This window comes from Hemitrygon akajei, chromosome 11, assembly GCF_048418815.1.
Source record: "Hemitrygon akajei chromosome 11, sHemAka1.3, whole genome shotgun sequence".
Lineage (NCBI taxonomy): Eukaryota > Metazoa > Chordata > Chondrichthyes > Myliobatiformes > Dasyatidae > Hemitrygon > Hemitrygon akajei.
The window spans coordinates 30,640,441-30,928,798 of record NC_133134.1 but is presented as its reverse complement, the minus strand read 5'-3'; the positions used below and the strand labels follow the sequence as shown (position 1 = coordinate 30,928,798).

At 39.9% G+C, this 288,358-nt stretch overlaps 4 protein-coding genes across 6 annotated transcripts; 2 read left to right on the top strand and 2 right to left on the bottom strand.

The window, feature by feature from the left end:
- Positions 1–21,281: 21,281 nt before the first annotated feature.
- On the top strand, positions 21,282–33,396 carry gprc5ba (G protein-coupled receptor, class C, group 5, member Ba). Of its 2 annotated transcripts, none has more exons than XM_073060557.1 (4): positions 21,282–21,723; positions 27,259–28,278; positions 31,288–31,397; positions 33,025–33,396. In XM_073060557.1, exons 2-4 carry the CDS (start codon positions 27,267–27,269, stop codon positions 33,067–33,069), a joined length of 1,167 nt encoding a protein of 388 aa, XP_072916658.1. In that variant the 5' UTR covers positions 21,282–21,723; positions 27,259–27,266; the 3' UTR covers positions 33,070–33,396. The 2 variants fall into 2 exon arrangements, with proteins under 2 accessions (XP_072916658.1, XP_072916657.1); XM_073060556.1 differs by lacking the exon at positions 21,282–21,723 and adding an exon at positions 22,210–22,460.
- A 1,731-nt stretch (positions 33,397–35,127) lies between these two features.
- iqck (IQ motif containing K) lies at positions 35,128–126,388 on the bottom strand. 2 transcript variants are annotated; one of them, XM_073060558.1, is made up of 10 exons: positions 126,289–126,388; positions 102,868–102,995; positions 94,220–94,364; positions 82,751–82,848; positions 71,980–72,032; positions 68,727–68,804; positions 55,458–55,502; positions 55,290–55,374; positions 45,308–45,422; positions 35,128–35,558 (listed from the first exon to the last, which is right to left on the bottom strand). In XM_073060558.1, the coding sequence occupies exons 1-10, from the start codon at positions 126,344–126,346 to the stop codon at positions 35,467–35,469; spliced, it is 897 nt and encodes a 298-aa protein (XP_072916659.1). In that variant the 5' UTR covers positions 126,347–126,388; the 3' UTR covers positions 35,128–35,466. The 2 variants fall into 2 exon arrangements, with proteins under 2 accessions (XP_072916659.1, XP_072916660.1); XM_073060559.1 differs by lacking the exon at positions 55,458–55,502 and having other exon boundaries at positions 126,289–126,387.
- Positions 126,351–147,909, top strand: LOC140735458 (uncharacterized). The gene is made up of 5 exons (XM_073060555.1): positions 126,351–126,507; positions 136,744–137,917; positions 138,145–138,228; positions 140,342–140,434; positions 144,425–147,909. Exons 2-5 carry the CDS (start codon positions 136,745–136,747, stop codon positions 144,743–144,745), a joined length of 1,671 nt encoding a protein of 556 aa, XP_072916656.1. The 5' UTR covers positions 126,351–126,507; position 136,744; the 3' UTR covers positions 144,746–147,909.
- Positions 147,910–159,670: 11,761 nt separating this feature from the next.
- Positions 159,671–272,736, bottom strand: vps35l (VPS35 endosomal protein sorting factor like). Its single transcript, XM_073060560.1, has 31 exons — positions 272,698–272,736; positions 261,579–261,678; positions 260,917–261,099; positions 258,538–258,660; positions 257,748–257,772; positions 257,573–257,649; positions 248,002–248,130; positions 246,388–246,472; positions 243,004–243,078; positions 242,618–242,714; positions 240,675–240,722; positions 240,387–240,480; positions 240,203–240,280; positions 230,304–230,426; positions 229,084–229,130; positions 228,864–228,975; positions 227,570–227,686; positions 226,428–226,481; positions 226,256–226,336; positions 224,179–224,241; positions 213,812–213,897; positions 207,048–207,128; positions 206,261–206,324; positions 205,657–205,755; positions 204,518–204,595; positions 202,324–202,438; positions 173,316–173,455; positions 172,139–172,304; positions 167,285–167,403; positions 165,236–165,382; positions 159,671–161,310 (listed from the first exon to the last, which is right to left on the bottom strand). Exons 1-31 carry the CDS (start codon positions 272,712–272,714, stop codon positions 161,212–161,214), a joined length of 2,922 nt encoding a protein of 973 aa, XP_072916661.1. The 5' UTR covers positions 272,715–272,736; the 3' UTR covers positions 159,671–161,211.
- Between the last annotated feature and the right edge of the window lie 15,622 nt (positions 272,737–288,358).

Here is a 288,358-nt window from a genome sequence, read left to right as displayed (position 1 = left end):
ACTATATTTCCTAATTCAGTTATATTGGAAGCTAAAGACCAACAAAATACAAGCGATTTTGCCCGGGTTTCTTTCACAAGGATTTTGATCAGGGCAGTAAAAGACTGGTTTGATTTAGTAGTGATTAGCTTGGGCTGGAACTCAACAATACTGAGCATTTAATTACAGCAGGTTAGGCCACTCTATGTTTAGTCACAATGCATGAAAAGTGAAAAACATTTGAATACTAAAATAATGCCCCAGCCAGGGTTTTGTTTAAGGCTGGCTGACCATTTCAGCAGTCATTCAAAAAATAGAAAAATAGGACAGCCAGCCCTGAGAAGTTGATATATATATATATATAGACATCATCTGCCAAGCCACATCAGTGATTGCATTAGTAAACCTCTACTTTACTGAAACTGGAAAAAAAATTAAAGTACAGATTTTTGTGTAATTTCAGCTGTCTGCAAGCAGTACTGACAAAGGCCACAAATTGTTGACAAAAAACTGTTAATGATTCTCTCCATGGTGATCAAGAGTCTATTCGCAGTAAGTGCAAAATATCCACTTTCGTGTGGCTTTTCAATGAGAAATTAATTGGCCCTGGGACTTGGGAGAGCTCTGTGTCTTAAAATGCATCTACATTATAGCACTGAGACGTCTCACGCTGTTGGACATAACCCATTTTATAAATATATCTTGATATTAAGGGAACAAGTGACATCATGGATCCTCCAAAATATAGTTCTATGAGTGAATACTGGCTGAAAGAAGTCAAATTCAATAAACATTGTGAATTGGTATGGTGCGAAATCTTCTCTCCGTCCTATATTGAACATCAAGAGCAACTGCATTCAATGAATAATTAAAAGTCAGTCAGACATAGTGAAATTACAATCCCCAAGTTTAAACAGCTGGAAAAACAACATAAAATCAACTAAGCACAATGTTTAATCACAAACAAGAGAAAACCTGGAGGTGCTAGAAATCCATCTGAGTTCCTCCGGCATTTTGTGTGTGTTATTATGCACAATGTTTTACAGGCAGAAAACTCCTTCAGCCCGGATATATTTTCCACCTTTCAATCCTGAAGAAACAACAATGTGGATGACACTAATGGGTCCAGCTGGTCATGCACAGGTCTTCTGTACTCAGTCAGGTGCCCTGTCTCTGGGTTCACACTCCTAAAGGATGCCCTCACATCGGCCTCAGAGGGCCACTGGGGGCTGTGGGAGTTCGTGAAGGTGCCTCCATGTTTTGACAGTCAAAGCAAACACAAAAAGAATTGAGCTCGTCTGGGAGCAAAGGCATGTTGTCTCCTATGTCACTTGGTTTCACTTTGTAGAAGGTGATGGTATTCAAGTCCTGCCACAGCCATCACGCCTCCTTCAGTGATTCAGATTTATTCCAGAACTGCCACTTCACACATGAGATGGCTATCCAGAGGTTGTATTCACCTCCTCAATTTTACATGGTCACCAGACCTGAATAAGACCATAGGACATGGGAGCAGAATTAGGCTATTTGGCCCATCGAATCTGCACTGCCATTTCATCATGGCTGATCTATTTCTCTCCATTCCTCTACCTTCTCCCTGTAACCTTCCATGCCCTGACCAATCAAGAACCTATCAACCTCTGCCTTAAACACACCCAGTGACCTGGCCTCCACAGCCACCTGTGGCAATGAATTCTACAGATTCACCACCCTCTGGTTAAGGAAAATGGACGTCCCTCTATTCTGAGGTTGTGCCTTCTGGTCTTTGACTCTCCCACTATAGGAAACATCCTTTCCACATCCACACCATCAAGGCCTTTCAATATTGTTAGGTTTCAATGAGATCCCCCCTCATTCTTCTAAATTCCGAGTACAGGCCAAGTGCAATCAAATACTCCTCACCTGATAACTGTCTTATTCCCATAATCATTGTCATGAATCTCTTCTGAACTCTCCCCAATGAAAGCACATCCTTTTTTAGAAAAAGGGGCCCAAAACTCCTCACAGTACTCCAAGTGAGGCCTCACCATTCCCTTACTAAGCCTCAGCATTACATCCTTGCTTTTATGTACTAATCCCTTCAAAATGAATGCTAACATTGCATTCGCCTTCCTCACCACCGAATCAACCTGAAAGTTAACCTTTAGAGAAACCTTCACGAGGACTCCCAAATCCTTTTGCACCTCAGATTTCTGAATTTTCTCCCCATTTAGAAAATAGTCTGCACTTTTACTCTTTCAACCAAAGTGCATGATCATAGACTTCCCAACACAGTATTCCTTCTGCCATTCCCGTTCCCATTCTCCTAATCTGTCTAATTCCTTCTGCAGCCTGCCTGCTTCCTCAACACTATCTGCCCTTGCACCTATCTTCATATCGCTAATGCCACTAATTTATCCCTCAGCAGGTTGCCGATCTCATGACTCATCCAGAGATTCTGGTTGGGGAAAACTTTGAATGATTTTGTGGGAACACGCTGGTCTACAACTGTTTTAATGAAGTCCATGATAACTGTGGTGCATACATTCAGATCCTCAGATAAGGCCTTGAACACGGCCCAGTCCACTGACTTGAAACCATCCCATAGATGCTCCTCCGCCTCCCGTAACCACCTCTTTGTTGTTCTTAGCCTCTGTCTGTATGCAGGTAAGAGGAGGACAGCCAAGTGGTCGAGTGTGATGGGACCCCTGGTGCTGCAGGTAATACATTGTTGATAATTGTGCAGAGATGTCATCAAACAAGCCTGATTGAAGTTCCCTGTCCTGAAAGGTTTTACAGTAGGCTGTTTCTTGCTTGTTGATCACAGCATTCAATACTTCAAGTGCCTCTTTAACATCTGCCTTTGGTGGTATGTAAACAGCAGTCAGGACAGTGGTGCAGCATTCACAATGGACCTGTAGGAAGCTTTTGCGATCACTGCACCAGCTATTAGTGGGATATGTTCACAAAACAAGTGATGTTCTTCCAATCAGAGGTGAGTTCTGGTACTCTAGGATGGAAGTGTTCGGCTTGGGGGAACAGAAGGATCTTGGCAACACTGGTGAAAAATCGTGCCCTCGGCTAGTGTGTTCGTTAGAGCTATTCCAACATTGCTACCTCTCCAGTGTCATTTTCCAGTGGTCTGATATCCCCCCCCCCCACCTCTCTTTTACTCTTTATATATCTGAAAAAACTTTTGGTATCCTCTTTGATATTATTGGCTAGCTTACATTCACATTTCATCTCTTCTCTCCTTACGCTTTTTTTCAGTTGCCTTCTGTTGGTTTTCAGAAGTGTTCCAATCCTCTAAGTCATATATGTCAAACTCAAGGCCCGCGGGCCAAATCCGGCCCGCGGTGGAATTATCTTTGGCCCGCGAGATAATATCTAATTACTATTAAAGCTGGCCCCAGTAATCGAAGCGCCTATGGCGTATGATATGGCTAATGCTGAGTTTATTCAGGTACCAGGTTTTCAGGGTTTTTAGTGTTTATTCGGCAGTCTTCTTCATAAGAAACGGAATTTGTAAAGTGAAACACTTTGTAGTTATAGCAGAGACTGAGACACATGACAGCAGGCTGAAAAAACGGAGGCAACGAAAGCTGCGTTCGCACGCGTCCGACTGATCCGGCCCGCATGAAGCTGCATTTTGCTCAATCCGGCCCGTGACCTAAAATGAGTTTGACACCCCTGCGAGTCTAAGTTCCCACTAATTTTTGCTATGTTATATGCCCTCTTTTTGCTTTTATGCTGTCTTTGACTTCCCTTGTCAGCCATGGGTGCTTCATCCTCCCTTTAGAATACACCTTCCAAGCTGCCACCAGAACTCCAGCCATTGCTATTCTGCCATGATCCCTTCCATTCCACTTTGGGCAACTTCTCTCTCATGCCTCTGTAATTCCCTTTACTCCACTGCAATATTGATGCATCTGACTTTATCTTCACCCTCTCAACTGCAGGGTTGCCTTTCCCCTAATAGGCTCAACCACAAGCTGCTCAAAAAAGCCATTCTACAAATTCCCTCTCTTAAAAATCCAGCACCAACCTGATTTTCCCAATTGACCTGCATATTGAAATCCTCCATGACTGGTGTAGCATTGTCCTTTATACAAGCCTTCCATATTCCTGATGAAATTTATAAAACACACTAGGGTACTGTTTGGGGTCCTGTATATAATTCCCTTCAGGGCCCTTGCAGTTTCTTAACTATACCCACAAGGATTCTACATCTTCTAAAGGTTCTATTTTATTTTTTTACCCACAGAACCTCCCCCTCCTCGCCTGCTTGCCTGTTCTTTTGATATCAGGTGTATCCTTGGATGTTACGCTCTGAACTATGTCCTTTCAACAATGACTCAATGATGCCCACAACGTCATACCTACCAATTTCTAGCTGCATGAACTTTTTGAGTGGCAGACAGGGTTGAATTGCTGCTCCTGTTTCTATTATGTTCAGATGGTCTCACCATTAGCAACTCCAGTTTCATTTCTGCTTTATGCCCCAGTTTTTATATGCTGAGAGGCATTACCACTGCTGTTACTTTTCTTCCATTTTCATCGCTCCATATTCAACCATTTTCATCCATCATAGCATGATTACCTTAAAGTCTTTTTGCACTCAGCCTAAGCACTTATATACTCTTTCATCAATCAAAGTCTATACAGACTTTCCTCAGTCTCTGGGAAATCATTTTTCTACAGCTGCTGTGTTACAGAATCCAGTCTTCACTTATTTACTCACTATATAAATGCATGACTAATATTGTTCAACTCATTCTGCTACTGATGGAGGTTTTATGCTAATTCAGGTTTGCAATCTTAAATGATCTGTTCTTCACAAGTGAATAGGGACAAAATATAGCCAATAACATCCTGGGTGAAAACAAAATAGAGATATTACAGCAACACACACAAAATGCTGGAGATATTCGAATCAGGGATGCTTGCTGATAACTTTACAGTATAAAATTAGATCCATAAAGATCATCTTAAAAAGATCCTTCTACAATTCATCTGATAGTAAATCAAATGAGCCCCAAAGTACAGCTTGATTGGCCTGACAAGTGACTGAATAACATGTGGCACTTAAGTGTCCTATAATGACCAAGCAGTATTTTATCCGTCACTTTTTGTCTTTCAGTCCCATCAACGTTCCTGGTCCTCCACCACCAATATATAACCATTGATAAAAGTCTACAGATTTATCTTCTGTCAGAAGTACTGATTAAATGATCTGATTTGTCCACCCTCTCAAGGTCCCTGCTTGAGTTGGCCGGCTGTTCTCCAACCAACTCAATTCCTTTCTTGAGTTGGCCAGCTGTCTCCAGCTAACTCAATTCCCTTCTTGAGTTGGTCAGCCATTCTCCAACCAACTCAATTCCTTTCTTGAGTTGGCCGACCTTTCTCCAGCCAACTCAACTCCCTCCATGAAATGGCTGTGAGCATCAGATACAGCAAAGTTTGCAAAATCTCCCAGCCATAGTACGAAAGAGCTCTACTCCAAATAGAGCTGCACCTCTAGCCAAAGCTGTTCCATAACTGCATCAACCTGACAATTCAGGGAATATAATCACTCGGTTATGTCCTGTTCATAAAAAGTAAAGATAAATCCAATCTAACTAATTGCACACAAAATCGCTTCACTCTCAATCCTCATAAGGTGGTAGAAGCTGCCATTATCGAATAGCAATTACCGTACTCCCCTGTAACCTTCTCACCAATGATCAATTTCATTACAGGCTTCAGTTTCTCATAGACTAGTAGGCCAGAAAACGTTTCCTCTGCCCCTCCTCATCATTCAATCCTCCTTCAGTCACCTTCCTGATCCTTCTCCTTGCCTGTATCTGGTGACTAGGGTTGTAGCCTCATTTTTGGCAAAACATGGGGTGGGAATAGCCAGCTTTTCCTTTTCAATGTCTATGATTTGTTTTATTATATGTCTTCATATAAGTGGAGTGCATATCTGTGTATTCAGAGCCAATAGCCACATTTATCATCACTGGATATTATGGCATTGTAGTCAGCTTCTGATTTATTTTAGGCCCAAGTGCAACTGGAACCATGGACATTGGCAGAATGGATTCATTCAGCATACAGGGAATTGTTCTGCATAATTCAATGTCTAAAATTGCAGATTAGTTCCACTTCAGGAATTAATTTTTGTCTTCTTCTCTGTAGACCAAAGTTACCAGAGAGCAATGTGTGTACATGTTAATGGAATGGAGAAATTCAGAATCCTACCAAAGCCACATCCTCACTCTACAGTCTGTTGTCCCCAGATGAGGTAAAATGACATTGACTCCCTCTGCACAGAGTCCATGCATCATCCCTCTGCAGAGGAGGGAGGAAACCATAAGGAATTATAAATAGGCTCAGCTCCAAGCTAGCAGAAGCCAGACATACTGTATAAATGTTCCACTGTAATTCCCAGCCAATGGTAGGAGACGGACATATTAACATGTCGCCTTGATTCCCCGTAGTAATGTCCAAAAACAAAAGAAATAGTGAGAACAGACCAGCGGGACCTAGCCCACCATTCAATAGGATTATAGTGTGATGGAATTGATGGAAAGGTACATAATTCACAACCGCTAACATTGAGTTGGGGTATCTCTTTAAGAGGCTGGTCTGACGTGATGACATAATTATGTAAAGGAATTTACCGCGCTTTGTTTTCAGTTTTTTGGACTTCAGTAAATGAGTTATAATAATTTTTCTTAAACATAAAATGTCTCACACTTCTTTATTTGTGAAAATCTACATTGGTGACCCCGATATTATAGGACGGTTCCAGAGTTATTGAACATGTTGGCTAATGCAGTCACTTTAAAACTGCTGGAGTTTTGAGAGCAAGATACCATTGCTTGGTTTGTACAAGCCAAGGCCCAATTCACACTGTGAGAGATCTTCACCGACAACACCAAATATTTCTATGTGGTAGCGTCGCTCAGCAACTCCACGGCTGTGAGAGTGGTGAATCTACTAGAACACCCACCTGAACACAATAAATACCGATCACTGAATACTCACCTTTTACAGACTTCTGGACTATCGGTCTGAGCGTGCCAACCAGTTGGTCTCCTTGCCCGGCCTCGGCAATGCTAAGCTGTCGGAGCTAATGAATCACATGCTGTCTCTCCTGGGAAATCACCATCCCTGTTTTATTTTTAAAGAACTCTTCAGGCAGCAAATGCCTGATCAAGTTTGCATAGCCCTCACTAACACACCCATGAAGGACTACAGGGAGCTTACTAAAATAACTGATAGTCTACACTCGGCCAGGCAGCGGTGCGTAATTCCTCCTCTTTTCCTTGCCTCAGTAAGATCAGTCAGCAAGGCCCCTAACATAAGCACATGAAACAGACTACTAACTAATGCCGTGAAACAGATGGAGCTGGGCCTGCGTTTTTACCACACACGCTTTGGTATGAATGCTAGGAAATGCTGACCACCTTGCATCTTCGACAGTACCAGCGCATCGGGGCGTTAGAGGTCTGTGAAGACTGTGGGTTCCAGCTGCCAGGGACGTCTCCTGTTCATTACAGACACCCTTTCAGGGCACACTTCCCGTGTGACACGGGCGCTCAAGCAGTGTGCCACCAGCTTTGCCTATTTATGAGAAGTCAACGAGTGACAAAACGTCGCTGGGGGCCACCAGTCTTACAGGACATGACGAGTGCTCTCTGCTTCAGTGGAGACATTACACATGGAATTCATCCTGGCTGAAATGGCTTGACCACCACTCAGTGCAGATTTCCTGTCTGCCCAAGGACTATTAGTCCAGCTTAAAACTGCTGGCTTGTGGATGTCAAGGACTTTGGATTATTACCCTGCTCCCCCAATAAGTTCCCACAACGACTCTGTCGAGTGCACGCACCTCCACATGTAAGTTTACTCAACCGCTGGGTGAATTCCCAGACCTCAGCAAGCCCACATTCTCCACAACAGTCACAAAACATGGGGTTGAGCACCACATTCTCACAAATGGTCCACCAGTCCATGCCCGCACGTGTAGACTGGACCCAGAAAAGCTGGCAACTGCGAAGGCAGAGTTTGCCAACATGTAAAGATTTGGCACTTTATGCCGGTCAGATAGCCTCTGGGTTTCACCCTCCATATGGTCCCTAAATCCAATGGCGGTTGCCTCCCATGTGGCAAATACCGACACCTTGATAAAACCACCACCCGATTGTTACCTTGTCCCACACATCCTAGACTGCCAAACTTTTCCAAAATTGATCTAGTTAGAGGCTACCATATGGTGCCTGTGTGCTTGTAGGACATTCCCAGAATAGCTGTGACAACCCCATTTGGCCTCTTTGAGTTTCTGCGCATGCCATTTGGACTGAGAAAGGCAGCACAGACTTTCCAACGGCTGATGGACTCTGTATTTAATAGACTGAGATTTTGTTTACCTGGATGACATATTGTCACCAGTGTGGCCAAATCCGAACATTTATCTCATCTCTGCTTAAACCATACCAGTCGAATATTAACCCTGCTAAATCCCATTGACTTTCTCAGCCATTGCATCTCCACGAAGGCGAAAAACCACTCCCATCAAAAATAACCACTACTGTGGATCTCCCTCTGCACCACACTACTGAAAAACTGCAGGAGTACAGGAGTTTTTAGGTCAGGGGAATTTCTATCATTGTTTCATTCCATGAGCTGCTGAACTAACAGCATGCGATAACGTAGAGTGTTGGTGTGCACGCTGTTTAGTGTACTTCAAGGCAATATGCCTAATCAAGTGCTTGACTGGTCAGTGGACATGGCCTGGGCATTTGATGATACCAAATGAGCTCTCTCCAATGTGACCCGGATGGCGCACCAGCTCCCCAACACGCTCATAGCCATTACTACTGACACTTCAAACTATGGGCACTGTGTACAAAAGTTGATCAGAGGCGTGTGGCAACAGTTTGGCTTCTTCAGCCAACAGCTCCGGCCCCCCGAAAGGAAATATGGCACATTTTACCATGAGCTTCTCGGTCTCTATCTGGCTGTTCACCATTTTCATTTTCTTCTTGAGGGTCACCATTTCAAGTATTTATTGACCACAAATCCCTCGTGCACACGATGGCCAAAATATCAGACCCTTGGTCTGCACCGGCAGCAATGCCAACTGGCCTACGTATCGGAATTCACATCTGATATTCGAAGTATCAAGGGGAAAAATAATGCTGTGGCTGATTACCTCTCATGGCCAGCTGCTGAGACCATACACATAGGGGTTGATTATGCCGGCATAGCAGCCATCTAACCTACCGACCCAGAGATCCTGGCTTACGAACAGCTGTCACGGGCTTGCGGTTGACTGACATTAAGTTTGGGGAAGTAGGGGTTTCTCTCCTGTGTGATGTCTCAAGCAGCTGCCCTCGCCCTATCAAGCTCGCAAACTGGAGGCAGACTGTTTTTGACTCCATACCCGGCCTCTCGCATCCCAGCCGGAAGGCTTCGCAGAAACTGAATGCACTAAAGTTTGTGTGGCATGGCCTCAGAAGGGATTTCTGTGATTGGAATACAGCCAGTGGGCAAAAATTAACCGTCATATCTAGGCACCACTGGCTGCTTTTGCGGTCTCTGAGCATCAGTTTGACTATGTCAATGTGGACCTTTTTGGTCCTCTTCACCTCTCCTGCGGTTCCACACACACCATGGTGGACCATACCCTGGTGGCCAGAGGTCGTCTCTCTATCAGCAGCAATGGCCATAGACATAGCTTGGGCATTCATCAGTACCCGAGTTGCTTGGTTTGGCACTCCATCTGATATTTCCTCTGACCGTGGTCCCCAATTCAAATCAGATGGCCTAGAACCTTGGCATCAGGTTTCATCACTCCACAGCGTAAAACCCGCAGTCCAATGGCCCATGTGAGTGGTTTCACTGCTCCCTAAAAGCTTCTCTGAAAACGTCCCTGATCCATGAGTGTTGCAATGATCATCTTCCGTGGGTCCTACTGGGGTGCAGAACAGCTCCCAAAGAGGTCCTGCAGTCAGCCATGGCTGAGTTGGTATACAGACAGCCGTTACAAGAGTCAGATAATTTTATTCCTGTCTCCACAACTGCCTTGTCAGCCTCTCAACCCTCCTCAGTAAATTCAGTTCCTTTGCACCTATCCCTACCTCCCATCATAGTGTACATTACTCTTGTGTGTGTGTACACCTGCATTCTGCTTTGTTTGTTTTCGTCCACGATGATTCCCTTTGGCTCCATTAGAATGGCAAGTTCCGTATTTTGGAATGAAAAGACTTTTATCATAGTTAAGAGGGGACACTTGAATGTGTTTCAGTGGATCGCCTTAAACCAGCCCACTGAGATTGGAAGGATTCCACCACCAAGCTTCTGGTGTCACAGCATCACACCTCAATAATCCAGAGACACCTGCTGTTCTTCCGTCCATGGAACATAGGACCTGAGCTGAGCAGTTCGTACAAGCTCCAGACAGGCTCTCAATGTTCATTTAAGTGAATTCTGGGGGTGCGGGGGGGGGTGCCTGTGTAGGGTATTGTAACTGGTAGAAATGTACATAATTCATAAACACCAACATTGAGTTGGGTTTCACTTTAGCAGGCTGGTCTGATGTGATGACATAATTATGTAAAGGACTTTTACCGCATTTCATGTTCAGTTTTTTTTTGGATTTCAATAAATAAGTTCTTATGGTTTTTCTTAAACATAAAGCACTTCATACCATTTTATTTATGAAAACCTACAGGATCATGACGGATCTATACCATCTCAACTTCCTGTCTCACTCCAAGACTGTACAACTGGCAAATTTCAGTACAAATATACATAATGTTACGAATGAGGAGCAACTCTGATGGGCAGAAGGGTGCAAAGTCTCCCTTTTGGAGAATCGCAAATCGCTACTATTCCGATACTGTTATCAAGGGAGATGAAAGAGACGCAGGATAACAGAAAAGGCAGTTGTTATTGACAACACAGGGATACACAAAAGTGGAATGTCTCCTAACAAAAGCAGAACAGAACCACTGATTACTGCTATTGTCTCTTGGAGAAGGAATTGTGTATTGAGTACTGTTCTATTCATTGAAACCCCTCAGGGGGCAACCAGAGTGGTCTGGTTGAGGGATTGCATCATCCCAACCTGATTGACACCTGAGACCCTGTGAGTGGGGATAAAAGTAGGGTCTGGGGAAACACCCCTCAGACGCACCAGGAGAAACGCTACGAGACCGGTGGGGGCTTGTGTGTGTGTCTACCCTTGCCTGGATGACGAGTCCTCCACGGAACGGTCTAGCTAAAGGACGGAGACGGATCAAGATCGTAAAAGGAAAGTCCGCAAGTTAATAGCTGTTATTCTCTCTCTCTTTCTCTCTCTCCAACAATTGCAACACCGTGAACAACAACTACTGCAGCCTGCGTGAACGGAACTGAACTTTATATTTCCATCGGACAATTCATTATCCCCTAGACAATGATAGAGCTTATTTCTTATTGATTATTATTATACCCGCACTTTTAGGTTTAGTATTGATGACGTATATTATCTGTATATTTGCATTGATATTATTTTTGTGTATTTTTATTAATAAATACTGTTAAAAATAGTATCATCAGACTTCAACGGATATTCCTATCTTTGCTGGTAAGACACCCAGTTACAGGGTTCGTAACAATAAATACATCTCTAACACATTTTTCCTTATCCAGGTTCAGATGGTTGAGGTCCTAGGAAGCCTCCTGATGAACATTGGCCTTTCCCTCTTTCACAGCTTTACCTGTTCTGTTCTTTCTACTAACATTAGAGATTTTGCAAATGCTGGAAATCTGGAGTAGCATATACAAAATGCTGGAGGAACTCAACAGACCAGGCAGCATCTAATAAACAGTTAACGTTTCAAGTTCTGATGAAGCGTCTCAGCCCGAAGTGTCAACTGTTTATTTGTTTCCACTGATGCTGCCTGACCTGCTGAGTTCATCCACCATTTTGTATGAATTGCTGTTCTTTCTACCTATCATGTTGTTTAGTGAGGGAAGAGTTCACTGATTCATCCATATCTAGGAACAATTGATGATGTAGAAATCTTAAGGTCAGGACTAAATCCTTCATCATCTAGCACACCATACACTGCAGAATTCAAAAAAAACTCTAGAGAGCATCCATCACTTAGAAAATCACTGCCATAGCTACTAGAATTTAACTGGTAACTAATCTGAAAATAGTTGACAAATACTTTTCATAACATAGCACCTCTGGTGTACTATGTTCAATATGCTTTGATAGAACTTTTTTTAATAATATTATTTTTGGTAGAGATAATTTTTGAAAGAGAGAACACCACTGGGTTGTAATTCCATTAATGGATAAGTCATAATCCTTTTCACATGGACCGCCATCTTAAACATGCCTCATGTTGGAGGACTCCCGGGTATTCAGAAATGTAGATTCATGAGGAGACATCAGCGAGAGCTTTGAAATCCTAAGTGTTGCACACTGATTGTCCTCCTAATCTTATGATGATGAGAAGAAATATGTGACACAATCCTTTATAAAAGCTGAGTGTTACAATTATAATAATCGAGTTGAAACTAATAAAAGCACAGATGAGCTGCGGTAGCTGAATTAAGCAGCTAGAAAATAGAACATGGAACATTGGAACAGTCCAGCACATTAATAGAACATCAAATATAGTACAGTACAGCACAGTTAAAGCCAAGATTAGGCAATGGTTATGGAGGAGAAAGAAAGCAGCATTGGCCGTGGAGATTAAATTAAATTAAAACTTCAGTTCAAGATTGACCAGGACATGATCACGGAGGAAATCAAACAATATACTTGCTTCTTTCAGCTTCTTTTGTCGATTATTTTCAAAAGATTTATCAATAGGTAATATAATGAAAAACTACAATACGTTTCCACTGATTCCTCAGGATGTATATGGAGCAACACAGCTGGTAAGGCCAATGCTTCATGACGCCAGAGACCTGGGTCCCATCCTCACTTCGGGTACTGTCTGTGCACATTCACCCTGTGACCACGTGGTTTCCAATTTATCATTTCACATCTCCCTAACTCACTGCTCCCATTCCCCCCCATATCGCAAAGGTGTGTGGGCTCACAAGAAATGCTGGAAATCTGGAGGTGCACACAAAATGTTGCAGGAACTCAGCAGGCCAGGCAGCATCTATGAAGGGAAACGTACACTTGATGTTTTACTAGACTTATCGGCCAGTATCCCTAGTGTACGGGTGAGTGGAGAAATCTGAGTTGGAGTTGATGAAAATGAGAGATTAATGTAGGATCGGTGAAAATAGGTGGTTGATGGTCAATGTGAAGGGCCTTTGTGTTGTAATTCTCTATAATTCAAAAGAATTATCAAAATTCTGCACTATAGTTTCATCATTTCAAATCTCCACTTTTCACCTTCCATATAGCTTGAATTAATCAAAAATTCCAGAGCAAATATCTTCTGCACATCGATTATATTTGACTATGCTTAACCACATAGTACTGGGTCTTAGTGAATTACCTCATCCATTGATAATATTTCCATAGGCTTATTCCCTACCCTCAAATGAACAATACTCTCTAGCTACTTCCGTCCTCCCAAATTCTCCACTCCATTTTGTGCCAACCGTTCTGCCACTGAGTCACCTCCACCATTTGCCAATCCACTTTATTTCACGGCAATCTTCTCAAATCTATTTCGTAGGCATCATTTGATGACTTCCTGTTTGCTGTCCAATTTCTTATGAGGTGTTTTGAGAAATTATTTTACACGATCAGAATTTATTAAGCGTCAAACTACCACTGAATTTTAACAAGGCACTTAATAACAATTAAAGAACTAATTTTTTTTTAAACTGCAGATATTAACTCTTTCCTCAGTTCTTCACAGTTGTTCTCTTGAAATTCTCAAACACAAGGAGAGAAATCAATCTTTCATATGCTATAAAACAGAGTCTGGTACAATGGCCACCTCTATCTATGTCCTTGGTAGGTCGTATTAATGTTGTTAAAATGTATGTTCTCCCCAAATTTTTATACTTATTTCAATCTATCCCAATTTTTATTCCTAAATCTTTTTTTGATTCCTTAGACTCTATTATTTTGTCATATCTGTGGCAGAATAAGTGCTCTAGAATTAATAAAATCCACCTCCAAAAATCTAAAAAAGAGGGTGGCATGGCTTTACCTAACTTTCGCTTATATTACTGGGCAGCTAATATACGTTGTGCTGCCTTCTGGTCTTTCTTCCACGGTCAACCCGAGTGCCCTAACTGGGTGGCAATGGAGTTGAGCTCCACTAAAGAATTATCTATATCTGCACTTCTTGGCTCTGCACTCCCTAGCAGTCTGCCCAGATCAATAGCTAATCCTCTGGTCAGACACACTTTGCGTATATGGGCTCAGTTCAGGAAATGCTATGGTTTCCAGGAGTTTTCCGTTTCTAGCCCTGTCGCACATAATCACCTTTTTTTACCTACTACATACGATTCAGCATTCCATGTTTGGTACAGGAAGGGCATTAGACATTTTGAAGATCTCTTCATTGATAATCGCTTCGCTTCTTTTCAGCAGCTCTCCGTTAAGTTCAACCTGCCTAACGCTCACTTTTTCAGATATCTCCAAATCCGACACTTTACTGCTCCTTTAATTCCTAACTTTCCTGAAATGCCTGCAAAAAATGCTATGGACCTATTTCTTTCCATTAATCCACTAGGTAAAGGTTTAATTTCAATTATCCGAGATAAACTAGCAGCCTTACAACGGGCCCCTGTGGATAAAATTAAAATGGCCTGGGAGCAGGATTTAAATATCTCCTTATCCGAGGAGAGCTGGGACTCAGTTCTCAAATCGGTTAACTCAACCTCTCTTTGTGCTCGCCATTGCCTTTTACAGTTTAAGATTGTTCATAGAGCCCATATGTCTAAATCTAAACTATCTCGATTCTACCCTGGCATTAGTCCGCTCTGTGATAAATGCAAGAGGGGCGTGGCCTCTCTCATCCATATGTACTGTCTCTGTCCTAGCTTGGAGAAATTCTGGAAAGATGTCTTCACTACATTATCGAGTATTCTGAATCAGCACCTAGAACCTAACCCCTTAATTGCTCTGTTCGGTTTTTGGGGCGAGACAGATTTATGTCTGGGTCCGACCAAATGCCGAATACTATCCTTTGCCTCTCTCCTGGCGAGACGCTTGATCCTCCTCAGATGGAGAGATGTTGCCCCGCCCACTCATGCGCAATGGCTTAACGACATTATGGCCTGCTTGGACCTCGAAAAAATTCTTTATTCAGTTCTTAATTCGGATCTAAAGTTCCATAAGGTCTGGGGACCTTTTATCGAGTACTTTCATAACCTTCCTCTTGACTAGGGTTTTTTTTTCTTTTTTTCTCTTCTTTTCGGTTCCTTGCTTTCAGCTCCCTTTTTTTTCTGGTAGTAGGCATTATTATCCTCTGTTACTAAGTGTATTCACAGTCTAGGAGTTTGACTGTCCGGACTTATACTCTTTATACTGTGTGGTGGTTGGTCTGGAGTTGTTGTTGTTTTTTTCTTGTGTTGTGGGGATTGGGGAGGACACTAAGCTCACTTGTCTTTAATTTAGGTGCTTTTTTGTTAAATTCTCTTCGTTTGTAGCATATTGTTATTGTATGCTTAATCTTGCACTGTATTAATGCTCCCCACTGGGATTTGGGGTTTTTAATTTTGTAAAATGTTTTGAAAAACTAATTAAAAAAATTTAAAAAAAAACAAGGAGAGAAATCCCAACTTGCTGGCATTTATGTGGAGGAATTTATTTCTTTATTTCACTTTATTTCAAAAGCAACAGCAACTTCTCCAAATAAAAACAGGATAACTTCTGCATATGAATGCACACTGAAGGATATTATACATAAATGATGTGCATTAAAGCTGGCCAGTGGCCGGTGGTGTAATGACATCCATACGGGAACTCAAGGCAAGTGGACCCGGTTCAAATCCGACTGATTCCTTGCACACTTCCCATCCATGCTGGGTTCATGTCGAGTTAGCAACTCAGCCTCATAAAAAATATGTGAAAATGCTAAAGAAATGGCAAGATTGCCACCCAATATGCCACAAGGCATGGAAAGGAACAACAAATTGCATTAAAATCAACTTAAGTCATGCACACAATTATAGTCATCAAATATGACTGTGCTGTGAAATTACTCATTAACATTACATGTTGGGAACATTATTGGAACCATATACAGTCCTTTACAGTCCTTTACATATCTTCCCAAGATATAAAAGTAGCTTGCATGATATTAAATCTGCAGGCAATCTAAATAGCTTAAGCAGTAGATTGTTATTGTACTTGTTTTTCATGTCATTTCATACTGAACAGGTTTTAATAAATAATTTTAATGCCAGTTTTTATAGAAATAATTAGGGCCTAAAGGACACTGCTGGGTTGTAGTTGCATCTGAGTATAAAATTCTAATCTTCACCAACTGTCTCATTTCCACTTAAATGAGCCACTTTTGTCAAAGGTTCACCTTTGACTGGTTTTACCAACATGTATATTTATCAATGTTCCAATTAATACGCACATTAAATATATAACATGTTAAATATAATTGGTTATGTATAATAATTCCTAATGTTGATGTGCACCATGATTAAATTTTGATTTTTTTTCTCCTTTACCACCTGCTTTCCTTAATGAAATTTCTTAAGGAAAAAAAATTGTCATTGTCTTCATAATTCTGTGAGGATTTCCATTCACTCTCCTTGCTGCCGTGGAGATCTATGGAGGGCTCGGCATAAGACCATGGAAGGCAATGTTCCCGATGCGGTTCAACAGGGTTAAGCAGAGTAACAGTTTAGGATTAATGGAATGGACCAAAGGGCCACTTTCAGTGCTGTAGGGCTCAATGACTCCAATGACACACTGGCTCCCTGGTGTTCTTCTGTACTATGGCTGTACATTAATGGCATGCACATCAATTCCTTGGAACTGATCATACAAAGTGGTTTCAATCAAGTAATGAATGGATAATAGGTGAACTGAATTGATTTATGGAATCTCAGACTTGTGACTTCATGCCTGTGTGTAGTTTATTTAAAAAACGCCCTTATGAAATGCTTGCAAAATAGCGGGCATAAAATTGGAGACACAGGGGACTGCAGATCCTCGAATCTGAAACAATGAATAATCTACTACAGTAGCTCAGCAGGTCAAACAACATCTGTGGGGTGGGATGGGGGAAGGAATTGCTGATGTTTTGGGTTAAAACACCACATCAGAAATACAAAATTGGACTGGCAAATCTATAATATAATAAAAAATAAATTCAGTTATATCTGTTCTGGACAGTGTATAGATGAAACCATTACTCCTTCAAATCACTGCTAATTAAGATCATAAGACGTATGAACAGAATTTGGCCATTTTAACAATGGAATCTGCTCCAAACTTCTATCACAGCTGATTTATTTTTCCTCTCAACTCCATTCTCCTGTCTTCTCTCTGTAACCTTTGACACCCTTCCTAATAAAGAACCTATCAATCTCCACTTTAAATATACTCAATGACTTGTCCTTCACAACCATCCATGGTAACAAATTTCACAAATTTACCATCCTCCAGCTAAAGAAATTCCTCCTCATCTCTGTCAAAGGGGCATCCTTCCATTTTGAGACTGTGCACTCTGGTCCTTGACTCTCAGATTAGTGGAAATGTCCACTCCACGTACACTCTAAATAGGTCTTTTAATATTCGGTAGGTTACATACCCCTCATTTTTCTAAACACCAGCAGGAACAGGCCCAGAGCAATCAAATGCTCCTGATACGATAACCTTCTCATACTTGGATTGTTCTTGAGAAACTTCTTTGGACCCTCTCCAATGCCAGCACATCCTTTCCTAGATATGGGGCTAAAACTGCTCACTCCAAATGCTGTCTGGTTAATGCTTTGTAAAGCCTCAGCAATGCACCCATGTTTTTATATTCTAGTCTACTAATTACAATGACTTTCTTATTATTGACTCAACCTGCAAGTTAACCTTTAGGGAATCCTGCACAAGAACTCCCAAAACCCCTTTGCACCTCTGATTTCTGAATTTGCTGCCCATTTCAAAAATAGCCTATACATTTATTCCTCTACACTATATTCCATCTGGTACCTGTTGGGTCTCCTGTACATTGGTGAGACCCGACGTAGATTGGGAGATGCTACCACAAGCACCTATGCTCCATCCTCCAGAAAAAAACAGGATATCCTGATGGCCATCTATTTCAATTCTACTTCCTATTCCCACTCTGAAGTGTTAGTCCATGGCCTCCTCCACTGCTGAAATGAGGCCATGCTCAAGTTGGAGGAGCAACACCTTATATTCTGCATAGATAGACTCCAACCTGAAGGCACAGACGTTGATTTCGCAAACTTCTGATAATTACCCCTCCCTCACCATCCCCCCATTCCTATTCAGCTCTCTCATCTTATCTCCTTACCCGCCCACCACCTCCCTCTGTGCTCCTCCCCCTTCCCTTTTTTCCATGGTGTTCTACCTTTCTATCAGATTCCCTCTTCTCCAGTCCTTTATCTCTTTCACCAATCAATTTCCCAACTCTTTACTTCACCCCTCCTCCTCTCCCTGTTTCACCTATCATCTACCACCTTGTACTTCATCTTCCCTTCCCACCACCTTCTTGCTCTAACTTTTCATCTGTATTTTTTTCCAGTTAAAAATGTGACAGTTTACTCTTTTCCATAGATGCTCTATTCAGCTCTCTTTTCCACTCTCACCTCATTTTTACTATTTATATACAGTATCTGTAAAAAGCTTTCAGTGTCCCCTTCGATATTATTGAATAGCCTACCTGCATACTTAACATTTTCTCAATTTATTTCTTTTTAATTACATTCTGTTGTTTTTTTTTAAGTTTCCCAATCCTCTAACTTCCCACTGATTTTTGCCATATTATACCCCTCACCTTTACCTTTATGCTGTCTTTGACTTCCCTTGTCACTCAATCTTGCCTTGTCCTTCTTTTAGAATGCTTCTTCATCCTTCTGATGAGCCCAATCTGGGCATTGAAAATTACTCCCAGAAACTCCAGCTGTTGGTGCTGTACTGTCATTCTTGCTAGTGTCTCCTTCCAGCTTCTCTCTCCTCCCTCTGGAAGTTACCTTTCTTGTATTTAGTTTGTATTGAGAGATACAGGCCCTTCTGGCCTAATGAACTGCAGTGAACCCACCTTGCCTAATCACAGGACATTTTACACTGGCCAATTAAAGTACTAATCAGTATGTCCTTGGTCTGTGGGAGGGAACTGGAACATCCGGAGAATACCCACGCGGTTATGGGGAGAACGTACAAACTCCTTACAGACAGCGCTGGAATTGGAATTGAACTCGGAACTCCGACGCCCCACGCCGTAATAGTGTCGTGCCGACAGCTACGCTGCCGTAGTGCCCATTTATATAATGCCACTCTCTAAACTGTCAACTATTGAAATAGTTCGGTCCTTCGGGTCACTTGCACAACGTAAAATGATACGGACAACAAATGAGTTAAGTAATCGTGTGTTTTGGTATTTTTAGCTGGGGGGTCGTGTCCGCAGTAACATCTATCTCTTCTGTTTCTGAACAGCGTTGCACGTATTTTGTTGTTTTTTTTCCGAATCTATTAACCTGAAAAGAAACTTCAGATTTTATCTGCAGAAGAGAATCTTGTCAGCGTCTCCTCCGTGATTTTGTGAACGTTGCTATCCATCTCGTGCAAGATCTCACCAATATGATGAAACTACAACGTTTATCACATTATGTTTTTTTTGGGGGGGGGGTTACATATATATCACAGCGGGGTAGCGTTACCGTTGATATTGTGGAGGGGACAAAATAACGCTCAAAGATTAACCTTTGCGGCGCTGATCATAGATCAGAATAGTATTCCGTAATCTACTGCACTAGATGCGTTTCCAGTTGAACATGTGGTAACCTTTTGTTGTGTCAAAGCCAACAGCCTAAGAACTAAAGGCTGTGCTTGCTAACGCACGACCCCGCTGCACCACGAAGTGGCAAACGGAGAGATTCACACCTGCAGTTGATGTAAGGCAGTTCGTAGTTCAAACCTACTTTACTTGGACTTACCAAACTGCTGGGTAAGAATTCCGAGACGCCGTCAGTCTCTCAGCACACAAAGACTTGGGAAACATTCCTTCATTGAAAGGATATTATGATCAATTTTGGAATGTAAATATTCTTGCAGAATCTTTCTTTCTTAAAGGCTGCATGGATCATGATACTAATCAAGACTTCTAGTATAAAACTTGAAACTTTGCACTTAAATAATAACTATTATTACGCAAATAACCATTTTTCTGCGTTTTTCCTTTTCATCTATTGCATTTTTACGTAGCTATTTATTATTCTGGTAAGATAAACCAATTAGTAAGAAATTAGTAGTTAATTGTATGAAGATGAAATTCAATTCAGCTTTTGGCGAACGTCTCCCAAAAAGTACACATTATAAAACTACACAAATGGCACGCTTGGATATTATAATATTAGCATCTTAAACAAAAGAACGTTATTTTAATGAAAAATAATGCTGAAGAAACGCCAGAGGGCAGCATTGTTTGACTAGGCTTGCTGCAGTGCAGATTTTTTTTATAAAATAATCAAAATCTCCGCGACCTCTCAGTTTCATTTAAATATTCATTGCAACAAACTATGTAGAAAAAAAAGTTCTAATTTTTTATCTATTTGTTCAAGATTACCACAGTAATTGGAAATATGGACCGTTTATAAATGGTTTGGTATATCAGAATGCTGTGGTCGTGTTATCCAGACAAAAGGCATTACTTTCCTGATGATGAAAGTGGGGTCTTGTGTGTAATTAAAGTGGCAGAGAGACATCTAAGATTTAGCGTAAACGTATTGATCCATCTCCGTTACTGTTAAGTGAAGACTGTAAATAAAAGGACTCTTTTTTGCAGATGTGTGTACATTCATACGATGTCCAGTGTATAAACCTATCACTTAAGTCTTAGAATTATTGCTTGTGAGAAATAGGAAATGTGACCACAGAATTGAAAACGACGCCTGTAATGTTATAATGTTATAATGTTCTACTGCTAAAAGGGGGGGAAAGCTAACAATGGGATTGTATGAACGGTATAGCATGGAACCAGAGTGTAAAGATGCGGTAGCTGCCCACGGCTTGGAGTAGTTTGATGATAAACACAAATGGGTGACGTTGGTAGCAACTCTTGGAAACGAATGGTGGAAAAGTTTTGGTTATGAGACCAATTGCCAGCGAGAATGGACCAGACTTTCAAAGTCCGTTACAATTGTAATACATTCCATTGTGTTGCAACTTCTCGCTGCGCGGAGAACCTTCGAAATGATGGCTCGAATTAGAAAATGATTTTCTGTAAAGTTGATCGGTCGCCATTTCTCCTCCAAATGAAGTTGGTCTCTTGCCCCAGTTGGACAGTCCCAATGCAGGACGTGCGATTTGTCAGTTTCACATGGCTTTGGCGTTGACGTCAGGAGGGAAATTGCAAGTGGGAGCAGAGAGCTTGGGCGAGCGTTGGGCTGCGTTCGTGGATTGAAGTGAGAGGTAGGGGGGGGAAATAGCTCGGCTCCATCGGCCTGGCCCAGCCCAGCTCGGTCCCGACCGGCGGGGCACATAGTCCCCACGAGAGAATCAGCTCCCACGCACCATCGAGGAGTAGGGCAAGCAACCTACTTCTACAGAATCTCTGCGCCGCATTTTAGACCGGATTCCGAGTGGAAGCTATATCGTTTGAGGTGTGTTCTTGTTTGGCTTGTTCTTTTGTTATTTGATATTTTAAAACAATTTCGAAAGTGACTGTCCGATATTGAGGTTTTGTTTCCTGTACGAGATTGTGTATGAACACTACGCGCTCGCTGCAGAAATTGTGAATTGAAATATGTTTTTTGTGTGTGAAGAATTGTGAATCAATATTACTCAAAGAAATATCCGTTGAAATGTTAACCGGATCACAACCTTCTTTGTCGATTGTTCATACATACTGTGTTTAAAGATACATATTCACGTGCAGAAGTGGGGGTAAGCGTTTGTCGTGACTATTTTCGAGATGTTTTAACTGAATTTTCTCTTGCTTTTCATTCTCAAAACGCAAAAAAAAATTATTACGCCGATTTAACATTAACGCCGTCGTCCCTTGGTCCCTGGTAACGTGGTGCAACATAAGATGTGAGGGGGGAAATATTGGTCAACCAATGCAGAAAACGACCCGATGTTAGGCATAGGAGCCATTTGGTGTAAATCAAGAATGGAAGCAAAGCGCGCGCGTGTGTATCTGGACGGAGTTCAATGTTCAGCGCTGCATAAAGCAGAGACGTGGGACTTTAATTAGGGTCACTCAACTCACTTCAGTGTGCGTGTAGATTCCGGTTCCCAGTCGGGGCAGACGGGCATTGATGGCTTTATCAGGTTGGGACCGGACAGCACTTGGATGAGATTCTCCTTCGAAAAACGTTGTCTGGTTGTCTGCTCAACAGTAGGTGTTATTTAGCATTTTCTTTATGGCAAGGGAATGAGATGGCTCATTGTTATGGTGTTTTATGGAAGGTTTCAGCTGTCGCTGCTAATTATCTGGAGAGGGGGGTTATATCTGCGCGTCTAGCTAGCGATGTTTTCTGAAACCAGTTTTAGATTAAAATATTTTTTTTAAAAAGGAGGAACAACGAATATATTTACTCGCATTATGTATTTATGGCTTTCCCTGTCCTGGTGCCTGCAAACGTCCGTGTTCGTATTATTACCGCCCTTTAGTAAATTTTAATTGTTTGAATCGCTGATGATCGTTTAAGTAACTGACGGGCAAATGGAATATATTGTAATTGATGCCCGCTTGTGAAACATTGGACAATGGAATTACAGGACAAGAGACCTTTCGGCTCATTCTGGTTGTACTGTCTCTGAAAGCTCGATCTAAATAATCCTTTCTCCCTTCTTTCCAAGTCTCCCTTTTGAACCCCTAATCCGTATCTGTGTTGCCTGCAGTTTTGAATTTCTGGGTAATCATTCAAAACGCCGTCGATATCTCCTCTCAAGTCCTTGTCACCTGTCAACCATTATTGCTCCATTTTAACCATTCCCAACCTACACATCTCTCTATTGTGTCCTTCATACATCGAGCCTCCAAAATTACCCCAGAATCTCCGATAAAATTACCACAGTACCTCTCTCTTTTGCACGTTCACAATTACTGTCCTAAACTCCTTACTTTCTTCCTACAACCAATTATGCACTCATTCCACCACCACTATCATCTATTAAAACTTCTTTTTCAAAATGTTTACCAGTGATCAAACGTTAAAAGGTAATGCCCTAATGTCACTGACATGATGAATGTTTGTTACCCATGTGGAAGTGACTACCAGATGCCTTCTTGAACCACTGCATTGCTCATGGGGTAGGTGACATATGGAAAAGCAGTGCTTTTAAGAGTTTCTCTCTCTCTCTCTCTCTCTCTCTCTCTCTCTCTCTCTCTCTCACACACACACACACACACACACACACACACACACACACACACACACACACACACACACACACACACACACACACACACACACACACACACACACACACACACACACCCTGAAGGAACTCAGCAGGTCAGGCAGCACCTATTAAAATTAAAACATTAAAACATCAATATTTCAGACAGAGCCAGTCCTGATGATTCCTTTCCATAGATATTGCCTGATCTGCTGATTTCCTCCAGTACATTGTGTGTGTTGCTCTGGATTTCCAGCATCTGCAGAATTGCTTGTGTCATCAAGAGTGTGAACCAACAACTTGTAAAATGGATGGCAGTTTCATGACAGTGTGAAGGCTGCTATCTGCTCTGTACTGGAAAAGGGGGTTGGGCAGAGAAATGGGACATAATTACCATAATATATAGCTCATCTGCCCTTGCATTGAAAATAAAACTCTCAATTTTAGCATCTAATTTAATATATAAATCTCATATCTATTTCCCCCCTGGACTACTTATCCATAATTTCTCAATATCTGCAAATTGTTTGAATGTTTATCTTCTCTGAGTATTGGTGAGTAGTTGATGAGTGTGTTGAAAAGCAGGATTCAATAGCTCCCTTAATTGCACCCTTAATGTAAATGGTAAAGGTATGGATCATCCTTTTTAGGACATCTCACAATGTCCATTCTATCAAGTCCTCTTTATCATTTTAATCTCTAAAGTTGGATTACTGGTCTTTTACAGAAGAAAGAAACCCTCCCAAAGTCTTCACATAACTGTAGATTCAGCTTAAGTGCAAGGTCAACTTTCCACTAGATATTTTGTGAATATTTTTTGAAACTGTTCAACAACTATTGCTTTTGTACCTAAAACAAGGATTCTACCATCTTGAAAAGGGTTAGTCCTGCTCTGTCATTCATAGCATTTTAGCTTAATCCTCCTAATATCATGATGACCGTGGGTTTTATTTTTAAATCTCCCAATTCTTTGGACTTCCACAGTGTCTGGTAGATAATCAGTAAAATCCAAAACCTTGCTTTATATTTCTTGCTTGTTTTTTGTTTGATGAGAGTGCTGAACTAAATGCACTTCCTTGAAAACAGGACATGTAAATAAACCAGGGCTTGGACAATACTGAAATATTGCTCTGTTGCTGGGGAAAATGAAACCATGCTCCTAGTTGGGCAATTAGCTTATAGTTTGGATGAGATTAACTTTCAATGTCATAGACAGCTGAATGGGGCATTGATGAGACCGAACTTGTGTGCAGTTCTGGCCACGGTACAATTAGGAAGAATGTAAATAAACCAGAAAATATTCACAACAGTGTTGGTGATACTGGTGGGCTTGAGTTATAAGGAAAGACTTGATAGGTTGGGACTATTTTCCCTGGAGTGGAGGAAACTAAGGAGGATCTCACAGCTTATAAAATCATGAGGGGCAGAGATAAAGTGGGAGGCCACAGTCTTTGTCCCAGAATAGGGGAGTTTACAAAGGGCCAATATTAAAATGGGATCTGAGAGATAAAATTTTCCACGCAAAGGGTGATGGTTATATGGAATATGTTGACAGATGAACTGGTAGATATTGTCAAGATTTTAGTATGTTATGAGGAGGATAAATGAGGGTGGCTAGCAAGAATCACTTACCCATGGTGGTAGTATCTAAAACAAAAGGGCATTTGTAGAAGGCAAGAATGAAAAGGTAATTTTATTCAGCATTGGTTGAAACATGCTGCCTGAGGAGATGCTAGAGGCAGTTATCTGACAACATTAAAGATGCTCCCTGGAACAATACTTGAACCACCAGGGCATGGAAGAGCACAGAATTAACACAGGTAAATGGGACTCCTTAGAAATGATGTCATTGAGTATTGAACAGCGCTATAGCTGCCTTTGCTATGATGGGCTGAAGGGCCTGTTTTTGAGCTCCAACAGACTCGGGTTGGAACCATTCAATGGTTTTAGCCTCCAGATAAAAATAACCCTAAAAATTCACCCTTTTAAACAAATAGGCAGTTTTTATAAAACCCTGTTGGGTACATTTTGGAAAACCTTACAGATACTATGAAATGTTTGTTTAGGATACTAACCTTGGCAACCTATATGCTTGCGAATTATAGGCTTGAGCTTCATTGCCACCTATTTTTAAAGAGTCTTTTGTACAGCTTGTCACATTCTCAAAGACAAATTGCATGTCATTTAAACCTTGGTTCTAAAACTCCCATTGAAGTTAATCTTCAAAAATTAAACCATTTGAAATGCTCCTCTATGTAACTTTATTTCATTTAGCCAGTCACGCTTCAGACCAGATGTACAAGGCTTAAATATACCCACATATATTTATAATTACTGTTGTGGAATACAGTCCTTCAGTCTGATCATGTAGACATTCCAGTGAAAGCACGGGTCACATGCCCATGTACAAATTTAGTACATGTTGGTCACCCGTCTAGTTGTTTGGCTGGCATTCATTTGTGGATCTCTGCCTGGGCTATCAAAGCTCAGTTGCTGTTTTCATTCAAAGCCAAATAATGGATTACTAGATACTAAGGAAATTGAAGGGTAGTGGAAAATAGTGCTGAAGTTAAATATCAGCAGTGTTTGTCATGAATGCAGAGCAGGCTTAAAGACAGAGATGGCCTTCTTCTGTTCTTCATCCTAATATCAAAATGCTGGTAAAACTCAGGTTAAACAGCATCTATGGAAAGAGAAATGGAGCTAGCAGTCCAGGTGAATGTCCTTTTCAATGGACTGCTCTAAATTCAAAACTGTCTTAATGAAATGGTCTTTGATCTTGTTAACAGCACACAAAATGTTGGAGGAACTCAGCAGGCCAGGCAGCGTCTATAGAAAAGTCCTGATGAAGGATCTCAGCCCGAACCATCAACTGTTTACTCTTTTCCATAGATGCTGCCTGGCCGGCTGAGTTCCTCCAACATTTTGTGTGTGCTGCTTGGATTTCCAGCATCTGCAGATTTTCTCTTATTTGTCATTGATCTTGTTAACTGTTTTAATTTCAAATCACAGATGCTTCTGAGTATTTTCAGATTTCTCAATATTGTTTCTTATTAATCTTTTGTAATGTGTGAAATGATAGCAATTACAGTATCCTGGATCAGCAGGAGATTGATTTGGTTTTCCTTCTCTTGTGTCAGAAAGTTTAATTTGAGAGGAAAATTAAGTGGCATGATGGAAATTGGTTAAGCTTCTGTCTAGTGACCAGCAAATCACGTGAGCTCTAAAGTGAACTCCATGCAACTTTCCAACCTAGCTGATTAACAAACAGTGAGAGAAACAAAACTTCCTCTTACATTATTTTGTTTGTTTGGAAGCGTTAATTTCATTGCTGTGAAACCTGCTTTCTTGGTACATAAGACTTGACCTGGTAAATTTATCATTTCCCCTTCCTGTTCCATGCTACTTTTTACTTTAGCATACCACTACTGAAAATTTACTGTTTTACAACATGTCACTATAAAACTGAAAGTAATAACCTCACTGATGCATTTTGTGCAGTTGCTAGTATGACTAATTATATTCCAGTAAAAGAAACTGGGAATTGTTCATGAGGAAGCTTTGATTTTTTAATTAATTCTGTTCTAACAACTAAGGAATAATAGTACTCTCATTCAAATGTTTGTTCTCCACAATTACTGCATGATTTTCCAATAGACAAAATTGTACATGTTGCACTTTTCTCCAGATGATAAAAGAAATACTTTGCAATGCATCATCTAAAATTTACTGTATGCTTCTCCATTCACTTCCCTCCCCGTCCCAACCCAACTTTCCAATTTCTTTTTCAGTGGGCAGTATGAAAACACTTTCGGCTGCTTCATTCATCCTTCTCTCATCAATTAACTATGGATATTCGCAGAACTCAAGCAACCCTATTTTGGACAGAGGTTGTGGATTAAACCTCCTTCCACACTATCTGAACCTCTGCAGCCTGGATGTAATATGGGGCATAGTTGTGGAGGCGGTGGCAGGCGCCGGAGTGCTCACTGCATTCTTGTTGATGCTGATCCTTCTGGTGAAGTTACCATTCATTAAGGACAAAGAAAAGAAGAGTCCTCTGGGAATCCAATTCCTGTTTTTGTTTGGCACACTTGGGCTGTTTGGACTGTCATTTGCATTTATCATACCAGAAGATGAAAGAACATGTCCTACAAGAAGATTTTTATGGGGAGTTCTGTTCGCACTCTGCTTTTCGTGCTTATTAGCCCAGGCGTGGAGACTCCGTCAACTGGTACAGCATGGCAAAGGCCCTTCAGGGTTGCTATTGGCTGGCATTGCAATCTGCCTCATGCTGGTTCAAGTTATTATTGCAGTTGAGTGGTTGATCTTAACCATAGTCAGGGAACAAAAACCTGCTTGCAGATATGAGCAGATGGACTTTGTCATGGCATCCATCTACGTTATGTTCCTAATGGCTGTTACTTTTTCCCTTTCTTTCTTCACCTTGTGTGGAAAGTTCAAGAAATGGAAGAAGAATGGAACCTGTGTTATTCTAACTATGTTCTTTTCCATCTTGATTTGGGTTGCATGGATTGTCATGTACCTCTACGGCAACAGGGAACTGAAAAAACAACCTCTGTGGGATGATCCTGCCCTGTCCATTGCACTTGTTTCTAATGGATGGATATTTCTAATTTTTCATGCTATCCCAGAAGTCCATTGCTCAATTGTTCCATCAAAACAAAACACACCAGATTACTTTGATGCAGTTCAGCCAAGAATACGAGAGACTAACTTTGAAGAAGAATTGCAACTTCCACGTACTTACATGGAAAACAAGGCTTTCTCCTTAGATGAATCTGGAGCAGGTGAGCAGAAACTTTGACGTTTTGTAACAATGTTTGATCAATTAAATAGCATTGTTTTCCTATAGAATCATATATAGTGCAGCATAGAAAGAGGTCCTAATCATGCCGACTAGGATGCCTATCTAAAGCAACACACACAAAATGCTGGAGGAACTCAGCAGGTCAGGGAGCATCTACAGAAATAAATAAACAGTCGACCTTTCAGACCAAGCTCTTCTTCAGATCTGGAAAGGAAAGCAGAAGATGAGGGGGAGGGGAAGGAGGACAGCTAGAAGGTGATAAATGAAGCTAGGTGGGTAGGAAAGGTCAAGGAGTAGAGAGGAAGGAATCTGATAGGAGAGGAGAGAGGACCATAGGGGAAAAGAAAGAAGAAGGGACCTGGGGGGAGATGATAGGCAGGTGATAAGAGGTAGGAGGCCAGAGTAGAGAATAGAAGAAGAGAGGAGGGGAAGGGATTTTGTTTACCAGAAGGAAAAATCAATATTTTTGCCATCAGTTTGGTGATGGAATTTAAGTTGTTGCTCCTCCACCTCATTGTGGCACAAGAGGAGGCCATGGTCCGACCTGTCAGAATGGGAATGGGAAGTGAAATTTAAATGTTTGGCCACCAGGAAGTTCCATTTTTGGCGGATGGAACACAAGTGCTCAAAGAAGCGGTCCCCCAATTTACGATGAGGCTCATCAATGTAGAAGAGGCTGCATTGAGAGCACCGGACACAATAGATGACCCCAGCAGATTCATAGCTGAAGTGTTGCCTCATCTGAAAGGACTGTTTGGGGCCCTGAATGGAGGTGAGGGAGGAGATGAATAAGCAGGTGTAGCACTTTGGCTACTTGCAGGGATAAGTGCTGGGAAGGAGATTAGTGGGGAGGGACAAATTGATAAGGGAATCAGGAATCATAGAGGGAGCTATCCTTGTGGAAAACAGAGAGATTGATGTGGGGGGTGCAGGTAAGGATGTGTTTAGTGGTAGAATCCTTTTGGAGATGGCGGAAGGTGGAAAATTGTGTGTTGGATGCATAGGCTCATGGGGTGGTAGGTAAATACAAGAGGAACTTTATCACTAATAAAGGAAAGTAGGGAGAGTGCAGATGTTCAGGAAATGGAGAAGATGTGGATGCAGACAGCATCAATGGCAGAGGAAGGGAAACCCCCTTCTTTGAAGGAGGAGGACACCTCTGATGTCCTGGAAAGAAAAGCCACATCCTGGGAACAAATGTGGTGGAGACAAAGGAACTGAGAAAAGGGAATAGCATTTTTACAGGAGACAGGGTGGAAAGAGTTATATAAAGATAGCTGTGGGAATCGGTAGGTTTAGAAAAGATGTCGGTCAACAGTTTGTCTCCAGAGATGGAGACAGAGGGATCAAGAAAGGGAACAGAAGTGTCAGAAGTAGACCTAGTGAATTTAATGGCAGGGTAGAAGTAAGAGGCAAAGTTGATGAAATTGATGTGCTCAGCAAGGGTGAATGAAACAGCACCAATGCCATCATCGGTGTAATGGAGGAAGAGTTGAGGAGCATTAACAGGGAACACTTGGAAGATGGATTGTTCTGTGTAGCCAACGAAAAGGCAGGCATAGCTGGGGCCAGTTCTGCCTGAGGGTGGTGGTGGTGGTGGGGAACTGGTTGGTTCTTTTATTGAGAAAGAAGCAGAGAGCTTTAAGGCCTTCTTGATGGGGGATCGAAATGTATAGGGACTAGATGTCCATGGTTAAAATGAGGCGGTCAGGGCCAGGGAATTGAAAGTTAGAAGATCGAGAGCAAGAGAAATGCCACAGATGTAGGTGGAAACGAACTTAACCCAAAGGGGGATAGAATACAGTCGAGGTATGAAGACGAGGTCAGTGAGGCAGGAGTACGCAGAGACAATGGGCCTACCTGGACATTCAGGTTTGTGGATCTTAAGTAGGAGATAGAAGTGAGCAGCGCAGGGTAAGGGAACTGTGAGTCAGGTGGCAGTGGATGGGAGTTCTCCAGAGCAGATGAGATCAGTGATGGTGTCAAATGCCTTTCCAAGCTAGCCCCTTTCACCTGCGTTTAGCTTATATTCTAAACCTTTCTTATCCATTTTACCTGTCCAAAAGTTTAAAAGTTGTTATTGTATCTGACTCAACCACTTACTCTGGTAGGTCATTCCATATGCCAACCATCTTTTATATAAACAAAAAATGCTCCTATTAAATAGTTACCTTCTTACCTTAAACCTATGCCTTCTAATTTTTGATTCCCCAAACCTAGAAAAAAGACTGAGTGCATTCAGCCTATCTATGACCCTCATGAGTTTATACAACTCTTAGACACCAAGAATACCCTAGCCTGTCCAACTGCTCCCTATAAACTCTCAAATTCTTGAGAATATTCCTATATCCTTAATACTGCATGGTTAATCCCAGCTGCCTGTATTTGATCCATGCCTCATTCTTATTCCTAGCCAAGACCTCAATATCACTTGTCATCCCTACTCTTGGCAACTTTACACTGCACTCTAACTTGAACATGTAGACCTTGATCGCATGCTATTTTCCTTTTGAAAGCATCCCATTTGCCAGAACTCCCTTTGCCTGCAATCAACCTACTCCAATCAACTTTTGCAACCTTTTGTCTATTACTGTCAAAGGTTATTTGCCTAAACTTTCTTATCTTGCACACAAGGATAAGTCTATTATTATAGAAAAAAGATTCATGTTGAATATTGCTGAAGGTCTTATAGAAGTAATAGTCAGTAAACATAGACTGGGCACAATGGCCTCCTGTGCCATACATTGTTTGTGACTTCTATATAGATATTCTATATAAATTGGAAAGAAATTTACAAATGTTAAAACATTATTAGAAATGCACATATTTGGCTCATGTTGATTCAGTCAGATTTGAGTAAGAAAGATTTATTTACATTATACTTAAATGTGTAACAGATATTTTTTGAAATTTGGTTGCATTATTGTTACATTGGTTTTATTCTGCAATGCAAACTACTCTTTCTCCTCCTCCCTCTCCTATTATATAGCATTTAAATCTGGATTTCGCAATGGGAGTCTGGGACATAGACCCAACATTCAGCTTCGGAGTAATGTTTACCAACCCACTGAAATGGCAGTTGTACTTAATGGTGGAAATGTAAGTTGTTGACTCTTTTGAAGTTCGCAATCTTTTGGCATTTTGAATTCTAATGGAAAGTATGTATTTTAAGTGAACAATAAACGAGTTGGCCGGAACGTCCCTTGAGCCTGCTTTGAAATTCAGTAAGATCATGACTGCTCTTCTAACTTGTTCATGTCACTGCCAAAAGATAACTTAAAACATTCCAAATATTGTAGAGGTATGAGCAAGTTTGGCTGATGTATAAGCTGGAATAAAAGAACAACAATAAGATTCATTTTTGAAGTACACTGCCACAAAATATACTTGTAATTCCAAAAGCTGAAGAATTCAAAACTTTTGAAGGAATGGTTTAGATTATATCAGTATGTCATACAGTTTAATCATGTAGCTATTTAACGAATGTTACACTATATTTTACAGATGCTTTTAGCTTTTGGAAATCTTGATGTCCTTCAAAATGAAGATCATTTGAGCTGCCTTCAGAGAGTTCAAAATAAGCAACTATTTTAGAAGTAGTCAGTTTCTATAAAAAGTCTCTAGACCTTAATGCATTTTCTTCCCTCAGTTACAAAACTGAACTAAGTCAATGCATGTACTCTTTTCTTGCCTGCAATTAATCTATGCTGCAAAATAGTGTTTTCAGGACAATTAGTTCAGGTAAAGCATATGGCAAAGTGCCATTTTCACAGAAAAATAGAGTCAGGGAACTTTTGCATCAACTTTAGGAAAGCCACATTTATCTATACATCTATTGCTTACCATATTATCATATTTATAAAAAAGATTATTGTTAACCTCATTACTTTGAAGCACAGAAATATTCAAGTACTTAAATACTTATTTGCAAATATTACTTTTGAATTTTTATTTATGCATTTGCACATATTCACACAATAGATAAAATAATTTTGATATGTTTGAACTTCATGTTATTAGTAATATAAAATGTGGTGTAGCCAAGGTTGCATGATGGTGCAAGAGTTAGTACTGTTGTCTGTCAGCTCCAAAAACCTGGTTCCATTATGACCATGGGAGCTGTCTATAGAGAGTTTACATGCCCACAGCTTCCTCCCACATTCTAAAGATGTGCTAGTAGATTAATTGGTGACTGCAAATTCTTTTTTAATTTCTTTATTTATTTCTTGAAATCCAGCACTAAATAGGCCACCTAGCAACCCCCGATTTAACCCTAGCCTAATCACGAGACAACTTAAAAAGACCAATTAATCTGCTAACTGGTATATCTTTGGACTTTGGGAGGAAACCAAAGCACCTAGAGGAAACCCATGCAGTGACAGGAAGAATGGACAAACTCCTTATAGACAGTGGCTAGAACTTTTGATTCTTTTACCCATTAATACAGATTAACGGCTAAAAAAATTTAAAAGAGTGGGTCAAAGTGAACATGGAAGGAATTAAACTGCAAGGATACAAGGAAATAAGAAGCAAAGTATTGATGTGAATGGAATTGCCCCTCCTCCACACACCCCATGAGCCATCATGTGCCTAAAAAGCTGAATGCCTCCTTGTCTGTTGTTGTCAACCTTCCAATCAGCTGTTGTATATTAATAATTTTGAATACTGTCAGTTATGAAAAATGTATTGATTGCCAAAAATAACTAATGTTTCATTTATTTTTCAGATCCCATCTGCTCCTCCAAGCTATGCAGGAAGACATCTTTGGTGAACGCAAAACTGTTAGAGCTGTAAGCAAATTCCAGCTGTTCATGGACAAAAATCAGTACAAGTGGAAGCTTGTGGTAGTGAAACCAGTATAAGCTTTTTGATGCCCAGTTAAATGGGAAGATATTCAAAACAATTTTTTTAAATAAGGATGTACAGTGAAGCTTGGTGTACATATGAAGTACTCTTTCTTTTAAAGCTGCAAGCCTTTAAAATGAAAGCAGCACCAGAATGATTCTGAAGAAAACATTTGTGACTCTGGAGCATTTTTGTGTTATGTAAATATAGAGTGCATTACATTTAATAAATTATGGTAGTGTGTAACTTTCAATATTGCTTCATTTCTGCTAAACCAATATCTAATAGATACTTAAGGAAAACTCCCTGGAGGAGATGGGGATAACTTGTTTATCTTGGATAAGTTTTAATGCAGCATCAGTAATGTATGTTGTTAGTGGAGAAGAGTTAACTAGTAAAGAGCATAACTTTGGTATTTTTATTTGTTTGGGCATTCCGTATTATCCAACATAAAAGCCATAATGTAAATTGATATAGCAATTTACAGTTTCAAGTGCAGTTTATTCTATATATGACAAAATAGTAATATTTTCCTTTTGCAATGAAGATTCAGTCTGTGGTGCATGCGTACTGTATACTGAAAGCAAGTGAAATAGGAATGTTTTAATAATTAAAACATTAGTATGCTTTGTATGCAAGGAGTTTTGTTAATTCCACACCTGTAATTGAAAGGTAGGACAAAAGACTGCACAAATGTCGATTTTTAAAGCTTGTCCATACAGGCTGAGCACCTCTTATCCGAAAATCCAAAAGTCTCCAAAATTGAATTCTTTTTGAGCATGACACCATAAATGGAAAATTCCACAAGGCATGTGGAAGGTTTCCAGGTGACCCACAGGTCTCTGTGCACCACACACAGTTCTGAGAAGAGATTTCACGTACCATGAGTGGGGCCCTGTTGGCACCAGTTAGTTTTCAGCAGTCATCGTAGTCAGACCTTCATACATTACTCACAGTGATTACCGTGTGTTTTGTACTTATTCTCTGCTCTGTGTTATGAAGATATTGTTGAAAATGTCAAAAAGGCCTGTAGTTACCCCTATGGGTAATAGAAAAATGAAAAAGAGGAAGCATTTATAACACAGAAGGGCAAGTTGTTGGAAAAATTTGACAGCAGAGCAAGTGTGAAGCATCTGATGGAGGACTATGGTGTTAGAACAACCACCATCTACGACTTGAAGAAACAGAAGGACAAGCTGCTAACAAATGAGAAAATCCTGTCAAAGGTCTCGGTTTGAAACATCAACTGTACCCTTTTTTGCATAGATGCTGCCTGACCTGCTGAGTTCCTCCAGCATTTTATGTGTATTGACAAACTGTTAAAGTTCTTTGCTGAAAATAATGAACAGAAGTTAATAAAAGATAGAAAAACACTGCATAGAGTGAAAAATGAAGATCTCAACCATGTATTGAAAGAGTAGATTCGTCAGAGTCGGAGTACACATATGTCACTTAATGGTATGCCGATTAGGAAAGAAGCAAAGATCTAGCTCGATAAACAGAAAATTGAAGGTAATTCAGGGTACATATATAAGCTGTATATGTAATGTAAATGAATTTCCTGTTTATGCTAGGCCCCATCCCCAAACTATCTCATTATATAGAATCAAATATCCCAAAATCCGAAAAAATCCAAAATCCAAAACATCTTCAGCCCTAAGCATTTCAGATAAGGGTTGCTCAACCTGTATTTCTTTCTCAGTTGCTGCATCAACCAACCTACTTTCAGCATCAACATGCCAAAAACTTTGTAGCTGTAAGTAAAAAGTCCCTTTTGATTGATCAGAATACAAATAATTGTATAATGTAAATCTGAGTTTGTATAGTGTTCTTGCCTGTAACTTTAATTTCCTTGGTGAAAAAAAACTGAATATATTTTCACTGTTGCAGCGTGAGAAATAATACTCACAGATCAATTTATTTTGTTGTCGTTTGCTCTTTCGCAATAATGCTACAAAGCCTGATGCTTAACTCCATGCCAGCGGATGGTACAACTGCAGATTTTATTAAACATTTAAATAACTGGTCAATTGTTGACATGTCTTATTAAAATGATGTCTTTTATAGCATCAATATCATGAAATCTTTGTGCATACACACTAAATTTTAAGGCACATTTAATGAGACAATCAACCTGTGCAAGTACTTGATTTTGTGTGTGTAAAGTAAAATATAGACAAGTCACATGTTGACCAAATTTAAGGTATGTGCAAATGTTTATTTTCTAAATACTATTAAAGTACCATTATAGTAGTATTGGATCTGAACTGTTTGATTTGAAATGGAAGAAAAACTCCTGTTAAGAAAAGAAGTCATATGACATTTAATTACAAGATGGCGTAGGAACTTTAACAGGTACTTCAGCAGGGGTGGTCATTGACTCTTCAACTTCCTCTTCCTCCATTTTCTGTCCAACTGTATATTTTAACAAAAATAAGTTATAATCAAAATATTAATTTCTGAAATATTGACCATATAATAATTTCTCCTTTACCTGACCCAATAAATAAAATAATAGAATATTTGTTTATAGTTACAACTTTTTTAAAAACCTGCATTTATTTATTGGTTTTTGTATCTCATTCAGGACATCTGAGAACACTTTACAACCAACAAATCTTCAAACTGAGTCTTAACTGATTAATTTAGGAACATTTTATTGGAGGAAAAGTTCAATGTCAGGTGATTGGGGGAAGGTAGGGGAGGGGAAGTCTATTATCTTGATGTATACCTCATTTGCAGTTTGTAGCTCTATTTCGACTCAATCTATTATATATAGTGCTCAGTTGTGAGAATGAATGTGTGGTATTTCCTATCCTGATGTCCTTGTTTTATGGGTTGATTTCATTGTTTGAGCTAAAATAAACATACAAATGCTTGATACTGAGAATTCAATGATTCTTTGTATGAGCAGAAAATTTATGGACATGGCTGCTTTAAGCTTGTGGGGACAATAAAGAGAGTATTCAACAAATATTTTGTTTTAGGTAATTAGGAACAAAATGAAGGGACAATGCTTGGGGTCAAGAGTAGAGGTTGACCATGCTTAGCTAGGAGACAAGCAATCCAAGTACATAAAATATTGAAATAGCTGGCAAAGTACTGCAAGATTACAAAATGTAACCACAATATTTAACTTGTACAATACTAGTTTCATCCAATGTCGTTTCCATCAACAGGTTAGTGGAGGCTGCTTTATGTTGGAAAAATCACTGAAATACATTTTTTAGCACATGCGCTTCCCCTTCTCATCTATATCTTCAATTACCGCACTCTCATATGGTTAAAGATTTAAGTTATGAAAATCTTCAGACTTTAGGTTATACATCCAGACAACAATCTATGCAAATCTTGTTTTTTATGAAATCCAGAATTACTACCTTAAAAATGTTACCTGTATACTTTTTGGGTCTATTATAGAGTAAAAAGGTTGTGTGCCGCAAGTGTCTTTAGAAAATTGTAATTATATTTCACTCTTAAGAATCTGCATTACAGTATAAACCACTATTTTACTTTTCCACCAACATTAAAGTTTGCTAAATTGAACTGCAGCTGCTTTATAGCACTTCACCCAGCACTAGTTTAAACATTTGCATATCACTGCTTCACATAGCAATGACAACACACAATGAAGATCATGATACATTTGATGTGGGTGGTCTTTGTATTATTCTTTGAAATGGTGAAGGGCCTTGAGAAATAATGTTAGAAAGTGCTTATTCACATTCAGGGTAGTGGGAATTGATACATTTCTAAAGCTGTGGAAAATAGGGAAGAAATCAGTCTACTCTTTATACCATTTATGTATACACCAGTGTGCTGGAGAACAAGCAATTATTTTCAATCAGCAACTGGTAAAAAATTATTTACATGGGTATTGAAATTCTACTGCATAAGTTCATGCCAACGAATGTAAATTTCTCAGCAAACCACATTAAACAAAACTATTTTTAAGAGTTTTGGAGTTATCAGTATTGACTTTACAACAATAATGTGCCATAAAATAAATTATAAAAATATCAGCCAAGTCAAACTGTCTTTTGGCTATTATGTGGTGTTTTATTAACCACTCTGAAAAATTCAAACTATTTATTCATTGAATATTTGGATGCCAATCAGCAGTTAGGTGTTAAAACCATGCTTGAGCTTACTTCAGTATTCTTGGAAATCTACCTCTCCCACCTACCAAATAAGTTGGATGATTTATGTGTATAATATATGTATTTACTGGGCAAAAGTCTTGGCCACATATATGTAGCTAGGGTGCCTAAGAATTTTGCACAGTACTGTACCACTGCACTGTACTGATGCCACACAAAAAAATATTGTGGACTGAGAGTGAGAAGGGGGCAGTGAGAGGGGAATCATGGTTGGGAAGAGAGAGGGGTGGAGTGGGAAGCATCAGAGAGACGTTCTGTAATGATCAATAAACCAATTGTTTGGAATCAAATGAGTTTGCCTGGTGTCTCGGAGCTAGTGTGTCTGCACCTGCACCACGCCCCACCTCTGCACTCCTCCTCTGCCACCTGTCTCACACTCCTCTTGCAGAACTCCACCCTCACTATTCCCAACAACCCAATTTCACATTCACAAAACTATCATCACAAGTGAGAAAGTAAAAGAAAAATTAGAAATCAGGAAATTTTTAAAAACTACTAAACTTTATATTTTAAATGAACAGCAACATCTCCACCCTGCTCTTCCCATCAAAACATTATTAATAATCATCCATGACAATTCATGTTCAAAATTATATTTTTTACCAAAACAGTAGCAATATTTTGAGAGCTGCTCAAGGTTTACAGTTGAAGATATATGTCTTACGAAAAGCTTTCAATTTGTGCATTGTTGTAGAATCATGAGTTCAAGGCTTTTTGATTTCATGCATCTGCTTGTTATAAAGTGTCAAGTTGGAATATGTGTCTCTACAGCTTGCAGAAATTTTCATTACTACTCCAAAGAAAATGTTAGAAGCTGGCATGTATAAAACTAATTTCTATTCAGCCTGAAAAACTGAGAATAGAACTCTCCAGTGAAATTATTTTTAGGATCCTGAAAGTCACCAAAATTTGTGGGAAAATCATACACAATCTTACATTCGTTTAAAAATGCAATAGAATTTAATGTTGGTGCAAGGTGCAATAAATATAAACTGACAAATTACAGAGTAGAATTATCATCTTATGGCCACCAAAATGCAATACTAGTCAATGGCTTTTCTTTATACTGAGAAATGAAAGGCTGTGTCTTTCTTGTTTAATTGACAGCAAGTCCCAGGCTTCATACGTTTATATGAAGTCCCAAACAGAAAGTGCTGTGTATCTCTTAGTAGGTCATAATATTTTGCTACTGGAGCTGATTCGCTGTGTTCACCAGCAATTATAATGGGGCATTGGCTTTTAAATCAAGTTTCAAAGTGAACAAAAGTGCTTAAACATGTATTTCTTTATCCTGTTCTAAAGCTTCTCCTAGCTGGAACTTGAGAGCCAATATGTTGAGAGATGGAAGTTACGCCTCTGTTACAAAAGATCTACCTCTACCTGTTTCTGTAGTCTGTGCACAACATGATGTCACCTCTTACACACCAGTGACATAGTGCTTAATAGACTATACCAATAGATTATACCAAATAGGCTTACCAACAGACTCATTAAGGTCCTTTTCAACATTGCCATGACTGATTTTCAAATTTCCTGGTATCTCACAAAGAAAAAACCTAGAAATTATACTAATTGTGTCCCTAAAATGCACTCTTAATGTAGCCTTAGCTGTACCTTAGCAATAGAATTGTGTATTGTAAGGAAAAGGGTATTGGGTTGTATGAAACTAGCTCATTTAGCTTTCTTTGAGCAATACCATAATATAGTATTTAGAACAAATTGTCCTTGGGAATATTTTGGTGAACTACCATTTTGAACTACTGTGTGAAAGAATTCCCATAATATTGTTTGGATGGAAGTTCCAAGATTTAGGTGCAGCAACATTGAAGGCATTTTGATGTATTTCCAAGTCAAGATGGTGTGTAATTTTAAGGTGACAGCATTCCCATGGGTCTTCTGTCTTTGTCCTTCCTGGCTGTGAGTTTTAAAGGTGCTATTTAGAGTAGCTCAAGCAGTTAACCATTGTGAATTTTGTAGATAGCACTCAATACATCTACAGTTTCTCAGTGGAATAAATATTTAGTATGGTGAATAGTGTGTCAGTTAAATGGGCTTCAGATTTGTGCCTTGCAGTTACTGGGTTGATTCGACTTAAGGAGCTCATGGCAGGTTATGTAATCACTGAACTGCTCTGATAGCTCTGCTATTTATATGCTGGTTAATTTGCATTTCTGGTCAGTGTGGACTCCAAGATGTTGTAAGTTGGAATCTTGGGAATGCTAAAGTCATTGAATGTCCAGGGGTAGTGTGCTATATTTTCGTGTTAGAGATGATCATTGCTGGCATTTTTTTTCACTTGATACTTAACCCTTATCAGTATACACCTGTCAATTGCCTCTGATTGCCTGCAGGCACAGACTGCTTAAATTTTTAAGGAGCTACAAATAGAATCAAATATGGTGCACTCATCAGTGTATATTATCATCTCTGCTCAGATGATTGAAATAGCTAATGAACTGTGTTGATATCCTGGAGATAAAAATGATTAACCTCAAGCAACTGCATCCTTTGCAAATTTTTCCCCTCTGATGCCCACTGATTTCAGTTTTACCAAAGCTCCTTAAATGCCATTTACACTCATGCCCTGTCTTGAGATCAAGGGCAATCATACTAACAAAGTCGAAGATAATGCACTACTTCCACAAAATGCATAATAAGGGCTTAAAATTCAAAAATCTTAAGGAGCTTGATTAATTACAACCAAAAATGTTTTCTTTGGAGTTGACTGCTTGTAGCATTATGATACAACCCATCCAATTTAGTGTACAATATAATTTGTAATTTTATGTTTAATTATAAATTTATTTAAGGTGATACATTTGGAACAAAACATCTGTTTTGCACCAGAAATCTCTGTGAGTAACATCGCAGAATAGATTTGGACATCATGAAGTATCTGCCAGCAGACACCATGCCTTCTTGATTAAAAAGAGCCATTTCCCACCAACCCAGATCCCCTACTTGCCCTGTGAAAACCTTGATTTTTTTTTGCTTGGCATTAATGTTACGAGTTTCAATGCATGAGTTTCAAATCATGAGTTCAAGCTCCTAGAGTGAGTGTTACACAAGAATACTTTTCTACCCTGCTACAATATTGTAGAATCCAGATAATATTTTAATCTTATATCCATTTCTGACAGTTAATCAGTGATCAAACTGGTTAATTCATTTACACATTGAAAATCTGATTATACTTAGTGTTCTGTGAAAGATTTTAAAATAACTTAAGCACATAAAGTGCAATAGAAATGCAAATTCTTGCTTGCTGTTCTACTGTCTCACCCAAGGGACTAATGTTTAATAAGTGTTTTGGAGTCATCTCTCCTCGTATAGATGGTCTTTGTCATCTCCCTTAGGCAGCAATCTGTAATAAATTGGACCATGTAACTGAGACACAGCAGATTCTGCAGATACTGGAAATCTTCAGCAAAAAAACAAAATGTTGGAGGAACTCAGTAGGTCAGGCAGCATCTATGGAGGGAAATGATTGGTCCTCAATCAGATCGATGTTTTAGTCAAGCACCTTGAACATTCTTGGAGGTCAAACCCACTCTTCAGTCACTTTCTGAGATATTTGTTTGCTTGCCACCATTGCGCATTCAATATTTTTATGCAATGTATTTTTAGTTACACATTTCTTCCTCTGCTTGTTTTCCACTCCTAGGTGTGCCATTGGATACTAACATCCTGAACAATCCATTTTTTTCTATCTGTGTCAGTACCAAATTCTTTCTTGTGAATCAGAGTTGGCTTGATACTTGACCGGACCACCACTGTGTTGAGTATTTTTGCCATAAAGGCTACAACAGAGCGAGACAGCTGCTGTACCCTACCTTCAAGAACAGCTACGGGTGACCAATAAGTAGTCACTTTACTATTGGATTCCAAGACAGAATTAATTTTAAAAACCTTTAAGGGACTCACAGCTTTAAAAGTTAAATGAACACAACCATCTTCTGCCCTTGAAGAATGTGGATTCAAAACAGGGTCTGACTCAGTGAAACCTGAACTCTGGCTTTCACGAGATATTTAATACAACAGCTGAAAATAGCAGCTGACACTGGTCCTCACTGAGACTGCAGTAGCTTTATGCGGAGAGACAACATACATAAACAGCATATAAAAGGCATAAGGTCAAATTGCATTGGCATTATTTAGCCAAGCATAGCATATTATAACAAACGAAAAATCATAGAAGTCAAGTTTGCTACTTCCATGTTAGGACAAATACAGCATCATCTGTTCTTTATTAAGGTTCCAATACAGTATGCTATAATGAACAGATTATCATGCATGGAAAAGGGGACTTTATGAAGACATACACAAAATGCTGGAGGAATTCAGTAGGTCAGGCAGCATCTATGGAGAGGAATAAACAGTCAATGTTTCAGGCTGACACCTTTCATCAGGCCTCAGTCTCAGCCATAGATGCTGCCTGACCTGCTGAGTTCCTCCAGATCTTTGTGAGTTTTACTCTGGATTTCATGCATCTGTACAATTACTTGTCTTTATAGAGAAATGTGACTCTAAAAGCACCTAGGATGAGATAAAATCCATTAAATCACACAAAGAGAGACAATTTTGAGGATATTTTCAAATGTTTATGCATATTTCTCCAAGACATTTGCCCCATCAGGAAACGAACAGGCAGCTCCAGGTGCAATTCATCCATTGCATCTGTTATTTAACCAGCATATTGAGTGCTCCAGATGACATCATCAATATATCCAATGCTTTTCTTCTCCACTATGAATAACATGATCTTTTGTGTGCAACTTAGCTCTTTCATGGTTCAGTACCATCAGGAGTACATTGCATTAGTTCATTAGTGGTCTATCTACTTGAAAGGACACTCATTGGACAGTTGCTTTTATATAAGAAAAGTATTTGCAAGGTTTTCAGTAATCTTTCTTGGTACACGAAGATTACAAGTGCTTTTTGCACAATGCAGTTGTTCACCTATTGATTCCAACAACAATGAATATTGAAGACATTGCTATGATATTTACTGGTCCTGCCAGGGGCAAACAATTTCTAGATGCAGTCTTATGCCCGGATTCTTTCTCCATGGAGGACAAGATGACTCCCACTCAGCTTCCTCATCACGTGACTTTTTCAAGCCTCGACAGCAGACCTCTGACATGTTTCATAACTAGCTACACACTTTAAAGTTTCAAAAGCGACACAGGCGTGCAATTCAAAGAGGACTGAATTCATCTGTTTTAACTTAGGATTTGTCAGCATTAATGACCTCCCACAAGTAAAGGCAGCAACTCATGAGTTTATGGTTTATAAACCTGACTTTCTCATTAACTATTTCAGATGGATCACTCAAAGCTTTTCCACATGGTGAATACCATGTTTTCTGCCAGTATCCATGATATATCCACCTTGGAGAGAGTGAGAGCTGAGGGCAGAGATTTTGCAGAACAAAGATTACCCCAACCTAACCTGGCTCCTCTTACTCATCAGGAATCCAACTAAAGCTGTCGCACACTTGAGAGACACACAAGAACTAGGGGAAGGAGCTGTGAGGTTTGGATTCTGGTGCCTGATTCAACAGTAATTGCCAAGATGACGACAATAAACAGAGCTTGATTGTGGCCATTTTAATAAGAGAGGGTGGTAGAGTTAGGAATAGTATGTGTTTTTATGAGTTATTTTGTCCAGTCATTTGCAGTTTGGTGATAGTGTAGCAGAGAACTCCGTGAAGGGAAACTACTGAAATGATTAAGAAACTCACTTTGATAAATCTTATGAGATCTTGAAATATTTTCCATCATTTCTCCATTCTCATTGCTGAATATACTATGAATGACCTGGGCAACTTTATTGAAAAGCTGCCCTGGTGGGTTTCATGATAACCCTGGCACAAAGGACCTCTCTTGCAGTCCCTAGACTTCAAATGGAGCTCTCTGCCTTCTCCGTAAAAGTCACTCTGCCCTCTGTGTCAGCTATGGTGTATGTTGTTTTCTCTGCATAAAGGAGTGCATGTTCTTAAGTGCTGAGGCCCCCGAGGGATTGCGATGTTAAAAAAAAGTATCTGCAAGCATACTAAATTCGGTAAGCTGTTTGCACAAAACAAATTATACATTTGATTCTGTGCATGAACTATGCTGATTTTTTTTAAATATCAAACTTGACATATGTTCATGGTTCTCTTGATTTGCCATTTACAGCAAAATGTAGCACACAGAAAAACATCATTTTGCCCATTTCTATTTTATTGAAGGCTGCTATCAAACTTTAATTTCTGAGTAAATGAAACCTGGTGGTAGGAAATTTCATTCTACTTAACTATAAAAACTATTTTTGGTGATATTACAGATGTATTTTTTTATAAAGATATTTACATTGCATTGAGGATAGAAGAAATCTCTCTAGCTAGGGCCAGCCGTTTGGAGATGAAAGATTAACACATATGCTATTAGTTACATATTCACAGATTTGTCAAATTATTACCATTAGTGAGCACTTGCTAAAATAATTGTTCTTAACGGCAACTTGTCCCTATGTCATTATAGCACATAAATGGAGCCCATATGTGCCTGTAGCAGGTAAATGATAAGTCTCATTGGCTGAGGAGGCATCCTTAGCCTGATGGCCTGACTGGGAACATCTGAATGCATGAATGGTTGGATGGAGAAAGGCTCAGGTATCCCGCACCAGCAAGATGATTTGACATTGGGGTAAGGCACATGAATGCACAGAATAAGCATTGAAGTGTATGGACCACACAACTCACCCACCAAAGAAAGTTATTTGCTTCATTGGAAGAATTCCTGACACTACCTCAGATAAGAAAAGGACCCTTAACAAGTGCTTGAACACACTGATGTACTTCTGGTAATCCTTTTCTAACTGGGAACAAACAGTTTCTTCAGTTTGCCTTGTAACAACACTATCAAACATGGATTGGTTTGCTACCATTTAATAACACTTCTTAAGACGTAGATATGAAAAACACATTCAATTTCATGTGGCACATTACGTAATCAATCACATTTCAAAACTGACATACTGACAGAAAACTGACAGGAAAAAAACCCCACAAAAACATGTTACACAACTGAACTTCAAAATCCTTATTTTTATTGGGGTGGGATGAATGTGGCCATTTTCTTGGCTACATTTCTATGCTCTTTGGGTCCTTGGTGCTTACAGAAACTCCCACAGAAAATGTAGTAAAAATATTGTTATTTGCATGATTGTTGAGTAGATGTACCTTGATTCATAGGGCATCTATACAATAGTAAACATCCTTTCTTTGGATTGGGTAATTTCCACTCCCAAAGTTCTTTAAGACCAACCACTCTGCCAGTTTATACCAAAGAACAACGAAGAGCAACTTATAATTTTTAAAAACACAAGAAAATCTGCAAGTGCTGGAAATCCAAGCAACACACACAAAATCCTGGAGGAACACAGAAGGGCAGGCAGCATCTATGGAAAAGAGTAAACAGTCAACATTTCAGGCCAAGACCCTTCATCACCAGCACACCAGCACTGATGAAGGGTTTAGCCTGAAATATCTTCTTTTCCATAGATGCTGTCTGGCCTGCTAAGTTCCTCCAGCATTTCGTGTGTGTTGCTGATAATTTTAAATCCCATTTGTTAAAAATAACTAATTCCAACATCTTTTCTCCCTTATAATCTTGCATTGAAAATCTGTGAATAATTCCATTTAGAACCACAATGACATTGCAATAATGACTAACTGGCAGAGCTTCATCAGGATTGTTTAATGTTAGTGAATGCTAACTTAGATTTGTATTATAGGGTTGACTTGGGTTTTTATGTTCCATAATAAGGTTATCGTGAAGCATGAAACATATTACATTAACTTTCCAATCCAAATATGCTGCAGGAAGCGATTCATTTCTTTACTTGGCACCTCAGGAAGCCACCAAGTTGAATGACATTTAAATGTGATGTTTTTTGTGATATTCAGAAGAGAGGGATACAATGCACTTTTGTATAATCATTAATACAAACTCATCTTACCTTTAGATTCCTGATCAGCCCAAAATTTAATGATCTTTTTAGTATAACCTCTGTTTTCTTCTCTCAATTCTCTTTGCCACTGGCGAAGCTCTTGTATCTCTGGGTCACAGCGAACCTTTAATAATAAAAATCAGAAAAATAGCTAAATGTGGCATTACTCATCTTATTTCAGTTTAAAGAGAGTGCTGGTCCTTTTGATTACTTATGCAGAAAAATGGAAATTTTTTTAAAAATTCAGTTGGAAATAAAAACAGGAAATGATGGAATCATTTAGGAGAGCAGGCAGCATCTGTGGAAAGAGAAACATTTAAATTTGAGATCTTAGATTCTATTTGTCAGAACAGGAAAAGAAAGCAAACAAGCTAGTTTCACAGCAGTAAAGATGGGGCAGGGATGGGTAGAGCAAAGGAATACATCTGATAGAGTGAGACCAGATGACATAATGTGGCAGTTAGGAAGTTCTTCGTGCTTCTGTTGGGCCTTTTTCTAACAGTGCAGACGCCATATTCAGTGAAGTCAGAATAAGAATGAAATGGGGATTTCAAGTATCAAAGTAAGTTTTTTGGACAAACTAACTTGTTTTCTCTGCTTTCCACTTATGAAGAAGGATCTTCATCCTGAAATATTAACTCTGTCCCACTTTCCACACATGCTACCTTAGTGTTTCCAGCAATTCCATCTTTATTTTATTGACATTTCTTGCAATTCCATGAGCATAAAGACTTGAGTTGTGGTCTATTGGAGGTGCTTAATATGAATAAAATGGTCATTAGGTGCCAAGAATGCTGGAATGTTGGTGAATTGCTGGAACAAACTTGGTACATGTACAATAGCAGGAAATAGTCAGACTTCAATGAAACCAACTGTTCAAATTATATTCTTAAGTACATCAAAGTCAACATTGTTACCTTAAACAGACTACTTGGTACTCTTTTATCTCAAATGTACTTTATCTGCCGTCAGGGAATAAGAGACTGAAGGAAGTGCTTTATGATGGTGGAGAAGACCCAATAGAAATAGACTAAGGAATCAAGAGAGATAAGTCACCGACACCAGACGAGATACACCCCAGGCTACTGGGGATGCGAGGGAGGAGATTGCTGAGCCTCTGGTGATGATCTTTGCATCATCAATAGGGACAGAAGGATTGGAAGGCTGCAAATGTTGTCCCTTTGTTCAAGAAAGGGAATAGAGATATCTCAGGAAGTTATAGACCAATGAGTCTTTCTTCAGTGGTGGGTAAGTTGTTGGAGCATTTGGAGAGACAATCTGATTAGTGATAGTCATCAACGCTTTGTGAAGGACAGGTTCTGCCTTACAAGCCTGATCGAATTCTTTAAGGATATAACAAGACACATTGATGAAGGTAGAGCAGTGGATGTAGTGTATATGGATTTCAGTAAGGCATTTGATATAGTTCCCCATGCACGGCTCATACAGAAAGTAAGGAGGCATGGGATCCAAAGGGACCTTGCTTTGTGGATTGCCCAAATGAATTGCCCACAGAAGGCAAAGGGTGGTTGAAGATGGTTCATATTCTGCATGTATGATGGCGACCAGTGGTTTTTCACAGGGATCTGTTCTAGGACCCTTCCTCTTTGTGATTTTTACAAATGAGCTGGATGAGGAAGTAGAAGAGTGGGTTAATAAGTTTGCTGATGACACAAAAGTTGGGGCTGTTATTGGATAGTCTGGAGGGTTGTCAGAGGTTACAGCCAGACATCGATAGGATGCACAACTGGGCTAACAAGTTGCAGATGGAGTTCAACCCAGATAAGTGTGAAGTGGTTCATTTCAGTAGGTCAAATTTAAAGACAGAGTATAACATTAATGGTAAGACTCTTGGTAGTATGGAGGATCAGCGAGACCTTGGAGTCCGTGTCCACAGAACACTCAAAGCTGAAGCGCAGGTTGGCAGTGTCGGTAAGAAGGCGTATGGTGTTCATCAACAGTGGGATTGAGTTCAAGAGCCATGAGGTAATGTTACAGCTATATAAGACCCTAGTTAGACCTTATTTGCAGTACTGTGTTCAGTTCTGGTCACCCTACTACAGGAAGGATATGAATACTATTGAGAGAGTGCAGAGGAGATTTACAAGGGTGTTGCCTGAATTGGAGAGCGTGCTTTATGAGAATAGGTTGAGTGAACTTGGCCTTTTCTCCTTGGAGTGACGGAGGGTGAGAGGTGACCTGATAGAGGTGTATTAGATGATGAGAGGCGTATAAGATGATGAGACGTATTGATCCTGTAGATAGCCAGATGCTTTTTCCCAGGGCTGAAATGATTAACACAAGGGGGCGTAGTTTTAGGGTGCTTGGAAGTAGGTACAAAGGGAATGTCAGAGATAAATTTTTCACACAGAGAGTGGTGGGTGCAAGGAATGCACTGCCAGCGACAGTGGTAGAAGAGGATACAATAGGGTCTTTTAACAGACTCTTAGATAGGTGTATGGAGCCTAGAAAAATAGAGCTTTTCCCCCCCCCCAACAATGCAGTTGGGGAAATTATAGGCAGTTTCTAGAGTAGGTTACATGGTTGGCACAACATTGTAGGCTGAAGGGCCTGTAATGTGCTGTAGATTTCTACGTTTCTATGTTAAGAAACCACTGAGCAGAGGCTAACCAATTCCTTACAGGTGGAAGAAACATCAGAGCCTGATCACCTTGGGCCACTTTCACACATCACTATGTCCCATATTACTCTAGCAAACTTTTTATTTAAAGGCAGTATCTTCAATGACAGATTATTTCCTAGCAAAACAAAAGCTTAAGTCACATTCATGCCCTTTTCTGAGGGACAATATTATTTGCCACAGAATTAAGTTTCTTAGACTGCCAAGATACCCAAATTTCCAGCAGAGAATTTCAATAAAGTTGCCACACAAGAAATTACACACAGTATTGGGCTAAAATAAGAACTTGTTGACAGAATTGTAATAAATGGATCAATTTTAGGTTATGAAGCTGTCACTAGTGTTGGAATGCAAGAATCAGTATTACACGAAAATGCAGACAGCTTATAATGAATTAAGAAGGTCGCAGCAGATACAATAAAATTTGGAAAATCACATGTCATTCACTGTTGGAGAAAAATAGTAATATCATATTTCTTCAGCTGTAAATGGTGAAAAGACATGTATTGGTGTTTTGGGTATCCTTGTATACCAATCACTGAATGTTAACATGAGGTGGAACTAGCAATTAGGAAGTCAAACAATATGATACTTTTAATGCAAAGGGATTTGAAAACAAAAGTAAATGCATCATGCTTTAATTGTGCAAAGTTCTGGTGAAGCTACATCTGGGATACTATGTGTATTTTTGGAATCCCTAACAAAGGAAGGATGCACCTGTGAATGAGGGAGGGCAGTGAAGCTTCACTAGGTAGACTCCTGGGATGGTGTGTTTGTTATATGAGGAGATATTAAGCCTACCGGACTTATATTGTTAAAGTTAAAAGTTAATATTCCCCTGCCTGAGCAAGGAACAGGTGCATGGTCTCAGAATAAGGATTACCCATTCAGGAGAGGCATAAAAAGCTTCTTCACCCAGAAGGTAGTGAATCTTTGAAATTCTCCAACACAAGAGAGCTTTGGAGGACCAGTGAGTCAGTGTTTTCAAGGTTGATAGATAGAATTTATATATAACAGAAAGCAAAAAGCTTGAGATTAGTGGAGGAAATTGGCAGAAAAGTAAAATATAATCCTTGATCTTAGTGGAGACCACACACGAGTTGGCCAAATGGTCTACTTCTCCTTCTATTTCTTAGGTTCTTCGATAGGTACATCCAGGCCTTTAGGACCATGATAATTCTGTGTTACTTCCTGTTTTTTTAATTTTAGAAACAAAATGTCAATATTATGCAGCAACTATTAACTACAGATAATTAATGAATTGTCAACTGCATGTTTCATTGAAAGTAAGATACACAGCTTTATGAAAAGCTGTTAAAAATATGGTTTTAAAATTCAGTGACAGACATCCAACAGTGATAACTGATGCAAGGTAGAGTATAAACATCCACAGATGAACATCAAACAGAAATCTCAATGCAGGGACAATACACAGTACACTGCAGTTATTTCAATGTCACAGCTCAGTTATATAATACTCAGTGGGAAAATGCAGCCTTCAGGCAGTTTTAAACTGCCCTGGAGATACAGCTTTGCATTCTATATTACACTGCATTTATTGCTATAGAAATATGACTTTCATTCCCAATAGTCCACTAGATTCCATGTTTCAGTGCCATTTAGGTTACTTATGCTTGCCTATTTAATCTGTGTACATTTTCTGTTTAAGTATTATAAACAATATCTGCTTTTTCTAATAAATGTATCAATAAACTGCAGTTATTACTAATTTATCTACCAGTGTCAAATTGACACCATTTTGTTCAGTTTAAAGAACCTTAGCAGTCACTGTCTTAACAACTTTCAATTAATATTATTCCAATTTAATATACTAAAAAAAAACAGAAAATATTATGGCTAACTTTCCAGAAGATGGTTTAAAGAAAATATAGAACTCTACTTTCTTAGAAGTGTAAGGAGATTAGGCATGTCACCAAATACTCCAACAAATGTCTACAGATGCACTATATCCTGGTACAGCAATTACAATAAAAAGGAATGCAAGTGGCTGCAGAGAACAATAGATACAGTCTGGTCCATCACAGGCCCAGCCCTTCCTACCACTGACAGCATCTACAAGTGCTATCTCAAGAAGGCATCTATTCTCGAGGATCCCAACATTTGGAGTCTTCTTCTTGCTGCTAGCGTCAGACAGGAGGGAGCGAAGCCCCAAGTCTCATACCATCAGGTTCAGGAACAGCTACTTTCCAACAACCATCATGCTCCTAAACTGATCTGAACAACTTTAATTCTACCTCAGCAGAGAAATATTACCATGTCCCTAATTATGTTTTGTTTCCACTAATGTTTTATTTTGTAAGTCTTTTTACTCTCTTCATTTGCCTTGTATAAGTTATGTACAATGTATGTACAACTTATATTGTGTATTGTCTGAATCTATGTGCCTGTCCTTTTACAAATGACATAAAACTGACTTGATTGAAAGTATGTGGGTTTTTCTTTATAGAACAGCTCAAATAACTTAATTTGGTGAGTAACCAATGGCAATCACAAAAGTTTATATTTGTAGGAAAGTTAATAACACAAAGCAACAAATTCAAAATTACACTATGAATCAAAATTTAAAAAATAAATACCCATCCAAAATTACACTTTCAGAGAAATTGCTAAACCTTACAGAATTGCTAAACTACTGTGACTCAGAAGCGAAGGGGGCAGAAGAGGCACACTGTTGTGATAAGGGATTGGTTAGTTAGGGGAAAGAACAAGAGCTTCTGTGGGCTAGAACAAGATTCCCAGATGGTATGTTGCCTCCTGGGTGCCAGGGCCTGGGATATATTGTATCAAGTCCTCAGCATTCTTAAGTGGGAGAGTGAACAGCCAGAGATCATGGTTCATGTAGATACCAATGACATGGGTAGGACAAGTGACGAGGTTCTGCATAGGGAGGTAGCTGCTAAGTTAAAGAGCAGGATTTTCAGGGTTCTAATCCCAGTGAGGCCACAACTAGAAAGATTATACAGTTTGACATGTGGCTAAGGAGTTGATGTAGGAAGGAGGGCATAAGATTTTTGAATCACTGGGCTCTCTTCCAGGGAGGGTGGGACCTGTACAAAATGGATGATTTGCACCTGAAACGGAAGGGTTCTAATACCCTAGCGAGAGGGAAGGTGTGTTAATGCTGCATGGTGGCATTTAAACTAGACTTGCAGGGGGGATGGGAGCCAGAGTGTCAGAACAGTTAGTGAAGAGATTGTGGAGACAGATGTTGGTAAGACCTCAGACAAAGTCAGGCATCAAAAGGTTGAACATGTTGTAAACAGTGTCCTAGGATGCATATATTTCAATGCCAGAAGTATTGTAGGAAAGGTGGGTGAGCTCAGGACATGGATCAACACCTGAAATTATGACATCGTAGCCTTTAGTGAGATTTGGCTGCAGGAGGGTCAGGACTGGCAGCTCAATATTCAGGCATTCTGTTGTTTTAGATGTGACAAAGCAGGAGGGATTAAAAGAGGAGGGATGGCATTACTAATCAGGGAAAGTGTCAACGGCAGTGCTCCGTCAGGACAATCTGGAGAACTCAAGTAGTGAGAAGTTATTGATGGAACTGAGAAGTAAGAAAGGTATGACCACATTACTGGGGCTATATTACTGACCTAATGATTACTAATGATCCTAGGGAGTTAGAGGAACAAATTTGTAATGACATTGCAAATTGTTGTAAGAAACATAAGGATGTTAGAGTAGGAGACTTTAACTTTCCACATATTGACTGGGAATCCAATACTGTCAAAGGACTAGATGGGATAGAGTTTGTCAAATGTGTTCAAGGAAGTTTCCTTTATCAGTACATAGAAGTTCCAATAAGAGAGTGTGTGATACTGGATTTGCTCTTAGGGAACCACTCAGGACATGTGACAGAAGTTTGTGTAGGGGAACACTTTGCATCCAGTGACCACAATGCTATTAGTTTCAAAGTAAATATGCAAAGAGATGGGTATGGTCTGCAAGTTGAGATTCTAAATTGGAAAAAGGCCAATTCTGATGGCATCAGAAATGATCTGGCGAGTGTGGATTGGGACTGACTGTGTCTGGCAAAGGTGTACTTGGAAAGTGGGAGGCCTTCGAAAACAAAATTCTGAGAGTACAAATCATGCATGTGCCTGTCAGAATAAAAAGTAAAGATAACAAGTGTAAGGGAGCTTGGTTTTCAAGAGATATTGAGATCCTGGTTAAGAGCAAAACGGAGTTGCATAGCAGGTATAGGCAAGTAGGAACAAATGAGATGCCTATGGAGTACAAGAAATCCCAGCGAACACTTCAGAAAGAAATCAGGAAGGCTAAAAGAAGGCATGAAGTTGCTCCAGCAGACAAGGCGAAAGGGAATCCTAAGGGATCCTATAGGTATGTTAAAAGCAAAAGGGTTGCTAGGGACAAAATTGATCCTCTGGGAGACTAGAATAGTAATCCAGGTGTGCAGCCAAAACAGATGGGGGAGACCTTAAATGCATTTTTTGCATCTGTATTTACTCGGGAGACAGATAGAGTCTATAGAAGTGAGGCAAAGCGGCATCAATTTCATGGACCTTGTACAGATTACAAAGAAGGAGTTTTATGCTACCCTGAGGCAAATCAGGGTGAATAAATCCCTAGGGTCTGACAAAGTGTTCCCTCAGAATCTATGGGAAGCAAGAGCAGAAATTACGGAGGCCCTAGCAGAGATATTTGCAACATCCTTAGCAACAGGAGAGGCACCAGAAGATTGAAGGTTAGCCAATGTTGTTTCACTGTTTAAGAAGGCTCTGGACAGAAACCAGCCAATTACTGTATAGGCTAGAGAGTCTGACATCAGTGGGGGGAGAATTATTGGAAGATATTCTTAGGGATTGGATATGTAAGTATTTGGATAGACCTGAACTGATTAAGTATAGTCAGCATGGCTTCACGAGTGGTAGATCATGCCTAACCAATCTTATAGATATTTTCAAGGAAGTTACCAGGAAACTGGATGAAGGCAAGGCAATGGATATTGTCTAAATGGACTTTAGTAAGGCATTTGACAAGGTCCCACGTGGGAGCTGGTCAAGAAGATTCAGTTGCTCAGAATCCAGGATGAGGTAGAAAACTGGATTAGCAATTGGCTTTGTCAGAGAAGCCAGAGAGTGGTAGTAGAGGGTTGCCTCTCTGACAGGGATTGGTGCTGGGTCCTCTGTTGTCTGTCATCTATATCAATGATCTGGATGATGGTGTGGTTAATTGGATCAGCAAATTTTACAGAAGACACCAAAATGGAGGGTGTAGTGGACAATAAGAAAGGCTATCAGAGCTTGCAGAGGGATCTGCATCAGTTGGAAAAATGGGCTGATAAGTGGCAGATGGAATTTAATGCGGACAAGTGCAAAGTTTTGCACTTCACTGGGACCAACCAGGGTAGGTCTAGAACAGTGAACGGTAGGGCATTGAGGAGTGTGGTAGAACGAAGGGATATGGGAATACTGGTCCATAGTCCATTGAAAGTGGCATCACAGATAGATAGGGTCATAAAGAAAGCTTTTGGCACATTAGCCTTCATACATCAATGTATTGAGAAGATGCAATGTTATATTGAAGTTGTATAAGACATTGGCGAAGCCTAATTTAAAGTATTGTGTGCAGTTTTGGTCACCTACCTACAGGAAAGTTGTAAACAAATTGAAAAAGTGCAGAGAAGATATACAAGGATGTTGCCAGGTCTGAAGGATCCGAGTTATGAGGAAGGATTGAATAGGTTAGAACTGTATTCTTTAGAACATAGAAGATTGAGAGAAGATTTGATAGAGGTATAGATAGGGTAAATGCAAGCAGGCTTTTTCCACTGAGGTTGGGTGGGAGTACAACCAGAGGTCATGGCTTAAAGGTGAGAGGTGAAAAGTTTAAGAGGAACATGAGAGGAAACGTTTTCACTCAGTGTGGAATGAGCTGCCAGCACAAGTGGTTATTGCAGGCTTGATTCCAATGTTTATGAGAAGTTCGGGTAGATACATGGATAGTAGGGATATAGAGGGCTATGATCCAGGTGTAGGTCATTGTGAGTAGGCAGTTTAAATGCTTTTGGCATGGACTAGATGGGCCGAGGGCCTGTTTCTGTGTGGCATCTCTCTATGACTATGCCATATAAGAAATCAGCGCAGACATCTATTGCAAATAATGGATTGTCTTCATTGCCTTCCTGCATTAAGTAGTGTCAAAAATCACTGCTTTTTAATTCGCCGTTGGTCGGCCCAAATGAATAACATAACACAAGCATATGCAACTGACACTATTTAAAAATGTTTCGATCTAAGCATGGTATAGTGTCTAACAGCCACACTTCATCTTCAGTGCAGACAATGGAGTGCCTTCATACAATGCTTTTGATGATTGCATTGCATCCTCCAAATCTAAATTTTCATTGTGGCATTCAAGATGATTGTTGGTACCTTCAAATTCTTCATAGCTTCTAACTTGCTGAAGTAGCGAAATTGTTTTATTTTCATTCCCAGCCATTCTCATATCCCCAAGCCCAAATACTTGAAAATGCAGTGAGCAAAACAATTCTGAATGTCTTACTGCTTACTTTTCACCATCCATCATGACAAAAATCACAGATTTTTTAATACAAACACATACAACTGACACTATTTAAAAACTGTTCACTTGAAGCACAGTGAAGCACATGCAACTGACACTAGTCGGAAACTGTTCAGCAGCAGTCTCCTGTCCCAATTAAGCAGCACAGTGTCCCAAATAAACAAAGGAAATCTTGGCTATTTTCTCAACTAGTTTTTGTTCTTTACGAGTTGTCCCAAATAAGCAGCTTCCACGATTAACTGATGACCCAATTAACCATGAAAATATGTAGAAAATTGCAAATAAGTGCCTAAAATATACATTAAGCTGTGCAAGGCCTCCAGGGAATTATATTTTTTTTTAGACATGTGCCCTGAGCACTGTGCCCTTTAGGACACTGTTTTAGTTAAGCTGCTAAAGTTATTATTGTCGGCCAGATCATGAAGAAGACCCCTGTGCTTCTTGAATAGTAGTTCGGGATTTTACTTAACAATTAACTGTTAAAGAACAAGGGGTTTTGGTTTAACTTCACAACCTATACATAAAACCTCCGGCTACTCAGTCCCTCCCTCATACTTCATTCAAGTGTTGGTAAAGAAAATACATTCCATTCTTTGAAGGAGAACTGGAGCTCACAACCTACTGGCTGAGAGGAAAGACTAAATACACCAGCAGTCCATTTTTATGAAATGGTAACTATTAAATTACGTAAAAATCAATATAAGTACTATGAGAGTAACCTTTCTATTGAAATTGAGGAAAGCAAGATGTAAAAAAATAGAATGTAAAACATATTACCCTATATCCTCTCCAGAAGGACTGAATTACAAGAGCTGCTTCATCTTCTGACAACAAAAGAGATAGAGGGATTGGCGGCCGAGGACTGAAAAAATAATGAAACAAGCAAACTCTTGATTATAAAATTATTGTTATGTTATTCTACAATTTATTGTTCTTTGATCCTACCTCAAAAAGGTGTTAACAAATTCTGGAAGGAAAGAATGAAGAAAGCTAAGGAGGAAACAAATTACATTTTGAACCAAATTACTTCTTTCTGCAAGATTGCTTAACAGTCAAAATAATAGACAATAATCACATAAAGTAATCCAGACAACTTTAATATTTTCTCTACAATTTCTTAATCATAGTATTTGAAATAAATCCAACAAGACATGACAACAGATGAATGAACTAAATAAGTCAAGTCAAGTCACTTTTATTGTCATTTCAATCATAACTGCTGGTACAGTACATAGTAAAAATGAGACAACGTTTTTCAGGACCATGGTGTTGTTAAATGACTCAGTACAAAAACTAGACTGAACTACGTAAAAAAACAACACAGAGAAAAAAAAACACACAACTACACTAGACTACAGGCCTATCCAGGACTGCATAAAGTGCACAAAACAGTGCAGGCATTACAATAAATAATAAACAGGACAATAGGGCAGTAAGGTGTCAGTCCAGACTCTGAAGAACTTTAATTGGTCACTTAGCTAATGCACTTGATTTGCCTCACTAGAGAAATTTAAACAATATAACTATGCAGAGATTTTACCAGGCCACATTGATTTAGCAAGCATGAGTGATTAGACCACTGGGATTTTGCATACAATTCAATAGAAAAACAACCTACTGTATTTCCTTACAAATAGAAATGAAATTGAAAGGAAACCACCCTAACAACTCCACAAATGAGAAACAAAATCTATTTCATTCATTGACAATGAATGAGTGCCCCCCTCTATATTGTTACATAAAACAATGCCCTTTTCACTAACAGCATACAATTAGAATACTTACGCATCTGGAATATTGTTAATACACATCAGGTCTACGGCAAATTTTGAATACGCACTCTGTGCTGCACTCCCAAGTAGCACACAAGGTGCTTTTATGGAAGAAGGTAGGTATGGGACTGAAAGGGTAATGAGAAGGATGGCCTGAGGCATCATCTACAAGCTAAATCAAAAACACAAGTTTTGCATTGGGATCAGCAGTGGTAGAAAGGAGGCCACAGTCAGTTGTCAGAAAAGACGTGTGTTGGATGAACAGCCAGCCTCAAAAGAGAGTTGAGAGAATTTCAACAAGAGAAAGCCTTTGCAGGGGATAAAAAATAAGGGGTTGCAGGGCTTTTCAACAAACAATAAAATATACCACCAGCAGTGAAGGCCTGGTTTTGTTTGTGTGGTACATAACACAAAGATCCAAGGTCCACTATGCATTTCCCTACAGCTTGTATGTGCCAGATGGAAGACTTGATTGAAAATCTCAAACTTACTAATTTGCATACTAGCCTTTGATTTGCTTTTAAAAATATATCTTTAAGGAAATTCAATTACATATTGCACATTGTGCTATCTGATAAAATTTCTAGCTTCAGATCTTCCAACTAATTGCAAGCCGTTTTGAAAGATCTGGCAGACTGTATGAAGACAACTTGAACACAATTTCCAAATCCACTATCTTGTTTCCTAGATTTCAAGTAATTGAAACAAAACCTGCTGAAATCTGCAAATTCAAAAATAACCTCATGACCAGGGTTAACCAACTTAAAAAGGAAAATCTGTTAACTTACAAACTTAGCAAAGCAATCATCAAGGTAATTAATTCCTTTGGTGCAGTTTAAACATTTTCTGCTCTGAGAGTTTCATAGCTCCACTAGTTAATTTAATTGTCGGAATGATCATAGGTATTCTCCAAAAATCAACTAAAGCAACAAACAACAGCTTTGCTAGGAGTTCTAAAAAGAGATTAAAATAAACATATGGTTTGAGTACATTTTAGCATCTTTAATTCACTTCTTGGATTTAAAGCCAATTAGAAGATTTCAGCTACTACTAATCATGATACTATAATGATACATATTTACTCCAAACCTTTTTAAGGAAGATGATCCTTATAGGAGTGATTGAAATAAAACCAATGATGACAAATGGAGATTAATTTGTACTCTGGAACAAACAGTATGATAAGTTCTCTGACTTGAAGATAGGTAGTGATAGTGGAAATGCAGTATCTGCAGTTAGGGAACATAATTTCAGTTACATATGATAAGGGAATAGACATCAAATTTACTCTTAATAATTATGGTTGGAAATGTTATAATTTCCTAATCAATCAATTAATCATTTACCTTTTGAAATCCCCCCCCCCCAAATAGGACTTATCCCCTACATAAGTCAAAAGAGTAAGACAGGCAAATGATGAATTAAACTTCTTAAGACCAAGCAACACACTCAAAATGCTGGAGGAACTCAGCAGGCCAGGCAGCATCTATGGAAAAGAGTACAGTCAATGTTTTGGGCCAAAGCCCTTCGGCAGGACTGGAAAGAAAAAGCTGAGGAGTAGATTTAAAAGGTGAGGGGAGGGGAGAGAGAAGCACAAGGTGATAGGTGAAACCTGAAGGGGGAAGGATGAAGCAAAGAGCTGGGAAGTTGATTTGTAAAAGAGACAGAAGGCCAGATAAGAAACAAAAGGGGGTTGAAGCACCAGAGGGAGGCAATGGGTGGGTAAGGAGATCAGGTGAGAGAGGGAAAAGGGGATGGAAATGGTGAAGGGGTGGGGTCATTACCGGATGTTCAAGAAATTGATGATCATGCCATCAAGTTGGAGGCTACCCATATGGAATATGAGTTGTTCCTCCAACCTAAGTGTGGCCTCATCACAACAGTGGAGGAGGCTGTGGATAGACAAATGGGAATGGGAATGGGAAGTGGAATTAAAATGGGTGGCCACTGGGAGATTCTGTTTTTTCTGGTGGACAGAGCGGTCTCCCAATCTACGTTGGGTCTCACCAATACACAGGAGGCCATACCGGGAGCACCAGACACAGTAGATGATCCCAGCAGACTCACAGGTGAAGTGTTGTCTCACCTGGATGGACTGTTTAGGACCCTGAATGGTTGTGAGGGAGCAGGTGAAGGGCAGGTGTAGCACTTGTGGCACTTGTAAGGATAAGTGCCAGAAGGGAGATTAGTTGGGGGGCGGGGGGGTGAATACATTGACAAGGGAGTTGCATAGGGAATGATCAAAGTGAATTTTAATCATATAGAAAATTGGTCAATATGAATAAATATAAAACAATGAAATAAATATTTTGCATCAGTTCTTCCCTGCAGAAGGTATAAGTAGCATCCCAGAAGTACTGTAAATAGATTGTAAGCAAGGGAAGAACTTGGGAAAGTTAGCCAGGACAGTGAGTTTTGATTACAGTTTTTCAAAATTCTGTAGATTTGAGGAAGGTTCCATTAGATTAGAAAATAGAAAATATAATACCTTCATTCATGAAAAGAGGAAAGCAAAAACAGTAACTGATAGGCCAATTAACTTACCATCTGCCATTGGGAAAATGTTAGAAAATTTTATTAAAGATTTTATAGCAAGGCACTTAGAAAGAAAATCAAGGTAAAGTCAACATGGTCAATGGAAAGTTTTACTATTACTCTATATTTCAAGCTATCTTTGTACTCTTATCAATCTTTTCATCGTTCTGTTCTTTTTTTTAATGCTCTGTCATTCTTCAGGTGTATCATCCATTTTTGCAGAATATGTTTCCCTTTCTGGCTATTGCAGGATTTAACATCATTAGCTAGCCACAGAAAGTAGATTCTTCCCTTAGTATTGACCTCTTTCTTGCAGCAAATTGCTTAAATAGTGATCCTCTCCACCACCCACCCCCTTCCACTCTGCCTAGCATTCCTAATATTAACTTCTGGTTGTTCAGTGTCAGGGATGGTGATCCTGCATCAATGAGACCTCATGTTGGCTCTCATGCTGAAATGTTAACACCTTTTTGCCTCACTGACCCACTGAATTACTCTAGTGTTCTGTTCTTTTTTCCATAATTCAGGATCTGCAGTCTTTTGTCATTATAGTGATCCTACTGTTCAGTTACTTTTATATTCTCTTTGCACAAATAAGTATATACAGTACTGTGTAGAAGTCTCAGGCACTTAAATATAACTAGGGCACCGAAGACTTACACAGTACTGTAGTAATTTTAATGTATGTGCTGTACTGCTCTCACAGAAAAAAACAAATTTCATGACATATGTGGGCGATGATAAACCTGATTCCGATCTGGGTCTCTATATATTCCTACTGAGGGTAGGAAGGGGGTAGGGAGAGGTTAATCATGGTTATGAAAAGGGGAAGGGAGAAGGGAGAGAGAGGGAAGCAACAGGGAGACATTCTGCAATGATCCATAAATCAATTGTTTGGAATCAAATGACCTTGCCTGGTATCTCAGGGCAGGTGGATCTGCACCTGCATCACCACCCCCACCACCCCTGGCACTCCTTCTCTGCCTCCTGTCACATGCGCCTCTTACCTTGCCATTCCCAGCATTCTTTGCTCCTGCCAGATTTACAAGCCTCTCCTTCATATGTTCTACCAGTCTGTTGTCACTCTTTGCTCCATGTTGACAAGTACAGTACTGTGCAAAGTCTTAGGTGCCCCAGCTACATATATGTGACTAAGACTTTAACACAGCACTGTAATTGCCAATCTACTTTTGATTGTGTTCCTCCAACATCACGTTTCCATAGTTATGGTCTAGTTATGGAATATGTTACGAACCCCGTAACTGGGTCACTTACCAGCAAAGATAGAGAGGTCCGTTGAAGTCTGATGGTACTATTTTAACAGTATTTATTGATAAAAATACACAAAAATAATATCAATGCAACCATACAGATAATATACGTCGTCAATTCTAAATCTAAAAGCGTGGGTATAATAATAATCAGTAAGAAATAACTCTATCATTGTCTAGGGGATAATGTATTGTCCGATGGAAATATAAAAGTCACTCAAGTTCATTCAAGCTGCAGGCTGCAGCCTTTGGTTGGAGTCAAGAGAGAGAGTTTAAAACTTGCCCATTCCTTTTATGATGTCAATCCTTCGAGAGTCGTTGGGGCTGATTTCTCCTTTGTTTTAGCTAAAGCCGTTCTTCCGTGGCAAGGCCCACCAATTCCGAGGCAAATGGAAAAGGACGCACGTGGGCTTTCCACCGGTTTTCGCTATTACGCTGTTACAGGATTTCTAGCGTTTCTTCTGGTGCGTCTAAAGGGGCTGTTCCCCCAGACCCTCTTTTATCCTGACTCACAGGGTCTCAGATGTCAATCAGGGTGGAGGGATGCCTCCCCTCAACCAGCCCACTTTTGGTCATTCCCTGAGGGCTTCAAATAAATAGCACCATACTCAATACACAATTCCGTCTCCAAGAGACAATGGCCGTTTCCCGTAGCTTTGTATCGCCGAGGGGCCAAGACATTCCAAACGTCTCTCTCTCATTTCCTGGGTCTCCTGACCTGAATTAATAGCGATCTTGCGATTCTCAAAAAGGAGGGGGCTACTTTGGGACCCTTCGACCCCTCAGAGTTGGGCACAGGCATAACAAATAATACTGCAAGAACTCCAGGACAATATCAGGATCCAACATTGCATCAGATGGTGCACATCAATACAGCAGTTTATAATTAGACTACTTATGTGAGGATGCCTTGGATCTAAAACAACGTTCTGCTCAGTATAAGGTGCATTAGTAATGTTATACTGGTAGTCAATTTGCTCCCTTTACACTTGGATCTTACATAAAGACAAAAAGTGTAACTCTAAACTTCCTAGAGGTTGTTTGGAACAAGTTATTTTTTCAGACAAGCATATGGGTTATTTTCTGTTAATGCACTTGTAAAGATTTCCATCAACAAAAATACATCTTGGCTGCAAACATTCTTCTTCTGATCATGTTCCTATCATTGAATCTCTATTACCCAATATCTTGACTGCAGTTTCCATGATGAAGAAAGTAAATCCAAATAACGGTCGATAGCACAAGCATTGCCTATTATGGCTTAATTAAAATACAAAATCATGAAAAAGTTTGCAGATTGTTCTGTGTCAGGAAGTAGAGGCGACTTTGGCCCTTCTTGCAAACAGACTTCGGTAGATCTCAACTTCAGTAAAATAAAGGAGATGGTGATGGACTTTAGGAAGATTAAGCCTGTACTACTCTCTGTTACCATTGATGGTGAGGACATGGATGTGGTGAAGACCTACAAGTACCTGGGGGTGCACCTGGATGACAAACTTGAACACAGTACCAACACAGAGGCTGTGTAACAGAAGGGACAGAGTTGCCTCTATTTCCTGAGGAGAATGAGGTCCTTTGGAGTATGCAGGCCTCTCCTTCACATGTTCTACCAGTCTGTTGTTGCCAGTATAATCTTATATGCGGTGGTGTGCTGGGGCAATGGCATCAACACGGGTGATGCCAACAGGCTCAATAAACCGATTTGAAAAGGTGGCTCTGTTACAGGAGTCACAGTGGAGGCTGTGGTAGAACAAAGGACTCTATGGAAAATCCTGGCATTTTTGGATAATGTTTCTCCAGACACCAGAATAAAAAGGTGGAGGTAGTGGAAGGAGGCTAGCTAAGTGGAATAGATGAAGCCAGGTGGGTGGGAAAGGTAAAGGGCTGGAGAAGGAGGATGGAGAGGAGAATGGACCATAGGAGAAAGGGAAGGAGGAGGGAATCCGGGGGAAGAGGTAAAAGGCCAGACTAGGGAATAAAAGAAAAGGGGAGGGGAAGCAAATCTATTTTTTTACTGGAAGGGGAAATCAATATTCCTGCCATCAGGTTGAAGGCTACCCAGACAGAATATATAAGGTGTTGCTCCTCTTCTTGGTACAAGAGGACATGGACTGACATGTCAGAGTTGGAATTGGAATTGGAATTAAAAGGTTTGGCCACCAGGAGGTTCCGCCTTTGGCGGATGGAGCAGAGGTGCTCGACAAAGTGGTACAGTACTCCAAATAACCACAACCATTTACATTTGGAGAACTAAATGGAAAAATATTACACCATAAATTGCACGACTGGAAAGTGACCCTCGAGATTTGATGTTTCTTTGCACAAATTTAAAAGGTATTTGGGTCAGCTGATAAAATGTTTGTATGGTCCAATAGTTTATTTATGTAAATAAATTAAATATTTATATATTACTAGGCACAGGTGAACAGCAGGTGGGAACAGATAAGAATTTTATTCTCCTAATAATCTGTGACCTTTGACTTAATGCAGACAAAAAGTGGTAGACAGGGCAGTAAGATATGGGAAGTGATGGAACTTCAGGGTCTTCCTGATTACTACATCCATGGAGCTTTGCAAGCAACTGGTCAAGGAACTGGAAGTTCAGTTGGATGTACTCAAGGTCATCAGGGAGGCTGAAGGTAACATAGATAAGTTAGGAAAGCGTTTAATTGAAGTAAGGGGAAATATGAAGCTATCAGGCAGGAACTTGGAAGCATAAATTGGGAAGACACATTCTCAGGGAAATGTATGACAGAGATGTGGCAAATGTTCAGGGGATATTTGCGTGGCATTCTGCATAGGTACGTTCCAATGAGACAGGGAAAGGATGGTAGGGTACAGGAACTATGGTGTACAAAGGATGTTGAAAATCTAGTCAAGAAGAAAAGCTTACTAAAGGTTCAAAAAACTAGGTAATGATAGCGATCTAGAATATTATAAGGCTAGCAGTAAGGAGCTTAAGAATTAGGAGAGCCAAAAAAGACCAAGAGAAGGCCTTGGTGAGCAGGATTAAGGACCCCCCCCCCCCCCCCACCAAGGCATTCTACAAGAATGTGAAGAGCAAGAGGATAAGACGTGAGAGAATAGGACCAATCAAGTATGACAGTGGAAAAGTGTGTATGGAACTGGAGGAGATAGCTGAGGTACTTAATGAATCCTTTGCTTTAGTATTCACTACAGAAAAGGATCTTGGCGATTGTAGGGATGACTTACACCGAACTGAAAAGCTTGAGCATATAGACATTAAGAAAGAGGATGTGCTGGAGCTTTTGGAAAGCATCAAGTTGGATAAGTCTCCAGGACCGGATGAGATGTACCCAAGGATACTTTGGGAGGCGAGGGAGGAGATAACTGAGCCTCTGGTAATGATCTTTGCATCATCCATGGGGACGGGGGAGGTTCTGGAGGATCGGAGGGTTGCAGATGTTGTTTCCTTATTCAAGAAAAGGAGTAGAGATAGCCCAGGAAATTACAGACCAGTGAGTCTTACTTCAGTGGTTGGTAGGTTGATGGAGAAGATCCTGAGAGGCAGGATTTATGAACATTTGGAGAGGCATATATGATTAGAAATAGTCAGCATGGTTTTGTCAAAGGCAGATCGTGCCTTACGAGCCTGATTGAATTTTTTGAGGATGTGACTAAACACATTGATGAAAGTAGAGCAGTAGATGTAGTGTATATGGATTTCAGCATGGCATTTGATAAGGTACCCCATGAAGGCTTATTGGGAAAGTAAGGAGGCATGGGATCCAAGGGGACCTTGCTTTGTTGATCCAGAACTGGCTTGCCCACAGAAGGCAAAGAGTGGTTGTAGATGGAGGTTGGTGACCAGTGGTGTGCCTCAGGGATCCATTCTGGGACCCCTTCTCTTTGTGATTTTTATAAATGACCTGGATGAGGAAATGGAGGGATGGGCTAGTAAATTTGCTGATGACACAAAGGTTGGGGGTATTGTGGATAGTGTGGAGAGCTGTCAGAGGTTACAGCGGGACATTGATAGGATGCAAATCTGGCCTGAAAAGTGGCAGATGGAGTTCAACCCAGATAAGTATGAGGTGGTTCATTTTGTTAGGTCAAATATGATGGCAGAATATAGTATTAATGGTAAGACTCTTGGCAGTGTGGAGGATCAGAGGGTTCTTGAGGTTCAGGTCCATAGGATACTCAAAGCTGCTGCGCAGGTTGACTCTGTGGTTAAGAAGGCATATGGCGCATTGGCCTTCATCAACTGTGGGATTGAGTTCAAGAGCCGAGAGGTAATGTTACAGCTATATAGGACCCTGGTCAGATCCCACTTGGGTTCTGTGCTCAGTTCTGGTCACCTCACTACAGAAAGGACATGGAAACTATAGAAAGGGTGCAGAAGATATTTACAAGGATGTTGACTGGATTGAGGAGTAAGTTTTTTTACGCAGGAAGTGGTGAGTGTGTGGAATGAACTGCCGGTGATGGTGGTGGAGGCGGATAAGATAGGGTCTTTTAAGAAACTCCTGGATAGCTACATGGAGCTTAGAAAAATTGAGGGCTATGGGTAACCCTAAGTAAGTTCTAAGTTAAGGACATGTTCAGCACAGCTTTGTGGGCTGAAGGGCTTGTATTGTGCTCTGGGTTTTCTATGTTCTATGTTTCTTAGATGAGAGTTTTAATGAGGTGGTTATATTCAAGATGGAAGCCAGATGGGTGACCACTGGGAGAAGTAAGGGGTGTAGGCAGACAGTCACAGTGGCCATTCCCCTCAGTAGGGGGTATGTTCCCTTTGAATATTCCAGTTAATGAGGGGAATAACTGCAGTAGAGTGTGGACAGATCATCAGCAGTAGCACTATGCCTGGCTCTGAGGCGAAGAAGTCAGGAAGAGTGATAATGATAGGGGATTTGTGTAGTTTACTGGAGCTCTCTGAGGATGTGAATAGAAAAATCGATAAGGAGGTAACAGCGGACACCATGTATTTGGATTTTCAAAATATTTCGATTAAGTCCCATACAATAGGTTATTCAACAAAGTTAGAACGCATGCAATAAGGAGTTAAATACTAATTGGTAAGATCATTGGTTTTCAGACAGAAAGAAAATAGTGAAGAATAGACAGATTCTTGTCAGATTGGCAGGGCTGTAAATAATAGACTACTACAGGAAATGATCCTTGGACCCTACCATTCACCATCTATGCCATTCACTTATTTCCTTCTCTGAATGTTCCTGTCTCTTTATGAAAGAGGCCCATATTTTGCCTTGGTAATCATCTCCCCTTTACTTACCTATAAAAGCACAAAGTTTCAGGTTGAAGACCCTTCATCAGACCAGTCCACTCTCATTTTCTATCCTGCTTTATCAATGTCTCGGTCCTCCTTTGCAGTGTTCTAAAATGCTCCCAACTTTCAGGCCTATTGCTATTTCTGCCAGTATTTGTAAGCATCCTCCATGCATTTAATATTATTTTGGATTTTGCTTATTTATTAAAGTTAACATTGACAAAGAAGCTAGAAGTAAGATTGACATTTTTTTTTCACCTTCAGTGTTTTTTTTTAAATTTTGGACAAGTACTTGAAGATGAGGAACTTAAAGAAATACAATGTGAGAGTGAGGTGAGTGAGTACAATTGCTTTTGAAAAAATCCAGCAGAGACATGACAGGCTGAATAATGTCCTTTCATTTCCACTACTCTATTCAAAATGTTTTAAAGAAAATGCATTTTTATGGCTAGTAGGTATCAAAGTGTGTGATGTAACATTTACAAAAAGGACTGGATTTTGCAGAGAAGGCCGATGGAATAGAATCAATTATTTACCATATTTGAACTTTCCCACAGACTTTCAAGGAGATTTTGCAATGGTGATTCTTGACAAGAAACCAACATAAAAACTAAAACAAAATTTAGAATCTTACAGAATTAATCAAGCATATACATATTCTCTTAGACTGACGAATCATGAAGTAAACAATACTGAGTCTCAGCTAGTGTCAGCTGGAAAGTTGAAACTGAATACAATCAGAAGCAGTGGTTAAACTGGGAATGAAAGTGACTCCATATTTATGAAAATTACTTACCTCACCAATGAAAGGAATAAACTGAAATGCAAACCATATTACCATATATATAAGCTAGATATAGTAACTTGATGAATATTCAACATCCATATTCTTGTCTATGTATATGTGTGTACCAAGTAAATGCTCCAGAAGTTGCTACAGATTTATCCATTAAAGATATGCACCGTCACCCTTGCCATTATTTGTCCCTTAAAACTTACGCTGATGAGATTTAGTGGTGTATCCAATACTAAATGATGCAATCAACCCTACATCACCAATTCAGGTCAAGTATTACAGATTTCTTTCTTTGGTTTACTGAATCAAGTTTTCAATTTATTAGTACTCCTAGTGTTCACCACAGACAGAATCTAATGTTTCTTTGATAAATGGACAAAACTGTCAGAAGACGTGTCAGAAAAATAATCCAATTAGTGATGAAAAGGATACTTTTTGTCAATGTAAGAACAAAAGCGAGAATGTTCTTTCCCTTATTTAATAGGGAAACATTTTTCCAAATTAAAGTATTTCCTAATTATATTTAAATCTCTTCATCATTTACTAAATAGAGCTTATTTCAAGATATAGTGATAGTATGAGTAGATAATACTATGGGGGATATATTTGATATGTTCTGTGAATCACTAGATCAAAAGTGCATCACACAAGATAACATGAAATAATTAACTAAATCCCAAGGTGAAATGTTACTAACACTATGTACTTAACATTTAGTAGGAACATTGAATTAATAGAATTCACAGAACGTTCACTGAAAGTATTCTTCTGAAAGCAACTGAGAGCAATTACATATGGGTAGTATGAAAAATTGTGTATCTCCTTGCAAGTAAATTTCTGGAATTTGACTTTGAGTTAAAGCTAACAAAAAATCAACTGCAAATTGCTCAGAAGCATTTGCTAAAAGCACTGAAAATCTCTAGGCAAAATCAAAACTAAGCCTCCAAATTGAGAGAGTGTCAAAACTACCAATTATTTTGAAAGGACACTGTCAAGGATGGAAAAATAATCTTCTCCAATATGAATATGTAGACTTTTTAATAAATAGAATAATGGGTGAATTAACAACTACAAGGAGAGAAATATTACATTGCTGGATGCATACAGAAACAGTTTTTGGGAAAGTTTCTCACACACACACACACACAATGCAGGATTTTAATCTTATGTGACTTGCAATTAGAATTCCCACAGTCCCTTGTGCTAGATTACACAAATTTATTCTAGAAGCAGGTCTGCCCTCAAAATTATTTAGGCTCCTAGCATGAAAGAAGCACCATTGACAGCTTATGCTAAATGCACAATTTTGCAGGCCCTTAAGAAGCTTTAAAATTTAAACTAGTCTTTTTGGGTACAAGTCACTGATAGATACATTTTAAATGTATCAGAAGCAACACACACACAATCCTGGAGGCAGTATTTATGGAGAGGACTAAACAGTCAATGTTTCAGGCCGAGACCCTTTATCCTCATGAATATTTCTTATCAATAACCTATTTCAAGTTGCACTGTATTGGATTTACCTCTATTATATCCATTCAAACACAGAAGGATACAAAACATATTTATTTATCAATGTTTTCTTCTGCTTTCATGAATTTTTGCTTGACTTCTATGACACATGGTTCTACAGAAACAACTCAATTCCAGGATGCAGTCTTTCTTAACTGTTGCCTTTTTACTTGCTAATTATTGCTTTCTGAAAAAAATTACTATTATTTTATATCAATAATCCTCTGTTTCATGCCAAGCTTTCCATCATAGACATATCAAATCCACGCCTTGAAATTCTGTTTGAATAGTTCTCCAACATCTCCATATGAGAGTGGCATAAGCGCTAAAGAAATAGCTTTTTTGTGCCTGACATAGTTTTCCTGCAAATTGCATTCAGTCTTCAAGCAGAATTGCAATGATCAGTAGACTGCAATAAGGAGCAAAAACCTGGCCACTTATCAATGCTTTCAGGCAATGATAGCATTCTAATTGTCACTTAGATATCATCAGCCATTGCAAAACCCAGGTGCTTTATATTCTCTCAATATTGTCTGCAGAAAGCTGAGCATTTTATGCTACTAGACCTAATTCTACTCCCCTCAGAACGCTCCCAAATTTTAATTGTTCCACTTGCTGTATTCTTGATGCAACAAGTTTAATTCTATCAGATTTTCCTAAAACTTACATTGAAAATCCCCTTAAAATGTGGAACACAGTGCATCTAACTGCTTAAATGTGAATCAATTTCACAGGAAGACATTAATTCAGTATTATGAGGATTGACATTGTCTGCATTACTATTGAAAATTAATTAATGTAAATAGGCTAGAGATCTCAAGTGTATGCAGTATGCACATTCAATGCAATACAGAAAAATCATATGTCATGATTCATCTTCAGTGCCAAAATATTCCTGGACTTCTTTCTACTTTCAACCAAAAGTAATGACGTTAATAGGAAATCATGTTTAAGTCTTGTTTTTATCAACATGTTATTTGAGGAAACCTAGTGTCAAAAGTACCTGCTGGCTTTAGAAGAGTCTGTCATTTCCAAATGGAAAGATGTCTGTTTTTAATAGCCTGATTAAGTACTTACTGATCCTGAAGCCAATTTTTAACAAAGGGGATTTCAAAGAAGCCAACAAATTCCTTGCCAAATCTGCTTTGATTGTTGCTGTGAAAAGAAAAGATTTGAATTAGTTTTAATTATAATTAGTTTTTTTCCATCTTTAAATGATCAATAACATACGTTACTAGAAACAAATACACATTTATTAGTGGCATAAAGAACAGCATAATTTAAATTACCACTTACATCACTGGCATAAAAAAAAACATAGTGCATATATGTTAAGTCCAAAAATATACGACTTATTATTCAATATGAAATAAACTGAAAGAGACCTGTTAAAACACAAGAATTTACGTATGGACACATGAGATTCTGCAGATACTTGAAATCTTGAGCAACATACAAAGATTGCAAAGGGAGCTGGAAAAGGCATGTAATAAGGGTAATGTCACAATTGTCATGGGGAACTTCAATATGCAAGGGGATTGGGAAAATCAGATTGGTGTCAGATCGCAAGAGAGGGCATTTGTCGAATGCCTACGAGATGGTTCTTTAGAGCAGCTAGTGCTTGAACCTACTTGGGGAAAGGTAATCTTAGATTGGCTGTTCTGTAATAACCAAAATCTTATCAGGGAACTTAATGTAAAGGAATGCTTAAGAGGCAATGATAATAACATGATTATATTCATACTGAAATTTGAGAGGGAGAAGCATAAGTCACATGTACCAGTATAACAATGGAATAAAGGGAATTACAGAAGCATGAGAGAGGAGCTTGCCCAGGTGGATTGGAGAAAGATACTGGTGGGGATGACAGCAGAGCAGAGGTGGATGATGTTTCTGGGAATAGTTAGTTCCCAAAGTGCAGTTTAGATATGTCTCACAGAATAAGAAATTCTCAAATGGCAGGGGTAGACAACCATGGTGGACAAGGGAATTTAGGTACTGCATAAAAGCCAAGGAAAGGGCAGGCAGCAAAAGTGAGTGAGAAGCTGGATGATTGGGAAGCTTTTAAAATCCAAATAAAAGGCAACTAAAATGCTATAAGAAGGGAAAAGATGAAATATGAGGGTAAAACAGCCAATAATATAAAGCAGGATTCTAAAAGTTTTTTCAGTTATATAAAGAGTAAAAGGGAGGCAAGGGTTGATATTGGACCACTGGAAAATGATGCTGCTGGTGTGGTAGTAATGGGAAACAAAGAAATGGCAAATGAACTTAATGGATACCGCACATCATTCTCCACTGTGGAAGACACTAGTAGTGTGCCAGATGTCCGTGAGTGTCAGGGAGCAGGAGTGGGTGTCATTGCTATTGCAAAGGAAAGATATTAGGCAAACTCTAAGATCTTAAAGTAGATAAGTCATCTGCATCAGATGGACTACATCCCAGAATCCTGAGAGAGGTTGCTGAGGAGATAACAGATGTATTGACCATGATCTTTCAAGAATCACTTGATTCTGGCATGGTCCCGAAGGGCTGGAAAATTGCAACTGTCACTCCATTCTTTAAGAAGGGAGGAAGGCAAAAGAAAGAAAATGATAGGCCAGTTAGGCTAAGCTCAGTGGCTGGGAAAATGTTGAAGTCATTATTAAGGATGAGGTCTCTGGGTACTTTGAGACTAAAGATAAAATAAATTAAAGTCAGCATGGTTTCTGTAAAGGGAAATCTTGCCTAACAAATCTGTTAGATTTATTCAAGGAAGTAACAAGCAGTGTGGACAAAGGAGAAACAGTGGATGTCATTTTCTCAGATTTTCAGAACACATTTGATAAGGTGCCAAACATGAAGCTGCAAACAGATCATATAAAAGACATGTAAACAGCAATAATAAAAACAGAAAGTATATAATGTCAAAATCAAATAGGTAAAATATTATGCTGTTATATATACAATGGTCAAAAAAAACTACAACTCCTCATAGCAATCATAAAAAAAGATTGGAAATTTTATTGATAAAGGGAAAAAAAAACACTAACTAAACTGAAACCAAAAAAAAGGAAGAAAAATTTGTACATTGATTTGTATATTCTTTATTTGAAAATCAATAAAAAGATTGAAAAATGAAATGAAATGAAGCTGCTTAACAAGATAAAATCCTATGGTGTTACAGGAAAGATGCTAGCATGGACAGAGGAATGGCTGAAAGCCAGGAGGCAGCGGGTGGGAATAAAGGGGGCCTGTTCTGGTTGGCTGCCAGTGACTAGTGGTGTTCCTCACAGGTCAGTGTTGGAACCACTACTTTTCACATTGTGTGTCAATGATTTGATGACTTTGTGTCAAAGTTTGCAGATGATACAAAGATAGGTGGAGGGGTAGATGGTGCTGAAGAAGCAATGAAATTGCAGCAGGACAAACAAATTAGAAGTATGGGCAAAAAAGTGGCAGATGGAATACAGCGTTGGGAAATGTATGATAATGCATTTTGATAAAAGGAACAATAATGCAGACTATTATCTAAGTAAGGAGGAGGTTCAAACATCAGAGGTGCAGAGGGACTTAGAAACTCTCATACAAGACTCCCAGAAGGTTAATTTACAGGTTGAGTCTATGGTAAAGAAGGCAAATGCAATGTTGGCATTCATTTCCAGGGGAATAGAATATAAAATCATGGAGATAATGCTGAGACTTTATAAGACACTAGTAGACTGCGTTTGGATACGAAAGGATATGTTGTCATGGGAAAGAGTCCAGAGGAGGTTCACAAGGATGAATCTGGGAATGAAGGGGTTAACATATGAGGAGCATTTGGGCCTGTACTCAGTGGATTTTAGAAGAATGTGGGGGGGGGGGGGGTTCTCATTGAAACCTACCAAATGTTGAAAGGACCATATAAGCTGGATGTTGAGACAATGTTTCCTATGGTGGTTTTATCCAGAACTAGAGGGTACAGTGTCAAAGTTGAGAAGCAACCTTTTAGAACAGATATGAGGAGGAAGACAGTAGAGAGTAGTGAATCTGTGGAATGCTCTGCCGCAGACTGCAGTGGAGATCAAGTTCATGGGTATACTTAAGGCAGAAGTTGATAGTTTTCTGATCAGTCAGGGCATCAATGGAAATGGCGAGAAGGCAGGTGTATAGGGTTGAGTGGGATCTGTGATTAGGCATGATGGAATGGTAGAGCAGAATGACCTTATTCTGCTTCTATGTCTTATGGTCTTTTATATACAGAATGCTGGAGGCAAGCCAAGAGAATAAATAGTTGATGTTCTGGCGTGAGACCTTTTATCAAGTCTGGAAAGAAAGTGGGCATAAGCCAGAATAAGAAGAAACTTACTTGTACAACCATTCTGCCAGAAAGTCACAAGCATTGAACTTGGTCCTTTTTCTCTGTAAATAAGAGCAAAAGCAAGACTTCAAAATTAATTAACTGGCATGCATTAAGAATTGTAGAAACCTCTCTCTCCTGGACAAAAGATGGTAGACACATTGTGATATAAAGATAGGGGAGGACAAGAAACAGCATTAAAAATGCCATGGAGGAAGTAGAAATTCATTCACTCCTATAATCTTGAAGACTTTATTGTGCCCACAAGGCAAGATTTCAACTAGTTTTTTTTTCTCTCTGGAGTGTGCCTCCATTAAATTATTCAGAATTTCCCAACTGCACAATCTATAGGTTGTTGTACAGCAGGATGGTGGGTGCTAGATGAATAAAACTTGGAGAGCAATAATGATAGAGGTTCTGTGCGACAAGATAGTGATAATAGAAATACAATGATGTGTCAGATAAATGTATGGCTGAAAGAATGGTGCAGAAGGATAGATATTATGTTCCTGGATCATTGGAACCACATTTGGGGAAGATGAGACCTGCACAAACAGGAAGGGATGCATCTTAATCAGAATGAGAAAAACAAACTTGCTGGGAGGTTTGCAAGTGTTATTGGGGTAGGCTTAAAGTGAGTTGACAAGGAACGGGGTCTCAAAGTAGTTGTTCAGATGGAGAAGTACAATCACCTGGAGAAGAAATAATGAGCAAGTATAGTAGGCAAAATGGGCAGGTGGACATCAAGGGAATTCAAAGCTAAGTTGAATTCATTTTAATGGAACGAGATGAATCTTTAATTAACTGAATCTTTAATTGTCAATTAACAAAGGGGAAGGGGGGAGAGGGGTCTATGATAGTGGTGCTATCACTAAAACATGATTGAAGGATGGACAGGACTAGACTCTCAGTATCCCAGGTTACAAAAATTTTAAAGTAAAACAGAGGGAGTTAAAGGGGAGTTGGTATTACATTGTTGCAATGGTTTATTATTGTTACATGTACAGTTAAAAAGCTCGCTTTGCATAGTGTTCATACAGATCAAATCATTACACAATGCACTGAGGTAGAACAGGGTACAAAATAACAATGCAGAATAGACAGTAACAGCTACAAAGAAAATGGAGTGTAGATAAACAATCAGGAGCAAGATCATGACGAGATAGACAGTGAGGTCACAGTCCAACTTATTGTGCTAGGGAACCATTTAATAGTCTTCTAAAATTGTCATGAGCCCTTTGGCTTACCTTTGAGCATTAAGCCCTTGTGTTTTCAGTTTAATCTTATCAAGTTAATTGTAGCTGGCGCATGTTTCCAAGATTCTATGATTATTTTAAAGAAGTCTTCCTGAGTGGAGTTGTTGTGTTGAAAAGGATGGATAACCTTGTGGTGTTGCTCCTCTGGGGCTAAGGTTCCAGTGTTTGGCCTCCTGTTTCCCTCTCTTCCTGGGAGTCCTGCAATTTCTCTGTGCCTGGGTCTGGTCCTTTGTGGGAGCACCATGACAGAATGACCCCACTAATACGGATCCAGTGGAGGTTCTGAGCTTCTCCAGTCTATGTTCAAGTTTTTTTCTCTGGGTAAACAAGCCTCCCATGTTATACTTATTTTTTCCTGAGTTACATTCTATGTTTCTGTGTCAAATGCAATGTTTCTGACCAATATGATCTTGCTATGCTTCCAAGTGAAATGCAATGTCTCTTGGGAGAATGAACTGTCTCGTGGTGTTGCTCAATCATTCCTCTGAGGCTCTGTTAGTATTCTAATGTTTAATCTCTTGTTTCTGTCTCTTCCTGGGGATCCTGCTGTGCCTCCATGCCTAGGTCCAATCCTTTGTGAGTGCATTATGACAAAAGTAGTCATGGAAAAGAACAGGGATAGCCTGGTAGTAAAGGTCTTAAATTGAGGAAAGGCCTATTTGATTAATATATGGGAGGACCTGGCAAAGAAAGATGGGAGCATCTACTTGCAGGCAAGTTGACATCTGCAGAAGCTGGGTAACTATAAACTTCTGAGCCTAACCTAAGTGGTTGGGATGATACAGGAAAAAATCTAAGGGAGTAGATTAATGGTCACTTGAAAAGATGGAAAGTGATCAGAGACAGCCAAAGTGATTTTGTCAAGTGCAGGGCCTGTCTGGCCAATTTGATGAACTCTTTGAAGTAATAAAGTGTATCAATGAAAGCAAAGCAACGGATGGGACTTACATGAACTTTAGTAAAGCCCTTGATAAAGTCCACAAGGGAGACTGATTCAAAAGGTTAGGATTGAAGGGTAAGCTGACAAACTGGATGCAAAATTGATTTGACAATGGGAAACAGGTACAGCGTTATTTTAATGATTGGATGCCAGTAACCACTGGTGTTATACAAGGATTGGTGCTAGAACTTTGCTGTTTGTAATATATGTGAATAACTTTGATGAAGATGTGGGAGGGGGGCAAGATAAGTAAGTTTGCAAATTACACAAAGATGGGCAGAATTGTAGATAATGTAAAAGGTAGTCTTGGGCTGCCGAGAGGTACTAATGTGTTACCGAAATGGGCTAAAAATAAGAGATCTAGTTTAATCTAGAGAAATGTGCGGTAATACATTTTGAGAGCACTAATGAGGTTAAAATTAGTATTAGACCCTAGCTACATATAAGGGCCTAGGACTTGTGCAGTACTATACTTTATGAATGGTAAGGACTTAAGGCCTATTGAAGAACAAAGGGGCTTTGGAGTACAAGTACAGAGAGCTTTGACAGTGGAGATGCAGGTAGATAACGTGATATTGCCTTCATTAATCAAGTCACTGAAGACAAAAGAAGGGAGGTTCCAACTTCATAAAACATTGCGTGGACCTCTGCTGGCGCACTTCTAGTCACTATAATGTGATGAAAGGATATGATAATGTTGGGGAGGATGTAGGGGACATTAACTAGGATGTTGCTTGGGATGGAGCTATTTGTTTATAAGGACAGATTGGAGAAACTGTTTGATCTGTCTGGAATGGAGGAGGTTAAGAGAGGGCATGATTGAGGTATATAAAATTATGAAGGATATATATTGAGAGGACTACATTAAACCTTTCCCTTATCAGGCAGATGAAGTAGAGAACATAAGTTTGGAATAAAGGGAAAGATTTAGAGGTTATGAGGGGTAGCTTCCACCTAAGAGTGATAAATAGATGGAATGCAATGGCTGAGAGTACAGTTGAAGCTGGGCTGCTACCAGCATTTAAGATGTGTTCAGCTGAACACTACAATTACTTAGACATTGAGAGCTATTTATTAAATGCTGGGCAATAGAATTAATATGGAAGAGTGCTCACTGTCTGATAAGAATAAGTGGTTTCTTTACATGCTGTACAATTTTATGATTCAATGATTCTAAGCCAATTTATTGATCATTCATGTATGAAAATTTTTCTGATAAGTCTATTTTAGTTTAAACCTGTATTTCTCAATTCTGCTCTTGCAATTTAAAATGCCATAAAATTACTTTCTCCATTCCATTTAATTTGATTTGACATCAGATACCCTTTTCATCAATCTTGAAAAGACCACATTTTTATTTTCTTTTTGCCATAATCTCTTGGTCATTGAATATTATAGCATAAATAAGACAATAAGAGATTGAGATTCATTTATTTATCACATGTACATCAAAAAATACAATGAAATGTGTTGTGTGGGTGGAGCTACAATGATGTTGACAGTGACCTCTTCTAGCTCGTCTGCGGAAAGAGCTTAACTTCTACCTTTTAATGTCTCTCTTTTTCCTTTCCAAGGTGGATGGGATTCTGTCAAAGACCCTGACCTAGGCAGAGCTACAGTCAGACTCCGGTTCTTTGTGCAATGGGACCCACTCCCACGGCTCACTGACTGGCTGTTTCTCCATATCCTCAGGATGCGGCCTGGAAGACGAGTGTGCCTTTGGGGTTCTGAGGCTTTACAAGCCCAGGGGACGAGCCGATTTTATGCTGATGCTCCTGAAGTGCCATGGGAGAAAACAGAATATCAGGAACAGCGGAGCAGCTGTCGGAGGTCTTGGTACTTGGTGAATTGCTCTCTTTCTCTTGTTGGTTGGGGGACAGATTGTTGCCAATTCTCGAGTTGGAGAACTCTTTTGGGGGGGGGGGGGTGGAAGCAATGAGGCTGACTTTAACACCATAAATCAGCAAGTAGTTTTTTTGTGTCTTGTTAGTCTCCCTCTCTGTGTGACACCACTCTGTACCTTTATTAGGAAGAGAGCCTGTGGTATGTCGAATTGTTGGGTGAACAATTAGTTTTGTTGTACTACAGATCATGGTCTTTCTTGGGTTCTTTGCTATTGATTGCTTGGTGAGTGAAGGGTGCTGATGCTTCTTGCTGAAATACATGGGGGGTTGGGTCAGTGCTCTGCTGCCTCTTTTGCGTGGAACGGGCGGGGTAGGGGGCTTCGGGGTTCTAATACTTTTACTGTCACTTACTCTTTGGCACTTCTGTTTTTGTGGATGTCTAGGAAAAACAAAATTTCAAGTTGTATATTGCATATATTCTCTGATATTAAATGGAATTATTGGAACTAACAACCAACACAATCTAAGGACGCACTAGGAAAGTTTGCAAGTGTCACCACACATTTCAGCATCAATATAACATGCCCACAAAAAGAGAGGAGCCAAATGATTGAAAAAATTATGAAAAGCAATGCCACAGGAACGGACCAGTAATTCTTGTGATGCATGAGATGCTTGGTTCAAAATTCTGGTCTTAAAGTAAAATTAGCCTTTGCATTCTTTAAGCTGGGCTCAAGAAGTGACCTGGAAAAGGGATGCAAATTAGAAACCAAAGTTTACCTGGAGGTTATTGAAAGTAGGCTGATGGACAGCTTCAATCAGTTATAAGATGCATGGAAGGTCCTCATGTATGATAAAGATGAACTGTTGATCTCTCAATTAGCCTTGCTGAGGCACTTCCACTTTATCAGTCTCCCTGCATTGCATTTTGTAACACAATATTCTACATTCGTTCCCTTTTGTATTACCTCAATGTACTTGTTCATGGAATGATCTGTATAGGTGGCATGCTAACGAAGGTTTTCACTGTATCTTGGTACAAGTGACAACAGTAATCCCTTCACTGATTGATTTTCATTAGACCAGGAAGAACATAATACAGAACACAATACATATGATTTTGTATTGACGGTAGATTGATGATTACCAACAAACAATAATGCAAGTTCAAAGTTGAGTTATTATCAAAGTACATATATGTCACCATATACAACCCTGAGATTAATTTTCTTGTGGGCATACTCAAATCCATAATACCGAGGAATTTAAAGTTGCTGACTTTCTCCCCTCTGATACCCTGATGAAAACTCTGGTTTCCTTCTGCTGAAGTCAATAATCAGCTCCTTGGTCTTGAAAACATTGCGTAAGAGGTTGTTGTTATGACAACACTCTACCAGATTTTCAATTTCCCTCCTATATACTGATTCATCATCATCGTTGATTCGGCCTACGACAATGGTGTCATCAGCAAGCTTGAATATGGCATTGGAACTGTGCTTAGCCACACAGTCATACAGTGGCATACAAAAGTTTGGGCACCCCGGTCAAAATTTCTGTTACTGTGAATAGTTAAGTGAGTAGAAGATGAACTGATCTCCAAAAGTCATAAAGTTAAAGATGAAACATTCTGCTCAACATTTTAAGCAAGATTAGCATATTATTTTTGTTTTGTACAATTTTAGAGTGGAGAAAAAAGGAAAGAAGCACCATGCAAAAGTTTGAGCACCCCAAGAGATTTGAGCTCTCAGATAACTTTTACCAAGGTCTCAGACCTGAATTAGTTTGTTAGGGCTATAGCCTAACAAGCTAATCACAGTCATTGTTTGGAAAGGCCAGGTGATCTGAATTTCAAAGCTTTATAAATACCCTGACTCCTCAAACATTGTCCCAACAATCAGCAGCCATGAGCTTCTCTAAGCAGCTGCCTAGCACTCTGAAAATTAAAATAAATGATGTCCACAAAGCAGGAAAAGGCTATAGGAAGACAGCAAAGTGTTTTCAGGTAGCTGTTTCCTCAGTCTGTAATGTAATTAAGAAATAGCAGTTAACAGGAATGTTGGAGGTCAAGCTGAGGTCTGGAAGACCAAAAAAATTTTCCAAAAGAATTGCTCGTAGGATTGCTAGAAAGGCAAATCAAAACCTCTGTTTGACTGCAAAAGACCTTCAGGAAGATTTAGCAGTCTCTGGAGTGGTGGTGCACTGTAAAACTGTGCAACAACACCTGCACAAATTTGACCTTCATGGAAGAGTCATCAGAAGAAAAGCTTTCCTGTGTCCTCACCACAAAATTCAGCATCAGAAGTTTGCAAAGGAACATCTAAACAAGCCTGATGAATTTTGGAAACAAGTCCTGTGGACTGATGAAGTTAAAATAGAACTTTTTGGCCGCAATGAGCAAAAGTATGTTTGGAGAAAAAAAGGTGCAGAATTTCATGACAAGAACACCTCTCCAACGGTTAAGCATGGGGGTGGATTGATCATGCTTTGGGCTTATGTTGCAGCCAGTGGCATGGGGAACATTTCACTGGTAGAGGGAAGAATGAATTCAATTAAATACCAGCAAATTCTGGAAACAAACATCACATTGTCTGTTTAAAAAAAAAAGCTGAAGATGAAAAGAGGATGGCTTCTACAATGGGTAATGATCCAAAACACACCTCAAAATCCACAATGGACTACCTCAAGAGGCGCAAGCTGAAGGTTTTGCCATGGCCCTCATAGTCCCCCGACCTAAACATCATTGAAAATCTGTGGATAGACCTCAAAAGAGCAGTGCATGCAAGATGGTCCAAGAACCTCACAGAAGTAGAAGCCTTTTGCAAGGAAGAATGGGCTAAAATCCCCCAAACATGAATTGAAAGACTCTTAGCTGGCTACAGAAAGTGTTTACAAGCTGTGATACTTGCCAAACGGGGTATTACTAAGTACTGACCATGTAGGGTGCCCGAAATTTTCCTTTGGGCCCTTTTCCTTTTTTGTTATTTTGAAACAGTAAAAGATGGAAATAAAAAAGTAATCTTGCTTGAAATATTAAAGAAATGTGTCCTCTTTAACTTTATGCCTTTTGGAAATGAGGTCATCTTTTACTTGCTTAGCTATTCACAGTAACAGAAATTTTGACCAGAGCTTTTTTATTAAGTGCAATCATGAACAATAGCTAGATCAGAAATGCTGATTGAGTCAACTAGTTCCCAAAGAGAATTCAGATAGGCCATTCAGATGGTTCACTGCTGCTCAATGATAGAACACAAAAAAAATCATGTACAATTAAGAAACATTAAAAAAATAGAACTACTGGAGTCATGATGATCATGATGAAGTCTGCTGGATACACGTGCTGTCCTCCATAATTCAAGGAGGTTGAAGGATAAGGTTACAGGGTAACAAAACGTAGCAGGAGCACTTGGAACTAAAAACTAATCCCTACCAGGAGAAAACAGCACCTGATCTTTCCGCACTGTTCTCCAGCAGTTTAAGGACTAAGTCCAGCCGGAACATAACTCACGTGCTCTTGAAAGTCAGGTATTAACCCTACCTACCAACAACCAAGTATTGCCATCCTGATCCCCTTCAAGATAGCTTATGAAGAAGCATGTGACTTCCCTCCCAGAGATGATAGGTGTTCGTGCACTCAACTCTTGAAGGCTTGGACCCCATTGTCGCAGATGTTTCCAACCACAGCATCTGGAAGGCTGTTCCAAATTCTGATAGCACAGTGAAGGAAGCTTCTATCCAGTGTGTAGGTTCTCGCATCAGGCATAGAAACAGCATGAGCAGGCATAGATAAGCATGTTCGTGTGGTCCGCCGTCTCTCATGAGATGAAGGCAGCATGGCGCGAAGGTCTGCAGGGCTGTGAGAGGTGTGCATTTTGTCTAGCACAGTACCTGCAGCAAACTGTCATCTGTGGTGTAAGCTACTGATGGCTAGCTTCTCACGAGCTGTGGCTTCATCTACACCTATAGTCCTGGGAGCCTTTCTTTGAATGGAATCAAGCTGGCTGAGAATACTCTGTGAGGCATTCATCCATAAGCAGGCATACTCCATGATACTTTGTACCTGGGCTTTGTAAACCATAGCTCTGCCCTCTTTGCCTAGCTTGGATGCTACTTGCTGCAGAGCTTCAGACCTTTGTCCAGCCTTGTTTGAAATAATGGAAAGTTGTTTATCCCACACCAACTTGTTGTCAATATTAACATCAAAGGTGCCCAAACTTTTGCATGCCACTGTATGTGTAAAGCAAGTATAGCACTGGACTAAGCTTGAGATGCACCTGTGCTAATGGAGAGTGTGGAGGAGATGTTGTTGCCAATCTGAACTGACTGGGATCTGCAAGTGAGGAAATTCACGATTCAACTGCACAAGGAGATATTGAGGCCAAGGTCTTGGAGCTAATTAATTAGTTGTGAGGGGATGATGGCATTGAATGCTGAGCTATATTCAATAAAGAGCATCCTGATGTATGCATCTTTGCTGTCCAGATGTTCCAGAGTTGACGGAAGAGCCAAAGAGATGGCATCTACTGTAGACTGGTTGATTCAATCAGCCAATTAGAATGGATCCAGCTCACTTCTCAAGCAGAGATTAATATGTTTCATCATCAACATCTCAGAACACTTCTTCGCTGTGAATGTAAATGCTGCTGGACCATAGTCATTGTTGAAGACTGCTTAAAGCAGATAGGTACCACAGACTGCCAAAGCGCGAGGCTAAAGATCTCAGTGAATACTCCAGCCAATTGATCAGCACAAAGTTTTAGTACTTGACCAGGTACCCCATCTGGCAGTATGCTTTTCATGGGTTCACTCACCTGAAGGCCTCACAGACTGACTCAGAATGATTCATGATCTTCAGAAATATGCTAATTTTTCAAAAAGGAAGCATTCACTTCCTTGCATTTATACAGCTAATCTTCCCTCCAGATGATGAACTTCATGTTCACAGTTAACTTCAGTGGCAAACAATTCCAAGAGAGATATAAAATTGTTTTCTATTTGTTATCATTTACTCTCTTTAAAAGTAAAACTAAAATTTATCTGCATTTTCAGAAAGAGGACAAAAGGAAATTGGATTATATTGGTGGCAAGCAGAGGAATCATTCTTGAAAACTTTGTGCTGTAGATCTGGGAAATGTGGAAACTATAGAAAGGGTGCAGAGGAGATTTACAAGGATATAGCCGGGATTGGAGAGCATGCCTTATGAGAACAGGTTGAGTGAACTTGGCCTCTTCTCCTTGGAATGATGGAGGATGAGAGGTGACCTGATAGAGGTGTATAAGATGATGAGAGGATGATTGTGTGGATAGTCAGTGGCTTCTTCCTAGAGCTAAAATGGCTAGCCCAAGAGGGCACAATTTTAAGGTGCTTGGAAGTAGGTACAGAGGAAATCTCAGGGATAAGCTTTCTACACAGTGCATGGAATGGGCTGCCAGTGGTTGTGGTGGAGGCGGATACAATAAGGTCTTTTAAAAGACTCTTGGATAGATACATGGAGTTTAGAAAAATAGAGGGCTATGGGTAACCCTAGGTAATTTCTAAAGTAAATACATGTTCAGCACATCATTGTGGGCCAAAGGGCCTGTATTGTGCTGTAAGTTTTCTATGGTTCCATGAAGTAAAAAAATAAAGGAAATATCTGCACTAAATATACATTGTTGTTTTTAGAGATCTTACTCAGATTAGAATGAAAGGGAAACAGTTGCGTTAGCAGACAAGGTGTAGAAACATGATACTAAGGAAACACCACAAATACTCCATAGCTATTTTAAGTAAAAAGCTCATGTGTTTGGATATGATAGATTGTTGGTTAGTCATTTTAAATATTGCTCTTGTTGCAAATTAAATTTGCAAAGATTAACAATTAATCATTTTCTTTCTTGTGGAGACTACATTTAATTAGAAATGCTAACTGGTGGACGACAACTCGAGTACTCAATAATTGAGTGCAGGCCAAATGATAGTAAATATGTATGCCAAGACTATAGGTTACTTCATTTGTTTCATTTATTAAATAAATTTCATCAGCTCTTATTTAAACTAATGGTGGAATATTATACAGTATAATTTCCTTCATTGGAAAGTTGTAACAATGCTGTTCGACTTCTTCCATACTTCCCTTTGGCAAGAAATGGACGGAAGACAAGCCACAAGTGTAATCATACAATCAGAGGCCGAGAAGGGTAGAGCAAGAATATTAACTACAGTGCTCTGGAAAGTGAATTTTGATGAAAAGTTAGAAAGCTGCTGAGATAAAATTGCTGGGTTTTAAGCACTGATAAAATAACTGGATTTGTCTTATTCCTGTATCTGATGAGTCTATCAAATTTAAAAATAAAACAACAAAGCAACAATTTGGAATGTAAACCTTCAAATAAAGGGTTAATCTATATGATTCGTAACCCAATGTAGTGGTATGAAATGACAGTGCTTATACATGTACGAAGTGTCATTAAAGATAAAATTAAAATGTGCAATTTATGGGAATTTCAATTAATGATTGAGTGGACTACTGATTTGACACAAGACAGATTAAACTGAAGATGCTAAGCAAAAGCAAAACATTTATTAAGTATATGTGATGAGGGAAAGGATTGACTTGCATCACTTATATGCAGCATAGTGTTCAAAGAATACCACTGGCCTCTCAGGGGGAACTAAGACAAGAAAACTATGCTAAGAAAGTTAGCATTAATTTCAAAATTCATTTGCTATAAATATCTAATGACTGTTAAACATCACTGACCTCAAAACATTTCTCCTTTTTAGCTTGTGTAAGGGTTTCAAACAAGCCTGGGAGAAGCACAGGGAATATGTAGTGTTCCAAATATTGTCTTGGAGAACCTTCACAGATTAAGAGCAGAAAATGAAAATCATAAAAACAAATTGATACATTACAAAAATCTTAAACAATGTTTAGAAAGGAGTCAAACATTTCATATAATTGTTTAATAGGCTATTTTTGATGAAAGAATCACAGAAATAGTGGCTGCACTTTGGCTTAATGATGATATAAATCAGAAGGTCACGATAGCTTATTTATGGAAATTGATTCAACCAAAATCTCCAATCAATACTTTATTCCAGTTCAATTACTAAGCAATGTAAGAGGAAGGAAATTATAACAAGCACTATGGATGGGGGAGGTGATAAGAGAAACTAAAACTCTTTCCCCTCAATAGTATCTCAAAATCAATGCAAAGATTTCTGCTGGAATGGGCATGAATGATGGGAAGGTGGCTTCATTATGATTTCCTCATTCAATGTCACTCAAACACCTGAGTTCTTCCAGCAGTTTTGGTATTCCATATTACAGCATCTGCAGTCACTTGTGCCTCCAGCGACTATTATAGCCATTAGAAAAAGAACAGTAACAGGAGGTATTAAACATGAAATGTTTACCTATTTTGGACCTACTATAATTGAGCAACTGTCTTGTTCTATCATATTACAAGATAGTTCATTCTATTTTGATTTTTCTATTACAGTAATTGCATAGTCTGTGGGAAAGAGTTGTGCTGAATAGACATGCAACTGTATAAATGCTCAAAGGAAGTATTCTTATTTCTGAAACGGATATTTGTGGATCTAAAACTCAATTTTAAAAATTCTTTCTTTGATCTGTAAAGACTTATCAAGATACTTCGCAGAAGCATTGGCAAACAATAATTGATTTAACCAACAGGAAGAGAATTTGGTTAAAGGTGGACTTTAAAGAATGAGTGGGAAGAGAAGGGAAGGGAGGAAAGAAGAGTGAAAAATAAGAGTAGAGAGGGAAGCTAGGAGAGAAGAGTAATTTAGAAGGAAGTAGTGGGATTTAAGATAGGTAATTTCAGAACTTTGGTTCTTGACAGTTGAAGGCACAGTGGAGCTGTTAAATTAGAGTGCTAGTACTATATAATAGAGTTGATAAAACTGAGATTTCAAAGACAAAGAGGGTTTGTGACCATGAACTGCTTAAGTAAATGTAAGAATCTTAAAATGAAGGCATTTCTTAAATGAATACCAATGTAAGTCAGTAAGCAGACAGGAAATGGTGAATGGGAGTTAACTCAAGTTTGGACATAAAGGGCAGAGTTTGGATTGTAAATTCTGACATATTTGAATAATGAATGCCAGCCAAAGTTCAATAAAATAGTCAAATTTAGTGGGATAAAAGGTTTCAGCAGTAAACGAGGCCCAGCAAAAATGGAGTGATGTGATGGAAGTAAAATAAAGTAATGCTACTGATGCAATGCATTATTATTTGAACTTTGCCTTGGTTAAATAAAACAAAAAAGTTGCAAACTATCTGGTTCAGTCATACTGTTGACATAAAGAGGAATGGGATTCCTGGCTGCAGGCTGACTGATACTTTTCTTCAGTATTGATCAAGTATTGTTATGACAGAAGAGGTAAATCAAAGGTCTATCTACTGTATCTTTGCATATGAGGGAAAAGATTATGAAACAATACAGAAATTTATTAGCTAGTCACCATTTTATTGTTGGTTTTGAAATTGTGTACAGATTGTCTGCTATACCTATACATAGACAAAAATGTAAATATTCAGACAAAGCATATAGGACATGCTTTGGTGAGTTCCATGGATTAAAAATGCTACAAATATTAAGTGGCAATATCAAGTTGACATCCTGAACTTGCGTAAGTCCTAATTTTCTTTCTCACTGACTGCCACAGTCACTATTTGGCAATGCTGCCAAAGTTCAATTTTACCCCTATGATTATTAGTTCCACCCCTCTCTTAGCATTCAACTCAATTTCCGCCTCCATATTATACACTGAATTTATGCCAAATTCCACTTGAAAGCTCTACTTTGGCAGCTGGTGAGGTATTTTCCTAACAATCAAAAATAACATGCAAACTATGGGGTTTCTTTCCTAAATCTATTTATATGACTTTGTCTCCACTGTAACTTATAAAGATGTTTGTATTATATTTTACTAGTTGTCAGGCAATTTTGATCCAATAATGCTTAATGTTAGATTGTCGATTATGATTAGGTTGACACATGATTATGATTGACATTATTTTTCCATTCCTTCTCAAGCCATTAAAAAATATACTACTGGTAAAGGACTGAAAAGACAGACCAGGTGAATGTGTGGCTAAAGGGATGGTACAGACTTTCAAATCATTCTGCGTCAGTTATTAACTCCTTTTTGACCGATTTTGGGTTGATCGAATTATGGAGGCATTTACACCCTGATAACAGAGAATATTCCTTTTTTTCACGTTTATAAAAAAAATTCGAGGATTGATTATATTATAATTGATCCCTGCCTTTTGCCCAATGTTAAAAACTGTGAATATGATGCTATTGCTGTATCTGATCATGTGCCTTTGAGTTTTTCCTTTGAATTTGATTGTCATTTTTGCCGGTCCACCATGGCGCATGTCTCAGACTTTATTGCAAAACTCTGATTTTATCAGTTTTATTGAAAGCCAGATAAAAGTACTTTTTCTTTTTAATGATATAGGAGGTATGTCTAAATTAATTATATGGGATACATTTAAAGCATTTTTACGTGGTCAGGTTATTTCTTATTCGGCTAAACTTAAAAAACAGACTAAAGCAGAATTAGATAAAATTTCAAAGCAAATTAAAGATTTAGATAATACCTATGCAACTTCCCCTAATATTGACTTATTTAAAAAAGGGTGGAACTTCAGTCACAATATAATCTATTATTAACTCATCCAATTTAAGGTTATCTACTTAAGTTAAAGAGCCAATTTTATATGTTTGGAGATAAAAATAATGAACTACTTGCATCTCAATTAAAATAGGCTGGTGCCAAATGGCAAATTTTGAAAATTTGTAGAAAGGATGCTACCCTGGCTCGGGAATATGAAGAAATGAATAAGATTTTTCAAGATTTTTATACTGAACTTTATAAATCTCAATGTCCAGTATACTCTTCTGAAATGAACGCTTTTTTACAAAAGATTGCTTTTCCTAAAATTTCTGCTGAGGATCAAAAAACACTTGATGCCCAAATTACTGAATCCGAAATTCATAAAACTATTTTTTCGATGCAATCTGGTAAGACCCCAGGAGTTGATGGTTATCCTGTAGAATTTTATAAAAAATTTGGAAAATTGCTTTCTCCATATATGTTAGAGATGTTTAAAGATTCTTTTGTGAAAAGTGATTTACCCTCTCCTTTTTATGAGGCTTCTATTTCTTTAATTCTCAAAAAGGATAAAGATCCTACTGATTGTGCCTCATACAGACCTGTTTCATTATTGAATGTTGATGCTAAGATTCTCTCAAAGATAATGGCCAATCAGTTGGAGAGTATTTTGGGTAAAATCATCAAACAGGATTTATAAAGGGTCATTATTCTTTTTCAAATGTTCGGATATTATTTAACATTATATATTCACCTTCTTCTAAAACTCCACAATGCGTTGTATCTTTGGATGCTGAAAAAGCATTTGATTGAGTCGAATGGAAATATTTAATGTTTTAGAAAAATTTGGTTTTGGTATTAATTTTAATAATTGGATTAAAATAATATATAAAGCTCCTATTGCTACTGTTGTCACTAATAACTGTAATAACTAATAACTATCTCCTTTTTTTCAGCTATCACGGGGGACAAGACAAGGTTGTCCATTAAGTCCTTTGTTATTTAACTTAATATTAGAACCCCTTGCTATTGCTCTTCATGAAGCCAAAAATATCCATGGGATTTTTGTGAATGAGACCATGCACAATTTACAATAAATCACCTTTACGCTGATGATTTATTGGTATATATATCTAAGCCTGAAGAATCTATTCCTGCTTTGCTAAAATTATTTGACAAATTTGGAGATTTTTCAGGATATAAAATAAATTTTAGTAAAAGTGAATGACTTCCTTTAAATGAATCTGTCTCTATATATGATAATATTCCTTTTAAAGTTACGGTTTCTTTTAGATATTTAGGTGTTATAAATTACTAAAAAATATAAGGATCTTTATAAAGCCGATTTTCCTCCTTTAGTGGACTCTATGAAGTATACATTTAGTAGGTGGAGCCCACTTACATTTTCACTTGTTGGTCATATTCATGTAGTTGAAATGATGATTTTACCAAAATTTTTATATTTATTTCAGAATATTCCTGTTTTTTTGACTAAGAAGTTTTTTGATCGGATTGATTCTATTATTCTATCTTTTATTTGGATAATAAAAGACCAAGAATTGGTAAATGTCATTTGCAAAAGTTGAAAAAGGATGGAGGTCTCGCTTTGCCTAATCTAAGAATGTATTATTGGGCTGTTAATTTGCGGTATATGTCCTTTTGGTTATATTGGGGTGATAGGAATGATTGGCCAAATTGGGTAGACCTGGAACTGACAGCTGTGAAACAGTTTTATTTAACTTCGTTATTAGGAGTTGCTTTACCTATACAATTAGCTAAAGTTGCTAATTTAAACCTATATCCTATGGTTAAGCACTCTTTACAAATTTGGCTCCAGTTCCACAATTTTTTTAATCTTAAAAAATTTAAACTTTGTAGTGTAATTTATCGTAATTACTTTTTTAAACCTTCTTGGAGCGATCCAATTTTTTTACTTTGGAAAAATAAAGGTATTAATTCTTTTTTGGATTTATTTAAAGAAGAAAAATTGATGTCTTTTGAACAATTAGTCATTAAGTATTCTCTCATATTCACACTTTTTACAACATCTTCAAGTTAGACAATTTTTACAAAAATATTTCAGTAATTTTCCTTATATATTGGAGGCTGACTTGTTAGATACTATTATGAATATGAACCCCTCGATGAAAAGTTCTATTGGAAGAATTTATAATTTATTATTACAATGGGACAAGCATCCTTTACTTAAGATTAAACAGGATTGGGAGAAGGAACTCAATTTGACTTTTATATGGGAGAACTGGGCGCGGATTCTGAAGCTGGTTAACTCTTCTTCAATCTGTGCTAGTCATTCACTGATTCAATTTAAAATTGTACATCATTACCATTTGACAAAGGAGAGACTTTCTAAAATATTTCCCAGTGTTGACAAGTATTGTGATAGATGTAAAACTGAGATAGCTACACTGACACATATGTTCTGGTCATGTTCTGTATTAAAACAGTTTTGGAAGTCAGTCTTTTTGACTATTTCTAAAGCACTCAGAATCAACTTACAACCTAATAAATTGACTGTGTTTTTTGGAATAATTCCTCAAAATATCCGTAGTATTTCTGTGTCTGACCAACATGTTATTGCGTTTGTTACATTGATAGCTAGGAGGGTCATCTTGTTGAAATGGAAGGATATATCAGCTCCTACTTTGTCACAATGGTTCTCTCAAGTGATGCTGTGGTTTAGCTTGGAGAAAATTAGAAGTTGAACCTTTGAACCTTTATTTGATTTTGAGAAGAGATGGGGCTCATTTGCTCGTTATTATCATTTCAGTTAACTGATAGATTTCTGCCACGATCTAAATGTAAATTTTTTTTGATATATCTTTCTTTCTTGTTGGCGGTTTGATGTTTATGTTTAGAAGCTTTCTGTTTGACGCATGGCTCCGAGGTTGTACCCCCAATGGGTTTCTTTTTTCTCTCTCACTTTTCTTGCTTAGTAGCGTTTTTTAAATTCACAAAAATGTTCAATCTTTAAGATAATTTCTTCTTTTTTGAGGCATTGTAAGTGTTGTTACTTCGATGTACTTGTGCTATTTTTGAATAATAATAAAGATTTGAAAAGAAAAAGGGATGGTATAGATTTGAGGTCCTCAGACTTTTGGATCATCAGAAACATTTTTGATGTAGCTGGAACTTGTTCAAGTAGGCTAGTTTGTGCCAGACCAGAATGAATTCTTTCTCACTTGCTGGGAGGTTTGCTCATGTTGTTGAGGAGGATTTAATTTAATTTGAAAGGGACACAGAATAAGTACACAGTTGGTGATGAGACCCAGTCAAATAAAGAAGAAAATCTAGGTTAGTCCAGTAGGCAGTGCAGATATGGGCATGATAAGCCACATGAGAGTATCAGAAAGATAAATTGTATCTATTTTAAGGTAAGGAGCCTGAATGGTAAGGAAGATGAACTTGGAGAATTAATCAGCATGTGGAAATATAACATTGAAGAAATCTCTGAACCATGGTTCAAACAAGTCCAGGGCTGGCAACTTAGCATTCAGGCTATAGGTATGATGGGGGTAAGAGGGAGAAAAATTAAAAAAAAAAAAGAAGGGGGCTTTGTATTATCGAATAAGGGTGGCATCACTGCAGTAATGATAGTGGATGTCTTAGAGAGCTCTTCAAATGATACCATATGGTTAGAGTTTAGGAATAAGAAAAAGACAATCACTCTCTCTGATAAACTACGGTACACACATCCCTAGAGTCAGCCAGAAATTGAACAGGAGTTAGGGAGACAAATCACAGAGGTGAAAAAGAGTACTGGCTTTAAACTTTCCCAGTATTAACTGGGATTATTTTAGTGTGCAAGGATTAGATGAGGAGTAATTTTTTAAATGCATCTAGGAGACCTATTAATGTCAGTATTTTGACATCCTAGTAGGGATGGGGCTTTGCTAGAGTTAATCCTAGGGAATAAATCAGAGCAAGTGGATGAAATAGCAGTGGGTGAACATTTTGTATATAGTGATCATAACTTTATTTATTTATTTATCATTTATTTCAGAGTAGCTGTGGAAATGGATAAGGATAATCCAGAAAGTAAGTGCCTAAATGCTTGAATTGCAGGATTGACCTGACATGTGAAGGAGAGGCCTGCATACTCCAAAGAACCTCATTCCCCTCAGGAAGTAGAGGCGACTCTGGCCTTTCTTGTACGTAGCCTCTGTGTTGGTGCTCCAATCAAATCTGTCATCCAGGTGCATCCCCAGGTACTTGCAGGTTCTCACCACGTTCACGTCCTCACTACCAATAGTAACAGGGAGCAATGCAGGCTTAGTCTTCCTAAAATCCATCACCATCTCCTTTATCTTACTGATGTTGAGCTGCAGATGATTCAGCTTGCACCATTTGACAAAGTCCTCCACCAGGGTCCTGTATTCATCCTCCCATCCTTCCTTCATGCACCCAACTATTGCTCTGTCATCAGAATTTCTGCAGTTGACATGAATCAGTGTTGTTTCTAAAGTCCACATCACACTGGGTAAATAGGAAGGGAGGCAATACCTTGTGGGGCCCCAGTGCTGCTTATTGCCATGTCTGACACACAGCTCTGAAGCTGCACAAACTGTGGTCTGCCATTCAGCTATGGCCCAATTCTGGTAAATGAGACTAACATAGATGGGTAAACAGTTTATAACATCTATTACGAACATATTATCAATAGCATAGACATGGTGAGCTGAAAGGTCTGTTTCTCTGACATTTAACTATAGCTCAAAGGAGGTATGGTAGTCTTATGGGTTTTAAATGCCAAGATGGTGAATTTCAGCAAACTATCCAATATGATGATATCATGTTCAAGGTAGATGATATAAATTGTTGAAGTGTTGAACTACCATGAATGCACAGAATATCTAAGAGCTTGCTTGTTCCCGAACAAAAGAAAATTTTCAATCTTTTTGATTAATTGTTGGGGAATTCCAAATGCAAAGAGTAAAGAAAGGAAACTGAGTAGACATAGACTACTGGGCAAAAAGCTTTGTCTATTTTAATTCAGTTCAGTAATGAGTTTCTTATTTTGGAGATACTTAGAGGGTAAATTGTGAAATTTGTCATCGTTTCAAATCCGGACCTTTGTTCAGATACTTATTTTGGAAATACTTATGAACATCTTTTCTAAAAGCATTTGAATGTGTCGATAATAAACTACAAAAGTGAAGAATGATATTCTTTCTGTTTCATAATGTTGATAATGCAATGGATTCAGGTTAGTTGGAACACATCAGACCAGTACATTTCGGCCCAATTAAGCAGCTCCCCCAATTAACCGAATTTCATGGAAATAGTTTAAAAAGTATTTAAGAAAAAAGACAAACTACCATTTAACTAAGTAACAAATTATTTATTTAAATGTAATAAAGAAAAAATTAGAACACTATCGATTCTATCAAATTAGTACTATAAAACTGTATTACACAAAATACACTGCAGATGCTGGGGTCAAAGCAACATGTACAACAAGCTAGAGGAACTCAGCAGGTCGGACAGCATCTGTGGAGACGAGCAGTAAATGTTTGGGCTGAGACCCTTTGTCAGGACTGACGAAGGGTCTCGGCCCGAAACGTTGACTGCTCATTTCCATGAAAACAGTGTTAGTTCCCTATAGTTATTGATGGAGGAATTGATGCTGCCAAGTTCTTTTGATTGATGATAAATGAATAAAATCAGAATAGATACCTAGTAACACATTCAAAATGCTGGAGGAACTCAGCAGGCTAAGCAGCATCTATGGAAAAAAGTACAGTCAATGTTTTGGGGTGAAAAAGCTGAGGAGTAGATTTAAAAGGTGGGGGGAGGGAAGAAAGAACCACCAGGTGATAGGTGAAACCAGGAGGGGAACAGATGAAGTAAAGAACTGGGAAGTTGATTGGTGAAAGAGACAGAACGCCATGGAAGAAAGAAAAAGGGGGAAGGAGCACCAGAGGGAGGCGATCGGCAGTCAAGAAGATGAGGTGAGAGAGGGAAAAGGGGATGGGAAATGGGGAAGGGGGGTTGGGGTTGGAGGGCATTACCGGAAGTTTGAGAAATTGATGTTCATGCCATCAGGTTGGAGGCTACCCAATGGAATATAAGGTGTTGTTCCTCCAGCTTAAGTGAGGTCTCATCATGACAGTGGAGGAGGCCACGGATGGACATATTGGAATGGGAATGGGAAGTGAAATTAAAATTGGAAGCCACTGGGAGATCCCACATGTTCTGGCAGATGGAGCATAGATGCTCGGCGAAGCGGTCTTCAATTCTACGTCGGGTCTCACTGATATACAGGAGGACATACCAGGAGCACCAAACACAGTAAATGATCCCAACAGACTCACAGGTGAAGTGTTACCTCACCTGGAAGGACTGCTTAGGGCCCTGGATGCTGGTGAGGGAGGAGGTGTAGCGATAGATACCTAGTGTGGATAATGCACTGCCTTCAAACAATTTTTGACCATTGTATCCTCCAAACCTTCATTTTCATTGTAACATTCAAGATAATTGTCAATACCTTCAATTTCTTTGTAGTTCCTAACATGAAATAGTGAAATAATTTCATTTTCACTCTTGGCTGTTTCTGGCATCTCCAAGCCTAAATACTTGAAACTCTAGAGAGCAAAACACTTCTGAAATGTCTTACTGCTTATTTCTCACCACCTATCAGTGACAAAAATCATGCATTTTTAACACAAGTACACGCAACTGACACTATTTTAAAACTGTTCACTGTAAGCATGGTGCAGTGTCTGTCACACAAGTCCACATGCCTATCACTAATTAGAAACTGTTCAACAACAGTCTCCAGTCCCAATTAAGCTGCAGAGCGTCCCAAATAAATGAAGGGAATCCCGACTATTTTCTTGATTAGTTTTTGTTCTTTAAGAGATATTCCAAATAAGCAGTTACCCCAATTAACTGATGGCTCTATGAAGTGGAATCATTGTACTTAAATAATTTTCCCATTATTGACTCAATGTTAAAGGGAAGCTTCCATTCTACATGTTGACATTAAACAGTATGATAGAGAAGAACATGATATTAACTTGTCCCCTGTTACTATCAGTATGATAGACAAGAACTCTACTTCATGTGAAATAATATTAAAAATTAAATTTGCTACTGATCTAAATGTTAGAAATAGAATCAAAATATCTAGATCATACAGTGGAAAGATTATTCGCTAAAGATTATTCTACCCAACGTCTTCAAAAAACATTCCTAGACATTTGAGGTCAGGAAGAAAAAAGTATCCTGGACTTCTTGACAGAAAGGCCACAGTCAGTTCATGTTGGCAGAAACATCTTACACTAAGCACCAACACTCCCCTGGGTTGCATGCTTAGCCTGCGGATGCATGACTACACTGCTAGATACAGTACAAACTGAATCATCAAGTTTGCTTGATGACACAACAGCGTCATCAACAACGATGATGAGACAGCATACAGACAGGAGGAAGAATGATGCAAACACAACCACTTGAGTCTCAATGTGGATAAGGCCAAATACATGATAATGGACTTCAGGAAGGTGCAGGCGGACCACTCCTCACTGCACATAATGGACAGTCTCACCTGGTCCCTTAATATCACCTCTTTGATCAAGAAAGCACAGCAGGGTGTCCACTTTCTGAGGAAAATGAGGTGAGTGAGGATCCCTGCACCCACCACCCCCCCCCCCCCCACCCAACATTCTAACCAATTTTTGCAGGAGTACCGTTGAGAATGTCCTGACCAGCTACATCACCGCCTGGTACAAGAATTGTAAGGCATCTGACCACAAGTCCCTACAAATGATTGCATGATCTGCTGAGAGGATTAGTGAGGACTCTTCCATCTAGCAGAGATATTTATCAGAAGATATGCAAACGCATGCTGTTAGCATTGTTAATGATCTCGCTCATCCATCCAACAATCTCTTTAACCCCCTACCATCAAGCAGGAAGTACCAGAACATAAGGACAAAAACTATTAGGTTGGGAAACAGTTTGTTTCCTTGGGCCAAAAGACTATTGAACTTCCTGCCTCCACCCAGGTTTCATCACGCAGGAAGTGCCAGTAACATTATACTGTTTACTTTTAACTTGTGTTGTTAATGCACATTATTTGTTAATTTACTCGTGGTAATATTACGTTATGTATTATGTGTGTGAATTTAATGTACTGTGTTGTGCACCTTGGTCCAGAAGTACATTGCTTAGTCTGGCAGTATACATGTGTACAGTTGAATGACATTGAACTGAACTTAAACTTGTATATTAATTCGGACACTTACCAGGGTATAAACAAAATGGAGATTCCACACCTTTTCTTCATAATTAAGTGTAATGATTATAGCTTCAGAAAATCTATTATATTGTCTACAAACTATATTCAGTAAGAAATTTTTGAAGGTTAGGTCAAAAATCAGTATAATTTCAGAACAATAACCTCTAAAATAACTAAAGACCTGAATTATCAAAATTAGAAAACTATAAATAGCTTGATCTATTAAATAATTTCCCCTTGTTTAAAAGAACAAAGAGCTGGAGACTGTGTGTGTGTGTATATATATATATACCCAAATACATAAACAGATTCACTTACATGTTCTTGGATCAGGTGGTGAAGCAAGTGGAGGAGGGGGTGGACTTAAAGGGGGTGAAGGTTTCTGAACAACTGCATGACCTAAAAGTGCTGGATGAGAATATTCAGGATTGAAGTGTTCTAACAACGAAGTATCCGCTGAAATCTAGAGAGAGTGAATAACATTCATTACTTGATTAATGAATATACAGTACAAGGATGAAGAACAGATGGGACATGTGAAAAGGGACAAGAAAAAGGTGTACACGTATGTAAAGAGAACGCAAATCAAAAAACTCCAGATGCTGGAAATTAGATTTTATTATGAGAGAGGATGCTACTGTCTGGAATAAGGAAGTCAACGTGACAGACAGAAAACTAGGTTAAATGAGAATATGCAGAAAATGAGGCCTCTAAGGTAGAAAGTTACATTAAAGTTCTCTAAAATCAATGGTTATGGTCTACACTGGGGTACCATACTTTTCATCTGGCATCAGAGGTCACTCAGAATGATACTTCAGTCAATAGACTCCGACAATGCTGCGTGTTACATGTCAACATTGCTTGGATTAACCATAAGCGTCATTTAGTTGCGCCTGCACGAGGCGGGTGGATGGCACCATATAAAAAACAAGTGGAGGTTTTTTCTATTCAATTGCGGAGGTTTCTGAAAATTTCTGCAGCTAAGTGATGCAACGGACTGTGAGTTACCAGCGAGAGAGTGAGTTGAGTTGAATTAGTTGAAGAGTTCACTACAGCAGTGGGCATTCCCAATATTTCTCCGTGGCCAGAAGGTTGTGATAATTTGTGGCACACAGTGCATATTGGATACATGACTGTCACTTTGTATGATCCATACTCGGATTTCTGGAGTATTCTGTGTCGACCACTTTCTGTTAATCCATACATGGATTCGGGTGTGTTATGTGGCGACCACTTGTGTTAAGGAATATTTGGTGACGGTCACTTTGTGATATCTCTACATGGATTTTGGAACTTAGGTGTCACTTTGTTATGCCTGCGTGGACTCTAGTATTTAGCTGACGACCACTCGACTTCTGGAATCTTCTGTGACTGTCACTTTGTTATCCTTGTATGGATCCAGTGTGTTAGATAGATAGATAGATAGATAGATACTTTATTCATCCCCATGGGGAAATTCAACATTTTTTCCAATGTCCCATACACTTATTGTAGCAAAACTAATTACATACAATACTTAACTCAGTAAAAATATGATATGCATCTAAAATCACGCTCTCAAAAACTTAAATACATTGAGTCCTAACCCCGGCACTTTAACATATCTTACTTCTGGCGGTTGAATTGTAAAGCCGAATGGCATTGGGGAGTATTGATCTCTTCATCCTGTCTGAGGAGCATTGCATTGATAGCAACCTGTCGCTGAAACTGCTTCTCTGTCTCTGGATGGTGCTATGTAGAGGATGTTCAGGGTTTTCCATAATTGACCGTAGCCTACTCAACGCCCTTCACTCGGCTACCGATGTTATACTCTCCAGTACTTTGCCCATGACAGAGCCCACCTTCCTTACCAGCTTATTAAGACGTGAGGCGTCCCTCTTCTTAATGCTGCCTCCCCAACACGCCACCACAAAGAAGAGGGCGCTCTCCACAACTGACCTATAGAACATCTTCAGCATCTCACTACAAACATTGAATGACGCCAACCTTCTAAGGAAGTACAGTCGACTCTGTGCCTTCCTGCACAAGGCATCTGTGTTGGCAGTCCAGTCTAGCTTCTTGTCTAACTGTACTCCCAGATACTTGTAGGTCTTAACCTGCTCCACACATTCTCCATTAATGATCACTGGCTCCATATGAGGCCTAGATCTCCTAAAGTCCACCACCATCTCCTTGGTCTTGGTGATATTGAGACGCAGGTAGTTTGAGTTATGTGACGATCACTTGTCCTCTGGAATTTTCTGTGATCGTCACCTTGTGTCATCTTAATGTGGATTTATGAACCCTCCCTTACAGACACCTGTACCTGTTCCCGTGGATTCCAGAACCTTCTGGATTGCCATCCTAGGACTCTGTTTGAGTAAGACTTGGGAAGAACTATTTCCAGACCTCCACGGTTTGCGAGCTAAGATGCATTGCACTGTTAATTTTTGCTTAGGGGAGCAATTGTTTTAATTGTCTATATTTTGGGTAGGTATTGAAAATATATTTGTTTAATATTAAAATCTATGTCTTTGGTCTATGACTGCTGGCACATAACATAATTTGGGGGCTCGTCCAGGGATTTGCCCATATTGGAGCTTATAGATCGATTGATAATTGATTTGATTGACTTGTGTGTGGAAACCAGCAGCAACGGACATTGATAAATTATTGGCATCATCAACCCCTGAGGAATTACAGAAAGCCAAAAAGACAGAGTTGTTGGCCATTGCTAATAAGTTAAAACATATTATGGTAAAGCAGGCTATGAGAAAAGCAGAGATTCAGAGGAAAATAGTTGAGCACTACATAGATGAGGATATGTTTGCAGACAAGGTGTTAGATCTGTTTCCTGAAAGTAGACCAGCTGATGCTAAGTTCCAGTTACAGCCGGAAAACATAAAGATAGAGAAACTTAAATTAGAAGCTGCAGAAAGAGAAAGACAAAGGCAGTTTGAGGAAAGAGAAAGACAAAGGCAGTTTGAGTTAGAGAAGTTAAAGTTCGGGAATCAAATTTATGGCTTTAATGATTGGTTTGTTGCCAGTCGGGAAGTTAGATTGGTCCCTCCATTTGATGAGGCTGAGGTTGATACATACTTACAGCATTTTGAGAAAGTTGCTCAGAGCCTTTAAGTGGCCAAAAGAGTATTGGCTTCTCATGTTGCAGAATGTAATTAAAGGTAAGGCTCAGCAGGCTTATTCTGCCCTATCAGTTGAAGATGCAGCTGACTATGAGACAGTAAAACAGGCTGTGCTTAAAGCCTATGAGCTGGTTCCAGAGGCCTATAGGCAAAGGTTTAGGAATTTGAGAAAATCTGTGAGCCAGACTCATGTGGAATTTGCTTATGAGAAGTCTGTGTATTTTGAAAGATGTTGCACATCTAAAAATGTGAATGATGATTACAACAAATTGCAAGAGTTGATTTTAATTGAAGAGTTTAAAAGGTGCATTCATAAAGATACGAAGACATATTTAGATGAGAAGGAAGCTGCAAGTTTGCAAGAAGCTGCTAAGTTAGCAGATGAGTAAACATGAGGAAATCTGCAGATGCTGGAAATTCAAACAACACACACAAGATGCTGGTGGAATACAGCAGGCCAGGCAGCATCTATAAGGAGAAGTACTGTCGACGTTTCGGGCCGAGACTCTTCGTCAGGACTAACTGAAAGGAAAAATACTAAGAGATTTGAAAGTAGTGGGGGGAGGGGGAAATGTGAAATGATAGGAGAAGACTGGAGGGGGTGGAATGAAGCTAAGAGCTGGAAAGGTGATTGGCGAAAGTGATACAGAGCTGGAGAAAGGAAAGGATCATGGGACGGGAGGCTTTGGGAGAAAGAAAGGGGGAAGGGAGGGGAGCACCAGAGGGAGATGGAGAACAGGCAGAGTGATGAGCAGAGAGAGAGAAAAAAAGCAAACAACTAAATATGTCAGGGATGGGGTTAGAAGGGGAGGAGGGGCATTACTGGAAGTTAGAGAAGTCAATGTTCATGCCATCAGGTTGGAGGCTACCCAGCCGGTATATAAGGTGTTGTTTCTCCAACCTGAGTTTGGATTCATCTTGACTTTGGATTCTGATATGTCTATCCAAAGACCCGACGCAGACTGGGAGACTGTTTCACTGAACACCCACACTCGGTCCGTCAGAGAAAGCAGGATCGCCCAGTGGCCACACATTTTAATTCCAAGTCCCATTCCCATTCTGATATGTCTATCCATAATTCTCCATAACTTCCACCACCTCCAACGGGATCCCACTGCTAAGCACATCTTTCCCTCCCCCCCTCTTTCTGCTTTCCACAGGGATCGCTCCCTACACGACTCCCTTGTCCACTCGTCCCCCACTTCCCTTCCCACCGATCTCCCTCCTGGCACTTAACCTTGTAAGCAGAAAAAGTGCTACACCTGCCGTTACACTTCCTCCCTCACCACCATTCAGGGCCCCAGACAGTCCTTCCAGGTGAGGCAACACTTCACCTCTGAGTCGGCTGGTGTGGTGTACTGCGTCCGGTGCTCCCGGTGTGGCCTTTTATATATTGGTGAGACTCGACGCAGACTAGGAAACCGTTTCGCTGAACGCCTATGCTCGGTCCGCCAGAGAAAGCAGGATCTCCCAGTGGCCGCACATTTTAATTCCACGTCCCATTCCCATTCTGATATGTCTATCCATGGCCTCCTCTACTGTCAAGATGAATCCAAACTCAGGTTGGAGGAACAACACCTTATATACGAGCTGGGTAGCCTCCAACCTGATGGCATGAATATTGACTTCTCTAACTTCCGTTAATGCCCCTCCTCCCCTTCTTACCTCATCCCTGACATATTTAGTTGTTTGTTTTTTATCTCTCTCTCTGCCCATCACTCTGCCTGTTCTCCATCTCCCTTTGGTGCTCCCCTCCCCTCCCCCTTTCTTTCTCCCGAGGCCTCCCGTCCCATGATCCTTTCCCTTCTCCAGCTCTGTATCGCTTTGGCCAATCACCTTTCAAGCTCTTAGCTTCATTCCACCCCCTCTGGTCTTCTCCTATCATTTCGCATTTCCCCCTCCCCCCACTACTTTCAAATCTCTTAGTATCTTTCTTTTCAGTTAGTCCTGATGAAGGGTCTCGGCCCGAAATGTCGACAGTACTTCTCCTTACAGATGCTGCCTGGCCTGCTGTACTCCACCAGCATTTTGTGTGTGAAGTTAGCAGATGAGTTTGCTCTAACCCACAAGTCTAAGTTTGTCCCAAATATGACCTTCCAGAAGAATAGTATGGATAATTAAGTTAAACCAGAAGTCAAATCTGAGAATAGTGACAAAGCTAAAGATGAAGGAAAGCAACCAAAGGAGAAACATTCTGGTCCTATTTGTCACTTTTGCAAGAAACCTGGTCATGTTATGGTTGATTGTTTCCTCCTGAGGAAGAAGGAGGAAAAGGAGGCAGTTCTAGATGCCTGTGTTCAACGCTTTGAAACCCCTTGACCCAAAGGGTTCTGGACATCCTGATGAAGCTCTGTCAAGGGCTGAGACTTCTGACCTAGTTAGGAAAGAATTCATTCTTTTTGTGTCAGAGGGATCGGTTTCAGTGAATGAAGAGTCAACCCCGTGCCAGTGAAAATTCTTCGAGATACTGGGCCTTCTCAGTCACTCTTGTTTGACAATGTTCTAGAGTTTTGTGATGAGGCTGCTACTGGTGAAGTGAATCTTATTCAAGGCATTGGGGGTGACATTGCTTCTGTACCTCTGCACAAGGTAATTTTGAAGTCACTCTTAGTTTTAGGACCTGTTAAGATAGGACTATGACCCAGTTTACGGGTGAAAGGTGTTTCTTTGTTGTTAGGAAATGATCTAGCAGGTGGCAAAGTTGTCCCTGCAGTGCAGTTGACGACTAAACCAATCACTAATGATCCAAAGATGGATTCTAATGTTTATCCATCCTGCACAGTAACTCGAGCTGTGGCCAAGATGTTTGCCAATGCAGATGGTCTTGTGCAGAATGGTTCCGCTACCCATGATAGCCCAAAACAGGACTCAGGTTTTGATGACCTGTCAGTGACTTTCCTTCCTTCACTGTTTAACCATGATCCTTGTATCAAGTCTGACCATAAAGATTTGTCTCTGTCCAGGAAGGAGTTTATAGCGGAACAGACCAGAGACCTTGAGATTGCTGCATTGTGAGATGGAGCTCTCTCGGGTGATGAGATTGAGAAAGTACCAGTTGGGTACTATTTCAAGGATGAAATGTTAACAAGAAAGTGGAGACCACCTGATATCCCTGAAAGTGAGGAATGGGCAATTGTTCACCAGGTTGTAGTTCCTAAGGTCTATAGGAATGAGATTTTAAACTTGGCCCACAGTATGCCCTTGGATATCCATCTTGGTGTGAATAAAACTATGGACAAGGTTTTGAAACAATTCTTCAGGCCTGGTTTGAGGAAAGATGTTGTGACATTTTGTGAGAGTGGCTCATCATAGTAGTAGATGAAGCCATGGACTGACATGTTGGAATGAGAAGTAGAATTAAAATGGGTGGTCATTGGAAATCACACCTGTTGTGACAGATGGAACGAAGGTTCTTGATGAAGTGGTGCCCCAATTTATGTTGGGACTCACCAATGTAGAGGAGACTGCACTGAGAGCACCAGATACAATAGATGACACCAACAGACTGCCAGCTGATGTGTTGCCTCACATGGAAGGACTGTTTGGGGCCCTAAATGGTGGTGAAAGAGGAAGTTAAAGGGTACGTGTAGCACTTGTATAAACATGAAAAAAGTTTTACCTGACTGATAAAGTTTTATCTACACGAAAGCAAAACAGGCAATTAAATGTCTGGAACTTGAATCTTTCAGCATACCTTGGAACTCCATGAGTTCTCCCAAATTATTAAAGGTGCTGCTGAATTGAAGACTGTTTGCCACTGGAATCCTCAGTCCAAATAATCTTTAGTCAATGGAATGCAAAAGTTTCGTAGAATAATTATTTACACTTTGCAAAGGAAATTGAACAATAACTAGATCCATGAGGTGCTGCTTTAGTATTTTCCACTTCACAAAATTTAATTAATTACAACAAGGGCTAAATTACAGCTATATGCAGGCCGCTGAAGCGATAAGCATTAAGCACACTCAGAATTCTGTTGTTTAGTAATTCCAAAAGATCTTGAAATGAAAATAAATTTGGTTGTACTTCAGCAACTTCACTGTCAGGACCAGATATGTGCTTTCGAGCATCCTCATCGATTAGTGGTAACAGTGATTGATTTGATTATTCTACAGCTGACGGACACAGCATCAAACTAACACTAGTAAAGTTAGGTCAAGCATAACCATATTTGAGATTATGCTCATTGCTCACTGTTCATGTAATAACTTCCACAGCTACTCATTGGTTCAAGCAATCAATGTGACAGAAAAATGTAATTGCAGGGCTGCATGAAGAAATGGAAGCATAATGACAGGTGACATCAGAACGGCTTCAACAAATTTATCTTAGTTATAAAAAAATATAAACGGAGAGACTAATGATAAAGTAGTTGGCATCCATCATCAATTAACTTAACAGTTACTATCGAAGAAGCAGTACTGCATTGTGGCACAAAATCACACTTGACTTAAATGGTTAGCAGGAGAAACCGTTTCATAGTTTGAACAAACGCAAGTCACTGTTGAAAATGCCATATAGATTTACATCAGAAAACTCAATGTTTTTCATTCCTATTACTAGAAAATCCTATGAGCAGAAACCACTGACATTTAGCATTGAAGTTAATATACATCCCAAAAATTCACATATTTACTGTGAAAAGCAAGGTCTATGACTTGCACCTAATTCCTTTACAAGAACACAGGCTTAATTCGCTGTTTAGCTTCATGATTCCATCCTCAATCCAAGTACCAGGTAATCTATTTCCAACTTCAAAAGTATTCATTGCCTGTTCACCTACACCAAAGGCTTGATTTCAGTGGATGCCTATTAACTGAAATAGAAATTGTTTTAATTTCTGCTACCTAATGCTTGATTCTGCTAGAACTTCTAGACAAATATTTTTAATACCTGCATTCTCCCTTGAAAAATACCAGAGGGTCAGGTCAATCGTTCACAATTTATAAGAATTGCTAAATAGTTCATCAGTTTGAGTTTAATTTATTGTCATATACAGCACTGTGCAAAAGTCTTGGGCACATAGGTATTCTAGCTATATCTAAGAGTTTTGCACAGTACTGTATTTGTCAACGTGGAATTGAGCGTAAGTTTGTAAATCTGGCGGGTGCAAAGGATGTTGGGAATGATGAGAGTGGAGCGCTGCAGGTGGGGTGTGGGACAGGTGGCAGAGAAGGAGTACCAGGGTTGGGGGTGGCATGGATGCAGACACACCCAGCTCTGAGATACCAGGTAAAGCCATTTGACTCCAAACAATTGGTTTATAGATCATTAGAGAATGCCTCTCTGGTGCTTCCCGCTCACTGCCCTCTCTCTTCCCCTTTTCCTAATCATGATTCCCCTCTCCCTGCACCTTCCCACTCTCAGTTCACAATACAGACCCGTATCAGAATCAGGTTTATCATCACTCACATATATCACGAAATTTGGGGTTTTTTTTGTAGCAACAGTACAGTGCAATACACAAAATTACTTCAGTACTATGCAAAAGTCCAAGGTACCCTTGCTATATATATATATAAAGTATGGGTCTAAAACTTTGGCACAGAACTGTACACAAGCATGCAATGAAGTTCTTTGCTTGTGTGAAGCTCAAAGACTAGACAGTTTATATACACAAATAAATACAGTGAAGAGTGCAAGTAATAGAATAGAAGCATATTTGAGATTATGCTCTTTGCATACTGTTCATGTAATAACACATAAAAGCTTTAATTTGTGTTATTGAAGTTAAAGTTCGCACAATTTTACGTACTGCACAATGTCTTTTTAAATTCCTGTTACAACTTTTGATATCCAGAGAAATAAATTTAAAGTCTATTAAAATCTTTGGCAAATAAATACCTTTGCTACCATATGACCATAAAAGACAGGGGAATGTTTGCTGGCATCATACTGAGAAATTTCTGTAGACACAGAGGCTGCATCCAATTTTGGATCCTCAAATATGCAAGAACTGTTTGCTTCAAATTCTGTAAAATGTAGAGAAAAGGGACATTTCGTTAGCATAATACATCTCCTGGAGATTGTATGGACAAATAATTTCAAACAATTTTGCAGAAGTTTCATTATTGCAAACTGCTCAAATATATCCAATCTTTTTTCCATTATTGCCTATCCTGAATCATTCTCAAAGCTTGTGATGAGTCACTTTTTTAAATTGCAACAGTTAAAGTGATGAAATTTCTCCCATAATGCTGTCCAGGATTTTGAGCCAGGAAATAATAAAAGAACAACAGAATATTTCTAAGTCAGGATAAAGAAGTACCTGGAGGGAAATTTGCTGGCGGTAGCATTGCAATGTACACTCTGCCCTTCCAAGCATTTAACAGATGTTGTGAAAGCTTGTCAAACTATGGCAATGCATTTGTAAACAATTAAAGTGGAGTACAGAATCCCAATCAGACACAGCAAATAGCATATTGACTTTCATACCAAAAGAATTTGATTACAGAGCAAAGACATCCCGCTAAAATTCTACAGGGATTTGATGAGCTTACACTTGGAATGTTGCCTGCAATTTTAAATTCCTTTCCTAAGAAAGAATATACTTGCCATAAAGAAAGCAAGCAAATTCTCACTATATTGATGGCAGAGCCACCATCCAAGAAGAGATCACATTTACTAGGTTTGTATTCATGAAAATTTATAAGAATGAGGATAACTAATTGAAACTTACTAAATTCTGATGGTAACATAGGAGACTGCAGATGCTGGAATATGGAGCTCAGCAAGTCCAGCAACATCTATGGGTCCTGAAATGATGACAATTTCTTTCCTCCCACTGATGCTGCTGACCCACCAAATTGATAGCTAAAAGGCTAGGTACACAAGAAGAATGTTTCCCCTCGCTGGGGTGTATAGAATGATACATTATGCTCTCACAATTTGAATCAAGGCATTTAGAATGATAATGAGCTATAGTTTCTTCCTTCAGACAGTGGCGAAGCTGTGGAATTTGTACTGGAGTGGCTGTCAATGAGCATTTTTAAGGCAGCAAATAAATTTCTATACTGTATGTGAAAGTTATAAAGGATACATTGATAAAGAGACAGGGAGACTATAGTAGAAAATCTAGTATTTAGATGATCATCCATGATTATATTGAAAGGCAGACCATGCTCAAAGTGCTGAACTTTTCTTCCCTGATCCTAATTTAATATGTTTTAATCAAGTCACCTGCTATGCCCTGAACACCATCTACCTTCTTGACTGATGTGGCATTCTGACACTGCAGAATTTTGCCTTGAAAATTGTGGAAAGACTGTACAGGTTGTGGAGCAAGAGAAAGGGACCAGGAATCACTCATCATGCAAAACCCAGCTTTGGACAAGGTTTTGTTCTAGTATTTAAATAGTGGGTCCAGTTAAATTTCTGGTCAATAATGACTTCCAGGAATTTATGGCTCACAATTTGATGATGATAACGCCATTGAATCTCAGTGGGAGGCTATCAGAAATCCTGTGGTGGGAGATGGCAATTTTCAGGTTTGAATGTTGTTTGTCATTTTTCAGCTTGCCTACACAGATTACTTCATGACTTGAAGACTGTTAAATGGAACTAAACATCATCCTTCTTTCATTGGAATCACTGGCTGAAAAACCTAGAAGTCCCTACCGAAAGTTTTAGTGGAAGCACTTTCATTGAACTATCTGCAGCATTGAAAAGAGAGCAGCTCATTTCAATTCTCCTATGGGCAATAAATGCAGGATTTGTGCTAGTGCTAGCAATGCCTGCATTTTTTTAAAGATTTCATAAATCTCTAAACTAAGACATTTTCTGGGTTTACATGTTTTGATCCAATAAGAATCCTACTGATTAGCAGCAAACCATTCTATGTCCCTACTAATAATGCATGTGGAATTGTGCATTTTGCCAACTTATAATTGTTTGGGTATGGGATTCTGTGTTTTATAACATTAATGCAACCCTTAGGTTATAATCTGAAGAGACGCTGAAGAAAACAAAGGCAGTGTCCAAGGTCAGACAGTTGGCAGCATTAAAAAAAACATACATTATTAAATACTGTGCCCCATCAATTCCACCAGGAGAAACTGACTTTAACAGCTTCGTATCTCATCTGATATCACTGGATAACAAAAATAGGAAACATTCATCAAGTAATAATTAAAATATTAAATTGCTTACATTTAAATCATAGGATTCCCTTGAGATTAATAGACTACAATCTATCTCATCTCCTAAAGAATTTATCAAACTTCCTGTCTATATAATTTGACAATAATCTTAATTCTTAAACTGTAATAATGCTGACTGGTGTTCCTGACTAAGACCATAAGATATATGAGCAGAATTAGGCCATTTGGCCCATAGAGTCTGAAGAGATAACGGATGCATTGGTCATGATTTTTCAAGAATCACTTGATTCTGGCATGGTCCTGGAGGAATGGAAAATTGCAAATGTCACTCCACTCTTTAAGAAGGGAGGAAGGCACAAAAATGGAAACTATAGGCCAATGAGCCTAACCTCAGTGATTGGGGAAGTGTTAGAATTTACTATTAAGGATGAGGTTTCGAGGTACTTAGAGACTAATGATAAAATAAGTCAAAGTCAGCATGGTTTCTGTAAAGGGAGATCTTGCCTGACAAATCTGTTAGAGATCTTCAAGGACGTAGCAAGCAGGGTTGACAAAGGAGAGGCAGTGGATGTCATTTACTTGGATTTTCAGAAGGCATTTGATAAGGCGCCACACATGAGGCTGCTTAACAAGAGAAAATCCTATTGCATTTCAGGGAAGATACTGGCATGGCTTCAGATTGGCAGGAGGCAACGAGTGGGAATAAAAGAGGCCTTTGCTGGTTGGCTACCAATGACTAGTGGTGTTCCTCAGGTGTCAGTATTGGGACCACTGCTTTTTACATTGTTTGTCAATGATTTAGATAACGGAATTGATGGCTTTGTGGCAAAGTTTGTGGATGGTACAAAGAAAGGTGGAGGGATAGATAGTGCTGAAGAAACAATGCGATTGCAGCAGGACTTATTGGAAGAATGGGCAAAAAAGTGGCAGATGGAATACAGTGTTGGGAAATGTATGATAATGCATAATACAAATAAAATGGGCAAGTTTACACTCTGGTGTCTAATATTCCAGAATGTTCCAGAATATAAATACCATTTAAATGTACAGTTAAAGATGTTGTGGCTACAAAATTTCAGTGGCATTGCAACCATTGTTAGAGTGCTACTTGTTAACACAATTCAATATAACTTGTGTGCAATACATGACACCTTTATAGTACAAGTTATTCCAGTGCTATGTTGGGAAAGGTACTGATGTAACTGTCTGCACAGAGCAGGTCAATTATGATTTAAATCAGTCTGCAAATTAATAATATTACTACCAAAATGAAATCCAAAGCTATGGTTACTGCCATGTATTAATCGCTTGCTAAAGATTAGCCATTCAGCTGCAGGCTGAATACAAACTCCCTCTCAGCAAACCCCAAATATATTATTTAAAGGGAATCTTAAAGGACTTGCAGTTAGCTTATGAATGATTTCTATAGAATTTGCTCTGAGTAATGTTTGAAGCCTCCTGTGCATCACTAACTTCTGCTCGGATCCAAGGTTATTCCCCAGATTGATTAGCAGCTGCGGCCAGTTTGAGTTGGCATCGGGGACCAGAATCAACTACACAGAGAGCGAGGCTTTGCTTTTCAGCAACAGTTCACTGTTCTTCATCATCATCTGACTTCCTGGAGGTGCGGGGTTCTGATATGGGGGGAGGGGCAAGGCGTGTAACAAAAGTGATCTGGATAGGCAAATTTAAAGGAAAACTGAGATCGTGGGAGTGACACTCCTCGATGAATGGCAGGAACCTGGTAACCTGGTGTGATGTGCTCTGAGTGTCGGTGCACTTGTGGCCCATACTCTGCTTTTTCCCCTGTTTAATCTGGAGATCCTGAATGGAATGTGCACAAGTTCCCAAAAGGAGAAAAGCATAACCAACTTGCCTTTGTCTTGACGGTTATCTTTGCATGTGGCTGCAACAAGCTATACGTCTGTGGTGAACCACATATACCTGTCTGGACACGCCACCCCTGCTGACTGCTCCTGTGGCTCCTCCCACTGACCCCGGTATAAAGGCAATTGGAGACACAGCCCCGGCCTCAGTCTCCAGGATGTAGTGTGGCGGTCATTTGCTGCTTGTTCTTTCTTCCAACCAATAAAAGCCTATATCTCGCCTCACGTCTCCGAGAGTTATTGATGGTGCATCAATTTTATTGACTGAAAGTTTTAAAACATGGAGAGTATTTTACGTCCGGAAAAATTAGACTTGGACCCCCAAGCTCCAGAAGCAGCTCTTCCCTTTGAACTCTGGCTTGCATGCTTCCAATCATACTTGGAAGCGATTCCAGTGATTGAGCCTGCCACAATGTACAAAATCCTCCTATCCAGAGTAAGTCTGAAAGTATTCTCCCTTATCAGAGACCTGCCAACCTACCAAGGGGCACTGGACGCCCTCAAAAGACAGTACCTGCGGCCGGTGAACACTGTCTATGCAAGACATCGCTTAGCAACGCGGCGACAGTGACCCGGCGAGTTAAGCGGGGAGTTTCTCCGAGCCCTACAGACACTCGTGCGGGCTTACGACTGCAAGGGACTGATGGCAGAACAACATGCGGAGCTGTTAGTACGAGACGCCTTCGTTACGGGGATCAGGTCAGTGTACGTGCGCCAGCGGCTGCTGGAAAATGCCGATCTTACCTTACACTCGGCGATCGAGACGGCCGACACGCTGGAGGCTGCTCTGCACAATGCTGACGCTGTCCAGCCGCGCGATCTCCCACCGGTTCCATGGACACTGCAGACCCCGCCACCCGCGAGCAAATCCACCTTGCTGACCGACCAGCACTCAGTTGCATTCATGTTCAGCAACCAACAGCGGGGCAAAATCAAAAATGATAAAATTTTGCGATGGAGAATAGAACTCTCCACCTACAACTATGATATCCTGTACCGGCCTGGAAGGCTCAATGAGCCCCCTGATGCCCTATCCCGGGGAGCGTGTGCCAGCGCACAGCTCGAACAGCTATACGCCCTCCATGCAGATCTTTGCCACCCGGGGGTCACCCGATTTTACCATTTCGTGAAAGCCTGGAACCTGCCGTACTCCCTTGAGGACATCAGGACGATGACCAGGGACTGCCAAGTCTGCGCTGAGTGCAAACCACACTTCTACCGTCCTGAAAAGGCGCAACTTATCAAGGCCACCCGCCCCTTTGAGCGACTGAGTGTTGACTTTAAGGGCCCCCTTCCCTCCACCGACCGCAATGTCTACTTTCTCAACATTATCGACAAGTACTCACGGTTCCCCTTTGCCATCCCCTGCCCTGACACCACTGCCACGTCCGTCATAAAAGCCCTGCGCCAGCTCTTCACTCTGTTCGGATATCCCTGCTATATCCACAGTGATAGAGGGTCCTCCTTTATGAGTGACAAGCTGCGCCAGTACCTGCTGGCTAGGGGCACTGCTACTAGTAGGACCACGAGCTATAATCCCCGGGGAAATGGACAGGTGGAGAGGGAGAATGCCACAGTGTGGAAGGCTACACTTTTAGCCCTTAAGTCAAAAGGGTTGCCGGTCTCTCGATGGCAGGAGGTCCTCCCTGAGGTACTCCACTCCATCCGCTCCGCTATGTACGTCCACCAATGCCACCCCTCATGAGCGCCTATTTTCTTTTCCCAGGAAGTCTGCCACTGGGACCACCCTACCGGCTTGGCTGACATCCCCAGGGCCAGTGCTGCTCCGGAAACATGCGCGGAGCAATAAATACTCCCCGCTGGTCGAGAGGGTTCACCTACTACATGCGAACCCCCAGTATGCCTATGTGGTCTTACCTGATGGGCGGGAGGACACGGTCTCCGTCCGCGACCTGGCGCCCGCAGGAGCAGCAGACCACTACCCCAAACACTCCACGGTAACTATGAACCCTGTACCCGAGGTGACACCGCGCACACCAAGTGCTACACAGACTCCTTACGACACTCCCATACCGGGCGCCTCGCACATGCATATACCAGGCGCCTCGCACACACGTGAGGGATCACTGACGCCTAGTGGGCTGACACCTCCAGTCAGGCCAGAACCAGCGCAACCACCGTCCCCAGTGCAATCACCACCGGCACCTGTGCAATCACAGCCAGTGCTACGTAGATTGCAGCGACAGATTCGACCACCTGATAGACTTAACCTGTAAATATACTTGTAAGAAACTTCGCCCCATGGGGACTCTCTTTTAAAACAAAGGGGGGGGTGAATGTGGTGAACTACATATACCTGCCTGGACATGCCCCCCCCCCCCCGACTGCTCCTGTGGCTCCTCCCACAGACCCCGGTATAAAGGCGATTGGAGACACAGCCCCAGCCTCAGTCTCCAGGATGTTGTGTGGTGGTCATTTGCTGCTTGTTCTTTCTTCCAGCCAATAAAAGCCTATATCTCGCCTCACGTCTCCGAGAGTTATTGATGGTGCATCAATGTCAAACCTAAGTAAGCAAGCTCAAGCAAGTGTCACAGAATGTTACACAGAATTGTTCTATCTGCCTCCAGTGTTGCAAGGGTACAATGTTCGATTCAGAAAAACAAGTCTGACCACAAGTCCATCATATGGTAGTCAATGTGAAATATCTTGGAGGCACTGCAGGAGAAGGAAATAGTGGAATCTGTGAGATGCTAACCTGACCAGACTGTAAAATCAACTTGGCAGAATGCCTCATTGCTAGAACTCATTGACAAGATCAAGATGTTACTTGGCTGACAATGGGAGGTGCCCTCCCCATCGGAGTTACACTTACAATGCATGCTGTCCTTGGGCCAGCTGCAATGAAGATGAGACCTCACTTATTTTGTTGTAGAAAATGTATTTACAAAGAAGACCAAGAAAAGGCTACAAGGGTCCTTGTTGAGGTTCATTTGAGCAACTGTGTAAATGAGTATACACTGATATATGGACCATTCCCAAGGACGTATATCAGGACAAACATCAAGTGCTCCTAACTCACTATTGCAACTAAACTGTTATCCCAGGGTGGTCCCAGTGGCAGACTTCCTGGGAAAAGAAAAGCATCGCTCATGAGGGGTGGCATTGGTGGACGTGCATAACAGGGAGTGGATGGAGTGGAGTGCCTCGGGGAGGACCTCCTGCCAGCAAGAGACCGGCAATCCCTTTGACCTAAGGGCTAAGAGTGTGGCCTTCCACACCGTGGCATTCTCAGTCTCCACCTGTCCATTCCCCCAGGGATTATAGCTTGTGGTCCTACTAGTAGCAATACCCCAGCCAGCAGGTATTGGCACAGCTCATCACTCATAAACAAGGACCCTCTATCATTGTGGATATAGCAGGGATATCCGAACAGAGTGAAGAGCTGGTGCAGGGCTTTTATGACGGACGTGGCAGTGCTATCGGGGCAGGGGATGGCAAAGGGGAACAGCAAATACTCATCAATTATGTTAAGAAAGTACACATTGCGGTTGGTGGAGGGAAGGGGGCCCTTAAAGTCGACACTCAGTCGCTCAAAGGGGCGGGTGGCCTTGCTAAGTTGTGCCTTTTCAGGACGGTAGAAGTGCGGTTTGCACTCAGCGCAGACTTGGCAGTCCCTGGTCATCGTCCTGATTTCCTCAAGGGAGTAAGGCAGGTTCCGGGCTTTCACGAAATGGGAAAGCTGGGTGACCCCAGGGTGGCAAAGATCTGCATGGAGGGCGTATAGCCGGTCGAGCTGCGCGCTGGCACATATTCCCCGGGATAGGGCATCAGGGGGCTCATTGAGCCTCCCAGGCCGGTACAGGATGTCATAGTTGTAGGTGGAGAGTTCGATTCTCCAACTCAAAATTTCATCATGTTTGATTTTGCCCCGCTGTTGGTTGCTGGACATGAACGCAACTGAGCGCTGGTCGGTCAGCAAGGTGAACCTTTTGCCGGCGAGATAGTGCCTCCAGTGCCTAATAGCTTCCACTATGGCCTGGGCTTCTTTCTCCACCGCGGAGTGCTGAATTTCAGTACCTTGAAAGGTACGAGAGAAGAATGCTTCCGGCCTTCCTGCCTGATTGAGGGTAGCAGCCAGCGCAAAGTCGGAGGCGTCACTCTCTACTTGGAAGGGAATGGTCTCATCCACCACATGCATCGTTGCTTTGGCAATGTCCCCTTTAATGCGGCTGAAGGCCGCGCGGGCCTCGGCTGAGAGGGGACTTGACCAGGGGGCAGGCCTTGTCTGCGTAGTGAGGGATCCATTGGGCATAATAGGAAAAGAAGCCCAGGCACCGTTTGAGGGCTCTGAGGGGGGTGGGAAGAGGCAGTTCCAACAGGGGGCACATACGGTCGGGGTCAGGGCCAATGACTCCGTTCTCCATGACATACCCAAGGATAGCAAGTCAGGTGGTTCCGATCACACACTTGTCCCTGTTATAGGTAAGGTTAAGAGCTTTGGCCGCTTGGAAAAATTGTTGGAGGTTGGTGTCATGATTCTGCCTGTTGTAACCGCAGATGGTGATGTTATCCAGATATGGGAACGTGGCCTTCAGTTGGCACTGGTCCACCATCCGGTCCATTTCCCTCTGGAAGACAGAAACACCATTTGTGACACTGAAGGGGATGTGTAGGAAGCGATAGAGCCTGCCGCCAGCCTCGAAGGTGGTGTAGAGGCGGTCCTCCGGGCGGGGGAGCTGATGGTAAGCGGATTTTAGGTCTATGGTCGAGTACACCTTGTACTGAGCTATCTGATTGACCATATCCGCGATGCGGGGTAGGGGGTACGCGTCAAGCTGCGTGAACCTATTGATGGTCTGGCTATAGTCCACGACCATCCTATTTTACTGCCCGGTCCGAACAACGACCACCTGGGCCCTCCAAGGACTTGTGCTTGGCTCAATGATCCCCTTCCTGAGCAGCCGCTGCACCTCCGACTTAATGAAGGCCCTGTCCCCCACGCTGTACCTCCTGCTTTTAGTTGCCACAGGTTTACAGTCAGGGATCAGGTTGGCGAACAGCGATGGGGAGGGATCTTGAGGGTGGAGAGGCTGCAAGTGGTGTCTGCAGCGTGGCTGTCGGCATGGTGTGGGGTGGGATGTGCGGGTCGGTGTGTGTGTGTGTGTGTGGTCAGTAGCGGGGTATATGACGAAGTCCCGCAGAACTGAGGATTTCTGACAGTGATTAGTGGGTGGGGCCCATCATACTCCATTGTCACACTTTTCAGGTGGCTCTGGAAGTCCAGCCCCAATAGCACAGGGGCACACAGTTGCGGCATGACCAGTAAGACAAAGTCCCGATACTCTGTGCCCTGCACCACTAGTGTCACTACACAACCCCCCTGGATGTCTGTGGAATGCGATCCAGAAGCCATGGTGACCTTCTGGCTTACCGGCCGTGTCACGAGTCAGCAGCATTGCACCGTGTCCGGGTGAATAAAACTCTCAGTGCTGCCCATGTCAAACAGGCAGCTAGTCCTGTGCCCCTCCACCAGGATGTCCATCATTGACCTTGCAAGTTGGTGTGGAGCGCTTTGGTCAAGGGTCACGGAGGCCAGAGTTGAATCGCCGTCTTGGTACCCGGTAAACACCCGTGGTTTGGAGGAGGTGCGAGGTGATGCTGACCAAGATGGCCGCCCCCATGCCTTGCAAGTGGCAGGCAGGCAAGATGGCGGCAACCAAGATGGTGACCCCCATGCCTCGCACGTGGCGGGGGGGCAAGATGTCGAGCTCCATGCCTCGCACACAGCGCTGCTCAACCTCGCTCGTGGTTTGGACCTACAGGCCTTGGCAAAGTGGCCCTTCTTTCCACAGCTGGAGCAGGTAGCTTCTCGGGCCGGGCAGCGTTTTTGGGGGTGCTTTTCGAGTCCGCAAAAGTAACACTGCACGGACTTGCGACTGGCAGTAGCCATGGTCGATACACCGGTGGGTTGCAGGGACTTCACGGACTCGCGACTGGCAGCAGCTGAGGTCGATTTGCCGGCGGGTTGCGGGGTCTGCGGCGTCCACGAGGCTGGCGGGAGATCACGTGCCTGGACAGCTTCAGCGTTGTGCAGAGCGGCCTCCAGCGTGTCAGCCAGCTCGATCGCAGAATGTAAGGTAAGATCGGCGTGATCCAGCAGCCACTGGCGCACGTACACTGACCTGATCCCCGTAACGAAGATGTCTCTTACTAGGAGCTCTGCATGCTGTTCCGCCGTCAGCCTCCTGCAATCGCTGGCCCGCACGAGTGTCTGTAGGGCCCGGAGAAACTCAGCGCTCGACTCTCCGACCCGCTGCTGCCGTGTCGCTAAGCGATGTCTTGCGTAGACGGTGTTCACCAGCCGCCAGTATTGTCTTTTGAGGGCATCCAGCGTGCCCTGGTAGTCCGTTTGGTCCCTGATCATGGAGTAGACTCTTGGACTGACCCTGGAGAGGAGAACTCTGCGCATCGTGGCAAGCTCAGTCACATGAATCTCCTCCAGGTACGATTCAAAGCATGCTAGCCAGAGTTCGAAAGTGTCGCCGGCTTCCTGGGATTGAGGGTCGAGATCCAATCTGTCGGGTCGTAAAATGCTCTCATGTTTTAAAATTGCTGTTAATAAAATTGATGCACCATCAATAACTCTCAGAGACTGGAAGTGAACGATAGGCTTTTATTAACAGCAAAAAGGGAGCACGACATCTCGGAGACTGAGGGAGGAGCAGTGTCTCCAATCGCCTTTATACAGGGGTCTGTGGGAGGAGCCACAGGAGCAGTCAGCAGAGGGGCGTGTCCAGACAGTTATACATAGTTTACCACAGACAGTACAACATTTTTAAGAACTGCCATGTTGAGAAGGGTCAACCGGAATCCAGCTGACAGTTTTGGCAATGTCAACAGAGTCTTTGTCTTGGTAAAGGGAACACAATCTCAAAATCTTTCAGCTGCACTACAGTAGGAAGTTTAGAGAAAGCAGAGGAGATTGAAAGATCAATCAGTTAACAATATACAGTGGTAAATGGAGCTGAAAGAGGTTATATGCAAGGTGACATTGCAGAAGGAGAAAAGAAGTTAGGATAGGAATATACAATAACGAAAAGTTCTTAAAAGGCTGACAGGTAGGAGTAAATGAACATAGAAAATTACAGCTTGGGAAAATCTGAAATAAAACATTGGTTCAGAGCAGTAAAGCAAAAAAGTCTCAAGATATTGGAAATGTTAAATTATAAGTTAAAATGCTTGGAATATTCTTGTATATGTCCTGTATCAGCAAGGATTTCAAGTAGCAAAAGAAATGTAAATAAATTTAAAGTATTTAATACAAGACAAAAGTAAAATCTTTCAAGAAGTCTACAATTGTATTTGCTTTGATTCTGGCAAAACTATGAATAACTGGAAAATATGTTACTAAGGAAAAATAATGTTGTTCATTGTCACTTCATCGACTGAATCTATGCCTAGAAATCAGACAGCATCTATAAGAGAGAAATGGAGTTCACACTTCAAGTTATTGATCTTTCATCATCGATTAAGAGCTTCTGTTATTGCACAAAGGACCTGAAGCCATACAGACTATTGATCGATGGCCATGAAGCAAGGTACTGTTTCAACAACAACAAAGAAGCCCAGAGGACAATTAGGAGATACTTAATTTTCAAATTGCATTAAACATGAAGATCATTTCTTCTTGTTGGGAACATAATGACAGTTTATTCTCAGTCTTAGAAACTGAACAGGCTGCATACAGATAACTGACATTATAATTAGGAATAGGAATACAGTGGATTCCGGTTAATTGGGCCATCAGTTAATCAGGGCATTCGCTTATTTGGGACACTTTTAAAGAATGAAAATTAATCATAGAATAGCTGGAATTCCCTTTGTTTATTTGGGACACTGTGCCACTTTATTGGCGAACAGTTTCTAACTAGCATCAGATGTGTACAATTGTGTAGACATTAGAGCTAACAGTTTTTAAACAGCATCAATTATGTTTACCATAATCATTATATAATATTATCATTGACTAAAATCACTGCTTTTTGAACATAAATAATGATAATTGGGTAGAAATAAGCAGTAAGACAATTCAGAAGGGTTTTGCTCACTATGGTTTCAGGCACTCAGGCTTGGAGATTCCAGAAAAAGCTGGGAGTGAAAGTAAAATGATTTTACTACTTCAACAAGTTAGAAACTACAAAGAAATTGAAGGTATCGACAATCATCTTGAATGTTACAATTAAAATGAAGATTTGGAGGATGCAATTGTTGAAAATTGGATGAAGGCAGTCCCCATTATCATACTAGGTGTCTGTGCTGATTTTGTTCATTTACAGTTAATTGAAAGAATGTGCCAGTGTATAGTACACTGGATGAATTCCTCTATTGATAACTATTAGGAACTAATACACAGTTTTATAGAAGTGCAGTAGTATTGATAGTATTCTAATTTGTTCTGTATTTTACTTAAATATATTTTCGTTACTCAGGGTTAAATGGTAGTTTATCTGTTTTATACCTTTTTAACTCTTTCCATGAAACTTCAGCTAATTGAGGCAGTCGCTTAGTTTGGCCAAAATGTACTGGTCCCAGTATGTCCCAATTAACAGGAATCCACTGTATATGGTAATTAATTTCCCTGATCAATATTGTGAAGTATGCATTAAAATAATTTAGTTATTCATACAAATGTAATTTTATTTGTCAGTTTTTAAAAAACTGAAATTTGAAGCCTCATAGTAGGATGCCCAATGCCTTGCATCAGCAAGGGTTTCAAATTGCAAATAAGCAAATAAACTTAAAGAAAAGCAAATAAATTTAAAGAATTTAATGCAAGACAAAAGCAAAATTTTTCAAGAAGTCTGCAATTGTGCTTACTTTTGATCTTTTAGCAAGATTACAAATAACTAGAAAAATAATACTGTTCATTGGCACTTCATTCTTGGAAGCTTTGCCTAGAGATTAGATTTCACCAATTTTTGGTGCACTAATCCAGGTATATTATCCTCAACACCAAGTCTAAGTGTCCAAGTTCATATAGGTCCAATACCTAAACATTAATTTGATACTTTGATTGGCTAATACCTCCAATGACATATTTTTCTAAAAATAAAGTGGCCTGCTCTAATGAAATTTAGAAATTAAGAATTCTGTTACGAGTATATACTGTCAGTATTTAAAGCATTACTGTCAGTAAAGAATATGAATGTTTTAACAGATTCAAAATTTTAAAAAGCACGTTACATGTCTGTACACTAATAATCTAAGCTGAAATTTCTAGGATCCATTTATTTTCTATAAGTATTATGTTTATGACAGTAAATTCTAAAATTTTTAACTATCTATTACATGACTCAGAGAATATGTACACAACGCTGGAAGAACTCAGCAGGTCAGGCAGCATCCGTGAGAAAAGAGTAGCCAACGTTTCGGGCCTAGACCCTTCATCAGGAATGGGGGGAAGAGAGGACCGAAGGCCAGTAATAGAGATGGGGGAGTGGGGAGGGCCTAGAGGCGCCAGGTGGAAAACCAATCAGAGGAAAGATAAAGGGGGGAGGGGATAAGCATGAAAGAACTGTAGAGATAAAGAAGCAGAAAGTTGAAAGGGGAGAGAGGCAGAGAGGGACCTGGGATAGGGGAAAGGGGAGGGGGATGGAATTACCGGAAATTGGAGAATTCAATGTTCATACCACCAGGCTGGAGGCTACCCAGACAGTAGATGAGGTGTTGCTCCTCCAACCTGAGTTCATACTCATCATGGCTGTAGAGGAGGCCATGTATGGACATATCTAGATGGGAATGAGAGGCAGAGTTGAAGTGGGTGGCAACCGGGAGGTCCTGTCTATTGTGACGGATGGAGCATAGGTGCTCGACGAAGCGGTCCCGCAATCTGCGTCGGGTCTTGCTGATGTAGACCTCCAGCCTGGTGGTATGAACACTGAATTCTCCAATTTCCTGTAATTCCCTCCCCCTCCTCTTTCCCCTTCCCCTATCCCAGGTCCCTCTCTGCCTCTCTCCCCTTCCAACTTTCTGCTTCTTTATCTCTCCAGTTCTTTCATGCTTATCCCCTCCCCCTCCCCCTTTATCTTTCCTCTGATTGGTTTTCCACCTGGTGCCTCTAGGCCCTCCCCACTCCCCCATCTCTATTACTGGCCTTCGGTCCTCTCTTCCCCCTCATTCCTGATGAAGGATCTCGGCCCAAAATGTTGGCTACTCTTTTCTCACGGATGCTGCCTGACCTGCTGAGTTCTTCCAGCACTGTGTACATATTCTTTGATCCACAGCATCTGCAGTTGTATTTTTGTGTATTACATGACTCAGCTAGTTCACTGATACACCAATACATACCAAAAATTACCACATTATACCGTCAAAAGTAGAAAGGCAGACCACTAATATGTGATTGTCATTGCAAAATTCAATTACAGGTTCTTCACCCTGTAAAGATTACTATACAGTCTAGCCCTAAATGGCCTACCACTTGTGCTTGGGATGCTACCTCTGAGTTCTGGACTCCTCCACTTGAGGAGACATCTTCCTCACATCTACCCTGATGACCCCATCAAGAATTTTAAATATCAATTACCTCTCAATAATTCTAAACTGTACAAAATAGTGGCCATTGCCTAGTACAATTCTCCTCATGTAACAGACCCATTATCCCAATAACCATTATTGTGAATCTTCAAGTGCATTGGTCTGCTTTTCAAAGAAACAAAATACTTTAGTTGTGGTCTCACTAAAACCTATTAACATATAAAATCCTTACTCTTGCACTCAAATCATTTTGCAACACATAATTTGCCTTCCAAATTGTCAGTTGCAGACTCATATTATCTTTCAAAGACTAATGTACAAAAATGCCTAGGTTTTTTGAGCATCAAAATTTCCAAATCTATTCCTTAAAAATATATCATTGGTCTCCTATCTCGCTGTGGAAGGGGAGTGTGGTGAACTACATATACCTGTCTGGACACCCCCCCCCCCCCCCCCCCGCTGACTGCTCCTGTGGCTCCTCCCACAGACCCCAGTATAAAGGCGATTGGAGGCACAGCCCCGGCCTCAGTCTCCAGGATGTTGTGTGGTGGTCACTTGCTGCTTGTTCTTTCTTCCAGCCAATAAAAGCCTATATCTTGCCTCACGTCTCCAAGAGTTATTGATGGTGCATCAGGGTGACTCCTCTCTCTCCCTTGTTAGTGAGAGACTGCAAGTTAAAATGGTACCAGAGAGTGACTTCTTCTATCTCATCCACAAAACAGCTTAAATTCCTCTCCTTAATGTCTCTACTTTTCAAGGTGGCTGGTGTCCTGTAGGAGTCCATGATCTCTAGCTGCACTCAAACTGTGGTTCTTTACAGTGGTGGATTCCCACTGTTGGAGCTCACCCACCAGCTATTTTCAATACCTCCAGGAGTGGCCATTGGGGTGAGGCCTTGTGCGGCCACTGTGGATGACCATTTTCTTGCCACTGTCACCAAACGAGGCCTCACAGGAGATCGGATCTCTCTCTCTCTCTTTCTCTCTTCCCCTCACCCTCTCTCTCTCCCTCTTTCTCCCCCTCTCTCTCCCAGTTCTCATGAGTTTGAATAAACATTGTCATAAGACAGGTGTTGATGCTTCCAGCCAGAACAAATAGGGGAGGGGAAGGGTTGATGCTTTGCTGCTGCTTTTGCATGGGGTGGGGAGAAAGGGGGCTTTGGGGTTCTAACGTCTTTCTGTCATTCAATCTTTGGGGCTTTCTTCTTTTTCATGGATATCTGCAAAGAATAAGAATTTCAGATTGTGTACTGTATATATTCTCTGATCGTGTCAGTACCTTCAGTTGAACTTTGTCTTTTTGTGTGTTTTCCTCCCAGCCATCATTCTGTGGTTTTGTATTGCCATGTGCTCTTGTTTGTTTGCATACCCCACATGCTCCTTTCCCTGCTCCTGCTCCTGCTCCTGCTCTACTCCGGCCCCTGTATTACTGAGTACTCTGCCTCTCACCTGTTTCTCATTATTACCTGTTTTTCTGCCACTTCTGTCTCATTGAGCTCCACCTATCATCTGCCTCTCTGTTTATTGTTCAGTGTATTTTAGTCTCATGTTTTCACCTGTTTGTTGCCAGATTGTGCCAGTGAGTTTTCCTGAGCCTGTCTAACATTTGTGTCTGTCTGTTTGCTGATTCTGGTTTTTTTTGATTTCTCTGGCTATTTTGATCTCTGCCTGAACTTTGATGCTTACTTTGCTTGCACCTTGGGATTTGTTACTCAATTAATATCACTGTGTGCACAGTACTGGGTGTGTGATTGAATCCCTGCTCCAGTGCCCTAACAGATAGTAGAGGAACCATTGAATGTTACCAAAAGAAATAAGCTCAGATTTTTTTTCCTGCATTGTCCTCTATTTGCCTCTTGCTTTGCCTGTCTGTATCCTCTTGATAAATCTTTGTTTACATCAAGCTCACATTTCCACTTCGTATCATGACATTAGAAAACTTGCAAGTGTTACATTCAAACACCTTGCCCAAATCACTGACAAAGATTAAGAATAGCTGGGAAGAGAAAAAACCTACATAGCTTTGTAACCTGACAAGAATCTGTTTAATTTCACTACCAGTTTCTAAATGTTAACCAGTTTTCAATCCATACTAGTACTTAAATCACACTCCCACACAATCGTAAATGCTATACTTGCTACACTTAAATGTTTTGATTGTCTGTTGCATTTTGAGGAAACATCTTGAAAATAACTCGGGATGTGAACTTCACTGGTAATGCCTCTAGTTGCAGAGTTAGTCAAAAATTACAGAAACAAGCCATTCATCCAGCCAAGCCATGCCCATGCTGACTATTATATTCTATTGAAATTCTTTGAGGAAGTGATAGACAAAGAAGATTCAGTGAATGTTTTTCACTTGGATTTTTAGGAAGCCTTTAACATGGTGCCATTCTTGAGACAATGAAACAAGAGCCCATAATATTACAGATAAGCTACTAGCATGGACAGAGGATTGGCAGTTGGGGCAGAAGGTGAAGAGTGGAAATAAGGGGGCCATTTTCTGGTTGGCTGTCAGTGATTAGTGGTGTTCCACAAGGGAGTGCTGGGTCCACTACTTTTCATGTTATATGTTAATGATCTGGATAACCAAATTGATGGCTTTGGGATCAAGTCAGCAGAAGACACAAAGATAGAGGGAAAGACAGGTAGTGTTAAGGAAGTAGGGAGACTGCAGAAGGACTTGGACAGATTAGTTGAATGTGCAAAGAAATGACAGATGGAATACAGAGTAAGGAAGTGTATGGTCATGCACTTTGGTAGAAGGAATAAAGCCATAGACTATTTTATAAACCAAGAAAAATTCAGAAATCAGATGTGTTAAGGAACTTGGGAGTCCTAGTGTAGGATTTCCTGAAGGTTAACTTGCAAGTTGATCCAGTAATAAGGATGAAAAAGTTATGTATGAGGAGCATTTGAAGACTCAGCATCTATACTCACTGGAGTTTAGAAAAATGAGGGGATCCCATTGAAACTTATTGAATCTTGAAAGGCATAAACAGAGTTCACACGAAGAAACACACAAAATGCTGGAGAAACTCAGCAGGCCAGGTAGCATCTATGGAAAAAAATTACAGTCTACGTTTCAAGCTGAAACTGTTTCTCTGCCTGAAATGTTAACTGTGTCCTTTTCCATAGATGTTGCCTGGCCTGCTGAGTTTCTCCAGCAACTTGTGTGTTGCTTGGATTTCCAGCATCTGTAGATTTTCTCTCGTTTGTGATTTCACATGGAGAAGATGTTTCCAACAGTGGGAGTCTAGGACCAGACGGCACATCCTCAGAATAGAAGGACACCCCTTCAGAACAGAGACAAGAATGAATTTCTTCTGCCAGGGTTGGTGAATCAGTGGTATTCAGTGCCACAGCCAGCCATGGAGGCATCAGTGAGTATACTTAAAGCAGGGGTTGATACCTTCTTGAATAGTAAGGGTGTGGGGTTAAAGCAGGAGAATGTGGTTGAGAGTGAAAATATATCAGCTATGTTCAAATTTTGGAACAGACTTCATGGGCCTGACGGCCAAGTTCTGATTCCTATAACTATATGCATCTATACTAATCCAATTTTCCAAATGGGTCTAGGGCTTTCCATGCAACAGCAATTCAAGTGCTTGGCTACATTATTGTTAAATGATATGACTGTAAATCTCTACAGCACTCTCCCAGAAAGTGTGTTCTAGATCTCCACCAAATGTGTGTGCAAAATATTCCTTCTTAGATTATCTCCAATTATTCTATGCCTTACCTAACCTTAACTTAAATTTAAAAAGGAACTCGGGTTTTTGGAAACCTTAGCTTGGTAAATGTTTGTTGCTATTTCCCTTATATTCTTCATAATTCTTTACACCTCAATACCTCAGCCTCTATTCAAGGAAAGCAAATCCACCCTATTAAGTCTCTCCCTGTAAAGGAAATGCTCTACCCCAGACAATATTCAGATAAACCACTGCACTCTCTCCAGTGATATGCATCCTATCGAGTGATATCCAGAATTGTATAGAATACTAGATACGGCTAAATGATGTTTTATAAAGTTGTACCTTAACCTCCTTACTCTTATATCCAAATTTCAAAGTAGATTTATTATCAAAATACATACTGTATTTGTCACCACATACTACTCTGCAATTCATTTTCTTGCAGGCATTCACAGCAGAAAAAGGAAATACAATAAAATCAATGATTAACTACACTCAAACAAAACAAACAACCAATATACAAAAGAAGAGAAGGAAAGAGATAAATGAACGAATGACTGAATAATACTGAGAGCATGAGTTGTTCTTGGTGTTCACCTGGTGGACAATCTCACCTGGTCCCTCAACACCAGCTCCATAGCAAAGAAAGCCCAGCAGTGTCTCTACTTTCTGCGAAGGCTGAGGAAAGTCCATCTCCCACCCCCCCATCCTCATCACATTCTACAGGGGTTGTATTGAGAGTATCCTGAGCAGCTGCATCGCTGCCTGGTTCGGAAATTGCACCATCTCAGATTGCAAGACCCTGCAGCAGATAGTGAGGTCAGCTGAGAAGATCATCGGGGTCTCTCTTCCCGCCATTATGGACATTTACACTACAGGCTGCAACCGCAGAGCAAACAGCACTATGAAGGACCCCATGCACCCCTCATACAGACTCTTCTCCCTCCTGTCAACTGGGAAAAGGCACCGAAGCATTTGGGCTCTCACAACCAGTCTATGTAACAGTTTCTTTCCCCAAGCTACCAGACTCCTCAATACCCAGAGCCTGGACTGACAACTTACTATTGTCCCTATTGTCTTGTTTATTGTTTATTGTAATGCCTGCACTGTTTTGTGCACTTTATGCAGTCCTGGGTAGGTCTGTAGTCTAGGGTAGTTTTTTCTGTGTTGTTTTTACGTAGTTCAGTCTAGTTTTTGTACTGTGTCATGTAACACCATGGTCCTGGAAAAAGTTGTCTCATTTTTACTATGTACTATACTTGCAGTTATGGTCGAAATGACAATAAAAAGTGACTTGACTTGACTAGAGTCGTTGAAAGTGAGTCCATAGGTTTTGGAATCAGTTCAATGTCCAAAGTAAATTTATTATGAAAGCACATATATGTCACGATATACAACCCTGAGATTCATTTTCTTGTAAGTATAGTCATTAAATCCATAGAAGAAGAACCATAACAGAATCAATGAAAGATCACACTAACTTGGGCATTCAACCAGTGTGCAAAGGGCAACAAAATGTGAAAATACAAAAAGAAAGCAATAATTAATAAATTTGTGATAAATATCAAAGACATGAGATGAAGAGTCCCTGAAAGTGAGTACATTTCAGTGATGGGGCAAGTGAAGTTGAGTGATTCAGCCTTGGTTAAGGGTTAATAACTGTTTCAAAGCCTGGTGGTAAGAGTCCTGAGGCTCCTGAACTTTCTTCCTGATAGTAGCAGTGAGAAGAGAGCATGGCATGGATGGTCGGGGTCCTTGATGATGCTTTTCTGTGACAATGGTCCATGTAATTGTGCTCAATGGTGAGGAGGGTTTTATCTGTAATGGTTAGGGCCATTTCCATTATCTTCTGTAGGATTTTCCTTTCAAGAGCATTGGTGTTTCCACACCAGGCTGTAATGCAGCCAGTCAATATAATCTCCACCGCACATCTATAGAAGTTTGTCAAAGTTTCAGATATAAAGAAGTAGAGGTGCTGCCTTATGTTCTTCATAATTGTACTTAATTGCTAGGCCCAGGACAGGTCCTCTGAAATGATGAGGACTGGCTCATGGACCTCTGGTCTCCTCCATCTGAAGTCAACAATCAGCTTCTTGGTCTTTCCGACATTGAATAAGAGGTTGTTGTCGGAGCACCAATCAAGTCAGATTTTCATTCTCTCACCTTTGGTCTATGACAGTGATGTCATCAGCAAACTTGAAAATGGCATTAGAGCTGTGCTAAGCCACACAGTCACAAGTGTAAAGCGAGTAAAGCAGGGACTAAGTACACAGCCTTGTGGTGCACCTGTGCTGATGGATATTGTGGAGATGCTATTGCCAATCTGAACTAACTAGGGTCTGCATGTGAGGAAATCGAGGATCCGATTGCATAAGGAGGTATTGAGATCAAGGCCTTGAAGCTCATTGATTAGTTTTGAGGGGATGATGGTACTGAATGCTAAGCTCTAGTCAATAAATAGCATCCTGATGTATGCATGTTTGCTGTTCAGATGTTTCACGGTTTAGTGAAGAGCCAATGAGATGGCATCTGCTGTGGACAATTTGCTCCAGTAGGCAAATTGAAGCGAATCCAAGTTGCTTCTTCTGCAGGAGTTGATACATTTCATCATTGTGGATGTAAGTGCTACTGGACTATAGTCATTGAGGCAGGTTACCACGTTCTTCTTAGCCACTGGTATAAGTGAAGTCTACTTGAAGCAGCTGAGTACCTCAGATTAGTGAAATAAGAAGTTAAAATTCTCAGTGAACACTCCAGCCAGTTGATCAGCACAGGTCTTTAGAACTTGGCCAGGTACCCTGTCTGGACCAGATGCTTTTCATTTATTCACGCTCCTGAAGGCTGTTCGCACACGTTGGCTTCAGAGACTGAAATCACAGGATCATGGGGAGGCTGTGGGAGTTTCTGATGGTTCCTTCATGTTTTGATGGTCAAAACAAGCATAGTAGGCATTGAGTTCATCTGAAAGCGAAACCCTGTTGTCGCCTATATCGCTTGATTTTACTTTATAAGAGATGATAGCATTCAAGCCCTGCCACAAACCATTGAGCATCCTTCATTGACTCATTGATTCAAGTTTAGTCTGGAATTCCCACTTCACCTATGGGACTGCTTTCTGGAGACTGTACCTGGACTTCTTGTAACTTTCTTAGACACCAAACTTGAATACTTGATCTTAAACTTGAATCTGATCTGACCCTCAGCAGATGGCAGATCTCATGGTTCATCCAAGGCTTCTGGTTGGCGAAGACTCCGAATGATTTTGAGGGGACACACTCATCTACAACTGATTTTATAAAGCTTATTGTTGAGGTGAATGGAGTTATCCACATTGGTTCAGGAGCCTGATAGTTGAATGGTAATAACTGTTCCTGAGCCTGGTGGTCTGGTAGTTAAGCATCCTGTACCTCCTTTCCGATATCAGCACAAAAAGAGAACATGGCCTGGATGGAGGGGTGGGTGTAGGAGGGGTTAGTTATTGATGATGGATGGTGCTTTCTGCAGGGACTACTCTCTTCATGACTCCCTGGTCTGTTCATTCCCTGGCACTGTACCCTGTAACCTTAGAAGATGCAATACTGGTAATTTCACCTCCTCCCTCACCACCATCCACAGAGCAAGACAGCCCATCCAGGTTAGAAATACACTCTTCCATCCTCATCTACTGCACTTGGTGCTCTCAACATCACATCCTCTACATTGGCAAGACCAAGCGTAGACTAGGCCACTATTTCGCAGATCCCTTATGTCCTGTATGTAATGGCTATTTTGATTTCTTGTTGCACGTCACTTTATCCACCCTTCCCATTCCCACTTGTCTGTTCTCAGCCTTCTCCACTGCTAAGGTGAGGCCAAACACGGACTAGAAGGACACTACCTCATGTTCCATCAGAGTAGCCTATAACCACAGCAATGTAATGGGTATTTATTTATTGAGATACAGTGTGGAATAAGCCCTTCTGGCCCTTTGAGCCACTCCACCCAGCAACCACCAAATTAATCCTAGCCTATTCACAAGACAATTTACAATGACCAATTAACCTACCAAATGGTAAGCCTTTGGACGATAGGAGGAAATCCACGTGGTCACTGTGAGAATGTAGTGTGACGCCATTACAATTTGGGGTTTTTCCGGAATTTGGAGTTTAATTCTAGTGCCGTTCTGTAAGGATTCTCTGTAATCCTCCCTTTGGAACGCATCAGCTGTCTCTGGGTATTCCAGATTCCTCCTGCAGTCCAAAATGTACTGGGTAGGGTAATTGGTCATTACCAATGATAATTTCAGAGTTAATTGGGGTTGTGGGGTACTGGGGCGGCTTGGCTCAATGGGCCAGAAGGGCTTACTCCGCACTACACTGTATTGCTAAGTTTTAAACCCAACCCAAACCTTCTGAAATTGGCAATGTATTTCTTCAATAAAGTTTTGCCTGTATTGTTTGCCTGACCCCACACCTGCATGCCAAGTGCACACAATAAAATTCCAGACTTACACAGCAATATACTAAAAATACTGGAGGAACTCAGCAGATACTAATGAAGGGTCTTGGCCAGAAATGTCAACTGTTTATTCTTCTCCACAGATGCTGCCTGCCCTGCTTTGTATTTCCAGCATCTGCAGACTTTCTCATGCAGAATTCACACTATTGCCCAATATTACTGGTGCCGTTGAGTAACTTGGCAAAGCCAGCAAGAAATAAGACAAGGTGCACCAACGGACTTAAATAACCTTTCTAGAAGTCAGGATCAAAGTGCAGACAAGCCCAAAATTGTCATAAAAGTGGATTTCAGTAGCCTCTTTAGTGGAATTTGTTACCAGATATTTTTTCTTTGACCCTCACGTTATGTTGACAGGGTCATCCAATATGCACTTTTCCTTTGTGCATGATATCCATGATGATTAAGGGCTACGATCTGAATAATAACTTGAATAATTGAAACATTTTATTGCATTTCATATCTTGTGTTTGCTTTGATGGATGATCACTGACCCAGAATGTCAGCTCTGCTGCCTTGACCACCTGTGAGTTTTTAAGTGTGTAATTGTGATCCGGGTGCAAATCTTCCCGGGACGTTCTCGTCGCACTCCTACCTGCGCAGATCTCCTGCCACAGGTTCTTCTCCACGGGCGTTCCGATCACCTTCGCCATGTTCGGCTGTACGCGTTACCAGGCAACCTTTACCCACATGCCACTGCGCGCGAGTGGAAGGGCCGAGCTTTCATTACCGGGTTATCCGATACCGTTGTCGTACACGTGTGTGGGGATTCAAAGCAAGGCCTGCGCTTGTCTTCTCTCACTTGTTGCAACAGGTGAGAATTATTTAATGTTCACCATGTCAGGGAAAATTTTCAACTGATTAATTTCTCTAGCTGCAAAGTAAATTGTTATCAATTAGTTACAGGGAAGTTGGAACTGAGAGAGGAATGGCTTCAGGCTGAAGTTTAAGAAGCAACTGCATTGTATTAAAATTTCATTCTTTTCCACACTGGCTTTTAATTATAATGCTTAGAATAATATTTATTTTTTTTACTGTAATGATTGTTGTGCCCCATTCCTCATAGAGTGGTTTTTGCAACAAAGCAGTGAAATAGGATTAAATGGATGCATTTCTAAAGAAATGTGAAAAATTTGGCCCCGATTCAAAGGTACAGTCAAAATGTTCAATGTAATTGAAAATTAAACTATTTTCAATATTTCGTTTAGTTTATGAATATAATAATTTGCATAATTGCAGTTCATATACACCTCACCATTGGAAACTTAAAGCTACTTCTGCAATTTATATTAAGTTGATAATTTTGTGTACACTCCTATTTCTGTATTGCTGTTGACTTTACGAATGATGCCACTGACATCTAGAAACTAGAAAACAGCATATGCTTCCATGCCACAGCGACTTTAACAGGTAGTCAAACACTGGCTGAGAAATTTGATCATATTGTACATAATTGAAGTCCTACATGATACAATTTCTATTTTTAAAAAATCAGAACCTGCAGCTTGGGCGAAGAGTCTGTAATGTTCTTCTCTGAGGTCCTCTATGTATGTCTTTTTCTTGGATGATCCCTCAGGATCAAGGATTGCTTTCTTCTGCTCCAGTTTTGTGAGTATTGAAGTGACTGATAAGGCCACTGTGGGAACTGCAGACTTTCCCCACAAATGAGACAAGGTGCGTGACAGTTCAAATGAATAATTTTGAGATGGTTACACTCCTTTTTTGTTTTTATCTCATTGCGAGAACTTGAGGTCCTCAGTACCATCATAAATGCCCGTTCTCCACATCAGAGGCAAAGAATTCTCAATGCCAATTTAGTTGCTGTATTTTTTTCCATGTTGCCTTTGAATCTTGAATCCTTAAATCTTTTCTTCTGTCCACCTAGTGATCAATTCCCATGGAAGGTGTCAGGGTAGAGTATAGTTTTAAGGTGCTTGGATGTAGGTATAGAGAGGATGTCCGGGGTAAGTTTTTCAAACAGAGAGGGGTGGGTGCTTGGAATGCACTGCCAGTGGCGGTGGAGGAGGCACCGTCTCTTTTGAGAGACTCATTTTTAATAAGTATGTGGAGTGTAGAAAAATAGAGGGCTATGTGGTAGGGAATTTATAGGCACTTTCTAGAGTAGATTACATGGTCGGCACAATGTTGGCCATAGGCCCTGTAATGTGCTATAGATGCCTATGTTCTCTGTTCTATTGAGTCTGATTTTGGTCATATCTTGTCAAATAAGTGTAATTGGGGCTTCAATTATGGGATGTTGGCCTAGGAATGATGCTGACATTGGTTTACTTATTCTTTCAATGAATTTTTCAGAGATAATCGGTGTACCTTTCCTGTAGGTAGTCCAGGCTACAGAAGAATATGGCAAGGAAGAGATCAGTGCTCCCCAATGATGTGCAATAACTAGAACACAACGGGCTACTTGGATTTCCATTCGCACTGGAATAGCCTTTGCCATCCATGACCCACATTTGGAGAAGCAGAACTTAGCAGCACTTCTGAGGCCTGTTTCTGCAATAACGTAAGCAGAATGGTCTTGGGCAGGTCTATGCCTGACATTGAGAACACAATTTGGGTATATGTCCCCTTAACTTTTTTTTCTCGTTGGCTCTCCTAGTTTGGCACTCACAGCATCTCTTGGCCCACCACAATTCAACATTCTAACATGTTGAATAATTCCTGATCCTCGTTCTTGAACAAAACCAACAATCATTTGGCACATTTATGATTTGGAGTGTGACAGCTTAAAAAGTTCAAAGTAAATTTATTATCGAAGTACATACAGGTGCAAGAAAAAGTTGTGAACCTTTTGCAATTATGTGGTTTTCTGCATTAATTACTCAAAGTGTGGTCTAATCTTCATCCATGTCACAATAATAGACGAACACAATCTGTAATCTAACAACACACAAACAATTGTACTTTACATGTCTTTATTGAACACATTGTTTAATCATTCACAGCCCTGGCTGGAAAAAATATGAGAGCTGTTGTATTTAATAACTGCTAGAACATCCTTTAGCAGGAATAACCACCACTAAATGTTTCTTGTAGCTGCTGATCAGACTTGCACAATGCCAAGGAGGAATTTTAGACCATTCCTCCATAAAAACTGCATCAGTTCATTAAAATTTCTGGGATACCTTGAACAAACCTCTTCAGGACATGCCACAGCATCTCAGTTGGATTAAGGTCTGGTCTCTGACTTGGCCATTCCAAAACATGAATTTTCTTCTTTTTAATCCATTCTGTTGTTGATTTACTCTTGTGTTTTGGATGATTGTCTTGTTGCATCATCCAACTTCTGTTAAGCTTCAGGTGATGGACCACTACCCTGACACTTCTTTAAAATGTCTTGATACAATTTTGGATTAATTGTTCTCTCAATGATTGCAAGTTATCCAGGCCCTGAGGCAGCAAAGCAGCCCCAAACTACAATGCTCCACCGTGCTTTTTCCTCCAAACATAGTGATGTGCATTTCTGCCAAAAGTTAAACTTTTGTGTCATCTCTCCACAGAAAATTGTCCTAGAAACTTTGTAGAGCATCCAGGTGGTCTTTTGTAAACTTCAGACATGCAGCAAATATTTTTTGGACAGCAGTGGTTTCCTCCATGATGTCCTTTGATGACCATTCTTGTTCAGTGTTTTTCTTATAGTGGACTCATGAACAGAACTTGGACATGTTCTAGGGATTTTTGCAGGTCTTTTGCTGGTACCCTTGGGTTCTTTTTCACTTCCTTCAGCATTGCACGTTCTGTTCTTGGTGTGATCTTTGCAGGACTCCCACTCCAAGGGAGAGTAGCAACAGTATTGAATTTCCTCAATTTTTAAACAATTTCTCCTACTGTGGACTGATGAATACTCAGGACTTTAGAAATGCTTTTGTAGCCTTTTCCAGATTCACGTATCTCTACAATTCTTCTAAGGTCCTCTGAAAGTTGTTTTGATTGAGGCATGCTGCATGTAAGCTGATCTTTCTTGAGAAGAGCAGGGTCTGTCAGTAAGCTGACTTTGTGTGTCTTGTTTTTATAGGGCAGGGCACTGCTACAACCCACACATCCAATCTCATCTTATTGATTGGAACACCTGACTCCAAATAGCTTTTGTTGAAGGCATTACCCCAGAGGTTCACATACTTTTTTGAACCTGGACTATAATTATTTAAATGGTGTACTGTACACAGTATTGATGAGAGGTACAATTGTTTGTGTGTTATTTGTTCAGGCAGATGTGTTTGCCTAATATTGTGACTTAGGTGAAGATCAGAGTAATTAATGCAGAAAACCAGGTTCACCAACTTTTTCTTGCAACTTGTATACCATATATTAACATGAGATTAATTTTCTTGCAAACGTTCACAGGAAAAAAAAATAGAATTTTTACAAAAAACAATATGTAAACAAAGATTGATAAACACCAATGTGCAAAAGACAAATTGTGCAAATAAAAATATTGCCGAGAATATGAGCTGTAAGGTGTTCTTAACAGTGAATCTCTAGATCAGAACTTCATTCACCTTCTCAGGACCTTGATGGTTGCAGGGTAAACCTACCACATAGTACTGATGACAAGAGGGCATGGCCTGGATGGTGCTGTTTTCTTGTGCAGAGGTCCATGTAAATGTACTCGATGCTGAGGAAGGCTTTGCCCATGATGGACTGGACTGTATCCACTACTTTCTGTAGCCCTTTCTGTTCCTAGGCATTAGTGCTTTCGTACCAGCTTAGATGCGACCCAACCACTTAAAATACTCCCCACTGTGCATTGACATTTCACCTTCCATGCAGCTTATAATTCATAGAAACGTTCTTTATAATGATTTCTAATGGCTAGTTTCCCTGTTTTTTCAGAATCAGGTTAATTATCACTTTCTTACATGACATGGAATTTTAAATACGAGAGATCATGTAGATGTTTCAAACCTTACGTACATGAAATACTGAAGGAACTGAGCAAGTCAGGCAGCAAATGTGGATGGGAATAACAGCTGATCGCAAACACAAAATCTGCAGCTGCTGGAAATCCAAGCAACACACACAAAATGCTGGAGGAACTCAGCAGGTCAGGCGGCATGTATGGAAAAGAATAAGCAGTTGACATTTTGGGCCGAGGCCCTTCATCAGGACTGAGAAGGAAGGGTGGAGATGCCTGAATTAAAAGGTGGGGCAAGGGAAAAGAGGCTGGCTAGAAGGGGATAGGTGAACCCAGATGGGGGGAGAGGTCAAGGGCTGGAGAGGAATGAATCTTATAGGAGAGGATAGAAGAAAGGGAAGGAGGAGGGGACCCACAGGGAAGTAATAGGCAAGTGAGGAAAAAGTAAAAGGTTAGAGTGGGGAATGTGGGGGGGGGGGGGTGGATTTGTTCACTGGAAGAAGAAATTGAAGAAGATGGAGTTAAGGTGTTGTACCCTTCAGTCTGAGTGTGGCCTCATCTTGACACAAGAAGAGGCCATGAATCGACATATCAGAATGAGAATCGGAATTAAACTGATCGGCTTGTAGTGGATGGTGTAGAGATGCTCGACGAGACAGCCCCCTAATTTACTACGGGTCTCACCAATGTAGAGGAGGCCACTTTGGGAGCACTGGACACAGTAGTTGACCCCAAGTGAAGTGTTGCCTCAACTGGAAGGATTGTTTGGGGCCCTGAATGGAGGTGAAGGAGAATTTGTATGGGCAGGTGTAGTACTTGGGCCACTTGCATGGTATAAGTGCTGTGAGGGAGATTAGTAGGGAGGAACAAATGGGCAAAGGAATCGCGGATGAAGTGATGTCTGGAAAGCAGAGGTGGGGGGTGGTAAAGATTGTTTTTTGGTAACGTGTCTTTAGAGATGGCAGAAATTGCGAAGGGTAATGTGTTGGATGTGGAGGCTGATGTGGTGGTAGGTTAAGAATAACAGTTGATATCTCAGGCCAAGACCCTACATCAGGACTGGAAAGGAAGGTGGTAGAAGCCAGAATCGTCGTGAAATTTGTTGTTTTATGGCAGTGGTACAGTGCAAGTCTTAAAATTATTATAAATTGCAAAATAAATAGAGCAACAGGAAAAAGGAATAGTGAGGACAATGTTCATTAGTTCATGGACTGTTTAGAATTATGATTGCAGAGTGGAAGAAGCTTTTTCTGAATTGTTGACTGTGGACCATCAGGCTCCTGTACCTCCACCTTGATAGTGGTAACAAGATGAGGGCACATTTCGGATGGTGAGAGTCCTTAGTGATGGGCGCCACCATCTTGAGTTCTCGCCCCTTAAAGATACTTTCGATGGTGGGGGAGATTGTGCCCCGTGATAGAGCTGGCTGAATCTGCAACCTTCTGCAGCCTGTTTTGATCCTGTGCATTGATTGATACTTTACTGATCCCAAAGGAAATTACAGTGTCAAAGTAGCATTGTGAGTGCACAGATATATAAATATTATAAATAAAAATAATAAAAAATAAGTTATCTCGAGCAGTGTAACAGGAAGGGGATCATCACTTCCCCAGCTAAAAGTTGATTCATTATAGAGCCTAATGGCTGAGGCAACACAGTTGTCTTAGTCTATTGCTAAAAGTGCTCCTCTGTTCAGCTAAGGTGGCATGCAGAGGATGAAAAACATTGTCCAAAACTGTCAGGATTTGCTGTAGGATCCTTTGTTCTAGACAGCCTCCAGTGTATCCAGTTTGACTCCTATAACAGAGCCAGCCTTTCTAATCAGTTTATTTAGCCTGTGGGAACACACATGTTGATGCCAATGCCCCAGCATACCACTGCAGAAAAGATTGTACTGGTGACAGTAGACTAGTAGAACATGTGAAGAAGAGGCCTGCATACTCCAAAGGACCTCAGTCTCCTCAGGAAGTAGAGGTGACTGGCCCTTCTTGTACACAGCCTCAGTGTTGGTGCTCCACTCAAATCTGTCATCCAGGTGCATCCCCAGGTGCTTGTAGGTCCTCACCATATCCATGTCCTCACCACCAATAGTAACAGGGAGCAGTGCAGGCTTAGTCTTCCTAAAGTCCATCACCATCTCCTTTGTCTTACTGATGCTGAGCTGCAGATGATTCAGCTTCCGCCATTTGACAAAGGTCCTCCACCAGTGCCCTGTATTCATCCTGATAGAGAGCCTCCATACCAGGGTGCAAATGCTCTCCAACTAGAAATTTGTAAGAATATTTGGTGAGATACCAAATCTTCAAAGTTCAAAGTAAATTTATTATGAAAATACATGTGTGTCACCATATATAACCCTCAGATTTCTTCATAATTGCACTTGTGTGCTGGACTCAGGACAGTTCTCCAAAATAATAACACTGAAGAATTTAAAGTTGCCAACACTCTGCACCTCTGATCCTCTGATGAGGACTTGCTCATGGACCTCTGGTTTCCTTCTTTTGAAGTCAATAATCAGCTCCTTGGTCTTAACGACATTGAGTAAGAGGTTGTTATGGCACCACTCAGCCAGATTTTCAATCTCCCTCCTATATGCTGATTCATCACTATCTTTGATTTGGCCTGCGACAGTGGTGTTGTCAGCAAACTTGAATATGGCTTTGGGGATGTGCTTTGCTACACAGTCATAAGTGTAAAGCAAGGGGTTAAGCACGCAGTGTTGTGGTACACCTGTGCTGATGGTGATTACGGAGGAGATGTTGCCAATCCAACTGACTGGGGTCTGCAAGTGAGGAGATCGGTGATCCAATTGCACATGGAGGTATTGAGACCCTAGATGTAGAAGCTTAGTTTTGAGGGATAATGATATTGAATGCTGAGCTGTAGTTGATCAAGAACATCCTGGTGTATGCATCTTTGCTGACCAGATATTCCAGGGTTGAGTGAAAGGCAAATGAGATGCATCTGCTGTGGACCTTTTGCTTCGGTATGCAAAGTGGAGTGGGTCTAAGTTGCTTTTCCGACAGGAGTTGATATGTTTTATCGCCAGTCTCTCAAAACACTTCATCACTGTAGATGTAACTTACTAGATGATAGTCATTGAGGCCTCTCCAGAGAATACAACTCAAGTTTGTCAATCCTCCTTACAGCATTTGCCCTCAGGTAGCATCTCAGTAAACCTCTTCTGCACGCCATTCAAAATCTCCCATCCATCATACAATGTGTGACCAGAATTAAATGCAATACTACATATGTGGCCTAACCACAGTTGCATAAAGCTGCAAATGAGTGATAACTCAAATAGCAGAGAATAAACACCATAGAGGTAATAATTTTCAGGGCTGTGGGAAAGTGTTATTAATTGGATGACTGACATCAGGTTTGAATGGATTCTTGTGCTGCTCCTGTGATTAGGAGAATAGTTTTGTATGTAGGTAATTATTAACATGAACACTGCTGAAAAATGGTAGCCTCAAAGTGACCTATGACTTCATGCACATTTTTACAGAGTCTTTTTCCTTTAACTTTGAGGTGATTCTAATAGCATACCTTTTCTGTTCATGCTTAATATTATTTAATATAATTATTACTTCACTCTTGTACTGGTTTCCAAACATTTAGTTTGTCAGATGCTGCTGGAACACAGCAGGCCAGGCAGCATCTATAAGGAGAAGAACTGTCAACGTTTCGGGCTGAGACCCTTCATCAGCATTTTGTGTGTGTTGTTTGAATTTCCAGCATCTACAGATTTCCTCATGTTTGCTCTCTGAATACTAATGGTGGGTTTCACATTCTTTGGCATTTTTTAAGTTTTCTTTGCAGAAAACCAGTATGTGAATAATCAACGTTTCTGCTAATGAATTAGGATTTGGTTACAATTATCTGCTCCACTTTTATTTGTTCATTGAGAAACTTGGCAATTGGCCAGCTCAAAATCAAATTAAGGAATTTTCTCACATGTTCATCTTCTTTAAGTTAACAGCTATAGACCCCATTATACTTCAGCAGCTTGTAGTGTTAATTTACGTTGAGATACACTTACCAATTCCAGGCCCCAAACAGTTTTTCCAAATGAGGCAACACTTCACCTGTGAATCTGCTGGGGTCATCTGTTGTGTACGGTGCTCTTGATAAGGCCTCCTCTACATTGGTGAGACATGTCCTAAATTGGGGACTGCTCGTCAAGCTCCTCCGCACTGTCTGCCACAAGTAGAACTTCCTGGTGGCCAAACATTTTAATTCCAATTACCATTCTGATGTGTCAATCCATGGCCTCCTTTTATGCCAAAATGAGGCCACCCTCAGGGTGGAGGAGCAACACCTTATATTCCTTCTGGGTACCCTCCAACCTGTTGATATGAGTATTGATTTCTCCTTCTAGTGAACAGATCCCCCTCCCCCCTTCATCTATTCCCCACTCTAACCTTTCACTTTTTCTCACTTGCCTATTACTTCCCCCGGGTCCTCTCCTCCTTCCCTTCTTCCTATTGTCCACTCACCTCTTCCATAAGATTCCTTTTTCTTCAGCTCTTGACCTTTCCCACCCACTTGGCTTCACCTATCACCTTCCAGCTAGCCACTTTCCCCTCCCTCATCTTTTTATTCAGGCATCTCCCCCCCCCCCCCCCACCTCCCTTCGCAGTCGTGAAGAAGGGTCTCAGTGCAGAACGTTGACTTTGTACTCTCTTCCATAGATACTGCCTGTCCTGCTAAGATCCTCCAGCATTTTGTGTTGATAACTAGACCAGCTCTTTCACTATCTTTAGAAATCTCTTATAATCACTCAGAAGAGCTGATGTGAATATTTGTTCATTGGTTCAGCTTTTATGTAGTATAAAATTACCTTTTTTCAAAAATCCAGCATAACGGAATGCTTATCCCTATTTTCTGTTTAGAGAAAGGCTATTTATTTTGTCCTGGCCAACTTGAGATTAAGAAAAACAAATCCAGTTTGGCTGCAAAATAATGTTGCAGCTGGATAAAACCCCATTTAGACTACACTTGGAATATTGTACTCAGTATTCCAAGTGTGGTCTGCCCAGAGGAGGATGTGTAAACTTTAGAGTGAATGCAGAGATTTACAAGGTGCTGCCTAGATAGGAGAGCATGTCTTAAGTTAATAGGTTGAGCGAGCTACAGCCTTTCTCTTTGGAGCAGAGGATCATAGGTGACTTAGTAGAGGTGTACAAGATGTTAAGAGTCACAGATTGAGTGGACATCCAAAAGACTTTTCCTAGGGCAGAAGTGGCTAATTCAAGGGGGCATAATTTTAAGGTGATTAGAGGAATGTATAGAGAGGATATCAGAGGTTAGTTTTTTTTTACACAGAGAAAGATGGATGCGTGGAATGCACTGCCACAGGTGGAGGGGAGCCAGAGATATTAAAGACATTTAAGAGACACTTAGATAGGTACATAGATGATATAAAATTGGAGGGCTATGTGGGAGAGAAGGGTTAGGTTAATTTTGGAATAGGTTTAATGGTTAGTACAACATCATGGGCCGAAGCACCTGAGCTGTGCTACATGTCCTATATTCTACCTTCATTCTGGTAACTCTTCTGAAACCCTTCCAAGGCTTTGAAATGCGGTTGACTTAAACTGTATGTATGAATGAGGTTGAGCCATTGATTATAACTTCTCATAACTTCTTCATGTTCTTTTGTGGCTCTTATTTATGTTCATTTTACCTGCTTTCTTATTTTGTCTAATATTTGCAAATGTTTCTGTGAGTTTAGTCCCACAGCTCCTTTATTTGTTGAACTATGCATTAGATATTGCCTGACAATTTTGTGCCACCTTATACTTCTAATAATGCTGAAAGAAAGACATCAATAAAATGCTTTTTATGTCCTTGAAAAATATTTCAAGTATTTAATAAAATGTATTTTAAGTATCAAAATGTAGTAATTTTAACATACTGGTGTCTTGATTAAATCAAATGAAATAAATGCTAACTCCAGCATATTCCAAAATAACAGTTCATTATGAAGTCAGATATTTTTTGAAAAATGTAAATAAAATGAATTTGCTTAAACACAGAAGATGAAATATTTGTGATCCTGAAATTGTTGAAAGCTTTTTGTAGCAGCCTACTGAATATATGGAATGTGAGAATGTGTGTCTGAAATTATCAAGTTAACTAATTGGGACATTAATGTATTTTATTTTTTTTCAGAATGCACAAACACGACATTAAGGCTAATCAGTCAAAGTCAGTAAAGAACAAAAAACAAATTGAAGTAAATGTAACCGACACTCAGAGAAAAGAATTCAGTGAGAAACATAAATCTGAAGGGAAGAAAAAGAAAAAGCATAAAGTGAAAACTATTCTAAATGAGGCAAATGAATCGGAACTAGCTTTGTACCCTGAAGGGTGCAGTGATATAAAGTCAGTTAAGAAGAAGAAAAGCAAATCTAAAAAGGCAAACACTATAGAAGAAGATCAAGAATCCAAGATTGAGATAAAATTGACAAAGAAACAGAATCCACCAGAAGGAGAAGTTCAGGAGGATGTATATGGTGGTTTAAAAAAGAAAAAGAAAAAGAAAAAAAAGTGTAAGCCAGATGATGATTCTGACTCACAGATCATTTCTGAAGAGAGTAATAGAAAAATATGTGAGGATGAAGCAAGCAGAGTTCAGAATGAAGCCAAACATGTTAAGAGTATGAGCAAAGGTGGTGTCAAATGTGTCAGTGTGGAAGAAGGCTTAGCTAAAGGTATCAAAACATCAGATGGTACTGCAGATGAATTGACAGGTGAACCTTGTGTTGCTGATGCCAAAATTATGAAGAGAAAGAAGAAGCGATCTCATATGGAGAATATTGAAACACATGAAAGTGAAAAATCACCAAAGAAACAAAAAAAAGACAAACATTCTGGTGAACTCAAAACTGGGAATGACCAATTCAGCCAAGAAGATAATCAAAAGGTGGACAACCATAACAATGAGACAGACAAAAAATTCACAAAAAAGAAGAAGAAAGAAAAGCTTCATTCCAAAAGGCAACTATTGGAACCAGAAGAGCCACACAATGAACATTCATCAATGGAAAATGAGAGGAACAAATTGGAACAAATGGAAAATGTCACTGAATGCAGTTCAAAATCTAAAAAGAAGAAAAGGAAAAGATCCATTACTGCTGAAGGAGAAGAAATTGAAAAAAATGATAAAGAAAGAAAGAAATGTGACAAAACTAGTAATATTTGTAAATCCCAACACTCCCCTTCAAAGAGGACAAAAGAGGACAAGCAGGAAGCAGCATTAGATGTTCTTAAGGAATCTATAAAAAAGAAAAAGAAAATTAAAAAGGAAAAGAAAGACGCCTCACCTGGGACCCAAGCTTTTAAAGTAATGCAAATTAATTTTCATGTTGCTTAAACTGTAAGGTATTTAAAGGAATTAGTTTTGCCATGTTTTGGTGTTGAACCATGAAGCCATGACCTTCTCAAGCAGCAGTTCTATTTGAAAGCAGCTTAACAGTAATTTGTGTTTTTTTATATAAAATTATTTTTATTTGTACTTTTTGTATATGGATGTGTGATAAAGTGAAATGTTGCTGAATTTTGTTATTTCAGGTAAAAACAGAGCAATGCGACAGTGATGATTTGCAGATTATATCTGAAAGAAAAGGAAATATATTTGAAGTGGCAATAGACAAGGTACACAAATGCATTGAACACCTGTTCATTGTAGGAAACAGGCAGAACAGGCTACATAGGCAACAGCATGACTGTATAGGCCTATGATTCATTTTCAGTCCTTCTATATAAACTCAATAGATGGCAATAAAAAAGGAGAATTGATATTTTATTATTAGGAGAAAAGTTATACGCAGAAGATGGGTTTCTAATTATGGTTTCCAGTCAACAAAGTATTATATTTGAAAGTCAAAATATTTTGGGTGAGCATCAGTCTCAGTAGATCAGGCAACATGTGGAAGGAACAACAGAGTTAATGTTTTAGATTGATGACCTTTTGTCAGAGCTGAGGTCATTGACCTGAAACTTTTAACTTTTGTTTCTTGCTCTGTTAGATGCAGCCTGACCTGCTGAGAATTTCCAGCATTTTCTATTTATAGGTATCTAATATTTCATTTCAGTTGAAAGTATTTTATTGCCAATTTAGCTGCAGTATTTCTCCAACTGCTTGTTTTAAAATGAGAAGTTATAACTGGCTATATCATCACTATTCAATATGATCCAGTTTATCTTTGATGAAACACTCTTTAGGTAGCAATCATTAGGTAGCAATTTGGACTCAGAACCTTGGTTGGTTCTTTTCTTTAAATAAGGCCAAATGAAGCATTTTGGATACTTCAGACTGAAATCATATGCACACAGGGCATCAAAATTGAGGTCTTCTTGAATGTTTGGCCTAAATACTCATTGGATAAAGCTTCAAAATATTATCTATGAATTTAATGTATAAATTACCATGCAAGGAAAAGAACTGTTAAGTGTGTAACAATGTATTTTAGAAATTACTGTTATTTTTCCAGATTGAAATCATCACAATGATGGCCATCCAAGATTGTGTACTTCCTTGAAATGAGTTGGCAAGCCTTATAAACAGAACTACGGGGTGGGAAGTATTGCCACCAGGAAGCACTTGTTGCTTCTTTTCGGAAGAGAGGAAAACAAGAATTGATGGTAGAATGGAAAGGAAATTGCATTTATGTAATGGAACATGGGAAAATAAGGGGAGACTTGATAGAGGTATACAAAATTGTGTGCGGTATAGATAAGGTAAATGCATGCAGTTTTTTTCCACTGAGGTTAGGTGTTACAACAACTGGAGGTCATAGGTTAAAAGTGAAGGATGAGATATTTAAGGGCAGTCTGAGGGGTAACTTCACTTATGAGGTGGTGTGTATGTGAAACGAGCTGCCAGCAGAAGTACTGGAAGCAGGTTCATTTGCAACATTTAAGAGAGGTTTGGCTAGGTACCTGGCTGCTCCTTTAACCATTGTTTGTTTTCACTTCAATATGTTGTTGTTCAATAATATGAAAAAAGTAGGACATCCATCCATTGTCCAACCTGCCAATCATTGGGAATATTTTGTCAAGGCTCCTGAATGTGATATCCGACCGAGATTTGAATGTATTTTTAATAATCAGTTAATCATTTATAAAGGGTGTTATTCATAGTTTGCTTTTGGATTGAGGAAGAGAAAGAAAGTGCCACGGAAACAGCATCTGGGCATAGTCATCCCAGGATTGTCTGTAAACCAAGAGTTTGTTTATGGACGTCTTCTAAAAGAGGATTGCATAATTTGGTCACATTCTCTAATTAGATAATCTCCAATACCTTGGAACTGGTAATATGATTCCTTTACTTGAGAACCAGAATATGAATTTTATTTTCTAACTCCGAAACTATTTCCACATTTCTCAATAGCATCTCTGCGTGCATTCAGCTAGAAATTTGTCCCTGGTCATATACATTAAGTGTCCAATATGATTATACTCCCGTTTCCAAAATTTTACAAGTTACTGAAGCAGAGGTCAATTGGCTGCCACTGCATTTACAAAATGAGGCCCAGGATAGAATCCTTGCTTCCCACCCCCTAAAATGTTCTTCTTGCCACACAAGTTGAGTGGCAATATTTACCTTTGAAATTAGCATTCTTTAAAACATTGAAAGTAATGTTAACATCAAAATACAGGTTGAAGTCTAGGTTATCACCCTTCTAAAACCATGTTTATATTCTTATTTGCATAATTTGCAAATGTGAAATGGATATTTTATTAAATTTTATATTTTTTATTTTAGGCTAGACGGAAGGCTTTGCAAGAAGAAATTGATCGAGAATCTGGTAAAACAGATACTCCTGAACCAAGATCTTCTTTTGAAACTAAACCATTAGTAAGTAATTTACCAATTTACAGATAATTTTATGGATTGCTAAAAGAAACCTCTAGCATAGGGAAGAATGCAGGAAGTTAACAGATCGTTGTGAAAACGAACTTCAGGTTAACAATTACCGTAGATAATATTTTAAATGCCCCTCTGATTCCTCAGTTTTGAAAGATTCTGCAGTGCTTGATAGTTACAGCAAAATGCCTCCCAATCGACAGTTAACAAAATTAGTTGTTAGCTTGCAATAATTTTAAGTTTTGTCCTACTTGCTCATTAAAAAAATTTAATGTGTACCTACTTTTTTTTCCAAATATTATAATTTGGAAAAAAAAGTAGGTACACATTAAATTTTTTGATGCTTTAATTGGCTATAGATTGAATATTTTATGATAACTGCTTACTGAATGAAGAAATGGTTTTCTTATTAATATATTCAAACTACTTCTTTTAAAGTAAGTTCACCTTTTAGTGAAATTTATAAATTATAAACTATAATTCAGTTTGTGACTATTAAATCAACTTCACAATAATACATTTGTCACGTACTTGCTACTTACTATTAAAGGTCAATGAAATTATCTTGGCCAAATGATCCTTTTTCTTGATTTGGCATGGGATCATCAACAATCCCATTCAGTGCTAATTTTAAATTTTAAATCCAGGAGATAGGATGGTTACTATAGGAAATGGTAGGTTGTAACATTGGTTCAGTAATAATTTTGTATTGCATTAGTACAGATCAGCTTTATTATTAACTGTCTTGAATATGGAAATGCTGAATCCAGTTATTTGCTGGTGATAACTAGAAATTAGTGTGTCTGCCACCCATAATATTCCCTTCCTGATATTTGGCTAATACTTCAGCATCCATTTAGCACTGGCAGCCAAAGACAAACTTCCCTGAGAAGTCTAAAATATGTGTTTATGTCAACGTGAGCTAAATTTTTTTCACTTTGATCACAGAATTTCAACCAAAAGTAAATTTTCATCAGGAGAAAATAGAATGCTCAAACTATTTGTGTTTTCTCAACACCTGATGTATAATATTGATAGAGGTAGAGGTGGAGTAGTTACAGAGGGGGAGTTTTAAGAGGACAGTTTGACAGTTTGCAATAGAAGAAAAAGAAAAATGTCGAAGCTATTGAATGTGTAAAGAACCAGACCAGTAGAAAAATTACATAGAGCATCAAATTTATCCTACTTTCTTATGACAGTCATTTCATGTTTATTATTATTATATTCTTTGTATGCCATCAATGAAGAAATAGATATTCATTATGCTCTTTTGTCTTTGGCTCAATATACATTTTAATAGGAAGAGGTTTTATTATTTTATGGGACATGGGATCACTGGGGTAATTCCAGCATTTATTGTGCATCTCTAAATATCCTGTATTGACAAGGCATTTAAAAGTCAAACATGTCAGTTAACAAGTACAGTATAATTTGTCTGGTTCACCCCTGCTAATCAGAACCTTGAATTTGAACTGCTGAACTGTGGACTTGCACAACTGCTATAGTTTATCCAGCTGATCTGTGAGCAGAGACACTTTTTAAAATTACATTGGTGTGGATGATATTTCTCTGGCTGACATTTCAGAAAACGGGGGTCACCATTTAAAAATAAGGTTTCAGCAATTTAGGATAGCATTGACAAGAAATTTCTCCATGCAGAAGGAAGAGATTTGTGTGGAAGAGATCTGTGGAGGCTCATTCACTGAGTATATTCAAGACTGAGAATGATTGCATTTTAGATATCAAAAATCCAAGGATCTGTGGTTTGTGTGCAAACAAGTCATTCAACCATGATCTCATTGGAGAGTGGAGCAATCAATATGGGCCTAGTATTGCTTTTAATCCTATTACTTTTATTTTTATACCCCACAGCAGTAGGTAATAGAATCTGTTCCTGAGTACTAAAGCTGCCAATATGAGAAGGATTTTTACACTTTTGGAGTAGAACTAGTTGAAATCTGCATTATAGATAAGACTTTATTGATAGTAGAGCATAGGAGACCCAAAAATCCACTTAAATAAGTTTTGTTCCCACAAAGTTGACCTGGGCCTTTGCCGCAGCGAGCTCATTCCATGACAACTCTCCTGCATTTATCCTGTTAGTGGCTGCCTGAACTTGTCCTTGCTACATAGTCACATCTGCTTGGAATGTATGCATTAGAGACCCAAGCTACTAGATGCTTGTGCCTCTTCGCCCAATGAACTGCTGCCACATTTGATCTACCATAGATCAAATCCATTATATTTTGTCTGTTTCTAGTTTTGAACATTAAATTGGTGAGGATACCTTAAGCCTAATGGAATAGATTTACAATATGGTGCAAAAGTATTAGGCACCCTAGATTTTTTTATATAACTTTTGTTTTAGATGTTTATTTTTTGTCTTCTGCATTAGTGTGTCAGTAGAAAATAGCTAACTTGAGATGTCCAAACATTCCTTCTCCAAAAAATTAAATGTTTGAGAATTTTTTGTATTTTGTTAAAGAAAGTAAATGTTAAATAATAGTCCAATCCCAACAAGAGAAAATCTGCAGATGCTGGAAATCCAAGCAACACACACAAAATGCTATAGGAACAGAGTAGGCCAGGCAGCATCTATGAAAAAGAGTAAACAGTTGATGTTTTGGGCCAAGACCCTTCATCAGTCCTGATAAAACTTGATTTCTTTGTGCCTATATAGCCCAGTGCATGATTAAACAAAGATAACAAATGGATGCTAATGATCAATGACACAAGGACCTGAATGAACTAAACTGATTGACTGGAACAGAAATGGGTGAAGAAGGAATCAACCTGGGCGAAGAACAACCAAACTAAAAGCTGTGGGTGTGGCAGATGTGGCATTTTAACATCAGTTCTTACACCATGGCGAGAGTGAGCATTGCAACAAACACAAGGTGGCCATCCTGTATCAGAAAGGTCTCTCCCAAGCAGAAATTTTGCAGCAGACAGGAGTTTCAAAGTGTGCTGTCCACACTATTCTGAAGAAGCACAAAGTAATGGGCAAGGTTGAGGGCCAAAAACACAGTGGGCGGCCACAGAAACTAAGTGCAGCAGACAAAAGATACATCAAACTGACATCCCTTCTAAATCAGAAGTTGTCCTGTACTTTTATTAGCTGTGAACTCACAGAAACAACTGGAACTCAAGTACACCCCTCTACAGTCCAGAGAAGTCTTGTCAGAAGTGATCTTTATGGAAGAGTTACTGGCAAAAAGCCATTCCTCTAAAGTGGAAACAAAGCCAAGAGACTCATCGATGCACAAAAATACAAAGACTGGATCACTGAACCATGCTGCAAGTGCTCTGGACTGACAAGACAAAATTTGAAATTTTGGCTCAAGCAAGAGGCATTTTGTTCATAGAAGAGCTGGAGAGTGCTACATGGACGAGTGTCTGCAGCTAACAGTGAAGCACGGTGAAGGTTCCCTGCAGGCTTGGGGCTGAGAATTAATTGAATGCTCAATGCTGAGAAGTACAAGCATATTCTCATCCATTTCCCAATACCATCACAAAGGCATCTAATCGGTGCAACTTCATTCTGCAGCAGGACAATGAAGCCGGTCACATGACCAAGGTCATAAAGAACTATCTTCAACTAAAAGAAGATGAAGAAGTTCTGCAGCAGATGGTCTGGCTTCCACAGAGCCCTGATCTCAACATCATTGTCTGGGATTACATAGAGACAGAAGCGAGACAGCCAAAGTGTGCAGAAAACTAGGGCAGGTTCTCCGAGATGCTTGCAAAAACTTACCAGCAGATTGTCTTGTAAAACGAGCAAAGGGCGGTCACACCAAATATTGATATGATTTAGTTTTTTGCTCTTTAAAGTAAATTTTTAATATTTAAACACTTCATTATTTTGAAAGCATCTTAGCTTTACAGATTTTTTTTACATTTGTCTCTGAATTTTGCTCAGTACTGTATATATTTGGGATAATACAGGATTCTCAATTTTCACTATTTTTCCCCCCACTGTAGTGCACCGGTACACAATGGGACACAGCCACGTTTGAAAGTGTGGATCAGAAAAACAAATTTTTGAGACTTATGGGTGGATTTAAATCTTCTAATCAAACTCAATCAACTGGACATGCTTATGGAAAACCGAACATGGCATTTAACAAGCAAGAAGAGAAAAAACATAACAGTATTCTGCAAAGGGAATTTGATAAAGCATTGAACCTTCGTCAAAATCGAGGAATTGGCCTGGGCTTCCAAGCTTCTCCTGATCCTGCTAAAACAAAAACATTTTTTATAGATAAGCACGCCACCAACTCGAAGAAGTTTGACTTAGACTAAAGGTATCAGTGCAGGTTTGTTTCAAAACATAAAATATTGTATAGTTAATTCATTTTTGAAGAATATTTTGCTCTCTTTCAAGGTGGTTGTTTTCCTGTACAGTAAGGAGTACATTGTATTACAGTATTGAGTTCAGTTCTTTGCTTTGTTCAACCCAAACCTGTTTAATTGTAGTTCGATCTGATTCAGGTTGGCATAGTTTTTTTTTCCATATTTGTTTTTACAATTAAAGCTAGGCTAGTTTATTTTCTGATCATGAATATTTTATCAGGACATTAATCATAAAGCATAAATGCAGCCTAATTTAATGTAGTTTATGATTTATTACAAATTTTGTAGCCTGCATAAAAATGACAGTATGTCATTGTAATGAAAAGAAAGCAAAATCAATAATAGAATTAATGAGTATTTTGCAGTAGATAAATATTCAGTCCAAATAGTTTATGACAACTACCTGTATATGAGCACCAGAATTTGAGTTCTTAATTAATTAAAAGTAAACTTGTATAATAATTTCCCAAACTAGTCTTTCTTCTCTAGTCAATTGTTCTAAAAAAACCTAGAAAAGGGATTCAGCCCTGTTTTACTCACATTTTTGCATTAAGTAGAAACATTGAAACATAGAAAATAGGTGCAGGAGTAGGCCATTCGGCCCTTCAAGCCTGCACCGCCATTCAGTATGATCATGGCTGATCATCCAACTCAGAACCCTGTACCTGCTTTCTCTCCATACCCCCTGATCCCTTTAGCCACAAGGGCCATATCTAACTTCCTCTTAAATATAGCCAATGAACCGGCCTCAACTGTTTCCTGTGGCAAAGAATTCCACAGATTCACCACTCTCTGTGTGAAGAAGTTTTTCCTCATCTCGGTCCTAAAAGACTTCCCCTTTATCCTTAAACTGTGACCCCCCTAGTTCTGGACTTCCCCAACATCGGAAACAATTTTCCTGCATCTAGCCTGTCCAATCCCTTTAGAATTTTATACGTTTCAATAAGATCCCCCCTCAATCTTCTAAATTCCAGTGAGTATATCAAGTGGTTGATCAATGCAACCAAACTAGCAGTGCTAAATTGTATGCATAAAGGATTCCTGAATTATGTACGATGCAGTATTGGTTTGGACAACACTATTGGAGGCTGTCTGTTTGAGAATCCCTCTCATCTTCATTATTGACTGCAGTCTCCTCAACTTTGACTCTTGCTCCGACATTTAAAGAAACCACTTGAAGTAACATTTAAGAACTTATTAGTGAACTTGCTTAATGTGTAGACAAGAGCAGTGGTGGTGCCTCAATAATACTGCCAGCCTGCACTCAATAACCATTTCTTAAGCCCCATCACTACTCACCTATTCTCTTTTGTTCTTTGATATTTGAATAATCAGTTGGTATTTTGCAGTTCAGCTAAATATGGCTGATAAGACCAAAGCCCATTGTAATATTCACTGGAAAGTGTGCTGAACATTTGAAATATCACTGGCTTAAGTAGAACAGTGAAAATACTATGACTTAATTTTTGGCTTTGCTAGGGCCATTTTGGGATAAACTCCATTTGTTGGAGTTTTCCCTACACAGATGAAGATGGTTATCAAGGAGGTTAATCATCCCAGCCCAGGATATTGCTGTGTGAGTTCTTCAGAGCAGGATCATAATCCAGGCAATCTTCCTCTGCTTCATATTGACTTTACTATCATTTGAAGAATGAAGGGGGAATCTCTTTGGAAAGGAAAGGAGAAGATGCCAGAATAAGAAGGTGGAGGGATGGGATGGAGTATAAGTGGAGAGGTGATAGGGGAAGGTGACAGTGGAGGTTGGGGGGGATGAAGCTGGGAGGTGATAGCTGAAGAAGGAGGAACCTGACTGGAAAGTGGATCATGGGAGAAAGGGAAGGAGAAGGGGGGCCAGAGGGAGGTAATAGGCATATGAGGAGAAACAGAGTAAGAGAGGAAGTGTTTGGCCTTACTTCATTGTTGAAACTCCTTATACAACAGCTTCACTACTGCACCAGGTCAAGAATGTGTTTTCCCTGCAAGAGCATCTTGAGATGGTAAATAAATCGCAGCCTTGTCAGTAATATTTAGTAATTCCCATAAACAGATACAATTCTTGTTCCTTTCTGACCAATGTACACTGCTTTTCTCCCAACACCACATGGTTGCCATGTTCCAGCTTAATAGACTTCTTAAAACTTCCCTATTAGTATTCATCTCAAATTCCATATTTTAGCCACTCACCCTATCTGAGTTTACCCCTTGGTCTAAACTTCTCGAAAGACTACAGACATCTGAATTACATGGCAGATGAGGGATATGAAGAGAGGGTGGGAAACTGATTGAGGCCACAATCGATTCAGTCATGATCTTATTTGAGGAGTCAATGGAGGAACTAACCTCTTTAGTTTTCATATCCTATGTGACTCCATGCCATGATCTAATCTCCTGTATACAGCATGATGTATTTAAATCGAGAACAGTATTAGTGACCCTTTTCTTTAGTACTATAACCATATACCGATTATGTGATTTCCAATAGAGTACTTCTAATATAAAAATGTTAAAAATTCATTTTAATTCTAACTGGGTTGGTAAAAAGGTCCACTTTTAAAAAGTTAGCAGGTAATCACACTCCTTTTCTTTGACTATCATGAGACTCAATACCAGGATTTGGGCTACTGCTTTAGGTAAAATAATGTAATTGAAAAATTTAGGCTAATATGTCCAAGATTTCTTTCCTATATAATTAGAAGGCTCTCCCTCTCTTTTACAAGCCCACTTCCCCGGTAGCAATTTGTCTTGTACTCACTTTGACTGTGTCTGTTGAGACATTATTCAGCTGAGCAGCCTCAGCTAAGTCCATTACTTTCATTGTGCACTCACAAACTAGGGTGTGTGTGTGATTTCTGTCAAAATCATTATCTCCAGTGGTGATACTGAACTGTTACTCTTCAACCTTTTGCACTTGCTTGCTTCTGATGGTGGCTTTTCACACTGTTTTATTGCATTTTCCCCGTAATAGATTGAGCTGCTACATCTGAGAGTTATAGATTACGGGTTTAAGATTATACATTTTCTTTCCTACTCCACTTCTACCAAACTATAATTGAGCACTTGGTTAACCTTTTATTATGCTTTATGTATTTTATAATTAAATATAATTCTCTGAAGTTGTATAAGCTTTTTTTTCCTGCACCATCTTGAATCCAGTATGCACTTTCTACTTTGTCATATGAGATTAAAACATTGGACCCATGGTCTTTTTTGGATACAGTTTTTCTGTTTAGGCCTGCACCACCCAATTGCACTCAACTGACTAATTATCCGACTAATCCATCTGTGTTTGGAATGTGGGAGGAATCCCATGTGGTCACAGGGAGAATGTGCAAACCCTTTATTTACAGTGGCAGAATCCCCGGCATTGTAATAGCATTACACCAGCTGCTAAGCTATTGTGCCATCCCAAATTATTGTGTCACATGTACTGAGATACTGTGAAAAGCATGCCAACCTGATGGGTAAATTCATACAAAAGTACATTGTGGTAGTACAAAAGGAGAGAGAAGGTGCAGTGCAGGTAGACAAAAAAAATGCAAGGGCCGTGACAAGGTAGATTGGGAGATCAAGAATTCATCAGTTCAAGTATCTTAAAACAGCAGGATACAAACTGACCATGAGCCTGGCGGTATACCTTCTCAAGCTTTTGTATCTGCTACCTTCGAAGGGGGCAGAAGACAGAGTGAATGAGATGAGTGGGGTCCTTGATTATGTTGGCTGCTTTTTAGAGGCATTAGGAAGTGTAGAGTCAAAAGGAGGGGAGGCTCTTTTTTGTGATAGACTGGCTACATTCACAACTGGAATTCCTTGTGGGTCTTGGGCGGAGCAGTTGCATGCTAAGCTGTGATGCATTCAGAGAGAATGCTTTTTATAGTGCATTTCTAAAAATTGATGAGGACTGCATATATATGTGCATATACACATTTGTAGGTACATTCTTCTAACGTGTAATTAGCACCTGCCATTTATTTTCCCATTTCTAATCACTTTTGCTCCATTTTCATCTGAATCCTTTTACACTTCAAGCATTTGGGTTGAGATTTCAGTTTCTCTGGGTAACTCAATTGAAGATTGGAATCTGGATAATCCTCTGATTCCTGAGGCATTTGCATCATTGGATATAATTATTTATAGATATTTGCAAGTAGATTTTTCTTAATACATTTTGGGGGGTGGAGAAGATGCTATTTACAAGCATTGGAAATGAGGGTCTTTCTGTCATATTCCAAATGCAATTTCTGTGGATGTGCAGTGCTCCGTAACCCTACAGCTCTCAACCTCTAGAACATATGATTCAGATGTCATGTTCAAGTATTTAATTGGTTTCACTGGAGTAGTCAAGTCAAAGTGTAAGAAGTGTCACTTAATTGTATTAATAAGCAGCTGTGAAACGGTAAGTCTTTCAAGATTATGTAGTTATTTCACTAATTAAATGCCTAAGTGCATGGAAACTCCTGAAAATTAAATTTAACTGTCAACTGACTCATCAACTGCTTTTATACATGAAAATGGGGAAAAATAAATTGGAACCATCAGATGAAATAATCACACGTTAGATCTGTCTAATGTAGTTATATTTCATACTTTTTACTGTTAATGGACAGCACAGTTGAACTGCAGCTTTAATCCAGTTGGATACTGTCCAGTGGAATACTGTGTGCTTTATGTGTAATGTTAAAGAAAAGTTGGGTGCTGAAGAAGGGTCTCAGCCTGAAATGCCAAGTGTATATACTGTTACATACCCATGGGTATCTTGTGCCTGTCACATGACCATGATGTAATTGAGGCTATGGTGGGCATGATGTAATGGTCTTGTGATGGTGGAGTGACATAATTTTCCCACCAGTGAGAGGTCATGTGATAGTTTTTTCCAACAGGGTTTTATACACCTCCACAGATGCTGCCTGACCCGCTGGGCTTGTCCAGCATTTTGTGTATGTTTCTCTGGATTTCCAGCATTTGCAGAATTTTTGTTTTTGTGTTTATGTTTCAATGAACTTGTTAAAACGCAAAAATACTTTGCAGTTTCTTTACACATCCACATTGACTTGAAATTAAGCCTCACCCCAAATTCCCACCTTTTAATTTAACAGTCTTATGATGTCGCATCATCTCTCCCCCAACACACCTCACAGATGTCCAAAATGAACTCATAATAACAAAGCTGTTTGCTGGAATACAGACATTCTCAACCTGTGCCAAGATACTCTACCTATATCCTCCTCCAGCTGTAGCTTCAAAGATGCAGATGATCTGTTTCTAAAATCTCATGTTTTATATTTTGTTCTTTGCTCCAACAATCTGTGTACAAGTTGCTTTCTGATCATTTCAAATCTACAACCCTACAACACCAACAACAAAATCTTTTCTATATTCATTTTTCCAAATTGCTTTAAAGTTTTAGGAATCCTTATTAATTTTTAATCCTATTATCAATCTGTTCACTAATTGAACATACCTTAAGACATAACTTAAGACATCTTAAGACATAACTTTTCTAGTGAATGTGTTTTTGATTTTAATAGAGCATCTAAAATGTATGCATTGGATTAAATTTACTACATTTTCTTTTACATAACTTTGTCATTAATTTTGTGTCTTCATACTGTGTGCCTTATTTATAAAGCATCAATATTAGTATATTAATGTGCATATATTTTAAAAACAGCTCCATATTAACTAATAATCCTTGCGGGATGGTTTACTGGAACTGTTGGGAAGGTTTAAACTGATTAGGTGGGGGGTGGGACAAGAAACTGGGAGATAGCACTGAGGATGCAGCAGTTGGTATACAAGAAGAGGCAGTGTGCAGTGAGACTGTCAGGAAGGATAGGCAGATAATAGGGCATAATTGCAGTCAGTGGAATGAGTTGCAGTGTAGTAGGGGGACAAAATTGAAAAAATAAGTAGACAAAATACAAAACAAGTAGATGATCTTATAGTACAGTTAGAAATTGGTAGATATGACATCGTGGGCATCAGTGAGTCATGGCTGAAACATGATTGTACTTGGAAGCTTAACATTCCAGGATATACACATTGTATCAAAAGGACAGGCAGAGAGGTTGTATTGCTCTGTTATTTTTTTTTAAATGAGATCAAATCCTTAGAAAGAGGTGACATAGGATTGGAAGATGTAGAATTATTGTTCATAGAGTGAAAGAAGTGCAAGGTAACAAGGCCCTGTTGGGAGTTATAATTAGGCCTCTGAAAGGTAGCCAGGATGCGGGCTACTAATTACAACGGGAGATAGAAAATGCATGTCAGAACAGCAATGTTACAATAGTCATGAAGGATTTCAATATGTGGGTAGTTTGAGAAAATCAGGTTGGTGCTGATTTTGGATCCCAAAATGAGAATTTGTAGAATGCCTATGAAATGGCTTTTTAGAGTGGTTTGTGGTTGAGCCTACTAGGGGATTGGGTGTTGTGTAATGAAATATATTTGATTAGGAAGCTTAAGTAAAGAAATCCTTAGGAGACAAAGATCATAATATGTTAGAATTCAAACTGCAGTTTGAGAGGGAGAAGCTAAAGTCAGATGTATCAGTATTACATGGGTAAAGGGAATTACAGAGGTATGAGAGAGGAGCTGGCCAAAGTTGATTGGAAGGGAACACTAGAAGGGATGAACATGAACAGCAGCAGTGACGGGAGTTTCTGGGAGCAATTCAAAGGCAGAGGATAGATTCATTCAAAAGAAGTATTCTAAAGGCAGGATAGCACAACTGTGGCTGATAAGTCAAAGACGGCATATAATAGAACAAAAATAAATGGATTGGGAACATTTTAAAAACCAGTAGAAGGCAACAAAAAAGTCATCAGAAGTGAAAAGATGAAATATGAAGGTAAGCCAGCCAATAATATTAAAGAGGATACCAAAAGATTTTTCAGATATATAAAGAGTAAAAGATAGGTGAGAGTAGATTTCAAGCTGCTGGAAGTTGACTTTGGAGAGGTGGTGATTGGGGGGGGGGGGGGGGGCAAGGAAATGGCAGACAAACTAAATAAGTATTTTGCATCAGTCTTTACTGTGGAAGTCACTAGCAGTATGCCGGATGTTCAAGAGTGTCAAGGGGCAGATGTGAGTGCAGTTGCTATTACCAGGGAAAAGTACTTGGGTAGCTGAAACATCTGAAGGTAGATAAGTCATCTGAACCAGATGATCTACACCCGAGGGCTCTGAAAGAGATAGCTGAGAAGATTGTGGAGGCATTAGTAATGATCTGTCAAGAATCACTAGACTCTGGCATGATTCCGGAGGACTGAAAAATTGCAAATGTCACTCCATTCTTCAAGGCAGGCAGAAGAAAGGAAATTGTAGGCGAATTAGCTGGACCTCAGTGGTTGGGAAGATGCTGGAATCAATTGTTAAGGATGAGGTTTTGAAGTACTTGGAAGTACATGTTAAAGTGGGCCAAAATCAGCATGGTTCTCTTAAGGAGAAATCTTGCCTGAGAAATCTGTTGGAATTCTTTGAGGAAATAACAAGCAGGGTAGACAAAGAAGAATCAGCGGAGGTTGTGTACTTGGATTTTCAAAACAACTGACAAGGCGTTGCACATGACACTGCTTGGCAAGATAAAAGCCCATGGTATTACAGGAAAGATACTGGTGTGGATTGAGCAGTGGCTGATTAGCAGGTGGCAAAGAGTGGGAATAAAAGGAGCCTTTCCTGATCAGCTCCCAGTAACTAATGGTGTTCCACAGGGGTTGGTTAAGACTTAAAGACCTGAGAACAAGGATATTCAGATTATTGATTGCAGATTAAAATTGGTGCTCATATCTAACTCAAAAGAAGGTCAGGAGGGTGTAAACATTTATGGTGCAGTTCCAATCCATTCGGCAGACATTTTTAGGATGCAAACTTCAGTTAGGTCTTTACAGTAAGAGATGATCTGAATGGTGAATCTGACTGAAAGGATGCAGAGTAGTAGACTGTGGACTCTTGGGAAACCTGGAAGAGCATTGCTTCTTTGACTGAATGGAAATGTTGTAATTTTTGATTTTATTTAACTTTTATTGGGGCTTGCAAAGACCTTTGCCAACTTCCTAATGAAATACTCATTATTGAATCCCCTCGCAGGTATTTCATATCCATTTGACCTATTTCAGAATCCACAGGGTAACCTTAAAATGTAGCCAATTAATTTAGCAGTACTGTGGTTTTAAGTTCAGTCCCACCAAATGATAGCCTCTTTAACCCAAAAAATGGACACTGCTCAGATTAATTTCTATCTACAGTACTGCAATCACAGTTCATGTGTGTGTTTTTTGTATATTAAAAGATCAGTCCAATGTGCATGTTCAGCAAAATAACATTCATTTGGTTGATGGGCTGAATTTACCAGCCTTTGTTCTTAAGCCTCTTTGTATAACATAATCTCTATCTTTCTAACAAGAAAATGAAGGTAATTCACCAAGAATTTTCCAAGGTAAATCATACTAAATAACAAAGATGAAAAATCTTTCTACAGTAATAACAGGTTTGGGGACAGAACAGAAAGAAAAGAAGGGCTTGTGCCATCATAACCTTACAAATTCTGTTAGGGACAACTCCTGGCACTTGGGCTTCTCAAGATTGAGAATTTAGGAAAAGAAACCATCAGGATCTACCTTTGTTTGCACTAAATCTGCAGGAAGTAGTATGAGATAGGCATTCTCAAAAATGATGCATCATGTTTTTCACCGTAGTAAATGGGCAAGGTTTGTGACTCCATAGCATCAATTTAGTAAATCTGATCTACTCAGTGATCCTTTTCATGGAGATAGTGTCATAATTTATAAATTAACACGAACACCATTTATGTTTGGTATTAAGCAGTTTTAATATTTTGCACTTGATCCAAATATCCTTTATTTTAATTGGATTGGTCTCAAGTCCTATGACAACGTGTTTGAAAATCTCCATATTATGTCATTGGCGGGGCTTTCTTTGAATCACACGGTAGACTTCCCAGAACTGCTTCACCACCTGCAAGGCACAATTCAGGGATGTGATGGAATGCCATTAAAAACAATCAAAGATGGACTGATACTAAACTTAACTGTGCTTCTTTCCACATTTACAGAGTTTCACGTAATCTGCAAGAATATAAGCTCATTGAATGGTTCAGTTTTGCTGAACAAGTGCCCTCACTAACAGTCAAGATTAGTGCACCACAAAGATGTGTGTTTAGCCTGCTGCTCTACTCTATACCCAAACTACTACCTAGAAATTTGCCTATGACACAGCTGTTTTGGGCAGAATCTCAGATGGTGATGAGGAGGCATACAGGAGCGAGAGAGATCTGTTGATTGAGTGATGTTGCAATAACCATCTTGCACTAAACACCTGTAAGACCAAGGAATTGATTGTAGACTTCAGGAAGGGGAAGTCAAATCTCTGTCGAGGGGTTGGCAGTGGAAAGTTTCAAGTTCCTGGTTGTCAAAATCTCTGAAGACTTATCCTTAACAAAATATTGATGCAGTTCTGAAGAGGGCATGCCAGCGGCTATATTTCTTCAGAAGTTTGAGATTTGGTATGCCATCAAAAACTCTAGCAAATTTCTGCAGATGTACCATAGAGAACATTCTGACCAGTTGTATTACCATCTACTATGGAAGGACCATTGCACAGGATCAGAAAAAGCTGCAGAGGGTTGTAAACTCAGCTAGCTCCATGATGGGCACTAGCTCTGCCGCTGCCGAGGACATTTTTAAAAGGCAATGCCTCAAAAAGGTGGCATCAACCATTAAGGATACCCACTACCTGGGACATGTCCTCTTCTCAGTATTACCATCAGGGAGGAGATACAGGAGCCTTAAGACCCAAGCTCAATGTTTTATGAACAGCTTTTTTCCCCTCCACCATCAGATTTCTGAATGGACAATGAATCAATGAACTATTGTTGCTCTCTTTTTGCAGAATTTTATTATTTATATATATTTCTAGTAATTTATAATATATTTTATGTATTGCACTGTACCACTGCCTCAAAGCAACAAATTTCATGATATATGTCTGACAATAAACCCGATTCTAATTCTGGGTTCACAGTTCTCAGCTTTATCCCTTTTGAAAATATTACTTTGCCTTGTCTGCAAGAAGCTCCCAGTCCATATTGGCGGCAGAGTATTGCGGCAATCAGCCATAACTTTCTAAATCCTATCATATACAAGACACAAATCAGTGTGTGATGAAATACTCTCTATTTGGCAAGATATGTGCAGTATCAACAATATTCAAGAACCTGAGCACCAGGATAAAGCAAAGTTTGACTGGCACTCATTTATTCCGTCTCCCACTGCAGCAGTGCATATGATCTACAAAATCTACTGCATCAACCCACCAAAGTTGTGTTGAATGCAGCTTCCAGAATCTCAAATTTTACTACTTACAATGCCACTACCTGCAAGAGTCACTGTAACCTGACATGGAAATAAATCATTTTCATATTATTGTTGTTGGATCTGTAAACCCAACAACTGTGTGAGTACTTTGAACACAAAGACTACAATAAAAATTCTGAAGGATAGCTCATGACTTCAAGATCAAGTGCAAATAAATGCAGGTTACGCCAGTTATACCTGCAAGCCAGATAAGGATAAAATGAAGTGATAGTAAAACAAAGTTGACATTTGATGGTGTTGCACGTATGTATAATTTTCCCAAGTGGCTATACAGTATTTTGTCTGTCCAGGAAGACTGATTATACTTCTAATTTTGAAGGCTTCCTGCATTATTTTGGAATGTATAATGTATTCTAACATTTTCAATCATTCAATATACACTGTAGTTTATAAGAGTCATACATGTTGCAATTGAACCCGCATCCACCAGTTCCACTGGCAGCTTGTTCCACAAACAACTTTGGGGAAAATTAGTTAAAAACACGCCAAAAAAACTTTTATATGACAGCCAATGTAAATTTTGAGGATGGAGGAATGCAAGCTGGGTGGTTTGAATACAGCTGTAGACATAATGGTAAATAGTTCTGATTGATCAAATTCAGAACTCCAAAAATGTAAAGAAACAGACTGCAGCAGTTAAGGGTGCTGTAGCAAACTTGTAAAGTTGGACAAGGTTTCAGAATACAAAAAGTCTCCAGAGATGAGGCAGAGGAAATTAAAATCAGTATTAATAAAAAATAATACCAGAGAAATTAATGGTATCCAAAGTTGAATAATCCCTTGGACCTAATAACCTATATTCAAGGATCTTAGAGAAATGGCTACCTCACGAGGTAGCTCATTGAGTTTGCTTAATTCGGAAAGGCTCCGTTCAGACCACAGAGTAACTGCAGCACTCTTTTCTTCAGGAAAGAAGGGAGAGAATTGAAAGATGCTGTTAAGTAGCTGGTTATTGGTGAAGGGTCAATACTCAGCTTTTTATGATCTGTATCAGTATCTTAGGTAAGGACCTCAAAATAAAGTGTCCACCTTTGCTGATGATATGAGGCATGGTGGGAAAATTAACTTTGGAGGTTCCATGCAAGGTCAGACATAACTCAGACAAGTCAATGGTCAGAGTGCAGATGGAATACAGAGAAAATCATGAGGGAGGGTATGGAAGAAAATTTTTAAAGATCCAAGCTGCACTGATCAAGAGACATTTTTCAGTGAATTAAGTGTGCCTACATTCACAGAGTCTAATTTGCAACATTGTTCAAAAAGCACTCTGCCAATTATTTGTCTGTGCACATCAAGTGTTAAAACTATAACTGGTCTTTGATGTGACATGGAGTGACAGAACCTCCTCTAGAGAGTCTCCTGGTTTTTCTAAGGTGTCAGCTCACATTTATATAGAGCATCTAACAAAGAAAACATCCCACGGCACTTCACATGTATACTCAGAAATATATAGACACTGAGCAAAAGAAGGTATCTGCTTGAAAGCCCAAGGACTTGGACAAAGAGGTCATCTTTAAGGACAATCTTAAAGGATGAGCGGTTTAGGCAACTGTAATCTAAAAGGAGGGATGCACGATGCAAGACTATAGAGTTCAGAATAGGGAGGCCACTGAGAAAATTAAATGATGAAATTCTGCATTTGCAGATCTATAAGCACAGTGAGGACAACAGGTAAAAGGATGAGCTGAAGCTTACTGAATGAGTGTCCAGGCAGGAGAACGCTTGCAACAGCTGACAAATGCATTGAGAACTGTTCACAGAGGATGGGCAAAAAAAATCCATGGAGGCAAACTTTATCACAGATGAAGATAGTTCACTTTGATGATGCTGTTCACATAGGATGATAACCTTACCTCTGGCCAAATAAAAACAGTTGTGAACATTCCGGTTCAGTGGCCAAGGAGGAGGGCAAATTAATGACAAAACTATACACTTCCTGGCAGTGATTGATGGCGAGGGCTTTGCTCTTCACAATATTTAACTGGAGGAAATTATGACTCATCCAAGGCTTGGCAAGTATCCAAACAACAGAAGCAAGACGGGGTTCGAGGGATGTGATGGTTCCTGTCTGAAAGACAGCTGTTCATCACAAATATTTATTTTCAGTTCTGTAACCAGTTTTCTATATCTGCTACCTTTAATTGAATAGGCTTAAATTTGGCTATAAATTATGTGGTATTGTGTCAAATACCTAATAACATTTTCAAACTCTGAAAACAAATGGATTTAGAGTAGGATTTGGCAATTATGCACCTTAACTGATTCCACAATTCAATGAAATGATACCAATTTAGCTTGCAGCCCTCCAGCGCACAGAATTCCAATAGATTCAACAATCCTCTCAGATAAGAGATTCTTCCTTAACTCTATCTTGAACAGGCAACCCTGTATTCTATAACTATACCCACCTGTTCTAGATAACCCCCAGTGAGGAAAAGGCCTTTTAGCATCCGCCCTGTCAACTTTCTAGTAAATCAGGTCGTATCCCATGTGGACTGGCTGAAATTTCCACTTTAAGGACTGGAAAGTAGCTCCAGTTATCCATGATTTTGTGGCTAATGCAATTAATTCTGAATCAGAAGTTCAGTTTCAAATGCAACTCTGAAGACTGAGGAGAAAAAAATGTACAAGTTGGCATTCAAATGTAGGGCTGAATTCTGCAGTGTAAGAATTATCAGATTAGATGTTAAACTAAAGAACTCAGCTCCTCTCTGAGTTGGAATAATAGATCCGATGGCATAATTTGTAGAACAGAGAGGTTGTTCACATGATGATGGCTAATATTTATTCCTCAGTCATCAGAAGTAAACTGTCTGATATCACATGAATGTTTAGAGAAGCCTTAAGTTTATGAATTAGCTGCAGTGTTTCCTAACTTAGAAAGGTGACTGCATCAGCAGCTGTAAAATACATGGCAACATCCTGATATTGTAAAAGATACCATACAACTGAAACAGCATTTTTTGTAATGCAGTTCCATCAGCGAAAGTATAATTCATTTCAGTTGTCTTCAAAAGTCCCTATATTTAATAATAACCTGGTCAGGCTTATGTCAAAAGTAACAAAATTTAATGGAAGTAAGTTCACTTTTCACTAGTTAGTGAAAATAAAAGGTTTTAAATCAGGACTGCCTATTTCCTTCCGTAGATGCTGCCTGACTTACTGAGCTCCTCCAGCATTTTGCATCTGTTGCTCAAGATTTTCAGCATCTACAAAATCTGTGTCTAAAATCTCTGCTTCTTCAGAATATACTTGTCAATTCTTTCATCAAATTAGCTAATCATTTAAACCTGCCTACATTCCTAAGAAAATAACCCTCGGTTGGAATACCACCTCAAATGTGCATAATACTATTGAAAACTGTCATCTTCCTTATTTCTAACATTTGGGGACAACGTAGTGCAAACTGAATTTTTATACCATTAATGATTGCAGATCCTCAATGATTTTTAAAAAAAATTTGGATTAAGTGCCATCTTTTACAAGAGTTTGAAAGCTTTTACTTGCATTGTTCTGACCTTGAATCAAATAAAAATCATTTCACAGTATTTTCGTTAAATAGCATCAATAATACATCAGCACTATAATACACTCCACCCTTCCCCAATTGTAATATTTTCCAGTAATTTATAGCCAGGGATATTAAAGTCTCACTTCCATTTTTCAAGCCAAACTTTTATTATTCCAGGAAAATAAATTGATATGGTGCAAGAGCCATAACCTCTTGCTGTTCTCTTGTGCCTCAGTGAATACTGTACATGTCACCCATGACATCCTTTACTCTGGCATGAGAGAGGCAACATTCCCAAGCCAGCCTAGTGGCAGAAACAAATGCCGACATATCCCTCAACCGCTGAAACTTCCATGTCCTCTATTTTTTGCCCTACGTTTAGTTTGTTTTTGCATCTTTGTTTATTCCAGACCCTATTCCATCAAGGTGATATTCCTTTCAGTTATTTACCAACAAAAACTCGACTGCTGGGTATTTCCTGCACTGCCTGCCCACATCTTTCTTACCCTGATATTTGGCCTTGGAGTTACAATTTTTCAAAGTTATTTTCAGCTGTAATGACCACTACCTAGGCATTACAATCAAGGAAAAACTCTGCTCCCTGTGTGCCCTGCAATAACCAATTCTTCCTTAAACTTGAGAGCACTGAGCTCAAGCAGCAGGGGCATGAGGCTTTCAATATTCACCACAGAACACACAAATGCAACCAATGGATCTCAGCTGACCCATTATGCATATCACATTTTTATTGAGTGGAATTCGGATTCTTTAAATGGTGGCATCCTCTGCTTATTTAATTTTATTCAGATTTGAAAAGACTGAAAATTAGGTTCACAACAGTCGAAGATGACAAAGAAGGGAAAACAAATTCATGATGAAAATTGCTGATGAAAAAGCTAGTCAAAAGGAATGCTTAAAAATAAAAACAGGGATAAATAAACTTGGGGAATGTTGACATTAAACTATCACACATTTTAATTGTTCTTTTTTTTTATTTACCAAGTAAAAATGAAGGCTACAACACATTGAGAATGCAATATTCATTGGTTTCTCAGTCATCATGTAATGAGTAGTTATTTTAGAAATAAGATGAACAAATAATATGTCCTACATTTTACTGTGAACTTACCCAACAGGTCTGAAACAGTTGCACTTTGCTTCAATTCTACAAAAATTCAAAACATTATTTTTGCTTGCTTTAAATTAATCTAAAATGCAAATTAACTTTTTATGCTGCTATTGATAAATTCATAAGTTTTAGTTTGTATTATATGCATTAAGTACCAATTCTGGAGCTTGGATTAGAAAGCAAGCACAAAATACTGCCACATTGAAGACTGCTAAACATTTTCCAGAAAATATGTTGTATTAGACATTCTCAATATGAAGAAATATGAATAATCTTTTCAAGTTCTTACACAGTTGCCTATGAAAATAATCTCAATTTTTTCCCTAAATGACAGTACTGAAAATTTTGTTTTCCCCAATTTGTAATGAATTGTAGACTAGTATATAAAATAATCAAAAGCTGAACAAACATACAGCCTAGGACTATTTCAATTCACTTATATTGCAAATAAAATGAAATCCAATGGCTCAATCAAATAATGATATTTTTGCATACCTCAAGTAAATGTGTATCTATTGTCTTTAGTTCAAAACTGTGTACAGTGCATCAACATTACTTAGCTCAGACATCAGTTGGAATGCTGTGTGGAAGCTTGTTTCAAACAGCTTCATAGGTAACCACTCATTAACAGTCTGATGGCTGTGGTGATAAAAGGAGATTCTTTACAGTGAACAATCTGCAACAATCAAACAAAATTATTTTCTCTCTGTACTTATCTGAGCCAAAGTAATAAGTGTTGCATCACCAATTCTAGAGCTTGAAATTTCAGGACCAAAATCTGACATTAGTACTAAATGTACTGGAGGGGGAACGTCCAACAATTATCCTGACTTATCTAGAAGATCATACTACATAATGTAATGAAGTTAACTATAACTAAACCATTCCACTCTTACTAAATGTGCTTTGGTCTCACTGACCAATATTATTTTCAAGTTGTTCAAGTGCTGGGTAATTGTAGTTTCTAATTTTACATATCTTCGTTATATCTCTAAGTACATAAATTTTCCTCTTTCCTTGGGTCTCATATGAGTGCCAGGGCATCAGAAATATAGGCAACCTGTGTTTAGTTCTCTCGTGTAGGTCTGATACAGATATTAGAAACAGAAAACCAAGACAAGCTTATTTCCCTTGCTGATCATGCCTTCATCACGTTCTCCAGCTAGATCAAATAGAGTCCATTCTGTGCAAGTGAGTCACATCTTCATTTGTGCATAGCCATCTTCCTTCTTCGTTTAAGTGTAGGCTTTTAGCAGAAGCAGACATACTAGTCATTTAAATGAGATGAAATAATGAACACACTTTTGAAGTAATTGTTCCATACTAAAGGCGGACATCTCCCATTGGCAGTTGTAAATTTGTGTGACACGAACAAGAGGTTATGTTATGTTCGTGACTGCAGTAGAAGTCTCAATGCTAGATCTGCAAAATGACTCATATTTGGTTGTTTGCTCTGGCGTTTGATGTGTTCTAATGTCCTCACCTTAAAAGAAAATGCAAGAAATGTACATCAGATGGTTCACTCTGAAACAAATGAAGGTGATTACAAAATTGACTACAAAAATGTATTCTAATTGCATCAAAACATGTTTATCCATGATTCTTTTTAAAATCAAGAAGCAGGTGGGAGGCAAAATCGGTCCCTGATATTTAGCAGAGCTCTGCTCTTAATTAAATTGACAAATAAAAAGTATAATAAAAATGCAAAATGACGGCAAAGCTCAGTGGATATGTGGAAAGAGAAGCAGAGTTAATATTTCAGGTCAATCAACCCATGCAAAAGCTGACTAAACTGACAACAGATCTTCAATATGAAATATTAATTTTGTTTCTCTTTCCACAAATGCTGCCTGATCTGCTGAGTTTTTTTAAAAACTCCCCACATCAATTTAGCACATTGGGCAGCAATCTTGCCTTCTGTTCTAGCATTTGCTTCTGTTACAAGGCCGAGTTGCTAGCTCGACACTCAACCCCGCTTAAGTGGAACTCGTGCAAGGAGCTAGCCAGATTGGAACCTGGGACCACTTGTTCCAAAGTCTGGTGCGGATGCCACTACACCACCAGCACAGACTGATCTGCTAAATGTTTCCAGCATTATTTGATTATGTTTCAGATTTCTGTTAGTGTAGTATTTTGATTTTCATTTACTAGCAAAAGAATGTAATTTTTTTTAAAAAAAGCAGGAGAATATCTTACTTATTTACCTTAAAAACTTATATTAAAAAGCTGATGGATTATAATTCCAAATATAATACCAATGACAAATATGCTACATCCAAAACATCAGTTTCATATGATGTTAATGAATTATAGTTTGGATGTTTTAACATCCCTCCCCATTTCAAATAGGAATAACAATAGGCTTTCTTGCCTTCATCGTGTTGCAACATTTAAAGGATCTTGGGTAGTATATGATCTGAATCTCAGTCTGTTAATATCTATAATTAACAAAACTCCATCAATCTCGGCTAGACTTGCATTAATTGCTATTTGCAGAAGACAACTCCACATTTTCTCTGGACTCAGTATTCATCAGTGTCCTTTCCTGAACACTCTGACTCAAACCTTAAAACCATCTACCCAGTCAGAAGGAATAGCTCCTCTCCATTTTCCTCCACCTTAAAAACTTCGATCAAATCAACCTGGACAAGCACTCCAAGTGCTGGAAATAGCAACAGAATGAATTAAGAGCTAGAAATTAACCAACATGCTAGCAGTGGGAACCCCTCAATCTTTATGCTATTCTTGTAACCCCACTAATATGTCTTTTAACCCATTGATGAGTTTTCTCTATTTACTATGTCCAATTCCACTGAGGTTAGTCTTAAAATTTAAAAACTTAAAAGCAAGCCTTGCATTTCCCTTTCTCTTTAAAAATGTAGTATTATGATAACTTGGGAAAATGTTCATCTAGTAGTTAGGTTATAAGCCAGTCTGTTACTTATTTTTAAATCTAATTAGCCCAGTCTCTTGTTGGTCCTAGAATGCATTGTTACAATTGTCTTAATTATCAACAGGTACATATTCAGATTAAAGGGACACTGCTGAGACTAAGACGAGGAGAAATTTCTTCAGCCAGATGGTGGTGAATCTGTGGAATGCGTTTCCATGAAAGGGTGTGAAGGCCAAGTCATTGGGCATATTTAAAGCAGGGATTGATCGGTTCTTGAAAGGAAGTGAGTTAAGTGTTTTGGGAGAAAGTGGGAGAATGGGGTTGAGAAAAAAAAAAGCATGTCAGGCAGAGCAGGCATGACGAGCCAAATGACCCATTTCTGCTCCTAATCTTATAGTCTTAAATATGGCAACATCACTTAAGATCTTTTGCTGAACTAATTACGGATAAATGACAGGACAACTGAAAACTCTGGTGGATAAAGGTGAATTGTGCTATTCCCTGTGGTTTAGGACCATTCACTTTTTTACGTTGATGAACCAGACTTTGGCAGGGGTGGTGGCGGCTGGGTTGCAAATTGCTATTTGCTGCACAAAATACAAAACTTGGAAGTATGGTAAACTGTGAAAAGAGTAGTGATGGATTGTAACAAGCTGGTGGAAAGGGTAGATACACGGCGGATGAAGTTCCGTTCTTTAATGAAAAATGCAAGGTGATGCACCTTGTTACAAAGAATGAGAAGCACTGTGGAAGAAAGAAAATTGCTCTAAGAAGGAGGACAGAGTCCCGAAAAAGTGACAGAGCAGGATAAGGAAGCTGTTAATAAGTCAGAAAAACAAAAAAATCAGAACTTTATCAATGAACCCATTGGGTACAAAAGCAAGGAAATGTACTCAAATTTATAAGACACTAGTCCAACCTCAACATGGCATTCACTTCTCACCATGTATAACAGGAAGGTCGTGAAGGCATTAGCGGTTTTCAGTAAAGATTTACAAGAATGAGGGACTAACGTTACAAGGACAGACTTGGGACTGTTTTCCCTGTAGAGGAGACGCGGGAGATTTGTTAGAAGCATCTTAAATACTTAGCTAGTACTTAAGCGATTAGGCACAGTAACAGGCCCTTCCAGCCCAATGAGTCCACGCTGCTCAATTATACTCGTTACTAATTAACCCACTAACCCATAATCTTTAAAATGCAGGATGAAACCAGAGCACCTGGAGGAAATCCACGTGGTCATGGGGAGAACATACAAACTCCTTCCAGTCAAGGCCAGGTCGCTGACACTGTAATCGCGGTACACTAACTGCTACGCTACTGCACCACCCCAAAAACAAAGACAAGCAATTGGACAGAGTGCTAGTAGGAGGCTGTTTCCAGTGGTGGAAGGATGCAGGGCAAAGAGCAAGGGAATTAATAGTGACATGAGGAAAACCGTTTATGTGTTATTGCATGTTGCTGGAATGCACAACTTGCAGAAGTGGTGGTGGCGGCATGTTCCTTCATCAGGAAACGCAATAAACATGGTGCAAAAGAAATTGCAAGCTCTCAGAGAAAGAGGTCATGGATGGAACATGCTGCTTGCTCTAGTGGTGAGCCAGTAGGCTGAACTGTAACTCCTGCACTGCAGCTATTCATACTTTGAAACATAAACTATTTCTGCGTCATGGTGAATATTCTTTTCACTTATGTTCAAATAAAATAACTTTGCCAAGGAAAAATCCATTGTAAATCAAGTAGAATATTAACCGCAGGTACAAAAGTCAGTTCATTTTGTAAAAAAAAAACGAATGTGTTTCATTTAAGTCAAGAGGACAAGAGATGGTTTAGTAGCCAATTTAAAATTCCTTTTAAGTAGTTCAAAACAAAACAATCTCTGCTATAATTCTAGACAAACAGCATTATGAAGGACCCCACGCGCAACTCATACAAACTCTTTTCCTTCCTGCTGTCTGGGAAAAGGCACCGAAGCATTCGGGCTCTCACGACCAGACTATGTAACAGTTTCTTCCCCCAAGCTATCAGACTCCTCAATACCCAGAGACTGGACTGACACCTTACTGCCCTATTGACTTGTTTATTATTTATTGTAATGCCTGCACTGTTTTGTGCACTTTATGTGCACAAAAAAAGTTTTTATGCATTGTTTTTTTTCTGTTTTTTTTTAAGTAGTTCAGTCTAGTTTTTGTACTGTTTCATGTAACACCATGGTCCTGAAAAAAATTGTCTCATTTTTACTGTGTACTGTACCAGCAGTTATGGTCGAAATGACAATAAAAAGTGACTTGACTTGACTTGATAATTCACTGTTATTCCTATTCTACCTCTCTTTTACCCCTCTTTCTTTCCCAGAATAACAACATTCTACAGTCATTAACAAATCATCTCCAATATTTCAAGAGAAAATAAATGACAATAGAAAGAATGCCGCGTTTCAAATCCACTGCTGTACAAGAAGCAAATTTGTGGTAAAAGAGAGCAAGGATGCATAACAGCATAGTGCTGTACTTACCATGGTTTTTGTGTCAGCAAACCCATGTTTTTGAGCAAGATTCCACAAATTTATTGTTAGTTGATTAAGTTTATTGTTCTTCAGGTCTCCATGGCTAAGGATACTGTTAAATAAGGACAAGCTCAATGTACTCTGTCGCTTCAAAGTCTGTAAAATAAAAAAGATTTTTCATAGTATGTAGTGCAAATAAATATTCTTTATACCTGAAACATATATAAGGGGCCAGAAATAAAATAGTCAGCAGGATAGAGCTTGCATATCTGAGTTTACATTTTAGGACAAATCCTTTCATTTGGAATTCCTCAGAGACCCTGTTAAAACAGTGCTCTGTATCAGGTATATTGTGACAATAATCTGAACATCAGATTACGGAAGTTTTATCACTAGCTGGAAGCATTCATGGAAATTTGGTCAAAACTCACAAACAGTAGAATATCTCTTGTAAAAGTTAGGCTTGTGTCAATGAGCATCATTACCTGTTGATTTGCAACAGTGACAATCATTTGAAAACATTAAACCACTGCAAATAAGCAGAGTATGTATAAAGGCGCAAACTGCAGCTGTGAATTCTAACTTTGCCCCAGCAACTTGCAGATATGTCCAAAGATTAACCTTCTATTTTAAGAAAAAACAGAAGATGAATTTTTGGACATATCTGCAAGATTTTCCCAACATCTCCTTACCAGACATGGCAATTCAGATTGTATGATTTTCTAAAGAAACATTATTTTAATGAGAAAGTCTGCTAGCTATCCTAGAACAGCTATTTCCTGTCAGCTGACATGTTCAACAAGTGCTGCCTCAGACAGATGTAATAACAACATAATATAGTTCCAAAGTGCAATGTTCTTGGCGCACTGACAGCATCATAATCAACATGACCAAAGTGGATTTCCTGAGAAATAAGGGAAAATATCTTGGATGCGAGATGAGAGTTCAGGGAGGTAGAGAGAGTTGATGTAAGCAAGTGTTGACAATAATTCTGCAGGGAGCATATGGCATGAGTGTGGGGGGGGGAGGGGTGGGAAAATCATAGCAGACAAAGTCAGAAGTGTGATAGCTAATATAGACTGAAGTGTAATCTCTTTACTTCTGGGTCCTGACTAAATCCTACACTCATCACTAAGTAGACATGATTTAAGAAACAGCTATCCTTCAAGTTTCCTCTATTGTCCATAACCCTCTTTCACAACTGTAATATCAATCCCCATACCTTTTATAAAGCCTGTATAATTGTGAGTATATTGTATGTCCTATGTACTTGTAGCACAGTACAAAATGCCCTCTATTTTAAAGATGCTCAAAACAACCAAAATACATTGACACATTAATGCTTTTAAGGTGCTTTAAGATATAGTATTCTGAATAGATGACTAATGCATGTATAAATCAGCCATGATGGAATGGTGGATATTGACTCGTAGGGCTGAATAACCTTGCTCCAAAGTCTTATGGTCTTGTATTGTTTTCCCCCCTACAAGAGCGCTGATGGAGTTCTGATCTGTAGCAAGGATTTTCCATAGAAGCCTGCCATTGGAACACCTTGAATATTCTGGAAGCTGGTAGCAATGGCTAAATAGCCCTTTGTAAGTGATAATGTGATAATAAAAATAATCTACACTTCAAGTGAATATTTTAAATGCACAAAGAGATAAAATGTTTTAAATTTTGTGCAAATATCTCTCAGATTCCCAACCCCCCCTCCCCCCCCCCAGTTCCCTAACCATGCGGGGTTTGAGCATGGATTCAAAATTAAATTGTGAAGAGATATAACCCTGTAAATCTTTCATCTCCTATAAAATACATTCTAAACAATTTAATAATGGCTCAGAACTGCACTCAATTTCAGCCCGTCAAAAATTATGAAAATGACAGCAACACAGGGTCAGTAATATGAAATATAGAGAACAATTACCTGCTTGCTAAAATATTACTCATTTTATATAAAGTCCTTGGCCTCTACAAAGAAACATTAATATCAAGTACTTTTATGAGACTTTAAATACATTACATTAAAACATTGTTAACATCAGACAATTAATCTCATACCTCCTCTTTTCCGAGAGTCTTGAGATGGTCAAGGATTTGTCCAATGAGGGTTTCAGAAAGCTTATTAATTTCTGCCAAGAATTTGGGGTCACTCCCATAGAGACTATCATTAGAATCCACTGGAAGATAAGAGTTTTTGGATACGCTTTATAATGTGATATAGATCATTATTTGATCATCTATATGTTTAGAGTTCTTGCACTGAAAAAAATGCCAATATACTTTTACTTAAGGTGCTCCAGTCAGAGACAATAGACACTCGCATAACATTGTTCAAATTCAAGTTTAATGATCATTCAACCATACAGGAATACCAATTAATACAGCCAAACAAAACAATGTTCCTCCGGGGCCAAAATACGAAAAACAGTACTGACAGTCTTACACAGCACAAGGCACATATACCACACATAGTATACTAATAAACAGAAACACACAGAAGAATATAATATAGCCGAAATCCCTGAGTCCATGGATGTTGTCAGCAGGAACAAGCCCCAGCAATCCGCAGACAAATGCAATCCAGCTCGTCGATCACGGACTGAACATTGGAAGGGGCCAGCTGCAACAGACGACACCGCAGCAGATCTACTCCACGCTACAACCAAGGCCATGCAGCTCTTCAGGTGCTGGTCCCACCAACAGTCCTAACTTGCAGATTTCCACATTTCCAATGTCCAACAGCATCTTGCAATGACAAGAAAAATGTCCAAGACAATCAATCGCTGTTAGACTACACACCACCTTCGTGCACCAACTCTGAAACTTCTCTGTATCAGGCAGCAACATGGTCTACACCAAGTCCAACTCCTCCATCAACGAGTAACTCACTGATGGGGTTGAAGTTCTTCAATCACAAGCAAGAGAAAATCTGCAAATGCTGGAAATCCAACACACACAAAATGCTGAAAGAACTCAGCAGGCCAGGCAGCATCTGTGGGAAAAAGTACAGTTGATGTTTCGGGCTGAGACCCTTTGGCAGGACTGGAGAAAAAAAGCTTTTAAAGGTGGGGGGGGAGGGGGAAAATGAACACAAGGTGATAGGTGAAACCTGAAGGGGGAGAGCTGATGTAAAGAGCTGTGAATTTGATTGGTGAAAGAAAGAAAGAAAAGAGGGGGAGGAGCACCAGAGGGAGATGATGGGTGGGCAAGGAGATAAGGTGAGAGAGGGAAAAGGGGATGAGAAATGGTGAGGGGGGGGTAATTTACCAGAAGTTTGAGAAATCACTGTTCATGTTTATCAATGGCTTCCTCTACTGTCGTGATGAGGCCACACTTAGGTTAGAGGAACAGTCTCAATAGCTTCCAACCTGATGACATGAACATCAATTTCTCAAACTTTCGGTAATGTCCCCTTCACCATTTCCCATCCCCTTTTCCCTCTCTCACCTTATCTCCTTGCTCGCCCATCGCCTCCCCCTGATGCTCCGACCTCCTTTTCTTTCTTCCATGGCCTTCTGTCTCTTTCACCAATCAACTTCCCTGCTCTTTACTTCATCCCTCCCCCTTCCGGTTGATCTATCACCTTGTGTTTCTCTCTTCTCTCCCCACTCCCCACCTTTTAAATCTACTCCTCAGCTCTTTCCTCTCCAGTCCCGGCAAAGGGTCTTGGCCCGAACTGAAGTTCTTAATTCCAGCAGTGTCTTGCGATCATAAAAAAATGCTTAAAAACTCCTTTGGTTGAACCCGTAGAGGCCTCTGTGTCCAAGCACGCTGCCATCTTACCAGTAGTGCAATTAAGTGTAACTGCTAGTTCTTGTACATTGTGTGAATCTATATTTTGTGGAAATTCACTCTTGGTGCCCTATGTCTACCTGTGTGACAACACAACCCGGTAATGTGACAATGATATACTGCGTTCCAGAGCAGCAATCTATGACTTTCACAAGCAACTCATTGCAATATTTCTGAAGGTGAAAATGCTGTGATGAAATTTGAATCAAACTATAATCTATTTTATTTCCACAGCAGAAAGAAACGTACAACTGATCTAATCAGAGTTGCTTCCAACAATTGATATAACCTGGGTTTGTGCAGTACTTTAAATAGAATGAATGCACAATACTTGAATGAAGCCATCTAAATTAAACTGAAAAGAATATGCTCACTGCACCTGTCCAACAGCCCAGAGCAAAACAACTCTTTTTTTTAAACGTAGCACCTTCTTTTCTCAAAATGCCTTTTCATTTAAGACTGCTTTAATCCTGTTGTTACACAACTTTTGGGCCATCATTTTAGAACAAGCTTCAACTCAAAACTATTTAAAACATCAATGCACAGAATCTTGAAATTAATATCCATTTCTGCAGAATTTATACTCAATTTCATTGATTTAAATATAACTTTACACTGCAAATGTTCCTAAAATATGGAATTTTTGTTTTCAGAACTCATTGAAATAAACACCTCAGGCTATGTAACTGTTCTATTTTGATTGTCCTACAGTACAGCTCATCTGGTTATCCATCCTAAAGGATACTGACTCATGCAGTGCACGTTGGAATGGCCAAATGACAGAAGATTCATATAAATATTTGTACAGTTAAAAGATTAAAGATTCCCTATCTATGCTAAATGTTTGTACTATGACAATATACCATGGAAGTTTGAAATACACATAAATAAAACTGTGGTAAACAAATGGTAGATATCCTGACGTACAAAAAAACTGGATGAACTCAGCAGGTCAGACAGCATCCGTTGAAAGAAGCAGTCAACGTTTCGGGTCGAAACCCTTCATCAGGACTAAAGAAGGAGGGGGCAGCGGCCCTATAAAGAAGGTGGATAGAGGGTGGAAAACCAATCAGAGGAAAGATCAAGGGGTGGGGGAGGGGAAGCAGGGAGGGGATAGGCAGGAGACGTGAAGAAGGAATCTAAGGGGAAAGCACTATGGGCCACACCAGACAGGATCTCCCGGTTGCCACTCACTTCAACTCTCCCTCTCATTCCCATTCGGATATGTCCATACATGGCCTCCTCTACTGCCATGATGAGGCCAAACTTCGGTTGGAGGAACAACATCTCATATACCGTCTGGGTAGTCTCCAGCCCCTTGGTATGAACATCGAATTCTCCAACTTCCGGTAATTCCCTCCCTCTCCCTTCCCCCATCCCACCTTCACTCTGTCTCCTCTTCTAGCTGCCTATCACCTCTCATGACTCTGCCTTCTTCTACTACCCATAGTGCTTTTTTGTACGTCTTGATTTGACCACAGCATCTGCAGTGCACTTTGTGTTTGGTAGAGATCCTGGACGTCTTAATTTTTGGATTGTGTTACATTTGAAACCATACATCAAACTAGATCTGTGACAGATAGATTATTTCCCTGGAAATCTTAAAAGAAAATTTGTCATTGGGAAAGAATCATTCTAATGCAAAGATAATTGTGGAACTTCTGATTTTTTTTCTTCTTTTGGTGCATTTGGCATAGAAAATGCTCTCTCTGATTTAGCTTTTCATTTAAATGAATTTAATTTAAAAAACTGAAATGGGCTTTGGATAAATGAGGCAAACTGCAGAGACCTTGTGTAATAAAAATGTTTTACAATAGCACTCCAAGATTAAGATTCACTTTCAATGTAGCGCAAGGAATGTCTTACTTACAATATATTGCTTTGTACAAAATTAAATTATAGGGATGAAGGTTTGAAGTTTGAATCTGAACAGGTATGAGTGTGGCAAGATTAAAGATCCACATCAGCAAATGTAAAGTTTGGTAAGTCAATAAATCAAGGACAGCACTGTTGTCAAAGTGATTCTGGTTGCTGCCTGGAACTTTTACTGGGCAAGCCAGCATCTGAATGTTCCTGTACTGATATTGATTATTTTGCAACTCAAAGCCTCACATAGTCAGATTTGCCTGCTTTGCCACTGCATTTATAGCTAGGTAGGATCAGCAGAAAATGGGGCTAATGTATTTTTCATAGAGAGCATTTTCTATCGCAAATTCACTAAATGGAAGAAAAAAAAATCAGAGCTTCCAATATAGTCTTTGCATTAGACTGATTGCTCCCTAATGGCTATTATTTTAAAGATTTTTGGGCAAATCATCCAGCATGGGTCTGGTTTGATATGTGGTTTCAAATATATTACACAGATGTCCGGGTCCCCTGCCATTTGTTGTACATGATTATAAAGGCTCACATTAAGTTTGCTTCTTTAAAGGTTCTGTAGATCTTATTTTTCATGCATTATTCAACATGCATGGGTTGATGCAGGCCTACTTCACAATCCAACAAGAAATGGGCTTAGCATAGAAAGAGATCCTGTCAGTCACAGTGCATACTTGATTTTTGTTTAGTGAAGCTGTTAGCTGCTTGCTTGGAGAGTGGAGTTTTGCTACTTGACACAGGTTCTAGAATTCAATCTCCCCGACTTCAACAAAAACTTCAATTGCTTCCATGTAATCATACATATCTTTATTTACTTCCATCAGCTCCTATAACTACTTTCATTCTACAATTTATGTTGCAACACAGTCACTCCAGAGACATGAGAGATTGGTCAACAGAGTATGTGTGTATTTTAAATGCCAAATGCAGCATTATGAAAACAAAATGCTCATTCTGCATGGCTGTCATTTATTATTAGCAGATTGCTTTTTTCACTTTTCAATAGGTTTAAATGAAAAAGTCATCCCTGCCAATATAACTTCATGTTAAATGAGTTCTTGGACAACTACTTGAAATGTGCAAGAAAAACAAAATTACAACTTCTAGTGAAGAACACCCTGTTATTTTTGAATGCTTCTCCCACAGATTTCTTTGCCACAATCATGCAGCATTCAACTTCTAATTCGTGGGATATACAACAATCAAACCACAACCACAATAACAGGAAATTATTCTGTGTACCTTTATCTACATGGTAGATGTAAGTTTCTTGACTTGCAGCAGCCAACAAATGCAAAACATTTATATAGATCCGCACTTTTGTATCAGTATGATCTTCCCAAACGTAATCCTGGATGACATTTAAAAGGCCTCTCACTAAGTAAAGAACGCCTTGTTCTGGATGATCCTGAAATTTGAAAACATTTAAGAACAATACAAAATAGGTACCCAACCATTTGTTTTGAAACATGGGGGGAAAAAAACAGCATGCATTCAGCCTTTCAATAATAGTTCAATAGTTTCAATAAATTCAGTTCTCTTTTCCAGATTCCCCAAACCTGTTGCCATTTTGATAAAAATCTGCCTTCCTGCTATTGCAGACCGCATTTCAACTGTCACTCTCGTAATCTGTCCAAATAAAACTGGGAATTCTTTGCATCCTCCTCAAGGCTCACTCTCCAACTTAATTTATAGATATTACATCTAATTCCCTCATCAAATCATTAATACATGTTGTGAATAGCTGGGGTCCTAGAATTGATTCCTGTGGTATCCCACAAGGTATTTCCTGTCATTTGGAGAAAGATCCATTTACCCCTACTCTATTTCCTATCAATCAACAGTTCTCCATCCATATCTGGACCTTAGCCCAAGTCCTGTGCGTTTTAATTGTGCATACTAGTCTCTAAGGTGGGACTTTATTAAAAAGCTTTCAGGAAGTCCAAATGCATCAGATTCACTAGTTTTCCCTTATCTACACTGCTCATCGAAAAGCCACAGCTTGATTTTGTCTCTCAGAAATCCATGTTGATTTTGTCCAATCCTATCATTCTTCCCCACATGCTCTGGAAATAAATCTTCTATTATGACCATGGCATTTTCTACCATACTAATGTCAGGCTAGCCAGTCTTTTGTTCCTTGTTTTCTCTGAGCAATTTAAAAATATTGGGGTCATATTAGCTAACCTTTAATCTGTTGGAACTGTTGAGTCTAAAGAATGTTGTAAAGTGACCATCCATGTATCCATAATTCCTGGAGACACATCCTTAAGTACTCTGTGAATTTAGCAGTCGTTAATCAAATTTATTTCCCTAACCCCCATTTTCCTACTAATAGCAGCCATTTATTCTCTCACATGTAACCAAAGCTCTACCCATAAGTTTCTTCTTCATATTTGAAATAAGTTATGATACTTACAGGCACTATCAACAATGTCGAAAAGAAGTTATTTAGGAACTCAAGGAGATATCCTTCTGAATTTCTCATCTTTCCATCTACGTTTATCGTCTTTGGTACTTCTGAAACAAGGCTGATTGCGGCTTTAAAGAAGGCATCAGCTAATTAGAAGAAAAAAGTGCAAGTAATTAATTTATTTAGTGATACAGCATGGAGTTTGGCCTTCTGGCCCTTTGAGCTACACTGCTCGAGCAACCCCAATTAACCCTAACCTAATCACGGGACAATTTACAATGACCAATTAACCTACCCGATATGTCTTTGGACTGTGTGTGGAAACTGGAGCACCCAGGGAAAATCCACATATTCCAAAGGGAGGATGTACAGAGGCTTCTTAATTAATACTTCTCGACTTTGGCCACGATATAAATTACCTTCCCTCTCTACATGATTACTTTCACTTATCATCAATACCCTCCAGGTGTATTAATGGCTCAACCAAAGCTGAAACTATAATGTGGGTTAGTTCATCGTACAGGTTTGTCTTCAACAGTTTTAAAACAATTATCACTAGCCACAAATACTCATTATCACAAGAACTGTGGAGGTTCTTTAATCATTGCTGTTATCGAAAAAATACAAGCCAATTTTCCCTTCAGCAAACTACAGTACATAGACAGATTTGGATCTCTCCACTGGTAGGAATGAGAAAGCAGAGCAGTTAAAATGATTTGGCTCTATCTTCCTCTCTTCCCAACTCACTTGTGATTTTAAAGCAGCAGCAATTTGACAGTTACAACTTTCTCAACTTGTCACAAACTTACCTCACCATCAACCATTTCCAGCATTATAAAGACCCTGAAAACATTTTGTCCTGCAGATACAACGGGAACCAACATGTTTTTGAATCAACAGAAAAATCCTCACTTGACCCCAGAGAGATAAGAGTTTTTGTCCATGCTTACTTCTGCCTTTTCTGCCGCAGGCTCAATTTCAGTGATCTGTCCTAGATCAGTCTAAACTGCCAGCTCACACAAAAGTCCTGGCATACATAATTCATTTCGATACTCGGTACCACTAGAACTGCTGAGGATAAAGGGAACAAGCCCTGAACTGAATGTATCCAAAGGCTAAACACTATAAAAATTACGAAAAGATTTCTGATAATTATTCTGTATTGATACTAGCACTACAAGCATTAATAAAATGTGGATTATTTCATTCAAGTTATCTTTTTCAGTTTGTCCAACAAATGTTGTGCCAAAATGTATTTTTCTCTTGGTAAAACAGATAATGGACAAAAGATTATCAAAGCAAAGCTGTTGAACTGCATTCCTTAAAACCAGTAACAAAAAGTGTATGATTAAAAAGTAAGGTAATCAAATCCTATGGGTTGCTTTTTGCACATTTTATATCATTTTTATAATGCTGTTTACATTGTAAATACAATGCATTCCAGTTAACTATGTCATCAGTTAATTGGGAAGCCGCTTGTTTGCAACAACTCTTAAAAAGCAAATACTATTCAAGAAAATGGCCAGGATTCCCTTTGTTTATTTGGAACAGAACGCCACTTAATTGGGGCAGGGGACTGTTGTCAAACAGTTTCTAACCAGCATAAGTAGTGTGCACTTGCTCATGGCCATGAAACATTACGGACTGAACAGCTTTTAAATGAGGTCAGTTGCATGTGTTTGTGTTACGTTATCTGGTTGTGACATTGACACTTAATCAAAAAGCAGTAAAGTTTGATCATTTTTTAAATTTTGATTTTACACAGGAATCTACACTCGGTGTCTGCACTGATTTTATTCACATACACAGCAGCATACAGGGGATGAATTCTTCCATTGATGACCATTAGGAACTAATACACAGTTTTAGAGTATTGTAGTGGTATTTGTTCTGTATTTCATTTAAATATACTTTTCCTACTCAGTTAACAGTACTTTGTCTTTCTGCCTTTTAACTATTTCCATGAAACTTTGGCTAATTGGAGCAGCCACTTAATTGGGCAAAAATATGTTGGTCCCAATGTGTTTTAATTAACTGGAATCCACTGTACATGCTGGTATTGTGTACATTTTATTCCATATCCTTAATTTAACCTCTAACTTTATTTTTATATAGTTCATTATTCTTTATAATTGTTGAATGTTGTTTTGTTTTGTTGCATGTCACGCCAACACACCACAGTAAATTCCTAAAATATGTAAATGTATATGGCGAATAAAGTTGATCTTTGATCCTCTAACGTTTCCTACAAATTATTTAAAAAATGAAAGTTGAGCGACAATTAAAAGCCGTTGGTGTTGGAAATATTAATGTTGACCCTAAAAAATAATTTCAAGGTCTTATCTACACAAACAAGACTGCTTTATTTTTACAGCTGTCCACCTTTTGACACGATGAGCCATTAAAGCAAATATCATTATGGAAACAACTCACATTAAGGGAACCAGGGTTTACTGATTTTAGCATGGAACTTACTACACTACAAAAATTTCTGTATTGCTCATGTTATCCTGTGGCCATACTATATTTGCATAATTTATAACATCGTTTTATAGCCACTATTTCCTTAACCAGTGCAATATTTTTAACAACAACTTTTTCAGTCAATGGTACGTGGGTGGTAGTGGCAACCACAATGCCATTATGATGAGTGTGCAGGACTTTGTTTTAAATGCACCAATAAAAGAACAGTGATCATTTCAAATTAGTGCACAGCCTGGAAAACCTGGTTTGCCAAGTGCCCGTTGTCCTTGTTCTTCTTGGCAGACAATGTTGTGGATTTGAGAGATGTTGCTGAAGAACTCTTGGAGGAGCTGGTGAGCTTAATGGTTAAGGTGGTAAATGGATTGCCTGATACTGGACAGTTGTGGTTCAGAGTGTAGGTGGAGCTGCGTTATCAGAGACTACAGTACTTCATTTCATCCGTGACTTGTGGTGCTTAGATGGTGGAGAGGTTTGAAGTTGGTAAAGAAGACAGTTCAGAAAACACTCAAATTTCTTTTGTGCTGTTGTAGCAAATGCTGATAAGATGATAAGGCCACAATCTGCCTTTTGCTCAGTTTTGTCACAATGTCCTTTAAAAACTGGCCATTTCATCATGGTGCAACCAAATTACTCTTAGAGCATACAAAGAACAGTATAGCACAGGAACAGGCCCTTTGACCCACAAAGTCTGTGACAAACAAGATCCTCTCTGCCTGTAAATGATGCATATCTCTGCATGTTCACTTGCCTATTTCTAAAGACTCTTAAATGCCACTGTCATATCTGCTTCCACTACCAGCAGCTTTCTACTACCATCTGGCAGCACATCCCAGTCACTTATCATACTTGGTTTAAAAAAAACTTGCCCTGCACATCTCCTTTAAATTTTCCTCATCCCCCCTTAAAGCTATACCCTCTAGTATTTGACATTCTACCCTGGGAAGAAGATTCTGACTCTTTACCCTATCTAAGTCTCTCAGAATTTTAACTTGGAAGTCCTACACCAAGCTGCACTCATGTCCATAAGGCTCTGTGGTACCTTTAGACATTTAGTAAACTGACAGTCAGAATATCATGCCTTCCATCAACACTCATGTGTCCCCAAACAGATCCTTTACTTTGATGTTACAGCGTTCGCTGAGCTTGGTGATTAGCTTGCAGATGTTTCACCACCAGTTGAGATGACATCCTCAGTGCAGAGTTGTTGGGTGTTCCTCTCTGGGAGTGCTCGATTTATATAGCACCCTCCACCCCCGCTTGCTTCTGTCTTGTTTGGCCATCCCTTCAGTTGACCTTTGAATTCTACTGGCTCATGGTTCTTTGGCTTTTAGGGGTCGTAGATGGCGTTGATTTTGATACGTTTGCTAATGAGCTATCAGAAGAGAACCACACTTCTAATAACTCTTGTACCTGCCTCTCATTTGCCTGTGTCAGAACCTCCATGATGTCCCAGTTAAAGTGGTGTCCTTCTTGGTCTTCATGTACCAAGATCAGCAACAATGCATCATGTCACCTTACCATCAGTCTGTGTTCTCATAAACGAGTTGACAGTTTATGTCTGCAGATCACCATCCTAAACTCCCAGATCCTTTACTCCCAGTTGGAGGGAGGTCAGAAAGCCCTAGATGGGCAAAGGAAACACTTCCAAGTTAACATCAAAATCAATCTGAAGAAATTCAACAATATATCTAAAAGCTGGAAAGGCATTGCACTCAATAGATACACCTGGAGGAAATCGACGGAGTTTGCTACATGAGAACGACCTCCGCTGTACTGCAAAGAACAAGTGGCAGCTGCAAAAGGAGAGACTGAAGAACCAAAAGACCCAACCACCAACCACAACCACCACTTACTCTTGCCCACACTGCACCAGGATGTGTAGATCCTGGACTGGCCTCTACAGCCAGCTGAGGACCCACCGATAGACAACTCATTAGGAGAACATTATATTCGATTCAAGTGATCACTACCATGACATTCATGTGCTGTTCAACATGGAAGAATAGTGACTCAGTAGCCTAGGAAGGAAGAACAGCAGATAGGTTTTCCTGAGAAATGACCTGATGCCTTCTAGGTTCAAAGTTGATGCTGAAAGTTCTCAGGGCCTTTCTGAGGAGTGATTTAACAGAAATCTGGATTGTTGATGTGATATCATGAGTATGACTATTATGTCGGGTTACCAAATGACTGAAGTACAGAAAAACTTTTAAAATGATAATGAGAAATTATTTTCAGTTAATGAGAAATTAACTGAGCTGAGTAATTAGTGCATTAGAATTCAGTGCCTAGGTATATACTTTGTGATTTATCCCATTTTATTAATTTTTATAGCTATTTACTTAACTGCCTGTTAGTCCATTTCAGAGGATATTGGGGTGGAAACAGTAAGTGACCTAGACTAATGAAGAGGGCAGTTTTTCCCCTAAAAGGGCATTAGTAAACCAAATTAAACTTTAGACAATCTGGCAGTTTCATGGTCACCTTAACTGATAAGATACTGTATTAACTGATTTTAAATTCCTCAGCTAATGGGATTCAAACTAATCACCACATCATTACTTCAGATCACTGGATTATTAGTCCAGCAAATGACCACAGTGCAGCCACATCTGGAGATAATGACCAACTACACTGAAAATAGAACAAGAAAGATGTTACTTAAAATGAGTATGCTTACTGGAGAAATACAACTCTTTCCAAAGCAACCTATTCAAAGAGCAATATTTCTTGTAATTAATTGCTTGGAGAGGGAAATGATACATTGAGCTCAGTCAGCCCTGAACAATGATATACTGTAACAAAAACAAATTAAAAGGATTGAAATTATAGGATGCAATTCCACAAGCTGAAAAGGGAAACAGAAAATACTGAAGATATGCAGATCCGGCTGCATCTGGAGACAGAGAACAATGTTTCAAGACAATAACCTTTTGTCAGAACTAGAACAGGATATTGGCAAAGATACCGGGAATTGGGCTGCAGAGGTGACAAAAACACAAAGCAAGGTCTATGACAGGAGTGAAAAGTAGGAGAGATTCAAAGTCACAAGGGAATGGGAGAAGTAAACAAGCTGGGTTTAGAGAAGGTGCAAGTGGCAGAGTGCTTTCTAGGGGAAAAAGGGACCTTTACTTATGCTGTGAAATTACTGAACACAATGTTGAGTTTAGAGGATGTAAAGTGTCTGACTGAAACAAGGTGCTGGTTCTCAATCTTCTTCTACTCCATCACAATGTTGTCACCGATTGCAGCCTACCTTTTTCCACCAGCACTTTAATAAGGACGCTGCACTTCCCTCAGCCACATCTCTCCCATTTTGCGCATGTCTGTCCTCACCCCATCCACCCACCACTCTACTAGCGATAAGTATTCCTCTTCTCCTTACCTACCATCTACCAAGCTTCTGCATCCAGCACATAATTCTCCATGATTTTTTTCTTCTCCTCTCTCTATACCATTCGCCTATCACCTACTACCTTGTACTTCTTCTTCCACTCCCCCCACCTTCTTACTCCAACTTCTCATCTTTACTTTCCAGCACCGATGAAGGGTCTCGGCCTATAAAGTTTACTGTTTACTCTGCTTGGCCTGCTGAGTTCCTCCAGCATTTTGTGTGTATTGCTTGGATTTCAGGATCTGCAGATTTTCTCTTGATTCCAGTAAGGATTTTACCATCCTGAACATCCTAGCCCCATTTTCTATTGTACTTGGTGCCAACTTGTATTGTCACCAGAATAAGAATCAGGTTTACTATCATCAGCATATGTCATGAAAATTGTTGTTATGCGGCAGCAGTACATTGTAATACATAATAAAAGGGTGAATTACACAAGAAGCAATTTCTGAATCATTGAGGAGTGTGCCTTCAGGTTCCTGTACACCCTTCCTGATGGTGACAATGAAAATAAGGCATGCCCTAGGTGATGGGAGTCCTTTTGAAATTAAAAATAGTGCAATATCAGAAATAAAAAAAGAGTAAGGTAGCGTTCATGGGTTCAAAGTCCATTTAGGAATCAGACGGCAGAAGCTTTTCCTGAACCGCAGATGTTGACACCCAGAACTTGAAAGTGCTCACACTTTCCACTTCTGATTCCTCTATATGGACTGGTGTGTGTGCCCTCGTCTTACCCTTTCTTAAGTTCACAATCAGTTCTTTTGTCTTATTGACACTGAGTGCAAGATCATTGCTGTGACACCATTCAATTAGCTGATATATCTCACTCCATGACACCATCCTGAGGAAATGCAGATGTAACACATGTTCTTTCACTTCTTTTCTAACATATCAACGCAGTTACAAAGTCCCAGAAATGCTTTCTCAACTCCACAGAGGTTGTTAGACCACAGTACTTTTTGCCTTTTGTTCTTCCATTCCAGATTTCCGTCATTTACAATGTACTGTATTGCTTTTGTTATTATAAGCTGGAGTCTATCCAGAGATTACGCTCTAAAACCGAATAAATAAGGATGATGTTGTAGGGGAAGGAAACCAAATAGCAGATGTTTTTGTTTGAGAATTTACAGTAGATAAAGGCACAAAGCTTTCATCCACCCTGTAAGTATTAAAACTATTTGCAAAGCTAGTTGTCCAATATTAAGGCAAGAACTTTTGTTTATAAAACATTCATACTGTTCACCATCAAAGGCAGTACGGTGGTAAAATTTCTGCATTAGTTCAACTAGGGGAGAAAATGTTACCTGTGGTATGTCACTGTGCTCAAACCCATTCCATCTTATAACCAATTAAATATGTGGAGGCAATCTAACATGAATAATTGTACAAATTTACAGCTTCATTCTTAGAGACCTGCCCTAAGAATCAGATAAGGAGATAAAAAGAGCAAGACTATGGACTAAGGTTGGAAAAGTGGTAGGCTGAAGGGAAATGGGCTAAGGGGAAGGTGGAGAATTATGGGAAATAAAAGAGAAAGAAAGGTAGGGCTGGGGGGAGATTATAGTGAGGGGGGAAAACCCACCCGCTATTTCATCCTTCGTCGGAATTGGTTCTCTTTCTCTCTCTTTTCCCTCCTCACTATAATCTCTCCCCAGCCCTACCTTTCTTTCTCTTTTATTTCCCATAATGCTCTACCTTCCCCCTAGCCCATTTCCCTTCAGCCTATCACTTCCCAGCTCTCTACTTCATCCCTCCCCCCACTTCTTATCCACCCTCGATCATCGCATGTTACTTCACTCCTGATGAAGGGTTTCGGCCCAAAACGTTGTCACTACCTCCTCCCATAGATGCTGTCTGGCCTGCTGGGTTCTGCCAGCATTTTGTGTTTTTATTTATTTCCAGCATCTGCAGATTCACTCGTGTTGCCTCTCCATAACTTTCTCCTTTTCTGCAGCCGTGACACTATCTCTGATCAACAGTGCCACACCTCCACCTCTTTTGCCTCCCTCCCTGTCCTTTCTGAAACATCTAAAGCCTGGTACTTGAAGTAGCCATTCCTGCCCCTGTGCCAGCCAAGTCTCTGTAATGACCACAACATCATAGCTCAAAGTACTGATCCACATTCTAAGCTCATCCGCTTTGTTCATAATACTCCTCGCATTAAAATAGATACAGCTCAAACCATCGGTCTGAGCGCATCCCTTCTCTATCACCTCCCTATCCTCCCTCTTGCACTGTCTTCAAACTTTCTCTACTTGTGAGCCAACTGCTTCTTCCTCCGTCACTTCAGTTCGGTTCCCACCCCCCAGTAATTCTAGTTTAAACTTTTCCCAATAGCCTTAGCAAACCTCCCCGATAGGATATTGCTCCCCTAGGGATTCAAGTGAAACACGTCCTTTTTGTACAGGTCACACCTGCCCCAAAAGAGGTCCCAATGATCCAGAAATCTGAATCCTTACCCCCGCTCCAATCCCTCAGCCACAGATTTATCCTCCACCTCATTCTATTCCTATACTCACTGTCACATGGCACAGGCAGTAATCCCGAGATTACTACGTTTGAGGTCGTGCTTCTCAACTTCCTTCCTAACTCCCTGTAGTCTGCTTTCAGGATTTCCTGCCTTTTCCTACCAATGTCATTGGTACCAATATGTACCACAACCTCTGGCTGTTCACCTTCCCACTTCAGGATATCTTGGACGCGATCAAAAACATCCCAGACCCTGGCACCTGGGAGGCAAACTACTATCCTGCATCCACAGAATTGCCTGTCTATCCTCCTAACTATAGAGTCCCCTATCACTACTGCCATCCTCTTCCTTTCCCTACCCTTCTGAGCCACAGGGCCAGACTCTGTGCCAGAGGCACAGCAACTGTTGTCTCCCCCAACAGTACTCAAATAGGAGTACTTATTGTTAAGGGGGACAGCCACTGGGGTACTCTCTAGCATCTGCTTCTCACCCTTCCCTCTCTCCTGACTGTTACCCACCTCTCTGTCTCCTGTGGCCCCGGTGTGACTACCTGCCTATAAGTTAAGTTTATGTTGTTCTTTCACCAATGGCTGCTTCAAACTCACACCCCAGCCTTTGAATACAAACAGGGAAAGAAAAATGAGGAGAATAAAGGCAAGAGCAGGAGGGAATAGGTCTGAAGCCCCCCCCCCCCCCTTGCAATTCCTTCTATTGCATTTGAAACACAGTTATTAAAGAACTAAACAAGCGAAGTGTGAGGAAGATGTTTCCTCAGCTAAAGGCATAGAAACTGAGGGCACAGCTTCAGAATCAAGGGTACTCAATTAGAGCTAAGATGAAGTTTCTTTCCTCAATTGTGGTGAACCTTTCATGAAACCTAAAATGTTAGTTCTTTTATTCTTCAAAGATGCACCTTGTTTGCTAAGTATTTCTAGCAATTTCTTTCTTATATTGTGAGAGCATTCTAACAATTTAAGCACAATAGTTAAGTAATGGCTGTTAGCATGGCAAGGGGAAACTTAGCAAGCAAGAGTACTCAGTAAACAGGCTCTGACTTTGAGGTGAGATTAACTTCGGCATGAGGAGAAGTAGCTGTCCAGAGGGTCAATATCCAAGGCCGTATAATTAAAATGACAAGAAAGATTTGCCCGCATACATAAACATATACTGCATGATTGGATGCTTTTGGCTGACTTAAATATGCAGATTTATACTTCATTGATGCAGTATTTTAGTAGGTTACAAATTAGGACTTAATTTCCCACATGGCTTGTTCTGAATTTTGGCCAAACTATTAAAATGAAGAAAAAAAACTCCAAGGCAAAGGGTCATACCTTGTCACTTTCCAACATCTCATAATAGGATTTATTTTAGTTCAGGACAAGACAGTTCAAGTAAATAAAAGACACAAATTAAGTTCAATTTTCAAGGTGAAAGGCAGTCTTTCAGATTCACATTGCAATCTAATTCCCATGCAGCATCATCTATTGACTATCCTGCTGCAAACTATGGTGACTCAACCATAATATTATACTGAACAATGTATTTCTCCACTGAGAGAAAACGTACAATGGGGAAAGGATAACAATTATACTGTCATAAAAGAAGCTTCCTTCAATATTTTTGATCTTGTCGGCTGTTTTTTTTAAAGTGGAAGAGAAACTAAAACTCATTTCTGACTGTGGTATCAACTATATGACTATTTTTCCTTTTGTGTTCATTTCTAGATTATTGTTGCTGGCTTCTGTATATCCCCAATTTTTCATGCATGTTCAACTGTAATTTTTATTCCTCCTTTTGTAAGCCACCCAAGGTCTGGTACTTGTGATTGAAAAGGACTGCCAACAGATAATAGGAATCCGCTATTATAAGAAAGACTTTATAAGACCTACCAAATGTCAAAATAACATAAGAATTGGAGATTTTGTCCAAATAAAACTCACAATGCTTTTAGACAGGCCATCTTATAACCCCTCCAAACTCAGTCAAAGACTCACCTTCTATATCTTGATCCCATTCAAACCAAAATGGCCATTCAAATTTAGCTAAAATTTACTATGAATGATTGATTTTAAAATAGTGTACTAAACCAACACCATAAACGTTCACAAACAAGAAAGCATCTGCTGATGCTGGAAATCAAAGTAACAAACACAAAATGCTGGAGGAACTCAGCAGGCCAGACAACGTCTATGGAAAAGAGTAATTCGTTGACATTTTGATGAAGGTTTCAGCCGGAAACATCAAATGTTTACTCTTTTACATAGATGCTGCCTGACCTGCTGAGTTACTCCAGCATTTTGTGCGTATTACATAAATATTCATTCCACCATCTACAATAAGTACTGCAACAACTTGTCAAGGTTTCTTCAAAAGTACTTCTGAAACCTCTGAGCTCTGTTACCAGGGACAGGGCAGTAGGCACACAAGAACGCAACAGAGTCAAACAGCACAGAAACAAACTTAGCCATTCGATCAAGATGCCCATCCAAGCCGGTCCCATTTGCCTGTGACTGTCCACCCTTTACCTATAAATCAGTTCCTCAGATCCTGGCAGCATCCTTGTGCAATCTTTCTAGTTTAACAGCATTGTTCCCATAGCTGAGTGACCTGAACTGAACAAGATACTCCAAAGTGCAGCGTCACCAGTGGCTTGTACAACTGCAACATAATCTCTGAACTTCAACATTCAGTTTCCTGACTGCTGAAGGCCAGTGTGCCAAAAGCCTTTGCACCATTCTGTCTACTTGTCACTGTTTACAGGGAAACATATACCTGAACTCCAAAACCTTCAGCCTGACTTGGAAATATATCACAGCCCCCACCCCCCCCCCTTTCCTCCCTGGTTGATAATCCCACCACTTACTTCTAAAAGTTCTTTGAGAGAACCTCCACCACACCAACTACAGCACCTCAAGGTGATGACCTACTGTGTCCTTCTCAAGGGCAATAAGGCAAACACAATGAATGCTGTTCTTGCCAATAATTCCCAGGTGGTAATTATCAAATCATTACTTGTTTGTTGGCTTCCTGCCAACAGACAATGCTGCATTACCTACTCTACAAATCGGTACTTCGTATGCTGTAAAATGCCTGGGGTAGTGAGAGGGATTAGAAAGGTGCAATGTAAATATAAGTCTTTTAGTATGAATTGTGTTAATTCATAAAAGATTTGAGAAGTAGTGAATACGGCCCAGTCCATCACGGGCAAAGTTCTCCCCCATCATTGAGTAAATCTACACAAAGCGTTGTTGTAGGAAAGCAGCATCTACCATCAGGAACTTCCACCCTAAACACGCTCTCTTCTCACTGCTGCTATCTGGAAGGTGAACCACTAGGCTCTTGAACCAAAGGGGATATTTCACTCAACTTCATCTGCCCCATCACTGAAATGTTCCCACAACCTATGGACTCACTTTCAGGGACTCTGCATCTCATGTTATCAATACTTACTGCCTATTTAATTATTATTATTTTTCTTTATTTACACATGTTGTTGTCTTTTGCACACAAGTTGAACACCCAAGTTGGTGCAGTCTTTCACTGATTCTATTATGGTTCTTATTCTATTATGGATTTATTAACTGTGCCCACAAGAAAATTGGTCTAAGGGTTGTATATGATGACATATATGTACTTAGATACTAAGTACACTTTGAACCTTAAAAACAAAAATTTAATGCTGAGGCTTTATAAGGCACTGGTCAGACTGCTCTTGGAGTATTGAGAGCAGTTTGGGTCCCATATCTGAGAAAGGATGCACGGGCATTGGGGACGGTCTCCAGGAGGCTCATGAGAATGAATGAAAGAGTTAACATATGAGGAGCGTTTGAATACTCTGTGCCTGTACTCGCTGGAGTTGAGAAGCATGAGGGGAGGATCTCATTGAAACCTATCTAATCTTGAAAAACCCAGACGGAGTGAATGACGAGAGGCTGTTTCCTATGGCAGGGGAGTCTAGGATCTGAGGGCACAGTCCCAGAACAGAAAGATGTCCCTTTAGAACAGAGATGAGGAGGAATTTCTTTAGCCAAAGGGTGGTGAATTCGTGGATTTCTTTACCACAGACGTCTGTGGAGGCCAAGTCATTGGGTATATTTAAAGTAGAAGTTGATAGGTTCTTGACAAGTAAGGGCATCAAAGGTTACAGGAAGAAGGCAGGAAAGTGGGGTTGGGAGAGATGATAAATCTATGATGGAATGGTGAAGCAAACTCAATGGGCTGAATGGCTTAATTTTGCTCCCATGTCTTATGGTAACCACATCTGTACAACATGTGGATGCCCAGCAACAAACAAATCATGCAACATAAGCAGAGTGTTCTAGTTCAAAATTGTATAGACAAGCCAGACATTGAAAACCCATGCTTTGTTAAATATCAAATTAATCTGATTCATATAAAAGGTACTTTATAGATTACAAATATATATTAAAAGGTTTCGAATTACATATGAACAGAAATTTATGGTCTGCTAAAGCCTTCAGGTTGTCAAGTACTTAATTTACACTATAATCAACTTCCAGGCTTTCTAAAACCAAGCTGAGACTCCCTAAATATTCTCACGAATAGCAACAGGAAAAATACAGGTGCATGTACAAAACGGAGTCTATATCTTTTAATGTGCTTTGGTGACTATTTAGAAACCAAGCTCTATTCTGTGTGTAATTCAGAGCTTGGGCAATAGTGTATCATTTTATCTGGAGTGCTTTCATGTCTATTATATTTCTATTTACCACTTTTGATCCGACAGAGCATGGGCACTACCGAAGAATACATGCTTACAATAAGGATCCACTTCAATTATTGCTCATCTCATAACAAAATCATATAATTTTACAAATGATGTTTCCATTGATAGTCATAAATTTAGTTCCTCTCACAACTCTCTCAGAAGCTGCTGATTTTTTCTGAGAACTGTTTTTGTGGATTCAATGATACCTCCTCTTTCAAGTATCCATGTGCATTAATGTGGGGGATAAATAGAGTTTTGGGGTTTTGTAATTTGCAATCGAAGGATAGGACATTCAATTCAAATAGGTGTAACACTTAACCAACAGGCTGGTATATGTCTAGGGGAAAAGGAGATCCAGCCACTCACCAACCCCACCTCCTGTACATGCAGGTGCTGTGAGAATCAAGTTTATGCCGCGCATACACACACAATATCAAACTCACACCAGATACCGTTATGGAATACACTTTAAAGATTTTACTAAAACTAAAAGAGTACTATGCAATACAGTATATATGATGTAAAAGAAAATAAAGTAAAAGGCGCCAACTTATCAAAGTTGAGTCAGTTTAGTGCACATCGTTGGAGCTCAACCATTGAACCATTCGACCCTTCGTCACTTTCCTCCGACCTCCACGTCCCCGGACCTGGGACCACCCCTGGTGGTTGACCGAGCAGTGCAGTGCACGTCCACCTTCCTCGGCGTCTCCTTCCTGCCTCCCCTGAAAAGACCGTGAAACCCCCAAGCTCCCAGCCTCACAAGACAAAATAACATTCCCCATTGGTCAATAAATGAATACAATCCCCATATCAGCAAGTCCAAAGCTAAACAACTGCGACAGAAAACACTTATCAAACATAAAAGCATTCCTACTCTAACAAACCAAAGAAGCCATTTTGATTAACATACACAGTACATTGTACATAGGATTCAAAAAATCCTCTATTTCCTGAGGAGACTGAGGTCCTTTAACATCTGCCGGACGATGCTGAGGATGTTCTACAAGTCTGTGGTGGCCAGTGCTATCACGTTTGCTGTTGTGTGCTAGGGCAGCAGGCTGAGGGTAGCAGACACCAACAGAATCAACAAACTCATTCGCAAGGCCAGTGATGTTGTGGGGGTGGAACTGGACTCTCTGACGTTGGTGTCTGAAAACAGGATGCTGTCCAAGTTGTATGCCATCTTGGACAATGTCTCCCATCCACTCCATAATGTACTGGTTAGGCACAGGAGTACATTCAGCCAGAGACTCATTCCACCGAGCTGCAACACTGAGTGTCATAGGAAGTTATTCCTGCCTGTGGCCATCAAACTTTACAACTCCTCCCTCGGAGTGTCAGACACTGAGCCAATAGGCTGGTCCTGGACTTATTTCCACTTGGCATAATTTACTTACTATCATTTACCGTAGATTTCGCACTACAGAGCACACCTGATTAAAAGCCGCTGGCTCTAATTTTAGAAAGAAAATCAATTTTGTACTTGTACAGGCCGCACCGGATTTTCGGCCGCAGGTGTCCCACGTTGTAATATGAGATATTTACACAGAAAGATATTACACGTGAGGATTTTTTAACTTTTAATTAAATCCATATGGTAACATAAACAAATACATATTGCAAATGCTTTTTTTCGAACCGTGCCTGTAACGCAGCTACTTTTAAATATACATACGTATCGGTAACACAAATTACGTTGCGTATACTTTTTTACTGAACAACATTCCAATATCTCCTAACGACTGGTAAAAAATATATATACTGCAGCCTACCAGGAAAAGTTATTGATCGCCTTTAACTTAAAAGCAGCGTTTTGACTCCGCCGCTCCGCTGCTCGCCCCCCACTTTCCCGTTTATCGCAAACCGGTATTTCCCACAAGACGCGGTGAAACCGGGTGTGACGTCATAGCATCCCGGGATGTAATACAGAAAACAAATATAGTTAAAACAGTTCTAACTTTAACTAGAAATTACTAACAAATGAATTACTAAGCGAAAATATTATAAACTAAATAACTGCCATAAAGGCAGCACAATGCTTTTCTTCGAGTGTTTTCCATGTTGATGAGGGTGAGTACAAATGACTGATTTACAATAATTTAATTGTGAAAGTGCGCTTGATTTATCGTACAATTTCATTGGACCTCTGTGAACTACTCATCAATTTTATTGGTCTACTGTTACGAGGCAAAATGTTTTTGGCGGCATGAAAAAAAACCATGCATTAGCCGCACCGTAGTAAAGGCCGCAGTGTTCAAAGCTGTTCAAAATGTGGGAAAAAAGTAGCGGCTTATAATCCGACATCTACGGTAATTATTTCTGGTTTTATTTTGTTATATTTCTACTCTATTCTTGGTTGGTGCAACTGTAACGAAACCCAGTTTCCCTCGGGATTAATAAAGTATGTCTGTCTATCTGTCAGTCATTCAAAATTGGAACAGAAAATGAGAGGAAGCCTTTGAGAATTCATCTGAAAAGCTAGAAGTTTAGTTTACCAAACCACAAATGTTCAAGATGCTCAAACTTTATAGTGAAATCTGGAGGCGATAGAAGTCCAACAAAATTAAATAGAGTAGAATACCAAAAACTGAGGAACACCACTGCAAGTTCAGACAACATTATATCCATTAACCCCGTAAGGAATGAGTACTATTGTTTCACAAGATGATAGACCCTATAATATTACACTTGGAAGGATAACGATATATGAATCAAAGGACAAAGTAATTAAGGCTAGCACTATATCATCATTACAATGATTATCAACCAGGAAATCTGTAAAAAAACAAAAACAACTAGAAGCTTTTACTTTGAATTTCATAGCCACCTTTGATGGTGTATAATTCACTGACCAAAGGAGTGAATATACAAGTAATTATATCATATAGCTAGGTTACAAAAGCGTCCAATTCCCAAGAACAGTCTGTAAGTAGCTTTCTCAACGTACATACACCCATTTTTCATAACGTAAAAACCACCACTTAGGGGGTGCTGTTGTAGTGTTCTACATCAACTGGCTCAACTTCAACACTCCTCATTGAACCTCACCCCTCTGAACGTACTGCCCACTACCCTCTCTGCACCAATGCCAACCTTACCATCAAACCCACCAAGAAAGGGAGTGCAGTTGTAGTGTGGTGAACTGACCTAGCTGAGGCCAGATGGCAATTCTCAAACACCTCCTCTAACTTAACCCTTGTAAAGGACCCCACTCCAGACCATTAGAAAACTGTCTCTGACACCATAACCATCACTGACCTTATCAACTCTGGAGAATTTCCATACAATGCCACCAAACTCATAGTTCTCTTACTCCGTACTGCTTGCTTCTACCTCATACTCAAGATCCACAAACCTGTTTGGATAGGCTCATTGTCTCTGCCTGCTCCTGACCCACTTAACTTGTGTCTTCATACCTCAACTCAACTCTATCCCACTTTGTTTAGACCCTTTCCATCTATATCTCTGACACTTCTCATGCTCTTGATCTCATTAACTTTAAATTTCCTGCCCTAACCGCTTCACTTGCACCATGGATGTCCAGTCCCGATACAGTTCTATCACCCATCATAAAGTCCTTAAAGCTGGGGTTCCCAACTTTTATGCCATGGACCAGTACCAGTACAGAAGCTAAACTGGACTGCCAACACAGATGCCTTGTGCAGGAAGGCACAGAGTCGACTGTACTTCCTTAGAAGGTTGGCGTCATTCAATGTCTGCAGTGAGATGCTGAAGATGTTCTATAGGTCAGTTGTTGAGAGCGCCCTCTTCTTTGTGGTGGCGTGTTGGGGAGGAAGCATTAAGAAGAAGGACGCCTCACGTCTTAATAAGCTGGTAAGGAAGGCGGGCTCTGTCGTGGGCAAAGTACTGGAGAGTTTAACATCGGTAGCTGAGCGAAGGGCGCTGAGTAGGCTACGGTCAATTATGGAAAACCCTGAACATCCTCTACATAGCACCATCCAGAGACAGAGAAGCAGTTTCAGCAACAGGTTACTGTTGATGCAATGCTCCTCAGACAGGATGAAGAGGTCAATACTCCCCAATGCCATTAGGCTTTACAATTCAACTGCCAGGACTTAAGAACTTTTTTAAAGCTATTATTAATGCTTTTTGAGTTAGTGATTTAGATGCATATCATATTATTACTGAGTTAAGTATTGTATGTAATGAGTTTTTGCTACAACAAGTGTATGGGACATTGGAAAAAAATGTTGAATTTCCCCATGGGGATGAATAAAGTATCTATCTATCTATCTAAAGTAAGGGACCTGCGGAACCCAGGTTGGGAAACCCTGCACAAAGCTCTCCGCTTCTTTCTTAATAGAAGAACCAGCCAGTTCCCCTCCATCACCACCCTCTACCACCTGGCTGAACTGTTCCTTATTCTCAATAATTTTTCCTTCAGCTCCTCCCATTTACTCCAGACTTGAAGGGTAGCCTTGGGCACGTGCATGGGCCCCAGCTATGCCAACCTTTTCATTGGCTACGTAGACCAGTCCAAGTCTGAAGCCTTCCTCTTCCTCTGCTCCATTGACGACTGCAATGGTACTACTTCATGCACCCATGCTGTGCTCATCAATTTCATCAACTTTACTCCAACATCCACCCTACTCTGAAATTCACTTGGTCCATTTCTGACACCTCTCTTCCCTTTCTCAAACTCTGTCTCCATTTCTGGAGACAAACTGTCTCAACTGTCATCATTTATAAACCTACTGACTCCAACGGCTATCTTGACTATACCTCTTCCCAACCTGTCTCCTATAAAAATGTTAATCCTTTTTTTTCCAGTTCCATCTCTGCAGCATCTGTTCCAGGGTGAAGCATTCCTTTCCAACAACCTTCCTCCAACATTGATGCTGCCCTCACCCACATCTCCATTTCCTGGATGTTGCCACTCACCCCATCTTCCCACCACCATACAGTGATAGAGTTCCTCTTGCCCTCACCTACCACCCCATGAGCCTCCACATTCAACACACCATTCTCTGCAATTCCCACCATTTCCAAAGGGATCTTACCATCAAACATGTCTTTACCTCGCCCTCTTCTCTCCACTTTCGGCAGGGTTCGCTCCCTCCATGACTCTCTTGCCCATTCGCCCCTCCCCACTAATCTCCTTCCCAGCGCTTAACCCTGCAAGCGACCGTAGTGCTACACTTGCCCATCAACCTCCCCCCGCACTTCCATTCAAGTCCCCAAACAGTCCTTCCATGTGAGGCAACACTTAACCTGCAAATCTGCTGAGGTCATCTATTGTGTCTGGTGCTCCTGATATGGCCTGCTCCATATTGGTGAGACATCCTAAATGGGTGAACTGCTTTATTGAGTACCTCCGCTCTATCCACCAAAAGTAGAAGCTCCCCATGGTCAAACATTTTAATTCCCATTTTCATTCCCGTTCTGATACGTCGCTCCATGGCCTCTTCCATGATGAGCCCACCTTCAGGGTAAGAGGAGCAACACCCTACATTCTGTCTGGGTAGCCTCCAATCTGATGGCATGAATCTCTCCTTACAGTACAAAAAAAAATTCCCTCCACCTCTTGTTCGATCCCCACTCTGGCCTCTCATCTCTTCTCACCTACCTATCACCTCCCCCATGGTTCCCTCCTCCTTTCTTTTCTCATATGGTCCACTCTCCTCTCTTATCTGTGTACAATGTCCGGTGTATGTTACTAAAAAAGGCTTCTTTGGTTTGTTACGAGTAGGAATGTTTCTTTGTCTGTTAAATGTTTCTCTCGCCATTGTTTTGCTTTAGAATGGCTGATATGGTAATTGTATTCATTTGTTAATCAATGGGGAATGTTATTGTGTTTTGTGAGGCTGGGAACTTGGGGGAGGGGTTGTGCGGGCTTGGGGGTGAAGGGAGTCGGCAGGAGAGACAGACGAGGAAGGCGGACGGGCACTGGACGGCTCGTAGGACCACCGCGACTGGCGCTGGACGGCTCGTAAGACCACCGGGTGGTCCCAGGGGTGACGACGTGGCTGTCGGATGATTCGTTGATTGAGCTCCTACAATGTGCACTACACTGACTGAACTTTGATAAGTTGGCGCCTTTTGTTTTTTTCTTTCCTTGTATATATATATATATTGTATTGCCTAATACTTCTTTAGTTAATGTTAGTAAATTCTATAAAGTGTATGTCATATCGGTATTTGGTGTGAAGTTGATACGGTGAGCGGCGCGAGGCATAAACTCGATTCTCACAGCACCTGCGTGTACGGGAGGTGGGTTGGTGTGTGGCTGGATCTCCTTTTCCCCTAGACATATACCAGCCTGTTGGGTTAAGTGTTACATTTGATTCCTTCCTCTCCAGCCCTTTATCTTTCCTATCCCCCTGGCTTCACCTATCACCTCCTAGCTAACCTCTTTCTCCTCCCGCCACCTTTTTATTCTGCCATCTTCCCCCTTCCTTTCTGGTCCTGAAGAAGGGTCTCAGCCTGAAATGTCAATTGAGTGTTCATTTCCATGGATGCTGTCTGACCTTCTGAGTTCCTCCAGCAATTTGTGTGTGCTGCTTTGGATCTCCAGCATCTGCCGAATTTCGTGTGTTTACCCATTTTCTGTATTGTTTTAAAAATCCCTGATATACAGTACTGTGCAAAAGTCTGAGCCACATATATATATATATATATATATATATATATAACTCAGGTGTTTAAGACTTCTGTACAGTATCGTATTTGTCAACATGGATTCTTCATATTCTAATGTCTCTATTTTCCTTTTCAGAGTGGCCGAGGTCCGATCGGGATCTTTGATCTACAGCGGCACTTGAACACTGCAGTTCTGCATAACAGCTCACCGATCAGCCACATTTCAGTACGTCCAGGTTCAGCCCCAAGTCAGGCACCTGTATGGCCCTGAGAACATGAATTCTCTCCAGTGTTGCATACTGAAGCACAGTAGAAGTCGGAACATCAAAGACAGTGAGAGTAGCTGTTGGAGGGCTCTGCACTGGGTAATCGATTTGACAGTTCTCAAGTTGGGGAACTCGAAAGAATAAAACAACGCTTCATAAGACCATAAAACATAGGAGCAGAATTAGGCCATTGAGCCCACCGAGTCCACTCCATTTCATCATGGCTGATCTGGGATCCTATTCAACCCCATAACTAATTGTAATATTGAAACAGTGACTGTTGTCTCTCCTATCGCTGTGTAAGGAGTGATATCTGTCTCTCCCTTGTTAGTGAGAGAGAGAGACCCTGTGGGATGTTGAAATATTGGAGTATGTTTTTGATGGACTGTAGACCATGGTCTCTCTTTGGGGGCTTCGCTGTTGCTTACATGGTGGATGGTGGGAATGATGATGCTTTATGCTAGAGTAATTTGGGGGAGAGGGAGGTTGATGCTGCTCGCTGCTACTTGTGTGTGGGAGAGAGACGGGGCTTTGGGGTTCTTACAGCTTCTTTCTGTCATTCATTCTTTGGGGGGGGGGTTTCTTCTGTTTTGACGATGTCTATGGAGAGTAAAAATTCCAGGTTGTATATTGTATACATTCTCTGATATTAAATGGAACCATTGAACAACTGGAGCAGAGAACGAGTTTGTAAATCTGGAGGGAGTACGGGATGTTGGGAATGTTAAGTGTGGAGCACTGCAGGAGGGGTGTGGGACAGGTGGTAGAGAAGGTATGCCAGAGGCGGTGCAAGGGCTGGTGCTGGTGCAGGCACACCCAGCCCTGAGACACCAGGTAAGGTCATTGGTTTATTAATCATTACAGAATGTCTTTGGCGCTTCCTACTCCCTCCCTTGTCTTTTCTCCTTTTCCCAACCACAATTCCCCTTTCTCTGCCCCCTTCCCACACTCAGTCAACAATACTGACCCATATCAGACTCATGTTTATCATCACTCATGTCATGATTTTTTTTTGTGGCAGCAGTACAGTGCCACACATAAAATTATAAAGTACTGTGAAAAAGTCTTTGGCACCCTAGCTATATACATGTACCTATGATTTTTGCACAGTTCCATAATTCTTTAATGTCAATGAATATTCAGCCTACTACCTAAAATTGAATCAATGGAATATATACTATACCTTGTCATTGATGAACTGTAAGTAACATTTTAATATTACTATATTGAACTATTGAAATATTTACATAAGGTCAGATTTTCACAAGTCATACATAAGCAGAGGAGCTCCTGTATTCCAAAACGAAAGTCATCGTAGGGCTATAAAGAGCCAAGGAGTGGGGCTAACTAAATTGCACTTAAGACAAAATACTGGTAGTATGGATTTACATTCCATAAAGAAGGACAAAAATTGTCTCTTGACAGCATTTATGAGAACATGAACTAGATATTTGGAATGAGGTCACTTCTAGGCCTGAGATGGTTTAACAACAAATCTCAGATTTCAATACCATGAAGGCCGTTACTCCCACATTCAATTATTCAACCTGAGCTGCTGTCATAGGAAGTATTCAACACAGTTCAATGGAACTTTATTCCAATGGAAATTTAACATACAACCTTACTGGTACAACTATTTTACACAGATCAAAGAAATCTTTCTTGAAATCTAACAATTCAATTTGTGAACCAAAATCCTTTGGTATTCTTTCATAGTACAGGATTGTTGCCAAGGCATTATGAAATTCTGAAACAAAACTTTTAGAAATTCACCATGGAGGGACCTAAAGCTTTCAAGGGATTTAATACTGCTTTGCATTAGATAATCCAATTTTTGGGCAACAATATTTTAATAAAGAGATTAAGCCAAGAATCTACAAAAAGTATATAGGAAATAACTTCAAATTCAACTTCATTTATCAAAATTCTAATTTCCATCATGTCACAGCAGTCAGCATTTATATAAATATGAGCAACTACTCCACTCATTGCTAAACAAAAACTGCTTTGCAGTCAGTTATCTCAACTCATGATATTTAACAACACAAAGAAAAAAGAAACACAGCTATTTAGTTGGACGCAGCTAATCCCTACTTTATGGGATGCATTTTGGATAACAGTGAACAAAAGTTTGAACAATGAGCAACAGAGCTAACTTCTACATCAGCTTTTTCCATACCAAACTGCAAATTAGCTGACATTTATACAGTGCTTTGCAGCTGGATAGAAAATATTTTTTAAAATGACTCACATGTTAGATCTCATAACAGATCAGAAATGCCAATTTTAACATCTGTGAACTTTTATTCTGTGAAAAAGGATTGGTAAAGTTACAGCCATCTAATTAGATTCAGATCTGCTGTGAAATATAGTTTTAAATAAGTTTTATGCACTGAAGCATATACTTGCCTTTTCCTTTACATCAACAAAGTAGCCAATATTTACAATTACTGTACAGACTTAAATTGATCTTCTATCATGATAGCGTACGACTGCTTTGAGGTATAAAAGGTGCACCAGATGAGTTAGAGATTTCCTCGCTGCTATTTTTATAACAAAGTTCTTCATATTTGCTCTTACATTTCACATTTTTGCAGGGTCAAAAACAAAACTCAGATGTTACCTTAAAAAGACATGAGTTATCCTGATATTGCTGCTTATTTACTAGACCCAGATGACTGACTGTGAGGAAGAAATTTGAATCAATAACAGCTGGGTAACTTATATTCACTTAATTACATAAACCTGGATTGAAAACCTAGTAACAGGTGTGGTGACACGAAACTGCCAGATTATTGTAAATATTCTTCTGAGTGGTTGTTGTTCTTTATGTAATAAAATCTGCAGGCCCAGCCTCACTCTTCCAACAACTCAATTCAGAGACAGTTTTGCTTGGGCAATAAATGTAGCTCCAGCCAATGAGACTGACAAGAATGAATCGATTTTATAAAACAGATGTACCATACACTGCTTTAAGTTCACAGATGTGACACTGATCCTCACTCAGAAAGGAACTGTAAAGCACTTACAAAGGTAAGACACGTACTAAGTTCCAATATTTTGAAAATCATTATATATCAAAGCTTCACTAAAAAAACTCATCCAACTCGTTTTAAACAAACAAGAACACTAACAGTTCTTCAGCAAACAAATGCACTAATTGTCAATTCACAAAAATGCAGGCAGTAACTGTAAAGTCTGTTAGTGAGCAGTACAGACCCATAGAAACTGGTGGATGATCCTAGAAGCTGGTCCCAAACTCAAAGAAGCAATTGCATTTTTATTTCCAACTACACATTTCATGGATTCCAGTTAAATGGGCCATTGGTTAATCAGGGCAGCCGCTTATTTGGGACATTATGCTGTTTAATTGGGACAAGAGTCTGTTTTCGAATAGTTTCTAACTAGCATCAGTCATGTGCTCGTGTGGCCGTTAGATACTATACTGTGCTCAGAGTGAACAGTTTTTAAACCACATCAACTGTGTGTGTTTGTGTTGAAAAAGAACGATGATTTTTGTCACTGTTGGTGAAAAATAAGCAGTAAGCAAATTTGAATTGTTTTGCTCACTGGGAAATTATAGCAATTTTGTTGTAGTAGATGGTGGTGTCGATTATTAAGGATGAGGTCTCAGGGTACTTGGAAGCACATGATAAAATATGCCATAATCAGCATGGTTTCCTCAAGGGAAAACCTTGCCTGACAAATCTGTTGGAACTCTTTGAAGAAATAATAGGCGGGATAAACAAAGGAGAATCAGTTGGTATTGTGTACTTGGATTTTCAGAAGATATTTGACAAGGTGCCACACATGAGCCTGGCCCAAGCTACAGACCCAGGACAGATTCTAGCATGGATAAAGCAGTGGCTAACTGTCAGGAGGCAAAGAGTGGGAATAAAGGGAGCCTTTTCTGGTTAGCTGCCAGACTCCACAGGAGTCTGTGTTGAGACTGATTCTTTTTACATTATATGTCATTGACTTGGATGACTGAATTGATGACGTTGTTGCAAAGTTTGCAGACGATATGAAGACAGGTGGAGGGGCAGGTTGTTTTGAGGAAACTGAGAGGCTACAGAAGGGCTTACAGAGATGAGGAAGATGAGCAAAGAAATGGAATGCAGAGCTGGGAAGTGTATAGTCATGCACTTTGGTAGAAGAAATGAAAGGGTTGACTTAGATGGAGAGAAAATACAAAAAACTGAGATGCAAAGGGACTTCGGAGTCTTGGTGCAGGGTTCCCTAAGAATTAGATTGCAGGTTGAGTCTGTGGTAAGGAAGGCAAATTCAATTTTAGCATTCGTTTCAAGAGGACTATAATACAAAAACAAGGATGTAATGTTGAGACTTTATAGAGCACTGGTGAGCAGCTTTGGGCCCCTTACCTTAGAATATATGTGCTGAAACTGGAGAGGGTTCAAAGGAGGTTTATGAAAATGATTCCAGGATTGAACGGCTTGTCATATGAAGAGCGTTTGATGGCTCCGGGCATGTATTCACTAGAATTCAGAAGAATGAGGTGTGACCTCATTGAAATCTATCAAATAGTGAAAGGCCTTGATAGAGTGACTGTGGAGAGGATGTTTCCTATGGTGGGAGAGTCTAAGACCAGAGGACACAGTCTCAGAATAGAACGGCATCCTTTTAGAATGGAGATGAGGAGGAATTTCTTTTGCCAGAGAGTGGTGAATCTGTGGAATTATTTCCCAGAGGCAGCTGTGGAGACCAAGTCTTCATGTATGTTTAAGGCAGAGGTTGAGAGATTCTTGATTGGTCAGGGCATGAAGGGATATGAGGAGAAATCAGGAAATAGCAGAGCAGACTCAATGGGCCAAATGGCCCAATTCTGCGTCTATATATAATGGTCTTATAAATGTTAACACTGCAAGTGTAAACTAAGGCACATGTTGTAATTAAAATCTAAAGGTGGATGATAGTTAAATCAGAAATGTAACATTGTAGAATAAGAAAGGGCAAGGGTGAATGCTTTTAGCAATGTCTGACCTGTGATACTTAAAAAGATGCCTACAATATGTACTCTAAACCAGAGCTTTTCCTTAAACTATATACAAATGATCTGTGGCATTAGATGATACAAAGCATAATTCTGCCATCAAGGGTGACAGATATGCAATAATTATTGATCCAGTCAATTAATGAAAACTAAATATCAATTTGTATCAAAATTAAAAGATGTTCAACACATGGCAAAGATTGAATCTGCCAGCAACTTACTAATCGTACAATTATACTGCACCAGCTCTTTCTACTTTTTCCCCCATAGTTTACTTGAGAACAAGAAACTCCAACTTGGAGCAAGATGGACATGAAGGCAGTCACACCCATGTAATCAATGTAAGGCAAATTGAAAAGACAACATAATGAACTTATTTGGCAAGAAAAATTACATTAGATGGGATCCAGCATGTTTTCTTGCTCACATCTGCTTTTGGCTTTGTTTTGGCAGAGCTAAGATTTTCCATTTCTGACACTTGATATTGAACACATTGAATATATTCACCATATATTATTTTAGTTATAGATTAGTTACAAAAACTATATCTACCTAGCTTGCTGAGAAATTAAACTTAAAAATATTTTAGCAAAGACCATAATACTATTAAAGATAATCTTCTAAATGGTAAAGATTAACTTATGGAAGGATTAATGGCACAGTATGTGGGCAGGCCAACTAGAGGAGAGGTTATACTAGATCTAGTACTGAGCAATGAACCTTGTCAGTTGATAAACCGCTCAGTGGGCAAACAATTGACCACAATTGCCAGACTTTTAACATAGCGATGTTCAAAGGGAAGGGCAGACGATGCAAAAACATATTTAATTGAGGGAGGGCTACTTACAATGGAACCAGGTAGGAACTTGGAAGGAAAAATTTGGAGTATGTTATCAGGGAAATGCATAGCAGAAATGTGGAGGTGGTTCAGGGACCATTTGCATGGGTTTCTAGATAGGTTTGTCCCCTGAGACAGGAAAAGGGATGGTAGGGTAAAGGAACCATTTTTGACAAGAGAGGTGAAATATTTGGTCAAGAGAAAACATAGTTAAGACTTAGGAAGTAAAAATCAGGCAGGGCTCTTGAGAATTATAAGGTAGATAAGAAGGTGTTAAATTAGGGACTGAGGAGAGTTAGAAGGATTAAGGAAAACCTATAGGACATTCTACATGTATGTGAAGGATAGGAAGGTGCCTAGAGTAAAGATTCGACTGTTCAGGGATACAGGGGGAAATATGCTTAGAGATGTTTACTAATGAGAGGGATTTTAATGAATATGAGGACAGCAGAGAACAAGCTTATTCCTGCTGCATGTTGAGATTAAGAGATAATGTCAGAGCTTCTGAAAAATTTTATGACAGATAAGTCCCCGGGGATGGGCAGGATATACCACAGGTTACTGCAGGAAGAGAGGAAAGGATCGCTGTGGCTTTAATGCTGGCCTTTGTATCCTCCCTGTCCACAGGAGTGGTACCAGAGGACTGGAAAATGGCAAATGTTTTTCTGATGTTTAAGAAAGGTAATAGGGATAATACTGAGAATTATAGCCCAGAGTGCGTTACTTCAGAGGTAGGCAATCTATGGAGGGAATTCTTAGGGACAAGATTTATGAGCATTCTGAGAGGCACAGTCTCACTGGCTTTGTGAGGGATAGGTTGTGCCTCATGAGCCTAAATTAAGTTTTTCAAGGAGGTGACAAAAAAATTGATACAATGGTGGTGGATGTGGTATATTGGGATTTTAAGGTATGCCTGTTACAAGGTTCCCCATGGTAAATTCAACCAGAAAGTAGTGAGGCATGGGATCCATGATAACATGGCTGTGTGGGTAAGAACTGTCTTACCCACAGAAGGTTGTAAATAGAGTGCATTCTGTTTGGAGGTCAGGGACTAGTAGTGTTCTGCAGGGAGCTGCTCTGGAACCTGGCTCATTCTGATTTATATAAATGACTTGGATGAGGAAGTGCAAGTTTGGCAGAAGACTTAAAAGTGGGTAGTCTTGCGATAGTGTAGAATGGTGTTGTAGATAGTGTAAAAATTGGACTAATTCAGCAGTTCAAGCAGTATCTATGAAGACTTGTAAATTGAGTATGTTGCCATTCTGGGTTGACCCAGGATTTAAGAATTACAAATACATTCGTATTAGTATTACTTCAGAAAAACTAAGTATCACACTTTGAGTTAAAAACCTATTTCTACACTGTTACCAGTTGGCTCGAGATTTAATCAGACATATTAATCTAACATACTCTCAAATGATGCTCTTTTTTAGGAACCAAAGAGGCACCAGAGGGCAGTTCCCAGAATAGAATTCGTGTGTAAATCTTATTTTTTTTTATTATCAGCAAACATATCTGAACTCTGCATTCGAATTAATTATTTTGTGTGGGCTTACATGAATGTTTTAACACATATTATAATGAATTGGCAGTGTTAAACAACTCACAATATCCTTTTACTACGATTACACTATAAAATTCAGTAAAAATGCTGGCTCACTGGAATCCAGTTTTACATCTGCATTCCTTGTGTTACGTTTAAATAAGTAATATTCCTGCGCGATCTACTCAGCACCAAACGTACACAATGAAAACACATTAATCAATTTCATTATTAATCCACTTGCTCAGTTGATAGTCATTAGACTGCAGCTATAAACTCTCACATATTTAGAGTAATCGTGATAAATTCGGAATTTCTTCGTGCCACTAAAATGGAGGATTACCAGCTTCTGAATTTTAAATACTAGAATCTTTAAATGAAGTTTAAAAAGTCATAATGATAACTCAAATATCTGGCCCACATTTAATGAGTACTTCTAAAGTCTTTTTTGGCTCAAGAATCACTCAATACATGTGAAACAGCAATCTCAGGGCCTACTGCAGTTCCTACATTGGACACATTCAAAGAAAACTACCGTAGATTCCGGATTTTAAGCCGCTACTTTTTTCCCACATTTTGAACAGCTTTGAACTTTGCGGCCAATAATCCGGAGCGGCTAATGCAAAGTTTTTTTCATGCCGCCTCGTAAACATTTTGCCTCGTAACAGTAGACCAATAAAATTGATGAGTAGTTCACAGAGGTCCAATGAAATTGTACGATAAATCAAGCGCACTTTCACAATTAAATTATTGTAAATCAGTCATTTGTACTCACCCTCATCAACATGGAAAACACTCGAAGCATTGTGCTACCTACCCTCTTAGTTTAAACTATATTTGTTTTCTGTACTACATCGCGGGATGCTATGACGACACACCCGGTTTCGCGGCGTCTTGTGGGAAAATGCCGTTTGCGATGAAACGGAAAGGAGGGGGTCGAGCGGCGGAGCGGCTTTGGATCTGAGCGAACTCTGCTTTTAAATGCCGTTTGCGATAAACGGAAAGGAGGGGGGGAGCGGATTCCGCGAGCGGCTTTGGATCCGAGCGAAATCTGCTTTTAAGTTAAAGGTATCAATAACTTTTCCTGGTAGGCTGCAGTATATATATTTTTTACCAGTCGTTAGGAGATATTGGAATGTTGTTCAGTAAAGAAGTATACGCAACGTATATTTAAAAGTAGCCGCGTACGGGCACGGTTCGAAAAAAAGCATTTGCAATATGTATTTGTTTTTGTTACCATATGGATTTAATTAAAAGTTAAAAAAATCCTCACGTGTAATATCTTTCTGTGTAAATATCTCATATTACAACGTGGGACACCTGCGGCCGAAAATCCGGTGCGGCCTAAAATCCGGTGCGGCCTTTACATTTAAAAAAATGATTTTATTTCTAAAATTAGTGCCAGCGGCTAAAAATCAGGTGCGCTCTGTAGTCCGGAATCTACGGTAATCATAAATACTGTTAGTGTAATTATGAAGAATGCCTCTTAACCTTTAATAGTCCACCATAAATCTCCTATTACATCGCCTATCTAAATTCATTCAAAATCCAACAACTCAGATAAATACAACTGATTCATTGTTATACTTCCTTGAGAAGATACCAATGTATAGATATATTAAACTTTTTGCTACACACAGATACATCAGCAGCCTTTTTTTTTTGCTCTTCTATCTTACCTTGAGAAAGGCACTGGTTTGCAAGAGCAATTTGGCCTGAGTGCAAGTACAGATTGAGACGTGCGAAGATGCTGGTCAGGGATGGAATGGTAATGAAGCAATATGCAGCACAAGCCTGAGAGCAAATGAAAGAAAAACTTAATATTACAAAACATAATCAATTTTAATAGGCAGTAAACCATGTTTATTAATACTTTCAGAATTCTCATGAATTTCAATGTTTGACCTGAACACTAATATTCCTTCTTGTATCCAAGACCAAAGCCATTTAAAAACCCTAACTATTGTATTCCCAAACAGATTAAAATAAATATTAATAGTCATCTGCAGACTAAAAGTCGATGCTAGGGAAGGGTCAGATTTTTTGATAACCTATGATATTTTTGTATATCAAAACAACTCTAATATTTCATTCAGATTTCACAAATATACATTCATTCTTTGTTTTGAAAATGAAAATAAAATTCAGCTGTATTTCTGATTATCCTTTCAGGTTCTATTAATATTTATAACATAACTGCCTTCCATTTATCTTGACTCAATCTATTCACGTTTACTTAGATGAGTAAAATCTGGGAAAATGTGCAATATCCTTCTTCAAAATAGTGAACTTCTAAAGATAGTGAAGAATGAAGAACTTCAAAAGCTATTTGCTGATTAGAATGGATAACACAACGTAGGCCTTTCCCAGGTTAGGAAAATTCAACTTATGGTTACCCTCTGTATACTAACGAATTCCTATAATATTATTAAATTCAGAAGTTTCAAATGATGTACATGCATTATTTCTACAAACAACTAGCTTCCTGTCCCTTTCCACTTTTATTCATTTATTATTGAGATAAGAGTGCGGAATAGACCCTTCCAGCCATGCCACACAACAATCCCCCACCTAATCCTAGTGCAATCACAGGACAATTCACAATGACCAATTAACCTATCAGATGGTACATCATTGAACTGTGGGAGGAAAGCAGAGTACCCAGAGGAAACCCACGCAGTCACTGGGAGAACCTTCTTTTCTCAGTTGTTATTTCTCATCAGTCTTATGTGCTTTTCATGCCATTCACTAAATAGATATGAAATTTGTATTGTCTAAGTTTGTTAAAGTAATTCATTATTTTATGAGTCTGATGTTAAAATATTAAATAACTCAGAAATTGATGATTCAATAACATTCCTGATTTAATATAACAATCGGGATTCTAATCCAGTCAATTCTTTATTCACTTTCTGGAGAATTGCTAGATTTGAAAGCAAGTTTCTTTTAAAATTAACACTTTACATTTTTTTTAAAAAGGACAGAAACTGTTGCAATATAGTATGAAACTACAACTTTAGAATAATCACAATTAAAAATAAACTTTGACATATACAAACACCACCATTAAAATGAAGATCAACTCACTGTCAGAGCTGCATGCTTTTATTTCTCCCCACTTCTCCACAGCTCTGTACCTTAGTTGTCATGTTTGTCGGACCTCAAGGTCACTCTGTGTCTGTTACTACACCAGCCACTGCAGCAAGATTATTAATTTACTAATCATGCTTAGTCAGAAAAATAGCTTGAGGCTACAGAAAGGGGGTTGGGGGATGGGGAAAGACAGGAATGCACAGCTGTTCGAATGATTCCAAAATAGGAGCAGCAGCACCTCTCTTCTTTCTGACTATTTGTTCAATTTTGCTTACTTCTTGAGGAAGGAAAGAGAGAGGAGTAATTCTTCCTTCTGTGATTATCCTCTGTACGAGTTTTAATCCTGAGCCTGTACTTAGGTTACCTCAATCAGGACAGCAATGGGGCTATAAGAATTGAAATCAGATCCATTGTTTTTACCCTCTCCTGCGCTCTGATACAAAAATAAAACCATAGCCAAGAAGACTGCTATTCTACAATTCCTTTCGGAAAGTGTGCATGTATAGCAATCAAGCAAAAAAGGGAGAGGACTCAGCTGTGATGACCCATGTGGTTGTGTAGACCTGCATGTAGATGAAGAACTATTTGGAAAATTTTTGGAGAAATCTATTAAGAATTAATTAAAAAACACACGTAGAGAGCTGGATTTGAGATGTGTACAGAATATAACATTACATAAATAAAGTTACAGTTGTTAAAAAAAGACTACATGTCTTGCATTTCAAAGCAAAATTTAAACTGTCAATATTCCTGAAAGCAGTAATTAAACTTGGCACTAACCCTTACAAATGCTGCTGTTTTTCTGGAATGACTGCCTTTCATGACTTTCTTTGTTTCCATCGCAAGTCGATTCACACTCTACAGAAAAACATGAACAGCTTACAAATCATCTATATGTCTTTCTAATGGATTGCTCATATTCTGTGGTTTTAAGTCTATCAAATCAAAACTACAGTTATGTTAAACTTAAATAAAGATGAAAAATTCCTTTAGCTGCTCATCAGTTGAAATAGAACAGAAGAACATAAGTGATATAATTTGGTCCAAATATAAGTTGAATGTCAAATGGAAACTATTCACTGAATGGGGATTTATAATTCATAACATTTTCATAGCATTAAAAGGCACTGATTTTCAGTAAACAAAGCTGTCCTGAATAAAAACAATGACTAACAGCGCCCCCTCCTGCAATAATTGAGATGTGCAAACCTGAAAACAAAATAGTATCAAATGTTGTACAGGTATGCGTCGCTTAATGTCCACGATGCTTACACTAAATCTGCATACTGTACACTATAACACATACATATAAACTTTTAAATTTTTTTCACTTTTTAAACTTCTATGTAAACACTTTCTTAGCTTATATCACACACAATTTATCAAAGAGGATCAGAATCATCCACATCTCTGTTCTTAACTTCCTCAATTTTTTCTTTGTTTTTCAGGACCGTCGTGATTGTCGAGTGCGACATGCCTAATTCCCGAGCAATAGTATTCACTGGTTTTCCACCTTCACATTGTTAAATAACTTTTTGTTTCACTTCCAAATCAATACTTTTCCTTTGCCTCTTGCTGCTGCTATCACTAGGAGTGGTTTTGCTGCGTTTGGAAGCCATGATGCACTTTACGGTAATATTTTCATTAGAAAATTAAACAGAGAGATAACGCTACTACACTCAAAAGACGCGTGATACATGAGATTGGTTACGTCCACTACGTCATGTTCTCCAATCGGGACTAAGGATGTATGTGCGATCAGACGTTGTCCGAATGGACGTTAAGCAGCGCACACCTGTATTATAAGAGGAATTGGCACAGCCAAGCACATGTTTTAAGATTTAATGGAACTCACAGTAGCTCAGCTCGAATACAGACTTAACTAAACTGACATAACTAAACGATGCACTTCTACTCACATGGATCAGCTGGATAAGAACAGGTTCCAAGTTGCAAAATGTTGATCTGGCTTCTACGTAAAAACTTAGCTGTTGCTCAAAGTCCCGACCAAATGAAACCTACAGAGAAAAATGTAGTTATTTCTGATTCTTGACTGTGGATTACTGTAGTGCTTAAAAACCTGTTATTTGTAAATAGAGATCAATCACAATTAACAGTATAGTAGAATACACCTCATCAATTAAAATCAACCTGTCAATAAGAGCAACACTATCGAATTGTGAGGAAGTGTTGCAATAAAGATTATATAGAAATTCTGTGATGTACATTAATGTGAGATTATCTAGAGAAAGACCCCCAGGAGTTCAAATGATATGTATTCTTTAAAAATCACTTCCTATTTCCGGAAGATACTCTACATGAGGATTGCAGCTATAAAAAAAGTATTGAATTTTATTTTTCTGCATTCAGATTAATAACAAATCTTAGAACTTGGAACTCACTGTGGAAGTATTTTTAGCAGAAGGACAGTAAAGGTTGAAAAAGATCTTCATGCTCAATAAGCAATAAATGTTAACCTTACAAGCAGCATCCACAACCAGGAAATTAATATTCACCACTCACCATTCTGATAAATCCATTTATTAACGCAGCCAAACTCCGTTTTTCATCTTCCAATGTTAAAGCACTTCAAAGACAGAAAGTATTTGCAATACTTTATAATAATTATCACCATTAATTCATAACTTACTATCTGGGCAAAATAAGCAAAACAAACGGAATCACAAAGGAATCTTATTTTAACCTAACATGCTGATTAAGACAAAAACAAAATTCTATGACGACTGGTTATAAAATTTGAAAAACTTTTAATTATTGATAAGCCAATTAATTAAAAAATAATTCAATTCTGTACTTCAGATATCAAAAGTAAATTGCTATAGTTGGAACATGATTCCCATGATTATCATTAAGCAATTAATAAAAAATGGTATTCATTATATTTGTTGGGGCATTCTTATAATCGAATATATTCATTGTAAATTCTGCATCTTACCCAGCCCAATTTAGGAATTACATTACTGCCATACCTGCATTTATCTACCATATAAATCAAAATAACATTTTATATGCTGTTTGAGAATATTACATCAAACTACAAAAAGTGAAATTATGTATCAAGAACATTACACTACCCACATTGGGTGAGCCATGACCAAAACTTTGGTTTTCTAACAAGCACACAGATAAATTTTTATCCAATCAAAAAATCAGATTTTACTTTCTAGACTTTGGGGCTCCAACATGAAAACATAGGCAAGTCCCACAGAAGCACTAGCACATTCGATCCATCTTAATATTTTAATAAGAGCAATCGCTATAAAGAATTTTACAAAGAACGGCAACTTACTTGACAGAGTCATGCATTGTCTTGCAAATATGCATCAGAGCATTAAGTATGACAGGGTCACGTGTCAGCTCTTGCTGTTGCCTAAAGCATAAAAAAACAAATTAAAGAATGTCCTTGACAAGCGACACTTAAAGTTAACTGTTGGAAAACAAATAGAAACACATTCAGTTCAGTTATCAAGCCAAAAGGCATCAGTGGAGAGAAAGTTTCAAGTCAGTGACATTTTGTCAGAATTGGAAAATAAAACAGATTTTATAGTAGGTAGAGGAGGGAAGATGGCAGGAAAGTTGAAATCATGCTTAGTAGCTGCACAGGCCCTTATGGTGTACCTGGCAGAGCATTGAAAACCTGTGCCAACATAGGCAAAAGTGTGCAAGGACATCTTCAATTTCTCACTGCTGCAGTTAGAGGTTCCCACCTCCTTCAAAAGCGTGACAATCATACCCAAGGAGAGCTGGGTGAGCTGCCTCAATGATCATCGCCCAGATGCACTTGATTCTACTGTGATGAAGTGGTTTGGGAGGTTGGTCATGACTAGAATCAGCCCCTGCTTAAGCAAGGACCTGGACCCAAAGTGATTTGCCTATTGTCACAATAGGTCTACAGCAGATGCAATCTCACTGGCTCTCCACTTGGGTCTCCCAGACAATAGCAATAACTACATCAGGCTGCTGTTTATTGATTACAGCTCAGCATTCAATGCAATCATAGCCTCATTTCTAATCAACAAACTCCAAAACATGGGCCTCTGTACTTGGATGTACCGTGAAGAGCATTCCGACTGGTTGCATCACAGTTTGGTATGGAGGGGCCACTGCACAGGATTATAAAAAGCTGCAGAGAGAGTTGCAAACTCAATCAGCTCCATCATGGGCACTAGCCTCCCCAACATCCATGGCACGCTCAAAAGATGATGATTCAAGAAGGCAGCACCCATCATTAAGGACCCCCATCACCCAGGAAATGCCCTCTTCTCAATGCTACTATTAAGGAGGAGGTACAGAAGCCTGAAGACACTCACTCAACTCTTCAGGAACAGTTTCTCCTCTCTGCCATTGGTTTTCTGAATGGACGGCGAACCTTATATTTTTGTTCTTAATTTAATGTATATACTTAATTTAATGTTTTGCTTAAACGTTAATTCCTTAATTTAATTATTTTATATATATTTATTTCTATTGTAATTTATAGTTTTTTATTATTATGTATTGCAAGGTACTGCTGCTTCAAAAAAACACATTTCACAACATATGTCAGTGATATTAAACCTGATTCTAAGTGTCAGATGAACAAATCAGTCAATTTGGCATAATCAAGGTTCTGAAAAAGCAGTTAATTTCCACAAAACCTTCCCCTAGTCAAGTACACACTTTTAAACCATTGATAGGTATATAATATATATTAATATTTTAGTTATCACTGACTGCTGATGACTTTTCATAATTCAGTTTCATATGTCTTGCTAGTGCCCTCAAGTGAGGCAATTTAAAACTAATGATTTTAAAATAGTGTAATTCCATTGCAAAACTTGTAAACAATTAGCATGTAGCATTCATTGTTACAATACCTTAAATAAGACAAATTTAAGTCAACATGGTTCTTGAGGGGCAAAAATCTAATTGCACTCCCATATAGCAAATGGTAACATTCAAAATTGGCTTTCAATTACTGTTTTTTTTTCGTACTCATGCATTTTCTTGCCAACCCATTAGGACTTTGATCACATCAACGTTTAAACAATTAAACAATGAAGCAAGAAGTTGGTTTTGTATACTTTCACAGAGAAATCTTGAACAAATAAAATTAGGTCTAGAGCAGTTTCAGGTAGGTTTTGGTAAGTTTTGTTTTGTTCATTTAGAGTAGTGGGAATGCCAGGCAGGATGTTGGAACGCTCCTCTTGCAGGATGTGGGAAGTCAGGGAGACCTCCGGTCTCCCTGACAACAACACCTGCAAGAAGTGCATCCAGCTGCATCTCCGCGTTAGGGAACTGGAACAGGAGCTGGATGATCGCCTGATCATTTGGGAGAATAAGGATTTTATAGATAGTAGTTTCAGGGAGGTAGTTACATCAAAGGAGCAGGGATCCCCTGTGGCCATTCCCCTCAACAAGTATACCGATTTGGATACTATTGGGGGGGGGGGGGGGCGGTTTAACGTAGCTGGGACAAGCTGCGGCAGCCAGATCTCTGGCACTGAGTCTGCTTCTGCAGTGCAGAAGGGAGGGTGGAAGAAGAGGAGAGCGGTAGTGATAGGGGACTCGATAGTTAGAGGTACAAGCAGGAGGTTCTGTGGCTGTGACAGAGACTCCTGGATGGTTTGTTGCCTCCCGGGTGCCAGGGTCAGGGATGTCTCTGATAACGTGCACAGCATTCTGAAGTAGGAGGGTGATCAGCCAGATGTCATAGTACACATTGGTACCAATGACGTAGGAAGAAAGAGTGAGGAGGTCCTGAAGAGTGAGTATAGAGAGCTTGGTAGGAAGTTAAAAAGCAGGACCTCGAGGGTGGTAATTTCAGGATTGCTACCTGTGCCACATGCCAGTGAGGGTAAGAATAGGATGCTCTGGAGGATGAACACGTGGCTGAGGAACTGGTGTAGGCAGCAGGGTTTCAGATTTCAGTATCATTGGGACCTCTTCTGGGGCAGGTGGGACCTGTACAAGAGAGACAGGTTACACCTGAACTACAAGGGGACCAGTATCCTTGCAGGGAGGTTTGTTAGTGCTATTGGGGAAGGTTTAAACTAGATTTGCAGGAGGATGGGAACCAGAGTGCCAGAGCAGACAGTGAAGCGGGGGGTGAAAATAAATTATGTTAAAAGTTCATGCAAAGTCACAAATAGAAGGGTTGTGTGTGGTGGTAATAATCTTCTGAGGTGTGTCTATTTCAATGCGAGGAGTATTGTAGGGAAGGCTGACAAGCTGAGGGCATGGATTAACTCGTGGAATTATGACATTGTAGCCATTAGTGAAATTTGGCTACAGGAGGGGCAGGACTGACAGCTTAATGTTCTAGGGTTCCAATCTTTCTTTCAGACGTGATAGAGGCAGAGGGATGAAGGGTGGGGGGATGGCATTGCTAGTCAGGGTTAGTGTTACAGCAGTGCTCAGGCAGGACAGATTAGAGGGCTTGTCTACTGAGGCCATATGGGTGGAGCTGAGAAACAGCAAAGGTATGACCACATTAATGGGGTTGTATTATAGACCACTCAATAAGCGAGAATTGGAGGAGCAAATCTGCAGAGAGATAGCAGAGAACTGCAGGAAACATAAAGTTGTGATAGTAGGGGATTTTAATTTTCCACATATTGATTGGGACTCCAATACTGTTAAAGGTCTAGATGGGTTAGAGTTTGTAAAATGTGTTCAGGCAAGTTTTCTAAATCAATATATAGTGGTACCGACTAGACAGGATGCAATATTAGATCTCCTATTAGGAAATGAGTTAGGACAGGTGACGGAAGTGTGTGTAGGGGAACACTTTGGTTCCAGTGATCATAACACCATTAATTTCAATTTGATCATGGATAAAGATAGATCTGGTCCTCGGGTTGAGGTTCTAAACTGGAAAAAGGCCAAATTTGAAGAAATGAGAATGGATCTAAAAAGTGTGGATTGGGACAGGTTGTTCTCTGGCAAGGATGTGATTGGTAAGTGGGAGGCCTTCAAAGGAGAAATTTTGAGAGTGCAGAGTTTGTATGTTCCTGTCAGGATTGAAGGCAAAGTGAATAAGAATAAAGAACCTTGGTTCTCAAGGGATATTGGAACTCTGATAAAGAAGAAGAAAGGGATGTATGACATGTATATGAAACAGGGAACAAATAAGTTATTTGAAGAGTATAAGAAGTGCAAAAAAAAAACAAGAAATCAGGACGGCTAAAAGAAGACATGAGATTGCTTTGGCAGTCAAGGTGAAGGATAATTCAAAGAACTTCCACAGGTATATTACGAGCAAAAGGATAGTATGGGATAAAATTGGTCCTCTTGAAGATCAGAGTGGTCGGCTATGTATGGAACCAAAAAAAAATAGGGGAGATCTTAAATGGGTTTTTTGCATCCGCACAGTATTTACTAAGGAAACTGGCATGGGGTCAATGGAAATAAGGCAAACAAGTAGTGAGGTCATAGAACCTATACAGATTGAAGAGGAGAAGGTACTTGCAATCTTGAGGCATATCAGAGTAGATAAATCCCCAGGACTTGACAGGGTATTCCCTCGGACCTTGAAGGAGACTAGTGTTGAAATTGCAGGGGCCCTGGCAGAAATATTTAAAATGCTGGTATCTACAGGTGAGGTGCCGGAGGATTGGAGGATAGCTCATGTTGTTCCGTTGTTTAAAAAAGGCTCTAAAAGTAATCCGAGAAATTATAGCCTTGTAAGTTTGACGTCGGTAGTAGGTAAATTATTGGAAGGAGTACTAAGAGGTAGGATCTACAAATATTTGGATAGACAGGGACTTATTAGGGAGAGTCAACATGGCTTTGTGTGTGGTAGGTCATGTTTAACAAATCTATTCGTTTTTTGAGTAGGTTACCAGGAAAGTGAATGAAGGGAAGGCAGTGGATGTAGTCTACATGGACTTCAGTAAGGCCTTTGACAAGGTCCCGCGTGGGAGGTTAGTTAGGAAGATTCAGTCGCTAGATATGCATGGTGAGGTAGTAAATTGGATTAGACATTGGCTCAATGGGAGAAGTCAGAGAGTGGTAGTGGAGGATTGCTTCTCTAAGTGGAGGCCTGTGACTAGTGGTGTGCCACAGGGATCAGTGCTGAGTCCATTGTTATTTGTCATCTATATCAATGATCTGGATGATAATGTGGTAAATTGGATCAGCAAATTTGCTGATGATACAAAGACTGGAGGTGTAGTGGACAGTGAGGAAGGTTTTCAAAGCTTGCAGAGGGATCTGGACCAGCTGGAAAAATGGGCTGAAAAATGGCAAATGGAGTTTAATAGAGACAAGTGTGATGTATTGCACTTTGGAAGGACAAACCAAGGTAGAACATACAAGGTAAATGGTAGGACACTGAGGAGTGCAGTAGAACAGTGGGATCTGGGAATACAGATACAAAATTCCCTAAAAGTGGCGTCACAGAGATAGGGTTGTAAAGATAGCTTTGGTACATTGAACCTTATAAATCAAAATATTGAGTATAAGCGTTGGAATATTATGGTGAGGTTCTATAAGGCATTGGTAAGGCCAGATTTGGAGTATTGTGTGCAGTTTTGGTCACTGAATTACAGGAAGGATATTAATAAGGTTGAAAGAGTGCAGAGAAGGTTTACACGGATATTCCCGGGACTTGAGAAAATGAGTTACAGAGAAAGGTTGAATAGGTTAGGACTTTATTCCCTGGAGCATAGAAGAATGAGGGGTGATTTGATAGAGGTATATAAAATTATGATGGGTATAGATAGAGTGAATGCAAGCAGGCTTTTTCCACTGAGGCTAGGGGAGAAAAAAACCAGAGGACATGGGTTAAGGGTGAAGGGGGAAAAGTTTAAAGGGAACATGGGGGGGGGTGATTCTTCACACAGAGAGTGGTGGGAGTGTGGAATGAGCTGTCAGATGAAGTGGTAAATGCGGGCTCACTTTTAACATTTAAGAAAAACTTGGACAGGTACATGGATGAGAGGTGTATGGAGGGATATGGCCCAAGTGCAGGTCAGTGGGTCTGGGCAGAAAAATGGTTCGGCACAGCCAAGAAAGGCCAAAAAGCCTGTAATGTAATGTTCTATGGTTCTATGTGAAATTGAAAACCTTATTACCCACAGAGCAGTGAAAATCTGGAATGTTTCATCCAGCAGCCACTGATGATAGATTTAAATTGCCATCATTCAGATAAATGAATTATATTCATGTGACAATATTGAAGGATATCCTCCGAAAGGACCACAAGCTTGTCATAGGATTTGGAGGCACGAGTGTCTCAATGACCTGGAGAGCTATGTTGACTGGAGTCATGGCCTTGTGCTTTGACTCTTGACAGGGTCACCCATGCCAAACAGGTCAAAGGGTCGAGGCCAGACTAAAACTGGTCCACTGGTCCTCCAGGTTTGGGAGTTCAGCTCAGGGCTCCAAACCTGGCTTGTCAAAAGAAAATTATTACGGAAACAGCAATGAAGAATCCCATTATCTGTGTGCAATGGTATTCCTGATATCCACCTGGGATCTGCATGACTGACAGCAGGGAAAACCAAGAGGAAGCTACTGGCACGATGAAGGTAGCCCTGAATACTGCCAAGACCAAAACCAAAACCAAATCATTTTTTGAAATGTACAAACCAGGAAATGACAACCAAACCTGGGGCATAATACAGAACATGGCCAAGGACAGACAGAGACGGAGGACCTAAACTCCAGGGGGTAATGGACTACTGGTCCTAAATATCACCACAGCAAGACTTGCAAACATTAAATTATAAATTCAACAAGCAATTGAGAATATGAAAAGTTTATTTAAAAGAACAGTGCATCAGTAATGGTGAGCTCTGCTGGCACTGCAACACATTTGACATCCTTCTAAATTGTTTTACCAATGACACTGGGCAGCAGAAAGTAAGTGAAAGCATCTTGTTCTTTAATACTTGTACTACTCAAATTTCTTTCTTAAATACATGTGGGATATTATTGTTTTTATCCTAAACTTTGGCAACTTTATGGAAAATGCAGATTAGAGGGGAGGTAGGGGGTCTATGATAAAACACATTGAGATAATACATTTTACAATTTTAATACTGATATTTCTAGTAAGCTAATGCTTACCTAATAAAGACTTCCATAATGGATTTGCATACCTCCACTCTGACATTCTCTCTTTGGAACATATCGAGAAAAGGTAGGAATTTATCCTGAGAATGGAGCGCATGGAAATCAGCCATGAGTTCTATATAATACACTGAATATAAAGTGCAACACTGTACCTTAAGTGCCATTTCTTTGTCAAAATTGTTCAATGTACAATTAAAAAACTAGCTGCAAATGAATTACATTTTTATTTTAAACAGACATTTTATAACACTGCAGATTGCACATACTCCAAGTACAGAAGTATATTAGCCTATCACAGAAAAACAATCTATCAACAACGTTGGAAGTCCTGGAAACCACTAACTTATATCCATAAGCACCAGGTACAGTATAGAGCCATTAATTGACCGCAGGTGAAGTTGACCAAGCTTGGCAAGAAGGGAGGAAAGCTTATGTTTAGCAAAGAACATATATTATAGTGTCCACACACACATCATACAATTTATCCCAACAAAATTAAATCCATATTATATACGCACTTCAAGATGATTAGTTTATCCCTGAAGACTGACAGAATCTCAGCTTTAGAGATAAATGAATATTTCAGATTCAGTCAGAGACCTTACAAATGAAAAAACTGCAAAGGTAAGAAGAACCTGATAGGAGCTATATACACGCCTCCAAACACTAGCCAGGATTGTCGTGGTTTCTCGTGCCCCACAAATGACCAGGAGACGGAGAAGATTCCTCAAGAAGGGTTAAACTTTAATTTGCAAATCAAAGCTGAGACAGTCATTGAACTAGTCGCTGATTCCCCCCCCCCCCCCCCCCTTGATCCTCCTTTGGACACAGCATTTTTTATAGCAATCCCCTGGTCCAGTTGCATTAGCATATGCAATCAGTCTATAGTTGCGTATCACACGTACATCCGCCACTATTGTTTCTACCCATTGTTAATCATGTTCTAATCTACATCCCTTAGCTACCTCCCATTAACACACCATTGTCTTTTACATTCTTAAGATTTCATTCTCCTACTAAATTGGGTACATGCATAGCAAATAGCAAGTTTCAAAACTGACTACATAGTTTTGGTTACACAGCAAAATTTATACTTTTATACTCCAATAGGATCTAGGCTACAAATTACAATAGAAGACAGGAAATACATGTTAAAGGGAGAATGTTACAATAATCAAGGGGGGGTTTTAATATGCAGGTTGATTAGGAAAATCAGGTTGGTGCTGATTTTAGATCCCGAGAGAGAGAATTTGTAAAATGTTTACAAGATGGCTTTTTGGATCAGCTTGTGATTCTAGGGAATCAACTATTCCGTATTAAGTGTTGTGTAAGGAATCAGAGATTTGGTTAGAGAACTTCAGGTAAAGGAACCTTAGCAGTCAATGATCATATGATATGATAGAATTGACCCTGCAATTTGAGAGGGAGAAGCAAAAGACAAATCTATCAGTATTACAGTGGAGTAAAGGGAATTACAGAGGCACAAAAGAGGAGCTGGCCAGAGCTGATTGGAACGGGACACTAGCATGGATGACGGAACAGCTGTAATGGCTGGGATTTCTGTGAACAATTTGGAAGGTGCAGGATAGATGCATCCCAAAAAAGTTGTATTCTAAAGGCATGATGACATGACTGTGACTGACAAGTGAAATCAACATAAAAGCAAAAGACGGGATATAATAGAGTAAAAATTAGTGGGAAGTTAGAGGAATGGGAAGCTGTTAAAAATCAACAGAAAGCAACTAAAATGCCATAAGGAGGGAAAAGATGAAATGCGAAGGTAAGCTAGCCAATAATATAAAAGAGGATACCAAAAGTTTTTTTCAGGTAGATAAAGAGTAAAAGAGAAGTGAGAGTAGTTATCAAACCACTGGAAAATAATGCTGGAGAAGTGATGATGAGGGACAAGGAAATGGTGGGCAAACTGAAGTATTTTGCATCAGTCTTCATTTTGGAAGACGCTAGCAGCATGCCAGACATATGAGAGTGTCAGGAGGCAGAAGTGAGAGCAGTTGCTCTTACTAGGAAGAAGGTGCTTGGGAAGCTGAAAGGCATGATGGTAAATAAGTTACCTGGACCAGATGGTCTACAACCCAGTGTTTTGAAAGAGGGACCTGAAGAGTTTGTGGAGGCATTACTAATAATCTTTCAAGATTCAACTGATTCTGGCATAGTTCTGGAGGAACGCAAAATTGTAAATGTCACTGAACTCTTCATGAAGGGAGACAGGCAAAAGAAAGGGAATTATAGACCAGTTAGTGTGACCTCAGGGTGGGAAAATGTGGAGTCAATTGTTTAGGATGAGGTTTCAGGATACTGGAAGGCACATGATAAAATAGGCCAAAGTCAGCATGGTTTGCTTAAGGGGAAAATCTTGCCTGACAAATCTAATGGAATTATTTGAGGAAATAATAAGCAGGATAGACAATGGAGAATCAGTGGATGTTGTGTACTTGGATTTTCATAACGCCTTTGACAAAGTGCTACACATGAGGCTGCTTAACAAGTTAAGAGTTTGTAGTATTTCAGGAAAGACAGTAGCATGAATAGAGCATTCACTGATTGTCCAGAGGCAAAGAGTAGGCATAAAGGGACCCTTTTCTGATTGTGAGTGACTAGTAGTGTTCTGCAGGGGTCAGTGTTGGGACTGTTTCTCTTTACATTGTATGAAGATGGAATTGATGGATTTGAGGCCAAGTTTGCTGATGATACGTAGATAGGTGGGTGGACAGGTAGTGTTGAGGAAACAGGTAGGCTGCAGAATGGCTTAGACAGATTAGGAGAATGGGCAAAGAAGTGACAGATAGAATACAGTGTCAGGAAGTGTATGGTTGTACATTTTGGTAGAAGGAATAAAAGCATAGATTATTTCCTAAAAATCTGCAGTGCCACGGGACTTGGGAGTCCTCGTGCAGGATTCCCTAAAGATTAATTTGCAGGTCAAGTCTGTGGTGAGGAAGGCAAATGCAATGTTAACATTCATTTTAAGAGTACTAGAATATAAAAGCAAGGATGTAATGCTGAGGCTTTATAAGGCACTGGTGAGGCTTCACTTGTAGCATTGTTAGCAGTTTTGCACCTCTTATCTAAGAAAAGATGTGCTGACATTGGAGAGGGTTCAAGGAGGTTCACAAAAATCATTCCGGTAATGAAAGGCTTATCATATGATGAGTGTTTGATTTCTCAGGAGGCTGTACTTGCTGCAATTTAGAAAAGTGAGGGGGGAATCTCACTGAAGTCTATCAAATCCTGACAGGCCTAGAAAGAGTGGATGTGGAGTTGGTGTGCCCTGACGAAGGGTATCAGCCCAAAACGACAAAAGTGCTTCTCTTTATAGATGCTGCCTGGCCTGCTGCGTTCCACCAGCATTTTGTGTGTGTTGGATGTGGAGAGGATGTTTTCTATAATGGGGGAGTCTAGGAAATTATTTTAAACAGTGTGTGGTGAAGCTGTAGCATTCATTGCCACAGGGAGCTATGGATGCCAGGTCATTGTGTGTATTTAAGGCAGAGATGATAGATTCTACATAAGTCAGGGCATGAAAGGTTACAGGAAGAAGGCATGTGAATGGTGTTGAGATGAGAATGGATCCTCATGATCAAATGGCACAGCAGACTCGATGGGCCCAATGGCCTAATTCCGCTCCTATGTCTTATGGTTTAAATGGTCTCAGGTCCAACATGACTTGTAACAGGCAAGATCAAAAATACATCACCCAGCATTCTCAACTTGATTGCTATCGGGAAACCACAACTGGAATTGTGCATGTTGGATTGCGCAAAGAAGGACTTACTTCAAATGACATTCTTATTGCTGTGTTAACTTCAACCCTCAGTTTGGCAAAGTAATCAAGCACATGCAATTCATTATTTTGCAGATTCGATAAGTTCCCAAATCCACACAATACTGAATATATTTTAGTAGGGCACAAAAAAAACCTATCTGCCTATATTTAACTGACCTAATAATTCTTGTCTAATGTCCCATTTTGAAGTTTTCTATCATGCAGGAAAATGAAAAAACATATTCATGATAGTCAGTTCAAATGCAAGCACACTGAATGCACTGAGTTCAATTTCTTAGAATAAAATTTCCATCCTGGATAGAAATGGCACTTCTGACCAGCATGAACCTGCATTAGTTCTCAAATAAAACTGTAGTTCAAATCTCACTTTAAATTCATTAACACAGTCATGAACCTAAAGGCCTGGAATTTGAAAGATGATAAGAAAATCATGCAAGCCTAATGCTACAGTTATGCAACAGAGCAGAGCAATCTTGGGATGACTGTGCATATAAACACGAAATTTCGTCACAAACCCATCACTTGGAAATGGGCTGAGCTTAACACTGGAAATTCATCTAGGAGAGGGAACTTTGACCAAATGCCCCCACTTGCAGTACAATCTGACTAGAGGATTCAACACCTGGTCCAAGGAGGTACAAGGAGAATTTTCACTTTGATTTGAATGGAAAGGATGATTGTGGGGCCTTCAGATAAAAGGTTTGGTCATTTAAAAATCCTACTAGAAAGGTTATTAGTTACCAAACAAACCTTTTAATCATTAAGATATTTTATTCATCATGTTTTGAAAATTGAAAATTATAAAAAAGCATTTTAAGGTGATTTAGATTTTAATGCTTATCTACAAGTTCTTCCAAATTTTTATTTTTATGTTTTACATGTCCTTGAATCTCTGATAAACATTTATACTTGTTTTGTAAAAGGTTTGGGAATTTGACAGTTCCATCAAAGTCTGACGGGTGTTGTTTTGCAGCCTGTCAAGTTTTTCCTTAATTATCCTCATGATACTCCTGATGATGCAGAAGGGTATTTCAACATTCAAAGCTACAACCAAGGCAAATTTCCCCAGTGTTTTTTGCAGGTTCCAGCAGGAACCTACAAATTTATATATTTTTCTTTTTAATCAGAAATATCAGATCGCAAATTCATCCCCCACTATCAGAAATGGGCAGCATAAAACTTGTGTGTTTTTCACCTTTCCCTTCTAAACATAGTTAAGTTAAAACCTGATGTAATTTTATTAATACTTTAAAATTAATTCAGTACATAAGAAATTAAATGCCTCATCAACTAAGCAGATTTTAAAAATCAGTGATACAACTAGAAAGTTAAAGCAACCTTGCATTTATCGCTATTAAATAAATAATTTTCTTTTAAAATTTTACTACTTTCAGAGCCAGTCCATTCTAGCCTGTGCACTTACATTAACTTATTTTGAAGAGTCCCTGAAATATAGGAATTAATTATAATGCCATATTTGTTCTTTCAGTTCATGGTCAGCATTATTTTTGTGGACAGAACTAAAATCCAAAACGACAGTTGATTACATCAGCTTTAAAAAACTGAGGGAATTTGATTTTGCCTGAATCTAATTTGTACTTGAGATTCTGGATCTTTTATGTTAAGTCTTATATACAGGAAAGTTGCATAAACTTTTGAATAATTTGATGCTGTTGTGCTGCACATCGCACAGAACCACTTCAAGAAAATTTTGTACAACCCAGCTGCTGGACAAAGAGTTTCCGGCAATAAGTTATAGCAAACTTCAAAAGTCATTCTGGAAATTGTTTTTATATTTTGAACAATGCATTAAAAAAAATCCAAAAAAAACTCGCTGGGTTATATCTCACAATGGATAGGGTTCAAGAGCAAATAAACAAACACATCTGACACAGTCTTAATGAAATGTATTTAAAATAAAAATATCATTATAATGGATCTGCAAGCAACACTTAAAGACTCTAACTGCTAACTGCAAAGTTTTCATTTCGTTAAATTGTACTGTCAATACAAGTGCAAGATTATAATTCTGTTCTCCATTTGATTATACCTTTAAATCTTGGCGTCTCCCTTCAAGTATATGATTGAATGTATGTTGTTTGAGTAATGCCTTAAAAATGCCAGTAACCACCCAAAACTGCCAACGTCAAGACCAAATTAATCCCTCGACCAAATAAAAATTCCATGTCTGAAAGGCACACACTACGTCTATAGCAGTTCAAGTGCAGCTAAAAATGTCATCCACAATTTTGTTAGAGCTGAACTTAATGTTTCCTTTCCATTCTCAGCTGACCTTCTTCAGTCCATTCTCTCTCTGCCTCCATGTATACAAGGTCATTAAAAATCCTGCGGCACGTTCACCTTGTGTCAAGTCTCAAACTAACCCTTCGGATCGCTGATTTAAATTGGTCCTGGTTCAAAAATTGACACCTTTGGAAATGCACATTTGTACAGGTGGCAGGCATAGGGCACTGGTGCAAAATGCCACCGATGAGTGCTGAAGGTGAGAAGAGTTCCGTGAAGCTTTGCTCTATGATCTAGTGGTTAATGCAAATACACAACGAAGATAACCCAAGGTCAGAGGAAACATTTGCATAGACTTGCACTGTGAAGAAATTAGATAAAGCTGAATAATTATAAAACCAATTGTACTATTACAGCACCTGAATATTAAAAATAGCTGAAAAGAACACTGGAATTGAATCATCAATGCTACCATTGAATATGGCATGTAAACAATGATTAGAATTAATTTGTAAACAATATAAAAAAAACTCAAATAATCAAATAATTCTGTCAAATTTAAAAAGTGAACACACTTGTATATTAAGAGCAACCCAGCTTGATATCATAAATATTACAAATTAAAAAATGAATTTGCAAAAGCAATTTATAAAGCCTTTTTTTTTACATTTTACAAACTACTAATACTGGTAGTTCTGAATTTTTAATCAATTCTTGCATTCAAAATGAGAGGGAAGCTTAAAGAGCATCTGAAGGGTAACTTTCCCCCCCCCCCCCCCCCCCCCCCATACAGAGTAACTGTTTTCAAGAATGGGCTCACAGAGGTGGTGGAGGGAGGCAGGAATATCAGCAATATTTAAGAAGCATTTGAATGAGCAAGGCATAGAGGGTTACTGACCTAATGCAGGTGTGGGACTAATAAAGACGTGCAAGATGGTCAGCATAGATGTGATGGACTGAACAGCTGGCTTCTATGCTGTACAACTTTGACTTATAACTAAGCTATTAATGAACTGAATTGAATGATTTTAATACTTCAATCTTCCCCAGTCCTGTAACATTGATGAAGCCCACTGAACCACACCAATGACATACAAATTATAAAATCAGGACAAACTTCTGATTTAGATCTGAACCAACATGGATAACTTCAATCACCACTACACTGAAATAATTATACAACTTACAGATTACTTTTCAAGAACTCTTTGTAACTCATGCTCTCAGTATTATTTTTGTTTACACAATGTCTTTTTTTGCACATTAGCTGCCTGTCGGTCTTTGTTTATGTATTTTTTTTGTAAAATTCCACAGTATTTCCTTTCACCTGCTTCTAAATGCTTGCCAGAGAATTAATCTCACGGTAATATACGGTAACATACACACTTGGATAAAATTTACTCTGAACTTTGAAATTTCAGAGAGTATTCCCAATTTGTTTTCAAGTTCAGTTTTAGTTCAAATATGAGATTGGCTGCAGTACTCAAAATCAGTCAACACCAGCCAACATAAATCTAGCACTGAAGTTACAAAACTTAAGTAGTTTTAGATCTGGACCATCCTGGCCAAACTCCCATCTAAGAAGAGCTTCCATGATGAAGGATATCAACTTAGAGTTCTTGCATAAAAAATAAAGAAATTTGTTATTTAAAAAATTGTGACAAAGTAATAGTATAATATAATATTTAAGCACCTTCTTAAATGGGAGATCAATCTTTCTGTTGTCCTTATTTTATCAAAATATACATATACACTTCCATAAAGAAAACTTAGGGTTGTTATAGAAAATAACATCTTCCATTTTCTGATTAATAAGACCATAATATATAGGAGCAGGATTAGGTCATTCGGCCTATCGAGTCTGCTCCACCATTTCATCATGGCTGATCCAATTTTCATCTCAGCCCTAATCTCCTGCCTTCTCCCCATATCCCTTCATGCCCTGACCACTCTATCTGTCAACCTCTGCCTTAAATATACATAAAGACTAGGCCTTCACAGCTGCATGTGGCAAAGAAATCCACAGATTACAACAGAAGGCACTTAAAAAAGTCATTAAGTAAAGATGGAATATGAAAGTAAGCTAGCCAATAATATTACAGAGGATACCAAAAGTTTCTTCAGAAACATAAAGTGTAAAAGACGTGAGAGTGGATATCAGAACACTGATAAACAATGTTGGAGAGGTAGTAATGGGGGGGGGGGGGGGGCAAGGAAAAGGCAGAAATACTGAATAAGTATTTTACATCAGTCTTCTCTGTGAGAGACACTAGCAGTATGGTCATGAAGTGTGTGAAGTTACCATAACTAGAGAGAAGTTTCTTGGGAAACTGAAAGGTCTGCAGGTAGCTACATCACCTGGACCAGGTGCTATATACCTCAGGGTACTTAAAGATGTGGCTGAAGACATTCTGGAGGCATTAATAATGATCTTTCTAGAATAACTAGATTCTGGAATGGTTCTGCAAAACTGGAAAATTGCAAATGTCACTCCACTCTTCAAGAAGCGAAAGAGGCAGAAGAAAGGAAACTATAGGCCAGTTAGTCTGACCTCAGTGGTTGGAAATATGTTAGAGTCAAGTATTAAGGATGAGGTCACAGAGTACGTGGAAGCACTTGATAAAATAAGCAGTAGCCCGCATGGTTTCCTCAAGGGAAAATCTTGCCTGACAAATCTGTTGGAATTGAAGAAACAACAAGCAAGATTGACAAAGGAGAATCTGTTGATGTTGTGCACTTGGATTTTCAGAACACCTCTGACAAGGTGCCACACATGAGGTTGCTTACAAGCTACGAGCCTATGGTGTTACAGTAAGTATTCCAGCATGGATAAAGCAGTGTCTGATTGGCAGGAGGCAAAGAGTAGGAATAGACTAGTGGTGTTCCACAGGGGTCTGTGTTGGGGCCGATTCTTTTTACATTATATGTCAATGATTAGGATGATGGAATTGATGGCTTTGTTGCAAAGTTTGCAGACAATATGAAGATAGATGGAGGGGCAAGTCATTTTGAGGAAGTAGATAGGATACAGAAGGACTTAGGAGAATGGGCAAAAATATGACAGAATATAGAGTTGTGAAGTGTATGGTCAATGTCTTTGGTAGAAGAAGTGAAAGGGCTGACTATTTCTAAGTCGAGAGAAAATACAAAAAACTGAGGTGCAAAGGGGCTTTGGAGTCCTTGTGCAGGATTCCCTAAAGGGTAATTTGCAGATTGGGTCTGTGGTGAGGAAGGCAAATGCAATGTTAGCATTAATTTCAAGAGGACTAGAATATAAAAGCAAGGATGTCACACTGAAATATTATAAAGCACCAGTGAGGTCTCATTTGGAGTATTGTGAGCAGGTCTGGGCCCCTTAGAAATGATGTGCCAAAACTGGAGAGGGTTCAAAGGAGGTTCAGAAAAATGATTCCAGGATTGAATGGCTTGTCATATGAAGAGCGTTTGATTGCTCTGGGCCTGTATTCACTAGATTTCAGAAAAAAAATGACCTCATTGAAACCTATCAGATGGTGAAAGGCCTTGACAGAGTGGATGTGAAAAGAACCTTTCCTAAGGTGATAGAGTCTAAGACTTAGAATAGAGGGACGTCCTTTTCGAACGGAGATGAGAAGAATTTCTTTAGCCAGAGAGTGGTGCATCTGTGGAATTCTTTGTCACAGGCAGCTGTGGAGGCCACGTCTTTATGTATATTTAAGGCAGAGGTTGATAGATTCTTGATTGGGCAGGTCATGTGATGGAATTACCTTATCAGGATCAATACAAAGCAAAACCTTTTTCAAACAGGCTAATCTAAAATCTAAGGATATGCCAAAAACAGAAGTAGAGAAGCAGGTCCAGAGGGTTGTGATTTATTCGTTAAGAGACAGGATTAAATTTGAAGTATGGAACCAAGCATGGCTGGTGATGCTTGGATAATGCTGAATGATAAACCTGCCTTCTACTCATCTATATAACAACTCTGAGTCTCGGTTGTGTCAAGAGTATCAAGCAACCCACATTTTCAAGCAGAATCACTTTCACATGTTATTAACAAGAAAAGTGCTCGATATGGATTTATGATCAGTGTGCAAAGAGTGCAGAAGCATTGGGTACCCATTGCTCAACTAACTCTTTGACAGGAAACATACAATTAGAATACACTAGGAGCCCAAAATAGGATACCAAGCTAGTGTTAACAAAGCATTTCAGCTTAGAGCATTTGATCGATAGTTTTTAATAACGTACACTTTAGAAATAAACATGGTTATTGTTCCTGTACGAAGACTAACATTGAGACAGAAAGCAAATTGCAAGATTTCCATTCACTTACCATTGAAAATAAGACTGCAAAATCATGGAATTGATCTAGTATTTTTGTTATAATTGATTGAAGCTGAAAGATAAAAGAAAAATGTCAGCCACAGCAGACATACAAGGAAAAATCATACCAGATATACTACAAAATGTTTTTAAAAGTTTAGTCTTTTCTCATTACATATTTCGGTGATATTGAGCCCAGATACTAGTTGTTTAAAAATTCACAGACTGAACTGGGTGAACTGAAACATTAGAGAGTGAAAATGAGGGAAGACAGTATGAACTAAGCCTTTGTAGTGGGTACATAAAACAGACTGTTGGGACCACAGCACAGTTTTTAAGAAAACCACGTGGGAATTTTCAGACTGATCAGGTGGGAATAAAACAATTTTTGTTGCAGAGTTAGAATCTGGAATGCAAATATTAAAATCTTACAACATATTGTGGAAGTGCAGGAAACCAGAAAATAGCTTGAAAGCTATTACTAAGATGTCATCAATCTCTTATGTTCATAAGGAGAGGCTCACACATGTTTTTGAATTATAGCACACGTCTGATTTGGTATTATCAAATACCGAAACAGGGCACTATGGACATCTGAACTCTTATAAAGTATACTCATAACAAATTATACATTAATTTTTTTTAACAAACCTGGAAATTTAAAAACAAAAATTTAAAATGCTGGAAGCACTCAACAGGTCAAGCAGCATCCCTGAAAAGAGAAACATTGATGCTGCCCGACCTGCCGAGCGTTTTCAGCAACTTCCATTTAACTTGCTTTTTCATTTATCTTAAGCAGTTGTAAATTTGCACATCATTTCATAAGTGCTAACAGTGCTCGAAGGCTGCAAATATATTTTACATTGGTCATTTCTACTGCAAATGTGGGTGTAGGAATTTATAAAGTGAAATTTACAGCAAATAATGCTTTTCAATCTACGAGCACATTCAAACATAAATGGCCTTCATTATAAATAGCAAAATCATTATTGTAATACCACATTTTAGTTGGAATGGTATTTTTTTTCCACTGTTACCAGAACTTACTAACTGAATGTCTGAGTCACCAACACTTCAGGTGGTATCAGTTTGATCTTTAGCGGTTCCCAGGTTTGGTCCCCAGCGCAAAAAATTAACTGATTAGGATGATATTTCGGAGAGAAATAGAATTGATTCCAGCTCACATGGTTTGCAAAAGAGGAAAGAGAAATCTTACAGAATAAGATTACCTGAACTATTTATGTCTTATATTCATATACTTCCTGTACCTAATAAAGTGGCCACTGAGTGTATGTTTGTGGCCTTCTGCTTCTGTAGCCGATTCAAGATTCAAGATGTTATACATTCAGAGTTGCTCTTCTGCACACCACTATATTAACACATGGTTATTTGAGTCACTGTTGCCTTCATGTCAGCTTGAATCAATCTGGCCATTCTCCTCTGACTTCTATCATTAACAAGAGCCCGCAGAATGGCAGCTCACAGAATTATTATTTTTTTGCACTATTATTCGTAAACTCTAGAGATAGTTGTGCGCAACTGAGAAACTCAAACCACCCCACCTGGCACCAACAATCATTCTGCAGTCAAAGTCACTTTAATCACATATCTTCCCCAGTCTGATGTTTGGTCAGAACAACAACTCAATCTCTTGAGCTGTCTGCATGTTTTTATACATTGAGTTGCTGTCACATGATTGGCTGATTTATTCTCATTAACAAGCAGGTGTACAAATATGCCTAATAAAGTGGCCATTGAATGCATTTTACAGTTCAGCTTTGCACAATGTTGCAGGCTTCCTGGTGAAATATGCTTTGTAGACAGCACTAGAATAAAAGTCTTCAAAATGGACTGCAACTTTGAATAAAAGTCACTGGATGTGGCCTAGATTTCCATAAAAAGTTCACCTAGGTTCAGTAGAGTTTTATCATACCTCAAATGTGATTTCGCCCTGTATTTTTACAAACAAGTGTTATGACATAAGGATGAAAAAATTATATGATAACATAATAAAACAGTATTTTATAAATTAAATAAAAACTGATCTGTTCTTTTGCTGGCATTTTTCAAATTTCTTTCCTCTTTACCTGTGGATATGCATCTTCAAAGGCTCGGTCTGGAGTTAAATGTTTAATGACATCTGTTAACACAGTATTGACTTCATGTCTCTGTCAAATTAGAGATCTTTGTGTTAGTATTATTTCAGATAAAATATTGGCTTGAAAACATCAATTGCCTAATACCTGAAATCCTACTTACTGTGAAGTGCTTGCATATGTAATCTATCCAAACCTCAGCACAATTAATATAATCCTAAAAAAAAACAAAAATAATATTAATTTCAAAACTTAAAAGAAAGTTCCAGTACTTCCAAAGGTGCTTTTTCTAGTATTGGGAGGTTCATTCAAGCTTACAAAGACTATTTTAATTTTGAACACCATGAAGAGAATTCACAGTATTAAGATTTCAGCTTGTTATTTAGACTTAAATGTGCACCACACGTATTGTCTATTTTATTAAAATAAGCTACATAACTATTTAAATTTTAAGCAAAATATCAGAAGTCAAAGTTACAACCAATAGACAGTAAGATGGTCTGAATATTTTACAGTCAGAAATTACTAAGAATATTTAAAGTAGAAGAGGCCATTCAACTCAAAAGGCATCATGCCCAAGTTTATAATCACTTAAATGCATCGATCAAACCTTTATCCATTTCATCCTCATGTTTAGAATGTCCCCTTAAATGCATCTATGCTAGGTACCTCAATCACACATTGTAAGAAGCATCATCTTCTCATCATTCTCAGGAGGAATTAATGCAACTAGCTCTTACTCTATTTGTTCCCATTGCCATCTGACCTTCTGTAATGATGGCCTTTTGCCACCTTTTCCACCGTGTCCAAGAGTTCAGGTGTAGCACTAAAATAAAATGAGTCAACCTTTTCCCACCAAAATGAGCGATCTGTCGCTGCGTTCTGACAAATTAACTCTCTGCATAACTCCTACCATCTTTCTTTTATGAGGTGTGAAGAAGCTCGAGAAATACTAGATAGTATTGATTTTGAATCCCACTTCGCTGTGTGCATACAATCAATAGTGTGGTTAGTGCTGATTACATCAGAAGCCATCGTGATAAGCACAGGCAGCACCAACTGTTATGCTTCTTGCACTGTAATTAGTGCAGCACATCTTTTAGGACTTCTCAAATGAGCTTCTGTTATTTCAATAAAACCTATTTTCTAATAATTATAGACTACCTTTACAAAATATACCACCTATTTACGCTGATCCAATTCATTAATATTTCGTTCGTAACTACATGTAATAAGAGGCTCGCATGTCTTTGGTTCAGAAATGGGTTTCCTTTCTCTAAAGGACACCCTGAACAGACCACTCACCTGGGGATTCTTCAGTCTGGTAATAACTTTCCATGCCACATTAAGGATATGTAGCTTGTCATTCTCAGGGGGATCAGCCAATGCCAAGTTCAACCCCAGGGATTGGAAAAGAAGATGCTGCAATACAAAAGAAATCAAAAACAAGATCATAGTAAATTAACCTCAACTGCCTTCAAGCAATATCGACACACAAAGCTTATGACTACAAGTGCAATACCAACGTATGCAATTATATGGTAGCTATCACAGTCTTGTAATCTAAAAGTACCTTCCAGCCACTAGAAAATACTTGATGAGGAGTCACTGATATAACGTAGAAACGTGCATGGATGTCCTACAATCAATAATGGACAATGACCGTAAAGACTATTCTTCTCATTGGTCGAGTAATAAAGCTATCCTATTACACACTTAGAAATATACTGCCTCAAGATGTCATATATCCACCCAAGTCCTCAGCTTACACTCTCTCAGAAAGAGGTCTTGTCCAACACTGCATCTCCCTCAGGCTGAATCTTAGGCTCTGGAACTTGATTCTGAAATTTTAACTTCATAAGTCCATGTTGCCCAGAAACCACAATTAACACAACTATAAATCACAAATCAAAACGTATACTTCATTAATGCCAGCAACCTCATTACACAGTTCACATGCCAACATTTTAATTTCTGCATCTTCTAAGAACGCTCAAATTGAGGATTAAAATTATTACTGACCTCTCCAATAAATGGGAGGTCGGTTATCTTTTAAACAGATTTTTATCTTTTAAACAGATAAATTATAATACTAATAATCTAATACCAAAACCAAATTAAATAATGTTATATTTGTTGTACTTTCTAAGGAAAAATGATTGTAATCATTTTCCAAACAAGCTGGCCGGTGATGTCTCTTCCAGTGGTAACAACCGTCATATTACCTAACCAACAGAACACCTTTAAATTTAGTTTACTTTCAAACAGACATACTGTAGATTGAAATTCCATTCACTGAAAAGAATAGCTTGCTACATATGTAACATATTATTTTGAGAAATACCTCAAATAGTTTTATGAAAATTATCTTCACAGTCTAATTACTATTGTCAGGTGCAGCATAGCAAGCAATGAAACTAATAATAATGCAATCTGCTTTTTTGATTTTTCTGAAGAATGCAGTCTCGGCACCAGAAAATTTCCCAACTCTATTTCAAATAGTGCCAAAATACATAGATTAATAGCTCAAAGCTCTATTATAAATGGGGGAAATCTGCAAGAAAGAGTTGCTGATTTTCCATGTTGCATACTTCCTTACCTTGGGAAACCCAGATTCTTCACAACCTTTTATCATGCCAATGAAATCCAGAGATCTTGTTGCAATGAATTCCGGTCTAAATGCTGACATTACTGAGTTCAACAGCAGGGCGCTATTAGAAATTATTGAACAAAAGGTCAAATTCATGAGAAAAGGACAGCCATGGTTCGGTCTATCAAAATAAAACACTACATGCACAGAAACGTTCGGGGTTACTTACTTATTTCCAAGTTTCTTGCACCTGTCCATCATTTCTGTAAGTAAGGCCTGTAAACAGTCATAATATTTTTTTATTCTCCAAGCAGCTAATCTTTAAAGTATAACTTTTAACTACATTTCAGTATTATTTTAATCTTTCTAGTTCAAAATCATTACATTATCCACTACCTTACATAACTTTTTAAAATAATATATTTTAAGGTTATAAAAAGATGCATTAAACATATTAACTATATTGTTCAATTGAACAATCAGAAAATTAAGATACCAGGCAAATTTATCTACTGAGCATAACTTGTGCATGCTGAAAACTTTATTGGAGGATACAATTGAAAAAGAGAAATAAAAAACAATTATAGACTAATTAGCTTAACATCAGTTATGGAACATCTACTTAGCAAAGGATCTGGTGTCTGAAAGTACAAAGAGCAGTTTGCCTGGGTTTCAAAGAGGTTCTGCCTGAACATCCTAAATGAATTCTTTGATTTGTAAGAAATAGTAGCAAGGAAAATACAGAAAGACAATACATGAAACTTTCAATACGATACTACAGAGTGAACTAAAGACTGGAGTCAAATTATGTGGGTTCGAAAACAAAATGTAGAATTGAAAACAAGGTTGATGTGAACAAGTTCGGAAGTTGAAAATCACAGAATTCAGTATCGTGATCGCTGCCGCCCATAATTATCATGATTGATTTGGTCCCAGGAATCAGAAGATCACTTTTGAAAAATTTCAGCTGGCTTCAAAGCTGGGTGCAATAAATAAATCAGGAAGCGCATGTGGCAGAACACATGACGACATTAATAAACTTGGTAAAATGACAAGTATTGTATTCGGTATAAGTTACAAGGAGAAGCAAAGAGCTTAGATAAAGAACAGTTATAAGAAACTGCAGATACTGGAACAAAAATAAACTCCTTGAAGAACTCAGGAGGTCACACAGCACATGGGAAGACAAAAGCATGTAATCCTACATTAGGACCTGGGGAGGAAGGCAGTGGGATGGAGAAGAGGAAAGATGGCCAAGTTATGGCAGTGTGCACATAGACAAATGTTTACTCACAGAAGGGAAAAGAAAGAATCCCATGTTTCTAGTTTTTGCAGTGTCAATTACAACATGATTTGAAATTATAAAAAAAAACAAGACATTCAATAAACTTTTAAAACAGAAATGCTAAGTATGATTTATTGTGAAAAGTAAAGAAAATTATAATGAACCTCAGGTGCTTTGTATGCAATGCACTGAAGAATCCAGTCTATAGCAGGAGAATACAACGTAAGGTAAATTGGAATCTCTACCCGCTGCACAGCCAACTGGTTCTGAACTGTTTCACCATGGATCTGCATGAATAAAACGATAGTTACCAAGGAATTATATTTTTGCTGCCATAAAATTAACAAAAGTATTCAGTATATGGGAAGAGTGTATTTATTATTAACCTGATTTTTCTAAGAGACATACATGAACACCCAGAACATGCCAATACACTTGCTGATTATCCGCTTGTTGTAATCATTATGATGGCCCTTTATCAATCTCAATCAATCCATTTCAAACCAGTGCAATGAAATACTGAATGCCTGATGTAAAACTATCAACTATAATACACACAATCCAAAGTCATTCAGAGAACAGATTCTACGACCAGTGTCATTTCAACAAAGGGAATATTAATTTTGTTACACCAATAAGGTAGCAGATGGGAGGTAGTAGATAGAGAAATTTTGGGGAAAAAAAAACAACTGGATTGGTTTGAAATAGCCAAGGATGTGGACCAGTGACTAGTTCCAAACACTTTGAACCAGACTTGACAATGGAGCAGAAATCTAAAGAAATACAGGAATCCCAATTTTTGCTTACAACTAAAAGCAAGGACCCAAGCAGAATGACAGTATCACTCTGGATGGTAAATCCTAGATGATCTAAAACTAGAAGACAAAGGTTTATGATGAGAAAGGAATAAATTAGGGGAGATCTAAAGAGCAAGTATTTCCACACAGAGAATGGAAATGAGATACCAGAGAAACTGGTACAGGCAGATGTAGTTACAACGTTTCAAAATGTAGTTATTGTAGTTAAAATGCATTTAACAATGGGACTGGAACCCCCAATATATCCCTAAATCTTCAGGTGGCTGCAGGTACAATAGCAAAGCAATTGTTCTGGACTACTTAATAAGCCCATGCAGACATTGGAAACCCACCACAGAAATCAAGGAATTAAATTCAGTTATGAAATAAAAACCAAAAATAAAAAGCTACACCACTAAATGTGGCCATACAAGTACTGAACCAATTCAATGGCTTTTAGGGATGGATATCTCCCATAGTATTTCAGATTCACGTGTGACAGCAGCTGCACAGCATATGGTCCACTCTCAACCCCTGAAACAATTCCCTGGCTTGAAGGCAATTTGAGAAAGGCACTGCCATTGATGCCCTTGAGACTGCTAATAATATACATCTCTCCCAGAGTAATTGCATGAAAATAAAGGAGCTGCTGCATGCAAAGTCTCAAATTAAGGCCACCAATGTAGTACACTTGTAACTTTGCCCAAGGTCGTATAGCAACACACAATCTCCAAAACCAAATCATCAGGTAGGGAAAACCAGGAAATATTCTACTGTTCCCGAGCTACAGAAAATTATAAAGCCACAACCATTGAACCACAAACAAAACTATTCTACAGTTTCATGTAAATGATCTTCTATTCAAGAAAGTCCCATCCACTCATAAGGAACTGAGGGGGTAAATACAGCCAGTATAAACTTTGTGTCAACTATTCTTTTATCATAACTAATCCAATCTATTAAATTCAATGTCTAGCCAGCAAGCTCAGAAACCAATATCTGTCACTAATCACTTAAGCAATCAACACAAAACACAGTACAACCTGTTGCTATGTCTACCCAAACTGATTGTGGTACTCATACTCCTAATCAGCTGATATGCCTTAATCTATCTCCATACAGGATTTTGTCTTGCACCCCTCTCCTCCCATAGCTCTGCTTTCAAACTAAACCTGTCGCTCTCCACCCACACCACCCCAGTTCTGAGGGCAGATAACTGACCTAAAAGTTGGACTAGTTCCTCTTTCCACAGATCCTGCTTGGCCTTGAGTTTTTGTTTCAGATTCCACCATTTTTTAGTTTTCACTTTATCCAAACTATCTATGCAACAATTTATGCTCCTACCACTCCTTTCCTGTATAAAACCTATTCACTTTTTCAGTACTTTAATCCTCTTCTCCGTGGATTGTCACCTTGTCATGGTTGCAAAGCTTGTGTGGTCCTGAGATCCCGAGAGTGATGCCGTCTGGAGCTATGCTCCTGGTAGGGTCACCCATGGCAGTAAGGTCGAGGGTGAGGTCCCTGACAAAGAACAAACTGACCAAGACCTCAATAGTGGAACAGGCAAACGAAGCTACTTCAAACTCAACAGCTGTGAAGGCGGGTGAAGGCTGCAACAAATCCATCAGCTCCAATCGTCGTGGTTTCCATGCCACTGGAATCAGCTCGTTGATTTGTGAAGTATCGTGTGCTTCTTGGAGTGCAACATCAAGTACACATTAAACAAATACACGCACAGGCGTCTTCGCTCTGTGATAGATCAACAGAACGAAGACCATCATCCTCGACCTCCAGGGATAGCCACGACTTTAATCCTATGCATATGTAGCACCTGGATAGAGAATGTTTCCCAGCAAATTCCTTAATAGATTGTCAGTGACTATTATTTTTATGGGACAATGCAATGACTTTGCTACGTCTATCCAGTAAAAGCCTTTCACAATTTTTAAATTATCCCATTTGAATAAAGGAACAGATCAGCAAAGACCTATATCCCTCAAGCTTTGTCTATTCATGTCCGTCTAAATACCACTTAAATATTTTTTATGATGTCTCTATCAACTCCCTTGGGGCAGCATATTCTAGATACCTACCAGTCAAAAATTCTTGTCTTCATAATCTCCTTAAACATTCACTCTCTCATCATAAACCTATACCTTCTTGAATTAGACATTTTCACTGTTGGGAAAAAGACTCCAATTACTGTATCTAACCTCTCTATGACTCACATAATTTTATATACTGGGAAGTGGCACTCTATTCAATCCTTCCTTCATCTTTGCACTTTTAAGAATTCCTTTATCTTCATAATATGGAAACCTGAATTGTGAAAAGTGTTTTAAGATTCAAGATAAATGTAACATTTTATCTCTGCTTTTCAATTCTATCTAGAAATGAGCTCAGGGACATCATTGGCTTTTAAAAACACTGCTTAAAATTAATTACTATTCAAACTTCAAAGCTCAAAGTAAATTTATTATCAAGGTATATATACATCACCATACACAATCCTAAAATTCGTTTTCTCACAGGCATGCTCAGTAAATCCAAGTTACATTACAGAATCAATGAAAGGATGCACCCAAAAGGACAGACAAACAATGTGCAAAAGACAACAAACTGCAAATACAAAAGAAGATAAACAACAAATAAATAAGCTATAAATATCTAGAAAATGATATGAGGAGTCCTTGAAAGTGAGTCCATAAGTTGAGGGACCAGTTCAGTGAAGGGGCAAGTGAAGTTGAGCAAAGTTGAGTGAAGGTATTCTCATTGATTCAAGAGCCTGATGGTTGAGAGGTATTGACTGTTACTGAACCTGATTGTGTGGGTCCTGAGACTCTTGTACCTTCTTCCTAATGGCAGCAATGAGAAAAGAGCATTTCCTGGGCGGTAGGGGTCCCTGATGATGGATGTTGCTTTCCTGTGACAGCGCTCTTTGTAGATGTGTTCAATGATGGGGAGGGCTTTATCTGTATGGACCAGGCCATATCTACTACTTTATGTATGATTTTCCATCCAAAGGCATTGGTGTTTCCATACCAGACCGTGATGCAACCAGTCAATATAATCTCCACCACACATCTATAGAAGTTTGTCCAGGAATTAGATGTCATGCCGAATCTTTGCAAACTTCTAATGAAGTAGAGGTGCTGCTGTGCTTTCTTTGTAATTATACGTATGTGCTGGGCCCAGGACAGATCCCCTGATGAGGACTGGCTCATGGATCTCCGGTTTCTTCCTCCTGAAGTCATTGCTGACACTGAGTGAGAAATTGTTGTTGTGGCACCACTCAGCACATTTCCAATCTCTCTTCTATAAGCTGAATCGTCACCACCTTTGATTTGGCCTAGGATAGTGGTGTCATCAGCAAACTTAAATATAGCACTGGAGCTGTGCTTTGCCTCACAGTCATAAGCGTAAAGTGAGTAGAGCAGGGGGCTAAGCACACAGCCTTGTGGTGCACCTGTGCTGATGGAGACTGTGGAGATGTTATTGCCAATCTGAACCAACTGGAGTCTGCAAGTGAGAAAAATCGAGATTTAAACGCACAATGAGGTATTGAGGGAGCTCATTGATTAATTTCGAGGGGCTGATAGGACTGAATGCCGAGCTATAGTTGATAAAGAGCATCCTGATGTATGCATCTTTGCTGTCCAAGTGTTCCAGGGTTGAGTGAAGAGCCAATGAGATGGCATCTGCTGTGGACCTGTTAGACCAGATCCAAGACAATTCTCAGGCAGGAGTTGATATAATTCATTACCAACCTCTCAAACCTCTTCTTGGGCACCAGTATAATTGAAGCCGGCTTGAAGCAGATTGGTACCTCAGACTCCCCAAACGAGAGGTTAAAGATATCGGTGAACATACCAGCCAGTTGATCAGCACTAGTCTTTAGTACTCGGCCAGGTACCCCATCTGGGCTGGATGAGTGAGTTCCCTCTCCTGAAGGACGTTCTCATGCCTACCTCAGAAACCTGATAGCATGTTTATCTATATCTGGATACCTCTTGCTTTCCCAATTATTTAACTTATTAGTTTTCCCAAAAAATGTGACATTTTTCTTACCCTGATGTACTTTCATATTCTGTATTAAAATTAATTCAAATAATTGCCCATTTTGCAAGTTTTTTTAACATATTTGAACTGTCTGTCCATTCCAAACTGATATAATCTATAAAATCTTGAAATTGGAAATCAGAAATACAAATCCAAACATTAATGGCACTGCACCACCCTAATGAAATACATTTTGCACATTTTCAGTTTCACTACAGTTAAACTATTACAATTTTCTGACAGAAAATTTCAGATTCCTAAGCTTTTTGCTACTTGCCCCAATTCCAAATGCACCAACGAACTTCTTTAGCCACAGAATAGTTAACCTGTGGAATTTGTTGCCACAAGCAGCTGTGGAGGCCAACTCATTGGGTATGTTTAAGGCAGAAGTTGATAAATTCTTGATTAGTCATGGCATGAAGGAATACGGGGAGAAGGCAGGAGATTGGGGCTGAGAGGGAAATGGATCAGCCATGATGAAGTGGCAGAGTGGGCTTGATGGGCCAAATGGCCTAATTCTTATGGTCTTAAATGTAGTAATTGTGCCATTTCTTTTTACCGTCATTAAGAACCATTCCACTTTTTTTTCTCTTGAACTGGTGTTAAACTGACTAGACCCAAATCACATTTGGTATCCATGAGTCATCTGGTGTAATTCCATTTACCAGAGATGAACATGGCATAAGGGCATCAAAACTATTTATAATAATGGAGGAAAGGGACAAATAAATGAACTATCAGTCAAGCTTAGGTGGGACAGTGCATCTCATCTCACTTCAAGCTATCCTTCTGAATCATGTGTTATATTAGAAACATAGAAAACCTACAGCATAATACAGGCCCTTCGGCCCACACAAAGTTGTGCCGAACATGTCCCTACCTTAGAAATTACTAGGCTTACCCATAGCCTTATTTTTCTAAGCTCCACGTACCTATCCAAAAGTCTCTTAAAAGATCCTATCGTATCTGCCTCCACTACCATTGCCGGCAGCCCATTCCACGCACTCACCACTCTCTGAGTAAAAAACTTACCCCTGACATCTCCTCTGTACCTACTCCCCAGCACCTTAAACCTGTGTCCCTCTTGTGGCAACCATTTCAGCCCTGGGAAAAAGCCTCTGACTATCCACACAATCTATGCCTCTCATCATCTTATACACCTCTATCAGGTCACCTTTCATCCTCAATCGCTTCAAGGAGAAAAGGCTGAGTTCACTCCATCTGTTTTCATAAGGCATGCTCCCTAATCCAGGCAACATCCTTGTAAATCTCCTCTGCACCCTTTCTATGGCTTCCACATCCTTCAAGCAGTGAGGCGACCAGAACTGAGCACAATACTCCAAGTGGGATCTGACCAGGATCCTATATAGTTGCAACATTACCTCTCGGTTCCACGATTCCACGATTAATGAAGGCCAATACACCGTATGCCTTCTTAACCACAGAGTCAACCTGCGCAGCACAGAGTCCTCAGAGTTTAGAGAATGGTTAGCTTCCCTCGTTCTATCTTAAGTTCTTTGCTCCTATGCCCTGCCTGCTAGTTTCTAAGAAAATACAGAGGGAAAGTAACGGGACTTCTGTGTAGCAAATTAATCATGCTACCTTAATTTAAATTTCAATTGCTACGCAATTTTACTTTGTTATTTATTTGTCTTTCTTGTACACCTGGTTATACTTACAACAATGATCTTAGTCCTTCATTCACTCTTTGTCAGAAAGTGTATATTTCTAAACCTCTTCATGTGATGCAGTTTTTCCTTAAGCACAAGTTTTGTTCACCATCTTGTTTCACTAATGGCAAGCTTAACTTGTTTTGTATTTCAACAGAATAAATTTCTCCTGAAGTTATGTTTTAAATTATTCCTCATGCTACATTCAGTCAAAAAACTTCCTCAAATCCTTTCTCATCCCACTAATTACTTTTTCTTAACTGTTTCAGTACCAGCGTATTTATATCCTTCTGAAACTATTTTAAGTGTTATACTGTGTTTACTAACACAACCACATCACAAGTAGGAGGTCAAGAAATAATGTGAAACATGTCATTGCCCTAAACAAGTGAAAACTCACTGCAGTCAAGCATTTAAATAAAAAAAAGGTCAATGGTGGATTATTCATGGATTCCCAAACAAACACTGCAAGGCTTAGAAGAGAAACTAAACTGGAAATATTCTGGCTACAATCGTGAGTAAAACAAGGACTAAATCTGGCGGTCTCATGAAAGCTGAAGGAAACAAGAGTGACATTAAGAGACTCCATGATTCATGTTGCAGGAAAGGTGTGAGTAATGCACCATTAATAGAAAATTGAACCGTGACACTACAAACACTCAACAAAAGACCTTCTATTCAACGTGACCATCAATGCAACCTTTTAGGTGCAAATGGGTTTAATCCACAACAACCAGAGTGTGGTGACAATTGCAATTTTTTTCTTTACATAAGATAAATCATAAACTAGCAGATGACGCCATGGTAAAAATCAGCTTCAAGATTGTTTTCATGTTATTTCCAGTACACTAGTGTAAAGGAGAATGAAATAATTGTTACTCCAGATCCAATGCAGCACAAAAAGGACACAAAACATAAAGAACACAATAATAATTTTAAAAACGCAAAAAATATAAATACATAAACTAGCTTATATATTATGAGGGGTATAAATAGAGTAAATGCAAGCAGCCATTTTCTATTGAGGTTGGATGGGACTAGAGGTCATTGGTTAAGAGTGAAAGGTGAAAAGTATAAAGGGAACATGAGAGGAAACTTCTTCACTTAGTGGGTCATGAGAGAGTGGAATGAGCTGCCAGCGCAAGTGTTGCATGCGAGTTTGATTTCAATGTTTGAGAGAAGTTTGGATAGGTACATGGATTGCAGGGGTATGGAGGGCTATGGTCCCGGTGCAGATCAATGGTAGTAGGCAGCTTAAATGGATGCACTGATTAGATGGGCCAAAGGGCTTGTATCTGTTCTGTACTTTTCTATGACTCTGATATAAATTGGTTTCTAAGGTTGTTATAGCCAGGGGTTGGTAATGGGTACAAGCCCCCCACTATCTATTAAATGCTCTCAATGGTATGCGCCTCAAATAGCCTCTTACAACAGACTAGCTCCTGGCCTTCACGTGTGGCTTAGCTACTACGCCGGGTGGAACTACTTCGACTGACAGGAGAAGGGGCAAAATGAGTTACTGGTGCCTTAAAACCAGTCACTTCAGGCAGATGGGGTTCATCAGCCTTGATTAGCAACCCTTCTAGGAGGAAAAAAAGCTCAGATCTCAAACCTTCACTGACTTGTGGCCATACCTGCTCATAGGGAAGGGGTCAGCAGTAAACCGCAAGGGAAAAATCTAGAGCTGGAGTCCCTGAAGCAGATCTGCCATTCCTTTGGGTTCATCAGATGCGTGGAGAGGGGAAGCTTGCTACGTGGGCAACAGCTTGCTCTCCATATTGTTACTTATCAAGATAGCTAGGAAGTAACATCTATGGTCGACCCTAACCTATGGAGGCCTACTAATATGACATAGATTGATTCACATCCATAAAATGATGTTATGCACAGGAGTGTCTGTACATAAGGTGTCTGACACAAAATAATAAACTAATGGTAACTGGAGGCATGGAGGGATGGGTTAGTAGGTGGAGATGTTGATCACAAATACTGCTTAGGAAAAGTGACTGATTTTGAATCTGCCATTCTGTTGATTGCTGATGCTGTTCTGCCATTCATCTAAATAAACAGCAAGAATATCTTACAATGTTTTAAACTTTCAATTATACCAGTGTCACCATTAATTATGAAAAGTCCATCCGCAAATAATATGAAAAGTATAAATAATTTGACATCAATACAGGCACTCTATTTTACAGTTTAAAACCGTCTACCAGTGTGGCAGTTCAGAATCAGTGTGACTGTTAGAGGCAAGAAAGCAAAATGAGGCATAGGTTGACCAAAACATATTCACGATGCACAGACATAGCAAGGTAATCATAATCCTCAACTAACGTTACTCCTAAAATGCTGTCGACACTATGTCAGTGCAAAGATTTCATTAATCTAAAGCACTTGTTTTACAAGTCACATAAACCTTGCAATCTTTTACTTTGGTTAATATTAAGTCAAAACTATACAATGAAAAGATGCATTCTAATTATAGAGCCAACATATTGTAATGGATATTGGGTTTAATGGGTCTAAACTTTAGGTTTCAAATAATGCACAACAGCCCACAATAATAAAGTCTTAAAGCATTTTGAAATAAATTTCAAGGTAGAAAATAGGTACACAAATTTTATGCAGCTTGACAGACACAAGTGTACATCATTTATTAAATGTAATTTAGTTAACATTTTAAAAGTCAAATATTGATTTTAAAATGGAGACACAAGAGATTCAATTGATGCTGCAAACCTTGAGCAACAAACACAAAATACTGCAACAACTCAGCAGGTCAGGCAGCATTTATGGAGGAAATGAACAATCAACATTTTGGTTCAAGACTCCAGAACGTCAACAGTTCACTTCCCTCCACAGATGCTGCCTCACCTGACCTGCTGCAATCCTCCATGAGCTTGTGTGAGCTGCACTGATTTTAAAATCAGACTTTTTAAATGACAACTTTAATTCCCAGTTAAACAATTTCGCTATAATTAAACAATCCTGCCAAAAGGCTGCAACTCTACCTTGAAAATAATGAGGACATACTGTAATTACTGACAAATAAAATATACAAGAGGGAGCAACACACACAAAATGCTGGTGGAATGCAGCAGGTCAGGCAGCGTCTATAGGGAGAAGTGCTGTCGACATTTCGGGCCAACGTCCTGACGAAGGGAAACGTCAACAGCACTTCTCCCTATAGATGCTGCCTGACCTGCTGCGTTCCACCAGCATTTTGTGTGTGTTGCTTGAATTTCCAGCATCTGCAGATTTCCTCGTGTTTGCCTATACAAGGAGGAGATTCTGTCATTGCTGTAGACATAATAAATTGGAAAAAGTGTGGAAATAAATGAGATTTATAATCATTGCTAAGTTCCTATGCCTCTGCTCCTATAAAACCAGAGAAACACTTGATTATACAGTTTCAGATTCTCTAAATAAATACATGCAACTTCATGTAGCCACACTTTATCATAATCAGGGCTGAGCAATGAATGCAATAAGGCTAAAATTATTTTAATTCATCAACAGTCTAAGCTATTTTCATACTTGTTTAAACGTGGAGAGGAAATCAAAAAAATTCTTATTCAAGTTGTCCTTCAGATGGGGTGCCACCTCCATTCCAACCTGTGGGAGAAAGCAAAAGATCAAAGCCAAGAAGTAAGATGTGTATAAATCAGCCAAAAACAAACTTTGTTAGATAATCTAAGAAGTTGAAAACATTGTGGCCTACCCTGCAAAGATAAGCTCGAGCATACACAGCAACCAGTGGATCACCAATGCCCCTTATCATAGATGTCAAACGTGGAAGCGTCTCAGAGATACCACTTTAAAAAGTAGATACATTACTTGATAAAGATGCATTTATCATGTATTAAAAACCAAAGAAAATTAATGAAAAACTTTCAAGTGAACAACTTCATCATAACACTTTGATCAAAATTTTGACTAACATTTTATGAGAAATACATTTGATTTGAAAGTACTGAAATGGAAAGAGTAAAAATTCAAGCATACTTACGTTTTGGAAAGGAATGTATTACACTTTAATATGGCCACCTCCACATAACTAAGATAATTTTAAGGCAGATAACTTTTCCATCATATGAAAAGCAGTAAATGGCTAACCTGATGCACAACCTCAAAAGACATTTAATTCTTCTCTTTATTTCATCCACTTTCTCTCTTCCCTTGATTCAAGACCACTACTCAACAACTGCCTAACACTTTCTCCAAGTACCTAGTCACCTTTTTCTAATGTTGTATCCCAAGTTGTTTTTCTTTCCAATTTCTAATCTCCCAAGCATCTTGTCACCTTTCCATCCTCTCCTTTGAACCTCTACTCCTCAATCATCTTTTCACAAGCCTGTTCACCCAACCCCTAGCCTATATTCCTCAACCAGCCCTTCTCTAAGCTTTAATTCTGAGCTCTTAAAGCCAAAACTTCCAATTTATCCTACCAAAAAAGTCCAGCTCTATGTGTTTCCCACTCAATTCCCTGTCCCATCAAGACTTCCCCAGTCACATCTACCTCTTTCCCATTTCTATTTTTGCCAGAGCCCCAACCCCTCCCTATCACACACCAAATTCATTTCCCATTTTCCTTCCTCTAGACCACAAGGCCAATGCCCTCATCGTGGATGTGCTCACAGCCTTAGTCCTTCTCTCCAATATTAGTCTCCTTCCCCTCCCCGCAAGCTCCTATTCAATTGTATTCCCTCTCTGCAAAAACGCCAATTTCTTGATCATACTCTCAACTACCCGTGAACCCAGTCCGTACAAATTCATATCCCTACTCCCACATTACCCACTTTCTCTCCAACACTTAAATCTTTGCTATGTTCAAAACATCTATCCCTCGCGTTCCAAGTATCCAACTGCAGATCACCCTCGCCTTCAGGGTCTCTCTCTCCAACCTTCCATTCTTCACCGCCATTCACTGGTTACTTCATCATTTCCCCACAAATTTCTTTGCTAATACAGCCTCCATCGTCAAGAGTTTTATGAGCATCATCATCTCAAAGGATTTACCCTGGGCTTAAGATTGAAGGAATCACAAAGAATGGCATGCCTGTAACCATACTTCATTAGTAGATGGAGAAAATTTGGTATCTTTCCAAAGACACATTTCTGCAAATGTACCATAGATAGCACTCTGACTGACGGTATCACCACTTGGCATGGAGGTTCCCATGCGCAAGATCATAAATAGCTGCACAGGGCTGTAGACTCAACCAGCTCCATCATAGGCACTAGTCTCCCCACCACTGAGGACAATGTCAAAAGACTGCCTCAAGAAGAAAGCATCCATGGTTAAGGACCCTCACCACCTGGGACATGTTCTCTCATTACTACCATCAGAGAGGAGGTAAAGGAGCATGAAGACTCACACTCAAGAGTGTGACATCTGCCACCAAATTTCTGAATGTTGCATAGACCCATGAACACCATCTTATTATTTTGCTCTCATTTTTACACTATTTAATTAATTTTTATATTTTGTATTGTAACCTATAGTAATTATTTTATATATTGCCAAATAAGACATGTCTCAACATATAGCAGTGACAATAAATCTGATTCCGATATTTATAATTCTGTTCACTCTTTAAGTGGGAGGTTCTCCATGATAAACTCAAAAAGTGACAGAGCAATCCAGTGTTACTGGCAAATTTAGTTCTATAGAATGGAAAATTTCACAATTTATTGATGTTCATCCAGACTTTGAAATCAAAGGAACAATTTTTTTTTTAATTTCCTTTAGCTACAAATGAATACAGTACAACAAATTTGATGGTAATCACCTATCAGAATGACTCTGAACCAAGACAAGGTGTATATAAAGGTAGAATGCCACTATCATCAGTTTTCCAAGCTCATTTTATAAAGCTTCTGTTTGTGGGTAGTTGTGTGTTACGGTCTGCCCATTCCAATAGGCACAGAAGTTCATTTGTACAAGGATACAATCTTGAAATGAGCTCTCTAATTGATGCAATCTTGAAGAACCAATTCAGACAGGTTTCTTTTGCAGTTTCATTCACATCATCTTGACAGAAGTTATCTGTATCTCAAATATAATACTTAGTTACAAAAGGCTGAAATATAGAACTATATTCCTTCACACTAATATTCTGTACAAAAGATGCTTCTATTTCAAACAACTAGGTCACATTCAATTTTTGTACAAATCATCTTTATAATCTTATTTGGAAGCATCTTTGCTGCAGGCATACTTGCATAAAAGTCAGAACTAGAATATCCATCCATTATACTAATGCATCACGTCAAACTGTGCAGTGATTTTAAGAGGTCATACATTAGCAAACATTTAATACTTTTATGAAAACTACCTGACACAGAGTTTCCAGAAAGGGAAATTCGACTCCTTGTGCACATGGACAAAATCCGCTCATACACTAATTTACCTGTAATCAAAAAGTGAGAAACAATTAATTCATTTTAATTTTTTCCACTAAAAAAGATTGTGAAGCAACTCTTCCAAAAGGCCACTAAAGTCTAATTTGATCAAAAGGATATGTTTACTCTGAAAGCATGCAGGTCAGAAAATCAAGTTTAAAGAAATTGGTAATTGTTTGCAAGATGAAGGAACACAGGAATGGCATAAAAGAAATAAACTCATATGAATGTGAATAAAGCCCACTGACATTCCTAGAAAATCTTTATTGGGACCTCATCTTTTTGCAATATACATTAATGACTTGGCTACAGGAAGAGAAAAGAGGCGAGAGTGGATATTGGACCTGGTAAATGACACTGGAGAGGTAGTAATGGGGGATAAAGAAATGGCAGGCGAACTCAGTAAGTATTTTGCGTCAGTTCTCACTGTGGGAAACACAAGCTGTATAACAGATATTCAAGTGTGCCAGGGTACAGAGGTGAGTAGAGTTACTGTTACTAAGGAGAAAGTGCTTGGGAAGCTGAAAAGTCTGAAAGTAGACATCCATGGACCAGATGGACTACACTGCAGGGTTCTGAAAGAGGAAGCTAAAGAGTTTACGGAGACATTAGTAGTGATCTTTCAAGAATCACTATATTCTGCAATGGTTCTGGAAGACTGAAAAATTGAAAATGCCACTCCATTTTTTAAGAATGGAGGGAGGTGGAAGAAAAGAAATTATAGGCCAGTTAGTCTGACTTCAGTGGTTGGAAAGATGTTGAGTCCATTATTAAGGATGAGGCTTCAGGGTATTTGGAGGCACAAGATAAAATAAGCCAAAGTCAGCATGGTTTTCTTAAGGGGAAGTTTTGTCTGATTAATCTATTGGAATTCTTTGAGTAACAGACAGGATAGATAAAGGAGAGTCAGTAGATGTAATTCACATGGATTTTCAGAAGGCTTTTGACAAGGTGCCACACATGAGGCTGCTAACATGGTAACAGCACAAGATATTACAGGAAAGACACTAGCATGAATTGAAGATTAGCTGACGGGCAGGAGGAAAAGAGTGGGAATATATGGGGCCTTTTCTGGTTGGCAGTAACAAGTGGTGTTCCAAAGGGGTCGGTACTGGGACCATTTCTTTTCACATTATATGTCAACGATTTGGATGATGGAATTGATAGCTTTGGGCCTGAGTTTACAGATGATACAAAGATTGGTGGAGAGACAGGTAGTATTGAAAGCAAGGAGTCTGCAGAAGGACTTAGACAGATTGGAAGAATGGGCAAAGAAGTGGCATATTGAATACAGTATCAGGAAGTCTGTGGTCATGCACTTTGGTAGAAAGAATAAAAGCATAAGCTATTAAACGGGGAGCAAATTTTAAAAATCCAAGGTGCAATGGGAGTTAACCTTTAGGGAATTAAAGGTTAACTTGTAGGTTGAGTTGGTGGTACTGAAGGCAAAAGCAATATAAACGTTTATTTCAAGAGGACTAGAATATAAAAGGGTGTAATGCTGAGGTTTTGTAAGGCATTGGTCAAACCGCACTTGGGGCATTGTGAGCAGTTTTTGGCCCCTTGTTTAAGAAAAGATGTGCTTGTGTTGGAGAGGGTCCAGAGGAGGTGCATAAGAATGATTCCAGGAATGAACAGGTTAATGTACGAGGAGAGTTTGATGGCTGTGGACCTGTACTTACTGGAGTTTAGAAGAATAGGAGGTATCTCATTGAAACCTATCGAATATTGAAAGGCCTAGATAGAGTGGATGCGGAGCGGATGTTTCCTTTAGTGGGTGAGTCTAGGACCACAGTGCACAGCATCAGAATAGAGGGACATTCATTTAGAACAGAGGTGAGGAGGGATTTCAAACAGAAAAAAATCTTCAGATGCTGGAAATCCAAGCAACACACACAAAATGCTGGAGGAACTCAGCAGACCAGGCAGCATTTATGGAAAAGAGTAAAGAGACGACATTTTGGGCCGAAACCCTTCACTAAGACTGTTGTTATGAGGAGGAATTTCTTTAGCTAGAGGGTGGTGAATCTGTGGAATTCATTGTCACAGACAGCTGTGGAGTTCAAGTCACTGAGTATATTTAAAACAGAGTTTGGTGGGTTCTTGATTAGTCAGGGCATCAAAGGTTATGAGGTGAAGGCAGGAGAACTGAGCTGAGAGGAATAATAAATCAGCCATGATGAAATGACAGAGCAGACTTGATGGGCTGAATGGCATAATTCTGCTCCCAAATCTTACAGCCTTTTTAGTGACAATAAATTAATTAGCACTCTAAATTGTGCAGATACAAGTTTGAGAACAATTCTCAATATTAGAATATAGATAATAAAATCTCGGTCCACTTTGCTTAAACTGTGACAGATGGCTTGAAGTCTAGCACTCATATGTACCAAGACAGCTTTGAACAAAGTTATATGTGCACATATATAAAAAGGTATAGTGTTGTAAGTTGTGGGCATGCTACATTGCCGCTGGAAGTACCGCGACACTTCTAGTTGTCTCCAGCAACTTCTAGTTGTCTTCGGACTGAGCTGGCCGTTAACACAAACAAAACATTTCACTGTATGTTTCAACGATTCAATGTACAGGTGCAAATAAAATTAATCATTCTTCATCTTTTAATCATTCATCCCGAAAGGTAGCCATATCAGAAACGCTGTGTATATGTAATAGATACAAAATCTGAAAACCAGTACTTTTAAAAGTGATAAAAGTTGAATCTATAATCTGAAAGGTTGAAATTTCCACTCAACTGCAGACACTGTTGTGATTACTCAGTTGCAAGGTTCCTGTGGTTTTAAGTAAGGTTACTTAAAAGCACAGGGACAAGGTCCAATTGATTTGTTGCAATTAACAAATATCTTGGTTCAAATAAATTTCAAAAAGGTACAAATTTATGAGCACAAGGAAATTTTATTCCATATTAAATCAACATCCTCGTGAGTGATTACTGAAATGAAATCAGTATTCAACCAGTTCCTAGAAACACTGCAGGCATCATAATGCAGTATCTTTTAAGGGGTACAGTAATTTAAAAGGTAGAATTAAGATAAACTTATTCTAATGCTTAAAAAGAAAATGTTTAATGATGGAAGTTTATCAACTCAGATATTTTTACAATTGTAGCCTTCAATGAATTATTTTCCTCACTTTTATCTTCATTTTCCCACACAACAAATATACTGAGAACACTAGCTGCCTTCAAACAGGACTTACTGTACTTTATGACAAAATATTGCATATGAGAAACTTATATTTGACAATTTAAATGAGGTATTGAAAATAACGCCAAAGGAACTTCTTAATGGCCTCCATACCAAAAGTATCCAGAATGTCAGTGATCAAAACAAATTTGCTTGGATAAAATTGAATCACACTGGTATCAGAGAGCAGCTTTGAACACTGTAAATAGAACAAAGTTAAATGTCAATACACAAGGGGCAGTAGAAAATAGGCTTTACCTCCAAAGTAAAAATATTGAAACTGTTAATATTTGAACAACAAGATAATTGCGGTATAAACTTTTAAATTCTTTGTCAAGGTTCAGGATTTGTTGACATGGTAGCATTTATTGCCCAATACACACACACAAAATACTGGAGGAACTCCGCAAGTCAGGCAGCATCTACGGAGGAGAATAAACAGTTGATATTTTGGGCCAAGACGCTTTATTAGGACTGGAAAGGAAGGGAGAAACCAGCATAAGGTGGGGGGGGGGGGGGGGGGAAGAAAGAGTACAAGCAGGCAGGTGACATTTTTAGCTTTGCCATTAGATTACTGAATGGCCCATAAACATTAACTCATCACTTTGCTCTCTTTTTTGTTTTTATTTATATTGTTTATATATTTTCATTGGAACTTACAGTAACTTTTATGTATTGCACTGTACTGCCGCTGCAAAACAACAAATTTCACAACATATTTATTTATTGAGATACAGTCTAGAATGGGCCCTTCAAGCCGCATTACCCAGCCACCCCCGATTTAACCCTAGTCTAATTACAGGACAATTTACAATGACTACTTAACCCAGAAACTGGTACATCTTTAGAGGAAAGTCACGCAGTCATGGGGACAATGAATAACTCCTTACAGAGGTCAGTGTTAATAAGCTTGACTCTGAAGTAAGAAGCTGAGAGTCAGAGTAGTAAATACAAGAAGTTAAAAAACTCAATGTTCATGCCATCAGGTCATAGGCTACCCAGATGGAATATGAGGTGTGTTCCTCTAACCTGTGTTTGGACTCACTGTGGCAGTAGAAAAGGATGTGGAGAGACACATCAGATTGGCAATGCAAAATCAAACTAAAATAGGTGGCCAAAGGAGATCTTGCCTTTTGCAGCAGAAAGACCAAAGGTATTTGACAACATAGAGCCCAATCCATGTCAGGTCACACTAATGTAGAGGGGTCCCCAGTTGCCCTTGTACACAAACTGCCCTTTAGAACATAATGAACTGGAATCTGCTGTATCCAACCACAATACTAGTCACACTAGTTGTGAGCTGATGCATTGCTATATGAACAAATACTGCATTAGGTAGGATATCACAATACAGTATTATTATCCAACAGGCAGAACAATAAGAACATAGTAACATATCCAAAATGTTGGGAGGAACGCAGCAGGCCAAGCAGCAGCTACAGAAAGGAATAAAACAATTGATGTTTTGGGCCATGACCCTTTATCAGGACTGGAAAGGAAGGGAGGAGAAGCCAGAATAAGGTGGGGGGAGGGGAATAAATACAAGTGAGAGGGTGAAAGGTGAAGCCAGGTGGGTGGTGGAGGGGGGATGAAGTAAGAAGTTGGACAGGGATGGGTGGAAAAAGTAAAGGGTGGAAGAAGAAAGAATCTGATGAGAGATATGAACATGTTTAGTTTGACAATATTAGTAAGAATATTTACAATTTACATTCGTAGCTTAAAGCTGACCTGAATAACTATTTTTAGTGCTTTCACTTTTTGATCTGTAGCCCAGGCATCCTTCAATGACTGGTTCAGCTCTTCAATCCTGTTTATATAATCCTGCTGGGTCAAGTTTAGAAGTTCTTTCTGTGAACCCTTGTGTAAGCAAAAAGAATGATAATTAATTAAAATAAAATGTATACACACACCAAAAAATATCACTAGCAAACAAATAAATTAAAATCCTACATTGAAAGCAACAGTTAATTTTAAATTATATAGTTCTTGTAAAATTTTGAAATTATATCAGCGGCTCAATTTTTAAAGTCAATGTTCACCTGATAATATCAGAAAGCTGTTTTAATGCACAAGCATTGAATGTAGTCGTGGACGCAATTAAGGATGATTCACTGGTCTACATTTACCTAATTTTCAGCCTGAATGTGAAGAATAACTACTTCATCTGCAGAACTTTAAACATGCTGTGCATTTTGGTACAAATGAGCCTTAATATCCATTAAAGTTTGGTTGTTTTTACTGCCAGTGTAAATCACAAAGTTATTAGTGAAATTTAATACTTTCATTCAAGATAACAAATTAAATCAAGATTTTAACTATATAGTTGCATTTGATTTATCAACAAAACGACTTTGACATACGGTCCAAAATACAACATTTTTTTCCCTTTAAACAAGGGAATATATTCTTGTAAAATAATACTTCTGAGTGGCAATTACCATTCCAACTTCAGACAGAGAAAAATGCTGAGGACACTGAATTTACGGTTAAGCAGTTTGATGACAAGATGGGGAATTAACTTCAATGGTTAACTCTTTGCAAATATTAATTCAGAGTTTCTTTTTTGTAAAAAACTAAGGGAGGTTTCTTTTTTTCAATACGAGCTAAACTTCAATGCAATTAGAATTTTCTTTAAGATATACGAAATAATTAAATTTCAAAGTTTTGTATCGCATGATCCCATTAGTAAGTCATCATAAAGATAATTAAAAGTTTATTAGGAATTACATAACTTATTAGAAAATTGAAGCAACCAAGTAAAAAATAGCAAATTACTTTTTTAGTTAAAAAATCTCTGAAGTTCATCTATTGAGCATTCAAGGCATATCCAAGAGAACCACAAATACTAATACATAATTTCTTCATTTTCCCTCTTCTTTTGGATTAATAAAGGACCTCCTTCACTTTTTTCAAGTGGTTTTGCTCATCTTCTGATCCCTCTCATCTATCCCCAATGGAGTTCTTTCTGAATTTGCACAAAAGGTTCAATTAACAATTTTCACTTCCAATCTCAAGGAGGTCAGTCAGACTACAAGCTCCTGAAGCCAGATTTAAAATTAATTTGAGTCAGAATCGGAATCTAGTTTAATATCACTGATACATGCCATGAAACTTGTTCTGATTCTGAAGTTCCAGAAGCTAAATTTAAAAGTAATTTGATTGTTGAATTTAAACAAAATTGTGACATAGCTTGGAAATAACAATTACAGTTGTTATTTTTGTGTAAACTGGATTATGTGGTGCACGTAGAATAGATGCGAAGTGATGAGAGAGGAAACTATTGAAAATATGAAGGCAAACTAGGAAGCAATACAAGCGAAAAGTAACTCAAGAGCGTGAATGGAAATAAGAGCATAGATCTCAATTAAGGGTCACCATTAAAATATAGACAGCCAGAAGAAATTCCACCTTATACAACTGGTTAAATAACCTATTCTTTCACGTCGGTCCAGATCCCACTGCAGGCTTTGACAGCATTCTTTGCTGCCTACTAAACCCCAATTTTGGTGTCATCCACAAATTTGCTGATCCAGATCAAACAATAATGGAACCTTGTGGTACACCGCTGGTCACAGGCTGCTACTCAAGAGGGGCAACCATCTATTACCACACTCTGGCTTCCTCTGTGAAGCCAATGTCTAATTAAATTTATTATCTCATCTTGAATGCCAAGCGACTGAATCTTCCTTACCAACCTCCCATACAGGATCTTGTCAAAGGCCAACTTTTGTTAAATGCTAACTTCCAACAGTCAAACAAAATTTTAAAAATACCATTATTGAAGATACGAGATCATTTCCCCAACATAATTTAGCTTATTGCAGCTAACCTAATATTCACACCCTTAGACTGCATGCAGACACTGACATAGAAACAGACATAAACTGTGGCACACTTTTGCATTATTGCATAAAGAACACTATCTGATTAACTAAATAGCTCTCAAGTTTATAGGTCAGCATATAACTAGGATGTTTATAAAATGTATGTTGTGGGGCAGTCCAAACACTTAGGCAAAGAAAATAAAATCATAGTAACACGAAACCCGAAGGTATAGGAGCAGAATTAGGCCACTCAGCCCATTCAGTCTACTCCACCATTCAACTGTAGCTGATATATTTTTCAACTCCATTCTACAGCCTTTGGGAGTAGCATAGCGTGTAGTGGCTAGCATATCACTTGACAGGGCTAGCAATCAGGGTTCATCCTTACCGCCGTCTGTCAGGAGTTTATACATTCTTCCTGTGACTGTGTGGGTTTCCTCTGGGTTCCTCCCACATTCCAAAGATGTATGGAGTAGTAAGCTGTGAGCTTGCTACGCTGGCTCCGGAAACCCCCAGCGGATAAACTCCTCAGGCTTCCAGCCAGGTCTGGATGTCGATTTTAACTGACATTTTGATGACAAACTCTGCCATCTTCATCAGGGATAATGCCTGGTCATGTCTTGTCCAGGGGTGTATAGACTTAACTCCTGTTTGGTTAGTCCTCAACCAATGAGGTTTCCACTGTCCCACCTTTTTTAAAATTGTTGTCTAATTCTTACTAAGAGCAAGACCTTTGTCTTTGCTGAAATTTTTATTCTCTTGGCTTATTTCAATGGCTTCCTTCACCAAGCAGTCCCAAAAGCCACTGGTACAGCACAGTAGTTCTGTGCCATCAAAGTCAATTGTGTGGTCATTGCAAATGCAGTGTTCTGCTACCACCAATTTCTCCAGGTAACCCAAATGGATACACCTCCTGTGCTCCTTGATGCAGGTTTCTGGCCGATATACACCACTCCGCATTCACAGGAAATCCTGTAAAGGACAACCATCCTGAGTCTTAGAGCATCTTTTACCAGCAGAAGCTGGGATTTGAGCTTCCTTATGGGTTTGTGGATGGTATTGATCCGGTATTTCTTCAGGATCCTAGCGATCCTCCCAGAAACTGTGGAAATATAGGGTAACAGGTGGTAGCTTCAGGTACCTCCCTGTTGCTAGGTTTCCTGGTTTTTCTGTCAGCCCTTTCATTCTTGGGATCATTTTTGTGAACCTCGTTTGGACTCTCTCCATGACAGCACATCTTTACTTAGATACATGGGGCCTAAAATTGCTGACAATATTCCAAATGAGGTCTGTGGAAGCCTTCAACATTTCTGAATGAAGGTTTGTGTTTACTGGAAAAATATCCATTGGAAGTCAGTTTATAGGTAACGATGAAAAATATTAACTGCAGCATTGAACTACTGATGGCCCAGCTAGGGAAAAAAAAAATCCTCAGGCTTTGCAGTGATCAGAGTTATTCCAAATAGCCCTGAGAACAGCAAGTTAACTACCAAGCTGGGTTGAAAGTAAGAGAATGGTGAAGACAGTTCTCATCCAAAATACAATATACTGGTACACAGGTTATATTTCTGTCTAAAACATACATGGGAGATTAACTTACAAACTCGAAGAATTTCTAAGTCAACATTCTATAGTACAAATAGCAAACTTCCTCAATACCATCAGTAAACATTTTTTTAAAATATGCACTGCAGCATATGCAAAGAAAAATATAACGACTATGTGCCCAAATCCAGTTGTTCCGGATATCATAGAGTAGTGGTTGCCAACCCGTCGATCTTGATCGACTGGTCGATCTTTGAGACTTTCCCAGTAGATCCCGAAAAAAAATGAAAAATAAATACACAAATACTGTTGAGAGATTGTTTCCAGGTTGCGGGGTTTTCGTTCCGTTCTTTCCGCCCAGTGCGCATGCGCATAGGTCCCCCGCACTACACAGTGTACTTCAGTGGTTCCCAACCACCGGGCCGCGAGGAAACAATATGAGTCAGTTGCAACTTTCCTCATTCCCTGTCACAGCCACTGTTGAAAGTGAACCCGTGCGAGGTCATCAGTCGACTAAACACGCGGCCGGCGGGAAGAGCCGAAGCTACTGGCCCAGAGCGTGGCCGGTGGGCACCGCCAATGCTACTGGCCCGGAGCGCGGCCGGCGTGAAGACCCAATGCTACTGGCCCAGAGCGCGGCCGGCGGGAAGACCCGATGCTACTGGCTCAGAGCGCAGCCGGTGGGAACCGCCAATGCTACTGGCTCGGAGTGCAGCCGGTGGGAACCACCAATGCTACTGGCCCGGAGCGCAGCCGGCGTGAAGACCCGATGCTACTGGCCCAGAGCGCGGCCAGCGTGAAGACCCAATGCTACTGGCTCGGAGCGTGGCCGGTGGGAACCGCCAATGCTACTGGCCCAGAGCATGGCCTGCGTGAAGACCCAATGCTACTGGCCCAGAGCGTGGCCGGCATGAAGACCCAATGCTACTGGCTCGGAGCGTGGCCAGCGTGAAGACCCAATGCTACTGGCTCGGAGCGTGGCCGGTGGGAACCGCCAATGCTACAGGCCCAGAGTGCAGCCGGCGTGAAGACCTGATGCTACTGGCCCAGAGTGCTGCCGGCGTGAAGACCTGATGCTACTGGCCCAGAGTGCGGCCGGTGGGAACAGCCAATGCTACTGGCCCAGAGCACGGCCGGTGGGAACCGCCAATGCTACTGGCCCGGAGCACGGTCAGCATGAAGACCCGATGCTACTGGCCCGGAGTGCGGCCGGTGGGAACCGCCAATGCTACTGGCCCGGAGCACGGCCGGTGGAAACCGCCAATGCTACTGGCCCAGAGCACGGCCAGTGGGAACCGCCAATGTTACTGGCCCGGAGCACGGTCAGCATGAAGACCCGATGCTACTGGCCCGGAGCGCGGCCGGCAGGAAGACCCGATGCTACTGGCCCGGAGCGCGGCCGGTGGGAACCGCCAATGCTACTGGCCCGGAGCGCGGCCGGCGTGAAGACCCAATGCTACTGGCCCAGAGCGCAGCTGGCGGGAAGACCCGATGCTACTGGCCCGGAGCGCGGCCGGTGGGGACCGCCAATGCTACTGGCCCGGAGCACGGCCGGCGGGAAGACCCGATGCTACTGGCCCGGAGCGCGGCCGGTGGGAACCGCCAATGCTACTGGCCCAGAGCACGGCCGGCGGGAAGACCCAATGCTACTGGCCCGGAGCGCGGCCGGTGGGAACCGCCAATGCTACTGGCCCAGAGCACGGCCGGTGGGAACCGCCAATGCTACTGGCCCGGAGCACGGTCAGCATGAAGACCCGATGCTACTGGCCCAGAGCGCGGCCGGCGGGAACCGCCAATGCTACTGGCCCGGAGCACGGCCGGTGGGAACCGCCAATGCTACTGGCCCAGAGCACGGCCGGTGGGAACCGCCAATGCTACTGGCTCGGAGCACGGTCAGCATGAAGACCCGATGCTACTGGCCCGGAGCGCGGCCGGCGGGAAGACCCGATGCTACTGGCTCAGAGCACGGCCGGTGGGAACCGCCAATGCTACTGGCCCGGAGCACGGCCGGTGGGAACTGCCAATGCCACTGGCCCGGAGCGCGGCCGGCGTGAAGACCCAATGCTACTGGCCCAGAGCGCGGCTGGCGGGAAGACCCGATGCTACTGGCCCGGAGCGCGGCCGGTGGGGACCGCCAATGCTACTGGCCCAGAGCACGGCCGGCGGGAAGACCCAATGCTACTGGCCCGGAGCGCGGCCGGTGGGAGCCGCCAATGCTACTGGCCCAGAGCACGGCCGGTGGGAACCGCCAATGCTACTGGCCCGGAGCACGGTCAGCATGAAGACCCGATGCTACTGGCCCAGAGCGCGGCCGGCGGGAACCGCCAATGCTACTGGCCCGGAGCACGGCCGGTGGGAACCGCCAATGCTACTGGCCCAGAGCACGGTCAGCATGAAGACCCGATGCTACTGGCCCAGAGTGCGGCCGGTAGGAACCGCCAATGCTACTGGCCCGGAGCACGGTCAGCATGAAGACCCGATGCTACTGGCCCAGAGCACGGCCGGTGGGAACCGCCAATGCTACTGGCCCGGAGCACGGTCAGCATGAAGACCCGATGCTACTGGCCCAGAGTGCGGCCGGTAGGAACCGCCAATGCTACTGGCCCGGAGCACGGTCAGCATGAAGACCCGATGCTACTGGCCCAGAGTGCGGCCGGTGGGAACCGCCAATGCTACTGGCCCGGAGCACGGCCGGTGGGAACCGCCAATGCTACTGGCCCAGAGCACGGCCAGTGGGAACCGCCAATGTTACTGGCCAGGAGCACGGTCAGCATGAAGACCCGATGCTACTGGCCCGGAGCGCGGCCGGCAGGAAGACCCGATGCTACTGGCCCGGAGCGCGGCCGGTGGGAACCGCCAATGCTACTGGCCCGGAGCGCGGCCGGCGTGAAGACCCAATGCTACTGGCCCAGAGCGCGGCTGGCGGGAAGACCCGATGCTACTGGCCCGGAGCGCGGCCGGTGGGGACCGCCAATGCTACTGGCCCAGAGCACGGCCGGCGGGAAGACCCAATGCTACTGGCCCGGAGCGCGGCCGGTGGGAACCGCCAATGCTACTGGCCCAGAGCACGGCCGGTGGGAACCGCCAATGCTACTGGCCCGGAGCACGGTCAGCATGAAGACCCGATGCTACTGGCCCAGAGCGCGGCCGGCGGGAACCGCCAATGCTACTGGCCCGGAGCATGGCCGGTGGGAACCGCCAATGCTACTGGCCCAGAGCACGGCCGGTGGGAACCGCCAATGCTACTGGCCCAGAGCACGGCCGGTGGGAACCGCCAATGCTACTGGCCCGGAGCACGGTCAGCATGAAGACCCGATGCTACTGGCCCGGAGCGCGGCCGGCGGGAAGACCCGATGCTACTGCCCTGGAGCGCGGCCGGTGGGAAGACCCAATGCTACTGGCCCAGAGCACGGCCGGTGGGAACCGCCAATGCTACTGGCCCGGAGCACGGCCGGTGGGAACTGCCAATGCTACTGGCCCGGAGCACGGCCGGTGGGAACCGCCAATGCTACTGGCCCAGAGCGCGGCCGGTGGGAACCGCCAATGCTACTGGCCCGGAGCGCGGCCGGCGGGAAGACCCGATGCTACTGGCCCGGAGCACGGCCGGCGGGAAGACCCGATGCTACTGTCCTGGAGCGCGGCCGGTGGGAACCGCCAATGCTACTGGCCCGGAGCGCGGCCGGCGTGAAGACCCAATGCTACTGGCCCAGAGCGCGGCCGGCGGGAAGACCCGATGCTACTGGCCCGGAGCGCGGCCGGTGGGAACCGCCAATGCTACTGGCCCGGAGCACGGCCGGCGGGAAGACCCGATGCTACTGGCCCGGAGCGCGGCCGGTGGGAACCGCCAATGCTACTGGCCCAGAGCACGGCCGGTGGGAACCGCCAATACTACTGGCCCGGAGCACGGTCAGCATGAAGACCCGATGCTACTGGCCCAGAGCGCGGCCGGCGGGAACCGCCAATGCTACTGGCCCGGAGCACGGCCGGCGGGAACCGCCAATGCTACTGGCCCAGAGCACGGCCGGTGGGAACCGCCAAAGCTACTGGCCCAGAGGACGGCCGGTGGGAACCGCCAATGCTACTGGCCCAGAGCACGGCCGGTGGGAACCGCCAATGCTACTGGCCCAGAGCACGGCCGGTGGGAACCGCCAATGCTACTGGCCCGGAGCACGGTCAGCATGAAGACCCGATGCTACTGGCCCGGAGCGCGGCCGGCGGGAAGACCCAATGCTACTGGCCCGGAGCGCGGCCGGTGGGAAGACCCAATGCTACTGGCCCGGAGCGCGGCCGGTGGGAAGACCCGATGCTACTGGCCCGGAGCGCGGCCGGCGGGAAGACCCGATGCTACTGGCCCGGAGCACGGCCGGCGTGAAGACCCGATGCTACTGGCCCGGAGCGCGGCCGGTGGGAAGACCCGATGCTACTGGCCCGGAGCGCAGCTGATGGGAACCGCCAATGCTACTGGCCCAGAGCACGGCCGGTGGGAACCGCCAATGCTACTGGCCCGGAGCGCGGCCGGCGTGAAGACCCGATGCTACTGGCCCGGAGCGCAGCTGGTGGGAACCGCCAATGCTACTGGCCCGGAGCGCGGCCGGCGTGAAGACCCGATGCTACTGGCCCGGAGCGCAGCTGGTGGGAACCGCCAATGCTACTGGCCCGGAGCGCGGCCGGCGTGAAGACCCGATGCTACTGGCCCGGAGCGCAGCTGGTGGGAACCGCCAATGCTACTGGCCCGGAGCGCGGCCGGCGGGAACCGCCAATGCTACTGGCCCAGAGCGCAGCCGGTGGGAACTGCCAATGCTACTGGCTCGGAGCGCAGCCGGCGTGAAGACCCGATGCTACTGGCCCGGAGCACGGCCAGTGGGAACCACCAATGCTACTGGCCCAGAGTGCGGCCAGCAGGAAGTGCCAATGCTGCTGTCCTCAGATGGGCGCCTCCTCTGAACCTGTTAGCACACCGAATGTTCGTGGGGAATCTGGTGCTAAAATATTCGCAGACGACCTAATTCGAGCTCAAGGTTTCCTAAGTATCAGAGCAGCTACCTCGCTGCAATCTGCTGAAACAAACTTTTGTCGGTCGATAGATTCTACAAGGGGGGCGGGCACGGGTCTCTTGCTCTCCTCGCTTGGTTGGTCGCTCTGTCCGGACTGCAACTGCCGTGGCCCTGGCAAGGGGACCTCCGGCCCTGACCTTGTCCTCTCACCCCACCCATGACCAGCCGCACCTGGCCAGGGCATCTGGCGGTGGGCGGGCAGAGGATGGAGTTCAGGCCTGGAGGCTGTCTAATGCGGCAATGAAGCCCTCAAAACTACTTCGGTACCGTGAGTCCAAGCACCCTGCATTTAAAGACGGACCTGTTAAGTTTTTTCCGCGGAAAAAATGTGAGCAGGGCGAGACAGCAGCTAAGTGCCAAGAGCCGCGAAGGTCGTGTTTAACACACCCCCCACCCCCATCGGCTGGTCCGGAAGAATATTGTCAATATTAAACTGGTCCATGGTGCAAAAAAGGGTGGGTACCCCTGGTGTTTATGCATTATTTCTACTTCCGGGTGGCAGGGTTTTACTTCCGGTCTTTTCTGCCCCAGTGCGCATGAGTGTAACTAATCAATTTGGAGTCGATCTTGCCTTTCATTAAGGCCGAGGTAGTGGATCTTGGGCTTAAAAAGGTTGGTGACCACTATCACAGAGTCTCCACTGAGCCGAGAAACTCTGGTAAAAAGGATAAAAATATTTAAAATCTATAAATGCAAAGGACAACAGTTTTGAAATGGACAAACTAAAAGGTCAAAATATAAACCTTCAATCATTATTCTCGTTGATTACTTATTGCTAGTATTTACCAACTGCTGAAGACAACAAGAACTCTTACTTGCTTCTATCCTATTGAAACAATTCTGAAAAGGTTGTCTCCAATGAAGAGTATTATTTACCTCCTCTAGGTCATCCAATTCTTCTAACCGTGTCCTCACTTTTTCAGAGACAGCTGATCCAGGACTTGTGGCTTTACCTACAAGATGCAACAAAATCAATTTAAGATAAACATTGAAAATCTCAAATGCAGCTTTAACAATTAAACATTTCAATAAATATACTCCTGCCACTCACCCTTTTCAGATCCCATAAATAAATTCTGTAAATGAAAAAACAAGATATATAAAAAGCAGAATCTTTTCTAAAATATGACAATACAGTTGCACTGTAGAAAACAAAGCAAAAGCAATAGTGAATTCTTTAGGTTTCTGGAAATCTGAACTTAAAACATTGAATGGACAATGAAATGTGAGAGTAATGTTTGCAAAAGCTGCACAAAATTTGTTCTTGTAATGTTGACTTTCTCAGTCACACTGGGGAAAATTGTTGAACTAAGAAATTACCAACTGCCATGGGTCTTTTACAAATATCAATCTTTCACAGCTTCTTTCTTTTCTGTAAAGGCTCATGAAATGCTACTGATAAAAGAGCGCACAAAACTTTGAAGAAAAACAAATACCAATTAGAAAAACAACTCATTGGATCCATGTTCCTTCACTACTTACATTCCTAACTCACTTACGTGGGAATATCTGAATTGGTGTACAACAGGGGTCCCAAACCTTTTTTAATGTCGTGGGCTCCTACTATTAACTGAAGGGTCTGCAGACCCTAGGCTGTGAATCCCTGGTGTACAATAAGTGTTTACATTAAATCTTAAAAGTTATGATTATGCCTACAAAAACAAGGCCATACATTTTGCACTGTAAAATTATAATTATATGATGCAAATATGTAAAACATGTATGATTATATTATTTTGTAAATTGTTTCATCATTTAAATGTAATGCATTAGTAGACTTTGAGGCAGCAATAAAGGATTAAGCCAAATGTTAATATAGAAAACAGAAAGTTGTCCCTTACTATGGACAGCTTCTCTGTGGTTGTGTATCGAGCAAGTATATGACTGCGCTTCGCAGACCATGGTTCAAAGTCGATCCCCACTCCTGTATCTTCTTCTTTGTCACGCTGCTTTTTACCAGGATCCTACGTAACATAATGAAAAAGATCAGCAGCAAAACAAGAATAGGGCAGGCTACTCACAATGCAGGTAGAAAGATAATCCACTTCTTAGAAGTGTGGTCTTTGATGAAACGTTAATTTGAATTAATAAAAGTAAATGTACCTTTAATACCATTAATTATAAAACTATTTTCTAACACTAGTCAATTTTGAAAAAGAACTCAGATTAGTAATCTATTTACTAAAGCACATTTTGGATATGCAAAGCAAAAATGATTAAGGTGCTGAAAATTTGGAATGTGACGCAGACAAGTGCGAGATGTTACACTTCAGTAGGACCAGCCATGGTAGGTCTTACACAGTGAATGGTAGAGCACTGAGAAATGCGATAGAACAAAAGGATTTGGGAATACAGGTCCATAATTTATTGACAATAGTTTCACAGGTAGATAGGGTCATAAAGAAAGCTTCTGGCACATTGGCCTTCATAAATCAATGTATTGAATACAGGAGATGGGACATTATGTTGAAGTTGTATAAGACATTGGTGAGGCCTAATTTGTAGTATTGTGTGCAGTTTTGATCACCTTCCTACAGGAAAGATGTAAATAAGGTTGAAAGAGTACAGAGAAAATTTACAAGGGTGTTGCCCAGTCTGGAGGACCTGAGTTATATGGAAAGATTGAATAGGTTAGGATTTTTATTCCTTGGAACGTAGAAGACTGACAGATTTGATAGAGGTATACAAAATTATGAAGGATATAGATAGGGTAAATGCTAGCAGATCTTTTCCACTGAGGTTGTGTGCAACTACAACTACAGGTCATAGGTTAAGGATAAAAGGTGAAAAGTTTAAGGGGAACATGAGAGGAAACTTCTTCACTCAGAACAGAGGGCCGTGAGAGCGTGGAACGAGCTGCCATCACTCCATACCCCTATCATGCATGTGAACTCAATTTCAACATTTAAGAGAAACTTGGATAGGTACATGGATGATAGAGGTATGGAGTGCTATGGTTCTGGTGCAGGCAGTTTAAATGGTTTCAGCATGGACTAGATAGGCAAAAGGGCCTGTTTCTGTGCTGTACTTTTCTATAATTCTATAACAGAAACCGCTGGGACACTCAGCAGATTATGCAACAAATGAGGAAAGATAAAGAGTTACCGTTTCAAGTTTGCCAGAACTGGAAAGGGAAGATAATGGAGGAATACTCTGATAAAGGGAAATCTCTGATGGGGTGTGGCCAAATGAGCCAATGTGACAAGAGTAGCAACTGGAAGCGCCTTATGCCTTTTTAATCAGAGTTATATGTTGTTAATAGAAAGGTTCTCGGATACATGCAACAGGCAGGTATTAGAAAAATTGTAGTAAAGTAACTGAGCCAAAATATATGACAGAGAGAAAGGACCATCAGTTCTAATAGAGACAGAAACAAAAAGCAAGCTTCTTAAAACTGGATTTTTATGTTTATTACAGGAAACTTGCTAATTGCTGCTACTACTTTGCCTCTGAATTCAAAAATAATCTTAATATATAAAATCAGGAACATTTTCCAGGACAAAATACCAAGGTGCAACACTATTTTTAAAATCCTTTAACAACCTATTCACACATTTTACTACATAAAAATAGCAAATAAAGGCGTTGTTACAATCATTTAGTCCTTCCCACGTGGCCTTCAAAACTTGGTAAGTCAGTCTTCCTGAACATGTTTCGCGATTACGGCTAAAAGAAGTTTAGTGACAGACAAAAGCAGCAGAGTTTTATCACAATCAAATTCAAACCATGTTCCAAAATCTACTTTTCACTTTGAAGTTCAGAAAGATTAAACTAGAGGAAAGGAATTTTAACAAAGATGAAGGTCACAAAGGTCTCCCTTAATTTGATTGTAAACAAGGTGGGAGAGTGGAAATTTGATTAGATGAGGACTAACCAAGCAGAAGGGTTGGACTATGGGGGTATAAATACCACCGGACTAGACTTGCCCAGGAATCATCCCTGATAAAGATATTAGAGCTTGTCATTGAAACATCAGTAATAATCAATACCTGTACTCAGCTGGAAGCCCAAGAAGAGTTAATTAATTCAGGAAGATTAGGTCATTGATTACTGACAGCAAAATTACCATTTTACCATTGATCCCAGAACCATTCTTCGTTGGCCAGTAGCTAACCAGTCAAAATAGCAAGAATAAACTGTAAAATTGATAACATTCATGTACTAAAAAAGATGGCATTTTTTGTAAGATATATTTGTACAGACATAACTTATAAAAATACCGTGTTTTTTCCTGTCATCATTGATGCAGCTGTGAGGGGATCTGCTGTTGCAGCAAACAGTGACAAAGGGTCACTGCCATCCAGCACGCTACTCAAAGGGTCCACTACTGAGCTAGACGATGAAGAAGAGGTAGATGAAGTACTTCCTTTACGAGCAAACTTTTTTGTCTTTGATTCAGTGACCTACAAAGAATCACCAAAAATATTACTGCTCTATATGAACCATCCTTAATAATCCCTGCAGTTTCCTCACCAGAACTGGCACAAGTGTATTTACAGATTCATGACATAACTAAAAGCAAATTAGGAAGAACTGAACTTGTAGAAATTTACTGAATATTTCAGAATCACTGAAAGTGGAAAAATGAGTGAATATGCTCTGCTTGCTTACACATTTATCATACTCTCTTAGGCACAATTAAATTTAAAAGTATAATCCTTAGATACTTTGCTTACAATGTCATGTACAAAATGAGAACATGAATTTCAACCGAGATAATATTAAAGAAAGAATTAGAGGCCAACATCACAAACAAACTTCATGCTAGCATTTCTAAGTATACTCGTATTGTCTATCTTTTATTCAATCATTCATTAATAAATTTGCTTTAACATTTAGGGATAAATTAAAATATTAGAACAGATGTCATTGAGGAACATACAGTAATAGGTTTCAGAGGATGAAAATCACCGAATTCCAAAGGTATAGCCTCGAGGCTGCATGCTTCCAATTCTGCTTTGTAATTCCGCTCTCTGGAATGCCTTTAAAGTAAAATATAAAATTAGAAATACAATTTTCAACTTTCATTTAATTCCAGCTTTAGTAATCCTTCTAGTACTCTTACCAGAATTTTTCCTCTAAACCATATCAAATTCACTTCATGTTAAAAAAAGAGAATCCTTTTCTCATCAGTCTTCAAACAAGCTAGAATTCAAGTCGCTTAATGTCGATTTACCAGACAGTTGTTTGGCATTATCAGATAAATGCAAGGACTAGATAATATACCACAATGAAATGTTCTTTTAAAGGTACTTAAATAGCAAGGATTAAAAACAACACAACTGCTGTATTTGCAATAAAAATCTAACTGAGGACCAGAAACTTGGTCTCATTTATAAATGGATGAATTTAATAGTTGCTAAGTGAATTAACTAACTAAAAAAGATAGTTTATAAATAATGCAGAAGTAAAATCATTCCAGCCACGTTAATAACTAGTTAAACCCAAGTAAGGCATTGTACAAAATGATTGAAATTTGTATTTAGATCAAATCCAGATGATTAAATGAGAAGGCACTTTATCAGCAATTATATTTAACCATGTCTGAAACTACCATTGCTGTCAAGGAAAGAGAAATGTGAATTATATACCAGAATGATAAACCAAAATTTTTGGCACTAATCACTGCCTAGATTTTGTGTCAGAGGCAAACATCGTATACTCACTTTTCTTTTAAACTCACAGATGCTCCATCTTTCTGTGGGCTTTTGCACTGCAAGTTGTTTTAGTAAACATTTCACATCAAATCTGGAAATTAAATGAAAAAGGCAACCTGGCTGCCTTCTGAACAAAGTTGAACAATTTTTATTGAGATTTAGAATACTTAATTTCAAAGTATTCCAAACTTTCTCTGTACTTTTCAAAGTAAATTTTAAACCTAACCCTTTGACTGCCTTATTCAGTATTGTTGAGGGAAAAGATATTATTTTGGAGACATCTGATTTGCACATTTTGACTTTTATTTTTCTTATAGCTAGGAGGGCGCTCTTGCTAAAATGGAAGTATGTCGTTCCGCCTACTCACGCTCAATGGTTACGTGATGCTTAAATTTAGAGACGATCTGTTGTTCAATTTCTGAATCTAGCCAAAACTTTCAAACATTGTGGGGACCATTTTTGAACTATTTTCAAAACCTTTGATTTGCTGTTAAAGTACAGATGTTGGCCAATAACATATTTCACTATATGATAAGGAATTTTTCCCTTTTTTCTTTCTTTACCAAACAGCTTCGATCTTGGTAACAGGCTTAGATTCTTTTTTTTGTATAATAAATTTATCACATTTCAATATTAGGATTTAATTAAATTTACATGAATATAGGGTAATGAGATTGCAAGTGTGATTCAAATATAATGTATTTGGTATTATTTTATCTTTTTTTGACATATCTCTTCTTGTAATCAGTATTCTTCTATGTAGAAATTAATAAAAATATTGAAAAAGAAAGAATACTCTTAAGAGATCAATTAGGAGAGCAAAGAGAGGATAGAAGGCTAAGGAAAATCCCAAAAGGTTCTATAGCCATATTAAAAGGTGGCTAGGGAGAGAGTGGGCCCTCTTCGGGATCAGCAAAGTAACCTACGCCTTGACCAGCAGGACATAAGTGGGATTTTTAATCAATATTTCTCTTAGCTGCTTACTGAAGAAAAATATCATGCCTGCATAAAGATAAGGGAAACAAGTGGAGATGCTTTAAGAACATTCATATTATCAACCTTACAGCATTAAGGTTGATAAATCCACAGTGCCTGGCTAAGTACATCCTTAGACTTTGTGTGAGGCTAGACTGGAAACTGCGAAGGCCCTTGTGGAGATATGCATTGCATCACTTGCCGGTAATGAAATTCCCAAAGACTAGAAGGTTGTTCATTGTTTAAAAAGGGTAGCAAGGACAAGCCATGGAACCACAGGCTTGTCAGCCTGACGTCAGTTTTGGGGAAGTTGCTGGATAGAATTCTGAGGCACAGGATTTACCAGCATTTAAAAAGACAAAGTCTCATTAGTAGTTGGCATAGCTCTGTGTGTGACAAACCTTTTAGAGTTTTTTATAGAAGTAAGCAAAAAAGGTAGATGAAGGTAGGGCAATGGATATTGTCTATTTGTATTTTAGCAAGGCCTTGGAGGTTGGCGGAAAGCGACGAGGAGTCGAGCGGTTCGATGGTTGAGTTCCAACGACGTGCACTACACTGACTGAATAAGTTTTGGCGCCTTTTATTTTATTTTATTTTCCTTCATATATACTGTATTGTTAGTAACCTTTTAATTCTAGTAAAATCTTTAAAGTATATTCTGTAACGGTATCTGGTGTGAGTTTGATATTGTGTGTGTGTGTGCGTCGCTGCATTAACTTGTTTTCCACAGCACCTGCGTATACGGGAGGTGGGGTTGGAGAGTGGCTGGAGTTCTTCCCCTAGACATGTACCAGCCTGTTTGTTGAGCTTTGATAATAAATGAACTTTGAAATCTTTGAAACCGACAACGATGACAGCAGAGCAGCAATGGCTGAAATTTCTGGAAGCAATTCAGAAGATACAAGGATACATACATCCCAAAGAGGAAGAAACATTCTAAAGTCAGGATGACACAACAGTAGCTGACAAGAGAAGTCAAAGCCAACATAAAAACTAGAGAGGGCATGTAATAGAGCAAAATATATATGGGAAGTTAGAAGGTTGGAAAGCTTTTAAAAACTAACAGAAAGCAACTAAAAAAAATCATTAAGAAGGTAAAGATGGAATATGAAAGTAAGCTAGCAATAATATAAGATACCAAAAATTTCTTCAGATACATAAAGTGTAAAAGAGAGGAAAGAGGGGATATCAGACTCCTGGAAAACGATGCTAGAGAGGTACCAATGGGGGGGGGGGGGTTGGAAATAGCAGATGAACTGAATAAGTATTTTGCATTAATCTTCACTGTGGAAGACTCTAGCAGTATGACAGAAGTTCAAGGGTATCAGCGGATACAAGAGTGTGAAGTTGCCATTATCTTGGAGAAGGTTCTTGGGAAGCTCTCTAGCATCGTTTTCCTGAGACGCACCAGAAGACACGCTAGCGATCCCGTAATAGCGGGCAGCCATTTGAAGGAAGCCACGTGCGTTCGGTTCCCTTGCCTGGAAGCCGGTGGCGGGTACCACGGAAACGATTGTCTTGAACTAACAACGGGGAACCAACTCCCCTGACTCAACGGATTGGCCTCATCAAAAGACCCGGGCAAGTTTCTTTTCTCACAAATCTCTCTCCCTCCAACAAGTGAAAACCCAGCGGTCCCCAAAACCCAGAAGCCTGCAGTAACTGAGTGACTTTTATATTTCCAACGGACAATATATTACCCCCTAGACAAACGATAGAGCTACTTCTTATTGATGATTATTACTATACCCATGCTTTAGATTGAGTATTGACGACGTATATTATCTGAAAGTTTGCATTAACCTTATTTTTGTGCCCCCTTTATAAATAAAAACTTTTAAAAATAGTACCATCAGACTTCAACGGACCTCTCTATCTTTGCTGGTAAGTGACCCAGTTATGGGGTACATAACATAGGACACTAGGAAATGTAGTGGAACAGAAGAATTTAGGAGTACAGTTGACTCTCATTATCTGCGAGTTCTGCATGTGCGAATTCAACCAGCCACGAATCGAGAAAACCCGGAAGTGCTCTTCCAGCACTTGTTGTTCGAGCATGTACAGACTTTTTTTTCTTGTCATTATTCCCTAAACAATGCAGTAAAACAACTAGTTTACGTAGCATTTACATTGTATTAGGTATTATAATCTAGAGACGATTTAAAATATACTGGAGGATGTGTGTGGGTAATTGTGAATTGGGATCGGAAAAAATTGGAAGTTCTCTTACTTAGTAAGTCAGAACAGGTACATCCGGTATTATTTAGCGTCAGTTAGTCAAACGTTTGTCTTAGTATATATTTTACCTTTCTATGCATATAAAACACTTAAGAACGTATGTTTCAGCGCCGGGCTCGGGAAGTTCCCGAGTTTGATCCAGTGACAAACCATTTCCGAGCGCGCTCTCCTTCCAAGCTGGTTGATGTAGAGGATGAAAAACCCAAAACCCGATAATTAAACCACTGCGTTGCTTAGTAATAATCGTAGCTTTCATCGGGGCAGGGCCTTTCTCATTTTATCCTTTGAAATTGTTCCAATTGTTGACCGACTGTAGCCTAACGCTTTTCCAATGACCGATGGCATTTCACCTCTTTCCGATCGCTTTATTATTTGCACTTTATTTTCAATCGCGATCATGATTATTTTCGTGAACAGAAACACTGCGGATTCAGAGTTCTGCCGCCAGGTCCTAATGTCCACCGCACTGAGACAGGTTAAATAAGGTCTGGGGTTCCACTGGGTCCTAAGGTGCACCGCATTTAGACAGGTTGAATAAGGGACTTGAGCATCCACATTTTTTGGTATCCGCAAGGGGTCCCGGAACCAATCCCTCGTGGATAAGGAGGGCCGACTGTATAGGTGAATAGTTCCTTGAAAGTGGCATCACAGAGTAGTGAAAAGGGCATTTAATACACTGGCCTTTATCAGTCAGGGTGGTGGCAGCTATAGGACCTGGGATAAATCACTGGTGAACTTGGGAGTATTAAACACAGTTTTGGTTACCCTGTTACAAGATGTGGTTAAACTGGAAAGAGTGCAGTAAAGATGTACAGGAATGAGAAGCAACACCATAAAAATGCTATGAATTATGAGAGACAGAGATAAGGTCAAATATAACAGTCACTTTACCAGGTCAGGAGAGACCAAAACCAGGAAGCATAGATTCAGGGTGAGAGGGGAAAGATTTAAAAGGGACCTTGGGGCCAACTATTTCCAAGTAGAGGGTAGTGAGTATATGGAATGAGCTGTGGTTGGCATGAACCATAATTTTACTTGGATAAGTATTTGGAGGGTAGGACAGAGCAGGGATCCCCAATCTGGGGTCCACAGACGCCTTGCTCAATGGTATTGGTCCACAGGATAGAAAAAAATGGGAGCCTCATTCTTAGAGGGATATAGAGTGAATGCAGGTAAGTGGGTCTAGCTGGGTAGGGACTATGGTGAGCGTGACTTGTTGGGCTGAGTGGCCTATATCTCTGGTGCATTGCTTTACGACTGTGTCAGATCTGTAACAAACTGAAGGATGGATCTACTTTTACTAGATTTTTCATGGTGGAAAGGTTGTGCAGCATTAATTAAGACACACACCACTGAACCATTCACCTTCACCCTTTTTCTTTGTGACAATTTAAGCATTTGTTGTTGTTGTTGTTGTTGTTGTTGTTACTTTCTCTGCCTTGTTGTGCATTGGGTGGCAAACTAGCAATTTCTTTAGCATTGCTAGCTCGATGCTCAACCCAGCACAGATGGAAAGCATGCAAGCAACCGACCGGATCTGAACCCTGGACAACTTGCCTTGAAGTCCAGCGCAGATGCCACTACACCAACAGCCAGTAGAATTTAAGCATTAGCAACAAGTAACCAACATTGTCTGAACTTCTAATCAACACTATGAGACAGGAAAACCTTTCATTTGGCCATTCACTGTGGTGGTAGGCTCACGGCTCCACAAAATGGAAAAATTCACCTTTCACCACAATTCCATATGAAGGATTTTGATCCAACTGTCCATTTCCTTCCATGGATGCTGCATGACCCATTGATTTCCTCTCATGCTTTATATATTGTTCCAGATTCCAGCATCTACAGTCCCTTGCATCTCCAGCATGTCATAAAACTCAAACAAGAGAAAATCTGCAAATCTTAGAAATCCCAGCAACACACACAAAATGCTGCAGGAACTCAGCAGGCCCGGCAGTTCTGGCCTGCTGAGTTCCTCCAGCATTTTGTGTATGTCATAAAACTCATCTACTTTCACAAGAATTGCCTGAGGAAAACTGATAAGAATGTCCTAGATACTGTGGCTAGAGGGGGCTATTACAAGCATGAATGTTCCACATGATACAGCTTGCTCATCTTATCAGGATGTCAGATAAACAGCTGCCAAAGAAGATTTTCTACAGTGAGTCAGAAAAGCAGAACTACTCTCAGGAAGGTTAGAAGCAGCAATACAAGGATATCATCCTGTTAATCCTCAAGTATTGCATCACTGAATTGAGTCTTGGGATGTCTTGTTCAATGCACATACGGTGCCACAAGCAGTCAAATAACAAATTGTCCTAATCTGCCATTCATCAGTTCACAGAAACCAAGCCAAGAGTGATACTATAGTCATCTATCAACTCAAAAGGATGAATAACTAGTCTGGATAAGTATTGCAAATTCAACTATGAATGTGCACACTGAGTATATCACAATCAGAATCAGCTTTATTATCACCAGCATTTGTCATGAAATTTGTTAACTTAGCAGCAGCAGTTCAATTCAATACATAATATAGAAGAAAAAAAATAAATAAGTATATCAATTACAGTATACATATATTCAATAGATTAAAATTATACAATAAACAGAAATAATATATATTTAAAAAGTGAGGTAATGTTCAAGGGTTCAATGTCCATTTAGGAATCGGATGGCAGACAGGAAGAAGCTATTCCTGAATTGCTGAGTGTGTCCCTTCAGGCTTCCATAGCTCCTACCTGATGGTACCAATGAAAAAGGGCATGCCCTTGGTGCTGAAGGTCCTTAATAATGGAAGCTGCCTTTCTGAGACACTGCTCCCTGAAGATGTCCTGGGAACTTTGTAGGCTAGTACCCAAGATGGAGCCAACTAAAGTTACAACCCTCTGCAGCTTCTTTCAGTCCTGTGCAGTAGCCCTCCCCCACCCCCATACAAGAGAGTGCTGCAGCCTGTCGGAGTGCTCTCCATGGTACATCTATAGAAGTTTTTGAGCCACTATCTTGCCACTTGAGCCACTTCTTTATAACTGCATTGATATTTTGGGACCAGGTTAGATCCTCAGAGATCTTGACACACAGGAACTTGAAACTGCTCACTTCCTCCACCTCTGATCCCTCTATGAGGATTGGTGAGTATTCCTTCATCTTACCCTTCCTGAAGTCCACAATCAGCTCTTTCATCTTCCTGATGTTGAGTGCCAGGTTGTTGCTGCGGCACCACTCCACTCCTCGGTATATCTCGCCCTCTCGTCAGTTGAATATCATTCCATACGAGTAGACACCAACTTCCAGAACTCTTCATTTAATGGCACACTGAGGAAGTCACAGTCTGACTGCACTGTTTTTAACTGAGGCTGAAAAGAGCCTCATTTACTTTCATTGCAAAATCCAGATGACTTCAACTTAAAGCCAGTATCAGAAGCAACCTTTATAATTGTTACCAAATAACCACAACAAAATTACTGTAATTTGCCTCCTTTGAATCTGTAACTGAATTGCCAGCTACTACAAGTTCAAGTTTACAAATTAATAATTAAAAGTTGTTTAGTTATCCACCATGATCAAAAAGCAATTGGGGATAATCCGTTAACATTTCCCCAATTAGCAAACATTGACCCAACAGCTTCTCACCACAATAATGGGTCTTATTTAATATGATCTGTCACAGTGAAGATTTCATTCATGGCAACAAAACAACAGTGAAGAGCAGGGAAACAGGAAACTATGATTCAAACACATCTGTGAAAACCACTAACATTTAAGACTTTTCCATAACATTAACAGAAGGAAGTCTGTGAAAAAAAAAACAAGTTTTTACAACAGAAATAAATACTCTGGAGCACTTGCAATCTTCTATCAGCAGTGGCTTCTCGATGAATGACTTTAAATTTCAGCTTATCAAAACAGGCACTGTTGCTTTGATTAACTACATTCTTAAGTGAGAGATGTGCAACTTCTTTTCTTACCATACCTGACAATTGGTATTTCCCCACTCCACCAAAACCAGGGTTTACTTTCCCAATATCATGATTCAATAGAAATGTAACCTCCTTCATTAAGTGGAGGAAGATCTGTGCTAATACCATGAAACAATATTAAAATGAAAAGAAGGGGCAATGAAGGTGATTAATGAAAATTGTCAGAATCATCAACTCTTCCATAAGAAGAGCCAAACAGGGTGGACAGGTGGATAGGTAAGTAATTTGTAAAGTGGTGCTTTCTTTCAGTTTCTTAAACAGGGCCTCTGTGAGTTTCCAAAGCAATGGGTTTGAAGTTCTCAAAATCATTTTTAATATTCTTTTTCCACTTTGAGCAGTCATGAGATTACTTGGAGGAAGATGAGCTGTTGCATTTCTTCACAGAGTCTGAAACAAATCCTTGAGTCTTTTCTTTTACTTGCTGGTAATCTCTTCCCATTACAGAACTCAGAATAGTGTCATCTCACACGCGGTGTCAAAAACACAAATGATGTGGCAAATGACTGGGAAAGGACTTTGGCAAAGGGTTGCTTATTCCTCCAGTGAAATTGGAGGATTTTGCAGAGACAGCAGAAGTAGGCTTCACCCCCACCATTCCACATCTTAAGATGCCTACTGCGTTTAGACATTCTGAAGGGCAGATATCATTATAGCTTTAGACCATGTCTGAAGTTTTCAGATACATTTTCCTTGATCTACCAAACAGCCATTAAGCTGATGCTGCCCCTTCACAGAAAGATGGCTTGAAACATATAGAAAAAGTGCTTAACATTTTCTAGGATCTTGCCATGAATTTTATTTTCAAAGGGATAGGTGGTGCATTGGGAGCAAGTTGGTAAAGGAATTTCAGACCATAAGATATAGGAGCAGGATTTGACCATTTGGCCCATCAAGTCTGCTCCACCATCTCATCATGACTGATCCATTTCCCTCCCAGCCCCAATCTCCTGCCTTCTCCCTGTATCCCTTAATGCCCTGACCCAATCAAGAAACTATCAACCTCTGCCTTACATATACGGAAAGACTTGGCCTCCACAGCCACCTGTGGTAACAAATTCCACAGATTCACCATGAAGAAATTCCTCCTCATCTCCATTCTAAATATGCGTCCCTCTAATCTGGTCTTAGATTCCCCACCATAGTAAACATCCTCTCTGCATCCACTCTATTGAGGCGTTTCAACATTTGATAGGTTTTAATGAGATATCCTGCTTATACTTCTGAATTCCAATGAGTACAGGCCCAGAGCCATCAAACACTCCACATACAGTATGATAAACTTTTCAATCCCAGAATGATTGACATGAACCTCTTTTGAACCCGCTTCAGTATCAGCAACCCCTTTCTGCCTTTTGCACTGTAGATGTTGAGTATAAGGGCCATCTTCATTTATGCTTCATATGCATAACAATGATGCTTTGGAACTCAGCTTCCAAGCAGGTGCAAACACAAGTGCTCCCAGCAGCTCTGGCAGTGACATTACCTCAATTTCTATTAGTAGTAAAGATTATTAGTTTCACTTCTGTATGAAATTTGCTGCAGATGAAGAGCAACAATGGGTCAAGAAATATTAAGCAGCGTGGAAAAGACAGAGCTTTATTTGGTACTGATCTTCAGTGAGACCTGAATGCTGATCTGCTGTAATAATTCAAGAACTCAGATGCTCTGACAATGATTTGCGGCACAAAATAAGACATGACTTGCGGGTATGGCTAGTTTACAGAAAGAAAAAAGCAGTTGGACAGTCACAGCATCTACACAGAGTGAGCTTCAGTGTCAAGAATGTACTAGTCTGCATCTTAACTCCCCCTTGCAACTTTACAACTCTACAAACACTGACTCATAACCTAAAGCCTATGATCATCAATGCATATACCTCAACCTTGGAAGCTTCAAAGGAAGCAAAGGTGGGCTTCCAATAAAACCTTGGATAAAGTCTCAACTGCTCTCACAGACATTTTAAGAGTAACTAAAGATAATCCTGAATAAAGGGAATGCAAAAGGTTCAGCAACTCACTGATAGCCATGGCATGCACAAGCTCTTCAGCACTGTAAAAGCCATCTATAATCCAAACATCCAAAACCCACCACAATGAGAACCAAGAGAGAGGCTGAAATCATCAAAAACAAAATAGCAATCAACTCACGCTGGGAGGATCAAATTGAAGCCTCTCTCAACTGCAACTGTGTCTTTGTTTGGTAGATCAAGGATTTCGATTTTATACCCTTGACTCCATTCCACAGCAACAGATTTGGGTCAGTTATCACCATTCCTGACTGACAAGAAAACACTGTCCCAACTAAAATTAACAACGCCTCAGAGCTGATGATATCCCTACAAAAAAAATCCTAAAACTCGGTGGTAAAGAGTTTCAGTCATTAATCTACAATCTCAACCAAAGCACAGAGACTATCTTCAAGTCAGGATGCAAGTCATAATCACAGAGATGTACAACACAGAAAGAGGCCCTTCAGCCCACCATATCAGACAATGGTACACATGGAAGATACTCCTTGCTGTCTGCCAAAAGGAAAGGACATCAAAGACCTTCACAAGTCCTTTCAAAAGTTGGGTTAATTACTCTGGATACTCCATCTATCCAGATGCATCCTGAAGATGATTTTCACTGATGGAAAAATGCAGAAAGCAGCATCATCCGCTGCCCGTAATCGATTTTTGGCCTCACCAATGCCTATCCTCCATCAGTTGAGAGGAACAGTGGAACAACTTCCTCCGACTCTGCTGTCTACAGAAAGTCAGCTCCATCTTACATCTGAAAAATATTTCTCCTCCTCAAAACAAAACATTCAAGACACAACTCTGCCTGATCTCTTCAATGATGACAGTACTATTCCAGGATTTCCTGTTTTAAAATTTGTTTTAGCATTCTTTCTCCGTATAATAGGTACAGAATAGGGGGGAGGCAATTGAGCAACTGATCAGATAAACCTGATCAGTCAAACCTGATCAGTCAGGACCTGTTCACTTAACAAAGCTCTTCATCGATTTTGAGATCACAGTCATGAATTTTAAGAGACGCACAAAATTTTATAGTTTAAGGGCGTCGAAAATTTCCCCAAACGTAACCATTTATAACAAAACACAAAATCCGGTGGAAAGTTTCAATCAGCTGTAAAGGATTCTTACCACTGCACGGAAGCCATCTTCCAGGTCACGTGCTCCACACCGCACGCACCCTCCAATGAACTCTTTTGTCATGACGTCGATGGGAGCGCCATATTTGTGCGGGGCAATGACCCAATCAACAGCTGCCCCGCACTTCTTAGAGTTGCTAGAGATGTGTGCGCAACAATGGAGTAAATTTGTGACAGATCTGAAGAACAAATGTAAACCAAAAGAGTTAGTCCTACTGTTGTTGGAGGAATTCTTCTGCTTATACAAAAGGCGTATATGTTGAGTATTTTTAAATACTTGAATTTCTGTAATACTGTATAGCGTTAGAGTTAACACGAGGAAATCTGTTGATGCTGGAAATTCAAACAGCAACACACACAAAATGCTGGTGGAACACAGCAGGCCAGGCAGCTTCTATAGGAAGAAGCACTGTCGACGTTTCGGGCCGAGACCCTTCGTCAGGACTAATTTATTTTACAGGCTGCCCATTAGGAACAGCAGTGCACCATTTAACTTCGTCTAGTCCTGACTAAGGGTCTCGGCCCGATACGTCGACAGCGCTTCTCCCTATCGATGCTGCCTGGCCTGCTGTGTTCTACCAGCATTTTGTGTGTATAGCTTTAGAGTTCTTAGGTTCCCGAACATTCTTGGTATCTTCTCCATGATCGTCATAAATAGCAGGGCATACATGACATGCATGGGGTAATATGCCCAATAGTGCGATTTCTTAACTCTGTGTTTATATCCTGAATTGAATTCAGTGATTTCAAAATGTGATTTTAAACGCAACAAATATACCTCCTTTTCAAATTTCCAGAGCAATTAATAAAGCAACTAATACAAACAAGCTGGATGAACTCAGCAGGTCGGGCAGCTGAGTTCATCCAGCTAGTTTGTACGTGTTGATTTGACCACAGCATCTGCAGTGTACTTTGTGTTTAATAAAGCAACTAAATGCATTACTAAGCCCTTTAAGAAAACTTTCTTATATAATATTAATAATAATAATCAATATTGAGAATGTGAGATGAAGAGTCCTTGAAAGTGAGTCCATAGGTTATAGGAACAGGTCAGTGATGGGGCAAGTGAGGTTGAATAAAGTTATCCCCTTTGATTCAAAAGCCTGATGGCTGAGGGGAATAACTGTTCCTGACCCTGATGGTGTTTACTTTCTTTCTGATGGCAGCAGCGAGAAGTGAACATAACCTAGGTGGTGGGGGCCCTTGATGATGGATGCTGCTTTCCTGCAAAGATGCCCCTTCTGCTCAGTGGTGGGGAGGGCTTTATCTGCACTGTGTCTGCTACTTTTGTAGGCTTTTCTGTTAAAGGGCATTGGTGTTTCCATACTAGGCCGTAATGCAAACAGCCAGTACACGGTCTTAAACATTGCGATAGTACCCACATCTGTTACTATCTCTGACATCTCGTTCCAATAAATGATTAGATTGTGTGTGTTTTTAATTCCCACCACCACCTGAGTGCATAAATATTGAACTTGGTCACAGTAAATAACCATGCTTGCAAATAAAAGCATGACTTTTTTTGGATTTTTGTGTAAGCAAGGACCAGTTTTTAAATGAATTACAAAGCTGGATAAGAAGCTACTTGGTATAGCTTTTATCCATTACTTATCATAAATAATTCAGTGGGTTATTCAGCCTGTTTCTTATAGTTTTGATACCTCACACAGTACACAGTGATACCAGCTCTCATTATCCACTGGAGCTAATATCATGAAACAGATGAACACCCAGGCTTATTAGGGAGTATCTTCACTTCTTTATTCGCACCGAATTGATCCATTGGGTCACATTGAACTTAATTTATTTTACAGGCTGCCCATTAGGAACAGCAGTGCACCATTTAGCTCTTTAAGTGTGTTTCACCTTTTTTTTGAGATTATGCTGCATTTGTGACCTAATTCCCTCATATCCCTTGTGTGTTTCCTAAACATTTAGGTAGCATAAAATGACATCTGCAGAAATGTCTGAAACTTGTACAAATCTTTGCATGTTTAATTGTTTCCTAACATCATGGCCACAATTTTAATTTTTCAACCACTGGAAATAATTCTATATGCTTTCCTTTAATCCTGTGAAAACTGCTGAAATCACACCTTAAAAGTCTGAATAACAGAAAATATAACCAAAAATTGCCTATTTTAAAAAATCTTACAACCTCTTCATAATTTGATTCTCAGGTTTAAATTATAGTGGCCAATGTGTTCTGAATATATGTTGGCAAGAAATGAAACTAAAATTCTAACATGACTTGAGGTATAAGTCTTGGGAATAAAATACCAGCTTTCCACTAGATTTTTTGTTATTAACTATATTTATTCATAACACTTAAGGGAGCTGTTCATATTGATCTCCAGTTCTCCTTCCCCCAGACTCTTTGGACTTCTGTTCCTGGAATTATTCCTGGAATTTAGAAAATGCTCTTCAGTTCTTTTTAGTTAAAAACCAAGCAACATGTGACAACAAGGTTTCACTCCCAGATGAGCTCAATGCCTTTTATCTTTGCTTTGACCGACAAAACTCCTCCCACAGCCCTCGACAACCCTATAATTTCAGTCTCTGAGGCTGACATGAGAACATCCTTCAGAAGGGTGAACTCGCGGAAAGCATCCAACCCAGACGGGGTGGCCGAGTACTGAAGACCTGTGCTAATCAACAGGCTGGAGTGTTCACTGAGATCTTTAACCTCTCGCTTCAGCAGTCTAAGGTACCTACCTACTTCAAGTAGGCTTCAATTATACTGGTACCCAAGAAGAATATGGTATCGTCCAGCAGAACTTACATTCACTGTAATGAAGTGCTTTGAGAAGTTTGTGATGAAACATATCAATTCCTGCTGAGGAGTGACTTGGATCCACTCCAATGTGTCTACCATCACTTCACTCTTCATTCTTGGCTCTTTACTCAACCTTGGAACACTTGAATAGTGAAGCTATATATATGAGGATGCTCTTCATTGACTACAGCTTGGCATTCAATACTATCATCCCCTCAAAATTAATCAATAAGCACCAAGACTTGGACCTCAATATCTTCTTGTGCAACTGGATGCTTGATTTCTTCACTTGCATACCCCAGTCAGTTTGGATTAGCAACAACAGCTTCTCCAAAATCACCATCAGCACAGGTGCAGCACAATGCTGTTCTCTACTCACTTTGTATTTATTCATTTACAGTTTTTTATTTATTTAGAGATACAGCACAAAGCCGGCCCTCCCAACCCAATGAGCCATACTGCCCAGCAACCTTGGCCTAACCTCGGAACAATTTATAATGACCAGTGAACCTACTAACCAGTGTGTCTTTGTTAAGTGGGAGGCAAGGACAGCAGCCGGAGAAACGCACACACTTCACGGGAATTACATACAAACCTCTTATAGACGGTGTCAGAATTGAACTCCAAACTCTGACACACTGAGCTGTCACGACACTAATCACTTTGAGGCTAAGCACAGCTCCAATGCCATATTTAAGTGTGCTGTTCACACCACTGTCATTGGTTGAATCAAAGATGAATCAGCAAATAGGAAGGAGATTGAAATTCTGACTGCATGCCACAACAACAACCTCTTATTCAATGTTGGTAAGACCCAGGAACTGATTATTCACTACAAGAGAGGAAACCAGAGGTCCATGAACCAGTCTTCATTGGGGGAAATTCTTTGGCATTATCATTTCAGAGGATCTGTCCTGTGTCCAGTACATAAGTGCAAGTGCACCTCTAGTTCCTTAGAAGTTTGCATGTCATCTAAAACTTTGACAAACTTCTGTAGATATGCAGTGGAGAGTATACGGATTGGTTACATCATGACTTGGTATGGAAACACAAAAGCCTCTAAAAGTAGTGGATACAGCCCTGTCCACCACAGGGAAAGCCCTCACCACCACTGAGCACATCTACAAGGAGCACTGTTGCATGAAGGCAGCATCCACGATCAAAAGGCACACACAATCCAGGTCACGCTCACTTCTCAATGCTGAAGGTACAGGAGCCTCAGGACCCACACCATCAGTTTAAGGAACAGTTATTACCCTTCACCCATCAGGGGATAACTTCACTCAGCCCAACACTGAACTACTCCCACAATCTATGGACTCAGTATCAAGAACGCTTTATCTCATGTTCTTGATATTGATTGCTTTTTATTACTATTATTATTTTGGTTCGCTTTCTGTATTTGCACAGCTTGTTGTCTTTTGCGCATTGTTGCTTGTCTTGTGTGCGATTTTTCATTGATTTTATTCTGTTTCTTTGTATTTACTGTGAATGCCTTCAAGAAAATGAATCTCAGGGTTGAATATGGTGACATATAGTTACTTTGATAATAAATTTACTTTGAACTTTGAAAGTGGATAACCTATAATTTATAATAATTCACTTGATTATCATGAATTAATTTTTATGAATTGTTTGCATAAGTTTTTCACAGTGGGTGTGTGGCTTTTTCAATAGATCATATGATAAATGGTTGCAAACCAATATAGATTTCTGTGGGGTATTTTCCCTTTGCATGCAATACTGTTTAGTCATTTTGCTGGTGAGATCAATAATGTGTCTTAGCTTTAAGATTCTTAACATGGACTTCATCAAATATCTCCTCATAATTCAAAAGTAATATATATTAACCTTCCATGTCCATTACTTAACAAAAATACAAAAAAAAAGATTTGTTAGGCTTGACCTACAGTCATCATCATCATTATGTGTCGGTCTGACCTACAGTATGCTTCTGAAAAATGTGCAAGCCCTCCCTAATCAACTGGAAACTTAAGGCATTAAATCCAATGGTTACATCTAACCCTTTCATGATTTTAGGCCTCATTAGATTCTCCTTCCAACCTTCTATTTTCTTTTGGGACTTTAACAGCTGAAATTAGTCGTAAAACACAAAGAAAACTATTTTTGCACTCTGCCATGCTTTTTTTCCAGAACAACACAGAGGTGTTAAATAATGAATCACCTGACAAAATGCATTTACTTTTTAAGAGAAAGATCATTAGTCCCCTTATCAAAGTATTATATCCTTTTGGTTTATAATAGTCATTGCTATCTCATGGTCACTGGTTTAAGTCTGTATGAAGTCTACTGCAATCCCAAGTAAATTGTCAGTATTTAAATAAATTTGATAGACCCAAATGTCCCAAATGAAAACCAGTGAGTCAAAACTGAAAAGAAAGCTTGATGGATTGAGTGAATTTTTTTGCCTTTGGTAATGTTCAAAATCTGATATTAGATATCACAGAGAGTAAAAAGAAAAGGCTTAAAGAGGGTTAGTTGAGTCTCATTTTATTTGAAGTGCTTTTTGTTCAAGATGAATCATATTAGATTCAGAATAGTTTTGATTCCTACATGGAAACAATAAGGCATAATTAACTTGATTTTTTTTATTTTGGTGCATCAATGAAAAGTTCTTATCTGAACGGTTTGGAATCAAGTATTGGTAGACTAAACAGAATGTGACATCCCAGTCCATCGTTAAATGCTGTGGCATCACAGTTGCAGGGATCCAGGTTTGATCCTGAACTCAGTGCCGTCAGTGTAGAGTTTGCAAGTTCTGTCCGTGACCACATGGATTCTTTTAAATTTTCTCCCACCTCCCCAGACATATACAGGTATCTTAATTGGTTTACATAAATTAGTAAAGGCTAAAGGCAAAAGTAGTCAATGGGGAGTTGATGTTTAGAATAACTGGTCTACAAGGAAGCAAGGAGAGGGAATGGGATTACTAGGCTTGGTGCTTAGGAGCTAGAGTGGACCAAATCAATTCTAGAAGACTTTAAGGAGGACATAGTTCATAGAGTCAGAATCATCATTACGTTACAGGAACAGACTCTTTGGCCCTCTATCTATCCGTGCCAGCCTGGACTTTTGTATAATCCCATCAATCTGCAACCTGACTATAGCCATTCATACCTCTCTCATTCTATAGGAGCACAGTGGAGAGTATCTTTACTGAGTGCATTACACCTGGTATGGAATCACTATTGCCCAGGAATGGAAAAGGCTACAGAAAACAGTGGATACAGCCTAGTCCATCACAGGTAAAGGTCTCTCCACCATAGAGTACATTTACATGGAACACTGCCACAAGAAAGCAGCATCCATCAAACCCCTACCAAACAAGACATACCCTCAGAGTCATAGAGAAGTAAGAGCAGAAACAGGCCCTTTGGCCCATCTAGTCCATTCCAAAAACCATTTAAACTGCCTACTGCCAATGACCTGCACAGGGACCATAGCCCTTCTTGACCAGCCTCCCATAAGGGACCTTGTCAAATACCTTGTAGAAACTATCCACTGCCTTGCCTTCATCCACTTTTCTGGTAACTTCCTCAAAAAACTCTTAAGATTGATTAGGCATGGCTTACCACACACGAAGCCATGCTGACTATCCTTAAGCAGTTCATGTCTATCCAAATACTTATATACCTGGTCTCTTGGAATACTTTCCCATAACTTTCCCACAACTGATGTCAGACTCGCAGGCCTACATTGAATTGAATTGACTTTGTTTCTTATATCCTTCACATACACAAGAGTAAAAATCTTTATGTTACATCTCCATCTAAATGTGCAATGTGCAATCGTAGTAATTTATAATAAATAGAACAGTCAGTGTAACATAGAGTATACTCAAGTCAGTGTGAGTTCATCAGTCTGATGGCCTGGTGGAAGAAGCTGTCCCGGAGCTTGTTGATCCTGGCTTTAATGCTGCGGTACCGCTTTCCAGATGGTAGCAGCTGGAATAGATTGTAGTTGGGATGACTTGGGTCCCCAGTGATCCTACAGGCCCTTTTTACACACCTGTCCTCGTAAATGCCCTGAATCATGAGAAGTTCACAACTACAGATGTGCTGGGCTGTCTGCACCACTCTCTGCAAAGTCCTGCGATTAATGGAGGTATAGTTCCCATACCAGGCAGTGATGCAGCCAGTCAGGATGCTCTCAATTGTGCCCCTGTAGAAGGTTCTTGGGATTTGGGGGCCTATACCAAACTTCCTCAACCGTCTGAGGTGAAAGAGGCACTGTTGTTGCTTTTTCACCACACAGCTGATGTGTACAGACCACGTGAGGTTCTCGGTGATGGGGATGCTGAGGAACTTAAAGCTGTTTACCCTCTCAACCTCAGATCCATTGATAACAATAGGGGTTAGCCCATCTCCAATCCTCCTGTAATCCACAACCAGCTCCTTTGTTTTTGCAATGTTGAGGAAGAGGTTGTTTTCTTGATACCACTGTGTCAGAGAGATAACTTCTTCCCTGTAGGCCACCTCATTATTGCTTGAGATAAGGCCAATCAATGTAGTGTCGTTGGCAAATTTAATTTGCAGATTGGAGCTGTGGGTGGTGATATAGTCGTGGCTATACAGGGAGTAAAGGAGGGGACTCAGTACGCAGCCCTGAGGGGCTCCTGTATTGAGAATCAAAGAGTTGGAGGTGAGGGAGCCCACTCTTACAATCTGCTGGCAATCTGGCAGGAAATCCAGGATCCAGCTGTACAAGGCAGGGTCAAGGCCAAGGTCTCTGAGCTTCTTGTCAAGCCTGGATGGGAGTATGGTGTTGAATGCTGAACTGTAGTCCAAGAACAGCATTCTAATTGAAGCATCCTTCTTCTCCAGATGTGTAAGGACAGTGTGTAGAGTAGTGGCTATTGCGTCTACCTTGGTCTCTTTTTTGGTATAGGGACAATGGTGGATAATTTGAAGCAGGAGGGCACTCTACATTGGGAGAGGCAGAGATTCAAACTGTTTGTAAACACACCTGCCAATTGTGCTGCGCACATTCTAGGTACTCACCCTGGGATACCGCCCAGTCCCGCAGCCTTGCGACTGTCAGTCGTTGGATAGTTTCCTGGTTACTGTTCATAACAGTGTTTCCCAACCATTTTTAGCCCAATGCTCCCCTAAAGCACTTTCATACTTTAATACTTCAATGCCCCTCTTAGGCACAATATAGTTCCCCATGTCCCCATAGTAAAAACATATGCTAACATGAGAAAATTGATTCCGATTTAAATTTATATTTGTCTTTAAATCTTGCTTGCACTGTACTGCAGCTTCGCTATCAATGTGATCCTTGAGCTTGATGGTTTTCAGCAAGAGTTGAAATATTTGGTTCAAGTTGTGACAGCAAAAGCCTTAAGTCCTCACACATAATAATGTCCAAGCAGTTTCAGTTGTTTGTGAGTCCTGTATGTGGTTCAGTGCACTGAAGCCTCTTTCAACAAGGTAGGAGGATGGAATGTAATGAGGAGCAGATTGGCTCTTCTCCAAAGACGGGGAAAGATTCAAAGAGATTTGAAAGTATTGGGGGGAGGGGGAAATGAGAAATGGTAGGAGAAGACCGGAGGGGATATGTTTATACTGGTAAAGACTAGTTTATACGGGTTTTTACAGGTTTATACTGGTTATTACAGTTTATACTGGTAAAGACTGGTTTATACTGGTTTTTACAGGTTTATACTGGTTATTACAGTTTATACTGGTAAAAACTGGTTTATACTGGTAAACACTGGTTTATACTGGTAAAGACTGGTTTTTACAGGTTTATACTGGTTATTACAGTTTATACTGGTAAAAACTGGTTTATACTGGTAAACACTGGTTTATACTGGTAAAGACTGGTTTTTACAGGTTTATACTGGTTATTACAGTTTATACTGGTAAAAACTGGTTTATACTGGTTTTTACAGGTTTATACTGGTTATTACAGTTTATACTGGTAAAAACTGGTTTATACTGGTAAACACTGGTTTATACTGGTAAAAACTGATTTAAAAAAATGTTAGAAACAGGTTTATACTGGTAAAAACTGGTTTATATTTATACTGGTTTATACTGGTGAAAGCTGGTTTATATTGGTAAAAACTAGTAGGACTAACTGAAAGGAAAGATTCTAAGAGATTTAAAAGTAGAGGGGGAGTGGGAAATGAGAAATGATTGGAGAAGACCCAAGGGGGTGGGTTTATACTGGTAAAAACTGGTTTATACTTGTAAAAACTGTTTTATACTGTTAAAAACTTGGAAAAAATGGTTTATACTGGTAAAAACTGATTTAAAAATGTTAGAAACTGGTTTATATTTATTTATACTGGTGAAAGCTGGTTTATACTGGTATACACCAGTTTATTCTGGTAAAAGCTGGTTTATACTGGATTATACTGGTAAAAACTAGTAGGACTAACTGAAAGGAAAGATTCTAAGAGATTTAAAAGTAGAGGGGGAGTGGGAAATGAGAAATGATTGGAGAAGACCCAAGGGGGTGGGTTTATACTGGTAAAAACTGGTTTATACTTGTAAAAACTGTTTTATACTGTTAAAAACTTGGAAAAAATAGTTTATACTGGTAAAAACTGATTTAAAAATGTTAGAAACTGGTTTATATTTATTTATACTGGTGAAAGCTGGTTTATACTGGTATACACCAGTTTATTCTGGTAAAAGCTGGTTTATACTGGATTATACTGGTAAAAACTAGTAGGACTAACTGAAAGGAAAGAGTCTAAGAGATTTAAAAGTAGAGGGGGAGTGGGAAATGAGCAATGATAGGAGAGGACCCGAGGGGGTGGGTTTATACTGGTAAAAGCTGGTATAAACTGGTTTATACTCATTTGTACTGTTTTGTACTGTTTTATACTGGTAAAAACTGGTTTAAGCAACACACATAAAAATGCTGGTGGAACACAGCAGGCCAGGCTGCATCTATAGCCAGAAGCACTGTCGACGTTTTGGGCTGAGACCCTTCGTCAGGACTAACTGAAAGGAAAGATAGTAAGAGATTTGAAAGTAGGAGGGGGAAGGGGAAATGCGAAATGATAGGAGAAGACGGGAGGGGATGGATTTATACAGGTAAAAACTGGTTTACACTGGTTTTTATAGCTTTACACTGGTTTTTACAAGTTTATACTGGTACAAACTGGTAAAAACTGGTTTATACTGGTATAAACCTGTTAATAGTGGTAAAACCTGGTAAAAACTGTTAAAAATTGGTTTATACTGGTAAAAACTGGTTTAAACAACCAGTATAGAAGCCAGGCAGCTTCTATAGGAAGAAGCACTGTCGACGTTTCGGTCTGAGACCCTTCGTCAGGACTAACTGAAAGGAAAGATAGTAAGAGATTTGAAAGTAGGAGGGGGCGGGGGAAAGGAGAAATGAATAGAGACTAGTGAAGGGGGTGGGTTTGGTTTTAACCGGTTTTGACCAGTATAAACCGGTTCTGACTGGTTCTGACAGGTTTTAACCAGTATCAACAGTTTCTGACAGGTTTTAACCAGTATAAACCGGTTATGACCAGATTTAACCAGCTTCAACCGCTTTTAACAAGTATAAACTGGTTTTGAGTGGTTTTAACCAGTTTAAACCGGTTTTGACCGGTTTTAACTTTAAACCGGTTCTGAGGTTTTAACCAGTTTAAACCAGTTTTGACTGGTTTTAACCAGTTTAAACCAGTTCTGCAGTTTAAACCAGCATAAACCGGTTTTGACCGGTTTTAACCACTTTAAACCAGTTTAAACCGGTTTTTAACCAGCATAAACCGGTTCTGACCGGTTTTAACCAGTTTAAACCGGTTCTAACCAGTAAACCAGTATAAACCAGTTTTGACTGGTTTTAACCAGTAAACCAGTATAAACCGGTTTTGACCGGTTTTATCCGGTTTAAACCGGTTCTGTTTTAACCGGTATAAACCAGTTATACCTGGTTTACGTATACCAGGTATACGGTTTATACCTGTTTTAACCGGTATAAACTGGTTTTTACCAGTATAAACCAGTATAAACAGTATAAAGCAGTTTTTACCAGCATAAACCCATTTCTACTTTTATAAACCAGTTTTTACCAGTATAAACCCACCCCTCAGGTCTTCTCCTATAATTTCGCATTTCCCCCTCCCCCTCCTACTTTCAAATCTCTTACTGTCTTTCCTTTCAGTTAGTCCTGACAAAGGGTCTCAGCCTGAAACGTCGACAGTGCTTCTCCCTATAGAAGCTGCCTGGCCTGCTGTGTTCCACCAGCATTTTGTGTGTGTTGTACAATGGTTTTCATCTCTCATGCAGTCCACCCTGAATACTGTGGGGACCGCCAGGGACGCTGCATCAGGTCCTCACACCCAAAGTGCATGCCTACTCCTGCTTCAGTTTTTACTGGACGTCCAATTTTTATTGGAAGTCCTCATGCAATCTGGTATCAAACTGTGACTCAGATAAACTTGATGCCTGCCTGGGATACCTCAGTGAAATAAGTGGACAGTGTCCTTGATCTTCTGTAACGTGTCCTACTGTAAGCGAGGGCAGAGTCGAGCCTGGCCCCTGGGCACCACTATTGGGGCTGAAAGAGATCTTCGAATTTTTCCCTACCGGCCCTCAGCCCGAACCAGAGTTGGAAACCCAACTTGGACCAACTGCCCTAATGAAAGCCAAAATGCTGTTATCAGCACTCAGGCCTACTTACACTCGACAAACCTGGAGTGAAGTACCTCAGTGTTGCTCACAGTAAACTTAAAGCAATCCTTATGAAGCTGCAGACACATGATGTTGATTGTCAACTGATGCACCATCAATAACTCTGAGACGTGGGTTAAGGTAGGCTTTTATTGGCTGGAAGAAAGAACAAGCAGCAAGTGACCACCACACAACATCCTGGAGACTGAGGCCGGGGCTGTGCCTCCAATCGCCTTTATACCGGGGTCTGTGGGAGGAGCCACGGTCAGTGGGCGGGGCCACAGGAGCAGTCAGCGGGGGGGCGTGTCCAGACAGGTATATGTAGTTCACCACATCAACAAATCATTAACCATTTAATTGAGATGGACTAACCCCTATTGACATCAATGGATCTGGGGTTGAGAGAGTTATCAGCTCGGCATCCACATCATCCAGGACCTCACGTGATTTGTACATACCGTGTATATTTGTACATAGCAGTTCATGTCTATCCAAATACTTATATACCTGGTCTCTTGGAATACTTTCCCATAACTTTCCCACAACTGATGTCAGACTCGCCGGCCTACATTGAACCGAATTGACTTTGTTTCTTATATCCTTCACATACACGAGAGTAAAAATCTTTATGTTACATCTCCATCTAAATGTGCAATGTGCAATCGTAGTAATTTATAATAAATAGAACAGTCAGTGTAACATAGAGTATACTCAAGTCAGTGTGAGTTCATCAGTCTGATGGCCTGGTGGAAGAAGCTGTCCCGGAGCTTGTTGATCCTGGCTTTAATGCTGCGGTACCGCTTTCCAGATGGTAGCAGCTGGAATAGATTGTGGTTGGGATGACTTGGGTCCCCAGTGATCCTACAGGCCCTTTTTACACACCTGTCCTCGTAAATGCCCTGAATCATGAGAAGTTCACAACTACAGATGTGCTGGGCTGTCCGCACCACTCTGTGCAAAGTCCTGCGATTAATGGAGGTATAGTTCCCATACCAGGCAGTGATGCAGCCAGTCAGGATGCTCTCAATTGTGCCCCTGTAGAAGGTTCTTGGGATTTGGGGGCCTATACCAAACTTCCTCAACCGTCTGAGGTGAAAGAGGCACTGTTGTTGCTTTTTCACCACACAGCTGATGTGTACAGACCACGTGAGGTTCTCGGTGATGGGGATGCTGAGGAACTTAAAGCTGTTTACCCTCTCAACCTCAGATCCATTGATAACAATAGGGGTTAGCCCATCTCCAATCCTCCTGTAATCCACAACCAGCTCCTTTGTTTTTGCAATGTTGAGGAAGAGGTTGTTTTCTTGATACCACTGTGTCAGAGAGATAACTTCTTCCCTGTAGGCCACCTCATTATTGCTTGAGATAAGGCCAATCAATGTAGTGTCGTTGGCAAATTTAATTTGCAGATTGGAGCTGTGGGTAGTGATATAGTCGTGGCTATACAGAGAGTAAAGGAGGGGACTCAGTACGCAGCCCTGAGGGGCTCCTGTATTGAGAATTAAAGAGTTGGAGGTGAGGGAGCCCACTCTTACAATCTGCTGGCAATCTGGCAGGAAATCCAGGATCCAGCTGTACAAGGCAGGGTCAAGGCCAAGGTCTCTGAGCTTCTTGTCAAGCCTGGATGGGAGTATGGTGTTGAATGCTGAACTGTAGTCCAAGAACAGCATTCTAATTGAAGCATCCTTCTTCTCCAGATGTGTAAGGACAGTGTGTAGAGTAGTGGCTATTGCGTCTACCTTGGTCTCTTTTTTGGTATAGGGACAATGGTGGATAATTTGAAGCAGGAGGGCACTCTACATTGGGAGAGGCAGAGATTCAAACTGTTTGTAAACACACCTGCCAATTGTGCTGCGCACATTCTAGGTACTCACCCTGGGATACCGCCCAGTCCCGCAGCCTTGCGACTGTCAGTCGTTGGATAGTTTCCTGGTTACTGTTCATAACAGTGTTTCCCAACCATTTTTAGCCCAATGCTCCCCTAAAGCACTTTCATACTTTAATACTTCAATGCCCCTCTTAGGCACAATATAGTTCCCCATGTCCCCATAGTAAAAACATATGCTAACATGAGAAAATTGATTCCGATTTAAATTTATATTTGTCTTTAAATCTTGCTTGCACTGTACTGCAGCTTCGCTATCAATGTGATCCTTGAGCTTGATGGTTTTCAGCAAGAGTTGAAATATTTGGTTCAAGTTGTGACAGCAAAAGCCTTAAGTCCTCACACATAATAATGTCCAAGCAGTTTCAGTTGTTTGTGAGTCCTGTATGTGGTTCAGTGCACTGAAGCCTCTTTCAACAAGGTAGGAGGATGGAATGTAATGAGGAGCAGATTGGCTCTTCTCCAAAGACGGGGAAAGATTCAAAGAGATTTGAAAGTATTGGGGGGAGGGGGAAATGAGAAATGGTAGGAGAAGACCGGAGGGGATATGTTTATACTGGTAAAGACTGGTTTATACTGGTTTTTACAGGTTTATACTGGTTATTACAGTTTATACTGGTAAAAACTGGTTTATACTGGTACAACCTGGTTTATGCGGGTTCATACTGGTTAGAACTGGTTTATACTGGTATATACCATTTTATACTGGTAAAAGCTGGAAAAAAACAGTTTATACTAGTAAAAACTGTTAGAAACTGGATTATACTGGTTAAAACAGGTTTACACTGGTTTATACTGGTAAAAACTGGTTTATACTCGTTTCAACTGGTTTGTACTGTTATATACTAGTAAAAACTGGTTTAAACAACACACACAAAATGATGGTGGAACACAGCAGGCCAGGCAGCATCTACAGGGGGAAGTACTGTCGACGTTTCGGTCCGAGACCCTTCATCAGGACTAACTGAAAGGAAAGATTCTAAGATATTTGAAAGTAGTGGGGGGGAGGGGAAATGAGAAATGATAAGAGACTACCGAAATGGGTGGGTTTATGCTGGTAAAAACTGGTTTATACGGTTTTTTACAGCTTTATACTGGTAAAAACTAGTTTATACTGTTTGAAACTGGTTTATACTGGTAAACACTGGTTTATACTGGTAAAAACTGATAAAAAAAATGTTAGAAACAGGGTTATACTGGTAAAAAACTGGTTTATACTTATTTATACTGGTTTATACTGGTGAAAGCTGGTTTATACTGGTATACATCAGTTTATTCTGGTAAAAGCTGGTTTATACTGGATAATACTGGTAAAAACTAGTAGGACTAACTGAAAGGAAAGATTCTAAGAGATTTAAAAGTAGAGGGGGAGTGGGAAATGAGAAATGATTGGAGAAGACCCAAGGGGGTGGGTTTATACTGGTAAAAACTGGTTTATACTTGTAAAAACTGTTTTATACTGTTAAAAACTTGGAAAAAATGGTTTATACTGGTAAAAACTGATTAAAAAATGTTAGAAACTGGTTTATATTTATTTATACTGGTGAAAGCTGGTTTATACTGGTATACACCAGTTTATTCTGGTAAAAGCTGGTTTATACTGGATTATACTGGTAAAAACTAGTAGGACTAACTGAAAGGAAAGAGTCTAAGAGATTTAAAAGTAGAGGGGGAGTGGGAAATGAGCAATGATAGGAGAGGACCCGAGGGGGTGGGTTTATACTGGTAAAAGCTGGTATAAACTGGTTTATACTCATTTGTACTGTTTTGTACTGTTTTATACTGGTAAAAACTGGTTTAAGCAACACACATAAAAATGCTGGTGGAACACAGCAGGCCAGGCTGCATCTATAGCCAGAAGCACTGTCGACGTTTTGGGCTGAGACCCTTCGTCAGGACTAACTGAAAGGAAAGATAGTAAGAGATTTGAAAGTAGGAGGGGGAAGGGGAAATGCGAAATGATAGGAGAAGACGGGAGGGGATGGATTTATACAGGTAAAAACTGGTTTACACTGGTTTTTATAGCTTTACACTGGTTTTTACAAGTTTATACTGGTACAAACTGGTAAAAACTGGTTTATACTGGTATAAACCTGTTAATAGTGGTAAAACCTGGTAAAAACTGTTAAAAATTGGTTTATACTGGTAAAAACTGGTTTAAACAACCAGTATAGAAGCCAGGCAGCTTCTATAGGAAGAAGCACTGTCGACGTTTCGGTCTGAGACCCTTCGTCAGGACTAACTGAAAGGAAAGATAGTAAGAGATTTGAAAGTAGGAGGGGGCGGGGGAAAGGAGAAATGAATAGAGACTAGTGAAGGGGGTGGGTTT

What these genes read in the sequence shown, in the direction of transcription:
- gprc5ba (XM_073060556.1), top strand. An exon ending in CTTAGATGAATCTGGAGCAG is followed by an intron (nt 28,279 to 31,287) that starts GTGAGCAGAAAC and finishes CCTATTATATAG; the next exon opens with CATTTAAATCTGGATTTCGC. An exon ending in TTGTACTTAATGGTGGAAAT is followed by an intron (nt 31,398 to 33,024) that starts GTAAGTTGTTGA and finishes TTTATTTTTCAG; the next exon opens with ATCCCATCTGCTCCTCCAAG.
- iqck (XM_073060558.1), bottom strand. Translation starts at nt 126,346, where the DNA reads ATGGCGAAGGTGATCGGAACGCCCGTGGAGAAGAACCTGTGGCAGGAG. An exon ending in ACCACCTGATCCAAGAACAT is followed by an intron (nt 82,849 to 94,219) that starts GTAAGTGAATCT and finishes TAATCTGTGAAG; the next exon opens with GTTCTCCAAGACAATATTTG. An exon ending in AAAAGGAGAAATGTTTTGAG is followed by an intron (nt 72,033 to 82,750) that starts GTCAGTGATGTT and finishes TCTTATTTACAG; the next exon opens with AGAAAAAGGACCAAGTTCAA.
- LOC140735458 (XM_073060555.1), top strand. Translation starts at nt 136,745, where the DNA reads ATGCACAAACACGACATTAAGGCTAATCAGTCAAAGTCAGTAAAGAAC. An exon ending in CTGGGACCCAAGCTTTTAAA is followed by an intron (nt 137,918 to 138,144) that starts GTAATGCAAATT and finishes TTGTTATTTCAG; the next exon opens with GTAAAAACAGAGCAATGCGA. An exon ending in CTTTTGAAACTAAACCATTA is followed by an intron (nt 140,435 to 144,424) that starts GTAAGTAATTTA and finishes CCCCCACTGTAG; the next exon opens with TGCACCGGTACACAATGGGA.
- vps35l (XM_073060560.1), bottom strand. An exon ending in CACTAAAAATAGTTATTCAG is followed by an intron (nt 246,473 to 248,001) that starts GTCAGCTTTAAG and finishes TTCTATTTACAG; the next exon opens with TGTTCAAAGCTGCTCTCTGA. An exon ending in ATTATGGAAGTCTTTATTAG is followed by an intron (nt 207,129 to 213,811) that starts GTAAGCATTAGC and finishes TTTATGCTTTAG; the next exon opens with GCAACAGCAAGAGCTGACAC.